At 41.1% G+C, this 252,510-nt stretch overlaps 4 protein-coding genes and 1 long non-coding RNA gene across 17 annotated transcripts; 3 read left to right on the plus strand and 2 right to left on the minus strand.

The window, feature by feature from the left end:
- Positions 1-8,843: 8,843 nt before the first annotated feature.
- Positions 8,844-31,989, minus strand: LOC137300408 (probable G-protein coupled receptor 82). Its single transcript, XM_067969482.1, has 2 exons — positions 31,883-31,989; positions 8,844-12,299 (listed from the first exon to the last, which is right to left on the minus strand). Exon 2 carries the CDS (start codon positions 12,293-12,295, stop codon positions 11,297-11,299), a length of 999 nt encoding a protein of 332 aa, XP_067825583.1. The 5' UTR covers positions 12,296-12,299; positions 31,883-31,989; the 3' UTR covers positions 8,844-11,296.
- A 54,849-nt stretch (positions 31,990-86,838) lies between these two features.
- On the plus strand, positions 86,839-195,976 carry LOC137300532 (myomegalin-like). Of its 10 annotated transcripts, none has more exons than XM_067969656.1 (52): positions 86,839-87,055; positions 92,163-92,227; positions 93,557-93,624; positions 108,431-108,541; positions 111,355-111,431; positions 114,498-114,621; positions 115,618-115,784; positions 116,208-116,364; positions 118,356-118,409; positions 125,214-125,348; positions 126,222-126,341; positions 126,526-126,618; positions 126,736-126,954; positions 129,051-129,221; positions 130,648-130,764; positions 132,161-132,298; positions 134,718-134,897; positions 135,322-135,516; positions 137,272-137,463; positions 138,132-138,258; positions 139,516-139,661; positions 139,791-139,907; positions 141,471-141,611; positions 141,715-141,824; positions 142,846-142,985; positions 148,138-148,290; positions 149,040-149,155; positions 149,323-149,466; positions 150,034-150,126; positions 150,794-151,182; positions 151,727-152,207; positions 153,047-153,284; positions 154,939-155,055; positions 155,670-156,375; positions 157,403-157,635; positions 160,871-160,922; positions 163,555-163,692; positions 164,645-164,892; positions 167,374-167,514; positions 169,832-170,167; positions 174,631-174,756; positions 178,523-178,639; positions 181,580-181,769; positions 182,127-182,239; positions 183,714-183,971; positions 185,045-185,182; positions 186,051-186,307; positions 187,508-187,648; positions 188,520-188,658; positions 190,067-190,113; positions 193,817-193,868; positions 195,130-195,976. In XM_067969656.1, the coding sequence occupies exons 1-52, from the start codon at positions 87,003-87,005 to the stop codon at positions 195,276-195,278; spliced, it is 8,529 nt and encodes a 2,842-aa protein (XP_067825757.1). In that variant the 5' UTR covers positions 86,839-87,002; the 3' UTR covers positions 195,279-195,976. The 10 variants fall into 10 exon arrangements, with proteins under 10 accessions (XP_067825757.1, XP_067825759.1, XP_067825758.1 ...); XM_067969657.1 differs by lacking the exon at positions 86,839-87,055 and adding an exon at positions 87,275-87,782; XM_067969658.1 differs by lacking the exon at positions 125,214-125,348.
- Positions 195,977-198,247: 2,271 nt separating this feature from the next.
- Positions 198,248-215,776, minus strand: LOC137300534 (uncharacterized). 4 transcript variants are annotated; one of them, XM_067969659.1, is made up of 8 exons: positions 215,683-215,776; positions 215,200-215,389; positions 214,191-214,305; positions 213,730-213,842; positions 211,975-212,074; positions 211,428-211,552; positions 202,271-202,510; positions 198,248-200,560 (listed from the first exon to the last, which is right to left on the minus strand). In XM_067969659.1, exons 2-8 carry the CDS (start codon positions 215,294-215,296, stop codon positions 200,454-200,456), a joined length of 897 nt encoding a protein of 298 aa, XP_067825760.1. In that variant the 5' UTR covers positions 215,297-215,389; positions 215,683-215,776; the 3' UTR covers positions 198,248-200,453. The 4 variants fall into 4 exon arrangements, with proteins under 4 accessions (XP_067825760.1, XP_067825761.1, XP_067825763.1 ...); XM_067969660.1 differs by having other exon boundaries at positions 215,656-215,743; XM_067969662.1 differs by lacking the exon at positions 202,271-202,510.
- A 212-nt stretch (positions 215,777-215,988) lies between these two features.
- Positions 215,989-219,534, plus strand: rpl28 (ribosomal protein L28). Its single transcript, XM_067969663.1, has 5 exons — positions 215,989-216,069; positions 216,700-216,790; positions 217,895-218,018; positions 218,531-218,649; positions 219,396-219,534. Exons 2-5 carry the CDS (start codon positions 216,710-216,712, stop codon positions 219,483-219,485), a joined length of 414 nt encoding a protein of 137 aa, XP_067825764.1. The 5' UTR covers positions 215,989-216,069; positions 216,700-216,709; the 3' UTR covers positions 219,486-219,534.
- A 9,157-nt stretch (positions 219,535-228,691) lies between these two features.
- Positions 228,692-241,024, plus strand: LOC137300409 (uncharacterized). The gene is made up of 2 exons (XR_010958081.1): positions 228,692-229,869; positions 240,671-241,024. It is a non-coding gene; the product is annotated as an uncharacterized lncRNA (long non-coding RNA).
- The last annotated feature ends 11,486 nt before the right edge of the window (positions 241,025-252,510 follow it).

The raw sequence follows: 252,510 nt of genomic DNA on the forward strand, positions 1-252,510 counted from the left end.
CAGCCTGCTTGATTGGCACCCCATCCACCACCCTAAACATTCACTCCCTTCATCTCCGGCGCACAGTGGCTGCAGTGTGTACCATCCACAGGATGCACTGCAGCAACTCGCCAAGGCTTCTTCGACAGCACCTCCCAAACCCGCGAACTCTACCACCTAGAAGAACAAGACCAGCAGGTACATTGGAACAACACCACCTGCACGTTCCCCTCCAAGTCACACACCGTCCCGACTTGGAAATGTATTGCCGTTCCTTCATCGTCGCTGGGTCAAAATCCTGGAACTCCCTTCCTAACAGCACTGTGGGAGAACCTTCACCTCACAGACTGCAGCGGTTCAAGAAGGCGGCTCACCACCACCTTCTCGAGGGCAATTAGGGATGGGGCAATAAATGCCGACCTCGCCAGCAACGCCCACATCCCATGAACGAATAAAAAAAAAACTTGTGTGAAGCCTTGGAAGGCCAGTTGTAATGTATCTGTCAGCCTGTTTAAGGCGGCAGAATGTTGCTTACCCTGAATCTGAACGGCCGTTGTCAGGGCCTGAATGGACTCATTGTTGAGCCTTGCTTGAAGCTCGATGGAGACTAGCCTTTCCTCCATCGCAGACGTTCCCGCACCTACCCGCGACACTATCTCAGAGATGCCTTCACGTCCCTGTGACAGTATTCCACTCATGCAGGAGCTGGGCTCCTCCATCCTCTGCACAATTGTGGAGAGTGCGCGTGGCAACTGTTTCAGTACCTCGGCAATGTGCTGCTGGCCCTCGATGACTTTCCTTTTCATGGCTGGCCCCCAGGATTCAGCATCTGCGTCCAACTGAGCAGAGCCTGGAGAAGAGTGCCCCCAACCACCCGGACTCTCCACGGCTGCCCCTGCTACCAGGGTCTGCTCGTGCTCATATGTGCGTGGTGACTCACCATGTGCAAGCCCAATTATGTGAGGACGGGGACCCACCAATGTGTGTGTATCTGCGCTGGTGGATGGCTGGCTCAGATGTGACAATGCACCCTCAGAGGCCGGCAGGTCCTCTTGCAGATGGCCTTGCAAGAGAACAGAAAGCAATATTAAGCATGTGGACAGATGTTGAGGTGCTGCAGATGCCAAGCCATGAAAAGGAAAGTCATCAAGGGCCAGCAGCACATTGCCAAGGTACTGAAACAGTTGCCACGCGCACTCTCCACAATTGTGCAGAGGATGGAGGAGTCCAACTCCTACATGAGTGGAATATTGTCACAGGGACGTGAAGGCCAAGTGATGTTAAGATCATTCGCTATCATGAGTGCTGAGAGTTAGATTTCTGTCACCAGCTGTTTGTGCGCTCCTAGTCTCGGCGTCCGCCATGGACAGAAACTCTAGCGTGCGGCTTAGTTCCATTGCCTGCTGCTCAGCGTCTGTTAGGATCACCTGGTGTGGCGGGCCCCCTCCGGTCTTTGCCCTCTCCCACGCATTCTGGCATCGCTTCTCCTATCAAGGCAAAATACAGAGAGGCGTGATTGAGTGATGGTTGCATAGTGACCCGCTGCATGCATTAGTGTGTGTGGGGGTGACTGTGATGATGTGAAAATTCCTATGGGTTATATGCCTTTTTGTGGTTTTGTTTGTCTTGCCTTGTTGGTTCATCTTGTTCTATCTACAGTGTGCAGTTTATCAATAAAGCTTCTATTTATTAAGAAAAAGATAAATCTTTTTTAAAAATATAGTATCTTTTTGGCCTGCACATTTTGGTGTAAGTCAAGCTGTTAATTTTGTAGAACAGGTAGACAAATATTGTGAATGTTGGACAGTTATTTGTATTCTGTTACTGGAATACTGGTTAAAGACCATTGTCACCTCGGTGAAATTTCGATTCAAATGAACTGTTCTTCTCACTCCAAATAATTATGCTCAGGTTCTGTGCTGTAGAATTTCATTCCCCTTGAGGAAACTCAATTTGTGGGCTTGCGCTCACAGCAAACACAGAAAAAATAGATTTAGACTCAGCAGTTCCACCAGTCACCACATCCTGACAGTGGCTCGTTGCTTATGGTTGAGCAAATATTGTTGATCACCACACTGCCTAAAAGAATCTGAAGGCGGCTTTTAACTCAACCAATTACAATACCATCTGATAACTCCTTCAGCCAGCAAACATGCACTATTAAATCGTTAAATTATGCTATCTTCTATTCCGTTCAACTGCGTGTACCTTGAAGTTCACCTTGATGATTGGTTCCATAGTGTCATATACCAAGGCAGTGTGCAGTTGGCAGTTTCATCCTTCCCACACACACATACTCACTGTTAATAAGTCTATTGAATGATGTAGCGCACTGTACAATGATGCCACACATCCTAGCATAGTAGCCTGCAAGGACACTATTGCTTTGTTAGTAATGAATAAGAAAATAGGGAAGCTAGGCCTCTTGTCAGCTGGCCTAAAATTTCAGTTACTATGAAGTGTTTTTTTCCCCCTGAACTACATCCTATAAAGCCTGGATGTATCAGGATCTTGTTTGTTGAGCAATTCTTTGAAACCTCATTCATCCATCCTGTTGAAGCTCTTCAGAGATTGACTTCACATCAATAAAAGATAGTCCTTGGGCAAAACTATTTGTATTAACTGCATTTCCATAATATTCTTTACCTGGCTCTAATACAATTCCTCCAGTTTTATGCAACTGATTGCCTCCCATACAATTTTTAGTTGCAGTCCAGAGGGAGTGGCCATCTGTCACTGTCCAATGGCAGAGCATGTATCTGTTGCCCATTGTTTTAGAAGGGTGATTGATGGCTGCCTTTGACTGACTCCCAGTTAAATAGGGTATACATGCATTTTTTCTGTCAGTTTTAACAAGCTGATTGTTCCTGGAGAATGGGAAGGGACAGTTCTGCCAAATTTTATCAATGCGGTGAGAAGATTTCCACTTTGGAATTGTCAATGCGTCCACAACACCCTTGTGATCTGAGGAGATTGATGTACTCATTAACAGGATCTCCCAGTTCAGCTTTATAAATTGTTTTTTTTGGATCTCTGAAGCCAAATTTGAAGCAAAATTTAAAGAAGGTTGAATAATGACTCTTAAAGTTTAGCAGATGACATCAGTTATAGATAGTGCAATGTTTCCTACAAAGTTCTGTTTTATGCATCCCCCTTACTGTATCATTCAGTGTACACAATTTTAAGAATGATGACAAAATCTGAAATATTGGAATATTCAGCAGTCAAGTTACTTGAAAGAATCATAAAATTTTATAACAACTTGGGTCTTTTGCTAATATAAATTATAGCAATCCAAATATGTTTCAAATTCTCATCAATTCTTTGCCTTTGTGTGTTCCATCTCTTCCCTTTTTCTGGCTTTCTCTCTCTCCATCTCTGGCACTAGGCTTTCCATAGATATTTATTACAAGCTTGGAACCCCACAACTATTTGGATTGTGTTTCTTTCCATCCCACTTCCGGTAAATACTTCATCCCTTTCTCTCATTTTGTCCTTCTCTTGTCATATCTGCTCTAATAAATATACTTTCCACACCAGAGTTCCTAAAGGTCCTTCTTTTTCCTCAGCTGAGTCTTCCCTCGGGAGTGGTAGACAGGTCCTTTTGATTGAATTCACCACAGTTCCCATATGCAGCAGAAAATAACTGCCAGGGACATCAGTGATGCTTTTCATCTTTTAATGCTAATGCTGGTGCCATTAGGAAGTTCAAAGTATGAACGTTACTTATATTGCACTGATCATCAAATCACTTCTCTCCTGCTCATGCTGGTATAAGTTCCTTATTCCTGGCCTGAATCTAGAGCCAGCTCCTTATGCCCTCCTCCCCTTGCAGCCTCAATGTAGACTGGCATAGATAATAGAAATCAGTGGATAATTGAATCACCACAAATTTTTATCTTGCATAGCGATACCCTAGTGAAGGGGAGGGATGCAGACAACACACAGGAAAAAAAAATTGTCGTTTTCACGTGACAAAAAAAGGGCACGGAGTACAAATAACTAATGAAATAGGAGCAGGCTGCACAATAACCTAACTTCTCACATTCATCCAAGAGAATTCTGGTTGATAATTGGGCAGGCAGATAACTGGAGAGCAGATAACGGAAGATCGTCTATAGTGTCTTTCTCAACACTGCTTATCTGAGCAAAGCAGAATTCTGAATCCAATTTTTTTGGTCAGAAATCTACATTAAATTGCATGGCACTAAATTTTCATTTTGCTTCCACGTAATTTTTTTCCAACTGAAACCTAGAGACAAGGCAGCTCTTTCTTCTCCAAATCCAGATCAAATGCACAGTTAAACAGCAGGTTTTCTGTTCGAGGTTGTGCGCAAATTAGTATCAACCAAATAAGTTACATAGTCTGCTGCCAGACACAGACTGAGAACTCACTAAAAGCAGAGTTATTCAGTAACTGTCCAGCACCTCATTTTATTACACTTCCTGCCACCGTCTCGATTTTTCTATAAGCGTATGGCAGAATGGGGGTTGTGGTCCTGGACTAGCAATTACTTTGGCCATGATTTCAAATACCAAGTTGTGAACTTGAATTCTGGAAAAAATAACTACCAGAAATGTCAAAATAAATCCCAATAAACCAACATTCACCCCGAGACACCCCCCCCTCCACCAGCTCCCCGGCTAGTTTTCCTCCCGACATGCAGCCAGGCTGCCAATTTGGCTGGCTGTCGCGGGGAAACCTGGAAGTAAAATCAATCGCCTTCAATTAAGTTGCGATTGCAGATTCCAACGTGCTCACTTGACTTCTGGGTTTCCCACGCGATATCTGGGTTTCCCGCCTGCTCAGTTCCCTGCTCCATGCTAAAATCATGCCCCTGGAATCCAAAATGAATTGTAATAATGTTACGTTTCAGAACAGGCCTAGCAAAAGTCAGAAATGTGCTGAAGATGATTTTATCTGGGTTCAATGTTCTTCACAAATAATTTCTCAGCTGAAGAACATAACAATAAAATAAACTATAAAAATTTGTAAAACACATACCTATTGCCAGGTCCAAATTAGGAAATTGTACGATGGCCTTTTTGAACATTTTGAGTTGAAGATTAAAGGGGAATCACCTTCATGTAAAAGTGCCCAGCAAACCTGTCTGTTTATGAATATATAATTCAATATATAAATTGTGACAAAGGTATACACAGGTCCTCTGCATTTACTCTCTCCTGCAAAATACCAAATATGTTTTCTGGAAATTCATGGCCTTTAAGACCGTTTCCTTCCGTTTGGACGCATGCATTTCTAATTGCCCTGAAGTTGAACCTGACTTTCGGAGTCTCTTTCCAGTGGGTGGGCTTGGGTAACACTGAAAGCATCGGGCCATAGATAAAGAGTTTACAAACGATACCCACAAGCGTTATCAATCACACCACTAATGTTCGTTAAGTGACAAGTGTTACACAAGAACAAATGCATTTGTATTTTTTGTGCTCGTAGCAAATACCGACTGGTGGTTATCACTTATAGATTAAGATCAGCAAAGTTTCCCGTTATCTTTTTCTGTCTAATGTTTGAAGTTTAAGGTAAAGATTTGTAGTCTCTATAGGATGATTCTCCAGTTCAACTATTCTCAATTAATGCTCGTGTAGATCCTTTACACTGTGAGAACCAGTAAACCAACCCAATACTAAACACAATCGCAGGTTACTTTAATAAAGTACTGAAAATTAAGCAAACAAATATCCCAAATTGAGTGTGATCTCAAAAAATCTGGAATCAATTGCAACAAAGTTGAATGCATGGTCTGAACTACAGAGAAAGGAGTGATATACTTGTAAAGAAGGTGCAATCCATATTAAGAAAAAGCAGCCCAAACATTTCGGGAACATATTCGGATCTAGCTAACCTTGGAGAGGACCAGATACTCGTAGCTCTGATTTCAGAACAGTGAAAGATCTGACTTACTTCAGCAAGAAAACCAACATCTCCATGAGCACTCTCTACTCCCAGCGTTCATAATGCTTCAACCACACTATCAGTGGTTAATTAGGATGTCAAGTATTGAAAGCATCAGCCCTCAGAGAGACCATCCCTCATGATTAGGGAGAGGAAATGGTACATCGTATAACTGTGTTTGTTTTAACAGACTGACAAAGGTTACAGTGCTGCCTCTCGAGCAAGCAGAAATAACATGCGTTACCATTTTTTGATTATACAGGGAGCATGACAGCATTACCAATTCAAGGATCTTAATAGATACCAGTGAATCGCCTGTCACCTTGCTCATGGTCAGTCTGTGGAAGTGGTACATTATTTAGCTGTGTTTGTTGAGCAGTTACTGTGCCATCTCTGGAGCAAGTAAGAAAAAGAAACATTCTTGTAATTTTAGATTTTAAAAGTTGCAGTGCCACTTCTGAAGGAAGTAAGACTAGTAGTCCATTCCTGTTACTGTTACAGCATTGCCCATTGATTTAAATGTACTGGGCAATGTTGAGTAGGGATGCAGCTAGACAGGAATAACTGATACAGAAAAAAATCAAGTTGCGATCTGTACTCATGTTCCTCAGATTAAAAGGAGGGTGCATGGTAAAGTGAAATCCAAATGACTAAATAGAGAGATTCCTCGCCAAATTAGCCTCAAAAAGGAATATTACATGAGGTATAAAGAAGTCAAGAGAGTAGGGATAGTTATATGTTACAGTTTAGATTAATTAAAACTGCAATTAAAAAGGCCAAAGGAGCAGTAGAAAACAGGATTGTTGGATAGATATGGTAGTGATGATAATGTTTTGTTCATGACAGGGAAACCATGTTAGAAGCTAGAAAGTGGTTAAGGACCACATAGGTCTTTTGGAAGATTCAGTATGACAAGTTAAGATTGAAGACCAAAATATGGCTGAAGTGCTAAATGGTTACTATGCATCTGTTTTCGCTATTAGAGATGATAGGGGTGCTCATAACATTGATTCCATAGAAGTAAATGCAGAAAGGGTCTTATCTAGGATTAAAGATCTTGAGGCTGAACAAAGCCCTGGACCTGCCGACATTTATCCCAGATTGCTGAAAGAAATGGGAGGTGTATTATGCTCGTATATTTTGCAGCTCCTCGAGGTCTCGGACCAATCCTATAGACTGGAGACTCTGGTGGTTTTAATATTTAAGAAAGGGAAGAAATTGGACCCTAGGAATTATGGGCCGGTTAGTTTGATGTCAATTGTAGGGAAGATGCTGGAAGGTATTATTCGAAATACGAAGGATGATGACCTGGAGGGATCAGCAGTTCTTGGACATTTAATAAATGTTGCACTAACCTGATTGAATTCTTTGAAGAAGTGATTAGGTTAGTGGATGATGGTAGTCCAGTTGGTGTTGTATTCTTTGATTTCCAGAAAGCCTCGATCAAATGCTGCACAGAAGGCTGTTGGGTAAGATTTCATCGTGTGGCATGGGTGGTCGGATTTTATGTTCAATGGTGATTTGGTTGATTCAGATGAGAGCATCACTGGGAATATTTATTAATTTGGCTGCGCAGGAGTTAGAAACGCAGATCAAATAGATATGGTACAGGTCAATTTAGATGCGTTCAGAGAATGGGCCTGTGTACAGCAGATGTCCTTCAATGTGGCCAAATGAAGTGTGGTGTATTTGGGACTCAGGTAATTCCAAGTATATGTATACATTGTAATTACTCAGGTAATTCCAAGCATATGTATACAATGTAATTATTCAGGTAATTCCAAGCATATGTATATACTGTTAAAAGCTGAACAGCAGGAGAAGGACCTTGTGTTCATAGTGGTTCATAGTGGTAAACTATTGAAGGTCCACAAGTAGTGTGACAAGGCCATTGGGAAAGTAAATAGAGTTTTAAGTTCCATTGCTAATACAGTACAATATAAAACCAGGATCACTGTACTTAGGTTATTCCAGGCCTTGGTCTGGCTGCATTTAGAATACAATGTCTGGTTTTGGTTCCCACACATGAGAGTGCTCTGGAGAAGGATCAGAGGAGGGTGATCTCTCATGCCTTTCTCATGAGGTTATATGACTAGGAAGCATGGTATACAAGGTTGTACCATATCTAGACTAGGCAGCCTTGATGGACCAGATGGTCTTTTCCCATCCTTTTTGGCCATATGTTTGTATGGAGTGTGGCAGAATCCTATGACATTGTTCATGGTAAGTTCGAGGAAACACTGTTATAACAATAGGGGTGTTTATGCCATGTAGGGGAGAGCACCTGGGCAAGTGAATTACAATGACTGAAGAAGTCAAATTCTATTTTTATCAAATAGTATTCTGGGAATTTTACTGGTACTTTGAGGATTGAATTCCATGACTATCAAATCTAGAAGGCAGCAATCTTCTTTCCATATAATTTAGATTTTCTACTACAAAATTAGAATTCTTTTGCAACAGATTCTACATTTGCACAAAATTCTGAATTTTTGCACCCACAATTGTTACCCTTTCACAGCAGAATAGAAGCAATATTTTTACTTAATCTCACCCATCTGTAAAAAGGATAAAATGGTTTTTCATTTTTAGATCTATGAAGTGTGCATATGTAGCTTTAACCCATTCCCCCAGCTCCATAGTATTCTCTGCATTCTGGAGAAAATTATATATTAAGGGTCTCATTCATTTTTAGAGCTTATCCAGATGTTTCTCATGCTCTGGAGCACTCCCATAAGCAACCCTTCATTCACTGTGAACAAGAGTGTACCCTTATACGCCCAATACTTGATGATGCAGTATTGCCCAGATGTCAACAGAAACCCTTGTTACTGTATATTTGCTCACTGAATTAGCAAGAACCCCCTTGTGCACTTCTAGTCAAAATAGTGGAAGAATAAACACACTACATCAGGCCATGTGATTTAGACTATAAACTACAAATCAGGTTTATTAAAAGTAAAAAGTAGGCAATAGCAGAAAATTGACACAGCAGATTTTACTTGTTTACAGAACTTTTAAATTATACCTCTTCAGCTACAATAGTAATAAAAATGCAACACTTCACTATTTGTCTTAATAATACTAAATCTGGAGCAGCATCCATAATATAACTTGTACAAGAAGTTTCATTTACAAACATGGAATTTCCAGCCTCTATCTCAATGAGCTCAGAAAGATTCATCTTTTACCCTTTAAAGTTCAACTCGAGAGACAGGAAATTAAAACGGTATTTTCTACAATTGAACTAAGCTTATCAAATTATAATGATTGTTTCCTGAATCTTAACCACATGCCAGACACATATATTTGTATATTACCAAGCCTTTTACTTTAAATGTATTGTTTTGAGGACAAAACAAACTGTCTGTGTTGCTTCTACTTGCTTTGCATCAAAATCTGTTTGCATATGAATAATGTTTTACTTCCTGACGAAGTTTGAAAGGTCAAAGATATCATCTGGTGACTAAATGTAAATTTCAGCTCAACTGTCTGTTGGAAATTTGAAGTGACCAGCCACATCTCATCAATAGATATTAAAAGTATAGAGACTCTATGATTTGAAATGTGAATCATCTCCCTATCCATCACAGATGTATTCTTAACATAATATCTTCCTAATACCAACAGCAGCCTTTTGTCATATAAACAGTATGAGCACACAATGTCAAAATACTAAAACAGCGGGCTGGGAAGGTATATACAAGGTCTGAACTTATTTTGCTTGTGGTGGCAAGACTGATAACCATTAATCTCTATTAATTTGGATGGGTTTGAACATTAGCCTATCAAAGCACTATTTTTATCATTCAATGGAAAAGACAAGCAAACATGATCTCATAAAGGTAAACATGTAATGATGGTTGATTATGGCTTTCCAGTCAATGAATATGTCGAGAACTGGATAAATTACTGGCTTAGTTGAGGAAAATCAGCTTACTATTTCATTCTAAACGAGTCACCAGCAGTCTCTGTGTTCTGCTTATCTGTTTGCTGTTGCCAAAATAAATCCTTTTGATTAGTAACCTTTAAAATAATTTTTTACTGATCTCAACCAATAAATTCTTGGATTTTTCCAGATTGGTGGATAGGTAAAAACTGATTTCTTCCTAATTCTAACCTGCACCAAGAAGAATTCTCCCTGGTCTTAGTCGATCTAGAGTAGCATCTACGTTGCACTAGTGACATCGTCACACATGCTGCATGATGTAGTATGGATCAATGTGCACAATGGCCCATGCATCCTGAAACCCAATTTTTAGTGCCAAATTCTGAAAGGGATGCAACTTCTGCTAAGTTCTTCCAGCACTTGATCACTATTGACATAAAGGATGAAATACTCCAAAGTTTAAGTCTTGGATCGCAATAGACTTTTTTATCAATCTGTTTAGAAAATTGTGATTAATTGCATGTTCAGAAGGCTTGAGTAGTATTGGAGCTGAAGAGAGAAAGTGGTAAAGATAATGGTGCATGAGTGATAGCTTTACCTTCCTACCTCCCACCTCTTGGATGCTAAATCTGGCACCAGTTTTTTGACTACACAATTTCTCTTGTCTATTGGTAGGAGTGGCCCATACAAGTACTATATCTCCCCCACCAGTGCTCCCCCAATCCCCCCATCCCCCAACATTCTAGAAGCATTTATCTCTCTACTTCAAAACATTTGGGTAAAGTTATGTCACTTCTCTGGGTTAAGCTGGATTGGATATAATTATGTGATCACCTTTTGGTTTGTGAGCAAGCATATTACAGCAAAATACATTCCGCCCAGATCACTGAAAATTGGCAAAATGTAAGACTACTCCACGTTAAAGGTCCCTAATATTTCTACTAAAATAACAAGGGAGTGCAGTGTCTCAGTAACATTCTTATAAAATAGCTTAACTCTTCCTCATTTGTCTTTTGGTGATTTTCTTAATGTTCCAAACTGATTTTCACTGATCTGTTTCCCGCTCAGTTTACCCTGTTTTTGAGGGGTTTATTTTTCCACTGACTTGAGAGGGTTTGGCAGGCGGTCTTTTGTGTGTGAGTCTGGTGACTGCAAAGTCTTTGTTCACATGGCTAACACCAGTTGAGTTTTTTTTCAGGGGGGCAATTTTACTCCTTTTTGTTATCAGGTAACTCCCTAATTGACTAGTTTGTTCGGATCCATTTCTTAGTTTTTGCCTAAATATAAATCATTTATCAGGGTAGATTTGACATTATTGTCCCATTGACCAGATCATTAGGGACATATTTGGAGCTTGGTCAAGTGCCTTGCAACAAAGATTCTTCACTACTTTTAAAAGTAGTAAATACACTGCATATTGCTACAAAGGCAGAAGCCTGTGAGCCTCTCTACCAAAGAACTGTTGTTTTTTTTCTCTGTGGGCCTGTACTTAAAGAGGTGATTCAATTGTCAATCTACCTCTTAAATCTGTGCTCCACAAAGGACTTCGAGAGTAGAAAATACAGAATAGGATTCAGGCAGCTGCTCAATGAGACAAACCACAATGATATCAGCTTCACATGATGAGTTTCCAGAAGCCACTGGCAGTCGTCATTGCTTAATCTCTGCAGCCCGGCTACAATCTGATAAATGTGATAAGGCAAATGGCAGACAATGAATCCGGTCATGGCAGCAATGATGATCATCTGTGCTCGAAAGTGGATCACTCGGTTGCGTTGACTTATGCTTCTTCTTCTCACCGTGCACAAGTGCAGTGCTATTGATGCATAAGAAAATGCAAACATGACTAAAATAATCAAGAATATTATGGCAACTGTAACAAAAGCGTTGGCAGACACTTTTTTGCCATATTGCAACTGAATGTTATAACACACGGAATCCCCAACATCATTGAGCATGTTCACTTCTTTGAAGAAGTAGTTTAAATTCAATGAAAGAATGGGAATTATTGGTATTACCCAGGTGACAATACAGGCATGCATTGCAAAACTCGTATCATAGAACTTATTCAGCTTCCTGTTGTTGGGCTTTACAATCATTGCATATCGGCTAATGCTGGTAAACGCAAGGAAAATGGTGCTGCAGCTCATGGTGTAATAGAAACTGAAGTTAATGATAATCATTACAGTGGTGCATGTAGGTGATCTCTCCTTCCAGTAGTCTCCCATGAGAAGCAATGTTGCTCTGAAGGGAAGAGCCAGACAACTGATCAGATCAGCCATTGAGAGGTTTGTCAGGTAAATGAGGATTCCGTGCTTTCTGTAAGATTGTTGCAGAAACATCCATAGAGCCATGAAGTTGGCTGGCAGTCCAACACAAATAATGATAGAGTACAAGACTGGAAGGACCACCTTCTCCAACCGGCCAGCTGTCAGTTTGCAGGTCATCCCCTGGGAAATGTTAGCTGTTAAGTTCATTGTCATAGTCATGAGGTTGTTGACTTCAGTCGCCATTAAGCTAAAAGAAAATGAATAATGTTTATACATTTTGTGACAGAAATTGTGCATACCACACAAAATTTTTAAACAAATAATTTCAATTGCATTTTTTTGCTTCTGTCTTTATAATACAGAGTAAGAGTGGTACAGTATATGCATATTGCATGCTATCTTCAAAGCCTTTATTCAACATTTATAAGTGGACACTACTGTAATATGAGATTTGGCTAAAAAGTATCCTTTTATTGTCATTCATTATAATGCAATCAGATGGGAAGCTCAAGTGTTGAACACAACATAATATTTAAAAACTATCTGCAGCTAAATGTGGTGAAACCCATCATTTTAACAAAAACTGTAATTAAGGACCCACTAACAAAATTACGTTATATTATTCACAATATTTATTAACGACTTAGATGAAGGCATAGAAAGTCTCATATCTAAGTTTGCCAATGACACAAAGATTGGTGGCATTGTAAGCAGTGGAGATGAAAACATAAAATTACAAAGCAATATTGATAGATTAGGTGAACGGGCAAAACTGTGACAAATGGAATTCAATGTAGACAAATGTGAGGTCATCCACTTTGGATCAAAAAAGGATAGAACAGGGTACTTTCTAAATGGTAAAAAGTTAAAAACAGTGGATGTCCAAAGGGACCTAGGGGTTCAGGTACATAGATCATTGAAGTGTCATGAACAGGTGCAGAAAATAATCAAGAAGGCAAATGGAATGTTGGCCTTTATATCTAGAGGACTGGAGTACAAGGGGGCAGAAGTTATGCTGCAGCTATACAAAACCCTGGTTAGACCGCACCTGGAGTACTGTGAGCAGTTCTGGGCACCGCACCTTCGGAAGGACATATTGGCCTTGGAGGGAGTGCAGCGTAGGTTTCCTAGAATGATACCCGGACTTCAAGGGTTAAGTTATGAGGAGAGATTACACAAATTGTGGTTGTATTCTCTGGAGTTTCGAAGGTTAAGGAGTGATCTGATTGAAGTTTATAAGATATTAAGGGGAACAGATAGGGTGGATAGAGAGAAACTATTTCCGCTGGTTGGGGATTTTAGGAGTGGGGGTACAGTCTAAAAATTAGAGCCAGACCTTTCAGGAGCGAGATTAGAAAACATTTCTACACACAAAGGGTGGTAGAAGTTTGGAACTCTCTTCCGCAAACGGCAATTGATAATAGCTCAATTGCTAAATTTAAATTGGAGATAGATAGCTTTTTGGCAACCAAAGGTATTAAGGGATATGGGCCAAAGGCAGGTATATGGAGTTAGATCACAGATCAGCCATGATCTTATCAAATGGCGGAGCAGGCACGAGGGGCTGAATGGCCTACTCCTGTTCCTATGTTCCTATATACATTCTCCAAAATTGCAGGTTTCAAAACTGCGCATCCCATAATTTTGTTAGGTCGTTAATTGCAGAAAAAATGGGCATTCCCCCATTTCTCATTGAGGAAATTGATTTTGTACATTGCTGAGTTGGTGATAGATATGACACTGATATGGGATAAGTGAAAACTAGACTCTATCTGACTGTTGTAGAAGTAATCGAACACCAGGCAAGCCATATTTTACATGCATACATTAAAGCAATGAAAACCCCAGTAATGAAAGTCTGATAAAAATGCCAGATTGCTGCAAACAAACTGACACAAAGCTACCTTGAAGCACAGACACAACTTGTTTTCATTATTTTAATTGGAAATAGTAACTGGTTTTGCAGACATATGGAAAGGAACCAGGATCAAACAAATCATTGATCGAAAGGGTAAATAAATGATGCTGCTATGTTTACACGGGAAAATAAAATGTCAAATTATTGTTCTAAAAGCCTTAGCACTCTTTGACGTACAGCTTTTAAAGGAAGAAGCACCAGCAGGATCCTTCACTGTGTCAGTCTCTGAGTTATAAAAGAATGACAACCATTATGCTGCAACAATCCTGCCAGTCTGGCTGTCAGAGGATTTCAAGGATTGGTGACATCCCTGCTGGGCAGAGGAAGGTGATGGATGTGGAGCAGAGGAATCAGAAGATTGCTGTTTTTTTTAGTTAAGAGTCTAATTCCACTGTGAAGATGGTGTATGTTAGTTTGCACAGCATCCAACGCATATACAGAACCTTGAGGTGTCTCCGAGGGTCTCACGGAATGGAGTGGGGAGTCTTATGGCTGATATGTTCCTTTAGGTTTTCTACATGCATCAACAGATGTTCTAATTCTATTATTAGGTGGAGAAACTCATCACATATTGGCTGGTATCCTAGCTCCAGGCACCATTTACTATGACAGTAAAATTAGCATAGCTGCTGGGAAGCAAAGGTATGAAGAAATGTTTTGTTTTTGGCCCCAGATATGCTACATTAATGGCTATTCAAATTGGAAGGCGAGTCAAAATTATAAAGAATTAATTGATAAATTAGAAACACAAAATAAATTGGCACTTGGAAAAGTATGGGCTAATAAATGAAAGTTTGTTAAAGGCAAATCGTGTTTGACTAACTTGATTGCGTTCTTTGATGAAGTAATGGAGAAGGTTGATGAGGGTGGTTCAGTTGATGTGGATATGGACTTTCAAAAGGCATTTGATAAAGTACCACATAATAGATTTGTTAGCAAAATTAAAACCCATGGGATTAAAGGGTCAGTGGCAACACGGATGCAAAATAGGCTGAGGGACAGAAAACAGAGAGTAGTGGTGAATGGTTGTTTTTCAGACTGGAGGGAAGTACACAGTGGGATTCCCCAGGGGTCAGTATTAGGACCACTGCTCTGTTTGATATATATTAATGACCTGGACTTGGGTATACAGGGTATAATTTCAAAGTTTGCAGATGACACGAAACTGGGAAATGTAGTAAACAATGTAGAGGATGGTAACAGACTTTAGGAGGGCATAGACAGACTGGTGAAATGGGCAGACACATGGCAGATGAAATTTAACCCAGAGAAGTGTGAAGTGATACATTTTGGTAGGAAGAATTAGGAGCGGCAATATAAACTAAATGGTACAATTTTATAAGGAGTGCAAGAACGGAGACACCTGGGGGTGTAGGTACATATATCTTTGAAGGTGGCAGAACAAGTTGAGAAGGCTGTTAAAATAGCATATGGGATCCTGGGCTTTATTAAAAGAGGCATAGAGTACAAAAGCAAGGAAGTTATGCTAAACCACTATAAAACACTCGTTAGGCGTCAGCTGGAGTATTGTGTTCAACTCTGGGCACCGCACATTAGGAAGGATGTCAAGGCCTTAGAGAGAGTGTAGAAGAGATTTACTAGAATGGTACCAGGGATGAGGGACTACAGTTATGTGGAGAGAATGGAGAAGCTGGGTTGTTCTCCTTAGAACAATGAAGGGGAGATTTGATAGAGGTGTTCAAAATCATGAACAGTTTTGACAGAGTAAATAAGGAGAACCTGTTTCTAGTGGCAGACAGGTCAGTAACCAGAGGACACAGATTCAAGGTGATCGGCAAAAGAGTCATGAGGCAACATTTTTCTCTAAGCAAGTTGTAATGACCTGGAATGCTCTGCCTGAAAGGGTGGTGGAAGCAGATTCAACAGTAACTTTGAAAAGGGAAGTTGATAATTACTTGAAGGGAAAAAATTACAGGGCTGTGGGGAAAGAGCTGGGGAGTGGGACTAATTGGATAGCTCTTTCAAAGGCACGATGGGCTGAATGGCCTCCTCCTGTTCTGTACCATATGATACTAGCAGATCTCCCATGGCATTGCTCACAGAGAGTCAAAGGATATGCTGAAGTGTGATGTTTGAAGTGTGATGGCTAAAGTGTGAAAGAAAGTAAGTGTGACGCTGACAGGAAGTGCACAGTATGATGTCGGACTTTTAATATATTATAGATGACATTTGCCCAGGAGTATTTGGCGAGAAGGTTAAAAACCTAACAATGGAGTATTCGCTTTTTTAAGAAAAAGCATTAAAAAATAAACCCTGCTATTAGAAAAGCTGAATAAGTATTCCAGCAATTCTTACAGGTAAAAAGATCTTAAGCTGGGCTACATTGTGACATATTCCTCTTTTAACAGTCAAGTTTAATATTTTACCATCTTCTTTGTTATTGCAGTACAATCAAATAAAGACAAAACATTAGATATATGGTGCTGCTCAATTAGCATCTGAAAGAGAAAGATAGATTAACGTTTGGGTATAACCTCCTTCAGAACACACAGAACATTAACCTATTTTTCTCTTTCTGAAGCTGACAGACCTGCACTTGCAGTTTTTTTTTTAACCAAACAATTCAAATGTTTGACTTCATCAAGACAACAAAAACATCCAGCCTGGTTTGAAAGAAAGTGCTGCGTGGGCAAATCTTTCATGAGCACTGTGGTTTGCAATGCTAGCTTTTCAAAACATAACTGAATTCCTCCCCCCCCGACCCCACCACCCACTTATATGGGTTATGTTTCCTGCCGCAGTTTTAAAAGCCCCAACCCCTTGGCCTGGTGTCAGACACATGCTATCCCAAAATTCTAAACACAGCACTAAAGGCAAGCACCTTGCATTCTTACTCTGGATGCATAGTGAAGAACTTTGATTTACTAATGGTCTCAATGCTGTGTGAATTTATTAACATTTTAGCTGAGAACAATTTAATAAGCTTTGGAAAGATTCCAGTATAAGTCTTCTCACAGGTCATTTTTTGTTAATATTAACAAGTTTTGCAAATTGTAATGTTGAATTTCCACACAATTTCAGTTTTTAAAAGAAGAACATATTGAACTTGATTTTTGGATGTGTAACGGGTGCGTTGGGGGCAGGGGGGGCTCTGAAAATCGGGGAAATCCCGAGCGGGTTCGGAACCTGGCTCCAACCCGCAGACTTCCGGGTTCCCCACTCACGCGTCTGGGTACGTCTGCGCCTCCCGAGTGCCTGCAATTAAAGCCGGCAGGATGATAGTTAAGAAACTTATTTAGACACTTGAAATACTTAATTTTGTCCACATTGATGCAGGGGTCTGATTTTTAAACGTCCTCAGCGTGTTTCCCGTGCTGTGGGAAACACTCCACGTTCTACCAGACGTACATTCTACCAGAAGTGTTTCAGCCAACAGCCAGTTGGACATTCAAATGCTTGTTTGAGAGATGGGAAGAAAAGATGAGTTCTTGCAGCAAGGCACTCAGTTCTTTCACATAAACTTCTGGCTGTGAGATCTTTGTGTTTTCACTGAAAATTCTTACTTTCCACTTACAATTCTTCTGCTCACACATATTTAACAACTTTTCGGACCCCCTCAAACTCACACTGTCAGGAGGTGGGGGGCACCATGGCTGCATTCACCACTACATCCGAGGACGAGCAACATCACCACCCTCGCCAGGCATGGCGTGCACTTCTGCCACTTGCAGCTCCACCACACAGTGCTGCACCACAGGGACCTGCACAAGAGCACAAAGGGCAACAACAGAGGGAGCGACGTCGCAGAAGGCACTACCCTCGTCAGAGGGTCTGCAGACCGAGGCTCAGCTTCCTGGACCTCTCTGAGGAGCAGTGCATACGGAGGCTCAGAGTAAGTCAACAGGTAGTTGCGGACATCTGCAGCCTCCTTCATGCCGAGCTGCTCCCGGTTGGGCCAAGCGGCATCTCATTACCCATCACTATCAAAGTCACCACTGCCCTCAACTTCTTCGCCTCCAGATCATTCCAGGATGCCACCAGGGACATCGCCGGGGTCTCTCAGTTGTCTGCACACAAGTGCATAAGGCAGGTCACCGACGGCTTATTTTGCAGGGCCTCGCAGTACGTCAACTTCCCCATGGATGACCTCAGCCAGAGAGGTCAGTGGGATTCCGCTCTGTGGCTGGCTTCCCACGGGTGCAGGGTGTAATCAATTGCACCCATGTAGCAATACGAGCACCTCCACATGAGCCAGGACTGTTCATCAACAGAAAGGGGTATCACTCCATGAACACTCAGCTCGTTTGTGACCACTGCAAAAGATTCCTTCACGTGTGCGCCAGACTCCCTGATAGCTGCCACAATTCCTTCATTCTGAGGGAATCCAATATCCCGGGGCTCTTCCACGCACCGAACACCCTTAAGGGCTGGCTCCTTGGGGATAAGGGATACCCCCTGCACACGTGGCTCATGACACCTTTGAGGAACCCCATCACTTAGCAACAGCATCCAAATAACAACAGCCACATCGCCAGTTCCACAATTAAGCACGCTACAGGGCTGCTCAAGATGCGATTTAGGTGCCTTGATCATTCTGGGGGAGTGCTTCAATATGCAACAGACAGAGTGGGACGCATTATGGTAGTGTGTTGTGCTTTGTACAACAGGGCACATCAGAGAGGGGTGCCGCTTGAGGAGGCCCCATCCAAAACTGCCATCCACATTGAGGAAGAGGAAGCTCCCCTAGCTGCTCGTGAGGCCAGGGAGTCACTGATATGTGAATGGTTCTCCTAACATCAGAAAGAGTGAAGAGTCCAGTCCTCAGACCACCTGGAAAGCGCAGCGCCCATTCCAGGCCACTCACCCTTCCCTGCACAAAACAGTCCTGCAAATACACCCACTGTAAAGTGGGATCAAGTGTCGCCGTTCATGGTGAACCTCATGAAAGGGCCCTATCACAAAAGCCAGTCAAGAATGGGCAGTAGTGGTGACAATCATAACATTTAATGTGACTTTAACAAAAAGCAAATATAAATGAAAAACACGACCATCTGTCAAACACCCTTGTGCATACCCTTCGTGCTCACAAAACCTTTGCCTTTCTCTTACAACTACTTCTACATGGTGCATCCCTTGTGGCTGCAGCAGAGGTAGTGGCATGTTGCTCATGTTCATGCCCTGACTGCTTCGATGCTTACGGCCTACACCCTCTGGGTTTTGGAGCCCGTGAGGGCCCCTCCAAAGACTTCACCACCTGCATCTGTGTAGGGGCCAACTCAGCCACCTGGAGAGGAGGCAGCATTGCGGGTACTAGTTGAAGGGGGGGGCAACGGGTGAGACGTGGGAAGCTTTGAGTGGCGTCCCCACTTCCATGTTCCCTTTCGCCATTCTCCCTCCCCTGGGCCAGGGCCACATCACTTCTACCACCCTGCTGGACAACAGTTTGGAGGACATGTGTGATGCCTTGGAAGGTCAGTGCCAATGTATCTGTCTGCCTGTCTAAGGCGGCAGAATGTTGTTCATCCTGAGTCCAAACGGCCGTTGTCAGGGCCTGAATGGACTCATTTGAGAGCTGTGCTTGAAGCTCAACGGAGGCTAGCCTTCTTTCAATTGCAGACATTCCCTACTTACCTGTGACACTATCTCAGAGAGATGCCCTCATGTCCCTGAGACAGTAGCTCAGAAATTCCCTCCCTTACCTGTGCCACCATTCCACTCATGCAGGAGTTAGACTCCTCCATCCTCTGCGCTATTGTGGAGAGAGCACATGGCACTGTTCCGGTACCTCGCAAATGTGCTGCTGTCCCTCAATCATTCTCCTTTTAAAGGATGGCCCCTTGGGTTCAGCATCTGTGTCCAGCTGAGAAGAGCCAGGAGAGGAGTGCTCCCGCTGACGCGGGCTCTCCACAGCTGCCCCTGCCACCAGTGTCTGCTCGTGCTCACTTGTGTGCGGTGACTCACCAGGTGCAACCCAACTAACTGCGGACTGGGACCCACCGAGGTGTGAGTATCTGCGTTGGTGGATGGCTCACTAAGATGTGACGGTGCATCCTCAGAGGCTGGCAGGTCCTCTGAGGAATCGCCCTCTGCCATCACTACGGTCATTGAAGGCCCTTTAAGAGAACAGAAGGCAATATTAAGCATCATCGCAAAGGTGTCATGTTGCGATGAGCATACTGTGGTGTTGAAGATGGCAAACATTATTAACCCCAATAATGTTGTGTGTGATGAATGTTAAAGCTGTGTCACCAGACGTTTATGGGTTGCCAGTCTCGCCATCCCCAACGGACAGGCACTCGAGGTTGTGGCTGAGCTCCAGCGTCTCCTGCTCTGTGTCTGTGAGGACCACTACTTGTTGTGGCCCCCTCCAGTCCTCACCCTCTCGCGTGCATTTTGCACTCTCTTCTAGAAGGGGAGAAAAAATAGACATGTGAGTGAGTGATGGTGAAGTGGCCAATTGATGAATGCATTGCTTTGGGTGAGGCTGACCATGAAAGAGGTCCATCAGAGGGTGAGAATGAGACAGAGATATCACATTGGATCAGGATTGGGGTGAGCGGTAGTGGTGGGGTCACAAATGGGGAGGTGAGGAAGTGCTGACGAACTGCAGATAAGTTGAGGATGAGCCTTAAGTGGGTATGAGGAGTGATGTAATAGAGTAGTCTTCGCAGTACAGAATGAGTTTGGGGGGGAATGGTGGGGTGATGTGCAACACGGAATGTAGGAGAATCAATCAGTGTACTCACTTTTGCTGACCTAGTTAGGTCATTGAAGCGCTTCCTGCACAGGATCCAGGTGTGGGAGATGTTGCTGCTGCTGGTGATCTCCTCTGCCACCTCGAGCTAGGCCTTCTTGGTGGCAGAGGCAGGGCACTTCCTCCTGTCAGCGGGGTAAAACACTTCCCTCCTCCTCCTTACCCCGTCCAGTAACACCTGGAGTGAGGCATCATTGAACCTTGGAGCAGCATTGCCCCTGTGCTGCTCCTTTGTGGTTTCTGGGTCTTTGCTCCAGAAAAAGCCTTTGGAGCAATGGCCCTTTGAATAGGGCTCCTCCAGCTGACAGCCTGTGATGCGGGTGCGCAGTCCGCCCGCTGCGCAGCTTACGGACAGCAAACCCGGAAGCCACGTTAAGCGGCACCAATTCATTTGCGATCACATGGGAAACGGACATTTTTTATTGGTCAGGTTACCCGCGCATCCATTCACCCCCCCCCCCCCCCCCCCGCCCACCACCCTGCTGCCAACCTGCCTCCATTCTAATATCGGGGCCAGAAGGTATAACTTACACTGTCTACGTCAATTTCAGAGTCTTATAAACAGGAAACCATCTCTGAGAACCACAATGTGCGATCAGAAACTTGGTTATGGTTTTCAAAACTATTTTCTGTAGTACTGCAAAATGTAAATATTTTAATGAAGAACTTACATAAATATGAAAAAAACTTTTAAGATCTTCAATCAAAATTTCTAAAATCCTTCCAAAGTAACTCAAGTGGGTGGGCTATCATAGCAGTACTGTAAGAGTTAATGACCTTGAATATTTTTTTCTTTTTCAGAAGCTCTGATTTTGTTGGGGAACTGTATTCATTTAGGTTAGCGATGTCAGATAGATCATTTTACAATTTTGTACACATTGGCTGCAGCAAGCACCTCAAGACTAGCTTTAGCACTGGTCCCACATGGAATCTGCTTTGTCCTGAATTCATTGATAATATTTTATCACAAAAAACAAATGACTTGATAGATTGTGCAGGCTGCCGGAATATACTCTCCTCGTCCCTTTCTAATGTCTTTTGCCTCTAATTTGCTTCTTCAGTTTCCAGTCAAGATGTTTCTTCTCATGACACTGCTGCCTCCTCGATGGCTTATTTTCTCTTATTAATCAAATTATTCATTATAATTCCTCCAGGGGCAGATTAGCTTTGAATATAAATTTCTGTCCTTCACTAGTTCATACATAGCAAGCTTATTCCCTAACGTCAGTCATTTTTATTTTGAACTGTTTTGGTTGGAGTGATTGGAATTTCATGGAGAAAGAAATATTACAAAGAGAACAGTACAAATAGATGCATACATACTCCAATTTGTTTTGTTAGATAAATCTAGAGTCATTGTATGCCTGTTATTGACGTGTATTCTTTTATACAAGCTAACTGTTAAGTGTGCAACTGTATGAAAATGAATGAACCACAGAACCACAAGTAGCGTGTGCCAGACTGATGTCTGATTTGCAAATTTGCACCGCTCTCCAAAGTTCTACCATCTATTTTTCTGAAATGTACAGTCTCTCCCCATGTTTGATGAATTCACTGAAAAATATTAAAATTTAAACAAGACCCTAAACTTAATGCTGAGTTATGACAGGTTTCATCACTGTATAGTAAAAATCTTTGAAAAGATTGACTTTAAATTAGAGTAATTTAACAGCAGCATGTTAGAATGGGACTATTCTACACACTTATTGAGGATATTTGGGTGCTAAAATGGGTGCATAATCACCTATTTACTGCCCAAGTACTAATGCATGTTTATTTTTGAAAATGAGACATTACTAGATTAAATTTACATTAATGTTATGCAAATTATACAACTTAACCAGGAAACAAGCCATTTGAGCTTCGTCAGATGATATTTCCACTGGCAGTATCATGGGGATAATTTAATCCAAGAATTTTTCAAACAAAAAATGATGGGCTCAAAAAGTCGAATCAAATGGCTATTAAAAGGTCAGGGGGAAAATTGTTGAAAAAAAATCAATGAAATATTGTGCCCTGTTAGGGAACTTGTCGATTGCAGGAAGTCTCTGAACAATGGAAAATGGGTGGCTGAGAAACTAGGTCAAAACTAAAGCGTAAGACACAATGGCAAAAGGGAGCTGTAGAACACAAAAGATTATTGTTGCTCCCAATTGAAGCTGGCCTACATTGTGGGAGGAAAGTAAATCCAATCAGCCTACTGAATCTACTAAGTAATTTGTTTTTCATAATAGTATATTATCATTTAACTCAGTTTTATACATTAGCCGTGTGTAATTTCTATAAATACATGTTTAGAAATAAGATACTACAGGTAGTATAAGAAACACATATATCTATATATTATTAAAAACCTTCTATTTGCATTTCCTGTCTAAAACCTTACTTCCTGTTGTCATTCCTTTTGTTACATTTTGTATCAACTTTTTGCATTATAGATTCCTATATCCACATTTATAATGTAAACTCAGTACTTTCTAATTATATAATCTGGTCACTGAGTGACACCATATTATCTTTTCTCCACAACACTCAAAATGCTTTCTAAAAAAATTTATTCACCAATTTTTTTTCTTCTGTAAATGATTTTTTTACTGTCCAAAATAAAGGTTTAAACACAATTTTAAAAATAACATATTTCACAATAACACATTTAAATGTATGAATCGGATTGTTTTACATATCTTTTAATGCCATCATTAAATGTTCACTTGAAGTTTGGACTTGACATTTTGGTCGAGAGTTGTGATGCTGAGAATTGAATTTCGATTGTGCAGTCTGAGCATGTGCAGCATACTGAATTTCCCAGGATGCTTCCACACTATTGACAGAATATTTTTCTTCAGCTTCGAGCAGTTTTTGCTCAATTGTTTTTCAAGATTATTTAAAGAGGTACTGGAGGACAAATTTCAAAAGCTTTATTCAGATTAAGTTTATATTGAGTTTTTTAAAAATCAGAGGCTGTGTTTGTGTGTGTGTGTGTGTGTGAGAGAGAGAGAATGAGGGGAGGGGTGGGGGGAATGATATTGTCGCAATTACAAACATAGTGTGGCTATTTTTCCTATTCTATAAACTTCAGAATGCACATGAAATTGAGAGAGTGGGGGATGAAATTGGCCTTGGCCAGTAACGCAAAAAGGGCGATAATGAATTGGAAGCCGATTTCACACCCTGCCCGATTTTCTTTTCCAGTGACTTCAGGAAAAGCAAATTGTCCAGTGGGTAAAGGTGTACTACTAAATCATACAAACCAGGAGATCTGAAACCAAAGCTTGGTAGGTGCTGAGTTAGTTGATTTCAACTTGGGCCATTACAATTAGAAGTTGCTAAGGTGTCCACGTAACTGTACCCCAGCCAGGGTCAGTACCTTCAGGAGAGGAAGGGAGGAAAAAACAAAATGAAAAATCCCCTTTATGTTATGTACCTCAGATGCTGATATCCTGTATCTGAGTCCACCACTTCCTCTTCCTCAGATAAAAGACTGATGTCAGAGCAATAAGCAGGATAGGGATGCAGATGAATTAGCTGAGTAGATATTAAAATATGATTTATGAATATGCAACTTTAGACTCTACTAATGCTCTAGATATTCCACTATATTTTGATGAAAAAACAAAGCAGTGTGTAGATAAAGGAAGACGGTGAACATTATATGTGCAGTTTTCTCTGCTATGCAATTTATTTCTGCAACCCTATCATTTTGACTTGCGTTACATGTGGAATGTACTTTTATAAGGGGAACGACATAATATAATGTAGAATGTTATAAAAAAAAACTTCCCAGAATCCAAAGTCTTGCTAGACTTGCTTTCCTTCTTACTCGTGAAGTTGAACAGTATTGCTACTTTGCTTCTGGGGCAGTCAGTGATTTGCTTTTGTGGAATACCTCCACCCTTTGTTTTGCTTGTGGACCTTTATCATGGGCCATTCTCATCCTTGCCACCCATCTGAGGTCATTGAACTTTTGGAAGTGTTTTGCATCTCCTGTTTTTGAGTCATTTGAGTTATTTCTTAGTCATTTGAGGTTTTTTTTTGAGCTCATAATTTTCTTTTCTTCTGAATCATTCAAATATGAAGCTCACATAACCCTGAAATGGGGCTTGCGTGTTTATACACCACTGCTTTTTTTTGAACCAATGGAAACAAAGTCACACCCAGGTCAAATGGGTTAGGTCTGGTGGTTAAACTATTCAGTTTGCATGGTTACACCTTATGTTCTGTTGGACACGTTAACTTACTGTGATAAATAAATAAGATCATAAACAGGCAAAAATTGGTGTTCTACCAATTTGGATAGTAACTGCTAAAGGAGGCTGAACACTCACAGAGGATGAGTCCACCATAATTTATGGTTTTGTATTAGGTTCCAATGTTCTAAATGTCAGTATGAATATCATGGAACCTAATTATAACAAACTGCTTTGACAGATTTCTTATCAGAAAAAAACACTTTCCTTGGTCCTGGGAGAAACTCCATTCTAGTCCACAGAGCAGAGTATAGCTTAATAAGACAAATCTCCTAACCAGTTCATAATAAAGAAATGTGACAGGACTGTAATCAGGTGAAAGATGATTAACAAAACAAGTTTAGCTGACTGAAGGTATAGTTACACTGCAAGTTTAGCTTCAGTTCACTTTGAACCAACTCTAAATTTGCAATGTGAATCCACAGTTGTTGGTGTCTGAGCTGACTCTGGAGAGAAGTGGAGTGTTAATCCAATGTGACGTCAAACCACAGGGGATCTTCTGGACCTCCTGGGCATTTTTTAAACATGCCTTATCTCAATTAAATGTTTAGAGAGTAGGAACTCTCCTGTTCTTGTTCTCTGAGCATTTAAATTTCTGTTGGGGGAGAGCTGTGCACGTGGTGTATCCAGGCATTTACAGAGCTCGCTCCTAAACAGATAGTCAGGAACCAAACAACGTAAATGGGGTTCTGCCAGGCTGGAACCAGAACTGTAGTTGTTGTAGTGTAGATGTGCCCTCAGATAGCCGCACCTCATTATAAATGGTGAAGTTTGAATACAAATCCCATTTTATTTCAATGTGTATCTCATTTTCTTTTCTGCTGTTGGAGCCTCTGTGCAAATTAAAACCCGACCCTGGGACAGGGGGACTTATGCCTTCAATTTCACTTTAGTATTCCTTAATTAAAAGCTTTTTGGGCTTTATCTGGGGAAAAAGGGGGGAAAATGGTAACATATGCAGGGTTATGGGGAAAGAGCAGGGGAATGGGGCTAATTGGATAGTTCTTTTGAAGAGCTGGCACAGGCACGATCTGCCGAACGGCCTCCTTCTGTGCTGTATCATTCTATAATTTTATGATTCTATTCTATGATCTGATCTCAGCTGAGGCAGCAGCAGGGATGCTACAATTAGCCCAGGCTAGGGAGGGGAAAAAAATCGGCCCGGGTTCCCAGTCCAAATTGCTATCTAGTGGCATCAGTAAAAATGTGTGTTTGAGGGTAGAATCTCCCAGGGTTCAACAGTTTGTCAACACTCGGGGGGAAAAATTGGATAGGGCCTAGTTTTGGGCAGGAGTTGCACGATCCACTATTACCCCATGCCCAATGGTCCCTGCGCAGGCAGGACGAGATTTTTGTCAGGCCTGAGGACTTACCTGCAATCTGCGTTGGAAATCAGCATTGAATGAGGATTCCATGCAATTCGCACTTTCCACCAGCAGGGGGAAGCTCCAATCTCTTAAAGGCAGACTATCTGTTAGAAATCTCTTAAAGGCAGCTGGTACCTGTTATTTGCTGGATATAACAGCCTGCTGTCTGCACGGAGTCTGAACGGAGATCAGACATCGCACATGTAAAGCACAGATGCAGGTCCCATCCCTATTTTTACATACTGATGAGTTATGTTAAAACATTGAATAAAGGTTGCGCACCACTAAATCCCACATCCTCCAATCTGCATGCCAGACCTCACCAATCTGCCGATCTGAGACTCTGTGCACCAAGGTTCTCTGCTGATGCACCAGATGCCTTGGTGCAAGAGGTGGACAGAAGGAGGGACATCCTATATCCATGGGGGGCGGGTGGGGGGGAGCAAGAGGCCTTCCAGACATACACCCAAAAGGTAGTGGGAGGCAGTAGGGGATGAAGCCAATGCCAGACACACAGCATCATGAACATGGATGCAGAACAGAAAGAAGTTCAATGCTTTGACATGAGTGGTCAAGATGAGTGAGGTCAACTGTCAACTGTCAAGTGCCGTCTCCTACCAACTACACCACTAGCCGCATCCATTGCTCCATGCAGTACACCCCCCATCATCCACATACCAACAAACTCTTTCCATCAGTACTCAACCCTCTCACTCTTACACATTACCACCGTTGCAAGCCGCCCACCCACAACTCACAGGCCACACACAGGCAGCTATTCTACCATGATAGGCACATCACACAGGCGCACGTCCCGCTTTCTTGCAGGAGAAGCTGGCATATATCAGGATGCAGCAAGTGGCGGTGACATTTTGCCCCGCGAGCCTTAGCCTCATATACCTTAATACCCTTGGTTCACAGAAATCTATCAATCTCAGATTTAGAATTCTCAATTGAGCTAGCATTAACTGCCGTTTGCGGAAGATCCTTCCAAACTTCTCCCACCATTTGCGTGTAGAAGCATTTCATAACTTTACTTCTGCACGTCCTGGCTCTAAATGTTAGGCTATGTTCCTGCGTCCTAGTATTCAAGTGTAGCAGACCTCCAAAAACAGATACAAATGCCAGAAGCAATAATCCAGCCACTAATCTGTAAATCCTGCATGGTCCCTTTAAATAGCGCCAGCGGAGGGTTCTCCAGGCACTCTAAGGCACGTTCAGATGGTCGGGGTTAAGACTGTGCGTTGAGTTCAGCGTTACGTGCCAAAATGGTGTCTATCACTTTAAATCAGCGTCGTACACTGATTGAAACCATTTTCTCCCTACTTTACATGATTCCAGCTTTTGTTATCTGCACCTGCGCTAACTCCTACACCAAGATGGCATCTGGAGCACGTCACGCTGGAAATGTGCTTGCGCGTCCAAGACGCTATCTTGGATGTTGAAGAGGCCGTGTCGCGCCGAAACAATGGGCGCTACATGCCCCAATTTAGTGCCCTCAGTGTCTAAACTCGGACAATGAAGAATGGGCACTTGGGCAAGACATAAGTAGCATCCAGTGCTCGTAGAACGTTACCCCAGCTTGGCATCACCTTCAGGAAGGGAAGTAAGAAAAGGGACAAAATTGGGGTAAAGAGGCACATTTAAGGTCTCAAATATTCACACAGGTGGCAAATAGTTTGTGCATTGGACCTCAGTCAATCACAGACTTTAGTTGGGAAGCCCAGGGTTATTCGGGAGTTTGTGTCATGTACCTATCTATGTAATGTGAAACATTCTTCTGTCTGTAAGCTGTCCTTTCTTATGTTTGATTGAAGCATTATTTAAACCAGGCTATTAGACTGTAGTCTTCAGCTGCAAACATTTCAGGAATAGTAAAATAGAGAACTGGCTAGTGATTTGGGTTAGAAAATGGCTCAAATCCAGCTCTGACTGCTGGGGGGAATTGCTTCCTCTCTCTGAAGGATGTAAGAGTTCTGTTTGAAGCAACATTTGGGCAGCATTATTCCCGTTTATGGTTGATTGAAGACGACAGCACAAAACAACCTTATTTAGCACTAAATGTGAGTCTCAATGGCAAAGATCACCAGACTCTCTGGTATGGGAAATGAAAGTGTCATACTAACACATTAGGGATTCTCCTCTGAGGTTGGGCCATTGTTGGAACAGAGTAGAGAAGGCTCCATTGTGCATCTAGCTTGTGCTATCATTGACCTTGGATTGCTTGATACTGACATTAGATTCCATTCCCACCATGGGCATTCCTTGTCTTGCTGAGCACAAAATTTCACCAGAACATTGTATCAAATATATATACAATAAGTAAAATAATTTATGTAGGACTGTCACTAAAATCTGGCAAAAGTTAAAGCAGAAAATGTAGTTATGTTCATTGCTCTTTTGAAAGGGCTTGCACCACTGGCAGGTGTTTCTAAAAACAACATGCCTGGCAGTTTCAGTTGCTTGTTTGAAGTAGCGTTTCTGTGACTAAAAATAATAGTCTCACACCCTGTCAGATTTCAGGTAAGATTGTGAAGATACATCAAACACAAAAATTGCAAAGTCAAACAAAAGCCTTCTGTGCCAATCACAGCTACTTACTAGCCTCTGGCACAAGAATATTTTAAGATTTAAAAAATTAGGCCGTATAAATTAATTTAGGAATTTTTCAAATTGTAAAGAGCGGGTGATAATTATGCAATTTATGATCTCATCATAGAATTGAGAATAAAGTTTGAATTGTTTAGCATAAGATAATTCTAGCTAACTGATCAAAAGTGCTAAATGTTTGAACGACAACTTTATCCACTTTTCTGCAAATGCTCACCAATTCAATATTGTGTTGGATTGTTCCTTTGCAATGCCATTTTGAAATAACAAATCTTTTTCTTCTGTGAAACTGTTTGTCTGCCAGTAACTTCTTAATTTGGTTCTTCAAACTGTTATCCAGGACATAATTTTGCCCGTATTTCTAATCAATGAGGGAAAGTTATGCCCCAGAGCTCACATACTTTTTGTGTACATATCAATAAATGTGAATGTTACAGGTGTATCTGCTCAGTTGATACAATTTAGTAATGCAATTCCAGCTTCCTGGCTGATAGCATTTGACAACTCCTGTCATAATACGAAATTTACAAGATTGTTGAAAAATTCAGCAACGTTATTGCTGTTATCTTTATGCAGCTTTACATACTTTGGGTGATTTTTTTTTCTCCCTCCTTTCCCTGTAGTCCGAGAACTTTATTGGATGGAGTCAGCTGGGGTCTGTTGAGTTAGTATCTACATTATATCAAGGTTGTAATGAGTAATGTCTGTCTTAGAAGACAGAAACCGCAACAAAAATCACAAATACAACCCAAAGTCCTCAACGTCAGAAACACTGCACTTTATCAGCAGTTACAGATGAAAACACTTTTGATGGTGATTTGATTAATGAGTTTTTGAGGTGTGGATAGGAAATTGGGGACTTTGATCTTATCACTGTTTTGTTACAAATGTCTGTTTGAGACCAGTATCTTCTTGGGGGGAAACAGAGCTGGCAAACTTCAGTTATACTGTTGGCTCTGTCTCACTCTCTGGTTAAAACGCTGGTCCAATTTTAATATTAGTAAAGAGCTAATGCAAGGTTGAAAGGTTATCAGGTAGGTTAACTGCAGCCTGCACCAAACCAAAGCACCATAAGCCAGCCTTCAAAAAGTGGTCTTGCACCACCCAAGCTGAATATGATGTGGAAATAAGTTATACTACAGATATTGTATAAATCACTTAAACAGGGTCTATTCAGCCTGAAAGACTTAACTGAGCAGATACACCTGTAACATTCACATTTATTGATATGTACACAAAAAGTATGTGAGCTCTGGGGCATAACTTTCCCTCATTGATTAGAAATACGGGCAAAATTATGTCCTGGATAACAGTTTGAAGAACCAAATTAAGAAGTTACTGGCAGACAAACAGTTTCACAGAAGAAAAAGATTTGTTATTTCAAAATGGCATTGCTTTCGAGTGAGATTCAGGATATTATATAACCTCAATAATTTCTGCTTCAAATTATTTCTTTTATTAATGCTAAGGAGGAAGGCAGTTGGATAACTCAGGCATCTAATACTGGAACAACCCTTTGTGCTGGTTCCATAATTAAACGGCAGGACCATTTAAGTGTGCTACAGCTGCCTGCTGCATTCACTTAACTTTCATTATTACAAGTAAAAGATTTGTAAAATCTCAGGCACTTGTAAAGTTGTAAAGTAAAGGACTCAAATGGCAAAGTCATGAAGTGGTAGAAACATATTGGCAAAAGAGTGTAACTCCATTGTTCAGAAATATCATTGCATTTTTGACAGCAACCTATGATGCCCTGTACATTTTTTGAATACTTCATTATTTAAGAATCAATATAAAAACATCTCTTTCTTACTGCACCACCTTTTGCATATGATGCACAAAGGTGGAATTACAAAAGGGGACAATGAACCATTAGAACTGTTCTTTTAAGGGAGAACATTAGATCGGAGTCTTTTTCAGCATGTATTCAGTCTATATATTGCTCCTTTACCCTTCTTCCTCACGGGTGGTAGATTCCCTCTCTTTGCTATTTGTGGCAAAATTGTAAATGCAAATACCAAGGACACGTTTATGATTTCAGTACAAATATCAAATAGAGGCAATCTCTATCTCCATCTGTCCAAAATTTGTTCTTAAACCCACAAGATATGGCTGCAGACATCCTGCCTTCCCCATATATTTAACGGTCAATTCAATGAGACGTCAAGTCAAGTTTCAGATTAAGCACTGACTGAATTTTTGGGGATATTTCCTTATCAACTTTTGCTTTGTAACTTAAATAGTAATTTCGGAGACAAATACAAATAAATTCTCAGTGTGTGCATACACATGGAAGTGTACCTATTTCCTTTTGAAAAATAAATATTGCAATGCATATAAAACTTTTATTAATGTTGTCTTTTAATTTCTATTTACCCTTTCAAGATTTTAGTATGTTTTCAAAAATTATTATAGATGAGATGATCAATTATTAGCTTAAAAAATGAAGAATAGTACACCCACCACCCTCTGTACTTTGTGACACAAGAATATTCAGAAGTGCAACAGGTTACGTTATCCTGCCCGATCGGCTGAGTTAAAATGCCAGAGCTTTAAAATCCTCATTGGATGGTTTTTGCCACTGAACATGAAAGAACTTCAGCTGCTTACAATCAGATCTACAGTTAATCAAATGGGTGCTCAAGTTGTACAGCAGGTTTTAATAAACAGCTGTGAAACAGACAGTGTGCCAGTGACTATGAAACAATGCTGCCAGAGAATACCCACTCAAAACGCAAAAACAGACTTTCTTACAAGTGCATTTTTTTTAAATCGCAGTTTGTATACGCACATAGAAGTGTACCTATTTTCTTTTACTAATAGATATCGCACTGCATATATAACTTTTATTACTGTTGTCTTTTAGCTTTAATTTACATTTTCAGGATCTCAAAGATTTTAGTACATTTTCAAAAATTATTAAATATGGAATGTTTCATTATTAGCTTAAGATACAAGGAATATTACACTCACCACCCTCTGTACTCTGTGACACAAGAATATTCAGAAGCCCAACAGATTACGTTATCCTAACCGGTCTGCTGAGTTAAAGCGCCAGAGCTCTAAGATCCTCATTAGATGATTTTTGCCACTGAGTGAGGAGTAGCTTTAAACTGCTTCCTGTTGTACCAACTTCCTATGTGTCTTAAATCAACCTTTTGCCTACCTCACCCCTTCAAATTGTTCACAAGGTTTTGCAGTGCAAAGTATTTTTTTTTCAATTGTGCTTTTATGCTTAGGGTGATTATAGACACAAATGCTGGCAATTGAACATTTTTTCCACTCTTTTACAGCCAGTATTATCATCAAATACTCCTGGGTGATGCCAGGATGTTTGCTGATGACTGCACAGTGTTCAGTTCCATTCGAAACCCCTCAGAAACTGAAGCAGTCTGTGCCCGCTGATTACTGCACAGTGTTCAGTTCCATTCGCAACCCCTCAGATAATGAAGCAGTCTGTGCCCGCATGCAGCAAGACTTGGACAACATCCAGGCTTGGGCTGATAAGCGGCAAGTAACATTTGTGCCAGACAAGTGCCGGCAATGACCATCTCCAACAAGAGAGAATCTAACCACCTCCCCTTGACATTCAATGGCATTACCATCACCAAATCCCCCACCATCAACATCCTGGGGGTCACCATTGACTAGAAACTAACCTGGACCAGCCACATAAGTACTGTGACTACAAGAGCAGGTCTGTGGTGAGTGACTCACCGCCTCACTCCCCAAAGCCTTTCCACCATCTACAAGGCACAAGCCAGGAGTGTGATGGAATATTCTCCACTGCCTGGATGAGTGCAGCTCCAACAACACTCAAGAAGTCTACACCATCCAGGACAAATCAGCCCACTTGATTGGCTCCCCATCCACCACCTTAAACATTCACTCCCTCCACCACCAGCGCACCGTGGCTGCAGTGTGTACTATCTACAAGATGCACTGCAGCAACTCCCCAAGGCTTCTTCGACAGCACCTCCCAAACCCGCGACCTCTACCACCTAGAAGGACAAGGGCAGCAGGTGCATGGGAACAACACCACCTGCACGTTCCCCTCCAAGTCTCACACCATCCTGACTTGGAAATATATCGCCGTTCCTTCATCGTTGCTGGGTCAAAATCCTGGGACTCCCCATCTAACAGCACTGTGGGAGAACCTTCACTACACAGACTGCGGTTCAAGAAGATCTGTCTTTACTAGGTGGTCATTGAGATCCTTAATACCACCAAATGGAGAATGACAATCCTCCAACCCTCTTTTTGGTGGGGGAGGGGTGGGGGAAGGGTAGTATTATAGAGTTAGCTTGCGGTTGTGCCTTTTTGTACCTCAGCGGAATTTGTGCGCCTTATGTTGAAATAAAGAGCCACTTTGAAATGTAACTTCTAAATTTAAATGTCCTAAGAGTTCAAAATATTGTCGGTACGTATTTGGTGGTGTTCATCTTGATGGTACAGCTCGGGGACACATGGCCCGAGTCTAAATGCTCTTAAAGGTGGTAAGCATTCTTCTGATTTACCCAGTGACGCATATTATCTTGCCAATAGTAAGGGGGTATAATTGAATAAAGAGTTACCTTTTGGACATACTATCTGAAGAAGACTCTGTTCTATACATCTTATCTGAAATAAAAATAAGGGATAATCACAGTTCTGGCTAAATTTTAAATGTGCTGTTTGGTTTCACCTGCACATTGAAAGTAATATTTAACACCTGGTAATTGATCCTTCTCTCTGTAATATCTTCAAAAGAGCACTACTTAGCCTTTCAATTTTTTTGCTTCCACTTCTCGCTTTAATGATCCTGAGAAGTGCAATGACGTAAGTATGAATCAAGAATTTTGGTAATCTTCTCCGAATTGAGCTCCTCTCTTGTACTCCTGATCCTTTCAACAATGAATCCTACTACTTCAGGAACATAAGGTTCCATTACCTGCTGCCTGCAATAATTACTTTTTTCTTCAGAAGAAGAATCTACATCCAGGCCCTCACTCACCAGTCAGTCCTGTGCAAAGGTTGAGTGATGTAAAATGAAGGAGCCGCAGCAGGAATTTATATGTTGGAGGAAGCCTAGAGATGCCAGCGATACAATAAAATCTGTGTTTATTCTTGGGTTCACAGAAAACTGATATCACTTCAACCTGATCTAAATATTGCTGATCCGAGTCTTAATGGAACAATTCCATAATGTGAATCAGTGAATCTTCAAATTCCCATGACAAGCAAATGATCATGGCTACGCCATAATTGCCTGCCTCTTAAACCTCAGGTGTTACTATTGAGCAGTCCAGTTTTGGCCTGGAGCTTTGCTTCTGCACAAACCATGGCTGTATATGGAAGCTGAAACCTCCAGGACAGCCTTTCTACATTGTCTTTCCTTTGTAGACCTCCGGAAGCACCTTTTTTCCTTTTAAAGTTGTCGCACTAACACTATCATTCTGGAAAGAATTCCTTGCTGGATCTGTCAGACCTCTTCCCAAACCGACACAGCAAGAAGCTCCTGGGTCACTTATTATGAGTGGGTTCAGAACTAGGCACATGAAGGGTATCACCAAGCTAAGCCAACTTTTTCACAAGGGCTATACCAGAGGCTTCAAGCAACCAGGTAGCAAATTCTGTTTTGCCCAAATGAACTGAACTGATCTGATTCTGATATCTCCAAACCAAGCAAGTCCTCCAAATTCCAGTGATGCTCCGCAAACTTCAATGCAAAGTTTTCAACTCCATCTCCTTATCTGCAAAGACACCCATAAACAGAACCCCATCTGGTATGCTGCACACGTCTCTCACACCACAGAAAACTGGGAATGGGACTCATGCCATCAGGCAACCGGAGTAAGTAAAAAAGAAATCCTCACTGCCACCATATGCAGCAAAATACAGGTGGATCAGTCAGACATTCTATTCCCCCACAAGAACTCCAAAAATACCATCCTCCTTTAATGCCCAAGTGCTGGAAAAGCAGTGCCCAAACAGGCAATGCTTCTATGCACCTCTGGATAAATAGCAGCAGGTAGAACCTCCCTTTTTGCAGATTTACACAACCAAACCCTCTTCATAAATATCTCAGCACTCCCCATCAGAGGGGGAGACAGTCAGACAATAGTGGTAAGATTTTCCTACTCCCCACACCCTGGGGTAACTCCTGCGTGTCCCTGTCCTCCCTCCCCAGGCAACAGCCAACAAAGGGGGCTGAAGTGGCTATTGCTAAAGTGACAGTCGCAGCTTTTCACAAAGATACATGTTCCAGTGTAGATGTACTGATGGCATTGTGCTGGCTTTTCAAGTACTGCATTGGTCAGATTGAACCTGTGATCCCTTGTCGCTCAACTGCCTCATTTAAAAAAAGAGAAATATGTGACATTTCAGCAGTATGAAACTGTGCATCCTGCCACATCTCGCTACCAGGTGGGGAGAGGGGACACGGTCAGCACATCTTAAATATAGCCATGAGGCATCTGATATTTCTAAACATGTTTAAATTTCTAGTGCAACCTGTGAGTATTAAAAAAAATTCCAAAATTCAGGGGACTCACAATTGAATTGCAAGTGTTGGTAATGCTCAGTTAAAAACAGTTCCGTATAATACTTCTGCATTCCACAAAATGTGATTGGAGTTCTGAAATGTGCCACTTCCTTCAAGGTGCACTTGACAATTGTATTGTTGGGGAAGACCAGAACTAGGGCTCATCAATATAAGGTAGTCACTAATAAATTCAATAGGGAATTCAGGAGAAACGTCTTTATCCAGAGAGTGGTTAGATTGTGGAACTCGCTACCATAAGTAGCAGTTGTGGCAACTAGCATAGATGCATTTAAAGGGAATCTGGATAAACACGAATAGAGGGATATGCTAATAGAGTTAAATGAAGTAGGGAGGAGGTCTGTGTGGAGCATAAACACTGTCATCGACCTGTTGGGCCGAATGGCCTGTTTCTGTGCTGTACACTCTATGTAATTCTATCTATGTAATTTCAAAGTAGAAAATGTTGTGGATTGAATATTTTTTGACCTGTGGCTGCTGCAAGTAGCTGAGATACGGTGTGAAGCAGCCGGGAGCTAAAGGTAGCAGTCACTAGCTGTGTCTCCCATTTTCAATCAGTGGCTTTTTGGCTGTCTTATTTCCTAGAAATTACTCAGGACTTCTCAATCACTCAGAAGTGCCAAATCATTTAGTATTGCAAAATGTGGCTAAATTAGTAATTCTCCAAAATATCCTGTTCCAGCTCTTTTTAGCATTCTTGTTATCTGGTGGCATTGTCAGGCAAAGACTACCAGAATTGGAAAGTAGATTCATAGAGTCACATCTTTTAAGATGGATTGGCAGATAGATCCCTTTTTTGGCAAGACTCCTTACATCATGAACTGTATGTAGTGTTAAAGGAGTAGAACAATGCCATTTTTAGACCAAACACAAAGTGAATTTTGGAGTGAAAGAAAAATGACACAGTGAGGTCAATGAATTGAAGTACAAACTCACAGTGAAGCACCATACTTATGCAAAGAGTGAAGCAGAAGACAAGGGGCACTAAATTGGGCTGTGTAGCACCCATTGTTTCGGAGCTACATGGCCTCTCGAAGTGCCAAGATGGTGTCATGGCTGCGCATGCACGATTCCAGTGTGACGTGCACTGTATGCCACCTTGGTATAGGAGTTAGCACATGTGAAAATACCGAACGTCGGCTGCATGTAACGTAGGGAGAAAATGGATACAATCAGTGTGCAATGCTGATTTATAGTGATAAGTGCCAAAATGGTTCTAATGCTCAACTCAGCGCACAGTCTTAACTCCGACCATCTGTTCGTGTCTTAAAGTGCCTGGAGGATCCCCACCAGCGCTATTTATAAGGACCACTTAGGATTTACAGGTTAGTGGCTGGATTATTGCTTCTGGCTGCCGAGACATTTGTAACTGTTTTTGGAGGTCTCCTATACTTGAATACAAGGACGAGGGGACATAGCCTAACATTTAGAGCCAGGTCATGCAGGAGTGAAGTTAGGAAATGCTTCTACACGCAAAGAGTGGGAGAAGTTTGGAACGCTCTTCTTCAAATGGCAGTTGATGCTAGCTCAATTGTGAATTCTAAATCTGAGATTGATAGATTTCTGTGAACCAAGGGTATTAAGGAATACGGGGCTAGGGTGGGTAGATGGAGTTAGGTCACAGGTCTGCCATGATCTCACTGAATGGCGGAACAGGCTTGAGGGGCTAAATGTCCACTGCCACTTGCTGCCTCCTGATATGCGCCAGCTTCTCCTGCAAGAAAGCGAGACGTGTGTCTGGGTGATGTGCCTGTCATGATTGAATAGCTGCCAGTGTTTGTGGCCTGTGAGTTGTGGGTGGGCGGCTTGAAACAGTGGTAATGTGTCAGGGTGAGAGGAAGCATCTGATTGGAAGAGTTGATTACTGATGGAGTTTGTTGGTATGTGGGTATAGTGCATGGAGCAGTGGATGTGGCTAATGGTGCAGTTGGTAGGAGACGCCACTTGACAGTTGACCTCACTCACCTTGACCTCTCGTGACAAAGCATTGAACTTCTTCCTGCACTGCATCCATGTTCGTGGTGCTATGCGCCTGGCATTGACTTTGTCCTCTACTGCCTCCCACTGCCTTTTTGGGCATATGTCTGGTGGGCCTCTTGTTTCCCCCGCCCCCCAACCCTGCGGATATAGGATGTCTCTCCTTCTGTCCACCACTTGCACCAAGGCCTCTAGTGCATCATCAGAGAACCTTAGTACACATACTCTCGTAGGCCTGGTACAAACTCAGATCGGCAGATTGGTGAGGTCTGGCATGTAGATTGGAGGATGTGGCACTTAGTAGTGCGCAACCTTTATTCAATGTTTGAACATAACTCATCAGTGTGTAATCATAGGGATGGGACCTGCATCTGTGATTTATGTGTGTGATGTCTGATCTCCATTCAGACTCCGTGAAGACAGCAGACTATTATTTTTAGGTACTGCCTATCTTCAAGTGATTTTAAGCGACATCCTCCCTTTAAGAGATTGGGGCTCCCCTGCTGGTGGAAAGTGAGAATTGCATTGAATCTACATGCAAGGTCTGGATTTGAACGCAGCTTTAAAGTGAGTACTGAGGCAGTTCTTGTCCTGCCTGTGCTGGGGCCGCTGGGCTTGGGTTAATAGCGGATCACACTACCTACGGCCAGTAATAGGCCATGTCGAATTTTTCCCCAATGTTCTGGCTAGTTTTGTTGTGGCAGACATGGTCGCAAAGATATCAATGTCCTTCTCTAGTCCTTTTGTGAAGTGCTGCATGGATGTTATGGCAGGAGAAATGCCTTTGCCGACATCAGTTTATTATGCAGCATGATCCAGCGAAAGGTTGAGGTCCAGAACTCTGATGTAGCCAGGCTATGGATAAAAGCATTGATATTGTGGACACTGCCCAGTTTGCTCACCTTCATGAGAAGAGTCAATGACATTGTTGGCCTGTGGCTGCAGAAACCTATTGAGCTTAATTCGAATTGCTAACAAAGACACTGACTTTTGAACTGAGGTGACCTGGAGTTCAGTCACTGGTCTGAACTGGCCAGAACCGGTTTGAATTTGTTCCGCTTCTTAGTGGGACAAAGGAGCTCTGATGAGACACCAGTCCTTATTTAGGAAAGGAGTAATGAGGTGATGCTACCTAGCCCCTTGGAACAGAGCCAATCAGGGGATGACATTGACCACTCCAGCAACTTTGAGCCAACCGGAGAAGACAGCATCATTCGAAAAGACAGGCTTGAAGTTAAAACTGAAGCATTGCAGGCTTGGTGCCAGAGAGAGCGAGTGTGTGTTTTTGAGGGGGACTAACTATCATGGAAGTAGGGACCCTACGTCAGGGACGTAGAGATGACGTCGAGAGTGAGAGAGCGAATTGCCTGGCCAGCATTATCTCTCCTTTCCGGGTAATATAATATCCTTTCTATTCTGTGACCACTCAGGGAGTGTTAGTCAGAGAAACCTAGTGGGTGTGCGTTTAAATCTTAATATTCAGGGAGTGTTAGTCAGGGAAACCTAGTGGGTGTGCGTTTAAATCCTAGTTTGAGTATAAAACTGTATAACCTGCTATAAACTGCATGCCTATATCTAACTAGACGTATAAGCGGTATGTACATGATCTAATAACGTTAATAAAGTGAATTGAGAATTAAGAGAGAATTGACTCTTCCTCTGTGTACTAAGCCAAAACCGTTAACCGGTGACTTCCGGTCAACAACATTGAACAGCAATGTATTGAATTTCCGGCAATGTGATGTGCTTTCTTTACAAATCTGATCTTTTATTGCAATTGGAAAAGTCAGTCACATGCCTGAACCTGATCTGGACCAAGCTTGCAGCCATGTTCAGGGAGAGGCAACGACTTTTGGCATTCATCAAGAAGAAGAATGCCAATAACGGTATGTAATGTCTCTTGCTGTTTTCTGTATTGCATTTGGGGTCACACTTGTTTAATCTAAGTTTGCTAATCATAGATATGTACTTGATTAAAGTGCAGCCCATCTCTCCTTTTATCCTGACAGTGTTCCCAGTTATTTATGAAGATTGTATTGTTGCTTTGACACCAAGTTGCTGGCCATTCATTTACATTCTTTAATTTTATTAGTGAACTCCTCTCTTGCTCCAAACACTGGAAGTATGCCAGAGAACAGTACTTTACATCCCCAATCTTTGAGTTTTGAGGCAATCGTTGTGCATGTGCCTTTTAAGACCTCTATGTCTTCTCCATGTCATTTACCCCTATTTACCACCACAAGGCCTGGTCCTGACCCCATCTAATATTTCCTCAGTGTGTATTGCTCCAGCTCCAGGTAGACAGATCACCAACCTGGGGGCCTTGTTTTTACATATATTTGGCTATCTATTTTCGTGACCAAAAAATCCCCCACAACCACAGTTTTTCCATGATCTACAGACAGTGTCTTTGTTCAAGTTGTCCCCTACTGGTATTCTAACTACCTTTTCTTCCATGACCTTTTTAGCTTCTGTAGCATTGGGGAGTGCCCGGTGTCTATTCTTTATTGTGATTTCATGAGTATCTTTGCAGGTTTTCTTTCTATTCCTGCTTCTTTTTCCAACCAAAATCCACTTTATATACCAATTTTCTTGGTTTCCCTCTACACTAGTCACCATATTATCACAACCTTGTCCCTGGTTAAATCATCTCCTGCTCTTCTCCCTGATGGGTTTGATATTTGCCTGGTCATCTCATTGACCTGTGATTGGTCATGTACTGAGTCTAATACTATCTACTCGCCCTCAAAAATCTCCTCACTTTTATACGCCCTTATAAGTTTCTGTATCTTGCTCTTTAAGGCCATAGCCCTTTCTTGAAGCTTTCTGATCAACACACAGTGATCACATTTCGTTGCCCTTTTTCTTATATCTGACTTTCTTGTTTAGAAACATTCCACAGCAAAGACACCTCAGAGCCTCTTTCAATCTTGTTTCTCCTGTTTATCTTCTTTTATGTGTACTTTCTTACCTCTGCTGTTTTCTTTTTTTATTTTACCACTTACTGGCGTCCCCTTTGATATTTGCTTCCTTCGGGTATCCATTTTAATACTGACTTGCTTCCGTGGACCCATTTAATTGTTGCTACCTACCTACAGGTGTTGTCATACAGCATGACACCTCTACCCTATTAATACCAATTTATTTTTCAGCTGCTGCCTCTTTTAAAATTTACTACTGCCTGTGCTGCCCTTTTGTTTGTTTTTTAAAAAAGATCCTTACTCCCTTTCATTTACCAGAGCAATGAACAGCATACCACTGCTGGAGAGTGGAGCTCTCTCATGGTGAGGTATTTCACCATTTTACCACCAATCCTGCTTTAATTTCTTACCAATACTAATAACTCCTGATGGCTACAATACGGATATTTCCATACTTAACAATCTTCAACAGCTATGCACCTGGATGCCTTGAGATTCTTTTGCAGTCGTGGGAATCTTCCAGAGATTTTTTTTAAAGGCTGCATTCTAATTTCCAAGCACCCCCAACACATTTCTGCCATTTTACACAGGACTCATGCAACAGAACTGCCAATGGATATTTAACTGAGCTGATCACACTAATTATGGTGGGGTCAGCACTGCAGAGGATCAGCAGGCATAGTATCTGATTTAGGGGCACAAAACTGGTATACTTCGTTCCATTTGGGCAGCATAGACAGATTTGGTAGATGGAACAGTTTACTGTACTTTTTCTGACTATAATGAATAGTATTTACCAGCTCAAAATGAGTGTTTTTTGGGTCACTTATTGGCATTGTTGTTTCTTGTGCACACTGCTAGCAGCAGAGTGGATGGAGGGCCATTTATGTGCTATATACTGGAAGAGCAAGTGATGTAGTAGTCAAAAAGGGAGTGTTGAGTACACAGGTGGATCTGCACTGTGTCAACCGGCTAACTCAGGCCTCAGGTTGAGATATTTCCAATTAAAGCAAAGCTACCTGAAGTTTACTGAGGAACAGTGTCTGATGAAGCTCAGGCCAGCAAAACAAGCAATCAATGGTGTAAGAATATGGTTTGAAACAAGCATTGACAAGAATATCAGCTAGCATAGCACCAAGCTTGTTAGCAAGAGGGCGGGTGTTAAAAGGGGATGAAGTTCAGCATCTTTGTGGGAAAGATAACTTGCAGAAACCCAAGAGGTCATTGAAAGAGTGTTGAGGTATTAGAATGGCGAAAAACAACCAAAAGTCATGTGACAGTTCATACCGGATATTTGCTAAGAAACCACATACTAAGACCTGGGGCTCAATTTTAAAACCGAGCCGGGAAGGGGGCAGGGGGAGGGGTCAAATTGAGGATCGGAAACCCATTCGTACGGGTTTCCCGGACATCCTTACGATTTTGAAGTAAGGACGTCTTTTTATTTTGTCGGTTTCCCGGCTGACTGACCGGCCTGATTGACAGGCTGGTCACAGTTGGACGGGAGACCAGCCAGGGAGAGGACGTGTTCAGGTAAGTGTGCAGGTAAGTCTTTGTTTGTATGGATGGGGGGGGGGGGGTACGGGCGGCATGGGTGGGCATAGGTTGGAACGGGGGTAGTGAGTCATGGGGGGAGGGATCGGGGGTCAGTCACGGGGAGGGGTATCGGGATCGGGGGTCATCGCCAGGGTCTGCGACCGTTGGGGGTGGGAGGATTGGAGTTGGGGGTCGGGGATCGGGGGTCCGCGATCGGGGAGTCCATGATCGGGGGTCGGGTGTCCGCGATTGTTGGGGGGTCGGTGCAGATTGGCTTGCTGGGCCTGGGGAAAGAACTCTTGCTCCTCTGGGCCCACAAGCAATGCCAGAAAAGCACCTACATGTCAGACCTGGGCCATCTCGCCTTCTTTCACGAGGCGTAAAATAGAAGGCCTGGGAATCCTGGCCCTCCTGGGGTTGAAATCAGGAAGTCCAGAAAAATGGTCGCCCACCCCTCTTCCCGCCCTGGTGAAAACCAGTAACAGGCGGGTTGGGGGAGGGTCTGAAATGGTGGCAATTTTCAATGTCTCAGTGCCCCCCTGCCCCCAACCCAGCCATTTCTCACTTTTAAAACTGAGCCCCTGATAACAGTGAAAGGCTGCGTAAAACAGTAGACATCACAGAAGCCATTCAAGGCTGACTTGGAACAAACTGTTTATGCAGCAGAGATAAGGGATAATATAGCCTCACTAACATAGTATGGCCATCCTTGGTTGTTTTTCACAGAGTCAGCACAGTGGGATGGTTTAAAACCAGGAGATAAAGACAGAGTTATGTGCAGAACGCAGCTGAATAGCATAAAGATAGGGCATGCTCCCTCCCAAAAGTTAGAGCTTTCAAGAGGGGATGGTCAGAAGTCCATTGCCACATGCAGTCTGCGGAGGTCAGGTCTGATCATCCTGAGTTCGCGGGAAAAACCAGTTTGTATTGATTGCTTGTCATTTAATGTAATCTGAAGACAGTCGTATACTATTGGGAGTCAATCTATTAAAGCTTGATATTTTATAACCACTCGGAACAGTGTATCATGCGGTAGTCATTGTTGAAGGATTAACAACCCTTTTGTAGCAACAGTAACGGGAAAATCCACCAACAAACGGGTTTAAGATTTTAATGAGTCAATTTGCAGCAACCTTAGCGAAATCCCTGTATGTGTGGTCATTACAAATCAAAATTGTATTGTGCAATGAATCGGGGAAGCTAGATAAGTACATGAGGAATAAAGGAATAGAGGGTTACGCTGATAGGGTTAGAGGAAGTAGGGTGGGAGGAGGTTCATGTGGAGCATAAGCACCGGCACAGACCAGTTGGGCCAAATGGCCTGTTTCTGTGTTGTAAATTCGATATAATGAGAGTATTGGAATACAGTATAGTTACTTTTAAACTGGTGTTTATGTAGATCAAATTCTGGGAGACTGCTGCCCGTGGGCCAGCTCCCAGGGTTTACACTGTTGAAACTGGCTCCGTCATCATGCATGAGGAACTGTAGCCTCAGTCTTTCATGGGTCTATGATTATACCAACAGGATAAGGGAGATAGATATAATAATGTAAAGATGGGGAGTTGGCCCAAAGACTCCAGTCTCCTGAAATCCAATGCAAATAAATATCAGTGTAACTGTGGCTCATGAGATAAGGAGGTCAAGTAAACTTAGAAGAAGGGCTTATTGCTCTTTAGCATTCTATCTAGCTTTTTTTAAAAACACCTGAAACGAAAGAAATGATTTAATGCAGACATTCAAAGTAACACAGGCGCAAAATTAGGAACAGGGTTATCAACCAGCAAGTGAGTATATTGATGGATTTAATAATTTCTCTTCTATTTTTAGTATTAACTTATATTTTTTGACAGACAGCTACACATAAGCCATTGTTTAGATTAATTCATAAGAATTACTGCTTTGACTGCTTTCCTCTTGATAGTTGTCCAGCTTGTATACTTAAGAAACCTGTTTTATAGTCATTTCAGTACTGCAATTAAACATTATAATTTAGGGTGCCGTGACTTATCTACAAAAAAAATCAAGTGTCAGTAAATTTATTTCACTTGTCAGTATATAGATTACATGACCATGTCTATTTGGTAAATGGCCAGTTACTGATTCAATTCAGAACTATTCAATATCACTATCTCTTCTTGGTCACAGATATCTTGAATTTAAGATGCTAACTAAAATGATGGCTGTTTTGCATTGAAGACACAAGACAGAAGTTAGATTTTAAATACTGATAAATAGAAAATTAGTCAGATTATGGGCCAAGCTTTTGGGTTGAAAGAGTGTCATAAAACTCAAAATCCCCAGTTCTGATGAAAGGTCATCAACCTGAAATGTTAACTCTGTTTCTCTCTCTACAGTTGCTGCCTGACCTACTGAGTGTTTCTAGCATTTTCAGATTGCTAACACATGCCTGACCAGTTCAGTTATTATCTTAATCTAACTGTTTATTCTCATTTTTAGTTCTTGAAAGTGATGATCCAGCCACAGAAATGAGACTATAGTAATCACCAGCACCAGAACTAAAGGAACTTAATTCACATTTGAATCAGTTGTCACTGTTTTACCAGTTTGATTAGAGATAAGAAAGGTGACTCATTTTAATAAATGATTCACTTTTATTACCGTGGGAATCGACCTTTGGGGTTATGCATTATTAATATAAGTTTTTTTTTTTTAAATTTGCTCTGCATTACTACTTCATATAAACAATGAAACACTGTTACCTTGTAATCTATATCAATCATTTTTTCTATGGAATTTATGTCACATGACTATCTGTAATCTGCATCAGTCGGTTACAGTGATTAGTGTCAGCTTGGTTCAGTTGGTAGCACCGTTGAATCTGAGTCAATATGTTATGGGTTTGAGTTCCACTGTGAACTTGAGCACATTGGCGAGGCTGAGACCTTAGCCCTTGTTCCCAGTAAGTCTTCTCTCTTCCATCCTGGTCGATTCCCCTGGTATAAACCCCATCCAAGGGGCACAGACTTGAGTATATCTTATGCACAACTGATTTAGCGATCAATCACTAGAGCTGACTGGACCACATCGAACATTATTGGGCTTCACTCTTCTCTGCCAAAACCACCCAATACTCCAAGATCACCCTGGAGAGCAAAGATAACCCTTGGCTTCTTGTCTCCATTACCAACCATCTCTTTAAATCCTTCTCTTCTGCACCCTCCACCCTTACCTTCAATGATAAGTGCAAGGAATTTTTTGTCACTAAAATTGAGACCATCCATTCAGCTACCTCTGCTGCTTCTCCTCCTTCCCCTTGCCCACCAAGTGGGACTGACCTCGCTTGGTTCCACTCTTAACTATCCAATTGTAGGCAAAGCACCTCCAGCAATTGCTTCTCTTCCCACCTCCGCACCATTTACTCTAGAGTATATCCTTTACCCCCTCCTCTTCTCGTCTACATGTTGTCACTTGGAGACATTTTCTGAAGACATGGGGTCAACTTCCAGCGTTACCTCTTCATCACCTCTCTCGATCGGTCTACTGCCTCTGTGCTGTCAGACTGCTTGTCTGACATCTGGTCTTGGTCATGCCACAATTTCCTGGAGTCAAACATTGAGAAGACTGAAACAATCATCTTTAGCCCTCGCCACAAACGGTGAGAAACCAATTAATAGCTTTTTTAAAATTTGTTTAATACTAACAATTAATGAGTGTAGTTGGGTCAATGACCTGAGATTTCACAATGCTTAACTCTTCAACCTATCTTTTTGTGTTGTAGGATTTATTTTTAAGTTAATTTTAGATCTATAAAAACAATTTGGATATCATGTCATTTTTAGTTCAACCTGCTAAATCTAATATAATGCCTATGTGAAAATTATTGTGGTAAATAAATTCAAATAATATTTTGCCAAATGTGAAACAAACCAGAAGTTATGCAAGATTCTTTCCCCAAATTATTCCTGGTTACGAAATATAATTTAAAAACAATTTATGTGCAACTAGTTGAATGGAATGTTGATTTGCCACTGATTCCATCCCCTCTCTGGCCACTGTCACAGGTTTGACCCCGAGCTGAGATTCCAAACCAAATCCTTTGCATCACAAAGACCACCTACCACCACTGCCTCATCTGCACCTGCCTCATTTGCTGCTGAAACTCTCATCCATGCATTTGTCACCTCCAGACTTGGCCGGCCACCTTCCGTTTACACTCTGTCAACTTCAGCTCATCCAGAAGTCGGCTGCCTATTTCCTATCTCGCACCAGGCCCTGTTCACCCTTCATTCCTGACCTCATTGACTTCTGGTCCCTCAACACCTCCGATTTAAAATTCTCATCCTCGTATTTAAATCCTTGCATGGTCTTGAATCTCTCTATCTCTGTAACGTCTCGGTGACACCTCTCTGTCTGAACACGGTGATTGCCTTGGCAACGGGCAGTTGCAGGGGCAGTCTGTAAACACCATGTATTGTTCTATATGTATAAATGCGTAGGCTTCAAGGAGCTCCTGAACATTTACCTGACGAAGGAGGAAGCCTCCGAAAGCTTGTGAATTTAAAATAAAATTGCTGGACTATAACTTGGTGTTGTAAAATTGTTTACAATTATCTCTGTAACCTCCTACAACCGCCTCAGAATGCTTTGTTCCTGCAACTCTGGCCTCTTATGCATCCTTCATCCATTCGCTCTGCCATTGGTGGCCATGCCTTCAGCTGTCAGGGCCCCTGCCTTTGGAATTCTCTCCCAAAACACCTCTACCTCTCCACCTCTCTTTCCTCCTTTAAGACCCTCCTTAAAACGTACCTTTTGACCAAGCTTTTTGTCACTCTGCCTAATAACTCCTACTTTTGTTCAGGTCCTTTTTTATGTGCTCCTTGGGACATTTTTCTATGATAAAGGTGCTATATAAATGCAAGTTGTTGTTTTTGTATTAGCAGTGGAGCACTTTGTGACATCCTGAGGACATGATGAGGCACAATATAAATGCAAGTTCTTTCTCTTCTTACTCCCTAACAATTAACTTTGTAATCTATATAGTCCAACGGTTATTCCGTAATGTCTACCTGCTACAGTTGGCAATCAATTGTATTTTAATTCTTGAGTACTGAAAAACCTTTACAGCTTTCAAAATATGCACATCTTTCAAATAATGTCAACAAACATAATTTTGCACAAAGTAATAAGAATTAATGTTACAAATGAAAATCAGAGAAAATTACTTCATTGCCCAATGGACACTGCCATTGGTCTTAAAAAATGGTACAGTATTATTAGACGTCAATGTGCCACAGGTATAAATACTTCTGGCATGCTCACCCTCAATTGCTATATTCCATACAGAGCATTATGGAGAAATGCCTAAATCAGTACCAACTCTCCTTTGTATAAACTCTCAGTTTCAAATAAATTGGCTCCAATAGCATTCAACACAAGAGTCCTTTCATGGGTGTCAACATTCTCTTCATACAGTACAAGGTACACTATGATTTCACAATGTCAGCTCTTGGTCGCCACCTCAGCTATCTTATCAGAATTTTACTGTTGGTGTTTTACATCAATGCAGATTTACCTTTGCTGTCCCTCTGCATTAGTGGAATGGAGGTGTCCATTAGTAGAGATGGGGGCAGGAATAGCCATTTTCACAGGATTCAAATTCATTGTTATTCCCTCACATGGTAAATTACTTTTACATAGTGTGAGCCTAGAGCTTGTAATGTCTTGATGTGTAGACCTTAGGTACAAATGGGTCATCCTATCGACCAGCCTTAGGAAATCCCGAAAAGTTCACTTTCAAGTTGCAGCCGGCTGCAAGAAACCCACATGTTAGGAGCTGGCACCACTAACATGGGCGGTAGCGCAACATTAAAGTAGCTTCAATCTACCTAGGAGTGTTGCAGGTTGATTCTGTCTACCAGAGTAAAGAAAGTATTCATGACACTTATGGTGTAACCTGCAGTCACATTGCATCATTGTCCAGAGGCAACACGAAAACAAGAAGTCAGATAAACTTCTTGTTAAAATTGTTTTGAACACCAGCTTATGAGTCAATCGCTTCCAATCAGCCATGCCCACCAAACATACATGGAAAATTTTAACACAACTTCTGTAATGGTAAAACAGACACAAGCTGCCCAAATGTTTTGCTGTGCATCCGATGGGCCATTTTCTTTTTTTAAAATATTTTGAATCAGCAAAATGTCAAATTTTACTTTTAATACCAGTTGAAAATAAATCATCAAGTCCCCTCCCCCTCCCCCTAACAACATCCTGGGAGTCAACATTGACCAGAAACTCAACTGGACCAACCACATAAATGCCATGGTTACTGGAGCAGGTCAAAGGCTGGGTATTCTGTGGCGAGTGGCTCAACTCCTGGCTCCCCAAAGGCTCTCCACTGGCTACAAGGCACAAGTCAGGAGTGCGATGGATTACTCTTCACTGTGCCAAAATTGGGAGAGCTGTCCCACAGACTAGTCAAGCAACAACCCGATACAGCCATACTCACAGAATCATACCTTTCAGCCAACGTCCCAGATTCTTCCATCACTATCCCTAAGTATGTCCTGTCCCACCGGCAAGACAGACCCACCAGAGGTGGTGGTACAGTGATATAAAGTCAGGAGGGAGTGGCCCTGGGAGTCCTCAACATTGACTCCGGACCCCATGAAATCTCATGGCAACAGGTCAAACATGGGCAAGGAAACCTCCTGCTGATTACCACCTACTGCCCTCCCTCAGCTGATGAATCAGTCCTCCTCCATGTTGAACACCACTTGGAGGAAGCACTGAGGGTAGCAAGGGCACAGAATGTACTCTGGATGGGGGACTTCAATGTCCATCACCGAGAGTGGCTCGGTAGCACCACTACTGACCGAGCTGGCCGAGTCCTGAAGGACATAGCTGCCAGACTGGGCCTGCGGCAGGTGGTGAGTGAACCAACAAGAGGGAAAAACAGTCCTTATGGAGAAGAAGTCTCATCTTCACACTGAGGACACCATCCAACGTGTTGTGTGGCACTACCACCGTGCTAAATGGGTTAGATTCAGAACAGAGCTAGCAGCTCAAAACTGAACATCCATGAGGCGCTGTGGGCCATCAGCAGCAGCAGATTTGTATTCCAGCACAATCTGTAACCTCATGGCCCGGCACATTCCTTACTCTACCATTACCAACAAGCCAGGGGATCAATCCTGGTTCAATGAGGAGTGTAGAAGAGCATGCCAGGAACAGCACCAGGTGTACCTAAAAATGAGATGCCAACCTGGTGAAGCCAGGACTACGTGAATGCTAAACAGCGGAAGCAACATGCTATAGACAGAGCTAAGCGATTCTATAACCAATGGATCAGATCAAAGCTCTACAGTCCTGCCGCATCCAGTTGTGAATGGTGGTGGACAATTAAACAACTAACGGGAGGAGGAGGCTCTGTAAACATCCCCATCCTCAATGATAGCAGAGTCCAGCACGTGAGTGCAAAAGACAACCATCTTCAGCCAGAAGTGCCAAGTAGATGATCCATCTCGGCCTCCTCCCAATATCGCCACCATCACAGAAGCCAGCCTTCAGCCAATTTGATTCACTCCACGTGATATCAAGAAACGGCTGAGTGGACTGGATACAACGATGGCTATGGGCCCCGACAACATCCCAGCTGTATACTGAAGACTTGTGCTCCAGAACTAGCCCGCCTCTAGCCAAACTGTTCCAGTACAGCTACAACAGTGGCATCTACCCGACAATGTGGAAAATTGCCCAGGTATGTCCTGTCCACAAAAAGCAGGACAAATCCAATCCGGCTAATTACCGCCCCATCAGTCTACTCTCAATCATCAACAAAGTGATGGAAGGTGTCGTTGACTGTGCTATCAAGAGGCACTTACTCACCAATAACCTGCTCACTGATGCTCAGTTTGGGTTCCGCCAGGACCACTCAGCTCCAGACCTCATTACAGCCTTGGTCCAAACATGGACAAAAGAGCTGAATTCCAGAGGTGAGGTGAGAGTGACTGCTCTTGACATCAAGGCAGCATTTGACCGAGTGTGGCGCCAATGAGCTCCAGTAAAATTGAAGTCAATGGGAATCGAGGAAAACTCTCCAGTGGCTGCAGCCATACCTAGCACAAAGGAAGACGGTAGTCGTTTTTGGAGGCCAATCATCTCAGCCCCAGGACATTGCTGCAGGAGTTCCTCAGGGCAGTGTCCTAGGCCCCACCATCTACAGCTGCTTCATCAATGATCTTCCCTCTATCATAAGGTCAGAAATTGGGATGTTCGCTGATGATCGCACGGTGTTCAGTTCCATTCGCAACCCCTCAGATAATGAAGCAGTCCGTGCCTGCATGCAGCAAGACCTGGACAACGTCCAGGCTTGGGCTGATAAGTAGCAAGTAACATTCGCGCCAGACAAGTGCCAGGCAATGACCATCTCCAACAAGAGAGAGTCTAACCACCTCCCCTTGACATTCAACGGCATTACCATCGCCGAATCCCCCACCATCAACATCCTGGGGGTCACCATTGACCAGGAACTTAACTGGGCCAGCCACATAAATACTGTGGCTACGAGAGCAGGTCAGAGGCTGGGTGTTCTGCAGCGAGTGACTCACCTCCTGACTCCCCAAAGCCTTTCCAACATCTACAAGGCACAAGTCAGGAGTGTGATGGAATACTCTCCACTTGCCTGGATCAGTGCAGCTTCAACAACACTCAAGAAGCTCGACACCATCCAGGACAAAGCAGTCCGCTTGATTGGCACCCCATTCACCACCCTAAACATTCATTCCCTTTACCACCGGCACACTGTGGCTGCAGCGTGTACCATCCACAGGATGCACTGCAGCAACTCGTCAAGGCTTCTTCGACAGCACCTCCCAAACCCGCAACCTCTACCACCTAGAAGGACAAGGGCAGCAGGCACACGGGAACAACACCACCTGCACGTTCCCCTCCAAGTCACACACCATCCCGACTTGGAAATATATTGTCATTCCTTCATCATCGCTGGGTCAAAATCCTGGAACTCCCTACCTTACAGCACTGCAGGAGAACCTTCACCACACGGACTGCAGCGGTTCAAGAAGGCAGCTCACCACCATCTTCTCAAGGGCAATTAGGAATGGGCAATAAAAGTTGGCCTTGCCAGCGACGCCCACATCCCATGAAGAAATAAAACAAAATACCATGGCCGCAGTGTGTACTATCTATAGGATGCACTGCAGCAAGTCGCCACGGCTTCTTTGACAGCAACTCCCAATCCTGTGACCTCCACCACATGGAAGAACAAGGTAAGCAGATGCATGCCATCACCATCACCTCCAAGTTCCCCTCCAAGTACCACACCATCCTGACTTGGACATATATCGCCGTTCCTCCATCGTCGCTGGGTCAAAATCCTGGAACTACTTCCCTAACAGCATTGTGGGAGCACCTTCACCACATGAAGCGGTTCAAGAAGGCGGCTCACCACCTTCTCAAGTGCAATTAAGGATGGCCAATAATTACCAGCCTTGCCAGCGACGCCCTCATCCTTTAATAAAAACCATAGACTATTAGTTATACATTTATACATTGGTTCTTAGAGGCAATAACTTGCTGTTCTTCAAAAGTAATCTGTTGTCTGAAGCACTTTGCGACATTTCAATCTGCCAATTTGCTGTATGAATTCAAGTATTGTCATTTATGATTTTCTCCATTTTTCCCTTCTCTTAATCTCCTCCCATCTCACAGCATTCCTAGGCTTTAGCAGTGTTGCTGGTCTGAAGGAGGTGTGGGAGAATGGCCAGGAATGCCTCTCCTTTTGATTTCTCTCTCCTTCCACATGGTGAAGTACCTGACCTCCGCACAGTGCCTCCAATAAATGGTATAGCAGAAGCCATGAACTCCCTATGGGAGAAAATCTGTTGCTCCATTTATACAACATACTGAAGCCCCACTTGCTGAACTCTGATGGCACAGTTACAGTAACATGAGTTTGGAAAATTCTTTGGCATTTATCCTGTACGCCATGCAAAACAGTGACTTTCTTTCCTCTTTCCTGTTGCCTGCAAACTTCTTGTTTATTTCCAACATTACAAGGGCTGAAAATGCATGGCCTTCTGCTGCAACTCCTGCGAGAATGCATCGCAAGGACCAGAAATCAGGCCAGAGCCTGGATAAGCCAGGTCCCAACATTGCATGGAAACTCCTACTCATCCTGTGGCCTTTGCCTGATGTACGAACATACGAAAATGACAGACAGGAAAAGACCCACTGGTTCATATCAAATAGGGCATAGTTCACAAGTAGAGTATAAATGCCTTATATATCATGATACAGACACTCCTTACCCACCCAGAGCCATGTATTCTCCTGGCAGAGGCGATAAAGCAGATAAAAACTCAGGCCAATTAGGGGGAAAAGAATCAGGAAAATTCCTCTAGGTGATTGAAACTGGTCCAGGAGATCACATTGTCCCTGGTTTATATTACAGTGTACCCATCTCTCGAACGAGGTGATCTCCGCCCCAGCCGGAAACAGGTCCAGCTCTCGCTTGAAGGAATTCAATGAGTCAGCATTCACCGCACGAGCTGGCAACCTCTTCCTGAGGTCCACTACTCTCTAGAAAAAGAAGAACTGCCTCACATCCAACCTAGTTCTGCCTTTACTTAACTTGTCAGCGTGATCCCCTAGTCCTCCCTAACCTATCCAATTGAAATAATGAGTCCACATAAACACAACCTAGTCCCGTCATTATTTTATAAACCTCAATCAAATTGCTCGAGTCTTCGCTTTTCTAAAGTATACAGACCCAGCTCTTTGAGCCTATTGGGGTAACTAAGATGTTTTAAACTGGGTATTAATCTGTGGTCCTCCACTGCACCCTTTATAAAGCCTCAGAATCCACCACCCCCCCACAATGTGAGACCAGAACTGGAAGCAGTATTTAAACTGACCTCCCCAAACAAAGCTACAAGCCTTACGAAGGGGGGCAAAGGGACAAGAACATCTTCTTTCTGGCACCCCCAATCTGAGAGCCAAGCCAGCACCACAGTATGCAGCCTCTTCAGGTGGGAGCCTGAGTGTCCACCACTGGAATGCAAAGTGGAGAACTTCCCCCGACTGTGGTAAGTCCATCAGGGATAGCGGCAGAGGTTCCAAGTGGATCACATTCCAATACCTTACGCTGGGATGTGCCTCCTCCCACTGTGGATTTTCAGCCCTGTTTATTTTTTTTACAGCACAGTAATTACTATTTGATTGTACACCCACCATTGCTTTTATTACTATGCTAGAAGTGAGCAGCAGCTTCATTCACTTTTTATACTTCTCCACCATTACCTTCTTTACAGAACTATTCCACCTCCCAAATTGGAATGACGAATATTAAAAAGTTGAGTTAGGGAAATGTACAGAACATTTTCTGATTCACAGTAGAGTGGAGCTGCTTAGTCTGTTAATGAAGTCTGATTCATAAGGACCATTTTGTCTCATTGACGTTTAGTTTGATTGCCTGTTTGAGTAAATTTTTTACTGATCACACTATCAGAGAATTTATACCAAATATGTTCATGTTTTTGTCTGTTCTCTAATGAATTGTAGCTCTTAAAAAGTACTTTATATTTTATGCCTATTCTTTACAATTAACCTAATGAAAATATAAAAGTAATTGTACATATTAAAATGCACAGGACAGCAGTACTATAAGAGCAAAACAATTTGGGGTTCCAGTGCAAACCTCCTGCCTCAGTTCATTATTCTTTTGGTTTGTGTGAGTTCCTGAGGCTGACACGAAGCAGTTTGAAATAACCTGAAGTTACAAACTGTGGTCCTTAAGTGGTTTAATGCAAATGTATTTCAGCTTTGGTCAAGGGACTCTTAGCCCTCCAAATTCAAACTGTTTTATCAATAGGTTACACCAGCTGCAGTTCTACAAATTGTAGATAAACAAAATAATTTTGTGAATGTTGCAGTGGGTGGCATAGTGGGTGAGCACATTATCCATTCAGCCCTGAAACCGGGGTTTGAATGCAATCCAAAACTGATACCATGAAAGGCCCTTCCCTGTTGGCTAACAGGATCCCACATCAAATGAATCTCCACTAAAGCTATGGATCTACGCCACAAAAATGCCAATACTTTAATGCAAGGTAGCACCAAACTTGCAATCCAACTTATAAAGGTTACAAGGATAGCAGTTGTGGCAAATGGAAAAATCGCAGTGCAGCAGTGGTTGCTTTTCTGAGGTTGAGACTCAGGCACGTTGGTGGACAGAGAAGAGGAAGCATTACTTTACATCTGATGAGAACAGTGGTGGATTTCAAAATCTCTTAAGGGGAATGTGAACGCTGAAGATGCAATATTTATTTTTGGAAGGGGAGGGTTGGTGGGGAGAAAGGGTGAGGTTTTGTACCACATCCCCAAAGTCTTGATTTTTGAAACTTGCATTTTCCAGCATTTTCGAGTAGTCATATTTTATGATGTGTATACTGTTTGACAGAGGCTGACTTTAATGTAAAAGAATATATCCCACTGAGTTGAGAGAAAATAACTGTAATCAAGCAGTCTCATATGCTTTATTTTTCATTCTCAGGATGTGGGTGTCGCTTGCAAGGCTGCCATTTATTGCCCATCCCTAGTTGCCCTGAGTGGCTTGCTGGGGAACTTCAAAGAGCAGTTAAGAGTCAACAAAGTTAGCGTGGGACTGGAGTCACATATAGGCGAGACCGAGTAAAGACGGCAGGTTTCCTTCCCTAAAGGACATTAGTGAACCAGTTGGGTTTTTACAACAATGCAACAGCTTGGTCATTTTTACTGATATTTTCAGATTTTTTAAAAGTGAATTCAAATTCTCAAACTGCCTTGATGGGATTTTAATTCACATTACCTGCTAATAGTCCAGGTCTCCAGATTACTAATCCAGTGACATAACCACCACACTACTGTATCCTATTAGGAAGATAATGTACTCGCTTCTTGTCTTTTGTATTATTGATCTATTCCCCAAATTCCCCATTTATTTTTCCATTTTTCTCTCTCTACAATTCGTTGGCTGTGAAGTGTGTTGGGACATGCTGAGGATTTTAAAATTACTAAATTAAATGCATAATCTTTCTAACACTTTGGGCCCGATATTAGGAGGGAGGCAGGTTGGCAACGGGGGATCGACTGGGCGCGTGGGTAACTGACTGGGCGCCCAGTGAATTCGGGGTGCTCCGCACGCGATCGCAGCCTAAATGAAGGCACTCACCATGGCTTCCGGGTTTCCTGTTCCAGACCTGCGCAGCAGGTGCACTGCACACCCCCATCACAGGCTGTCAGCAGGAGGAGCCCTATTGAAAGGGGCAGTCCTCCAATGCTCCTCCTGCAGCAAACAATCAAATTGGCAGCATGGAGCAGCCCAGAGCCAAGGCTGCTCCAAGGTTCTCAGACTCCTCACTCCAGATGCTGCTCGATGGGGTCAGGAGGAGGAGGGAATCGTTTTTCCCAGCGGACGGGAGGAAGTGGCCTACCTCTGCCACCAAGAAGGTCTGGCTCGAGGTGGCAGAGGAGATCAGCAGCAGCAGTAACGTCTCCCGAACCTGGGTCCAGTGCATGAAGCGCTTTAATGACCGAACCAGGTCAGCCAAAATGAGTATACTTACGCATTCTCCCACACTCCGTCTTCCACATCACCTCCACCACCACACAACTCCTTCTGCACTGCCACCACAACGCTCTCGCATCACTCCTCACATCCACTCAGCCACTCAGCCATCATCCTCACCTTGCCTGCACTTACTCACCGCCCCAGTTCCCATTCGAACACTACCACGCAACCCAATCCTCATACAATCTCATGGCTATGTCTCACACGCACCCTCCCATTCATCTCCCTCATGGTCACCCCCACCCACACCAATGCATGCAGCGGGTCACTATGCAACCATCACTCAATCACGCCTCTCTGTGTTTTGCCTTGATAGGAGAAGAGATGCCAGAAGGCCCAGGAGAGGGATGATGGCGAAAGGGGACATGGAAGTGGGGACACCACTCGAAGCGCTTCCACGTCTCACCCGTTGCCCCCCTCTCAACCAGTACCCACAATGCTGCCTCCACTTCAGGTGCTCGAGTCTGCCCCTGCACAGGTGCAGGTGGAGCAGTCTTTGGAGGGGTCCTCATGGGCACTGAAACCCAGAGGGCATCCGCGCAAAGCATCTCATCGGTCAGGGCATGGACAAGAGCAACCTGCCACTACCTCTGCTGAAGCCACAGGGGGAGCACCACGTAAGGGTTCCCGTAAACGTAAGGCGAAGATTTTGCGAGCACAAAGGGGATGCACAAGGGTGTTTGACAATTTGTCATGTTTTTTATTTATATTTGTTTTCTTTCACATTCACAATAAATCTTATTATTATCACCACTACTGCCACGTCTCGCCCATTCTTGACTGTCTTGTGCAATAAGTCCCTTTCATGAGGTTCACCATGAACACGCACACTTGATGCCACCCATTGGGTCATTCTACGGTGGGTGTAGGTGTAGTTGCACCAGTGTTTTGTGCAGAGGGCGGGGGAGGGGGCTGGTGTGGCCGCTCCTCTGTCCAGGTGATGAGGACTGGACTCTTCACACTGTCTGATGTTAGGAGAACCGTTCACATATCAGTGACTCCCTGGCCTCACGAGCAGCCAGGTGAGCCGCTGCTCTGCCCCTGGGTTGCTCCTCCTCTTCGTGCTCCTCGTCCTCCTCCTCCTCCTCAATATGGGTGGCAGATGTGGATGGGGCCTCCTCCAGCGGCACCCCTCTCTGTTGTGCCATGTTGTGCAGGGCAAAACAGACAACTATAATGCGTCCCACTCTGTGTGGTGCATATTGAAGCGCTCCCCCAGAATGATCAAGGTGCCTGAAGCGCATCTTGAGCAGCCCTATAGCCTGCTCAATTGTAGACATGGTAGCGATGTGGCTCGGTGGTGGGGTTCCTCAGAGGTGTCATAAGCCACATGAGCAGGGGATATCCCTTGTCCCCAAGGAGCCAGCCCTTGTGGGTGTTGGGTGAGTGGAAGAGGGGCGGGACATTGGACTCCCTGAGGATGAAGGAATCGTGGCAGCTGCCAGGGTATCTGGCGCACACGTGAAGGAATCTCTTGCGGTGCTCACAGATGAGCTGAGTGTTCATGGAGTGATAGCCCTTCCTGTTGATGAACAGTCCTGGCTAGTGTCGAGGTGCTCGTATTGCTATTTGGGTGCAATCAATTACACCCTGCACCCATGGGAAGCCAGCCACAGCGTGTAATCCCACTGCCCTCTCCATCTGACTGAGGTCATCCATGGGGAAGTTGATATAGTGTGAGGCCCTGCAGAACAAGCCATCGGTGACCTGCCTTATGCACTTGTATGCAGACAACTGAGAGACCCCGGTGATGCCCCCGGTGGCACCTGGAAGGATCCGGAGGTGAAGAAGTTGAGGGCAGTGGTGACTTTGACAGCGACAGGTAAGAAGATGCTGCTCGGTCCATCCGGGAGCAGCTCGTCATTAAGGAGGCTGCAGATGTCCGCGACTACCTGGTGACTGTCTCTGAGCCTCCGTATGCACTGCTCCTCAGAGAGGTTCAGGAAGCTGAGCCTCGGTCTGTAGATCCTGTGGCGAGGGTAGTGCATTCTGCGACGCATTTCTCTCTGCGGTTGCGCTCCCTCCTGCAGGTGGATGTGTCACAGCACTGTGTTGAGGAGCTCCATGTGTCAGAGGTGGACGGCGTGGCCAGCGAGGCTGTTTTTTTTTTATTTGTTCATGGGATGTGGGCCGGCATTTATTGCCCATCCCTAATTGCCCTCGAGAAGGTGGTGGTGAGCCGCCTTCTTGAACCGCTACAGTCCGTGTGGTGAAGGTTCTCCCACAGTGCTGTTAGGAAGGGAGTTCCAGGATTTTGACCCAGCGACGATGAAGGAACGGCGATATATTTCCAAGTCGGGATGGTGTGTGACTTGGAAGAGAACGTGCAAGTGGTGTTGTTCCCATGTGCCTGCTGCTCTTGTCCTTCTAGGTAGTAGAGGTCGCGGGTTTGGGAGGTGCTGTCGAAGAAGCCTTGGCGAGTTGCTGCAGTGCATCCTGTGGATGGTGCACACTGCAGCCACTGTGTGCCGGTGGTGAAGGGAGTGAATGTTTAGGGTGGTGGATGGGGTGCCAGTCAAGTGGGCTGCTTTGACCTGGATGGTGTCGAGCTTCTTGAGTGTTGTTGGAGCTGCAATCATCCAGGCAAGTGGAGAATATTCCATCGCACTCCTGACTTGTGCCTTGTAGATGGTGGAAAGGCTTTGTGGAGTCAGGAGGTGAGTCACTCGCCGCAGAATACCCAGCCTCTGACCTACTCTTGTCGCCACAGTATTTATATGGCTGGTCCAATTAAGTTTCTGGTCAATGGTGACTCCCCAGGATGTTGATGGTGGGGGATTTGGCGATGGTAATGCCGTTGAATGTCAAGGGGAGGTGGTTAGACTCTCTCTTGTTGGAGATGGTCATTGCCTGGCACTTGTCTGGCACGAATGTTACTTGCCACTTATCAGCCCAAGCTTGGATGTTGTCCAGGTCTTGCTGCACGCAGGCTCGGACTGCTTCATTATTTGAGGGGTTGCGAATGGAACTGAACACAGTGCAATCATCAGCAAACATCCCCATTTCTAACCTTATGATGGAGTGAAGGTCATTGATGAAGCAGCTGAAGATGGTTGGGCCTAGGACACTACCCTGAGGAACTCCTGCAGCAATGTCCTGGGGCTGAGATGATTGGCCTCCAACAACCACTACCATCTTCCTTTGTGCTAGGTATGACTCCAGCCACTGGAGAGTTTTCCCCTGATTTCTATTGACTTCAATTTTACTAGGGCTCCTTGGTGCCACACTCGGTCGAATGCTGCCTTGATGTCAAGGGCAGTCACTTTCACCTCACCTCTGGAATTCAGCTCTTTTGTCCATGTTTGGACACATGGCTGCAATGAGGTCTGGAGCTGAGTGCTCCTGGCGGAACCCAAACTGAGCATTGGTGAGCAGGGTATTGGTAAGTGCCGCTTGAAAGCGCTGTCAACGATACCTTCCATCACTTTGCTGATGATTGAGAGTAGACTGATGGGGCGGTAATTGGCCAGATTGGATTTGTCCTGCTTTTTGTGGATAGGGCATACCTGGGCAATTTTCCACATTGTCGGGTAGATGCCACTGTTGTAGCTGTGCTGGAACAGTTTGGCTAGAGGCGCAGCTATTTCTGCAGCACAAGACTTCAGCACTACAGCCGGGATGTTGTCGGGGCCCATAGCTTTTGCTGTATCCAGTGCACTCAGCTGTTTCTTGATATCACGTGGAGTGAATCGAATTGGCTGAAGACTGGCTTCTGTGATGGTGGGGATATCGGGAGGAGACCGAGATAGATCATCCACTCGGCACTTCTGGCTGAAGATGGTTGCAAACGCTTCAGCCTTGTCTTTTGCACTCACGTTCTGGACTCCGCCATCGTTGAGGATGGGGATGTTTACAGAGCCTCCTCCTCCCGTTAGTTGTTTAATTGTCCACCACCATTCACGACTGGATGTGGCAGGACTGCAGAACTTTGATCTGATCCGTTGGTTGTGGACTCGCTTAGCTCTGTCTATAGCATGTTGTTTCCGCTGTTTAGCATGCATGTAGTCCTGAGTTGTAGCTTCACCAGGTTGGCACCTCATTTTTAGGTACGCCTGGTACTGCTCCTGTCATGCTCTTCTACACTCCTCATTGAACCAGGGTTGATCCCCTGGCTTGTTGGTAATGGTAGATTGAGGAATATGCCGGGCCATGAGGTCACAGATTGTGCTGGAATACAATTCTGTTGCTGCTGATGGCCCACAGCGCCTCATGGGTGCCCAGTTTTGAGCTGCTAGATCTGTTCTGAATCTATCCCATTTAGCACGGTGGTCGTGCCACACACATTGGATGGTGTCCTCAGTGCGAAGACGGGACTTCGTCTCCACGAGGACTGTGCGGTGGTCACTCCGACTAATACTGTCATGGACAGATGCATTTGCGACAGGTAGATTGGTAAGGACAAGGTCAAGTAAGTTTCTTCCTCGTGTTGGTTCACTCACCACCTGCCGCAGGCCCAGTCTGGCAGCCAAGTCCTTCAGGACTCGGCCAGTAGTGGTGCAACCGAGCCACTCTTGGTGATGGACATTGAAGTCCCCCACCCAGAGTACATTCTGTGCCCTTGCTACCTTCAGTGCTTCCTCCAAGTGGTGTTCAACATGGAGGAGGACTGATTCATCAGCTAGGGAGGGCGGTAGGTGGTAATCAGCAGGAGGTTTCCTTGCCCATGTTGACCTGATGCCATGAGGTCCAGAGTCAATGTTGAGGACCCCCAGGGCCACTCCCTCCTGACTGTATATCACTGTACCGCCACCTCTGGTCGGCCTGTCCTGCTGTTGGGACAGGACATACCTAGGGATGGTGATGGAAGAGTCTGGGACATTGGCTGAAAGGTATGATTCTGTGAGTATGGCTATGTCAGGTTGTTGCTTGACTAATCTGTGGGGCAGCTCTCCCAATTTTGGCACGAGTCCCCAGGTGTTAGTGAGGAGGACTTTGCAGGGTTGACTGGGCTTGGTTTGCCTTTGTCGTGTTCGGTGCCTAGTGGTCCGTCTAGTTTTATTCTTAGTATGATTTTTTTTAGCGAGATTTTACAACAGAGTGGCTTGCTAGGCCATTTCAGAGGGCAATTCAGAATCAACCACATTGCTGTGGGTCTGGAGTCACATGATAGGCCAGACCAGGTAAGGACGGCAGGTTTCCTTCCCTAAAGGGCATTAGTAAACCAAATGGGTTTTTACGACAATCCGGTAGTTTCATGGCCACCATTACTGATACTAGTTTTTTAATTCCAGATTTTATTTAATTAATTGAATTTAAATTCCCCAGCTGCCATGGCAGGATTTGAACTCATGACTCTGGATTATTGGTCTAGGCCTCTGGGTTACTAGTCCAGTAACATAAGCACTCTGCGACTGTACCCAGTTATGGTGATGCTGTTCGTCCTCCGAGGAGGTCATGACTGCAGCTACGACGGCCCCCATCCGGAAGATGTACATTTAAGGGGGTCTGCAATGTAGATAAATGTGTCTGCACACCGGAGTTGAGGTTGCAAGTTTGTGAATTTTATTGTTAGGAGGAGGGTGGTGGAGGCCAAACTTTGTCCAAAGTGACAGAGTGGCCTCCTGCAATGAGTGAGGGTCCCCCCCCCCCGTCAAATGGACCTTTGCAGCTGCCACAGGCTGGTGGCTGCAACACGTCCGTTTCAACTGGGAGTGTTTCACCCAGTACAGGAAACACTCTTAGTTGACCTGAAAATCCCACCCCTCCTAAAATATCCTACAAACCAGGTCTCCTAACGACCTGAAGTATCCAATTAATTGATTTAAGTGGGATCCCGCCGGCTTTAATTGCCCCAGGAATTAGCTCATCTGTGACCACCGCAAGAGATTCCTTCACGTGTGCGCCAGATACCCTGGCAGCTGCCACGATTCCTTCATCCTCAGGGAGTCCAACGTCCCGCCCCTCTTCCACTCACCGAACAAGGGCTGGCTCCTCGGGGACTAGGGATACCCCCTGCACACGTGGCTTATGACACCTCTGAGGAACCCCACCACCGAGCCACAGCGTCCATATAACGACACCCGCCCCGGGAATCCCCAATTTTCAGACACCCCCCGCCACAAACACACCCGCTGGGACATCGGAAAATGGAGCCCTTTATTTCTGTCTGTTCCTAAGTTTTCTCTTCTTCATAGTGCTAAACGATTCCTGTTCTCCTTATTACGTGCTCACGGTTTGTCAGTATTGCTTTTTATCTCAGAGGATTCTGTTATTTTAACTCTCTTGTGCTTTTGCCTCTTCAGAGTCCTTCCTCTGATACCCCAGGCAACAATCTTTACTTCCTCTTTGCAGACCTCTCCTTCCCTTCACACCCCTCCAGGACCATCATTTCTTTGAGGTGCGATGGCTCAACCTGTTTCGGGAGAATCTATGCTAAATACGGGGCTTTTCACAATTTAGTTCACTTAAGCAACCAGCTGCTTTTAGTGTTTTTCTCCCTCACTCTCCTTACACCAGATTCAATCCCCTCTTGTGCTCCATTGCTGCCTGTTCCTCACCTTGTTCTGCTGGTATCCCACAACCTACACAAACACCAAGGACATTTAGCCTGCATGTGCCAAATTCCATCACAAGTTTAATTTACTTTTTCTTGGGACCAAATAATAATATCAAACCTCTACTGACATAATGATATAATTCTCCCCATCAGAAAATGTCCACAATAGACCTGCATCAATTCTATCACCTTTTTGGCCATCATGGCATGCCAACTTGCTGTCATCAATTCATGCATCTTATACATTACATGGGTAATTTTCTGACTTTGTGCTACCAGCTGGGCGGCTCACCTGCCAGTAGCTTAAATTAGAAATTCAGGCATGTGTTGCATATGAGTTTGGCTGTTAGTTTCCCTCCATTACTGACAACACTTCAAAAGTACTTCATTGGTTATGAAGCAATTTGAGGTTATGAAAAGTGTTATGTCAATGCAAATTCTTTCTTTCTATATTTAGATAGTTTGAAAATTATGCATAATTCAGCCCAAATTTCCAGTCTGCACTTCCAGCAGGCAAGGGTCCCTGCCAAGAGCACAATTAAAAAAGTACCCCTGTACATCTAGATTAAAACTTAAAATGTGACCACACATCCTGTAAGTATTCACTAAAAATGACGTGTCTGATGTAAAACATTTCTCAAATTGGAAAAGTGCCCCATTCCCAAGGCTAACATCTCCTCACCTTCACCAGCAGATAAATTCACCAGAAAAAAAAAGAGAAAAAAAGTTACTTGGTAATTAATCTGTTCCTGAGTCACAGTATATACTGCACCCTGAGCTTTTTTCACAACATTGTGGAATATCCATGTTAAACAGAGGCATATTTACAATCAGAGACATTATGAAGCTTTCATATTTTGTGACCTACCTCCAGTATATTTGAGGAGTCGGTACCCATGGCTCACAGAGAAGAGACAGCACATTCTATTGTTTATTGAATTCAATCTTAGAATTTGGGTCTGATACATGAAGAGGACACTATTCCATCCTTTGGTCATCTGATCATGACATTTTATAAGTTTGTCTCACTGTGGACTTCAAAGGTATGGTTTCAGTCAGTTCCTTCCTTGCTGATCAACTTCTACTGTTTCAGGATTTCTATATACTTCCTAAACTATTGTACTTTATTCAGTTTACATTTTACAGTTTAAGTGCGGTATTTAAATTAAAATGTGGGCTCCAACTGCTGTTGCGTTATTTGTCATACTAACCAGTATGTAAGCAGTTATGATGCTATGGATAAGCCAACAGTTGCACAGAATTATTATGATATCATGGTGAAATGCCTGCAAGTAACATGAAAAAAAAATCAGCTTTCAACTGAATGACGTTTGTTATGCTAGTTTGCTGCAGAGTCACCATCAATGAAAAAACTGACTCTGGAGTAGAACTCGAAGTTTTGAGTTAGGAAGGGTTCAGAACTGTGTGCTTTCTTAGTGCACAAGTATTTGAAATTTAAAGATTGTTAATTAGAGGACTGAAATTTCATAGACCCGTTATATACCACTGTTTGCACCAATATGTAGTGGTTTTGGCTTTGCACCACTGAATATTATATAGTGTAGTTCAGATGTGAATCACCCGAATCACATTTAAGCGAAATGTGTGAAACAATTTCCACAAGCTAAACTCACACTGTTTTTATTTTGCTTTCGCTGCTGTTCAATTGCAACCAGTGGAGAGAGAACTTTAAAAAGTTCTCAGGCAGCGCAAAAGCAACTTTTTATATTTAATTTCTAATGGCTCTCTGCAAATATTTTTTTTTCAAGATTTGAAGCCGACTAGTGAGTTTTCACTTTCCCTGACCAGAGAAGGACATCGAGTCAGTAGTTCAGCCCAAGCGTCACAGCCCTGAGCCCTTCTAACCAAGTACCCATACTATAACAATTCCCTTAGCATGTTAATATGCCCTAGTAGTGCACTTTGAAAGTAATTAATTATGTGAAGCACTTTGAGATGTTTCAGTGTGATAATGACCGACATAACAACCTTGTCTTGTTGACATAAAAACTACTTATATTTATGTAGTGCCTTTAACATAGAAAAAGTCCCAAGCCACATCACAGAAGCGTAATCACAAATACACCAATGAAGGAGATAATGGGAGGTGGGGGGGCGGGGGGGGGTGACCAAAAGCTTGATCAAAGAGGTGACTTTTAAAAAGTGGAGAGAGAGGTGGAGAGGCCAAGGGGCTTAGGCAGGGAATTCCAGAGCATGAGGCCTAGGTGGCTAAAAGCATGGCTGCCAATTGGATGAGGGGGGAGGGGGGAAATGCACAAGAGGCCAAAGTCATAGGAATGGAGAGTTTGTGGGGGGGGGGGTAGGGCTAGAAGGGGTTACAGAGATAGGGAGGGGCAAGACCATGGAGGCATTTAAACAGGAGGATAAGACCTTTAAATTGGAGACATAGGGAGACCAGGAGCCAATAAGGTCAGCAGGGCTGGTGATGGGACTGAATAAATGCTTTTAATTTTTCATTATTTTTTATGAGGTATGACATCTTTTTAGTAGGAGTAAATACCAAGAACTGCAAGTCTAATATTACTCTTTTGTGTTATCTTTTTGTAAAACAGCAGGTTCTTCTGTAGAAAAGCTGCAGTTTGAGTAGATCCACCCCAGTGGCTAAACTGAATTTGTTTATCAGGGTAATCAACTCTGGTCTTGAATAACACTTTGACACTGCTTCTGTAACCTTTTGCACTGCCAATTGAAAACTTACACAGGGAGAAACAGAACCCATAAACAGGCAGGTGGAAATCCTGTTTAGTTTTCTAAACAGAGTTTCAGCACTATAGTAATAACTTTTGTTGCAATAAATTATGCAATTGATGTTCTGCACAAAACAAAACGTTCATTAGTACAGAAACCATGGAAACCAGGGGCCCTGAGACATAGATCAAACCACACATCCTGACATCTCAATGTGCATTGAATTTTAAAAAGATGAAAAGAAATGTTCTACCACATGTTGGTAAGATTGCTAAATGTGTAAAATGTGCATCCCAAGAAACTACAAATTAAATTTAAATGAATAAAACATGAAATTTAACTTCTAACAAACAAGTCAAGGGACTAGAGGAATAGACTGTAGAGGCAGCAAATCAGGCCAAGGCTCAGGCAGGAGCATGTTGCTGAATTTCATGCTTTTAAAAAAATAACTAGTTCACCTCCCGTGGCATTACACACGGGGAATCAAGACCAAGTACAGAATTCAAGTGAAGCAAAGTTAGAGGGCAGGGGGATAATTGGGCCTGGGAGGGGAGAAGGGATTGGGAGCAAGATGAGGTGGGGGGAGTGGGGAAGAGCAGGAAAAGATGAGGTGGAGGAGGTAAAGTACCTCCGTGGGGATGGGAGAATTAAGGATGAGAATTGCCTCAGTGGGGTGAGGGGCTGCAGGGTTAAAAAGGGCCCCATGCAGAGGGGTATGGAAGGTTTCTCAGTTGGGGGAACGAGGGCAAACCAAGTGGCTTACAGAGCACTGCAACATTGGGACAACAAAAGGTTTTACCTTTTATTATTCATTCTCGGGATACGGGCATTGCTGGTAAGGCTGACATTTATTGCCCATCCCTAGTTTCCCTTGATAAGGTGGGGGTGGGCCACCTTCTTAAACTGCTGCAGTCTACGAGGTGAAGGTGCTCCCACAATGCCGTTAGGTAGGGAGCTTCAGGATTTTGATGAACAGCGATATATGTCCAAGTCAGGATGGTGTGTGAGTTGGAGGGAAACTTGGTGGTGATGATGCTCCCATGCAACTGCTACACTTGTCTTTCTGGGAGGTGGAGGTCACTGGTTTGGAAGATGCTGCTGAAGAAAACTTGCCAACTTGCTGCAGTGCATCCTGTAGATAGTACACACTGCAGCCACGGTGTGCCAGTATTGGTGGGAGTGGATGTTTAAGCTAGTGGATGAGGTGCTACTCATGCAGACTACTTTATCGTGGATGTTTTTTTTTATTCGTTCATGGGATGTGGGCGTCGCTGGCGAGGCCAGCATTTATTGCCCATCCCTAATTGCCCTTGAGAAGGTGGTGGTGAGCCGCCTTCTTGAACCGCTGCAGTCCGTGTGGTGAAGGTTCTCCCACAGTGCTGTTAGGAAGGGAGTTCCAGGATTTTGACCCAGCGACGACGAAGGAACGGCGATATATTTCCAAGTCGGGATGGTGTGTGACTTGGAAGAGAACGTGCAAGTGGTGTAGTTCCAATGTGCCTGCTGCTCTTGTCCTTCTAGGTGGCAGAGGTCACGGGTTTGGGAGGTGCTGTCGGAGAAGCCTTGGCGAGTTGCTGCAATGCATCCTGTGGATGGTACACACTGCAGCCACAGTGCGCCGGTGGTGAAGGGAATGAATGTTTGGGTGGTGGGTGGGGTGCCAATCAAGCAGGCTGCTTTGTCCTGGATGGTGTCGAGCTTCTTGAGTGTTGTTGGAGCTGCACTCATCCAGGCAAGCGGAGAGTACTCCATCACACTCCTGACTTGTGCCTTGTAGATGGTGGAAAGGCTCCGGGGAGTCAGGAGGTGAGTCACTCGCCGCAGCATACCCAGCCTCTAACCTGCTCTTGTAGCCACAGTATTTATATGGCTGGTCCAGTTAAGTTTCTGGTCAATGGTGACCCCCAGGATGTTGATGGTGGGGGATTCGACGATGGTAATGCCATTGAATGTCAAGGGGAGGTGGTTAGACTCTCTTGTTGGAGATGGTCATTACCTGGCCCTTATCTGATGCGAATGTTACATACCACTTATCAGCCCAAGCCTGGATGTTGTCCAGGTCTTGCTGCATGCGGGCTCGGACTGCTTCATCATCTGAGGAGTTGCGAATGGAACTGAACACTGTGCAATCATCAGCGAACATCCCCATTTCTGACCTTATGATGGAGTGAAGGTCATTGATGAAGCAGCTGAAGATGGTTGGGCCTAGGACACTGCCCTGAGGAACTCCTGCAGCAATGTCCTGGGGCTGAGATGATTGGCCTCCAACAAACACGACCATTATGCTTTGTGCTAGGAATGACTCCAGCCACTGGAGAGTTTTCCCCGATTCCCATTGACTTCAATTTTACTAGGGCTCCTTGGTGCCACACTCGGTCAAATGCTGCCTTGATGTCAAGGGCAGTCACTCTCAACACTCTCAGCTTCTTGAGTGTTGTTGCTGGTGCACCCATCCAAGCAAATGGAGAATATTCCATCACACACCTGACTTGTGCCCAGTCAGCAGCAGAGGGCCTTTGAGGAGTCAGGAGGTGAGCCACTTGCTGCAGAATACCCAACCTCTGACCTGCTGTCGTAGCTACGGCATTTATGGTCATTGGTGACCCCAAGACATTGATGGTGGGGGACTTGGCAATGGTGATGCCATTGAATGTGAAGAGGAGGTGGTTAGGCTCTTTTTTTATTCAAGATGGTCATTGCTTGGCACTTGTGTGGTGCAATTGTTACTTGCCATGTACCAGCCCAACCCTGGGTGCTGTCCAGGTCGTGTTGCATGCAGGCACAGACTGCTTCATTATCTGAGGAATTGGGACTGGAGCTGGAGTGAGACTGAGGTTGGAAACTTGCCGTGTGAAGAATTACAGGTGCCAACTATGGTTCAGCGGTTTGGTACAGTATTATCCTACACTACTAGGCAGCCATTAACACAAGGTTTTACTCAATATCACATAATTACAAATGAGGAAGGACATTTGGCCCATCTTAATTCATCCATCCAGAAAGACATTCAGTTGACTTTGTTGATTGCTGCAGTCCGTTTTGTGGACATGTTGAGCATCGAGTCTACTAAGACTTTAGAGTTCTTTCATCTTCATCCTTAGCTATTTCAATACTGTTCATGGAGTATGTGTCTTGTCCATTTTTCCAGTAGTTCAGTCCTTTACACTTGTCTGCTTTAAATTTCTTCTGCCAATGTTCTGTCCCATGACATATTTTATCCATTTTTGTTATTTCTGAGCTGCCTTCTTTGATTCCATTGTCCTTCTGAGTTTGGCATCCTTTGTAAATTTGACTAATTTGCATTGAATATATGAATTCAAATCATTGATGTTAATATACAGATTTAGTGATGTAAAATTTATTTATTAACAAAAAATCATTTGCTTTCCTCAAGAAAACTGACAACATTTTTTGACAATAGTCAACATGTAACATTTAAAGCAAGGGTCACAAGTGGGGAAGTAATGACGCAATCTACTTTTTAAAAATAACAGGTTTTAAGGAATAACGAAACTGGCTACTATCGGATTTGGCCATCGACTGAGAACTTTTGAACTTGGTTGATTTATCCATCTAAGAAAGTTCTGATTGTACAAAATACACAGTGTAAAAGGTATGTGCATCATACAGGCACCACATGCATATTTTTCAGGACCTGTATGTTCTTTATATGGATGCTGTACTTATCTGAGATGAATAAAAATGGACACTAGTTTCTTCATCACTAATAAGGTGTCAAACTCAGTATTAGCTCCTCTGCTCTGGTGGTTGTACAACTTAACCAGTGTAATGCTGACTGAGGTTTTGTCCTACATTAGTAAGGCTGATGTAATGCCAATGTTCTCTCCTCCTCACCATTAACTATCTGCAAAACCCCAGACAATAATATATGAGAGCTAAAATATTAATTATAGAACATAGATTTCAATCAAATTTAAACCTTTTGCAATTTTCAGTGCCAAACAACAAACTAAGGTTCCACAACCAATGAGACATCATGACATGCCTACATATTGGATTTTGTTATTTTAATTTAAGACTTTTTTCCCCCAAACTTGTCCCCTTCTCTCCTCAAGACACTAACCTGGGTTGTGATACACATCTTTCAATGCAGACATTTTTGTTTCTAAGTGTGTTTCGGTCTGAAATGGCAGCCCAATATCATATTTCTGCAGGGGTGGGTCTCGACCACTAGATGCTTCCAATGAGCTGCATAAATGTTACAGCTCCTTCCAGTGGCAAACAATGGGAACAGCAACTATGTCGTTCATTGCTCATTTGCCCCAAAACCTTGGATCAATGGAGTTTTCAAATAGGTGAATGTTTCAAATGTTGTTTGCAGAAAAACTGATTGTAGATCAATAAAAATGAATAGTAATGATAGAGTATGATGGGCCAAATGACCTCCTTCTGTGCTGTAAGATTCTACGAGTAAAACTAATTTTTAGTTAAAAATCAAAACTGTTTTTAATTGTCCATGTGAGCACGAAACTCCAATTACACTGTCTCAGTACAAGCTAGTATATCAATAATGAATGCAAAGATAATATGTGGTAAATTGTAATTAGCTCCATTTTAATGTGAGATAGAATAAATCATAGAATCATAGAATGATACAGCACAGAAGGAGGCCATTCAGCCCCTCATGCCTGTGTAGATGTAAAATCTGTTTGGCTGCAATTTATTCTTCTGTCCATTAATTTTCTCACTTAACTCCTTCCAAACTGTGCTGGCACCATGAACTTTGATATAGTAATACTGTACAGGGCATCAACGATATCTTAACGAAAGTAAGTGCAGATAAAACTGGAATATCTTTATATCAAAGTCTATGTTAGGTTTGCATGGCCACAGAATCAAATTTTCTCATTTGTATTTAATAAAAACTGGCTGCTGAGCTTTGGGATACTCCAAAGGGCTGTTCTGATTGGAGGATTGGGGAGAAGTGCCTCAATCACAGAAGTGCGGTTGGCCCCATCAATGTGAAGGAGAGTTACAGGTTTTGCACTAACGTGATCTGCCAGCATAGTTTTCCATTTTTTTTCCCCTGTCAGGTTAGGGTTAGAGTTAATGGACAAGACACGTACTCCATATTGATGAAGTGTTGCTGAAAGAAAGACAGATTGCCAACATGAGCTGGAATCACAGAAATTCAGGCTTCTTCCAGCAATCTATAAGTCTCATCTCTGTATGTATTTCCTCCCCTCAAATAGTTCTTTTATAGAATTGAAGAATACTTGATCCAGGTGATGAAACAATAATTTTTAACAAATTCAGCACTTTTTGTGGTAATGAATATGAGAGCATGCAAATTTGATCAACTCTATCCATATGTGCACTTTGATTCAGTTTGGACTTTGTGCGAACTCACCGGAAAGTCTTTGTTCCCCTGTCATCGCCACTTGATTGCACGTATGATTGACAAGTGTGCATCACCTTCTTGTCCTGCAATTGATGTTAAAAAGCTGCTTGTTTCTTCTGAAAACATGTTGTTCTCACTCCAGGTTTACGGATGTCAAATCTAGTGGTGATGAGGCAATTGTAGGAGTTGATACCAAATGTGTGAAGTAAATATTGATGGTTTATTTGCGGTGGACATGCAGCCTTTTGAACTGTTCTTCCATGTACTTGTATTTTCTATCAATTACAAAAGATAAATGTTATGCTGGTAAGTGCTGATCATTCATGCGGTCTGACCAAACCCAACGGCCTTGGTCTGTAGGTCCTGCCAGAGTTAATTGGACATATCAAAGGACTGATGTGCGTGGGAAAAAAAGTCATTTCACTTTTGGTTTGAGATGTACCGTTAAATTGAATCATCCAACAACATTTCATGAGAAGTCTTTGTCCAAAGGGAATATACAAGCTGAAAGCATTGCTAAAGCACACCCAATAGACTGGAAGGAGGCAAGGTCATGCAAGAGTGCCCAGAAGCTAAAAGGCAAAAGCCCTATTAAGAAAGGGAAAAAACAGTCTTCCAGTGTTTATCGCTTTCCACAGCCACTTGCATGAGTGTACAAAATAAAAAGATGTAAAAAGGTAGCTTGTGTACTCAGCTGAATTACTGTCTTCCAGGCTATAGATGTAGGAATTGTTTTTTCAAGGCCAGAATCAGAAAGAAATAGTTTGACATGAGCATAACAATTGTACTCAAGCTGGCTATCTGGGAATGTTCAAAGCTTAGCACCAAATGAAAATGAGCAAAACAAATAAAGAATCATGGTATAAAAATCAATCTAGATGTAGTTTGAAATCTTTTTTAAAAATCTGCACATGCAGAGTACATTTTGTGTGAACCTGAAGTAGAGCCTGTGTCTGAAATCGCTAGAGGCACAACATAGCCTCTACCTTACAGTGTATGATGACTGCCTTGATTGAGTAGATAACAATTTGCTTCTGACAGTGACAATAAAACTGAGCTTTTGATACTTGAAAAGCTGTCTTTCAAAATCCTGCACTCAGAGTGACTCACCTCCTGACTCCCCAAAGCCTTTCCACCATCGACAAGGCACAAGTCAGGAGTGTGATGGAAAACTCTCCATTTGCCTGGATGAGTGCTGCTCCAACAACACTCAAGAAGCTTGACACCATCCAGGACAAAGCAGCGCGCTTGATTGGCTCCCCATCCACCACCTTAAACATTCACTCCCTCCACCACCGACGCACTGTGGCTGCAGTGTGTACTATCTACATGATGCATTGCAGCAGCTCGCTAAGGCTTCTTCGACAGCACCTCTCAAACCCGTGACCTCTACCACCTTGAAGGACAAGGGCAGCAGGCACATGGGAACAACACCACCTGCATGTTCCCCTCCAAGTCACACATCATCCTGACTTGGAAATATATCGCCGTTCCTTTGTCGTCGCTGGGTCAAAATCCTGGAACTCCCTACCTAACAGCACTGTGGGAGAACCTTTACCACACGGACTGCAGCGGTTCAAGAAGGCGGCTCACCACCACCTTCTCAAGGGCAATTAGGAATGGGCAACAAATGCTGGCCTTGCCAGCGACGCCCACATCCCATGAACGAATAAAAAAATGGCAGCTAAATTTAGTGTAGTTTTAATAAAGTTTATAAATTCACCAAGAATGTTTTTAGTATTCATTTTTGCATCTGTATGGAACATTCTGCTTTAATATAGCAATTTGAATAATAATACCGTTGATGAGGAACTGGGAACTGTTGACGGAAATAAGATTTAATACTGATCACAGGGAGAACTCACCTCATATTTTGCATGATATTCTATGAACCATTTAATGCAACCATATGTTATCTTCTCTATGTCAAGAATCTATTCTTTGAGTATATTGATACAAATATTTCAGAAAATTAGTGGTTAAATAAAAAAAAAATTGCCACTTCTTGTATAAACACCCAAAATGTATATCGGAAGTTTTTCTTATTGGATCTGATGGCAACATGTTAGCATTATTCATAAATCTTTAAAAGAAAATCTTTGTGTGTAAATGCACTATTATTTTACAGAGTAAAGGATTTAAGGACGCCTCTTCCCTTTTGCCAATTATCAGGAGTGTGTGACCCCATGCTGTGCCCTGTAGAAGGAGCCTGCAGTGATCTACTTGGTGAGTTCTTGATTTTAATTGGTTCTACAAAGCAAGGAGGGTGGATGTAGTTGTTCTCATAAGTTCACCATAGCAACTATACAGATCTGGAAACATGCCTCCCATCTGCCCTCTTAAAAGTTCATTACTGGGCTTTCACTTTTTGTTTTATGGTTATCTAAGTTTATTTTTTCCTTTGCTGATTCTATTCTCTTCATTCTACTAAAATGCTTATTCTGAATCATAGGTGGTATTGTGACAATATAAGATGGCAAATAAGTATGTATAAACTATTGTTCAAAAAATTAAAATATAGAGATGACTTGCAATGAATTATATTTAATCATTTTTATGGCCAGATTTACATACAAAAAATTTTAAATTGCAAAACTCATAGCAGACTTGCATAATAAAGTGTGAAGGGTGTCAATTGAACACTTAAATAAAATATTTCTTGAAATGTAAACAGGTTGACATTGCAACACTCTGAAAGATATATGTGATGTGGAGATGCCGGTGATGGACTGGGGTGGACAAATGTAAGGAATCTTACAACACCAGGTTATAGTCCAACAAATTTATTTTAAAATCACAAGCTTTCGGAGATTATCCCCTTCGTCAGATAAATGAGTGAAAAGGTTCTCAAATCGCATATCTTATACTAGGCTGGGACAGCATCACACCAATCAAAAGGTGTCGTTGTTATTCAAACAGGCCAGTCACGGAGAACAGCACGTCCCAGTACACTCGATATACATTGTGTCAATTACACAGACAGGCAGAAAGAAACCCAAAATGGCAGAGAGAGAGAGAGAGAGAGAGAATATTAAAAAACATAATTTTTTTCCCGTTTTGCTGGTGGGGTTACGTGTAGTGTGACATGAACCCAAGATCCCGGTTGAGGCCGTCCTCATGGGTGCGGAACTTGGCTATCAACTTCTGCTCGACGATTTTGCGTTGTCGTGTGTCTCGAAGGCCGCCTTGGAGAACGCTTACTTCGGGTAAGCGTTCTCCAAGGCAGCCTTCGAGACACACGACAACGCAAAATCGTCGAGCAGAAGTTGATAGTCAAGTTCCGCACCCATGAGGACGGCCTCAACCGGGATCTTGGGTTCATGTCACGCTACACGTAACCCCACCAGCAAAAAAGGGAAAAAAATTATGTTTTTTAATATTCTCTCTCTCTGCCATTTTGGGTTTCTTTCTGCCTGTCTGTGTAATTGACACAATGTATATCCAGTGTACTGGGACGTGCTGTTCTCTGTGACTGGCCTGTTTGAATAACAACGACACCTTTTGATTGGTGTGATGCTGTCCCAGCCTAGTATAAGATATGTGATTTGAGAACCTTTTCACTCATTCATCTGACGAAGGGGATAATCTCCGAAAGCTTGTGATTTTAAAATAAATTTGTTGGACTATAACCTGGTGTTGTAAGATTCCTTACATTTAAAGATATATGTGGTTATGATAGAATATAAGAAATGGAGATGTGAGGGGAGGCCCATGCATGCCATTTCTCTTCCACTTTTAGAATTGTGAAAGGAGTTTCTATTTTTGTACTTTCTTTTTCAATTGCCAAAAGTAAATATGAGTGGTGATCTAGCAGGACAGTCATTTACTTGTCTAAATACATGCACTTCTAATACAGTTCTCCTAAGTGTGCAACAAATTAATCCCTCACTTATTTGGCCGTTCATGATTTTAGGAGACAAACTCCCTAATAACAAGGATAACCTTGACAATATGACAATTAGATTAAGTGTCAATTGTTGGGATTTTGAGAGGCATGGATCCATCCTAGCCAAATGACACAGATTTTAGTCAGAGGGATCCAAGTTGAGCCTGATTCTGTCCTCTCAAAATCCATTTGCCATGAACCTCCAGCAGCGGTCTTCCGAGGGCAGTGAATTACTTGAGCAATTTTTCCCTTTTTAAACCAGGGGCACTGAAGCCAACTGTACCTTCACTACCATCACCTTAGCATAGATCATAATTTGAGCCTCGAACATCCCTGGTCTGTATAGTTCAGCAACTCACTGTCTTAATTAGTTCTACATATAATAGTATGAGAACTTAACACCTCATTTCTTGGCAACAGAGAATTTTTAGAAATGTTAATGACCCAGCTGATATCTTAAATATTGTGCATGTATTATTCAAGGTCATGGGGTCAGCTTCCATATGTATGCTGTTAACACCCAGGTCTATCTCACCACCATTTCTCTTGGCCCCATGACCATCTCTGTGCTGTCAGATTGCCAGTCTGTCTTCAAATCATAGATGAGTTACAACTTCCTCCAATTGGACATCAGGAATACCAAAATCATCATTTTTGGTCCCTGCCACAGACTCCACTCCCTTACCACTGAGTTCATTCCCCCTCTCCAGCCATTCATTCATGCTGGACCAGACTGTGCAAAATCTTGGTTTCCAGTCAGACTTTGAATTAAGCTTCAAACTCCATATCCTATCCATACCAAGACTGCTTGTATCCAACTCTGCCACATTGCCAAACTCTGCAATGCTGTAATATTCTTACAATAGGAAAACAATAAAGTACACTTAACATCACTTGTTATATACTGTGTTTCTGTGGAACAGAAATAAGTGTAGTTTAGCTGGGTTGTTAATATCACTGAAAATTGTGTGCTGCTAAAGAATGAAGCTTTAAATTCTTATGTACTATTCTCATGTGTGGAAATAATAATGCTCAGCTTTGCCATTCTCCCAGTGGATCAACTAGTTAAAGGCTGAGCAGGAGCGTCATACAGAAGATAGGATAGTGCCTTTGAATGATCACACTGAACTGATCCTAATTAATCAAAACTCGAGTGAAACTCAACATGCGCTGAATACCCAAGTAGAATGACTCTTCGTCCTATAAAATAAAACAAATATTGAGGAACATTTCCTCTGGTCACTCATTACAGTGAAATTGTAAACATATTCGTTATGCTCCTACTTATTTCTCTACAAATCGAAAATCCTTTTCCATTAGCTTTGGAACAAACTAGGAAAAATATTGATGCTGTAGCAAACACAACAGCGACACCAGGCAATCCGCCAGCAAAATGGTTCAGCTTGCGTGAATTATTGAGCATGGTGATCTCTTGTGAAATAACATTTCTAGTAACACATCTCTAAAATGGCCTTTTCAAAAGTAGGTTTACATTTTGCTGCAATGCCTACTTGTAATATGGGGTAGGATCTTACCACTTCTGTAAATGCAGTACTTTGAAGACAACAAAGTAGCATATGTATTTTTTCAGTCTTATAGGTAAGGCTACATATAAACATCACATGTATTAGAATTTCTAAAAATGAATTTGAAATGACAACACATTTCTGAAGGCTTCGTATTTCTTTAATTCTACCTCCTGTTTCCCAAAAATAGAACTCATGGTTTTAGTTTTCATTATACACATGCATCTACACTTGAGCCCCAATTTTAACCTAATCCACCCGGCGAGAACAGAAAAGATTTGGGTTGGATGCCCGATTTACACTCCGCCCAATTTGAAGTTAACAGAGCATAAAACCAGGTGGGGTGTAAATTGGGCATCTGAGCCGAACCTGCCCCGTTCTTGTTGGGTGGGTTAGGTTAAAATCAGAGCTTTGATTTCTAAATCAGTAAATTCTCTTCGCTTTGGAGAAAAAATAAATTTAATCTCTTTTGTAACTTCTCACTGATTCCCCATCCAACAACATATTGCTACTGTAAGCTGAAACTCGACCACTCTCAATGTCCTTTCAACTAATGCACAATAGACCAGGAGACAATAGAGCAAGTTTAATGCCATTTCTGACACCAATGCAACTCCTGCCGTTGAAACTATGCTGCATTATTTTTCTAAAATTCATTACAAAACACAAAAGCAACACAAACACAAACTTCCACACGGTGAGTTGTTACACCAGAATTTTTTGATTTCTATTGATGACCTGGACTTGGATATACAGGGTATAATTTCAAAGTTTGCAGATGACACTAAACTCGGAAATGTAGTCAACATTGTGGAGAATAGTAACAGACTTCAGGAGGAAATAAACAGACTGGTGAAATGGGCAGACACATAGCAGATGAAATTTAACGCAGAGAAGTGGTGAAGTGATGCATTTTGGTGGGAAGAATGAGGAGAGGCAATATAAACTAAATGGTACAATTTTAAAGTGGGTGCATAGACAGAGAGACCTGGGGATGCACATACACAAATCTTTGAAGGTAGCAGGGCAAATTGAGAAGGCTGTTAAAAAAGCATATGGGATCCTGGGCTTTATTAATAGACATGATGTGGAGATGCCGGTGATGGACTGGGGTGGACAAATGTAAGGAATCTTACAACACCAGGTTATAGTCCAACAAATTTATTTTAAAATCACAAGCTTTCGGAGATTATCTCCTTCGTCAGATGATTGAATGAAAAGGTTCTCAAATCGCATATCTTATACGATGTTGGGACAGCATCACACCAATCAAAAGGTGTCGTTGTTATTCAAACAGGCCAGTCACGGAGAACAGCACGTCCCAGTACACTCGATATACATTGTTTCTTTTACACAGGCAGGCAGAAAGAAACTTAAAATGGCAGAGAGAGAGAGAGAGAGAATTTTAAAAAACATATAAATTTTTTCCCCCTTTTTGCTGGTGGGGTTACGTGTATCAACTTCTGCTCGACGATCTTCGGGTAAGCGTTCTCCAAGGCGGCCTTCGAGACACACGACAACGCAAAATCGTCGAGCAGAAGTTGATAGCCAAGTTCCGCACCCATGAGGACGGCCTCAACCGGGATCTTGGGTTCATGTCACGCTACACGTAACCCCACCAGCAAAAAGGGGGAAAAAATTTATATGTTTTTTAAAATTCTCTCTCTCTCTCTCTCTGCCATTTTAAGTTTCTTTCTGCCTGCCTGTGTAAAAGACACAATGTATATCGAGTGTACTGGGACGTGCTGTTCTCCGTGACTGGCCTGTTTGAATAACAACGACACCTTTTGATTGGTGTGATGCTGTCCCAACATCGTATAAGATATGCGATTTGAGAACCTTTTCATTCAATCATCTGACGAAGGAGATAATCTCCGAAAGCTTGTGATTTTAAAATAAATTTGTTGGACTATAACCTGGTGTTGTAAGATTCCTTACATTTATTAATAGAGGCATGGAGTACAAAAGCAAGGAAGTTATGCTAATTCTTTATATAACACTGATTATGCCTCAGCTGGAGTATTGTGTTCAATTCTGGGCACCACACTTTAAGAAGGATGTCAAGGCCTTAGAGAGAGTGCAGAAGAGATTTACTAGAATGGTGCCAGGGATGAGGGACTTCAATTATGTGGAGAGACTGAAGAAGCTGGGGTTGTTCTCCTTATACCAGAGAAGGTTAAGGAGAGATTTGATAGAGGTGTTCAAAATCATGAACGGTTTTGACAGAGTAAACAAGGAGAAATGGTTCCAGGGCAGATGGGTCAGTAACAGAGGACACAGATTTAAGGTGATCAGCAAAAGAGCCAGAGACGACATGAGGAAACATTTTTTTACGCAGCAAGTTGTAATGGTCTGGAATGCAGTGCCTGAAAGGGTGGCGGAAGCAGATTCAATCGTAACTTTCAAAAGGGAATTGGATAAATACTTGAAAGGAAACAAATTATAGGACTATGGGGAAAGAGCAGGGAAATGGGACTAATTGGCTCTTTCAAAGAGCCGGTACAGTCACAATGGGCCAAATGGCCTCCTCCTGTGTTGCACCTATTCTGATAATATGATATGAATTCCGTACGTCAGCTCATTTGCCTATCCACTGGAGTCGTGATTGACGTAAAACCCTTGTAAAATGGGAGTGATGTGCTTGGGTGAATGGAAATTATAATGCAGCCCTTAAAAAGCCAGTTCTGGCTGAAGATTACAGCATCAGGTAAGTAAGGAATAGTAAATAAAAACAGAAAATGCTGGAAACACTCAGCAGGTCAGGCAGCATCTGTTGAGAGAGAAACAGAGTTAACATTTCAAGCCGATGACCTTAGAATGTAAGTTCATAAGAAATAGGAGCAGGAGTAGGCCACCCGGCCCCTCGAGCCTGCTCCGCCATTCAATCAGATCATAGCTGATCTTCAACCTCAACTTCACTTTCCTGCCTGCTCCCCATATCCCTTGATTCCCCTAAAGTCCAAAAATCTATCTATCTCAACTTTGAATATATTCAACAACTCAGCACCCACAACCCTCTGAATGAAGAAATTCCTCCTCATCTCAGTCTTAAATGGCTGATCCCTTATCCTGCGACTATGCCCCCTAGTTCTAGACTCTCCAGCCATGAGAAACAACCTCTCAGCATCTACCCTGTCAAGCCCCCTCATAATCTTATATGTTTCAATGAGATCACCTCTCATTCTTCTAAATTCCAGATAATATAGGCCCATTATACTCAACCTCTCTTCATAGGACAACCCGGTCATCCCAGGAATTAATCTCGTGAATTTGTTGCATTGCCTCTAAGGCAAGTATATCCTTCCTTAGATAAGGAGACCAAAACAGTACGCAATTCTCCAAGTGAGGTCTTACCAGAGCCCTGTACAATTGTAGTAAGACTCCCTTACCTTTGTACTCCAACTCCATTGCAATAAAGGCCACATGCCATTTGCTTTCCTAATTGCTTGCTGTTACTTGCATGCTAACTTTTTGTGTTTCTTGTACGAGGACATCCAAGTCCCCCTGAACACCAACATTTAATAGTTTCTCACCATTTAAAAAATATTCTGTTTTGCTATTCTTACTACCAAAGTGAATAACTTCACATCTCCCTACATTATACTCCATCTGCCACCTTCTTCCCCACTCACTTAACCTGTCAATATCCCTTTTCAGACTCTTTGTGTCCTCCTCACAGCTTACTTTCCCACCTATCTTTGTATCGTCAGCAAACTTGGATACATTACACTCGGTCCCTTCATCTAGGTTATTAATATAAATTGTAAATAGCTGAGGCCCAAACACCGATCCTTGTGGCACCCCACTAGTTACAGCCTGCCAAACTGAAAATGACCCATTTATCCCTACTCTGTTTTCTGTCCGTTAACCAATCCTCTATTCATGCTAATATGTTACCCCCAACCCCATGAGCCCTTACCTTGTGTAACAACCTTTTATGTGGCACCTCATCAAATGCCTTTTGAAAATCCAAATATACGACATCCACTGGTTCCCCTTTATCTACCCTGCTAGTTACATCCTCAAAAAACTCTAATAAATTTGTCAAACACGATTTCCCTTTCATAAAACCAAGTTGACTCTGCCTAATCATATTATGATTTTCTAAGTCCCCTATTACCACTTCATTAATAATGGATTCCAGCATTTTCTCAACGGGCTAACTGGCCTGTAGTTCCCTGTTTTCTCTCTCCTTCCTTACTAGAATAGCAGGGTTATATTTGCTACCTTCCAATCCGCTGGAACCGTTCTAGAATCTAGGGAATTTTGGAAGATCATAACCAATGCTTTTTGTGGTATGCTTTTTGTGTCTTCTACTGTGAAGACAGATACAAAATATTTGTTTAATGTATGAATGAAGAGTGCTTGGCTCAGTGAGTTGCCTGTCAGCTGGCTTGACTGGATGTTTCATTCCTGTTCTTTTGCCGCTTTACCAGAATGTCTAACACAGGAGAATCTGGTAGAGGCAGCCAAAGACAAGGGCATGACACAGAAAAAGAGATGTTACGATTTCATGGAGTTAAAGCTGCAAATCCTCCTGGATCAAACAGAATAAGCGAGACATTGGTGTCTGTGGCAGGAAACCTGCCAAAAGCATCACTCATGCCATGTAAAAGGATGTAGCACTGGCACTGAGTGCCAGCTCTTTCACTCCCAGGACTGCAGACCAGTGCTACAAAAAAGTTCATTGATCTGACCAGGGCAGACAAAGTTAACACACTGGTCATTCCCCTTTTCCCTCCACCACACTCTTTACTTTCTAAAAGTAGCAGCTGTCCAAATGTCCCTTCACAATGCACTTTGGTTAAGAGGGGGCACTAACTCAGGATCTTACAGTTTGGCTACCCATTTCACTAAGAGCAATTAATTGCATGCCCAATCCTAATTTTTAAAAATTCGTTCATGGGATGTGGGCGTCGGTATTTATTGCCCATCCCTAATTGCCCTTGAGAAGGTGGTGGTGAGCCGCCTTCTTGAACCGCTGCAGTCCGTGTGGTGACGGTTCTCCCACAGTGCTGTTAGGAAGGGAGTTCCAGGATTTTGACCCAGCGACGATGAAGGAACGGCGATATATTTCCAAGTCGGGATGGTATGTGACTTGGAGGGGAACGTGCAGGTGGTGGTGTTCCCATGTGCTTGCTGCCCTTGTCCTTCTAGGTGGTAGAGGTCACGGGTTTGGGAGGTGTTGTCGAAGAAGCCTTGGCGAGTTGCTGCAGTGCATCCTGTGGATGGTACACACTGCAGCCACGGTGCACCGGTGGTGAAGGGAGTGAATGTTTAGGGTGGTGGATGGAGTGCCAATCAAGCGGGTTGCTTTGCCCTGGATGATTTCGAGCTTCTTGAGTGTTGTTGGAGCTGCACTCATCCAAGCAAGTGGAGAGTATTCCATCACACTCCTGACTTGTGCCTTGTAGATGTTGGAAAAGCTTTGGGGAGTCAGAAGGTGAGTCACTCGCCACAGAATACACAGCCTCTGACCTGCTCTCGTAGCCACAGTATTTATATGGCTGGTCCAGTTAAGTTTCTGGTCAATGGTGACCCCCAGGATGTTGATGGTGAGGGATTCGGCAATGGTACTGCCGTTGAATGTCAAGAAAAACCCCTTTCTCCACTTTATCAGGGTGATACCACCACATTTCTTACTTAAGCTCTCCCATGTCACATCGCACAGACTCCTCAACTGCTAGGCTTCATCTAATTTACTTAACCTTGTTTCAGGAGAAAATGGCATGCAAAACAAACCAGCGGAGGGGACACCCCCAACCTGAAAAACCTCATGGCCCCAGAGGAGAAGGCCATAGAGCTCATGGGGAATCAATCTGCTTTTGCTGTGGGATATGGGGAGGTCAGGGGTATAGTACCAGGGCTAGGTTAATGACTGAATACCCACATAATCACCCTGGATCTCCTGTGAAGCACCACACAGACATAAACTTCCACCCCCTTCTCTGTCTCCTGAATCCAAGGGGACAATACTTGCCCATTCTTAGCTTCTACACTCCTTTCTTGCAGATCCATTACAGCAGAGAAGGGGTCACAAGAGCAGGAATATTATGATGATCATGATGAGGAAGAGGAACAGAGAAATAGCTATTTCCTTGTTTTTTTTAATTCGTTCATGGGATGTGGGCGTCGCTAGCGAGGCCGGCATTTATTGCCCATCCCTAATTGTCCTTGAGAAGGTAGTGGTGAGCTGCCTTCTTGAACCACTGCAGTCCGTGTGGTGAAGGTTCTCCCACAGTGCTGTTAGGAAGGGAGTTCCAGGATTTTGACCCAGCGACGATGAAGGAACGGCGATATATTTCCAAGTCGGGATGGTGTGAGACTTGGAGGGGAACGTGCAGATGGTGTTGTTCCCATGTACCTGCTGCTCTTGTCCTTCTAAGTGGTAGAGGTCATGGGTTTGGGAGGTGCTGTCGAAGAAGCCTTGGCGAGTTGCTGCAGTGCATCCTGTGGATGGTACACACTGCAGCCAAGGTGCGCCGGTGGTGAAGGGAGTGAATGTTTAGGGTGGTGGATGGGGTGCAAATCGAGCGGGCTGCTTTGTCCTGGATGGTGTCGAGCTTCTTGAGTGTTGTTGGAGCTGCACTCATTCAGGCAAGTGGAGAGTATTCCATCACACTCCTGACTTGTGCCTTGTAGATGGTGGAAAGGCTTTGGGGAGTCAGGAGGTGAGTCACTCGCTGCAGAATACCCAGCCTCTGACCTGCTCTTGTAGCCACAGTATTGATATGGCTGGTCCAGTTAAGTTTCTTGTGAACTATGATGATGATGAGGAGGAGGAAGACAAGGAAGATGGTGATTAAGAAAGAGATGAAGGCGATGAACTTGGACTCAAGCCTTCCCATGACAAAAACCACAGGGTCATTTTTTTTGCTGCTTAAGATAAGGGACTTGCAAATCATCTTAATATGTGACTAGTCTGCTGTTATAATTTGAGGCCTCTCCCAACTCTCTTTATTTGTGTTCATAGCAGAGTGTTCCTTCCCTAAACAGATTTATGTTTCCTATGATCCAAAACATACACACTTATGCATGCTGTAAATCAGAGCAGTGCTACAGGACTAACCTTTTACAGTGATATTTTGCATAGGTGGTTGCATGGGATGCCAACCAAGCACTCTCGTCCACATTAAAAGGCAAAAAAACCCATACTGCCAGACCATATTGTACAGGCTAAAACTACTAATTGAATTCATTTAAAATATTTATATTTACACAGAAGCATAAGAAATATAGAAGATAATCAACTATACAACATGAATGACACAATACTTTTAAACTATCTCAGAGTAACAATGTGCAAAATCTTAGTCTGTTTCAGAGCTTTTTGACTGAGACTTTGATATAACAGCACCAAAATGGCCCTAAGTAAAGTGACAAATGACATTCCCTTTGACTGTGACCATGGTGTATTATCCCTCTACAACCCCTCTGCAGCCTTTTAATAGGCAGCCATACCATCTTTCTCCAACCCCTCACCCCCATTGTCCAGTTCAGAAGGAATTCTTTGGTTGGTTCCACTCTTAACTATTCGATCATAGTCAGAACATCTCCAGAAATATCCTCTCTTCCCAATCCCGCGTTGTTACCTCCAGAGTCCCCCGAGGATCCATCCTTGGCCCCCTCCGTTTCCTCGATGCGCTGCCCCTTGGTGACATCATCCACAAACATGAAGTTAGCTTCCACATGTACGCTGACGACACCCAGCTCTACCTCTCCACCACCTCTCTCCACCCCTCCACTGCCTCTGTGTTGTCAGACTGCCTGTCCAGCATCCAGTCTTGGATGAGCCACATTTTCCCCCATTGGGAAGTCATTGTCATCGGCCCCTACCACAAATTCCATAGTCTTGCCTCTTATTCCATTCCCCTCCCCAACCATGGCTTTAGGTTGAACCAGACTGTTCGCAACCTCGGTGTCCCATTCAACCTCAAGCTGAGCGTCCAACCCTATTATCTTCTTTATCACAAGGACTGCCTACTTCCACCTCATAAATGTCACCCATCTCTGCCCCTGCCTAAGCCCATTTGCTGGTGAAACTCTCATCCATGATTTTCTCACCTCCAGAATTGACTATTCCAATGCTCTCCAGATGGACTCCCATCATCCGCCCACCATAAGCTTCACCTCATCTAAACCTCTGCTGCCCATATGCAATCCTGCACTGTCCTGCTTACCATCACCCCTATCCTCAGTCTCCTACATAGGATCCAGACCCTCAACGCCTCAAATTTATAATTATCATCCTTGTGTTTAAATCCCTTACGGCTTTGCCGCTCCCTAATTTTGTAATATCCTCCACCCCTACAGCAACTCCTCTCCCGAACTCTTCATTCCATACATCCATCCCCCCCTCCCCCCACCGCCGACTTCACCTCGCCATTGATGGCCGTGCCTTCAGCCACCTCGACACCATGCTCTGGAAATCTCAATCTAAATCCCTCCACCTCTCCTCCTTAAAATCCCACCTCTTCGACTAAGTTTTTGCTCATCTGTCCCAATGTCTCCTTTGGCTCAGCCTGCATTTTTTCATTATGCCTCTGTGAACCTTCCTGGGATGTTTTTCTACGCTAAAGGAGATGTGGTTGTTGTTGAGATGGAGGCCCTTCCCCCCTCACCATGGCTTTAGGTTGAACCAGATTGTTCGCAACCTCGGTGTCCTGAGGTGGTCTTTATTATCATCCCCTTCAGCTTGCGGAAGCAATCCTTTCTTCATTGCCATATTATGCAGTACGCTCCAAGCTGCAATGATTCTGAAGACTCTTGCTGGGCTGTACTGCAGGGCTCCAACAAATTTATCCAGGGACCTAAAATGAGACTTCAGGATAGACTGCTTTATCGCACTTTTTGTACTGAAATGGACTTCATTCTATCTATGTCCTCTGGCTATGCCTTAAGACTACAGAGGATGGTCCTGATCGTCGATCAAACATCCTGAGCCAGGTCTTTGAGTCATTGGAGCTGGTATGATAGATTATCACATGATGAAAGCGTCATGGCAGCTTTCTGGGTACCAGGCATTCACATGTAGGATAAGGTGATTGGCATCACGCACTGGCTGCACATTAATAAAATGAAATTGAGAGGGTTGTCATGTGGAGCATTAGCACAACCTGGCTATAGATTTCACAAGAGCTGCCAAATATAAAGCCTGCCGCTATCCCCAACAGCCTGGAGTTTAGAAATAGATAATCCTGCAGCCATAGCAATAGGGACAGAATGTTACAGACCAACCCAGGCTAATCACTTAAAAATATCACTAAAGACGATTTGATTTTTAAATGGGTTGTCCAGAAAATAAACCGGATGACAAAAGTTCAATTGTTAAAATATAAGCCACTTTCAGCACCTACCTATTTCTAATTAATATGGAGATATTGATTATTAAAGTCTTCAATAAATTTTCATTATCAGCCAAGAAAACATCAGATCTCAACCCATCCACTGGCCCTCGCCTGCCTTGCTGGGTTTTGGAAACTGAAAAGGTTGAACTCTCCACTTGTTCGTCCCTTGTGTCTTCCCCACTTACATACAAACATAAGAAATTGACGGGCAGGTAAAGGCTAGCTGGACCATCATGACTAAACACTTCTTCATATCCCTCCAACCCATCACCACTTGTGCCCGTTTACCCTAAGGACTCTCCAATCTTTCCCAGAGTATGCCCCCTTTCTTAACCCACCTTGCCATACATGATCTAATGCATCATTTGCCCTGTTCCCATGTTTTCTCCCCCAGTCCCAATGGCCTTCTTTCGCCTCCTGTTCCCATGTTTTCTCCACCAGTCCAAAGCCCAATGGCCCGCTCTCTCTTCCTGTTCCCATGTTTTCTCCCCCAGTCCCAATAGCCCTCTTTCTCCTGCTGTCCCCGTGTTTTCTCTCCCAGCCCCAATGGCCCTTTCTCCTTCTGTTCCCATATTTTCTCTTCCAGTCCCAATACAAATGGCCCTCTTTCACCTCATGTTCTGATGTTTTCTCCCCCAGTCCCAATGGCCCTCTTTCTTCTCCTGTTCCCGTGTTTTCTCCCCCAGTCCCATCGCCCTCTTCACCTCGTGTTCTGATATTTCCCCCCCCCAATCCCAATGGCTCTCTTTCACCTCATGTTCTGATATTTTCTCCCCCCCCCCCCGTCCCAATGGCCCTCTTTCTCCTCCTGTTGCCATGTTTTCTCCCCTAGTCCCAATGGCCCTCTTTCTCCTCCTGTTGCCATGTTTTCTCCCCTAGTCCCAATGGCCCTGTTTCTCCTTCTGTTGCCATGTTTTCTCCCCCAGTCCCAATACAAATGGCCCTCTTTCACCTCATGTTCTGATGTTTTCTCCCCCAGTCCCAATGGCCCTCTTTCTCCTCCTGTTGCCATGTTCTTCCCCCAGTCCCAATGGCCCTCTTTCTCCTCCTGTTGCCATGTTCTTCCCCCAGTCCCAATGGCCCTCTTTCTCCTCCTGTTGCCATGTTTCCCCCCCAGTCCCAATGGCCCTCTTTCTCCTCCTGTTACCATGTTCTTCCCCCTCCTGTTGCCATGATCTTCCCCCCAGTCCCAATGGCCCTCTTTCTCCTCCTGTTGCCATGTTCTTCCCCCCAGTCCCAATGGCCCTCTTTCTCCTCCTGTTGCCATGTTCTTCCCCCCAGTCCCAATGGCCCTCTTTCTCCTCCTGTTGCCATGTTCTTCCCCCCAGTCCCAATGGCCCTCTTTCTCCTCCTGTTGCCATGTTCTTCCCCCCAGTCCCAATGGCCCTCTTTCTCCTCCTGTTGCCATGATCTTCCCCCCAGTCCCAATGGTCCTCTTTCTCCTCCTGTTGCCATGTTCTTCCCCCCAGTCCCAATGGCCCTCTTTCTCCTCCTGTTGCCATGATCTTCCCCCCAGTCCCAATGGCCCTCTTTCTCCTCCTGTTGCCATGTTCTTCCCCCCAGTCCCAATGGCCCTCTTTCTCCTCCTGTTGCCATGATCTTCCCCCCAGTCCCAATGGTCCTCTTTCTCCTCCTGTTGCCATGTTCTTCCCCCCAGTCCCAATGGCCCTCTTTCTCCTCCTGTTGCCATGTTCTTCCCCCCCAGTCCCAATGGTCCTCTTTCTCCTCCTGTTGCCATGTTCTTCCCCCCAGTCCCAATGGCCCTCTTTCTCCTCCTGTTGCCATGATCTTCCCCCCAGTCCCAATGGTCCTCTTTCTCCTCCTGTTGCCATGTTCTTCCCCCCAGTCCCAATGGCCCTCTTTCTCCTCCTGTTGCCATGTTCTTCCCCCCAGTCCCAATGGAACCCCCGCTGCTCCTGTCGCGCGCTCGCTGCCAGCTCAGCAGCAGTTCGTTGGCAGGGCGAGTCCACGCATGCGCCGCCTTGTCAGTTAGCCCGGTCCCATGATACCGCGCGGTTCGGTACAATTAAAATGGCGGCGGTAAGGATTGGTTTGAATGTGGTGATGGCAGAGGTCTGCGGCTCTTATTAATCCCGTCTCCAAAGAGAGGAATAGCGGAAGCAACAAAGCAATCGGGAAATGTATTTGATGTAAAAAAAAAGTGTTTGTGGGGGCAAATAGAAAAAAATCATCAGCTGTAGTAATGGACTCCGTAATTGGGGAAGACCCGACGTTACCTTTAGATTTCAATGGCAGGTAGGTGCCCGAGTGCTTTATGTTGATCTGAGAGCAGCGGGTTCTGTTACAGTGGCGCGGAGTTTTATTTCAGCTATCACTCTTTTAAGTTTGTGTCGTGTCTGGGACCCGAGATGATGACACTGCTGTTCGGGTGTCAGTTGACGCTGGAGGGAACTGGAGCTGATCTGCAGCTCTCTGAATCATGTTTATACTAAAATATCCCCACTTTCAAAATTGGTCCTGAATTTCAATCGGTCTACACTTGTGCTTTTACGTATTGGTCTTGTGTTGACTTGCATAAAGTGTTTCTTTGCCTGATCAGTCGCAAGAAAGTGATCTTGGAACAATGTATGTGTGCAGCACTCGTCTGTTAAGGAAATCCCCCGCGGGCTGTTATAACTGAACAGTTTTGATATTTTACACGTCCAGATGGAGTATCGACTCCTGTAGGCATCCTGGGCACAATTAGATCGGTGCGACAAGCTGAATTGGACTCGTAAACGGCAATACGTAATCACTTCTATTGTGTTCTGCATGTGTCAAGTTGATAAACAGGACATCGGATTGTTTGTAATGAGGGTTGATCTTATCTTAAGATTGTATTCTCGCTCTTTATCCGATAACTTTTATAAACTGGCAATAATTGTTTTGTGACATCCGTTCCTTTGGTCCTAAAAGAAAATCCAAACTGTGCTATCTGACCTGTATGCCTTTTAATAAATGGGCTCACCACGTAGATGGAACTGTAAGTAAAATTAGAACAACTTAACTTTCTTATCTGGGCTACTGAGTGCATCTTATGTATACTTGTGTATGTTTCTTTTGTCAAACAATTTTTATTGCTTTGGAAAAATTGCTACATTTTCTTGCACCATACAAGCTTTCAGAGTAAACTCTTAATATTAAATATTACATCTCGTGCTGTATTTTAGCATCAAATAGCACTTGCATCTTGTGTGCAAAAATACAAGTTTTGAGGAAAGTTAAACCTAGATAACTATCACAGCAAAATGTGCATCATAACAACACAGAGAAAACATTAGTGTAACTGATAGCGAAAGGTGTACATTACCTGCCTTTTATGGTGAAAGATAATACATTGTCAGAATGACTGAGTATCATGCTTTTTACAATTAGTGAACCAGTCCTCATAAATTATTGAAGAGATAATTTCAAGGAATCAGTTTCACAAATTGCTTCAGATAGACCATTTATTACATCTTGAGAACTTTTCACTGGGTTGGAGCAAGGTGTATAACTTAGTGTGGTTTGTGATGTCACAAGCCATACCTAAATTAGTATAACTTGTGTTTTTTTTAATATATGTTTACGAGATGTGGGTGATGCCTTAGATGTGGATAGTCCTTAGTTGCCCTGAGACAGCGGTGGTCGGTCATCTTTTTGAACCTCTGCAGTCCTGGTGGTGATGGTGCTCCAACAATAGTTTTAGGGAATTCCAGGATGTTGACCCAGTAATGATGAAGGAATGCTGGTGTATGCCCAAGTCAGAATGGTGTGTGACTTGAAGGAGAATTTGGAGCTGATGGTAATCCCATAATATTGCTGTTCTTGTCTTTCTCAGTGATGGAAGTAGTAGAAGCAGAAAAAATATTTTTGTACATGCTTTGTTTCAATATTACTTTGGCCAAACAAAATGCTAGATTGTTTTAGATGTTGGGAATTATATGAAGCTTTCATCTATGGTTTTTATTTGTTCTTGAGATGTGAGTGACACCAGCAGGGCAGCATTTATTGCCTATCTCTGTTTGAACTGAAGGAATTAAGAATCAGATACGAAAGTGGGACTGGAATTATGTATGGGCCAGATCAGGCAGGTTCCCTTTCCTGTAGAGCATTAGTGAAATATGGGAATTGCCAGCTAAAAAAAGATTAAGGTCTATCCAGTTTGCCTTCTACCATCTTGGTAGTCATATGATACAACAATAATGAAATTGTTGACTAATAATGGAAATCGATCTCTATCAATTAGTCTATAACAGACCTTGACATGGGGTGAAGAAACTTCCCAGTGGTGGAAAGCTTTGGGAACCATGTTCCTCCTAAGCATTCTGCACACCATATGTCATATCTCATTGCTAATCAATTGGATTTTAACAACAACCCAACAGCTTTCGTGGTGATTTTTCTGGTGCAAGCTCACAAATAATCAGATTTTTGGAATTTCGATTCACGACTTGCCCATGGTGAGATTTAAACTCGAGACCTTTGGCTTGCTAGTTTGCTACTATAATCACTAGGCTACTGTACCCTTATATGGCATCAGGCTTTCACTCACCAATTTTGCCTGGTGTTTACGACAGAAAAGCAGCTTCTATAAGCAGACTGAATCTGCAGGGAATCAAAACCTATGCATGGTGTGAGTGTGATAGTGGGACTACGAATTGTCCCTTAGTGGGACTACGAATTGTCCCTTAAAAGAAAAAGAAAGAACGTATGTTTATATAATGCCTTTCATGATCCTCGAATGTCCCAAAATGCTTTACACATCAAAAGTACTTCATTGGCTGTCGTCACTGTTGTGATGTAGGGAAAGGTGGCAGCCAATTTGTGCACAGCCAGGACCCACAAACAGCAGTGAGATTAATGACCAAATTATCAGTTTTAATAATATAGGTTGAGGAATAAACATTAGCCAAGACTCCATCGCTAGTCTTCAACTAGTGCCATAGGCCCTTTAACATCCACCTGATAGGACAGCGAGGCCTCAGTATAACGTCTTATCCGACATTGTAGCACCCTCTCTGTACTGAAGTGTCAGCCTAGGTTATGTGCGCAAGTCTCTGGAGTGGGGCTTGAACCCGTGACCTTCTGACTCCGTTGAGTGTGCTACCACTGAACCAAGGCAGACACCTTATCTATGGTTTAATGTACAAGAGATCACATGGGATTCCCACCAATTCTCCTGTCTAGTAGGACAGGCGGTAAATGCCACACTGTCAGTCCATTATGTTCAGGCTAAAATTACTGGTCAGATTTATAGAAAATGAGATTAGACACGGCCAGATGCTACCATAAGTACTTGAAACAATAAAGGTAAAATTACTCCACAGGAATTTAATTATCTATTTGAGAACATCTTTATTACACAGTCAGATAATCTGCAAAACTTTTAAATTAATACAAAACAGCCTTTTGTATGATATTGCATCAGAAAATCCTCTTGAGTGATGTGATTCTTGTATCAAATTGTAGAGTTTGACCTCATAAGGGTACTGAACTAATGACATGAGAGAAATCTCCTGTACTTATCCCAGTTCAAATTATTCATCAGTCAAGATCAGGGACAAAATGCAGCATACTGTGCATAGAATAAATTGAGCAGGTGTTTCCACTTAATCCAGGTCTCGCATATCTATTTATGCTCTGACCACATACAATTTGATTAGCAACTAGAACAAAGCCCTCATATCTTCACAAATTCATAGTTCAAGCAACTTGGACTGTGTGTCACAAACAATTGGACTATGTACTCCGTTTGAAATTTGGTAGGGAAAAATAATTTCCAATGTAATTCTAATTATGAAACTATGGGCTGAAATATAGAAATTATCCCTATTTGATGCCAGATGAAAATTCTAATGTCATCCAAGACATATCATTCCAAATTGACTTTTTGTTTTTGTACACCATATAAAATATGTTGCTGCTCCTAAGGCTTTATTGATGGATACAATAGTTGTTATGCTAGAATGTAGAGATTTTTAAAATATTCTAATTTTGCTTTTAAACACTAAAGCTGCTGGATGGTTCCAGATGAGCCAGTCTTTTAATATCTCACATAGTCCAGTTCTGTCATGCACATCTACAAGAAAGGGAATGAATATCCTAACAACTTCGAATTATCAGAAGGAATTGCTGACTTGGTACTTGGAAATTATAGTTACTGCATGAGGACATGGCTGGATGCAAAAGCATTATATTGGAACATAAAATAGCGTGTTACAATAGGACTAGGTCTTTTGTAAAACTGATTCACTTTTGTGTGGGGTATGATAGTGTAGCGGTTATGTTATTGGACTAGTAAACAGGTCTGGACTAGTAAACAGGTCTGGACTAATAATCCCACCGTGGCAGTTTGAGAGGTTGAATTCAGTTTTTAAAAAATCTGGAAATAAAAAAAACTCGCATCAATAGAAGTGACCATAGATCTGTCGGATTGTTGTAAAAACCCAACTTTCACTAAAATGCTTTAGGGAAGGAAACTTGTAGTCCTGTCTGACCTATATGCGACTCCAGTCCCACATGAATGTGGTTGACTCTTAACTGCCCTCCTGAAGAGCCTTGCAACCCACTCAGTTGCTCGGAACACCCACCATCACCACCATCTCAGGGTAACTGGGGATGGGCAATAAATGTTAACCTTGCTAGAGATGCCCACATTCTGAGAATGAATTTTTTTTTTAAATGAATGCTATAACAGGTAGTTTGTCTGAATGGGGGACTGAGTTGATTTAAGGAACAGCTAATGGCGTTTTGGACTTTAAGGATCTCAATCCCATCATAAAATCTGTGCAGTCATTTGTAAACAATAGGGGGTAAATCGGACACCTTCGGGTTTGTTTACAGTACAACCTTAATGTCACTGCAAGTGGTTTCTGCTTCACATTAGTGTTAAATCCATAATCAGAGCCTTTTAATGTTGTTGTCTTGTGCCTTTTTGAAACAAAGCTTTGGATTCCAAAATATGGACATTTTGAATGTGCTTTAATGTATTATATGCACCTATACAATTGAAGAGGAATTCTTGTACATTTCTGATGGTGCTGCAAGTGCATGAGCAGAGATTTTGCTGTGGAATGAAGTTACTTTATGCCCCATGTATAAAATCAGTTGGGAAGATCTGATTAACTGATCACAAAGTCACCAAAGTATGTACAGTTTGTGGAATTCTTGTATAGAGAAAATGATTGCAATGTTCAAGATGCTACAAATGATTATGAAGGCTCAGTTTTGTTTCTCACAGTCAGTTTTATTACATGTAAGCTTAGTTTTTTGTCTGCACAGTGGTACTAAATGTAGCTGGATTCTGTTTTTAGTAATGCTTGTTATAGTTGTCTTGCTGCTATCATTTTTTTTAAATGAAATATTTGCTTATGCATTCCAGCTCCAATGTTTCCAAATTGCCAGATATTACAGTTACTGGAGACAGCAGTCCTGTCAAAGTCCTTGGTAGGTACATTGTTTCAATTTAATTTCACCTTCATAGATAATTACCTATAGTGTAGCTTTAAGTACTGCTAGATTTTAACTCTCCTATTTCAATGTTTATTAAGGTAGTCCACGACTTTCACAGAATATTTTGAAGTAATATGAGGTAGTGGACCTGCTCCCTCGCTCCACAATGTGGATCTGTAACTGCATGTACCCTGCCTGCTCTAGCGGGCTGGCATCCTGTTTCCATAATAACCACTTGGTAAACAACTTCAGTGTAGGCTCGCCATTGTATTTCCCAGTTTACAGCAATGAGCAAGACTCTTTTCTTGTCCACCAGCTCCACAACAGCCTGCAGTCCCCAATGCAGCTGCCTCCTGATGGCTGTGGGGACGTATGCAACTCTATCCATTTATTCCAGAAAACCTTCTTCACTGGGAAATGAAGTAGTTCCGGGATTCTTTAAGCCAAATTGCATTTGGACTATACAGTATTTCAAATTTAACAAAATGTTAATCAATTCCTGTCGAAGGGAAATCCAGTTGTGAATCCATTATTCGACTTGAGTTGGTTGCAATTTATGGCTTCATCCTTCCACACACCTAAAAAAATTAATGGGAACCTTTTTCGGACTGTAGAATATTATGGACCCATGTGTGATGTCACACTAACTTTTTATATGCATTTTTAAGTTTTTTAAATAAAAATACAGTGACACTGCTTAACTTTTAATGGGTTTAGCAATAGGAAAGCTAGAGCAGTATTTCTGTAACTTCACTAACAAAAATAAAATGTTATGAATGAAGTATTTGATGTGTTGTATAGTTTTGCATCCTACATTGGATTTGATAATTCAAAGATACCAAATATCCTGCAACCTGTCTGAGTAGCAAAGAATGTTCATCAATTAAACGGTTGAGCTGACTACTTATTTATGAACTTTTGCATGAAACTCTTGAAAGGTGTTGCATTTTAAATAGTTTCTTATTTTTCTCAGTAGGCCTTTAATAAGGTGTGTGTTTTGAATAAAGATACAATAATATTCATCATTTGGATCGCTCTGTTACAGGCAGGTCAACTGGTTTGTTAAACTTATTTCCATTCAAGAGTTGGTCTTGAGCAGTCAGCTTTTACTAACATACAAGCGCACCAGCTAAACTGCTGTTTGGATGTTTGTTGGACTTTTCTCCCAAATGGTGGAAGGGTGTGACAGACTATATTTGGCTTGTCCCAGTTTCAATGCTGAAGGACTGTTGGCGCTGGGTCTGGCTCCGATCTTTTGTTTTCTCCTTCACTATGACAACCTTACTCGGACACTTTCACTTAACCCTTTGTCTGAATTTCCAGTGTTCCCAAATATCACTGGTGGGAAAATGTCTCCGATCCGAGCTCGTACTATGAAAGAGTTTGAAACGGTAAGTTACAAACATTTCATATGTATATATTACTTTAATCTCACAGAAAACATTAACTCTAATCACCAGTAATCCTCCCCAAAATGATTTTATACTGCATACATATGCCTGTTCTTTTGAGAATTTTGGGTTCCATCTTTTTGATTATTGCTACTTAATCATTAGGAGAATTATTATGTGGCATGTTTTTGGATTTAATAACAAAACTTTACTGTAATTGATTATATAAGCATGCCAGAACATTTGACCACTCATCAACTTAATTGAAATGTGTATTAAACAGTAAAAGGTGCAATATTGAGATTAATTTGCACTGCCCATCCTGAAGAGCTCTTTTGTTTAAGTTTACTTTTCCTGAAGTACTGCATGAGTTACGTACACATAGGTGCACACATATAGCAACAGGAGTAGGCCATTTAGCCCCTGGTGCCTGCTCTGCCATTTGATAAGATCATGGCTGATCTGTGATCTAACTCCATATACCTGCCTTTGGCCCATATCCCTTAATACCTTTGGTTGCCAAAAAGCTATCTATCTCAGATTTAAATTTAGCAATTGAGCTAGTATCAATTGCTGTTTGCGGAAGAGAGTCCCAAACTTCTACCACCCTTTGTGTGTAGAAATGTTTTCTAATCTCGCTCCTGAAAGGTCTGGCTCTAATTTTTAGACTGTGCCCCCTACTCCTAAAATCCCCAACCAGCGGAAATAGTTTCTCTCTATCCACCCTATCTGTTCCCCTTAATATCTTATAAACTTCGATCAGATCACCCCTCAACCTTCGAAACTCCAGAGAATAGGACTCAATGTTCGTTTTCTTGGGATTTCCGGCATGCTATCCTCTTTTTTGACTGTAAATACTGACGCAAAGTAATTGTTCAACATGTCCGCCATTTCCCCATTGTCAATGACAATATCCCCACTTTCAGTTTTTAAGGGGTCAACACTGCTCCTGACCACCCTCTTTTTCCTAATATAACTATAGTCTGAACACAACAGGTAGCAGGGGAGGATAGATGACTAAAACATTGAAGAGGTTTACATGATCACATCAACAACAACAGTTTGCATTTATATATTGCCTTTAACGTAGTAAAATGCCCCAGGAGGTTTAAGGAGGGAATTCCAGGGCTGAGGGCCTAGGCAGCTGAAAGCACGGCTGAAATGGTGGAATGATTAAAATCAGGGGTGTGCAAGAGGACAGAATTGGAGGAGTGCAGAGATCTCGGAGGGTTGTAGGGCTGGAGGAGGTTACAGAGATGGGGAGGGATTTGAAAACCAGGATGAGACTTTTAAAATTGAAGTATTGCCGGACTGGGAGCTAATGTAAGTCAGCGAGCACTGGGGTGATGAGTGAATGGGGTTTGGTGTGAGTTAGGATACAGGCAGCAGAGTTTTGGATGAGCTCAAGTTTACGGAGGATGCAAGGTGGGAGGCCCGCGAGGAGAGCATTGGAATAGTTGAGTCTAGAGATAACAAAGGCATGGATGAGGGTTTCAGTAGCAGATGAGCTGAGGCAGGGGCGGAGACAGGCGATGTTACTGAGGTGGAAGTGGGCGGTCTTGGTGTCTGAATCTCATCTCCGGGTCAAATAGGATGCCAAGTTTACGAACTGTCCGGTTCAGCCTCAGACAGTGGCCAAGAAGAGGGATGGAGTCGGTGGCCAGGGAACAGAGTTTGTGGTGGGGATCGAAGATAATGGCTTTGGTCTTCACTATAATTAGTTGGAAGAAATTTCTGCTCACCCAGCACTGGATGTCGGACAAACAGCATGACAAATCAGATGCAGTGGAGCAAGAGAGGTGGTGGTGAGGTAGAGCTGGGTGTTGTCAGTGTACATGTGGAACCTGAAGTTGTGTTTTCAGATGATGTTGCTGAGAGGCAACATATAGATGAGAAATAGGAGGGGGCCAAGGATAGATCCTTAGGGGACTCCAGAAATAAGGGTGTGGGAGCGGGAAGAGAAACCATTGCAGGTGATTCTCTGGCTATGACTGGATAGATAGGAATGGAACCAGGTGAGAGCAGTCCCACCCAGCTTGACGACGGAGGAGAGGTGTTGGAGGAGAAAGATGTGGTCAACCATGTCAAAGGCTGCAGAAGGCTGCTCCAGCATTGTTCTGGTCAGATACCGTTATAATGCAACAAGTCTCAAACTTGTGTTCGGAGAATCTTATGTATAGTCGACATATTGGAGTTGTATCACAGACTGCAGGTGATGTGCAGGCACCTTATTTTTAATGAAAAGTGTGAGTGGTAATTTGGTATTCTCATAACATTGAATAATAAGTTTATAAAATGCCCAAGAGGTCCCAGGGTTGTCGAGGTATTTTTAATATGCAGCTTTTCACAGGACTAGAGTTATGCTGCACCTAGTATTAAAAATGCTGGAAAGTGGTTTGAAGCTGCCTTATGGAGAGCATCTCTGAGTTTAGCTTTATAGTACTGCAGAGTCAGATTGGACCTGACTCGGTTATACTGCTACTTTTATCTTGACGCAAACCTGAAGCTACTTTACATCAATCTATTAGTGGTAATAGAACGGCACCAATTCTAGAAGTCTTCTTTCCTTAAATAAAATCCCAAGATGCCTATTTTTCTTCCTTATTTTTAACATTTGTAAATCAAAGGCATTTATAGGTGTGAATGGAGTATAGGGCAGAAGTCCAGTGGAGTTCAAACAATCCATTTGACTCATGAGATTATTGTTACCGTGTCATAATTTTAGGATATGTTATTCATTATATTTCTGTGTATATGTTCTCAAACTTTGTCTATACTCTTAATCTAAATTCTTATGAAAATAAGCACAATTTCTGGAAAAAGGGAACATTTTACCCAATGACACACAAATTTCTTTGCTCTGAAAAAATTACTATATTCCCAAAATTCCTAGGAAAAACATCTGGTGCTATAATGTCTGAGTTGCACAGTGGACTGATGGGTTGTTGTGGTCAAAGGAGGCTGCACTACCCTTTAAAGATCTTAAAATCACATTCGCACTGTATGATTTCTTTGTCTTTGATTTCCCCCTCATTCACCAGCATTTGGACTTTTCTTCACACCTATAATTGGGTTGAAATAATCATCCCCTCCCCCATATTGGGAAAAGGGAATAAAAGAACCACTCCTGGATAAATCCAGTTTAAAACAGAAGCAAAACTCACTACTGCTGTTGTAGCACTGTTCTAAATCTTGTAAATAAATTGAGTTTATGAAGTAACTGTGATTTTTTTTTTTACGATTGTTTTATTACATAGTAGCTACTGTAGTGCTTAGAAAGTTGAGAGTTAACGGGCAACTTAGGTTGTGCACCTTTTAATGCCCTCTAACTAATCAGAAAATAAAAAAATAATGGTGCTCACTGAAGACTATGAGAGCATAATATTAACTGCCCAGAAACAGTTCTTTTAACCCCTACTCAAAGACCCTAATTTCTGTTCCTTTCTCAAATTGCACATTTTTAAAAAAAATCTTAATTTCTGTAAAACACATACTGTTGTGCAACTTCAGCACCTATCGTCTAGCTGAAGAGTCCTCGGAAGCAAGCTTATTATGCCTGTCAGAAATCTCCTACATTTAAGGCCTGATTAAATAACTGTTGTTTACGAGCAGGATCGGTATGGTATGGTATAACTGGGTCAGAAAATGCTGATCAGGAGATGGACTTTCAAAAAGCTAACTAGATTAGGGACTTCTGTGTTCGCCCTCGCAGGGGAAAGGGGAGGAAGTTAATTGTAGCTGAGCAGTTCCATCTGTTTTGCTGTTTTGCTTTAGAAATTAAGGAAGGTTCTTTCATGTTTTTGCTTTGCTGAAACAACTTAAAAACCCAAAGAAAAATATATTTTCAAGATTAGTTCAGTAGTGTTTAAGACTCTCTTGTTTCATTTTATATATAGTGCCTTTCAGTAGCTAAGCACCTTACTCTGGGCAATGAATAGTTGATATGGCATTGACTGGCTCAATCCACAAAAAAGCATATCTTGTTTGCAGCTTATTTAGCAGCATTGACATTCAAGCCTAGAGACTTCTGTTTATCTTGGACCATGTAGCTAAAGGAAAAGAAAACACTGAATTGGGAGAATAGCCTGGTTTAGTGTTAGTCAACAGCGATGCTCCATGATTGCTAAGCAGGATGATAATTAGAGGTCATTCTTAATTGTTGTAAAAATTGTTAAGGCTGTTTGTTTTAAAAATAAAACAGCTTTTAACATGTTTAGTGGCTTCTTAATGGATGCAGATAATATCATAAACCTATGACTTTTGAAAGCTGTCCGTTGAATGATTTTTTTTAATGTATGAGCAAATCTTGATCTTGTGAGCACCACGGATAATAGAACCATATATGTTTACAGCACAGAAAGAGCCCATTCAGCCCATCGTGTCTGCCAGCTTTTTCCAAGAGTAATCCAAAACTAATCCCACTGCTGGCTTCTTCCTGCACTCCAAATAGTAATTCAATTTTCCCTAGAATTCGTAGTGTCAGAGCTTTTAACTTTACATCATCTGAAAATGAATAAGCCTGGTATCGTCATGAGGCTTTCTACTCTACAACTGTCAATTGAGAATTCCTTTCACTCTTGTAGAACAGAATTTGATTATACAGAAGCTTAGGTACATTCACAATTTATTCAATTATTTAATTTGATGCTTCTAGATCTTCATCAAAAGTTCCTTTTCATCTAGCTTTAATTGTACTTTCGTGGTACAATTCTCTTGGTTCTTTTGGCTCTGTGTACAGGCATTCAAAGCTTTGGTGTAAGGGATATATAGCCACGGAAGGAAAAATCTTTCGTTATGCATTGTGATTCACATTTGACTCTGTTTTCCACCACCAGTTACCCAGCTAAGTGTACATTTCAGGACTTGTTTTGTTGCTACAGCAGTGTCAACTGTCTCTTGTAAAACAGAATCAGACTGATGAGATCAGATGGGTATGGAGCACAATACTGTACTGTTTCCATGTTATTTATCTTGAATGCTGTTTAATTATATTTGTATCTGATTTTTTTTGCTTAATTTTGTCAACTTATATTTGATTAAGATTAGTGCACCCCAAAGCAATTTTGGGTAGCGTTTAACTTGATATTTTCTGACTTACACTTGCAGTAGCTTAATTAAACTGCAGATTAGGGGGAGGGGAAGACATTGATTTGCTTTCTGAAAGCAAAAATATTATATCATACTTTCTAAAAATTTAGGTAAAATGAAATGTTCTTTGGGTCTCTGTACATAAATCTCAATTCAGCACACAACTGGGTTAGTTTTGTTTTATTAAACAACTTAAGGATTTTATTGTAGAAAGGGGAGAAGATAAGAGGACATATCTGGAATCTACAAAGTAGCAGTGTATAGTACGGGACTTTGAAAATTAAAACTCATTTACAGATACAGCAAAATGGTTACTATTAGTATGATATGATAAATACAGAATTAAACACATATACGCTGGTGATGTCCAGCTCTACCTTTCCATTGACTCTGTGTTGTCAGACTGATTGTCCAACATCCAGACCTGGATGAGTCGCAACTTTTTCCCAGTTAAATGTTGGGACAACCACAGCCATCGCCTTTAGCCCCCACCACAAACTCCATACCCCTGCCATTGATTCCATCTCCCTCTGCAGCCGTCATCTTAGGCTGAACCTGACTGTTTGTTTGCAATTGTGGCATCCTATTCAAGCATGAGCTGAACTTCCAACCCCATATCCTCTCCATCACAAATACTGTCTGCCTCCACCCCCCCCCCCCCCACCCCCATCTCAACCCAACTGTTGCTGAAACCCTCATCCATGCCTTTGTTATCACCAGACTCAACTATTCCGATACTCTCCTGTCCGGCCTCCCATCCTCCGCCCTGCGCAAGTTTCACCTCATCAAAGCTCTACTGCCCTTATCCTATCCCACACCAAGTCCTGCTCATTCATTGCCCCAGTCCTCACTGACTTACGTTGGGTCCTGGTCCCCTAACGCATCAAATTTAAAATTCTCAACATTGATTTTTAAATCCCTTCATGGCCTCGCCTCTCTCTACCTTTTTATATCCGCCACTCGAGCTCTCCATTACTCCAACTCCTTTTTAATCTCAACATTGGCAGCTGTGCCTTCATCCACCTAGGCCCCACGCTCTGGAATTTCTTCCCTTAACCCCTCTGTGTCGCCATCTCTTTTTCCTCCTTAAAATCCGCATCTGACCACCACCCCCCCTAATATCTCCTCCTTAAAGGCACTATATAAATGCAAGTTGTTGTTGAACTATAACATTGACTAGACTAATTGTTCACATTTATATAGCACCTACAACATGGCAAAACCTCCCAAGGCATTTTGTAAGGTAAAATGAAACACCTGGATGCTTATTCCTTTTTACAGTAGGGATGTCTGGTGGACCTAGCATTGCTGCAGCTGTGCCCGATATAGGATGCGGGCAAGCAAACTCAATTATCTGTGGCTTATCTAAGAAGGGGAATTGGGAAGCCTTTGGGAAGCAGAGAAGAGGAGAATTTTTTTTAAAAAACAAATGCATCTCTCCTAGGATCCTTGTCTTAAATGGAACAAAGTTGTTATTTTGTTTGGAGAAGAGATCAGTAAATAGACTTCAGCTTAAGGACTCGTAATTTGAGCTGCATGATAACATCACAAGAACAGCTAGGCGGAGGGGTTGGAATAACCTAAATATCGCAATTGTTTTCGTTAGGGTACCAGCCAGAATGAATCATTGTAACAATGGAACCTCTGAAATTCAATTGAACCTATTTTAAATGTGAAATTGGACAATATTGCAATTTCCATATACTCTTGTTTCCTTTTGATATATGATGAGCTGGAAATGATATCCACATACTTCAAACACCCCTAAAATAGATTTCAAACTTGGATACAGTCCCCAGCATTTGAAGCATCCACGTTTAAAATGGGCAGTCACTTATGCCGGCCAAAAAGCGAAAACCATTTGCATTGATGTCAATTTCAAAGTTGGGGGTTATAGCGTCTTCGGTGCTCTATTGACATTGTCCAGTAACAGCTGTGCTTATTCATGTTCATACTTTTGTTTAGGTGCTTTGAAGCAAGTATAATCATAAGTAAATGATTTAAATAAAGCTACTGTAGTTGCAATGCATGCAGTCTTGTTTGGTTTCTTTAATAGTGATCTGCAGTATGTTAAACAGGTTATAAGGACGTGAGACAACTTCAATAGAAACCTCTGTTAGTTAACAGATTCCTTTGTGTTTCTTCTCCACCCGTTCCTCAACTTGAGAATTTAAAGCAAGGATTGTTGTACATCACCTAATTGAATAGGCAAAGTAATAAGACAGATGCTGGTTCACTCGGTTGATTCTGGGTTTGGAAGGGTTGTCTTATGAGGAAAGATTGAACAGGTTGGGTCTATACTCATTGGAGTTTAGAAGAATGAGAGGAGATCTTATTGAAACATACAAGATTCTGAGGGTCGATAGGGTAGATGCTGAGAGGATGTTACCCCTCATGGGGGAATCTAAAACTAGGGGGCACAGTCTCAGAATAAGGGGTCGCCCGTTTAAGACGGAAATGAGGAGGAATTTCTTCTCCCAGAGGGTCGTGAATCTTTGAAATTCTTTACCTCAAAAAGCTGTGGAGGCTGAGTCATTGAATACATTCAAGGCTGAGTTAGACAAATTTTTGATCAACAAGGGAGTCAAAGGATATGGGGAAAAAGCGGGAAAGAGGAGTTGAGGTAAAAATCAGATTAGCCATGATCTCATTGAATGGCGGAGCAGACTCGAGGGGCCGAATGGCCTACTCCTGCTCCTTTCTCTTATGGTCTATACTTCAGAATCACAGGAGCACTTTATTTCAAGGTTAAATCGAGGTGCTGATTCCAGGTTGCTAAAGGAATGGACGCACATCAGCAGTTTACAGAAAAAAAGATTGGAGGCATAGCATCAAGCCTATCAACTCTCCCACATTCATGGGGAGTCTCAAATAGGAATCACTATCTCGCTCCCCTCCTGCAATCTCCTGTATTATGGACTGTGTTGGTAATCCCTATGAAGATGTGTCTGATCCAACATTCTTAGTAATAGTGAAAATCCCCTATTAAAACTATGGGGTTTTCACCATAGCTCGTTATACCGTCCATCGTGTATAGCGGGCAAATTGCGTTCACATGAACGCGCCAGCTATAACAGCGAGGACTGTTTTTCCTCCTGCCCTCGCCCTTCTCGCTTGAGGAGTCACCTGGTCTTCGCTTGCATGGCCATGACTGACATCGTAACAGTGTGGGGGTTAGTGGATGTGGCCCTACATCCCATAGCCTTGATGTACTCTACTGGAGCTCCAACATGCTGTCAATATGGGCTGAAGTAGGGCCACAGATGGTCAGGTTGCAGAGGTGGAAATCTGTGGATGATATTTCCACAGAGCAGCATGTAAAAGAGGAGGTGAAGGTTGGTAACCTTGGAGGACTCCAGAGGTAGAAGTGCAGGAGTGGGAAGAGAAGCCATTGGTACAGATGCTGTGGCTACGATTGGATAGGCAACTGTAGAACCAAGTGAGGGCAGTCTCATGGAACTGGATAGCGGAGCGAGGCATTGGAGGAGGGTGGTCACGTCGACTGTCCAAGGTTGCAGAGAAGGTGAAGGATAAGGCATCAGTCACAGAGAATGTTCTTGTGGTTACGGCTGCTATGATGCTACGGGAGGGTTTCCCGTTGCTACTGACTCTCCCTCCTAGCACAGAGTCAATGTGATGGTGACCCCTTTGCAGCATACGATCTCCCTTATACCCTGCACTGCACATCATTACCCATCTGTCATTCCCTTTTTAGGCATCTAGCCCAAGTATGACAATCCTATCTTTCTCTGTCTACAGGATGCTTTTTAATGCTTTACCCTCCCTATTCCCCTCCTCTTGCAGATACACATCTCTTCCTGTTTCCTTGTACCATTAACCCCCCCTCTCCTATTTGGCTGACCTAGTGTATCCCCTCTCTGACTGAAGCTATGGAGCCAACATAAAAAATGTTATTCCCACATAAAAGATATAATGAGTCAATATGTTAAGACATTACTCCCACACAAAGATATGAAGACCAAATGCCTATCCTGCTGCATCTCTTCCCTTCAGTCTTTCCTCACTTTCCCACTGATGAGGATGATTTCTGAGATTTGAACCGATGTGGAGCCTGTTGGTGAGAGACTGACTCACCCCACAAACCTGTGCGACGTTCCCACTTTAACTCTCTGCTCACTGGATCACGTTGCCATCCTCTGCCCATGGAACTTGACCAGGTACTTGTGATTGGTTGTGATACTTGGGGATACAAACATTCCTGCCTCAGATATCACGCTAAACGTAAGACTGAAACCATTGGATGTGCAGCCCCAACGGAGCTGATGTCAATCTTTGTCTCATCAATCTGAATGGCCCAGGTATCTCTACACTCGGCTGATTTTTGCTTCTTTCGATCAATGCCACAGTCTCTTGCTTCAGCACCCTGTTTGGGAGCCTTGACCTCCAACAAATTAAAATTTAAATATAATATATTCATTCACTTATTTTAAGGTCCACAACTGAGAGTCCATAAATATTTATTTTATGTGGTTTGCAATCCAATCTTTTTACTTTCTCTCCTTCCGGCTTTGTGTGTAGGCGCCCTGAAATTTTTTTTGTTTAGTCCTGTGCTTACTGATTTGGGTTGTGGACCGTCTAAAATTAATATATAAATTAAAATTGAAACGCTAAATACAGAGTTTAATACTTTGCCATCTTGAAGCTAATTATAAAAAGATGACCAAAGACCGAGAAATAGTGCCTGTTGTTCGTTAGCTACTCAGTAGCGGAGAAGCTGTCATGTAATGTTAACTCAAAGCAGAACGCTTAATAACATTGCAAATCCTTATCACAGTGCCACCTACAGGTGTAACTTGTTGACATTTCTACAATGGGTTTTCCCATTGACCAAACCTGATATTGGAGATTTCAGCATGTTTTGTTGAATGTTTGAGCAAAGGTTCCAGGAAACAAATTTCATTTAGTTGGCATCCTAGTGAAATGTGATTATAGGTGGACTGTGATGCTGAACTTCAGCATTTGTAAACAATTTTACAACACTAAGTTATAGTCCAGCAATTTTATTTTAAATTCACAAGCTTTCGGAGGCTTCCTCCTTCCTCAGGTGAACGTTGTTGGAAATGAAATCCTCGAAATCCATTTCCAACAACGTTCACCTGAGGAAGGAGGAAGCCTCCGAAAGCTTGCGAATTTAAAATAAAATTGCTGGACTATAACTTGGTGTTGTAAAATTGTTTACAATTGTGAACCCCAGTCCATCACCGGCATCTCCACATCAGAACTTCAGCATGGCCTCTATTGCACAGAAACCTGTCTGAATTTTAATCCGGTACTGCGAGCTGTGCTCTTTAATCATTCTGCTTCAACTATGCAGTGTTTATATGGTGTAGTTTCATGTTTTCATTCCTACTTTGAACTCATAATTTTATATTGATTTTTAATTTTTATTCTTTTTTGCTCCAATAAAGAGAGTCGTTTACTAACATGCATATCAGTATTGTTTAAAAATTTTCCAAGTGTGATTTTAGCTGACTTTCACTCTTAGAATTTGCTGGGTAGGAAGAGAAGAGAGACTTGAGAGTAATTTTTAAAATTGGATAAAAGAGTGGAATTATACATACAAGCTACAAAGGATTACAAGCGCTCCGGTGAAACAGTCAATGTGGTCAGACAAGAAATCTTGGTCAATTCCAGAATTTTTATGTACTGACTATTTTTATACTTTTGCCTTTTCTCGGGACTGCAAATGTAATTCAACCCGAAGCTCCCTTTTCATGAGCCTGAAATGTTTAATTTTGAAGTTGTGTGCAGTCTGGCAAATATTTTATTTTTTAATGAAGACTTGCTCTGATTAAGCACAGGATGATGGTGACTTTTTATATAATTAACATGACACATGAGGCATTGTGTGGATAGAGAGACCATAGAGAACTGAAAAGAAGTGTTGTGTAACAGATTGGTGTTTTCCATTCATAAAGTCACAAGTTGTTTTTACTGATAAAGAAAAGTGAGGGGCAAAGAAACATTAGTACATGACATGACCAAGGAAAAAAGACAAGGTAAGTCAAGGAATAGTGATTAGGTGGAACCAAACGGATTGTGAAAGTTTGAAAATTGTAGGAAGAAGGAAAGCTTAATTGAAAGGTAAGGCCATCCATAGTTTCACGGATTTAGGACTGAATTAGAGAGACTGTATGATGAGTTTTGATTTCAGCTCAGTGGGGTGTAGTGCAGCGTGAGTGTGTAGGATAGCATACTTTAGAGGTTTGAGGGAATAAGAAAGGAAATTGAAAAAGGGGCACTTCTGACAATAGTAGAATCAGTAAAGTAGAAACAAATAAAGTTTGTGATAAGATTGGTGGGGGATGGTAGAGAAGCTGGATGCCAGAGTTGTGTCCATCAGGCAACAAACTTTCTCTTGCACTGTGTCCAGGAGTGCTTCCTCAGATATCGGAACAGTGTGCAAATCTTAGACAAATATAGGTTTAGCAAAGAGTTGTTGAAAATGAGAATGTCAGTGCATCTGGAAATGGGGAGCCACTGAAGGTCAGCAAGGACTGGAGTGATGGGTGTGTGGGACTGCATGCATGGGGCAGGCTATGAATTGCAGCATTCTAGATGAATTGGAGTTTACACTTCATGTTTATGTCATTGCTGTTTGTCGGACCGTGCTGTGTGCAAATTGGCTGCCCTACATTACAACAGTGACTTTGCTTCAAAAGTACTTAGTTGGCTATAAAGCGCTTTGGGATGTCCTGAGGCTGTGAAAGGTGCTACATTAACACAAGTTCTTTTCTTCCCTTCCTTTCTTTGTTCTTCCTTCGTTCCATTTTTTTCTTTCTATGTAGGAGGTTTAGAGACTGTCAGGAGCATTAGAGAAAGGTGACAATGGGATGGATGAGGGTTTTAGTGGTGGCAGAGCTGAGGTAAGGACATGGGTGGAAGTAGGTTTATGTGAAAATGTGATCTTGAACTTAATCAGGGCACTGAGTTGCAAGCCATCAAGTTCAGCTTGATCAAACAACTGAGAATGATGCAGAAATTGGCATTTGAGGCATGTTTCTGGCAGGAGTTGAACAATATGACCTCCACCATACCAATTTTGAGCTTGAAAGAAAGCTGTGAATGAGATTGCATACTGTGGTCATAGACAAGAACTTTTTCTGGGGAGGGGGGCGCAATTAGAAATCTGTTCTGGGGATAGGGGAAGGGATTGGAACAAGAAGTGGTTGGCTTGGGGTTGAATGGCAATGTTGCATTAGAGGATTTTGGAGAGGAATGGAGGGGTTAGATATGGCCTGGATAGAGCAAGGGAAAGGAGAAGACTGTTGGGCTTTTTGGAAGAGTGAGTATTGAGAGGGAGGGGAAGAAGAGTAATGCATTAAACTTTTTGTGTTAGCCAGAGATACAAGTTAAAGTGAAAGAACAGTTGAACTAGACAAGAGTTCTCCAAGGTCACCTTGGCAGGACCAGACATGAGAGCTGGTTCACAGATTGTTTTGTTGCAGAGCATTCCATGAGTGGCAGTTCTGAGACAGTGATCAGAAAAGCTCCTCCCTCTCCCTTTCCTAGTCATAACTCACAGAAAAGACTTCCATCTAGTTGTGAACTGGCAGTGCAATTGTGCTGGGATTTTCTTTTGCTAATTGGCAACACTTTGGGAAGCTACCCTATGCGTTGAGATTCCTGGATGATCAGGAGGAACCTGTGAGCACATTGTGTATTGATGGAGCAGAGGGGCGAAGAGCAAGGGGAAAAAATTGGACAGAGCTAAGGAACAAAAAGAGGGGCAGGAAAGAAAAGGTGAGACAGGGAGAGGAAAGAATGTATATGGGGGTGGGGGTAGGGGAAAAGAAAGGATCTGGCAACTTCAGGACAGTGAAATATCCAGGTGTGTCCAGAAATAAATAAGATCATGCACAGATGGTTAAACTGTGATTATGCATGACTGAGAACATCTAATTGACCCCTGCAGATTTGAACTATACTGAACATGATTGAACTAATCTGTGAGGCAGGAGTTCCAAGTACTTGGCTTATCTGAAAATGTAGCCGCGTAGTCTTGGAAAGCAAGCAACTGTTAATATCATTTTAGTTCATTGATAGCTTTGATGTTAGAGATCATTACAGTTTGTATACTGATCTATGTACAGACCGTGCATCATTTGTTAAGTAGCTATTGTATGATAAGATTAAAATGTGCTATTTTTATGGACTAATGCAGTTATAGGGGATGGGAAATCACTGGTCGGATTGTGTGGAGAAAAAGCTATGCTCATAATAAACAATTTGGCTTCTTCCCTAGCTGAAGACTTGTATCATTGACCATCTGCTCTATAGGAATAGTTTTAATACATTTGTGGATTGACTAATGTAACTGATAAGTCACTTTGTTCTTGGAATGTACAACCTGTAAAGAATGAACTTGCATTCATGTAATGCTTTTCACATCCCTAGCTGCTTTACAGCCAATTAATTAGTTTTGATGTGTAGTTACTGTTGATATGTAGGATGTGCACAGCAAAGGACCCATAACCAGAAATGAGAAATAACCAGTGAATATGTTTTTGTGATGCTGGCTGAGGAATAAATGTTGGCCAGAGCACTGGGAGAACTTCCTGCCTCTTTTCCAATTGTGCCATGGGATCTTTTACGTCCACCTGAACAGGAAGATGGGATTTTAGTTTGATGAAAGATGACACATCTGAAAGTACTCCCTCAGTACTGCACTGAAGTGTCGGCCTAAATTATGTGCTCAAGTACTGGAGTGGGACTTGAACATGCAATCTTCCAACTTAGAAGTGAGAGTGCTACCTCTGAGCCAGAGCTGATGGTTAACAAGATTGTAGGATGGTCCATGGTTAAAACTGGCCTTTCCTTCTTGCTTTGTCGGGGACATCCTTGGCTCGGCTTGAAAGTATTTGGGCAACAATGAGACTTTAAATTAGTTTAACTTGGTTTTTATTTGACTTTCAACTTGCGGTGCAGATAGCTTATGTACATTACTTTTTTGCCATTAACTACTTGTAAAGAAATGTTTTTTTTTGTCAAATCATTCCCTAAGTACTTCCTGGTAAAGGAGGAGCAGGGGTGGGGGGGTTGTGGTTCTATTTCAGTGAAATGATAATCCAGCTGGCACTTTGTAAATTTAGAAGCTGCGGATACCATTGACCTATGCTACATAGGTTTGTAACGATTCCAGTTGAGCTTCGTGGATGAACTTGCGTATTTGCTGACTATTTTTAGTATTGCAGGAAATTAATCAGCTACCCGTACGATGTGATCAGTGCTTAATGATTGGCTATCGCAGCAAGACTTGGGTGATCTGAAAAATTATCTTGTTAAATAAGTTCAGTCCTAATAGAACTTTATCAGCTGAAATCTGAATTTGCAAACACCAACTTGATGACTTTATTTTCTGTACTTGGGGGTTTTTAAGTTTCAAAGCTGGTCACAAGGTGATTCAGTATATACTCCGCCGTAATCAGCGGATTGTGTTACATCATGTGTACCCTTGCAGTGCTGACACTGTTCCCGTAAGGGATGCTTCCCATTCCATAATGAGATTTTAAAAAGAGATCTCTGAATTCTTTAGCCACCTAATGGTCCAGCATCATATCACCATGCACTGTTAGAAAGTGTATGGTGCAGTCTGTAAGGTTAAAGCTAGCATTTGAGTGTCAAGATAAATTTTAGGCGGATTGGAAGATGTACTCTACCTGCTGCCATGTCTCATGGTCACTGTTTTATCTTGCAGCAAATCACTGATCTAAAGAAAGAAAACTTCAACCTCAAACTTCGCATCTACTTCCTGGAGGAGCGGATGCAACAAAAGTTTGATGATGGCAGCGAGGATATCTTTAAGATGGTAAGGGACTAAAATCTTGATGAAACATTTTAATGGAAATTATGTGCACGCTTACCAATACAGGAGGCAGATTTAGTGGTCTCTTGGCCAGCCTTTAGCTAACTTATGTCTGTAAAGCAGATTTTATTTTTATAATTTTATAAAAAAGCTAAATATAGCAGATGCTGGAAATCTGAAATAAAAACAAAAAACACTGGGAACACTCAGCAGGTCAGGCAGCATCTGTGGGGAGAGAAACAGAGTTAATGTTTTGGGTCGATCATCTTTCATCAGATTCTGGGGTCGCCATTGACCTGAAACTTCAATGGAGTCACAAATGCTGTGGCTACAAAAGCAGATCAGAGGCTGGATATTCTGCATTGAGCGGTTCACCTCCTGACTCCTCCAAGCCTCTGCACCACTTACAAGTCAGGAGTGTGATGGAATACTCTCTACTTGCCTGGATGGGTGCAGCTGCAACAACACTCAAAAAGCTCGACACCATCCAGGACAAAGTGGTCCGCTCGATCGGCAGCTCATCCATTCCCTCCACCACCAGCACACTGTGGCTGTAATGTGTGCCATCTACAGGATGCACTGCAGCAAGCCACCCAACCATAAAGCACCTTGGGATGTTTTGCTACATTAAAAGCACTATATAAATGCAGGTTATTGAAGCTAAATAATACCAGAGTAATGCATTCTCCGTAAATGACAATCTTTGTTGTGAACTGTGACAGTGGAAAAACATTTGAAGCAAATTTCTGAGGCTGTGTGTAAGATTCTCAAAATTCACAGATCCCCCAAAAACTCAGAGAAAAGCCCTAAAGAAATTCACCTTTTCCCTGAGTATGGAAAAACTTTGGACCCTGACTAAAATCCTTAGATGGAAGGATAGGTGAGAGGTCACCAGACGAAATCAAAACACACACACCGTGGAGCTTCATACACGTTTCTGTTTTAATGCAAAACCGACCGCAGGGGTCAACAATCACTCCCATTGAAAGAGGCAACTTTTTCCAGACATGGTGGGGCCATGCCTTTGTTTAAAGCAAAACCATCAACACCTAGGACGTTGGATACAAAAGGAAGCCTTATGTGACAAGCTCTAAATCAGAATTAAAACAATGACCCATTGGGAGAAGCAATTTGCAATATGATTGGGACCATCAAAAGACCATCAAAGAACTTTGTAAGAACTGTTTTAAACAGACCATTTGTAAGAGAGACAGCCTCAAGGCGAAAGCTTTCTCTCTCTCTGGCTTGCTGGCTCTGGTGGGCTGCTTGTCTTGGTTCTGCCTGTGTCTGGAAAGAAGAGCAGTTTCCAACAGACAACAAGGAAAGCAGTTCGACAGGGAAGGACAGCAGCTCTCGAAGCAGGCCGACACACAAGAAGAAACCAGAGCAACAGTCCCAGTGACCTTCAGACACCTCGCGGCAACAAGGGCCTTATGAAACAACCAACCGAATATTACCACCAACCAACCGGGTAATATTGAGCCACCGCGACCAAAGAAAACCAACTCGGGAGAAAACCGAAGATCCGCAAAGCTTCCACTCTACAATCTATTTCTGACTTGCCTCTGGGTGAATTACTGTCGAGGTTTCGTTTGGTGAGCATTATCCCTGGTCCTTTAGAGTCCAACCTAACTAGTACAGTGGGATTTGGGAGGGGTGAGGTATCTTTCTACTGTAATTTCCCTCGCGTGTACTGAAGTGTTCCCCATTTTATTAGAGTGTTAAGATTGTTGTGTTGTATTTCCTCTCTTGAATAAAGGTCAAAGTTTCTTGCACCAAAATCAGTTGTCTGCTGCACTTTGTCACAACCCCCAAATAAGTCCAAGGTCTGGAACCCAGGGAGTGGGAGCGATTCGGACCGCTCAGAAGTCAGAGGTGAAGCTGACACACACCACCACCCCCTACATGTGTATTAAACTGATGGCCATTATATGTCAATATTTAGAATATTTATACATTCTGGGTGAGTTTGATTTAATTGAAACAAAATACTTGCAATCAGATCCACTTTTTCTTAAATTGTAAATTCTTGTACATGTATTAAAACGTATATTAATTTGATTCTTTTAAAAAATCCTCAACATCATCAAAATGTACAACCCTAGCCAAACTAGCACATTGGGCCAGCTTGGGTGCAAATACTGAACAGCTTCTGGTGTGGTGCCGTGTAATATGTGTTGTATCCATTGTTTAAATCTGGTATCACACGAAGACCTATGTGATATTCTATTTATATTCATTATGGAGGAACAAAGTTTATTGTGTTTGTTCCATTTAATGCCAGTTGGGATTGGTTTTTGTAATGCGTACACTTCTACGCTCCTTCACCCAGTTTAGGTGTTGCTTAACCAGGAAGAAAATTGCAATAAATTGAAGATATTTTTAAGATGAAATAAAATGTGCTGTTGAAAATTTGCTGAATTAATTATTTTCTTTTACTGAGAGCTAATTTTTAATAAAAGCTTTGGAACCCTATTTTTAGACACTTGATCTTTTTGTATTTGTTTTTTAAATGTTTGAGTAAAAGCTGCAGCATTGTGACCAGGTCACATTGTTCAGCTTGTCATAATTGAAATAATCCCATCGAAGAGATCTTGTACTACTCTGCACTTTGTAGAGCACTGAAGACTTGTGGCTCAAATATTCTGATTGGTTAACTGCAGTCAGACTATTCCAGCTTTCTTATTTATTAGCAGGAAGGTTTTTTTGTGTTTTTTTAAAATATGAATCCAAATATTTATACTGGGAATGTTTATGTTCTGATTTTGTCTGTGTGCCTTTACTAACTTTTTGGTGGGCTTTTTCTGTTTTTGCAGAACATTGAACTCAAAGTGGAATTGGAGAGTGTGAAGCACGAACTAAAGGAGAAACAAGAACTTCTTGTCAAAGCTTCGTAAGTACTGGTGATTCTTTGTCAAATACTGGAACGCATTTTTAGAAGACATACTAATCACTTGGTGAACTTCAAAATCTTCACAGGCAATGTGTATGTTTCAGTTATTGCAATTTGAAATATAAAACGCTGGTAAAGTGGTCTTTCTTACCGTATGAGCCTGCATAGTAAGTGTTATCAAGCTATTCAGTCATACAGGACATCACAGCAGAGTCTGATATTGTCCTGACCCAAAGTCCACAGACGTACTCTTCAACAGGATTCAGTCCCTAGCTCGGGTGCTGAGACCATTTGTAGTTTCCCAGCTAAGTCAGCACAGATCGGGAATTGAATCTGGCACCTCCTGGTCTGTATTTTATGGTACTACAATTTGTGCTACAATTTTGCTTTTGTCCTATTTGGGAGCTCATAGAATGAGCAATCAACATGTTTTTAAACCAAAAATCAAAGAGAAGAACCAACCAAGAAGGAATGGATATCATAATGCAACAAAAGGATAAAAATCAGTAACTTTAACTTTTTTTAAAAATTGTATGTTAAATCTATGGCTCAAAGTTTATAATCTGATCCATTTTACCTCCCAACTTGTAATTTTGATTTTCTTGTTAAGCAGTGTACTAACCATAGCTGAGTTTGGTTTGCATTCCTGCTGTTCGGCACTGCACTGAATGACCCTTCTCTTTGATTTGTTGTACAATCTGATCTGGTAGCCTAGTATTAATGTCTTTCCTGCATGGCACAGATGAGGAAATTTTGTTGTTTTGCTGTTTAAATAATATACATCAGCAATGGAATTGTCTTTTCACAGGGATCTGACTGCCTTGTGACTTCTTCGTAGATCAAATGAGACTTGTTAATAGTTTTTCAGAAATACAAGGCCTTTTAGTTTCATATATGTTGCTTTCTGTTTTTAATATAGTTGTCACTCTGGTAGCTGTACTGGACATGTGACTGTCTGTCTTTTTTTACAAGGCCTAAATTTATTACCTTGGGTACGGTATCAACAGTCTGCAGAGTAATTTTGTGCTGCTGTCGTCAGTTGATTTTTATGTAAGGGTTTTAAACAAAAAAAAGTACTTGCGCATCTTAGAAACAAAATGTTTCTGTGAAGGGCCAAGCATTTTTTTAAAAAAAGTTAGTAATTCACAAGTTGGAACAACCGAGTGCTAAGTTACATGTGAATTTAGCAAAAATATTCCCTACTGTATATTTGTAGATATAACATTTGCAATAATATTAGAGCAGGAATGCCTTTAATCTTTGGTTCTGGCTGTTCTTAGGTCAGTCATCGTTTATTGAGGGTACTTCTTCTATTAGTGTTGTGGGAAACCCTTTTTAAGTATCTAATCTATAATTACGTATGCATGCCGATGATCTCAATGGGGTAATGGGCTGGGAAATGCTCGTGATTCTCAACAGCATATAGGAATTGAACTGTAAAGCACCCCTTTTTCAATGACTGTAGATTGATTGACTATTTTTGTTTCAGCTCCTTCCCAATATCAGGATTTTAAAAGCTATAAGAAACTTTCAATTTTAAAAAGAAATGCAAATCACATGAGAAGAGCAGGATCAAAAAGCAAAATCAAAAGTTAAAGCAGCCTGAAAAGCAAAACTAACAAATAAGGAATTAAATATTTTCAAAAAGCCAATTCAACTCCAATCATGGACCAATTGCAGTTATTCCTGTTATAGCTAGGTGAACAAATGCTGTTCAAAGACATTTGTTCAATATAATATCTTTTTAACATAACTGAGGTTTCGTGTATTCAAATCTTAAGTATAGTGTTTGTTCCAAAGCACATTTAGAATTTTTCTTCGCAAAGATGATGAAACTGCAAGTTACAAAATTGGACAGACAAACAGTGATACAACATAGGCACTTTTCCTTGAGAAGTGCTATGTCAGATGAGCTTTACAAGGCAGAACGGCAGATGATGGTGGAAAGGAGGAATTTAGGAGGGGGAGAACGAGAGCAGATCAAAGGCATAGTTGAAGAAATGGATATTAGGAAGTTTTTGAAAACAGGCAGTAAGGTGAAGTAGTTTTGGGAGGGAATTCCAGAAGGTGGCCTCTGATGTGAAGTGGATGGTGTGGGGTATGAGCAGTAACCCAAAGTCAGAGGTACAGAGAATTTGTGCAGGGGAGTGCAGCTGGGGATGATTGCTCAGATAGAAGGGAGTGACGCAAAGGAGGAATTCGGAAGTTAATTTGCTGGGGTACAGTAAGCTATTGGATCTGGGTGAATAAAGATCGGGGTATGTGGAAGAGGGATTGAACTGATACTTGGCTCAATATATCATGGTCCACATACAGAATAATGCTCCCACTATCTTTTATAGTATTTCAACTCGACTTACATGAGTAGGATTCTTGGAGATAACTGGTTTGAATGGTTAACTCTTTCCCAGCCTCAAAGCTGACACTTGACTCAGTTGTTTCCTCTGAGTCCAAAGGTTATGGGTTCAAATACCACTCTTATGACACTATTCGAAGTACATCTTGTTGCCCTATTTGTAAGAGGATCTGATATCTGCTTTAGTTGACGTTTTTGCCATTACATTAATGATATAGTGGTCACTAAAGTCATACATGACATGTAGTTGTGGGTATTTCAATATAGTTGCCTCCTTGTTTTGATAGAAAAGAAATAATTAAGGTGTGGATGTGTACACAATGTCTCCCTCCATTTTTAAATCTTTGTGTCTGCACACTAAGGAAATATGAGTATATCGGCATATCCTGAGTATATTGTTAGATACCAAATTTGAACCATCTTTAGCTCTACAACACTGTCAAATTTCCAAAACAAGACCTACTCTAGTGATGGCTTACTTTAACAATGAATACAGCACTTCAATGTGTACCAACATATTTTTGGTTTAATTTTTTAATGTATTTTTATCCTATTCAATTTTATTCCACTAACCATGAATGATGAAAAGAAAACCTTTCAGGAGCATAAGTATTCTGTCCAAAATGTATGCAGATAGTAATTGCTCATAAAATTTGTAAAAATGGAGGAGGCTTCTAACAAACCTTTTGCTGTTAATGTTAATATAACAGAAAAGCTGTGGAGAGTTTGGCTGGCAACAGTGATGCAGAAATTCAGTGTGTGAAAGATGGAGCTCAGAAGGAGGTACAACAGGTTAAACAGCTCCTCAGTAATCAAATCCATCTCTTGGAGGAGGTGAGTGTATTTTATATTGTATTAATTTGTTGAAGCCAGCTTAACAAACTTCTTTTTACCTATTCGATTGTTGAAGTAAGTGGTTTAACTTTTTTTTGGAAAAGTACTGAAACAGGTTAATTTATCAAAAGCAAAGCAATTTTGTACAGTTCATACCTTTTTGTTTTAACATATTGCATTGTTAATTTTACTGCTGGCCCATGTTAATTTTCTTTGATTTTTTTTTGTGCCCATTAAGGTGTCAGCACTAGGGAATGAAAACTTTCCCATTTCAAGGATGTAGTGTCAGCATGAAGCACTGCCAGCTTAGGTATAATGTAAATAACTGTAGAGTAAAACTTTTTGTTTTACTCTGCACCAACAATGTGTCATAACCACAGCCTCTGAATAGACACCCTCATTGTTTGAGTGGGATGTTTCTGTTTCCCAAATCAGCCGTTCTTGTGTCCTTTGTCACTTCATACAAATTAAGCAGTGAAGTGTACCTGTATTCAGGAACTGGGTTGACAGTACTCGCACGTTTCCCTTTATAAGAGTAAGAGAACCTTAATCACATTGTTCTGTGCCTTATTTTAACCCAACAGCCAGAAGTGAAAAGATAGTTTTCTAATCCTTTGTACCATCAAATCCATGGCCTTGAATTTCTGTGGGGCTTGTCCCGATGTCCTGCCGTAACTTCAGCAGCAGGTTGGTGAAACGTCTGTAAACAGCTGTTTACCCATTTGTCTGGGAGTTCTGCTGTTCTTCTGCTAAAGTTACAATGGGAGATCGGGACAACCCCCATGAAAATTCAGGGCCCACCTGTCTTTTTTTAATTGAAACTTGTTTTGAAAATCCTTTTGCTGGCCATTCATCTCCACTAAACAGGCAACAGGATCTCCATTATTATGCAAAAATACATTATTTTGGTGGGGGAAGGGGAAATGTTTTTATATGTATTGAAAATAAAATTTACTGGAATAAAACCAATTTTTGTTTTCCCCTTTCCGTAACTAGGATGTTAAAACTACCCAGGCAGAATTGGAAAAGATGGCCACAATTGCAGAGCAGGAGAAGATTCGGAGTATTAACCTGGAGAAGCAGATTCTGACAATTAACAAGCAGAACCGCATGGGATTGCCTTTATCCCCAGAACAAAGCAAGAACCTCACAGAGACTGAACAGTCAGTTGTTTTGTATTTTGGTTTTCCAATGTCAAAACTTAACTCATTTTCCATTATGTCCTGATATTTAGTTTAATTTGTTACACCATTTGAATTCTGACACATGCATTGCAAATTTTGCTAAGAAAATGCACACTTGCATCTGAATTTACAAAAAAATTGTAGCCTCTGTAATTTACTCCTGCTGTAGAGGAGCCTAAATTTCAGCATTTTAAAGAAATAGTTAATATGTGACATTTGTGCCATAATGGTGATATTCTGTTCAAAACAAAATTCCCAATATATGAGGAAGCTAATCAGTAGAACAACGTTCAATAAATTCATGGGTTAGAGTATCTGGCAATTTTCACTTAACACTTTTTATGTAATGTGTGCGTTTAGCTTTGTGGAATACAGTGTAAAGTTGTATTTAATAACTTTTAGGCTAATTGAACAGCTGAATGAGACCATAAGGAGCAAAGATGTTCTTATTGATCAGCTTCAAAATGAAAAGGCAAAGATGCAGGACAACCATGTGGATCGTTCAGAAAAGATCCAGGAACTTACTGAGGCTCTTCTGAAGAAAGCTGGTGAAACTGAAGTAGGTAACCCCTTAATCCTTTGTTCATACTGGTTCTAATAGTAGTACACAAGTGCTCTTATATTTCATAAGTCATCATTACAATATAAAGAATAAACTCCAATGTGCCATTTACTTAAATTTTTTTAAAAAACCTAACTTTATGTTTTGACTTAAGCAACATACATCAGTCAGGATCTTGTTTCTGCACTCACCAGCCCACTATTCTCCATGGATTTGCTTTAATGGACTCAAAATAGAGGACTGGCTAGTGCAGATGCGGAAAACCTTGATAAGCGTTTTTTTGTAACTTTTGTAGCTTTCTTTGAGCCGTAACTACAGTCCTAATATGTAATTCTATATAATAGAGTGGAAACTGATGCTGTTTTTGGATTGAAGGAAGAATTGGTTTAAGGCTGATTTCTGAAAGATGGTCTTCTTGACGTCCTGAAAGAGTACTCTTCTTAAGACCCGTTATTTTAGCTGAGGAGACAGGTTACAATGTTTATATAAAATGAATATAGTCCACCTAACTTTTGGTATGCTAGGTAAAATGAGCAGGCTTGGTTTTACTTCCTCTTAGAAATTGGGAATATTGCCAGGGACTTAAATTTGTACCTGTGCCTTTCCCCACTAACCAAGTCCGTGATACCGGCCCATACCATCTGAAGGATGCAGTGAGCTGTTTGTTTCTTCAGACATTTCTTCAGTGAGAGGGAGGAAAACTGGAAGATGAAACACCCTCGGATTTGCTGGTACATCACTTGGAAGTCAACTCTTGCATGATGCTCGAGGGACTTGATGCTGCCAGAGGCATGTTCCTGTTGGAGGCTTCCTGTCTGGATCGGGGAATAGTGTATGGCATAGTGAGAGGGGGTGCCTAAAGAAGGAAGGCCACTTTAAAATAGTCACAAAAAATGCAATACTGGAATTTTACTGCCATTTTTTATGATGGCACACTCAAGGTCAGGATTTAAAATACACAAAAATCAGTATTTTTAGGAATATATTCTTGTAACATGTTATGTAGTGTTACAGTATATAGTAGGACATCACTGTACTGAACTCCTACTTACCAAAAACTGGATTTAATGAAATTGAGGTAACTCATTGTCCTGTGGACGGCACCCTATTACACCAATAATGTCACTGGATTCAGGTTTTAAAATTTCACAGGCCTAGCCAATTTTATTCTCAACACTGGATAGTGCTGAGAACAGACCCGTCAGGCCTGTGGAATTCATTCAAACCCAGCCATAATACTGGTGTAACATACATCACAGTAAATACAAACCAAATATTGCCTACTGGTGCTGAGTCAATGGTGCTGGGAGGCCTTTGTTTAATCTGAAGTTTTGGTATATTGAGGCCCTACTTTGCAACTCCAGAGCAGCAGAATTTTCACCATACCAAACTAAAATTAGTCCAGATTACTTTGGAAGGATGAAGTCCTACGACAGTTAAGTACACGTTTTTTGTTTTGTATAAGTCAAGGTTATGATTGTGATAAAATGTATAATTATTCATGCTGCTGGTCATTCTGTAATAATATGGTATTTTTAAAGATTTTGAAAAATCTTAATTTGTTAATATAAAATGAACAAAGTGCTTTATTTGATTTTGGAAAGATTGAGCGATGGATTTTGTATGTTATTGAACAACAAACCAATACACAAAGACTTGTATGCAATGTTCAAAAAAGAGAAAAATTAACAATTCTATCAAACAAAGAGGGAGCTACAATAAGATTTATATACAAACCAGAAGCAATATCCACACTTATTGATAACATAAATCTATCTATCTGTAAGTCGGCAGGGCCCAAGTCACCTTTAGGATTTGTATGTTGTCAATTGAGTCATCATACTGGAGATTAACTAACTTTGATTTGTAGGAGCAGTTAAATGAATGATAGTAGATGAATTTTCATAAACTTATGTTATTAGAAGAGGTTTCATTTTAATCAGCATTATAAATAACTTTTATCCCCTTCATTTTCCCTCGTTAAACAGGCCCTTCGAGGTGAACTTGGAAATGAGAGAAATCGTTTTGAAAAGGAAATACAGGTAATTTTCCTTTTGTGTATTGTGTGAAATGCAAAGAAAACTGTATTTTTAGTATGCAGATGAAAATGCCATCACCCAGGTTATCCATACTTTCACATGAGTTTGGTAGGTCTTGTGACTCAGAATTATGGCTGGAACTGGAAGTGCTTGATTTCTGCATCTCAGGTGATGTCTCATCTGGAATTCACTCAAACCCAGCCATAACACTGGTGTAACATACGTCACAGTAAATACAAACCAAATATTGCCTGCTGGAGCTGAGTCACTGGTGCTGGGAGGCCTTTGTTCAATCTGAAGTTTTGGTACACTAAGGCCCTACTTGGCCCTTCTGAGCTCCAGAGCAGCAGAATTTTCACCCTACCAAACTAAAATTAGTCCAGATTACTTTGGAACGATGAGGTCCTCCTACAGTTAAGTACACGTTTTTTGTTTTGTATAAGTCAAGGTTATGATTGTGATAAAATGTACAATTATTCATGCTGCTGGTCATTCTGTAATAATATGGTATTTTTAAAGATGTTGAAAAACCTTATTTGGGAAGTGGCATTTGACATTGAAATAGTGTTTGTTCAGAATGGGAGATTTTCAGGAAGTGGGTCAAATAAGTAAAACTGAGTGAAATCTCTCTTTGTACATTCCATCTAGCAACACTATTGCTGGGTACTGGAGGTTCGGGGGCCCTTATATTTCAGCGATGCTTGTTCAGTGCCTGACGCTAACTGAGAGAAGCTGTGTTATTTGAATAGAAATTACCACAGCAAAGAAGTGATGGGATACATTTTCCTTACTTAAAAGTTTTATTTCTTGGAATGATTTGAAAATTTCTGTTGTCTTTACACTGTAAACCTGCTGTATAGGAGATCATGAGAAACGATGTATAGCAAGCGGTCCTACACATTTATAGCAGGAGTTAAATTGGTGAAAAGTTGCATTCCCATTTGTTATTACAGACTCTGTAAACTTGGAAATTAAAAATATTGTCTCTGTGTCAGCAAGAACTACAGAAAGAAATTGCCTAAACCCCAAGATAATTTAAAGACCAACATTAATCAAGAGGGGGCTCTCCATTGCTGAATGTCCCCTCTACTGCCAGTTGCTTACCAATGGTCTTTTGCTAACTTGCTTTTGATTATCTTCTGTTGTGCTAAGTAGAGATATGATTGAAACAGGCCTCTTGTACATTCTTGAAACTGGAGAGACACAGCAAGGTTTTTAATTTTCTCCATTGCTGCCATCTAGTTTATGATACACATGCTTGGTAGCTTTCCTGGCACCAAATTATGCGCTGCCGTTGATGCTACTGGATTACAGTTGCATTCAGTTTCTCCATAAACCAGGCACTAAACTGTGTTTTCAGGTCTTGGCATTAGAAGTGATATTTTGTCGAGACAGAATATCTTCTGTGTTTGTTATCTGCTGTTTAACATTCTTGTCTTGAAAGCATGATGCCTTGCAGCTGTGTTGTGTGTGAGAGTTCTGTGGACTACACTCAACAGAGTTTTTTTCACCTCACATATGTTAAGTGCTTACATGTGTGGTGAGGTGATTGTATTTGTTTCTCCTGCACCCCTTTTACTTTTCTGCTTCGTTTAATATCTGACCATTAGGGTATTTTTTATTTTAAAACTAGTTGATTGTTTTCCCCCAGTAATTAGTAATATCACATTTGATAGAAGTGTTCAAAATCATGAAGGGTTCAGATGAAGTAAATAAAGAGAAACTGTTCCCATTGGCGGAAGGATTGAGAACCAGAGGACACAGATTTAAATGATTTATTGGCAAAAGAGCCAAGGGCGACATGGGGAAAACCTTTTTTACTTGGTGAGTAGTCATGATCTGCAGTGCACTGCCTGAAAAGGTGGTGGAAGCAGATTCATTTGTGGCTTTCAAAAAGGAATTGGATAAATACTTGAAGGGAAAAAATTTGCAGGGCTATGGGGAAAGAGCGGGGCAATGGAACAAACTGGATTGCCCTTACAAAGAGCCGGCATTGTCAAATAAATCACCAACACTTCACACATGGAGAAACAGCCGCTTCAGTGAGGCAGCAGAGAGCTGTCGATGCACGTGGACCCATTTCCCAGAATAAGTTATCATCTTTAGCTTCCCCCCCATCCCCACCCCCCCCCCCCCCCTCCACCTCCAACCTTTTCTATTCTGCTTTGTGGTCTGAGGTTGATTTTTGAAATTGAAAATTATTTCCCCCTACGTAGTTAAGGGAACATGATATTTGTGATTTTGTATATAGAGGAACAATCAAAGCTGGAACAAAGCATTAATTAAAAACCACCAAATTAACACTTAATTCTTTTCACCCAGTGTTTACTATTTAAATCTCATGAACTTTATGGTTCATGATAAATAAGTTCCATATATTCAATTTTATTTTTGGCACCAGGGCCCTTAAGTCTTGAGTACATCTTGTGCTCAGGCATGATGTAGCACTGATGCAATCTATGTTTGTAACTCCTTTTATTAGTAACCAGCAGTAGAAAACCTGTACGGTATATTTTGTTTGGTTTCCAACTCTGTTCTTGACAATGTTAACCTTGCATTTCGACTTGGTTTCCTTTTTGTTTGTAGGGTGAATGTAATTGTAAATTAGTTTTGATTTTTAAAAAAAACTTATTTTGTTTCAGATTATGCAGAAACTAATTAGTTATTAAATTTAATCCACGTAGCCAGACAGTCCTGCTGAGAGCACAGTGAGATCAAAACCTACAACTGCTTTGCTACACTGTCATTTCACATTGTCTGTGTACTCATCCTGTTTGTTGTAAGACTGTACCAGTCAACCTTGGTTTATAGGGGAGTCCTGAAAAGCTGGCTTTTTAAAAGTGAAGGCTTTTCAGCATTGAATCATATGTGAGTAAAGGAGCACATCCAAAAAGTAAATGCTTAGTGGAGCACAAAATTAAGTTTATAGTTTGGAACAATTTATTCAGTTTTTGTGAGATGTTTTGCATTTGGCACACCGGATGGAAGCTGCTTGTGAAATTGGTTTATGGTTAAGCAGACGGAGAGTGTGGTTGGAGGAGGGCACTTGTAACTGCACATGATTGTCAGACTAACGGCTTGTGTGTGAAAGACACAGTTGGAGATCTGGAGCGGACATTTGTATTCGTAATGAAATTTCCAACCTGGCAGGCTGTGGGTTTTCTTTAGAGGAAGTTACTGAATCAGGATTGAAGTCACCATGATGTTTCTAATGTAGAAAAGTGACTGTTTTTTGAAAACTGCAGAATAGAAAGCAGAAAAAACTGAAATAGATTGGAAGTCAGCAGAAAAGTTAAGATTTTAGAATAATACGTGGCAACTACCTGCATGCAGAGGCCCAGTTTTGAGCATATGAGGAAATGTTAATGAAGATCCTGAATCTGGGGTGAAAATTACTGTGCATTTTGTGTGTTAATGGCTTCTTGGAATGCTTGATTTTATTTAAAGTGAATTTGAAATATTGGCCATATATGAACTTGAAGAAAATGTATTCAACATAGTCTTGACTGCCGCATGTGGGATGCAAGCTGTTCACTGAAGATTCTACAAACAACAGGAAGTTGGTGGTTTTTCTAAGGTAGCGTGTAGGCACTTGAAGGTTAAAATAGGAAGACTGCTTAGTTCTACAGAAGTCGTCATTGTGAAAGTCCCTGTGAAAACTTCTGTTTTTTAAAAAAAAATTCTGTGCAAGCACAGGACCACAAACCAACAGTTATCAAACTGCTTAGCCTGCACTTCCTAAAACATTCTGTCGACGTGCACTGAACGAAAAGAGAACCAGGAGATAACTGGAAGACTGGAATTAGAATTTGATCTGTAATCTATGATGGATCACACAAGCATAAGAGCATTTGGGTGAATGTACTGTCCTGGTGACCACGTTTGTCACTTCCATTTAACACTTGAAGTAGTGAGCTGATAGAAGTTTTGCGGGACAGCAGTAATTGAACAATTCAGCTTTAAGTTGAGAGGATCTGCATTGGACAAAAGAAATCTGATCTCATCAAGAATAAACGAGGACAAGGCAAACGACAACAGCCTGCAGTACTGCCTGATTAAAGGTCGTGCTTCCTGTGTCTTGCCCTTTCGTGTTGGGATTGTTATTTAAATGAGGATGTGTTTCTTCACAGAATGGTAACAAAACATCAGTTCAAACTTGATATGTTCAAACCAATAAAGAGGCAACTTTTGTAAGAATTGGTAGTCAGAGGTATGTGTTTGAAAAGCTTATGGAAAGACTGATGATGGTACTTTCTCGTCACTGAAAAGATGCAGTTGATCACCATAGCAACTTCTGATACAGCTGCAGCTGGGCCCTCTTTGTTTTTTGAAATGGATCTGAGAAATCAGAATCAGAAAACGTGAACGTGAGTTAGTTGAAGTCTGTAGCTTAACCTGCAATTTATATTTCAAGGACGGCATGGTGAGTGGTTTTGCTTTCAACAAGCTTGGAGCTTAATTTTCTGAAAATGAAGGGTCTTTGTCGAGTGTGCGCTAGCAAGCTCCAAGGAAATCGGCGTCGCTGGATTTTCAACATCTCTGGCAAAAGAAGATTGCAGATTGTTCTTTCTTATGTATTGGGTTATACTGTTAGCCGTGATGGCCAAGGAGAGTTCTTGTGCAGTAAATGCGCCTTTATGTTGGAGAAGGTATTCAAGTATGACATAGTTATTGCTCGTGTTAAAACTCTTGCCAATGAGAGGCTGCAGATGTTGACGGCAGAAAAAGAACAACAAATTCAATGTATTGTGCACTTATACTATCGGTATAATGCAAAGTCAAAAATTTTCCAGCATAAAGAACAGGGCATCTCTACTGAGGGTGCAAATCAACCTTCTTTACAATACAGCATGCTTCTACAAGATGAATCTGTTTTATCTGAATTCTGGACACCAAAAAGGAGCAGTAAGGAAAGCTTGGGCTGCTCAAGCTGCAGGCGTAGTTTTAATAGTGGGCACAGGATGAGAAAGTGCCCCAGTTCCGATTCACTACGAGTAGCAGATTTATTCTGTGACTTAGTATGTTCCACCCCTAGACGGACCATGCGGAGTGGCTTTACGGGAAATGCATGTCCACCTCTGTTAAGTAGCCAATCGCAGAGCCTGTGCTTTGACTTAGTACAGAAAAATCCTACCACTGCAGAGAAGCTGGACAGTCGTGCATGTTCAAGGCAGTCTGTTTGTGCAGACAATCTGGAAACTGAATCAATGACCACATTAAATTCAACCAGGATTGATGATGATTCTGAAAAAGTTCAGCTGAAATCCATGTTTGATCGTAGAGCGCTCGCTGAAAGTTGTTTCTTAATGAGACAATCTGTTGCAAGTGCAATTCAAGAAATTAAGACTATTGAATACAAACCAGTGTCTTCCTTGTCAAACAGCAAGATACCAAAACGTGTGAAATTTTCTGCAAGGAGACCAGCATCAGGATGCAGCATTGCAATGGCCCTGCAAGAAACCTATAACTTTGACAGCCCTAAATCTGTACAAGAGCTGTGGGAGGAGCTAGAAGATGAATATGTTCCTTTAAAAACTGAGGTAGTTGATGCCAGTAGTGTTAAACGTGTGTGTGTGTGTGTGTGTGTGTGTGTGTCCAAATGAAATTGTATTATATTAGCATATCTAAAATTAACAAAATAGCTAGTAATCTGCAGTATAGCTCAAAAATTATTACTCCTTTTATATTGTCCATATTACATATGTGAACATTTCCTGTCCAACTCCTGATTTAGCCCTTTGTTAACATTTAGAATTGAAAACGCTTATGTAAACACTTTTATAATATTTTCCCAATGTAAGCACTTACCTGTTGGGTTTAGTGCCACTCCTCTGACCACTGGTGGCCCTGTTGTGCCTCCCCATTCTTTGTCTCCCATCCTTTTGGCCTCCTCAGCCTCAAGCTCCTCTCACAATCTCATTTACCATTTTTCAGCCTCCTTCTATGCTCTGTACACGGCTTTCTCCTCTCTCCCACAGTCTCTTTACTCAGCACCGCCCCAGTTTCTCCACTGCCTCTTCTGCCGTTCTCCTTCTCAGCCTCCTGTGCCCTAATCGGCTGTTCCTGTTTCTTTTCCGCACTCTCTTCAAATTTCCCCTGTTCACCTTTCTCCTCTCTCCTCCAACTTTTTTTCCCCGTGCCTGTTGCCTACATCTCTCTCTCCTCCCTCTATAACTTTTTTTTCCTGTTTGTCTTCCTCTTCTACTTGCACCTCTCCCTGTCCCCCAGTTTTTTTTTCAGTCATTTAAAAGGATAAAAGCACAGTGTAGGATGCAAATATATTCCACCAGGAAAACAAACATTACTTCAGAAAAAGAAATTAATGTTTGGTATGACATACTAGTGACAAAATATTCGACAAGCATACACTGACACAAAAAAAATCAACTTGAAAAGCCCCTCAAAAAATACACTCAAATCAGTAGCATAGATGACTTCATCCCCATGAACATCACAAGCGCACACACTACCCCAGAAAGATACACAGAAACCCATCATCGTAAGATATTATCACAAAAAGAAAAATTACAGCAGCCAAAAGGAAAAACCGATATCCATCATGACACGAGGCAAAAACGCACAGAGAAATCACGAGCACAGCATGAGAGATGACAAAAATAATCACAAGGTAAGATGACCCCACCATGAGCACCACCACAGAAGATCTTCTAGTATACAGGGTTAACTTTCACGTCTTAATTACAATGTTGTCTGAAGAAAGTTGGACCTTCTCTACTTCTTTGAGTTTCATAATTTTGAATATTTTGCTACCTTACAAGAACACTTTTTTTTCATATCCCCTCACAGAACCTGGTTGAGAAACAGAGGCAACTGGGACAGCTGGAGGTGGGAGCCAAGCAGCTAAAGGCTGATCTTGAGAAGGCTGAAACTGCTATCTGTGCTCTGCAAGAAAAGCTAACAGAAGCAGATGAGGCAAAAAAAGTACAAATTCAAATCTTTTTTTAAAAAAGCACTTAATTATGTAAATAATTTGCTTAATATTTTGCTTTAAATTACTGAGCATCTAATTTTTGCCTAAAGAACCCTGAATATTTTTCTACTCAATAATTTCAGACTGTAAGGGTGTCGTGTACAGATTATTTAGAAAGGCATTGGCCTAAATTTTAACTCGGAAAAACGGGTGGGTCGGGGCAGTCAAAGTTTTAAAAATCTAAAACCTGCCTCCAATCCACCCATTTCCGGTTCTATCGGGGGCGGGCGACTAACCCGCTCTTCGGAGGCGAGTCAGTCACTAAAAGCTTTCAAGGAGGCTGCGGGCCTCCATTTTGACAGGTTTTTTGTTCAACTCCTGGGGGCCAGGATTTCCGGGCCTTCCACCTCACACCATGTGAGAGGAGGTGAGAAGGCCCGAAACAGCAGGAAAGTGCCTTCTTAGCACTGCTTGTGGTCCCGGAGGAGCAGGAGTGCTTCCCCCAGGCCCATCGAGCTAAACTGCAGTATTCCACACCACCCGCAACCCCATGGTCTCCTCCCCTACCCCCTCCCCTCAATCTCCGACCTCTTCTCCCTCGCGCCCCCCCCCCCCCGCCATCTCTGACCTCCTCTCTTTCTCCCCCCCCACCCCCCACCCCGCCTATCTCTGACCTCTTCTGCTCCCCCGCCATCTGGGTTTCCTGTCAGGAATTCTTCCTCCCACTGTCGTTTTCCAGGCTTGGAGTAAAAATTTAGGCTGTTAAGTCAAAAAGAAGGTTAACCAAACAGGCATGAATTATTGAGAGAAAAGCTGTTGGATTGTAATATAATTCCAGTTTCCAGCAAATTTATCTTAATTTTCCCATCCCAATGATTTTTTAGACTCTGCAAGGACATGCTAATGAAAAGGAGAATGAGCTGGCTACTGAGAAGCAGAACAGTCTGAAACGAGATAAAACAATTCAAGGACTGACTCTGGCCCTGAAGGCCAAGGATAAAGAGGTATGTAGCTCAAAACAGTACATACGAATGTTTTCTGCATCACAGTCAGGTTTTTTTAAAACTACGGAAGAGGTATTTGGCTTTAGAGGTGGGACTTGAAGCTAATCTTTTAATACATTAGCATTTATTTAGCATTTCATTATATGCACTTCCGCAGTACTTACTCTTTTTAAATCTTCAACAGATAGAGGAGCTTTGTCATGAAATTGAAGATCGAGACAATGCACTGGTAAAAGCAAGAGATTCAATACATAAAGTACAACTTCAGAAATTTCAGGTAAAAGGCAAAACTGGTTAATTTGTTTCTGCAGTAGTTTCCCTATTTGGAGTTTCAGTGAATTAATTTCTTCATATAAAATTATAATTTTATGATTTTTTAAAAAAAAATCCTTAGGGAGCAGAGGAGTATCAAAGTCTAATGACTGAGAAAGAAACCGAGCTTGCAGAGCTGCGTACAGATCGTAATGGAAGAGTAATGGAGATCCAGAAGCTGCAAAGAGCATTGAGCCGACGAGAGCAGGAGCTGAATGACTTAACTGAAGCGAAGGGTCAGCTAGAAGAAGAGGTGGAAAAGCTGCAGCTTCAGAAAACAAAGGGTGACAAGACTGTTAATGTTAGTGCCCATTCTGTAAATTTTATTTATCATTTTATATGAAGTTATCTTTTAAGTAAATTGTTTGTATTATGTTCTTGTGGTACAAAAAAAGAATATGAACTCATATTGCCCCTTATTCAGTTTCTCAAATGTCCCAAAGTGCTTCATGTACAATTAATTACTGTGGTAAATGAATGTGGTGAACTGTTTTGAGGTAACAATATTTAAGTTTTATCAGGTTTTTTTTATAATTAAGATTTTTTAAAAATGGTTCCAACTGGATAAACACATCATACAAAAGGAAATTAAGCATTTAATAAGACTGTTGAAAGGATTTTTCTAGCTATCCCTTAAATTGTCTGTGCTGTAATTTCAATGATTCTATCAATACAACATTACAGAAGGCCACTCAGCTCAACAAGCCTGTGCTGGTGCTAGCTCTTCAACTGGAGCTATCTACTCTAAAGCAATTACTTTACTTTCCCCATATCGTTTTATATTATTCCTTTTCTAATACTCTTTTTAAATGAAGTTATAACATCTGCCTCAACAGACACTTATGATGTAGCATTCCATGTTCTCATAAACATGTGTGAAAAATTTTGTTCAAAGAAAGGAAGAAATTGCATTTGACATCCCAAAGAGTTTCATAGGCAATTAAATACTTTTCTGAAATGTAGTTACGTTGTAATGTGGGGAAATGTGGCAGCCAATTTGCATACAGCAAGGTCATGCATCTATCAGTGAGATAGATGCCCAGATAATGTGTTTTAATAGTGTTAGTTGAGGGGAAAATGTTGGCCAGGGCACTGGGGGAACACCCTGCTTCATTCTTTCAGTGATAATCCTTGGTCTGTGATCCATTATTACTAATTTGCCAACCTGTTTACCTTATACAAATACCTTCCACAATCTTGAAAACCTCTTTAGATACCATAACTACCCCTATTCCAAAGGGGAAAAAAAAGCCATATTTTTGAGCCTTTCAAAACTGTAATTTCTGATACCTGGTATCATTACAGTGAAGTTTTGCTGTATTTTTTTCATGCCTCATATCCTTTTTATAATGGGGTGCAAAGTCTCCTTATTCTTATGTGGCACCTTGTCAAACATCTTCTGAAAATCCAGACATTTTCAGCATTCCCTTTATCTATACGTTGATTTTCCTCAAAAAAAAATCAATAAATTAGTAAAGCAGGACCTGCCTTTTACAAATCCATGCTGATTATCCCATGCTTTTCTAAGTGTTCATTAATTTCATCCTGTATTATGGATTATAGAAATTTACCCGCAATCAAGGTCAGACTATAGTTTCCTTGTTTATCTCTTTCTTGAACTGGGGTATAATATTTGTTACCTTTTTAATCTTTGGCACAATTCCTATTTCCAAAAATTTTAAGACAATTCTGCTATCTCCTCCCCAACGTCCTGCAGTTAAGTGAACAACTTTTTAAAAAAATTAATTTTTGGAGATTGGTTGTCTAATAACATCATTTGAAATTCTTGTGTGGATCCTGGTTAATTTACTCTGTTCTTTAAAAGTTCAAATTAATAAAAAATAAAACAAATATTTTTCCACCTGTGTGTACAATTTCTTAACTTTTTGAATAATTTCCGAAACCAACTTTTAATGAGTGGATTTCTGTTGCCCTTGCTTACTACTCATCTAAGTGAGCGAGCTGACGACTTGAGAAGCAGAACAATTTGTGACTTTACTGTATCCTCTATCCTTCTTTCTTCTTCCCAAAAATATTTCATAATTTTGGTAAAGAATCTTGCCACATCGCCATTATACTAAAGGATATTGTATTCTTTTGTTTCTGAAAGGGAAAAGTAAGAAAACTTGTTCAATAATCCATTAAGGAAAAATGTCTAGTTTCATAATTTTAAAATGTAACTGTTATAAACACATGTAGCAGTATGTAATGTTTTCCCCCCTTTGATATTTTGGTGCTCTTGTAAAATGCAGAAGAATGGCAACAAATCCTTTTACTAACAGTTAGTGTGTGGATTAATTTTTAATGTCATGAATGTTGCTGATGAGAAATAATTTCTTTGTGTACAAAACATTTCAACAAATATGCTAAAATTCCTGTCTTTCTTGCTTCCTGCAGGATATTCAAAATCAAATTCAGAAACTGGGTGCTGAGTTGACAGAGAAGGAGCGTTCAATGGAGCACCAGTACCAAACTTTGCTGATTGAGAACAAGCAGAAATTGCAAAGCCAAGAACTAGTCATTGAGCGCCTAACAGACAGTTTAAACAACAAAGATCGGCTGCTCCAGGTGTGGACCAGAAAAGAAGCTTTTGTAGAAAAATTATAATCTCATTGAAAAAAACTGATAGTGTATACAGTGATGATTATGCTTTGATGTAACTGAAGTGATGCAAGTTTAAAGTAAAAAATCACTTTTTATAGAAGCCTAATCTGCAGTATTACTAGTGAGTAATGTGGTAGAAAATAGTTGGGATATCATTTTTAGAGTACTGTTGCATATAAACTCAATTAAATATATTAATGCGTTGGAAATAAAAGGAAATCTACATGTTTGGGTATTTATTTAATTTGCAATTTTGGGGCTGATTCTTATCTGGCTATATGTTAGCCAAATATTATCTATAGATAATATATCTTTTGTGCCATTATGAACAATGACATCTAGCTAATTGAATGGTGTCATTAACACTTTGAACAAAATATGGAAAAGGAATAAATTGTGGTTAGAGTTACAGTTGCAGTGTCATCCTTAATTTACCTTTTATTTTCTCAATCTTTTGTCGTCTTTTCCCTTCTCTTCTTCCAGTCTCTGCAGCTAGCTGAGAGTACAGGGCAGTGGTCACCTAATCCTGCTCTTTGGTTGACTTCGGTAAGGTAGAGAAAAACAGCCTGAGGGGATTGACTTTTTCTGATTTCTCTCACCCTCCCTGTAGGAAAGCACTGGGCCTCTACCTCGTGCTTCCCACTGTTGCTGTAATAGAGAATCTTTGAAAGACCCATGTCTCAGTGCTCTGTGATACACTGAGTTGTAGATCCAATGTTCTGGGCCACTTTTTAAAAATTCTTTCTTACTTTATTCAAAACCCTATGGCTTGTAACTTACTCCAGGCCTTAAGTTGTAGTAAGCACCATATGCAGATTACACAGTGACCTTGCTTGTGATAAAATCACAATTAGCAAAAAGTTTTTTTTTGCTGTGAGTTACAGAGCATACATCATGGAAAGTAATATCAATTGGTGAATCTATAAATGAGGCTGACTGGTAACTCATTCATGAGTGGGCTACGGGCAGCTTATTTGAGGAGATCTTTATCATGTCTCACTGCACATTACATTTTATTTATAAAACTTGTATGTTTTCAACGTTGTGGGGGGGGGGGGAAATAAGAAATGTTTTTATAACCCATGAAAATTAATCACTACTGCTTTATATTTGGATATGAATCAGAAATACTATTAGTGGGATTTGACCCCACAAACTTCAAGCCCATCTTGTTTTCTACTTGAGCATCACTATCCCATTGAGCTAATACAGAACTTCCTTTGGATCTAGTCCTCGAAAACCATATGACCCGGATAATGATGTCATTAGTTAGTGGCAGGTGTCATTAATTAAGAGAAATCCCAGCCTATTTATTTGCCTGTAATTATAAAGACTGAATGTTGATCACTTTTTTCTCTTGCATTTCTCTCTTTCTCCATCCACCCAAAAGGATTATATGGAGTTGGCAAAAGGAGCTCAGCAAGGAGGGGATCAGAACCCAAATGGAAAGGATGCTTTGCTAGCTAAACTGCGTGATCGTCTAAAAGAGAAAGACCGGGCTCTTGAGGTATTCTCTTAAGCAAATTAAGCACAGATTTAGCAATGAACAATGCACTGTGGTTAGTGTTTATGGAAATAGAATGCCAAAAATATATTTTAAATACTTGCAATAACGTACCAGCACAAATTTGAAGTCCTATTATAATATGGTTTAACCACAAAAATGCTAAATTTGTAACTATAACTAGCTTTTCCCCCATGGTCCAGTGGATAACTGTTGAATTGCTGAGTCATGCAGGCCGGGACGGTCCCAGATTCAATCCCTAATCTGTGGTCAGTCCGATGATTGCAGTAATGGGAGTGCTGCAGTTGGCCTTAGTATTGTCAGTCTAAGGAGGGGAAAATTTTAGATAGGGATCCTGCGCCTGATTGTCATCCCTGCTGGAAAGTACTTGTATGTAGATGTCAAATAAAAATATAATTTGGCTCAGCTGCAACATCCCCATAGTAAAATAATCTGTGAATACTTATTATCTAGGCTCACAGATCCAGAAAGACCAATAAGTTGAGATACCGGTGGGTAGCAGCAATGATGGAGCCATACCTCAGCATGTTAATGCCTTTTAGAAAGGATGGGGGAATAGACCTTGTTTGTTGTGTCCAACCATAAAATAGAATTATTAAAATCTGTATTAATTTCTTTTGAAATGCACATGTAACAAAGATGTAAATAAATGCAATTGGAGACCCAGACAGTATTTTATCAAGTACTAACATAAGTAAATCTTCTAGTTTGTTAAAACTGGGCAATTAACCTGGTCTGAACATTTGGCTCTAGAACTAGCTGCAATTGGCAGAAGCCTATCAGCAGCTTGCTTGCTGCCCTCTTGACGGGGGGGTGGGGGGTAGTGTATGGTGAGTGCTGTAGGAAAAGCACTTTGTTCAAAAAAAATAAGCTACAGTGCCTTATCAGGGCGTAGCTGCTTTTTCAAAAAAAAATCAAAGATTTACGATTAACAGTAACTTTTTATTTCTTCCCTGTTGCTGTTTTTATATTTGTTTAAGCAAGGGAATCAATGTCTTAAGGAGGGAAGGAGCAAAATCTATCATTGTTGACAACCTCGTGGTAAAAGCTGAGGAGCTGCTGATCCATTCTTTCTTTGAGGGAGTTGATTTAACATCAGTAGAAATGCAGTCTTTAACCCAGAATGCTTCAGTAATTGTGCCATTTCTATTCACATGCATATGTGTTAATTCAGATCCACTGCACCTCATTGACTTTTCTCAGCCAGTGTCTGATTTAGGTTATCAGTACTTGTTATTTTCACAAAAATTCTCAAGAAAAAGTTAATCAATTCTAATTCTTTGCCCCTTTTTTACAGACGGTACAAAATGTTGCTTTTATTTCTCCATATTCAGTGTAATATGCACGCTTTATAATTTCTGTTTTGTAAACCCTAAAGCAAGCCATTGATGAAAGATATGCAGCTGTTGATGAAAAGGAGAACGAAATTCAACAGCTGAATCTAGCTTTGAGAGAAAAGGAACATGATTTCGATCGACTGAAGAGTCTTCTCACCAACAATGAAGAAACCATTAATGTAAGTTTACTTTTAACGTGGGGTTGAAAATTATATATGCTCTACAAATACTTTCGTATATAAATTTTAAAATATCCTACAGTTATTTTCTCTGAAAATATTATGTATGCACAACTTTTGTTTTGAGTAGACAAGAAATAATTTGTTAGCAAGCTGCTTCTATCCATCTGTCCGAGCCTATCATTGTCTTAATAGTTTCAGAGAATTTGAAGAAGGAGGGAGAGAAAAAACAGGGAATTACAGACCAGTTAGCCTAATATCAGTAGTGGGGAAAATGCTAGAGTCTATTATAAAAGATGTGATAACAGAACAGTTGGAGGGCATTAACGGGATTGGACAAAGTCAGCATGGGTTTATGAAAGGGAAATCACACTTAACAAACCTGCTGGAGTTTTTTGAGGCTGTAACTAGTAGAATAGATAGGGGAGAACCAGTGGATGTGGTGTATTTGGATTTTCCGAAGGCTTTTGAGAAGGTCCCACACAAGAGGTTAGTGTGCAAAATTAAAGCACATGGGATTGGGCGGAATATACTGGCATGGATTGAGAATTGGTTGACAGATAGGAAACAGAAAGTAGGAATAAACGGGTCTTTTTCCAGGTGGCAGGCAGTGACTAGTGGGGTGCCGCAGGGATCAGTGCTTGGGCCCCAGCTATTCACAATATATATCAATGATTTGGATGAGGGAACTAAATGTAACATTTCCAAGTTTGCAGACGACACAAAGCTGGGGTGGAATGTGAGCTGTGAGGGGGATGCAAAGAGGCACCAATGTAATTAAGACCAGTTTGGTGAGTGGGCAAGAACATGGCAGATTCAGTATAATGTGGATAAATGTGAGGTTATCCACTTTGGTTGTAAAAACAGAAAGGCAGATTGTTATCTGAATGGTGATAGATTGGGAAAAGGGGATTGGGTATCCTTGTACTCCAGTAGCTGAAAGCAAGCATTCAGGTGGAGCAAGCAGTTAGGAAGGCGAATGATATGTTGGCCTTCATTGCAAGAGGATTTGAGTACAGGAGCAGGGATGTCTTACTGCAGTTATACAGGGCCTTGGTGAGACCACGTCTGGAGTATTGTGTGCAGTTTTGTTCTCCTTATCTGAGGAAGGATGTCCTTGCCATGGAGGGAGTGCAATGAAGGTTTACCAGACCGATTCCTGAGATGGTAGGACTGACGTATGAGGAAAGATTGGGTGGACTAGGCCTATATTCACTAGAGTTTAGAAGAATGAGAGGTGATCTCATCCAAACATATAAAATTCTAACTGGACTAGACAGACTAGATGCAGGGAGGATGTTCCCGATGGCTGGGGAGTCTAAAACCAGGGGTCACAGTCTCAGGATATGGGGCATGCCAATTAGAACTGAGATGAGGAGAAATTTCTTCACTCAGAGGGTGGTGAACCTGTGGAATTCTCTACCACAGAAGGTAGTGGAGGCCAAGTCATTAGATGTATTCAAGAAGGAGATAGATATATTTCTTAATGCTAAAGGGATCAAGGGATATGAGGAAAAAGCGGGAACAGGGTACTGAGTTAGACGATCAGCCATGATCATTTTGAATAGCGGAGTAGGCCCGAAGGGCCGAATGGCCTACTCTTGCTCCTATTTTCTATGTTTCTATGAACATTGAGTGAAACAATGATGTGAAAATTTGCCTCTGTTTAAGTGCTATAATTTTTTTTCCAGTTAAATTTAAGAGTGAAATGTAAAGCAGTCCTGTGCTGGTCAGTGGGGCATAACAACTGCTGTAGAAAGGTCTTAATTGGAGCAGCAACTTGTACATGCCTATGTTGGGAAGCTGATTGCAGGAATACATCCTGTGAAGTGACAGCCCAAAGCTGAAGGGCAATGCACAGGAGAAATTAGAAAATAAAGGGTGGACACTTAATTATAAAAAAGGGGTTCAGCTGAGACCTCCTAAGACAGGCCTCTAGATACGGACCAGAACTCATCCAGCTTATATTTTCAGTGTGATGTAGAGAAGTTTTTTAAAAATACGTTGTTTGGACTCTTTGTATTCAATTATGGATAAAATATTCTGAAGTAAGCATGTGGCACCATTGTAGAGGTGCCAAACGTATTTAAAAGTAAACAATCTTTTTTTAAAATCAGAACATTATACTTTAGATTGTTTTTTTTTAGTTTCTGACCTAGTTAACTTGTGATGACCTGAGTGTACTTTTAAGTTTATTAGTTATCTATAGAGCTTTGAAAAGCTGCGTTAATATGGTTTACTTTATTTATAATTACTTTGGCTTATATTCACATTCCCAAACTGTAGAATTTGAAGAGACCTTTAGAATGCGGTATTGTTTTCCAAATCCTTTCATATGACTGTTCTTGTCGTGGTACGTAAAATTACTGGAGTCGAGTTGCACTTTTGCAGCAGTCAATTTAATCTTTTTTTTTTGAAGAGCTTGGATGGTATGATTAAAGAAAAAGACACTGAGCTGCAAGATCTGGCAAATACGTGCAAGAATTTGCAAAGAGTGAAACAGGAGCTGGAGGAGAGTCAAGCACGGTCACTCCGTGAGAAGGATGCCATTATTTCACAGCTGCAGCAGTCTCTTAAAAAGAAGACTGAAAATTTGGAGGTAATTAATCTTTGGGCAAAATTGAAGATTCTAGAAATGGGAATCTGAACAAATAATTGTGCTATACAGGTCTTGTGTAATATTGTGAAAATAGGCAATATATCTAATTATAACAAGTCAGACCACACTGTAGTATTTTTCTTTTGAAAAGTTCTATCCCAAGTTTGATATCAATAAACATTTTTTTAAAAAAAGAATCTGTTTTCAGATGTTAGTCTGATGACGCTATGTCTGGGTGTATGTGCAAATATACAACACAGTTTTTCATACCACTTCATTAGGTTCTTAGGAATTAGACGTTTCACAATAGGCACATTAATTATTTCAGTTGTTTTTCTGGGTGAAGGGGGTGGGCAATTACTTCTCAGTAGATGTAATAAGATTTAACATGTTTCTTTCAATAAATCTTTTTTCTCTAATCCAGGAGATGACATACACACTGCTGAGTCAGGTTCATTGTGACACCAAAGACCTGGTAGAGCAGTTGAGTCAGCACTTAAAGGTAAAGGAGAAGATGTTGGAGGATGCTTGGGCAGAGAAAAAGCAGCTGAGCTCAGATCATGAAAAGGAGATTGAGGAACTATTAAACACCATTAACAGCAAGGAACAGCTCCACAAAGTATGTGGTTGGGAAGTAGATATAACATACTTTTATAAGCTTAATTTCTAAATGGTTTTATAATGCTTGCATTTATATAGTGCCTTTTATTGTCAATATTGCTTTACCCAATTGAATACTTTTCAGGTGCAGTGATTCTGAAATAAATTGAGGAAACTCAAGCTGCCATAAAACTTATTCTGTTTCATCTCCGGGCTGGACAGTAAACAGGGCAATTATCTGTACCTGGTAATTGTAGCAAGCCATTGACACTGACTGTCACAGAGGGCCTGAAAATCCATGAGGGTCCCATCAATGCCTCACATAATTCCGGCAGAAACCCAGTTGTGCTGGGTCTCCGCTTTTCCTCAAGAGTTTCTGATATGCCTTGTAAGGAGTGGATCCTCTTCCTGACTCTTGCAAAGCAAATGTTGTTTGGTGCCGGAGGCAGGGACAGGGGCTCCCTACACTGAGAGTCTTGACAGTTTGGCTCAGTCAGCAACTGCCATAGCTCTTGGAGGCTGGTGTGCCGTGTTGAGTGGGCCCCAAGGGTGGTGCCCATGCAGAGAAGCAGGCTGGACCCCTGAAAAAAGGGTTAATTTTAAAAAAATACTCAAGATCGGCCCCCTTGTACAGGAAGCCAAGAGGGGCATGACTGGGGTTGAGGGTCCTTGGCAAGTCCCACCCCCACCCCCCCACCCCCAAACCCCAAACAAGGCAGAGGGATGTTGGATTTTCCAGCTGTAAGAGGCAGATGGGCAATCGAGATGCATCCATTATGGAACTTCTGCCAACCTGCCCCATACAAATTAGGTGCCCTCCCACCAGCTTTGCAAACTCTGGTGTGGTCAATGCTGGAAGGCACTGGTGGGCGTAATCAAGGTGTAACTGCCAGTATTGTCTCTACATCTAGGATTTTTTGATTCAACAAAAAAGCTAGCTTTTACCAATGATTGCTTTTTGATAAGCAAAGGAGATTGACGCTTCATCACAAAGGACTCTGCCTTTTTTTTTTAGGAACATGAAGGCTGAATGTTTTAAGAAGGAAACTCATTCACTTGTGTCTTTCCTACAAAACGGGCTGTTGCTTTGTCACTTTGATACTGGAACACCACTGCAGCTAATCATTTCAGCCATCCAGCATTACCTGGCTTTAGTCATGTGTTCTAGTGGAATATATATTTGTGTGCATTGTGGAGTTGGCCCACAATGAAGAGTATCACAAATTGCCTAGTTCTGTTTGGTAGCTTCTATTCAACCCTTGGTGTTTATATCATTGCTTTCAGAATCCTGATTCATGGGGTGACCTACAGTTTTGCTTGAAAGCTATAATAGCTGGATCCTTGTCAAAGTTAAATTTTTAATAGAAAAAAAATCACGTTTTCATTGGAACAGTCACCGAGCCCTTGACTAGAAAAGTCAACATGTATTATTACTGATCTTTTTGCCTAAAATATTTACTCCAGTTCTGCTGTTCATGTTCCCTTTTTTTTACAAAATCCTGATCCTTTTAATAAGGGTCCTGTGTATTTATTCAACCAATTTTCTGTAATAGTGCAGTTGAAACAAATCTTCTGGCTGGTTACTACTTAACCTGTTGAGGCGTTTCAATTATTTGATCAGAAAATTCAGGCTATTGTACATTTTCTGGTTGTTGAAAATCAGATACTATCAGCCATGCAAGGATCCTAGAAAATTTGTGTTTTTTTTTAAATTGGGACCTTGGGAAATCTAGAAATAGATCACTGAACATTTTTATTTTGTATTTCCTTTTAGGAGGCATCGGAGCGTTATAACCGTCGTCTGTCCGAACACAATCGTGAGATTCAGGGGCTGAATCGTCAACTTGTTGAGAAAGAGCAACACGTCTCGGGCCTGGTGAAACATGACTCTCTGTTAAGCAAGGAGCAGATGCTAGAAATGGCTCAACTTAAAGCTGCTTTGGATGAAAAAGATAAGATTATTAATGTGAGTATTGCTGCAGATCTAGGGGAGTTCATACCAATTGTATTGTATCGTATTTCTGCCTCATTAAGATTGCAAGAAGTAAGGAATCTTACAACACCAGGTTATAGTCCAACAATTTTATTTTAAAATCACAAGCTTTCGGAGATTATCTCCTTCGTCAGGTGAGTGAGTCCAATCCATCACTGGCATCTCCACATCATTGCAAGAAGTAGCAGTCTTGCTGATCAGCTGGTAATAGTGTGACTTATCTTTTTTGGGTGGAAGGTGTAGTTTAGTTCATAATTTTAGGTGTAAAAGAATTGAAACAGTTAATTAAAACCAGAGAGGAAACAGTCATTCAATTTAATTATCTTGTAATGTCTTCCAAAATTTAGACAAAGTGTTTTTTTAACTTGGCTTCCTTGCACTTCTTTAAGAAGGCTGGTTTTAGTGAAAATAGGTTTTTGGTTACTGAAGGTTGTTGGTAAGAATAACAGTTCTGGTCTTTTTTTTGGAACTGGACAAAGGGCGTATGAGAAGATGGCCCAGGTTTTGGGGGTGGTACACCGATTGGAAACTTGGCATATCATTAAGACAAGTTCTCTAATTATCTAATTTTTATTTGTGTGACTTTTAATAAAAACTCATATTTCTGGCACTAACTACAACCTTTTTTTCTTCTCCAATAGAAACTGGTAGAACATGGACAAAAGAAAGACCAGTATTTTACTCAACAGGAAACACCAAACCCTTTGCACGTTCTTGAGCTAAAACAAACTATACAAATACTGCAGGAACAACTGCACGAGAGAGAAGGTAGGTAATGATAGGAGTATTGTTGGCAGAAGAAAAAACAGATTGTTTGAATACATTACCTTCTAGTGCATTGTAATAATCCTGAGTGGTTGGGCTGTGTGAATGTGGAGTTTTGATTCCCCTCCACCCCGGGAGAAGTTGAATACTCGAGGCAATACCTGGAAGATTTTGTGAAGAGAGGGAGAAGCAAAGGTGATCTGATGTTGTATTCTGACTTGTATCACAGCTACTGTTTATTATTAGCGCAGTGTTCCATATGTAATTATGTCTGCAGATCCTTTTGGTGGGGGGGAAGAAACAAGACCCTGTCATCCAGTGTTGCACATGGATCTTCACAACATGTGTCATTCAGTGTATTCAACTTGTTCAAAATGATGCAGCCTAGGTCCTCATCCACCCAAAATCTACACCCCCATTACCCCCTCTTGCCCATCTTCTCCAGGTTCCACTGGTTTCTAGTGCCCCATCAAGTGGACTTTGAAATTCTCATTCTGATTTCAAGTCTGTTCAAATCCCTCCTCCTGCTTTACATCCCCACACTGATTCACAACTCTAACATTGAGCATCTCCTTGTACCCTGCTCCGCCAGTGATGGACGATTGTTCAGCCGCTATTCTTCTGCATTCTGGGATTGCATGTCTAGTACTTTCCTCCTTGCCACCTCATTCCTGCTTTTTTTTTAAAAAGAACTTCTTTAAACCCTTCTCTTCAACCTTGCCTTTGGTTCCCCCCACCCCGGCAACATCCAAACCCTCTCCATTTTTTCTTATTCCCCTCTTGTTTGTCATCCTCTGTTGAGTCCTCTTAAGTTTAAGTGCTTTGAGACATCTTTCTGCTCGTGAAGAGTAATACAGAAAGGCAGCTTGTATATTTAATCTGGTGCCTCTTGCAGGTTGTATTAAAGCACATGCAAGATGTTCTCAATAGAAAACATGAATGCCGTTACAGCATCTGATTTATATTTTTGTCAGTTGCTGATGACATACCCACTTCTATTACAAATGGATTTCATTTTAATCCCAAGTAGAAAATTAAAACCTGCAGAAACTAAATTTCAACGTGGAAATTTCACTAACAGTAAGTAATGTTAATTGTGCATGATACAACCACGGCAAGAATTTACGCTCAGCAATTTTAGTTAATAGATCAGAACTGGATATGGGAGAAGCAGGATTTGAAATCTATTTATGCACACCTCACTCTGTGACCCCACCTGGTTGGTCTCAATAATTAATACATTTCCCTTTTTTATCTAAGCTGAATTAACTCAACATGAGTCTGCAGAAGATGAGATTCTTGTTAAAATGCCCCAAAACAAGAAGAGCTCAGCCAGCCAGAAAAAAGAGCTTGCTCAAAAAACTGAAGAACTAAACAAGGCCTTGAAGAAAGAAAATGAAGATAAAGTATGTGTCCCCTATAGCTAAAATAATCCAGGCATAATTGATAGCTGAATGCTTTTCAATTTAATTCATATCATTCACTTCTGGGTGAAAGCGTAACTCAGAAGTTTTTTTTTAAACTTAATTTTGCAGATGGAAGTGGCTCGACTCCGGTCTGTTCTTGACGATTTGAAAAAAGATACTTGGACACAGGCTGCAAATATTGAATCGTTGTCCAAAGCCATGCAGGTCAAGGACGAAATCATTAAAGTAAGACTTTCAAGGCCTCCTTTCTGTACATGTTATCGTTTCCAAATATAGTGATGCTTAATTATAGAGTAAATTGAAACATAAAGCCTGCTATTCAGTCGTCTGTTGCAGCAAATTATGGAAGTTTTTGAGGTCAGGTTCTTTTTTTCTTCTCCCCCCTCCATTATCGGTGGGTTGTACCAAATATGCAGGCATTATTTGGGGTGAATTTACAACCATTAGTTTAAGGCTGCATTTACACTGCTACTTCAGCATTGCTGCAATGTGGTTTAGATCTCACTGCGCTGCTAAAGTTGCAGTTAAAAATCTGAAATGCGGGCCTGATCTGCTTGAGTTTGACACTCCAGTCTAATGGGTTTAAAAAGTGCTACGGGGTCCCTTAGTCCCAGTGAAAAATCTTAAACCTATCGAGTTAGTTTAAATTTTGTGGACACTGCTACCCAAGCTTTCTAATGGGATGAATTTCCTCGGAGCTTCTTCTGGCATGCCGACACCTTCGCTTATGCGCGTAAACAGGGTTACCACAGAACCTCCGCCAAAGTTATGGTGGTGGAGCGAGAGAAACCCCAAGGAGATTCTGCGCCCCAAGTGTTTAAATTGTAACTGCTTGATCTCTGTATCTACATGGTTACACACATGGACAGAAGAATAGCCGTTCCAGCCAGGCAGTGTAAACCCTATTTACAGCGACCTCTCTGAGTCCAGTAGTTGCAGCATAAGAATGTTAAGTATGACCTGCAGTTGTGAAAAGATCTGCCTCTGTCACTGCAGATAAATAGATTTAAAATGCTTGTAATGCTAGGATTCAATAACATTTTTGTGGTTCTTCTGTTATTGTTCTGATCTCCTCATACTGTCTCGTGAAACTCATCAAAATATTCCTGACTTTTATTTGAGATGGACAAATATTCCCATCAGTTGACCGAGCTGTAGAAAGGTAGGACTCATGAAGGTGGAGTTAGGACTTGCTGATCTCCACCTGTTCAGCCTGGGTGGAAGTGAGATTTTTCCTGTTGATAGAAGAGGGATCTCTGAAATTATAGTCTCTTATCGGCTGTGGTTCAGTGGAAGCACTCTCCCCTCTGAGTCAGAAAGTTGTAGGTTCTCATCCCACTCCAGGGACTTAAGCACGTAATCTAGGTGGACACTATATTTGAAGTACTGATGGAGTGCTGCACTGTCAGAGGTGCCCTCTTTCGGATGAGACGTTAAACTGAGGCATCGTCTGCCCTCTCAGTTGGATGTAAAAGATCGCATGGCTTTATTTCGAAGAAGAGCAGGGGAGTTCTTCCCGATGTTCTGGCCAAAATTGATCCCACAACCAACATCACTAAAACAGGTTATCTGGTCGTTATCATATTGCTGTTTGTAGGACCTTGCTATGTGCAAATTGCCTGCCACGTTTCCTACGTTGCAACAGTGTAGTGACACTACACTTCATAAGTACTTCATTGGCTGTAAAGCATTTTGGGATGTCCTTGAGGTTGTGAAATGTGCTATATAAATGCAAGTTCTCTTTCTTTTTTGTAAACTTATAGTTAATAATTACTTTTGTTATCACAGGACCTTCAGTCTAGAGTTACCTCCTCAGAGGTAAAGGGAGCAGAGCATTTTACAAGGGAAGTAATTGTGCTGAAGGATGGTATCCAGAGACCTGACCACCCTCCAAGAGAAAGAACTATCATCGGAGGAGACAGCCAGCAGGTTTGTGAAAATTTACACTACTATTTGATTTTTTAAAATATGGATTTTACTTAAATGCAATTAACAAGAGCACAGAGATAATCACTAGTTATATTTTTTGCAGTCTGTCCTGACTCTAGAAGATCAGATGTCAGAGGAACACTTGTACCATGCACTAAAAACTGAGCAGCAGCTCTACTCTAGACTCGTCAAAGCGGTGAAGGAATCAGACAGGTAGAAAATGACAACTGTTTCTATGTTTATCGAATATGTGGAGGTTCTTCTTAAAAAAAGAGCCAAACAGTAAGGATTTTGATCCTTCATGTATCTCCGTTTGTAGATGGCTTATTTTTAAACAACATGCAAGATCTGGGCTGCTGGAATACACTTGCCACCAAGTGTATATTAGATGTGAAATGCATCTGCTGTATTTAAAATCACGGCTTGAACTCCTTTCTCATACCCTCAGCTCTAATGAACAAAAAAGCTGAGTTAACTGCAAAAAAAATTGCTGCAAACGATTTCAAACATGCACTTCAATCAAGAGATTCATGATTTTATTTTTAAATAATTGCAGTTGTTTTAGATTATACATAGCTATTTTAATGGGACTCAAAAGTGGGTCATGTTTTTTTAACTCTCTCTCAATCTGAGGAGATAGGCTAAGGCAGTGGGTTAAATACTGGCCTTTTACCTTTGGGACCTGGGCTCAAATCCGGCCCAGACGGATGAGTTTAAAGTCTGTTTGCCAGCTGGAAGGATTCTATATGAAATTAGTTTGAGCAGTCTCGAATTCCTAGTGGGCATGGCCCTACATCACAAACTGTCAATAATTTGACACTAATTGCCAATCCCACTCAGATGCTGCAGGAAGGCTGGTATGGAAAATGGGGGACAGGAGTAGGAGAAAGTCACACTGGAGAGGGAGTTTTATACTGCATCTGGCTATGCTTTGGCTTACCTGGATGTGCTTGAAAGCTCGATATAAAAGACTGCTCTGTGCCCTCAAAACAGTTGATCAATGCTCTTTTGCTGCTTCCAACAGCTGACTATCCCATTCCCATTATATGCTTCCCTCCATTAAACATCTACAGAAACCTGTTTATTTAAATTGTGTCCGTACAGTAGAATTGTAAACCTCCCCATGTACATTTTATCGTGTGCATTTTTATAAATCAGCTGAGTGAGGAGCTCTGTTTAGCTCTTGTTTTTTTTGTTCCCTATGGTACTGCGTCTTAACCATAATTCTGTACAGCCGCAGCCGCATCCAAGCCTTGCAGATGGAGCTGACGGCCGTTCAGTTGCTACGGCAACAGCTTGAGGAAAGCATTCAAACCAATCGAGAACTGCAGAAGAACTTGGAACAACAAATCCAGGAGGCAAAAAGAAAAGCAGGTGGGATACAAATGGGAAAATTATAGCGCATTTTGGAGATGGTCTACAAAATAGTTGCTCAAAGAGGGAATGTATAACAAGTTTATTAAAAGGCAAATTTAAATAATTATCATTGCATTTTGAATGAAAAGGATACTTGCAGTTTGGTTTTTGATAGATTTTTAATTACACTTGTAAAGGCCACTGTAAAAGCGTGACTTTTTCATGTGCTGGCCCAGACAGTTAGCAAGCTATTTTATGGTGGACAACATCACAGTAGTGTTTGAACTTGTTCACACACGCCTGTCCACCCATGTGCACATTCCAGCAGGAGTCACTGGATAGTTACCGTGAACAGGAATCCTGAGTGAGGTTTATTTCCCCTTCCTTCCCCAGCCCACAGGCACTAAGGTGAATTAATGCTCCCAATCTGCTGCACAGGGTAAAATCAGCAAAGTCAGTATGGACTAGCAATCAAACCTGGGGGATTCTGTTCTGACTGGCTTAGTGCTGTGCTAAGTGGTGTCTTTACCATTGAAGGAGGCCTCCCCCTGAGAATTATAATAAGATTTCACTCATACTTTATGTGTAAAATTTACCATGTGTGGATTTTTAAAAAAGCTAAATGCAAACTTGTAGCATTCAAAGAAGTTGTATTGTTCATTGTGAAAGGTACTCATTTAAAATGTTTTTATTATTATTTAGGAGGTTTGTTTTCTTTTAGTTTCTGAAATGAGTTGTGGATGCTTGGTAATGCAGCTTTACAATTTCATTGTGTCAATAAATCAGTGGAAGAATAATTAAATCAGAACTGTCCTGTCCAGATGTTGAATAATTGGCCAAGTGTAATTTTATTTAGCTCATCATTTGTAAAGGCCAACTAATGACATTTCCATGACCACTGACTGGGTGATGCTTGAATTTATTCTGCTGAATAGCTTACAAGATAACTTGCAGTTCCAACCTACATGGGTTTGCAGAAGCCAGTATAGTTTATTGATGACTAGCAGTATACTGCAGGTTATGTAATTTTAGTGGCTGCATACACTTAACAACAGGTTCTGTTTTTATCCATTAATATCCTTTGCAAAAGTAACTTATTTTACTACCTTTTGGAGTAAAGTACCTCTTCAAATATATTCGTTTCAGCATATCATTTAATACGTGCATTACATCCAGGCTTTAAAATTGCTGAACTGGCAATCAAACAGTCCAGCATTGTCTTTATGGAGTGAATGCTGCATTGATACTGCTGGAATTATGTTCCTGAAAATGTAGTGTAGCAGCCCTGATAACATCTAGAACTTAGTTATTTAATTGCCTCTCCTACTTTTTAATAACAAGCTCCTGGTTGGACTATTACATATACTAAAATTTGGGAAACCTAAAAGCTGCAAAAAACCAAAGTCTAGCCTTTATCATTTTTTTAAAAACATGGAATGTGCAATGCACTTTTGGAAACTACAATTTTTACAGCTTCAGAAATCCATTTTGCATATATTTGGAGCTTAGAGCCAACATTATGGTATAACCCTTTAGTGACTCTAGTATATTAAATGTTTTGCCCTCTACCACAGCTGAGATTTTTATTGCTTTTAAGCAATTTTTCCTTAAAACTTTTAGAAACGATAATCGAGGTCAGAATTAGCGATCACTTGGACAAGTGTGGATTGATTAGGGAAAGCCAGCACGGATTTGTTAAAGGCAAATCGTGTTTAACTAACTTGATTGAGTTTTTTGATGAGGTAACAGAGAGGGTAGTTGAGGACTCTGTGGTGTATCTGTACTTTCAAAAGGCGTTTGATAAAGTGCCGCATAATAGGCTTGACATCGATTGACGCCCATGGAATAAAGGGGGCAGTAGCAGCATGGATACAAAATTGGCTAAGTAACAGGAAGCGGAGAGTAGTGGTGAACGGTTGTTTTTTGGACTGGAGGGTGGTGTCCAGTGGTGCTCCCCAGGGGTCGGTTCTAGGACCACTGCATTTCTTGATATATATTAATGACTTGGATTTGGGTGTACATGGCACAATTTCCAAATTTGCAGATGACACAAAACTTGGAAGTGTAGTAAACAGTGAGGAGGATAGTGATAGACTTCAAGAGGATATGGACAGGCTGGTGGCATGGGCGTACACGTGGCAGATGAAATTTAACGCAGAAAAATCTGAAGTGTTACATTTCGGTAGGAAGAATGATGAGAGGCAATATAAACTAGAGGGCACAATTCTAAAAGGGTTACAGGAACAGAGAGATCTGGGGGTATATGTGCACAAATCGTTGAAAGTGGCAGGGCAGGTTGAGAAAGCGGTTTAAAAAAAGCATACGGAATCCTGGGCTTTATAAATAGAGGCATAGAGTACAAAAGCAAGAAAGTCATGGTGAACCTTTATAAAACACTGGTTAGACGACAACTGGAGTATTGTGTCCAGTTCTGGGCACCGCACTTTAGGTAAGATGTGAAGGCCTTAAGAGAAGGTGCAGAAAAGATTTACTAAAATGATTCCAGAGATGAGTGGCTTTAGTTAAGTGGATAGACTGGAGAAGCTGGGGTTGTTCTCCTTGGAACAGAGAAGGTTGAAAGGAGATTTGATAGAGGTATTTAAAATCCTGGAAGGTCTAGACAGAATGGATAGAGAGAAACTGTTCCCATTGGCGGAAGGGTCAAAAACCAGAGGACATAGATTTACGGTGATTGGCAAAAGAACCAGAGGTGACATGAGGAAAAACTTTTTTATGCAGTGAGTGATTAGGATCTGGAATGCACTGCCAGAGGGGGTGGTGGAGGCAGATTCAATCATGGCCTTCAAAAGGGAACTGGATAAGTACTTGAAAGGAAAAAAATGACAGGGCTACGGGGATAGGGTGGGGGAATGGGACTAGCTGTATTGCTCTTGTATAGAGCCAGCACGGATTCGATGGGCTGAATGGCCTCCTGTGCTGTAACCTTTCTATGATTCTATAAATCTTCTAAGTTTCTGGTGTATCCCTGGGCTCACTTTCTCAATGCTTACCATTGATTGCTCTTCTACAGTTTCTGACCAAACACTGATTATCTTAGTGCCACGGATTGTTAAACTCACTGATGAATCATCAGTTAATGAGAAGCCAAGGAACAAAAGCAGTTGATTAGTGAGTCACTGTTAAAACACTGGGAAATGGAAAATTAGCATGAGATTAATTAGGTGAAATTATATGATCAAGTTTAGTCTCTGAACCAGTGTTTTTAAAAAGCAGTGCACATGTCTAAACATTGTGTACTTGGTAAAGGCACCACAAAAAGACATTGTGTCACTGCGATTGTTTCAAATTGGTGCTACTTCTGCTTTCAGTAACAAAAGTGCTGTTCAGAAACAGGAACTGAGTACGTATGCATTAACTTTTTTTTTACTAATAATAGATTTTGATTCATTTAGAAAAACTAATGTTTGAAGGGTTACTTTTTTATAATGTGATGTTGAAACAGTAGATTAAAAAATTAAATATATAATTTAGGTTAGATGGCACAGTTTGATGTGCAGCCGGGTGGAGGAAGTTTCAAAGGGACATAGACAGACTAAGTGAGTTGGGAAAATTATGGCCGAGGAAGTTCAATGTGGGAAAGTGAGAGGTCATTGACGTTGGATCCGAGAAAGGCAAATCAGCATATTTTCTTAATTATGAGAGATGAGGAGCAAAGGGATTTGGGTGTCCAGATACACAAATCACTAAAAGCTAGTGCACAGGTTCAAAATGTAATCAAAAAGGCTAATAGGATGTTGGCCTTTGTCTCATAGGGGTTAGAAAACAAAAGTGAGGAAGTGATGTTTCAGTTGTATAGGGCCTTGGTCAGACCCCCATCTGGAGTACTGTGTTCAGTTTTAAGCACCGAACCTCAGGAAAGATATATTGGCCTTGGAGGGAGTACAGCACTAATTCATCAGAATGATATTAGGACTTGAAGGGCTAGATAATGAGGATAAGTTGCATAAATTTTGTATTCCCTTGAGTTTAGAAGGTTGGGGGTTAATCTAATCAAGGCATTCAAAATGATATTCAATAGGGTAGATACGGAGAAACTATTTCTTCTGCTTGGGGAAATCCAGAACAAGAGGCATAATCATAAAATTAGAGCTAGATCATTTAGGAATGAATCAGGAAGCCCCTTTTCCATACAAAGCGCAGTGGAAGTCTGGAACACTCTTTTGCACCCTCCTCCCCCCCCCCCCCCCCCCCACAAAAGGCTGTGGATGTTGGGTCAATTGAAATTTTCAAGAACCAGATTAATAGACTTGTTGGACAGGGGTATCAGGGATATGGAGCAACGGTAGGTAAATAAAGTTGAAGTATAGATCAGCCGTGATCTAATTGAATGGCAGAACAGGGTCGAGGGACTGATTAGCCTATTCCTGTACCTATGTTAGCCAGACTGATGTGCTATTCTGTCAGTTGCCAATATTTTTTTTTTTAAATTGCACTTTCCAATTTTGTTAAACATTTTTCTTCTTGATTCATTTGATGAAAAAAGAAGCTCAAACATATTATACAGATCATAAGATATTTATGGATGAGAAAGGCTGTATAGCCCAACTTAGTTCATCCATACAGAAAAGGCCCTGCTGTCTCGCCTTCTCCCTCTCAATGCAACATCTCTATTCCAAAGTTATTACATCCACTATTCTTTCCATAGTCCATTCTATGTATTTATCACTCTTGTGTGAAGAAGAACTTCCTGGTATTTGTCCTAAGTTTGATTTATACTAGTTTGAACCTCTCAATTTAGTTGAAAGTAATATTTTGGTTCTGCCTTTTCCATATTGCTTACTGTCTTGTATACCTCAGTAAGATCATCTCTCACATGCCTCCTTGCAAGGCTTAGAAGCTCAAATTTCTCCAGTCTTTTCTCTTAACTCAAACCTCTAACACTTGGGATCAATTTAATGGCTCTTATGCATTGCCTCCTGCACTTGAATGTATTCCCTGTATCTTAATATCCAGAACTGAAACACAGTACTCGGTGTGGTCTCATGAGGGCACTGTACTATTTGGAAAAATAGAATTTTTCTGCTTTGTTTCTTTTTATAAATGACAGCTAGAAGTAGTCATGTTGCATATATTTTGTGCTGTATTGATTTTTAAATCAATGGCCCTCTTTCTGTGCTGTATGATTCTATGAAAACTTTATCATCCCCAGACACTACATCCAAAGTGGACATGGCTGATTTTAAAGAGATTGAGGCCCTACGGCACCAGTTGGAAGACACCCAGCGCTGGAATGTGTCCCTGCAGTCCCGACTTGGACAGAAGCAGGCTAGAGCTGGTGGAGTGGGTGCAGCCAATGATTCAGGTATACTGTTACTTCTCTCTCAACATATATCCTAAGATATTTTTAAACTGGTTATTCTGTGGTAAACTACTAGTATGTTGTGCTTGATTCCTTTTTTAGTATACAGGTCAAGGTTAAATTATAGCTTGAAATTGTTACAATAAAGATGGCAATTGCAAAGTTTATTTTCTCATTTACATTTAATGATGTGATATTGCATGATTTCAGTACAGTATGTACAGGAGAAGAGTAAGTACAATTGATTGGAAGGAGGAAGTAATAGAATCTTCATTTTATTATCTCACGAACCCTTTGAATACTTGCCTTTATCTTGTGGAAAAGTGTTCTATAAATTTCTAGTGGTAAAGTGCATTTTAAAATGCAGAAAAATTATGTTGCTTAATGCATAACTTGTCTGGAATTAACTTTTTTTTTTGGTGCTGAATTAGCACTGTAGCCTTCAAACAAGTAAACAAATGTGGGTAAACAGAAAAACTACAAATGCTAGAAATACATGGCAGATTAGTCAGCTCATTTTGGAGGTGAGGTGGGGGGAGAAACAGATTAATGTGGGTGGGATTTTTTAGCAGAATGCATAATTTAACCATCCTACCTGAAATGTTAAACTCTTTCTCCTTCAAATGCTTACATACCCACCATGTAACTCCCATTTTTATTTTTTGCTTCATTAAAGGAAATGTGTTGAGCTTCTAGAACTGAAACAATATAATGCACTGCAATCTGTCTTCATTGACTGTAATGTTTTCTAGGTGACACTTTTACAAGCTATGGAGACCAGACCTCATATCTCAGCATCTGCCTTGGACAGTTTGATGATTTGGAGCAGGAAATAGTAAAACTTTCCCTGCCAGAGCTCAGACAAAAGGTGAAGCTCTCTTCTAAATCATATTTGCCCCTCCCCCACTCCACTCTTCAGATCTTGTGTGTTTTAATTAGAAGAGACTATTTTATGTAGCATTATAGTTTAATATTGCAGACAACTCAGCTTTAAAAAAAGGACTGTTCCTTGTTTTGCCTTTTACAACTGTCCAGGTTATTGAACTTCAGAAGTCTCTCAAAGCATTGCAAGTCAACAATCAAGATCTGCAAGATAGAATTACTATGTCAGAGTGTTCCATTCTGGGCTCCGACAGTCAAGAAAAGCAAGATGTACCAATGATGGCTACTCAGATAAAGGTGAAGAAGGAGTTCTGAAATAGTGGTGACACATTTAACACAACATAATGTTCTGTAACTAAAAGTATTTTCCTACCAGTGCTGTGCACAGATAGTGAAGTAGTACAACATCGGTTCAGAATGCAGCTTACTTGGATATAAAATTGTGCACAGAAATGTAATTTATGGTGCAGATAAGTGGCAATGTGATTTCTAAGAGCATATAAATCTCATTGCATAGAAATTTGACTATCCAATTATCTTATTTCAAAGTATATCTGGTTGTTCTGTGTTTCCCATAAACTTTGCACTTGAATTCCCATTATATCATGGTAAATATAATGCAACAAATTTTTGTTCTTTAATCAATTAAAAACTATTTTAGATGTTTAAATGATTTTTTTTTCAGTGTTCGATCTGACTATTTGAGACTTGAAAAATCTGTTTGTTACTTTTTGTTCTAGGTCTTCTGTAATCCATTTTGCATTCATTTATATTTCAGTTATATATGCTATAGTTTTCATACGTTCAGTTTTTTTTTTCAAACTTCATTCTTTTGTCTCATCCCGCTCCATGTCTCATATATAGCTACTTAATCAAAGGCTGGAAGAATCAATGAAAATGAACAGAGTCCTTCAGGAACAACTGCAAAGCCATAACCAGCTTGAGGACCATCATTTGGTATGACTTTTTTTTCCATAATGATTTTTGGCTTTACCTATTTTGCTGTAGCTTTGGTCCACGGCTACTACTCTATACGTGGATGCATACAGATTTTGAAAATGCATCTGAATTTAGTACTTGGATTTTTAAAAATTTAAATGTTACTGCCTAAGCCTTTCAACATTCTGTCTAGCTGCTTATCTTTGTTACTCAATTTTACTTAGTTTCAGACTTAATGAAAGAACCCAAGGTGCATTTAAGGTTTTACATTCCTACAGAAATATTTTTGCATAAATGAATTATCTGCAGAAACATGTGTATGTAAGTAAACTGTCCCCTGTTGCTCTGTTTCCCCCCATCTGTAGCATGTCCTCTGGGAGGATAATGTGACCTGGTATGCAACTAGTGCCATTTCATTGTAAAACCAAAAATGGTGTGCGTTTTGAGTAATGCGGGAATCTTTTTTTCTGCCCCCCCCCCTCCCTGCTTTTCATTGGACTGTTTTTCTTCCTCTTGGTAACCAAGCTAAAACTTGCAAAATTATTCCCTTGACATAGTTGAGTGTAAATATCAGTTCAACCTGAGATTTGTTGACCTTAATGAAAGTGTAATACTGTTAGCATTTCTTTAGTTCTTGGGTTGCTTCCTCACTGTCTGTGTATTTATTTAATTTGGTAAAACACAGGCCTTGTCCAAAGATGACAAATGTATACAGACAACCCCTGAAGTTAAACAAGCATCAGAAACTATACCAGTGCAGCAACCCACTGCCCGTGGCCCAAGAACCGCTACTGAGAAAAATTGGGAGCTGCATGCTTCAGTGGTGCCTAATGACTCTGCTGCTGCTGATAGAAATAATTTAGAGTCTGCAAACTTGAGATTTAAGGACCTGAACAAGATTAATTGTGAATTGGAGGAAAAACATAGAGAGCTGCAAGAAGTGGAGACGCAGCTGGAGATAACCGAATGTCAGTTGCATGAAATGGAGGCGCGGCAGCACCAATTGGAGGAAGAATTGAGCACGATGAGGTCATTGATGGAGGAGAATGGTGTGTCATCAGTAACTGAGCTTGGGTAGGTGCCATGAATATCTCCAGATAAGCTCATATATTAGTATTTGTGAGAGATTAGAATCTTCAGTGCCCAGATCACTATCATTTCATGGACTCCAAAGCTGAAAATTCAATTGAAGTTTCATTCAATTCTGGGTGGCTGATGATAGAAATTTGATATTTTTGTGTCCATGTTAAAGCATCGCGAGCGAAAGGAAGCACTTAAAGATTTGATCTCGATAAAGTTATTCACATTCATTATACCTAGCATTGCAGTGAATGGGATGGTTTTGTACACTCTGTTTCAAAAAATCTAAAGTAAAACTGATGTCAGTTGACCCTAGGTTTGTCATACAGGTATCTGAAATAATTTAAAACTGTTAATTTGGAGTTTTTTTACATAACCTGTATCCAGTGCCTTAAAGCACTTCACATATATTTGTGATTTCTATCGATGCATAATTTAGTCATTCGTATGACATTGTCTTTTCTGTTTATGAATAGATCATCTATTTATAATACAGTTCATCTATTAACAGATTAATTTTATAAACTATCTTATGTAGGAATGAAATTGTGAAATTGAGAACAGAGATAACTGAACTGCAAGATCAACTTGGAGAGGACCTGTCAGTAAGTGAAAATGAAGACACTGAGGAAGAAATCGATGGTGAGAGAGAAGGTAGCCTAAGAAAGACAGTTTTGAGGTTAAAAATTAAACTGAAGAATCACAAAAAGATAAATGACCTTCTTAAGCAGCAAGTGGAACTTAACTCCTCTGTAGATGGTGAAAATAGTTTTAACCCTGACCTGATTGTAAACATGGCAAAAGAAATTGAACACCTGAAAGCTGAACTGGAAACTGCCAATCAAAAGATAGTGAGCATGGACGGAAGACTGAAAGAAATGAAGACAAAAGAGTGGAAAGGGCTCCATGGTTCAAAGTTGCCAGTGCCAAAATCTTTGGAGATTAGAAACCACAAGGCAAAGAACACAGAGAAGATGTCTGATCAGTCTGTTCTATCTGCGAGCCAAGTGGCAATTACAGTAAGTTCTTCTGTCTTTCTGTTAATTTTTTAGAGGCAGTTTTTAACAAAATAATATCCACGTTTGCTGGCCGTCCTTTAAAGAACCTGGTACCACGTGAAAGCCTGCAGAGTTTTTTCTGGAAGCCTATCTCTGCCCTTTTTCTACTGTCATTGGTACTGGTTCCATTGCTAAACACCCCACAAAAAAAATAACTTAGTATTATTTTCAAATATTTTAATGTCCTTGATTATATTTTGTTCCTTTTGTCAAATGTTAAAATACAAGATTTTTGGGGGAGTTTTTCCTTGACTGACTGGTTGTGTTCACCCAAAGGACTGTGGCACAATTCATTGAGTCAGGCATCTGATACTATTATGGATCATATTATCCTGTCCTGTATCTGATGCCCTTCATGTGGCGTCAGAGTTTGCAACCAATTGAGAGTGTAACTAAGAGGCAGCCAGTCACTTTCGCAGTAATGATATTGTGGCAAGTGTTAATGAGTGGTTGGTCACTACACTCTGCAGTTTCTCATTTGATGACTAATACTCCTTTCACAGTATGGGGTGCTTATCTCCTGGGAGTGTGGAATCCAGGGATACAGACTCAGCCACGTGCTCCTTGGAACATAAATAAGCTTGAGTGGGCACCAGTGTGGCTGTCGTTAACTATTCTAATGAGTCCATAAATAATCAGACCGAATGAAGAAGAAACTCAATATGGATCTCTATAATGAAGTGTATTCTTAAAATCGATACAAAAAATACTATAGGTTCTAAAATATTTGATGAAACTTTGTTCTCCCTTTGTTTGCTATTAATAAAAGCCCTAATGAGTTTATTTTATTCAAATACTAGGTCAATACTAGGTCTCGTCTCCCTGTCCCACTAAAACGGCCAAGGTCAGTCAGCAATGTGAACACTGCCACCTTTAGCCAAGATATCCCATCTGACCATCAACAAGTTGATCAGTTGAGGGCAGTATTGAAAGACTACAAACTGCTGAACAAACAGTTGCAGAGTAAGTTGTATGCAGCTGAGGCAACACTTGCCAGCCAGGGAGAGAAATTAAAGCTTCATTGTACTCCTGTCCATGGTAAGTAGCTAAACATTATTTGTAAAGAGCAGTTGTTCAATAGCATTATTCAGCATTTCACAATGATTGGAAGTTTGCAGAGTGAACCTCTCCCTCTCCCGGTTGTACTATAGATCGGCTCTTTGTGTCAAATAATTGGTTTAACTAAGATATGTGCATCAAAGTTCGATATTTTCAAGCAGTGAAACGTTCTAGTTATTAAATGGCAATTTGACCTCCCTTGATTGATATAGTGAGGCTTTTTAGTTGTAAGCAGACTAATTCCCAGGCAGCAGCTGTGAAAGGCACAGTACCAAGATTATTTGACGGAGTAAGAAGAGTGCAATAATGGCGTGTGGGAGACCGACACAACTTTCCAGCTCTGACCCTTGACACCTCAGTGCCACAAACAGCAGCAGCATACAGATACAACCAGGCCTATGCAGGCACCAGTGTCGTTGCTGAAATCTCTATAGACAGCTTGATTTATATGGTGAGGTTTTTATTTGTAATCTGACTAATGAGAATATGCTTCAAATGTGAGATTAAATTTGGCAAATTTTTGTAGTCCTTAGATTTGAAGCATTTATTCGACAATAGAGGAAATTTTCCAGTCACCATTGCTGGTGGTGCAGGAGTGGAACAGGGGAGGGGTTTGGAAAATCAGCTGGAGATCCATTCCGTTGGATTTCAAACCTCTGGTCAGAGCTTAAGGCAATTTTTAGGATCTCTTGACAAAAGCTGGCAAGAACTTAATTTTAATATTATAATATATTGTAACAACTGCTTGCTATCACACAAATTTTCCTTGATTCTCACTGGAATTAAATTTGGTGGTATAAAACAGGTAGTCATGCTCTGGGCTGACAGGAAGTCAGAATTTAAATAGGACCTGCTGTTGCTGAAGAATATCTGAAAGTATAATTAATCTTTAGATTTGTGCTAAGTGTTACCTTCATTGTTATTTTTGTCAAGTTATATGTGGTGAATTTTTGCTACTAGTTACTACGGTTATAATTTTGAAAACGGGGATTTGTTTTTTGGTGTTGTGAGGATGAAAAAGAGATGCAAGACAGGTCAGATTGTGTTGGATGGACTGCATTTACTTGGCCTAATCCACAAAGCCGTATCTACAGGCAGAGTTGCTAACCTTAGAATGAATAAAACCATCATTGCAGGCTGCACTTCACTTGGGATGCAGTGACAAGGTATTGTTGTCTCCTGGAATCTGATCTCCTAAACAACTTTCATCACGGGGGCAGCACTGCCAATGGCTGTCAAGGTCGTCGCAGTCCTGAAATTTTATGCGTCTGGCTTATTCTAAGCTGCTGCAGGAAATATCAGTCAACTTGCAGTTAACCGATGTATCAAGCAGGTGATTGATGAGATTGTTTGCTCTGGCATACAACACATCTCTTCCCCCAAGGACAGCAGAATGACCGAGCAGTGAAATTGTTTGAATGGCAAGACTCCATTGTATGCTCTGGAAATGGCTAATTGAAATGTATTGTAATGAAAGACTACTGTATTTATATTTGTCCCTTCAAGTTTCTTTTTGTTTTTAAGGCTTGCTTCTGGAACTTTGAGCCTACAGCTGGTTCTTGCAAGATCCTCTCGCTGTTTTGCTTCAGCCTTCTGTGTTACGAACTTTGCTTTTGTCCTTATTTTTCTGTAGCTGAATCATCTTTGAAACAAGATGATAAAGAGGTCCAAGTGGATTTTCAGGACCTTGGTTATGAAACCTGTGGAAAAAGTGAAAATGATGCGGACAGGGATGAGAGCAGTAGCCCAGGTAGATGGCATGAGCATGAAAACCCTGACTGATGCTCAGGAAGCATGAGGGAAAGGACGGCTTTATGTTCTATAGAACGCATGCTATTAACTTTGTCTTCTCACTTCACAGCTAAAATGTGGTGCTTACTTAATTATTTTCAGTTTAGTGGCCTGTAAAGTGCCAAATTTGAGAAATTATGGCACAGTAATGACTACGTGATCATTCAAATAGTTGAGCTCCTGATTATTAAACTAGGTTATAAGTGCTGGAGCTGATTCAGTTGCTAGTCGTGGCCGAATGAAATTAATACATTCTCAGCCACACTTCCTAGGTACAGCAACACACAATCAATTATGTGACAAATGCTAAATTGGAAAATAATAAATTGGCACAGCATACTGTCTGTCTGTCTTAAATTTCTGCATGTTTTATTCTGCTGAGTTCAGCTATGTGCTTTTTGTAGACTTGTCTCCCTTATTTCAATTTATTGGGATTTGTGGTAGCTTTTGCATGGAGCAGAGAAGGGAAGTACTTCTCTTAATTCATACCTTTCAAAATCCAGGAATAAGACTAAACCGATTGGAATTATCAAGTAATAAAGTCTTTCTTTAACTTTGGAATTTTTCCCCCAGACACAGTCAGCCATTTACCAGGCCATCACTACAGCGACTCAACCATTCCCTCCCTCCTTAAGTTAAATCGCCGTTTCTTTTCTATGGAAAATCTTGATACAAACTCATCAACTTCATACCCAAGCTCACCGAGTTTGATTTCGCCCAAAATCAGCTTGAAGAACCTTGACGTATTTGATGACTATGGACAGACTGATGATGTGAGTGAGTTGAAACTTCAAATTGGCGATCTAAAGGCGCAAATTGAGAAGTACCAGAAAGTTATTCACCATCTCCAGACTCGTATACGCAAGAATTCTCTATCCAGCGACCAGTTGACTATCTCAGACCATAGCCACCAAGCTACAATGAGGGGTTCATATGAAGGGCACTCTTTGGATGCTATTAGAAAGGATGATGACGGTAACTATAGTCAGAGAAGACATTCCATACAGTCTTCAGACCTATCTGCTCAAACCAGCCAGAAGAATGGAGATGTTTCTAATCGTGTGTCAAGATCACAGAGTATGGATTTTGGAAGCCAGAATGAAAAAGGGGACTGGTTGGTATCTAGCTATTCCCAGGATGGACAACAGGTACAAAAGTTAAAGGAACAAATGGAACAACTGGAAGATCAGTTACATAAAGAGAAGGCAGTGAATGAGGAGCTTCAGGATCGACTACACCATCTTCAAACGAAATTGGCAGCAGCATCACCAGCTCAAAAGTAAATCACTTTAATACGTTGCAAACAGTAGTGGTTGTATTAAGATTTTTTTTTAAGTGGTCCATTCAGATTACTTCAGGTTTGGTAGTATAGTGGTTATGGTTCATGACAAGCAGCTGTAAATTTAAATCCCACTCTGGAAAGTTGTGAATTGAATTCATTAAATGTGATAATTTGTGGACCGGCATTAGGTTCAAATGACCGTGAAAGCTGCAGGATTGTGAGATTTTAAAAAAACAACTAGTTCACTAGTGTCCATCAGCGAAGGGGACCTGCCACCCTTGCCAGGTCTGGCCTTACACGTGACTGCAATCCCACACTACATGGTTGACTCTTAATGCCCTCTGAAGTAGCCTAGCAAACCATTCAGTTCTTGGAGCAACTAGGGCTAGGTAATAAATGAGGCCTTGCCAGTGTTGCTCACTTCTATGTGCATGTTTTAATATATATATTTGCTCTTTCATACATCTTGTTAACATTGGTAAAGCCAGAGATTTTCTTGGGGAAATGTTGACATGAACATTTGAGATTAAATCCTAAATGTGTGTTTACTACAACCTGCATTTTATCTATTCTCAAACTTGGGATGCAATGTGTCTAAAATACAGACCCTACATTCAGAAATTAAAGGGATGAGCGGACACCTTAAAAACAGAACACTGGGCGCAGCAAAAACAGAAACGCAAGAGGCATTCAGCAGGTCAGGCAACATCCAACCACCTGCTGAGTGTCTCTAGTGTTTTCAGTTTTTATTTCAGATTTCCAGCATCTGCAGTATTTTCCTTTTGGTGCAACCATATCTGCATTTTGAACACATACCTGCAATAATATTGATATCCAACATATGAGGAAATAGTCCTTATGAGAAATGCTTATGTTGAAAATCTATTTCATAAAATTAGATACGATTGTACCTGTAGCAGCTCCATGGTGTACTTTGCTTTTAATTTGATTGGAACATAATACTAATGAGTTTGCAATTAGAATATAGAAAACTAAATGACAGATTTTGTTCTGTTTTACTTAGATATGATTCACTGGTACAGTCGCAAGCAAGGGAGCTCTCACACCTCCGACAACAAATTAAAGAAAGCCGTAATATCTGCACTTTGCACTGCCAGACCCTGGTGGATCTTACCAAAGCCTTTGAGGAGCTACTGCAAGCCAGTGATGTTGATTATTATGTCGGGGAAGCCTTTCGTGAACAGCTAAACCAGAGTTTACAGCTGGTGGAAAAGCTAGAGAACAAGTTTGATGGTGGTAAGCTAACAGGAAAAATTGCTGGGAAACTTCAGAATTTTGAAAGGAAAATTATTTGGCTGTATATCCATCTATCTATATATTAAAATCTTGCATAGGGCACACATTTCCTACTGTCAAGATTTATGGTTATGCTTTTCTGTCAACTGTTGCGATGTAGTAGCGGACTCTGACCACTAGATAACTCTGCGGAGCAAGTTTCTGAAGTCTCTCTCCCAACTCTTGTATATGGGGGGAGAAAACATTAATCAACTGACCATGGCAACGTTATTAGTTCTCTAGTAAATTAGATATGCCTACATTTCCAATTTTAGTTCACTACATATTTGGGTGCAAAGTTCAGTGCTTCGTGTAGATAACAGCCTACATTTTCTGGTTGACATCTTAACACCAATGTTAAATGGGTTACCATCGATTGGAAAATCTAGACTCACTCAATAGTCTTAAAGTTAATCTATCCATAGATTTTAGTGAATTTGTTATCTATTAAGCCCTTTATTTTTCTTCCAATTTTGTGAGGGTAGTTTTGTTTCTGCTGAGATCTCATTACATATCCATTGAAATGAATAGCCACAAAATCACAAGCTGCCAAATATAGAAACAGAAAATCCCAGTTCAGAACACAGCTGTCAGAGAAAGGAGACTTTCATCCAGGATGTTCTAGGAGACCAAGGACAACCCAAGGCTCCTTTTCTCCATGAGGAATCGTTTACTGAAACTCCATTCTTCTGCACCTCCACCTTCACCATCAGTACCAAGTGCAAAGAGTTCACTTATTCCCTTTTCTCTAAGATTGATACTATCTGTACAGCTGCCTCTGCTGTTAACTTTCCCCATTCCTGACCTTCATTCCCCCTTCACTATACAGTTGTTCAGCCATTCTCCCTCACCTTCTGTAAGCTCACCTCCTCTGAGACTGGCTTCTTGCTCCCTCAATCAACTGACCACTTGACTACCCATCCTTGCCTCCAGCCTTGCAGACAGTGGCCCTTTCCTCTTCATCTGCACACTACCTGACATGACATCATCTGCAGGAATGGATCAGCTTCTGTTTTTCTGCTGATGACCCTCAGCTTCACCTCTCCACCACTTGCCTTCATCTCACAATTACCCCTGTGCTGTCAAACTACAGGAGAAAATCTCCGAAAGCTTGTGAATTTAAAATAAAATTGCTGGACTATAACTTGGTGTTGTAAAATTGTTTACAATTGTCAACCCCAGTCCATCACCGGCATCTCCACGTCAAACTACTTGTTTGACATTAAGTTGTAGATCAATCAAGATTTAATCCAACTGAATATTGAGAAGACTGAAGCCATAATTTTTGGCCCCCGCCATACTTCGCTGCCTTGCCACTGCCTCCAATCCACTCCCTGGCCACCTGCTCAGGTTGCACCAGAATATGCAAAACCTTGGTGTTCTGTTCAACCCAGAGCTGAGCTTCAAACTCCACATCCTTTCCATCACCAAAATTATTTGAGTACACTCTACGACATCGCTTGTTTCTGTCCCTGCCTTGCACCTAATGCAGTTGAAACCATTATCTCAATTTCCCAATGTTGTCTTTACCAGCCTCCACCCTCCTTCTCGGCCTCCCATCCTCCATGTCCAAAAACTCAAACTTGTTCAACATTCAGCTACCTTTACCATGCCCTCGACCACATTAAATTTAAAATCCTCATCCTCGACGCCACCCTATGCTGTGGCATTCTATCTTCCCTTTCTTCTTCTGGTCTTACAACTCTGGCCTTTTATTGTGCATCTCCTTTCCCTAAGCCCCATCATCAGTGGCAGAGCCTTCAGCTACCTTGACCCTAATCTTTAGAATTCACTGCCTAAAACCGCCTGCTTATCTCCACCTCCTTAAAAACCTTCTCTAAACCCATCTTTTCAACTAAGCTTTTAGTCACTTCCTCTAAACCTTTCACCATTGCTTTGCATTTTCTACTTCGTGTTTAAAGGCACTATATAAATGGAAGTTATCTGTTCCACTTGTCTTTTGGCCTTTCACTTAAAATTAACAGTGTACTGAAAACCCATCACAAATCCTTATTAAGAGCAGGAACAAAAGACTTTGGAAGCAGCTGATCATTACATGAGGTACATTCACATTATTATGAGGTATAAACTTCAACAAACATAAAAAATTGGCTCTAGAAAAAAGAGGGAGTGTAAAATGGGGCCATTAAAAGATTAAAAATAGAAAAACATTAGGAATTGCAATGCAATTCATTTTGAAAGCCATTTTCTTGAATTTGAGGTTGTTCCCCTGTTTGCCCACCATACTTTGTTTTTTGAAGAGGCACTTGAATTGGGAGCTACTTGTACATTAATTTTTCTCAGCAATTTTAATACTGTGGACTAAACACAATATCACCTAGATAATATCCAAAATGCTGACTCTGCCTTTTGTCCTGAAGTATGTTACCAATAAGTGTAAAACAAGTCTCTGTTTCTTTTCTTCCTTCTCTCTGTCTCTATTTCCTACTAAGATTGCTATTCTTAAAAATTAACTGTTTTTTTTCTAAACTAAGACGAAGGGCCAAGGTCAATTTGTGGATTAGATGTGCAAATTTATAGTTTTGGGTTATCCAATTTCTCTCCAGAATGTGACATAGATGTTTTTAGTTGTTAAGTGAATTAAGACTTTACTGTGGAGTGGTTCAGTAGCTAAATGCAAGGGTGTTAAGCTCATAAGAGAATGGAATTAGACTCTGTTTGAATTGACATTTGTACTTAAGGTTACTTCATACTTAGCCAGAATGCATGTAGGAGGGAAGAGAAATAGCCTGTATTATTCAAATATGCTTAGAAGAAATTAACAGTGGGCTGATCAATCCTCACTAAGGATGAAATTGCAAATACTAGGATGGGAATCATTTTACAATAAAAGCACTTTTTTATGTAAATCAAATGATGTAACAGCACAATCTGAAATTTCCTGATGCAAGTATTATTAAAACAGATGAAAAGCATCAAATATTTGATATCAGTCAGAGTTTATACATCAGTTTATACATTTTTTGAACCTATTTTGTTCTACCCTGTTTCTCTAACTATCATTATATAATGAACATTTATTTAATAGATTTCTATTTTTTTATGGCTGTTGGTATTTTAAATTTTATGGGTTTCATAATGGACTAAAAATATTTAAAATTAAATATGCCTATTTAAATTTGTACTGAAGTAACCTACATTTTCTGCTTCCTTCCCTATTCTTTATGTATTGCAGGTGAAGTATCTTCTGTTGGTGGAGACAACACACTACTTGATTTCTCTCAAAGGTAAAATATAAACAAAATATAGATACATGGCTTTCAAAAACCATGATTTGGCACTCTTCATTCATTTTAACTCAGCCCAATTTGACGTGTTATCCAGCTACTAAATCGAGGTTAATCTGTACTATTCACTTATAAGCTACCTCTGTTTAAAAAGGACATTGGTGTGCTGATAGGTGTACAGTGATGATTTATTTTGAGACTTTGAAGAGACACAGTATCTTTCCTAATAATCTGAAATATCAAATATATTAATTATATTGAAGTTGTTTCATTTGTCCTGGATGTTTGATTTAATATGCAGCAGGCTGATTTAAAGGCGTAATGAAACTTGACAATAGTCATTTGCATTGTTTTATTTGCAATCTTACTAAAGTATTAATGGTTTAGCAAGTGTATCTGATTTCACTACATAAGCAAATCCTATTTCTAAAGGAATCCTCATGTAATAGGTGCCCAAATAGGAGTCTCTTTTTTGACATTGAAACATTGCATCCATGCCAGCTCTTTTCAGTGCAATAGTGAGCCTATTATATTTACACTGCTTTACTGGGAAAATGGGGCAACACAGCAGGGGCAGACAGCCATCTCTGCTGTCAGGGCTCCAAAAACGCAGGCATAATGATACTGTTGGAAGTGGAAAAAGAACATTACTCGACACAAACTCAGTAATGTAAGCTTTTTTACCAACTTGATTAAATCTAGCCACAAGAAAAATCCGTATCATAGCCAGCAGTTTGTTAACCAATATATCAGTCATTTTTACCTGCAAATTTATAAATTAACTATCAAATAAATTTTCCGACTGATTCCCAGCTTTGTTGACAAAATAGCGACTAAATCACCCTATGCTATTGCATTGATGATGCAGTGAATTAGTTTTGGAAAAATCCAGGACTTTGTATACAATGTCATTGTTGGCAGCAGATTCACCATATTCAACAGCTAACAGATGTATCTTAGCAGTAACCTTCCCTGCTTGAGATGGGAAGGACAGTAGATAAGACCTTCACACAGTTTGGACAGCTCTTGCATGTGTCACAAAAGGAGTCCAGCATGTATCCCCTTCAATTTCCTCGTAAAATCCAGTGGTGGTAGTTAAACTAGACTTGGCTGCATTGTAATTTTAAAAACTTGCATTTGTGTTTTTGCATCTTTCATTTCAAGAAACGTGGTAATGTGACAGTGTTAATTTTAACATGTTAAATGCATCAGCAGTTTCTTAAACCAATTATCTCGAATTTTAATGATGAATTCATTTTTGAACTCTAGCAGATAACTTCTCACCAATCACTTTTTAATCATTGCCATAGAAATAGAGCAATATGAGTAATGCAACCACATCACTTTCCAAACCTCAATGTAGTTAGTGTTGTGTGTAGATTGTCACTTTCTTCAAAAAAATTAATCAAGTTTTTTGTAAAAGAAAAAGCCATGCCAGAAGAATTCCATGCTTGAACTATAAATCTAACCTTCCCCTCAAATGTAAAAATTCATTGGCTGTCCAACTGAATATGGATGAGAGAGAAAATCTAAAGTACGAAAATGGGTCAGGACTAGAGAGGATAGGAGAGAGATCCAAATGGCAGGTTCTAATGAAGCTGACATTATATTTCTCACTCTAGTTTTCAAGAGTTTAAATTGTACAGATACAAATAATCACAATTAGTAGAGTAAGCCGAGGAGTGAATGATGGCAACAACTACTTTTAAAATCTTTACACTGCTTACCTGTAATACTTCCCTGTTTTCAGTTATTTGGGTTATTTATCTCATTGCTGTCAAACTGCAAAAAACACATTGCTGGAGAGAAATAAGTAATGCAAATCTAAATTATGTTCTTTTAGTAGAACAGCTCGAGGTCTTATTAACAGATTTACATTATAGCACAAAATTTTTTATCGAGAGGTGTAATTTGTATTTTTTCCCCTCTGTTGCAGTGCTTCAGAGGAAGGGAAAAATTGTATTTCGTGGCAGAGTAAAATGTAGGAGTATTTTTAAAAAGGATCCATTGTATATTACTGCTAATATGAGTAGTTTGAGGTAGATGCTGTTACAGCTAGTATGATTAAATGGAACAATCTGCTGAGGCTAAGAGCTGCACACTAATCCTAATGCATTTATTAATCTCGTACCACTGTTCTTAAGATAACAGATCCTCTGAATGCTGAACAGTGGTGTTCTTAAAGCAATAGAAATGATTCTGTATTCTCCATTCATTGGTGCACTGAAGAATGTATGAAAAAAAGCAGCACTAAAATTGTGTATGTGAAATGTTGATAAAAGTGGCTCAGTAACCTGACTACGGGAAAATGGAGGTCGGTTGATGTGTAGATGAGCTGCCTGATATCTTCTACTAATGTTTTGAAAGTTACTGCCATCGCTAAAGCTTTTCAATTAGAACTTCAGTTCTTTTACTTTACTTTGTGTACGGTAAAGACAAAAATGGACTAGTTTTTTGGGGGTGAAGTTTTTCTGTATAAGAACACTGCATTGTCACTTTCCATGCCTGCACAAGTGCCTTGGACTTATCTAGGACAAGCTTTTGGCTTCTGGCATGCATTTAATGCAACAAGCATGCTATCCAAATTTAGTCCCATCTACCGAGAGTCTCTTTTCTCCTTCTCTTTGGCTAGTCCTCACAGCCTACAGTATGAAATTCTCTACCTTCGAAAGCAGCTAGAAAGTGAGCGCAAACAGTTGCACAAGCAGCTGAATGATCTTCTGCGTGAGAATCAGGCCTTGTCACGGGCAACTAAAGAACAACTTGAGCAGTAAGTTTATTTAATTAATGTGGGTTACATTAATGCGGGTTAAGATCTTTTAGTGTTTTACTATTGAAGCAATTCATTAAGACACGAATATCTTTGTTATAAATTTACAGCTGAATATTCTGCTTGGAGGAATGCCTTGGAAGTATAGACTTCGTAGTTTATGAACTTCGCATTAAATTCTGATGCAGGCACTGCCAATGCGTTTGTATAGATTAGGGTCCAACTTATCTGTGTGGTTCAGCTACTCGCTGGCTAAACTATTAGGGGAGTTGAGAGTTTTATAATCCAAACACAGAATTAAGACTTGTAATCTAAATTTCAACTGCTATTCGAACTCAAGTGTTTAAACTGAAGATATAAATGTAACAAGTTAGACATTGGCACGAGGAGTCTGGAGAAAGATCAGTGTTGGTGTGGGAAGTTACTGGATTATGTCACTTTTGCCTGGTCTCTGAGGGAGGTTTTGTAGTGGAATTAGCATAGAATCTTCTGCCTTCATATTCATTCAGGGGTTTTGTGGGGAGATTCTGTTCTAGATGATGACTTCATGGGGTGAGCTTAGTCCATGTGGTGACTCAATGGCATATTAATACCTGTACATACCATCTGAAGTTTGGGAGGCTAAGACCTCTGTCTTTGAGGTCTGAACATGCCCATGGGAATTTTGCTCGTCAGTATCCCAAAACCTGTACAATTTTTTTTCTTAAAAGTAAATGAGATCCTGCCAATGAATGTCCCAAGTAACATTTGGTAATGATCAGCTGGGTGGTTTCAAAATTGTCATCAGGAGAAAATTGAAGTGCTGCAGTCCTTTAATTTGTTGCTCACTCAACATACTTCCTTTTTTTTCCCTTATGCTTCATGTACAGAAGTGTAAATTTAAATCTAAGTTACAGGGAAGTAAAGGATTTTATGTACAAAGCATTTAATCTGACCAATTTTTCTTCTGCAGACTTGCAAAAGAGGTGCAGGAAAAGAACAGAATCATTTACTGCCTGCAGCAACAGTTAAGGGGTCAATCACATGCGCCGTCCACCAGCCAAGTCTCTTCAGATTCTGAGATATATGATAGGAATTCTGTCAGTTCACATGAAAGTCAATCAACCACATCTGAGCCGCCACTCATTGGTGAAAACTCAAGTAAGGGCCGTGGTAGTAAACAGCAGAGTTTTCAGAGGAGACTTTCACATAAGTCATCAGGTGAGTTGCATTCTAGCTTAGAAGTGCGAAATTTTCAAATTTGAGCAAATAATTCATCAGCGATTTAATATCATTGGGGGTAATCTTATTCTGTTGAAAAATTTCTTGAAAGGTTTTCTTAAATAAGGTCTCGAAGAACTTGTATTTTTATAAAGCGCTTTTCACATCCTCAGGACATCCCAAAGCACTTCACAGCTAATTAAGTACTTTTGAAGCGTAGTCACAGTTGTAATGTAGGCAAACACGGCAGCCAATTTACAAACAGAAAGGTCTCGCAAACAGCAATGACATAAGTGACCACTCAAGTTTTTTTATAGTGATGTTGGTTGAGAGATATTTGGAGAACTGTCTTGCTGTTTCGATGATGAATAAGAATGTTTAGTGGCTCCATTTTTTTTCTCTAGACCTAGCATTTCACAGATATGTCATCAGCTTCTTTATAAATGAGCATTTTCTTATTTAAAAATAATTGCTTTTCCAAACATTATAAGCTGTTTTCACCTCTATACAAAACGCTTCCAGAATTAAAAATGTCCTACTTTCCAAAATGTTCTGTTAAATTTTTCCTGTGCCCGACATTTGTTCTGATACCCATGTGAATTTTGAGGTGTGTATAATTCCTCCACTTTTAATTTTATGAATATGAAATAGCTTGGTGTTGTAGTTTGTGACTGCTTTGATGCATTATGCCACTAACTTATGGGATAAACCCTGCAGTTCCACACATGGTGATGCTCTGATTGTGAGTTGCTGTTGGAGAGGTGGGATGTAAATCAGAGCTTGCAGAGATCACCTTTTTGCAGTTGCTTAGGATTTAAAAGGAAAGAAAATAAAACTTAAAGATGACAATTAAAACCTAATTCATGTTCTGAAACTTTAAAGTACCATATTGACTGACACAAATGATGCAGGTTAAAAGATAGAAAATTAAATGATGTACAATATTCCTTTAACTTCCCTTCCTCCGAATGACCTGTTATTAAGTGGGCTTAAGTGTATACTACAGTTTCTTATCTATGGGAATACCTACTGAATATCAAGGAGAAATATGTGAATATTGGAAATACAGGAGTCTTAAATATTCCTATATTGGTGTTCAATAGGGGAAGAACAAATCAGTGTGTATAAGCCGAGATATCTCTCCCATGTAATACCCAAAATTGCCTCCTTTTTATCTTGTAAGGAAGGTGAAGTAGCCCAATGCAAGGGGGCAGATTTTGTTAATCATGGCACTGGTGATGGATATGATAAAAATGAGACTAATAACTGAGGCATTCCTTTCAATAGAAAATATTGTTATTCTCTGACATTGATAAAGTAACAATCTATAATGTATTGTCCCGAAAGCCTTCAATAGACTTTTACAAAGCAAGTCCTGAAAGTTCAGCTGGGGTAGTTTTTCCATCATGATTGAGAAGCTACATAATTTATTGTTATTTAATCTGTGTGATGCTGTTCAAGTGGAAACAAAATACAATATGATTGAAATTCTTTAGTAATGGCATGTGAGAGAGTTCAGAAGGACTCCACTATTTGCAGTTGCACCACTTGATTTGTGTCACTTAGAAGTAAAATACTTACTAATGTCAACTTTAGAAGGTAGCTTCTTTTTTTACTATAGTTTAAATAGGCCGAGGTCCCTTAAATTAAAGCAATTGCTTCTACTTTCAAAGTGCAAACTCAAACTCATATTTGTTATGGAATGAGAATCTATGACCAGAAAATGAACTGTGAAGAGGTAAAACCAGTTACAGTTATGCATGGTGCTGTAATGTGTGGAAAATGGAGGAAAATTGTTAAAGCTGCTAAGCAGGAATGTAAAGGTACAGTGATGTGTACTAATAAAGAAAGTACTGTAATTGAGTTCAGCGGGTTTCTAAATATTTAACTGCTAGTAAAGTAATGTTTTTGTATGAACATCATACTTTTTCAATGTAGTTTGTAAACATCAGTTGCCATTTGGAGAAGTTATGTAAAGTTACCTAAAGAAGTTACCGAAATGTAAGTTTCTAGGAAATTTTCTGATCTTTCAAAACTGTAGTTTGACCCATTTTAATGTGGACACAATGACTTTAACTATTCTTCCAGAGGCATTCCTTTTGTTCCGATAGATTTTCTAATTCCACTGTAATAAATTTGTACGTGATAACAATTTTGTCGTTAAATTATGTAACGCACATTTCAAAATGTCTCTGGAATATAAATTGTGATGTTTAGTCCACCATACTGTCATTTCAGAATGCTGTACTGTAGGACAATACTGTTAGTGAAAGCTAAAGCTGAACCCTGCTTTATTTATTTAGTATGAAGTGTGTGGTTACAGTATTACCAATTCTTACTTTGCTTCCACTGGATCGAGAGAATAGAACCAAAAAGAATCCGGAAGTGCATATTTGGACCTGTAGATGTGAATATTTAAAAATGTAGTGTAGCATATGCCAAGGTTGTGTTGTAAACCTTTTTAATGTCGTGCTTCACTAGACGTTGTCAAATACCAACCTTCTCCAAGTGGTCTCTCAACAACTAATGCGAACACGAGCCTGCAGAGTGATCCACAGAATGAAGGAGTGAGGATGAGATCTGGGCTTTCCACGTCTCCAGATGGAAAGGCACAACTTCTAGGTTTGTACTTATTTATGTTCATGCAGATGTTCTGGATACCATGGTTTTAATGTTTAGAATACTATCTAGAGATATTGAAGAGGCTGATCATTTTTTTTGAAAGAAGGGATTGTAAAATTTCAATATATATTTGAACACCTTTTCTGCTCTTCCACCCCCTCCCTCTCCCCACTAAGCCATTAGGGAAGCCATAAGTGTTTTATTTCCTCCTTTGATGACAATACTCATGGCATCCACTCAAGCACATTTGCTGCCAATCTGCTCTAAGTTGAATAACAGTCTTTCAATAATGCTGCATTTACATTGGGCTTGGGATCAGACTATCCAGCACCATTTTCAGTTACTTCCTGAACCAGTTAGTGTAAATGATTGTGAACAGCCAACTCATTAGTTTGGCACTCCCAGTGTGTGACCATTGTATGTGTGAGTTGTCAGCAGAATCATGTGTAATTATGTCATAATATTGGGATTCTGAGCATGGATGCATGTTTTAAACCACAAAAAAGTATGCAGTCCTGAAGTAATGCATTACAACCTTAAGATAGCGACATGCATGAGTTAAGTGTACAGTTTTAGCACATTGCCAGACCCAGCCACTATTTCAGGATTTTTTTTTGGAAATTAGAAATTGTTGTGGACATTTTTCAGATAAAGCATGCTAAAATGTTCAAGTAACATGATATAAAGTCAATGAGGGTAATTTTAACTTTTGGTGGTAGTGTAAAACAGGCAATATCTGATCGGCTGCCTGTTAGACACCTCTCCTAGACAATTACACTAGGTCACCTGGGCAACACTCTTCTCAATACCTTTTTCTCAAGGCATGAACAGACATTGCTATTCTACCCCACACCATTTTAAGTAGCAAAAGTTAGATTTCTATCACAATAGATCCTCATCCTTTGAGTTGGCCAGTGCACAGAGAGTGTTGTCCAAGCTACAAGGACCGGGTAAAAGTGAGAGTTAGCCTAGTTCCAATTTTCATCCTGCAAAATCCACATATCTTGGCACATCTTTCAGCACTAATGCTTTTAATACCAGTCCATTCCATATACAGCTCATTTGCAATTGACTGGATTCTGTTGATTGCTTTATGCCTCATAATTACTTATACTGTAGTTACTTATTTATTTGTCATAATGCTCATGCCAAGGGCTTTTACAGAGTTCTTGGCAATTCTCATTTCATTTCTGAAATCTACAACATCATAGAAGGTTTTACTACACTTGAAGGTGAAATTGTGAAGTCATTGCTGCACCTTTTTAATGAATTTTTACATTTTGTTTATGCCGAGTTTCTTAACTTTTTATTTGGGAAATTTGTGTTTTTTAAAACTTTGTTTATACCAGTACCAATTTCAGAGCATTGACTAACAATTGTGGCTGAGGTGAGGGGGATACAGAAAATACCAACACTTTCACCACCTGTACCACTTTCAAATTCAGCTCGTATTGCCCTCATTTCAGGTCCTTGTCCTTCTAATGGGTTAGAGTGTCTATCTGTGCTCTAAGTAGGGATTTGAAAAATGAAGCTTATTTCTATATGTATTGATTAGCAGTTCACTGACTCAGAATTATTTTGTGTGTGATGTCACCTGAGCAGCAATTGCAGTATTCACCTTTTGGACTATGTGCAGTGAAAACATAAACATGTTTATAAAGAATGTGTTCATGATTTGCTATACATTGCACATGCAAGAATTCTTCCCACTGGTGAGCAATGCACAGTGGGAAGAATTCTGCACAGTGGTGTGGCTTTGAGCATAACTTTTTTTTCATATGTTTTTGAACTTATTAGGGAAAAGTGCTTCCTCCTGAAGTAATCTTATAAAGTGTAAATATCGCCATCAGGATTCCTTTTAAAATTAAATTGCTACAAAGAATTATAATCGGTGAAGCTTTTTTTAAAATTGACAATCTTTGGTGCATTTAAAGTGTTGAACAACCTTTGGGGGGGTGGGGGGAGCGGGAGGAAAGGGAGTTACTGAACCTGACAGCGTGAGGGAGCTAAATTAACTTCTATCAGAGATCATCATTAGAGTGAACTTTGGCTTCAGCTTCCTTGCATACTTCTGAGTTTTTTCTGTTGATGGTACATTTGCTGTGTAATTAAATTATATTTATTTAAACAAATCCAATCCTAATGGCATTAAATTGAGATTTCTTTGGAATTGTTTAATTTTTTCCACAATGGGGTAGTGAAATGGTTGTCTTTAAACATTGATTTTCAGATTAATCATCATGTAATTCTCAATCCCTTCAGTTGTGTCTCAAGAAAAGATGGGTCATTTTTTATTTTTTGTCTTCCTACAATACAGCGAATGTGGATGGAATCCCAGTGCCACAAGAAGTTTTGCCTACTAGTGACGGGCCAATTGAGTATGCCAGTGCTCAAACATCCTTGCTTAATCAAACATTGTTTGAGCTCCAGAGAGAGAACTCTACACTTCGAGAGCAGCTGATGAACAAGGAAGATCTGAATGAGACACTACGGACAGAACTTGACTTGCATCGCTCCATTTTGACAGAGAAACAACAAAATGTTGATGACCTAACTGCCCATTCACCTAATTACAGTGACCGTTCTTTAACAGCAAACAAGCTAACTGCAACTTCCACAGAGCCAAAACAAGATCCAGGCCTAAGTGCTGCAGGTAATAATGTTTTTATTTATTAACAACTTGAATTTATTAGTAACAAACTTGCATTTATTATTTTGCATCTTTATTATTTAAAAAAATGTTTGAAGCACTTCACAGGTAGGCATAAGGATAACTGGCACTGAGCCAGGAAGGGAGATTCTTGAAGAGAGTGAGAAGGCAAAAGTTTTCTGGAGTGAATTTAAAAATCTGAGCAAGGCAGTTGAATGCTTTGCCACCAGTGGAGGAGTGAAGCAAGAGGGTGATGCATAAAAGGCTAGAATCAAAGGCATGTTGTGTTCAGACGGGATATAGGGCTGGAGGAAATTGCATAGATAGGGTGGGGCTAGGCCATGGAGTGATTTAAAGATGACGGAGGATTTTAAATTTAATAGACTGGGGGATGGTGTGCCAATGTAGGTCAGCGAGGACAGTGGTGATGGTCGAGAAGGAATTAGTACAGGGCAAAAATCGTGCATCAGAGCTTTGGACAAGTTAGAGTTTATGGAAGGTGAAGGAGGGGAGGCCAGCAAGAAGATCTTTGCTTCATCAATACTTACCTGCTCCAATGTGAGAGAATTTCAACAGTGATGGGGCAGAGGCGGGTGGAAGTAAACGGTCTTACATAGAATTACACAAAATGTACAACACAGAAACAGGCCATTCGGCCCAACAGGTCCATGCCAGTGTTTATGCTCCACACGAGCAGTCTCCCGCCCTTCATCTAACCCCATCAACGTATCCTTCTATTCCTTTCTCCCTCGTGTGTTTACCTAGCTTCCCCTTAAATGCATCTATATTAGTCACCTCAACGGCTCCTTGTAGTAGAGTTCCACATTCTAACCACTCTCTGGGCAAAGAAGTTTCTCCTAAATTCCCTATTGGATTTATTAATGGCTGTCTTATAGTTATGGCCCCTAGTTCTGGTCTCTCCCACAAATGGAAACATCTTCTCTAAGTCTACCCTATCAAACCCTTTCATAATCTTAAAGACCTCTATCAAGTTACCTGTTAATCTTTTCTAAAGAGCCCCAGCCAGTTCAGTCTTTCTGATGGAAAGGATATGGGCCTCCATTTTAGCACCTGCTATCGGGTGCGTTCCTGGCTGGGGGGGCTCCGAAAATCAGGGAATCCCGGAGCGGGTCGGGAGCCCGGCTCCAACCCGCCCACTTCCGGGTTCTCCACAGACGCGCCGATGTGCGCGCGCAGCCCCCGCATGTGGGACTCCCGCAGGCAATTAAAGCCGGCGGGGTGCCACTTGAGACTATTTACCTAGGTATTTCAGGTCATTAACAGACCTGATTAAGGGAATATGTCAGGAGGGATTTTAGAAACAACTGGGACTGTTTCCCATACTGGGGGAAACACTCCCAGTTGAAATGGACGTGTCAGCCTGTGGCAGCTGCAAAGGTCCATTTGACAGGTGGGGTGGGGGGAGACCCTCACTCATTGCAGGAGGCCACTCTGTCACTTGGGACAAAGTTTGGCCTTCACCACCCTCCTCCTGACAATCAAATGCACCAACTTGCACACTTACCCCGGGGTCCAGAGACATGTACCTACCTTGCGGACCTCCTCAGATGTACATCTTCCGGATGGGGGCCGCCGAAGCTGCAGTCATGACCTCCTCGGAGGACGAACAGCCTCGCCGGCCAAGCCGTCCACCTCTGACACGTGGAGCTCCACAACACAGTGCTGTGACACGTCCACCTGCACAGCGGGAGGGAGGGCAACCGCAGAGAGAGATGCATCGCAGGGGGCACTACCCTCGCCACAGGGTCCACAGACCGAGGCTCAGCTTCCTGGGCCTCTCTGAGCAGCAGTGCACACGGCGGCTCAGAGTCACTCGACATGTAATCGTGGACATCTGCAGCCTCCTTGATGCCGAGCTGCTCCCGGCTGGCCCGAGCACCATCTTCTTACCTGTCGCTGTCAACGTTACCACTGCCCTCAACAACTTCTCCTCCACATCCTTCCAGGGTGCCACCGGGGACATCGCCGATGTCTCTCAGTCGTCTGCACAAAAGAGCCCTGCAAATACACCTACACCCACTTTGCAGTGACACAATGGGTGGCATCAGTTGTGGGTCTTCATTGTGATCCTCAGGGAAGGGCATTATTGCACAAACCAGACAAGATTCGCAAAGACGTGGCAGTAGTGGTGCCAATATAATATGTGATGTGAGTTGATCAGAAATTAAATATAAGTAAAAACCATGACAAACCCTCAAACACCCTTGTGCATCCCTTTCATGCTCACGACACGTTTGCCTTACGCTTCCTACTGCACATATGTGATGCATGCGCTGTGGCTGCAGCACAGGTAGTGACAGGTTGAGTGAGGCTGACCGTGAAAGAGATGTATGAGATAGAGCCATGCAATTGTATGAGGATTGGGATGAGTACTGGCGAGGTGAGTAAGTGCAGGTAAGATGAGGATGAGCTTTGAGTGGGTGTGAGAAGTGATGTGATAGAGTAGTGTTGGCAGTGCAGAAGGAGATGTGGGGTGGGGGCAGTGATGTGGCAGACGGAGTGTAGGGGAATGAGTAAGTGTACTCACTTTGGCTGACCTACTTAGGGCATTGCAGCGCCTCCTGCACTGTATGCAGGTGGGCAATATGTTGGTGGTGCAGGTGACCTCCTCTGCCACCTCGAGCCAGGCCTTCTTGGTGGCAGAGGCAGGCCGCTTCCTCCCGCCCGCCGGGGGGGGAAGATCTCTGTCCTCCCCCTCCTCCTCACCCCATCTAATGATACCTGGAGTGAGGCATCATTAAACTGGGAGCAGCCTTCCCCCTGGGCTGCTTCATGCTGTAATTTTTCCTATTTGCTGCAGCATCTGTCAGTGGAGGACTGCCCCTTTAAATAGAGCTCCTCCAGCTGTCAGAGCTTACTGCGCATGCGCAGTCCGCCTGACGCGCAGATCAGCAGCGGGGAACCCGGAAGACCAGGTAAGTGGATCCAGTTAGGCTGCTATCGCGCGTGGGGCAGACTGATTTCACTGGGCGCGTTACCCACGCGCCCAATAGCCCCCCCGCCGCAAACCCGCAGCCCTGGTAACATCGAGCCCATGAAGTCTTAAGCTCAGTTTCGGATCAAACAGGATACAAAGATTGCAAATGATCTGGTTTGGCCTGAGAGACTGGTCAAGTTGGAGGGCGAAATCTGTACCAAGGGAACAAGGTTTGTGGTAAGGGCCAAAGACACTAACATCAATCTGCCCAGTGTTGAACTGGAGAAAGTTATGATTCTTTCAAGTGTGGATGTCCGATAAGCAGCATGTACATGAGGAAGGGCCAAGGTGGATTCTTTGGAGACTCTGGAGGTTACAGTGTTGTTCTATTCCTACCTATCCGAATGTAGTCTGTGCATCTCCATGCTCCATCTTCCACCACCACCCTCCTCCTGACAAAGGAAGAGAGATCATGCACTGCAGTGACAATCACACAGGATGTAGTTTGTGACTTTGATTGGGGCTGTTTTGTTTCGGGAAGCTGGACTAGAGGGATATGAACACGGAGTTTTGGGAGAGATTGGGCATGAAGCTGGTAGGTAACACTTTTTTGAGGACTTTTTAAAAAAAAGAAAGGGAGGTGATAGTTGGTGAGGACAAATATCCCAAGTGTGGATGTTTTTGAGGAGGAAGATGATCACAGTGGATTTGAAGGGAGAGGACAGTCAATGAAGAGGGGGAACCATTAAATATGTCAGCTAACATGGGGACTAAGTTGGCTGGTCAGGAGTTGAGTGGAAGGGGATCAAGGAAGTAGGAGGTAGGTCTCGTGGATAATATGGGCTTGGACAGGGCAGAGGAAGATGGGGTCCTCACTGCCAAAAGACTGAGGTTCAGGGCTAGAGTAAATGGTGGCAGACTGGAGAGAATGCTGGGGGGGGGGAGGTGAAGGGAAATGCAGCAGAGGCATCTATACAGCTGATTTCAATCTTGATGAGGAAATGTGTGAGCGCCTCGCACTTAGTGCTTTCATTAATACAATTTTTTAAATATGTGTGTGTATATACGCAATATAAAAATGTTTGATTTTGAAAAAAAAACGTCATTTTGTGAACACATCCCCCAACTATTTTAAGAAGGTAACTGAATAATTTGACAGACTACCATTAATGGTATTTAGTTACTGATGCTTCATCCGGTGTTTTGACGAATAACTGGAATGGAGAGGTGGAGCGAGGTGGCCTGCACTCATTTGCTCGACAGATTGATGCTGACTGACATGAGTTGTTATGAAATGGGTACAATTGAGGGGATTGCCTCTGCTGATGCCATCTAGTGTTTGCAGCAAATGAATGGCATATAGGGTTCTGTGTAAGAATAAAAGGATTTTAAAAAGCAAATTAAAAGCATGGAGATGATGTAAGGGAGTAACTTTGGTACTTCCCTGTATCGTTATCTTTTCATTTACTCACTTATTCATTTATTTTAGTGCGAATGATGTGCTAATTCCGACTATTTTTAATCTTAGACTTATTAGCAGAACACCTTCAAGAAATACGAAGTTTGCGGCAACGTTTGGAAGAATCTATCAGAAACAATGACCGGTTAAGACAACAGCTGGAACGTCAACTAGCTGAAGCTGAACATGATCCAGGTGAGCTGTACGTTTTGAACTTCCACCTAATATGGGATCAAAAACTTTAGTCTGGACTTGATTGCGTTTTCAGTGTCTAAAAGAAACCCAATTCTAAACATGGACGCCAGTTCAACAATGTATGTTACCATCTAAAATTCAATGTGGTGTTGAGGTCTAGTCTTTCCATCCCCAGCTAACATGGATCGTAAATGATACGAGAGGGCTTTAAACTAAAAAGGGTGGGAGTTCAGGTAAGGGTAAATTTATAAATCTAAAGAGTAAAGTCAAGGCCATAGAGCAGTGTAGCGATTTGGGTAAAGATAAGCAGTGTGTGTCAGGAAGGGACAGAGAGTTTAACGATAGTAGTGCATAGTAATAAAGGATGACAAAGTCATTAGTGAGAGAGGATTTTGGCTCGGAAGATAAGGAAGTAGAATCAGCATGGGTGGAGATAAGAAATAACAAGGGGCATAAAATACTGGCGAGGGTAGTTTATAGGCCCCCAACAGTATTTATATTGATGAACAGGATATTAATCAAGAAATAAGAGAAGCTTGTAACAAAGGTAATGCAATAATCGTGGGGGATTTCCATCTTCATATGGACTAGGCAAATCAAATTGGCAAAAGTACTTTGGAGGACGAGTTCATGGAATGCATTCAAGACAGTTTCGTAGAACAATACGTCCTGAAACCAACCAGGGAACAGGCTATTTTAGATCTTGTCTTGTGTAATTAGACAGGGTTAATTAGTAATCTCATAGTAAGGAATCCTTTGGGGAAGAGTGATCATAATATAATAGAATTTCACATTGAGTTTGAGAGTGACGTACTGAAGACCAAAACTAGAACCTTAAAACTTAAAGCCAATTACATAGGAATGAGGGACGAGTTGGTTAAGGCTGATTGGGAAATTAGATTAAAAGATATGAGGGTAGATAAACAATGGTGAACATTTCAAGAAATATTTCATAATTCTCAACGAATATACATTCCATTGAGGAATAAAAACTCTATGGGAAAAGTGATCCATCTGTGGCTAACTAGAGAAGTTAAGGATAGTATTAGATTAAAAAAAGAGGCTTATAATGTTGCCAAGGAGAGTAGTAAGCCCAAGGACTGGGAGAGGTTTAGAAACCAGCAAAGGATGGCCAAAAAATTAATCGAGAGAGAAAATAGAATATGAGAGAAAACTAGCAAGAAATATAAAAACAGATTATAAGAAGTGCTACAAGTATGTAAAAAGGAAGAGAATAGCAAAAGTAAACGTGGGGCCCTTTAGAGACAGAGACAGGTGAAATTATTGTAGGGAATAAGGAAATGGCAGAGACGTTAAAAAAATAATTTGCATCTGTCTTCACAGTAGAAGGCACAAAAAATATACAGGAAATAGTGGAGAACCAAGGGTCGAATGAAAGTGAGGAACTTAAAGTAATTAAGATTAGTAAAGGAAAAGTACTAGAGAAATCAATGGGACTAAAAGCTGACAAATCCCCTGGACCTGATGGCCTACATCCTAGGGTTTTAAAAGAGGTGGCTACAGAAATAATGGATGCAATGGTTTTGATCTTCCAGAATTCCCTAGATTCCAGAATGGTCCCCATTACAGAATGTAACCCCGCTATTCAAGAAAGGAGGGAGAGAGGAAAAACCGGAAACTGCAGGCCAGTTAGCCTGACATCAGTAGTCTGGAAAATGCTGGAATCTATTATTAAGATTCCAGCATTAATATTATGCTGGAATCTTAATAATAATGGGGCACTTAGAAAATCATAATATGATTAAGCAGAGTCAACATGGTCTTATGAAAGGGAAATTGTGTTTGACAATTCCACTGGAGTTTTTTGAGGATGTAACTAGCAGTGGATCTTGTATATTTGGATTTTGAAAAGGCATTCAATAAGGTGCCACCCAAAAGGTGGTTACACAAGATAAGGGCTCAAGGGGTTGGGGATAATATATTGGTTAATGGACAGAAAACAGGGAGTAGGAATAAAGAGGTCATTTTCAGGTTGGCAAGCTGTAACTGGTGGGGTGCCGCAAGGATCAATGCTTGGGCCTCAGCTATTTACAATCTATGTTAATGATTTGGATGAAGGGACCGAGTGTAATGTCTCCAAGTTTGCTGATGATACAAAGCTAGGTGGGAAGGTATGCTGTGAGGAGGACACAATGGGCACAATTTTAACATTGAAGAACAGGTGGGTTGGGGGCAGGAGGGCATTGAAAATCGCAACCATTTCAAACCCGCCTCCAAGCTGCCCATTTCCGGCTACAGGCCTCCATTTTTACAGATTTTGCAATTTCAACCTCTGGGGTGCCATCAGTGCCCCATGGCCCCTCCCAGTCCATACAGTCGAAGACTTAACTGAAGACTTACCTTTTCACCTTCTCTCCGTGGCTGCTCTCCTGTCTGACTGAGGCCAGCCTGTCAATCAGGCCAACCAGTTGGACAGCAAACCGACAAAGAAAAATAAAAGACACCCTTATGTCGGGAAAACCCCTACTTCCGGGTTTCCCATCCGCAATTTGACACCCCCGCCCCCTTCCCAGCTTGGGGTCAAAACATGCCCAAAGAATAGATAGGTTAACTGAGTGGGCAAGAAGGTAGCAGATGGAGTATAATGTGGGGAAAGGTGAGGTTATTCACTTTGGTAGGAATAATTGAAAAACGGAATATTTTTTAAATGATGAGAAATTATTAAATGTTGGTGTTCAGAGGAAATTTGGGTGTCCTTGTACACGAAACACAGAAAGTTAACGTGCAGGTACAGCAAGCAATTAGGAAGGCAAATAATATGTTGGCCTTTATTGCAAGGTGGTTGGAGTACAAGAGTACGGAAGTCTTGCTGCAATTGTACAGTGCTTTGTTGAAACCACACCTGGAGTACTATGTACAGTTTTGGTCTCCTTACCTAAGGAAGGATATACTTCCCTTAGAGGCAGTGCAACAAAGGTTCACTAGATTGATTCCTGGGATGAGAGGGTTGTCCTATGAGGAAAGATTGAGTAGAATGAGCCTATATTCTCTGGAGTTTAGAAGAATGAGAAGTGATCTCATTGAAACATACAAGATTCTGAGAGGGCTTGACAGGGTAGATGCTGAGAGGCTGTTTCCTCTGGCTGGAGAGTCTAGAACTTGGGGACATAGTCTCAGGATAAGGAGTCAGTCATATAGGATTGAGATGAGGAGGAATTTCTTCACTCGGTTGTGAATATTTGGAATTCTCTACCCCAGAGATCAATGGATGCTCAGTCATTCAGGATATTCAAGACTGAAATCCATAAATTTTTGGACTCTAGGGGAATTATGGGATATGGGGATCCAGCAGGAAAGTGAAGTTGAGGTTGAAGATCAGAGAAAATCTTATTGAATGGCGGAGCAGGCTCGAGGAGCCGCATGGCCTACTTCTGCTCCCATTTCTTATGTTCTCATGAGTTTGGACGGTCTCAACTAATTTTGTAATGTGTGTGACTCTTTAACATAAAACTCCCTGCAATTTGGCATTTATTTGTATTAAACTAACAACTGAGAGTGTTATAAGTGTGGGTTTGCAAAATAAATTTGACAGTGTTGAACTGTACACCTGAATTAAGAATTTGTCATTGGAGCCCATTTATGGAGAAATATTACAATTTTTTGAAATCCCAATTTAAGACTAAAGTAGCACAATACCAACTAATGATGAAGAAAAAATATATTTAGAACTATTTGTAAATACAAAACTATTTAGATTTAATGTCAAGAATCAGCAGTGCTAATAAAATTGTGCTTGTACCTTCAGCTTCCACAAATATTTTCATCCATGGTTCAGAAGAACATAGTCACCTGGCAGATGAGATTCATTACCTGAAGGAACAAAACAAAGCTTTAAAGGAGCAGCTGGTGAGAAGCACCAGAGGTAGGTGTTGGTGCAGATACTAAATGACCAAGAATGACTGCTTCCAGAATGGATAAAAAATAATGTACTTTTTCAAAACTGGCTTCATAAAGTCATGTAGCCAGAATATCTGTCAGAGCTTTGATATTTGAAAAACTGCTGCACTAGGTTTTGAAAAACAATGGCAAATGGTAATTTTGTTGCCAGTACAGGGGGAAATTTGTCAATAAATGTTAGATTTGCTGACAGAAAATGGCGGCTGTGTGAAGTTTTCTGGAAAACTCCAGAACTAGTTGGTATTCCTACATTTGTTGACCAAACTACTGTGATACAAAACTAGATGAAAAAGCATCAGATTTGTTCAAATAGACAAAAATAACAACAATTTATGCAGCTGCGAAAGCTAGCCAATAAATTAATGATCTTCATTCATTCAACCTGCATATACAAACAGAACATCATCCATATACAGGAAATTGCAGTGCAATGCCCCTTTAAGTATTCCACATTGTTGCACCAGTCATGCATGTCACAAAATCTACCACAACCCATACTGCGATGAAGGCCTTCTTCAAGATTTGTACTTCAGTTCTATTTTCTGCAGCTGTCAGCAACAGTTCTAATGGACAGTAGAAAATATGAAAGTTTCTTCAAACTCACTGGTGATATGGTCTTTATGCTGCTTAAATAGTTAGTCATATTAGTTTTAATTAACCATTGAAAGTATTTTTCACAGCTCTTGTCAGTCTTTTGCTGTTCTGGGTGTTTCTTCAGTTTAGTGATCAGCATTAAAATCATTGAATAGAATCATTAGAATCTCACAGTGCAGAAGGTTGTATAATTTGGCTTGTTGTGCCAGTGCCGGCCCTCAGAAAGAGTTAGCCACTTAGTCCCATTGCTCCGCCCTTTCATCAGACCCTTTTAATTTTTTCTTTTTACTATCTTTTTAAAAGTTATTATGGATTCTGCTTCCGCTGTTGTTTCTGCTCGAAGATTCCATGTCGTAACAACCTTCTGTGTATTTTTTTTTCAAATTCCCATCCTCTCCTTTTGTCCTTTTCATGATCATTTTAAATTTATGTCCTCTAGTTATCAACTAACTGATGGCGTAAATTTTGAAAACTATTTCCAATCAAAACCCTGTACATTTTGAACAGAATTTCAGAGATCTCCTCTTGATCTTCTTTGTTCTAAAGAAAAAAGCCCAGTTTCTCTCGTCTGTCTCTTCATAGCTAAAATTTCTCATTCCTGGTATTATCTTAGTGAATCTCTTCTGCACCTTCTCCAATTCCTTGACCTTTTTTTCCTAAAGCAGGGCACCCCAAAACTGGAACTTAACCACTGATTTGTGTAAGTTTAGCATTGCCTGTTATACTTTTGTACTCTGTACCCCTTTATTATAAAGCCTAGGATCCCATATGCTTGTTTGTTAGCTTTATCAAGTTTTCAAGATTTGTGTACTCAACTGCTAATCCCTTTGTTACTTGCCGGTCTTTCTTTATACCTTCTTATTACCCAAAGTCTCTCTGGTCCTCTACACCATTTAACGTTTTTGCCATTTAGTGTATATGTTCTCTTATTCATTCTTCCAAAATGTACCACCTCGCATCTCTGCACGTTAAACGTAATCCGATATCTATTTGCACAATCTACTAACCTGTCCATGAACTCCTGAAATAGCTTGCAATACCCTTCACAGTTAACCATGCTCCCTATTTTGGTGCTGTATGCAAATTTTGATATCCCCCCCCCCCCCCCAATATACCCAAATCTAGATTATTTTGCTATATACGGATGATCGATGGTCTCAACACTGACCCCTGAAGAATACCACTTGTTTGTATATCTCTCAAATCAAAAAAACATTCATTAACCACTTCTGTCTCTTTTCTGCCCTTTAATTTGAATGGTATCGTAAGAAATTAGTCTTTGACAGTGACTCATTGTTGCTGCTTATTACCATTATTGAGTCATAGTTACTCATTTTCATTATTGCACTTTATTTGTGTAGGATGATTAAACTAGATTTATTGTTGTAGCCTTTTTCAAAGTTTGCATGTAGTTGCGTCCAAGCACAAAGTTCCCTTCCCACCTACTCAACTTTTTTTTTCTCTCTCTCTCTGTCACCTTGGCATGTGTGTGTGTGCTTCCCTCATAACTTAGTCCTTTCTACTTCTGCTTCCTTCAAAAGAATTGATGTGTAAGATTAGAATGAAATATTGTATTCAGTATGGACTGGGGAGATGATATGAGTCACATAATTACTGTGCTTTAATTTTCTTCCTCCCCACTTTGTTTAATGGCCTGTTAACTTCCATGTTGAATTATATTGATGAATGGAGAAAAATCACTGAATGGTAGATAATCATGTTCATACAGTGATAGTAAAACAGAGTACTGTCTATTCTCTGAGAGGTAGAGGGTATTATTCCTCTTGTGCTTTAGGAAGAAGGGAGGACCAACAAAGACAGTTGTTATTTCTCATTCCCCACCAGAAAGATAGCTGACCTGCTTCCAAGCTTCTGCCAATGCTGCTTTTGTATTCTCCTCTGAGAGGTGTAGCTGAAGGTGATTCCCTCTCCAATTTTCCTCCTTTCAGGAGGTTTCTGATCCCTACTCATCTTAAATAGGCTGACCAAAATTAGGAATTCACTTTGTAGGGATTTGTGGAAACATATCGCTCCATTGTGCAGCACATTAGCCACTCCAAGCCAATGGACCACATCTTGGGTTTTATTGAAAACAATACATAATTGATGAGGCTGAAATAGTTAAATATGATTACATTGAAAATAAAAATGCATAATAAAATTACTACAAATGAAATATGAAGAAAAATGCCATATGTTTTCAACTTGTACGAATTAGATTGAAGATTCAAAACCCACACTTTTCACTGAATACAAAAAACAGTTTACTTGTTGGTACAGAGAGCAATATTTTTGAAAATTTATTTTGCAGACAAACAGAGAGAAAATGAGAAACTAAAGGAATCACTTTCAAAGAAGACTGCCTCCAATGAACGCCTGCGAAGTGAGTGTGAGCGAGTAAAGAGGGAAAGTAGTCGACTGCAAACTAAAGTTAATAATGGTCATGAAGAAAGCAGGAGGCTAAAAGATGAGTTACACTGCAGTCGTGACGAAATAAACAGGTAATGGTTACACTCTGTATTAAGATATATGTATATATATATGTATATTTTTAAAGAAACCATCATTTAAATTTTCTTGAGGGGTGGATGGGAAGAATTAAAACCAATAAATCCCGCTAAATCAATCCTGTTGCACAATTGAAAATTCCCCAGATTTGTGGGGTGGATGATTAATTTTTGTCTTGGGATTACACTTATTATTTGAGTTACCCTGTCATCTCTTTGGATATGTATTTTGGAATCTTGAAAAAGTTTCCTAAATCAAGAACCAAATTTAAGAGGATCTGTAAAGGAGGATGTGGTGTGAAGATTTTCTTTTAATAATTTTGATACAAACTAATTTGACTTTTATTACAGGCTGCAGCGAGAGCTTAGCTTACAGCATCAGCTATCCACAGAGAACCAGCAGCTACTGCAAACATTACGAGTGGAACTTCGAGTGTATGAACAGCTCAAGGAAAGAAAAACAGGTATTTATACAGTTAATTCTGCAAATTAAATATCCTCTTTCCACCCCCCCTCCCCACTCCCTTAATTGAAGAACGAGTTTTTTTTATTGAAATACCATGAAAAGCACTGTGGTCAATGTTCAAGCCTGGTTAATGGTGACAACCCAGCCTGTACACCATACCTATACTAGAAAGTTTGAAGAACTGAGGTGCCCTTGTGTTTATATATAGAGATATATAATCAACGTCATTTTTTTTCACTGTGACATAAGGATTCAGATCAATGTTCTAAGTGTTTTAAATAAGATGAAAATTTCAGATCAGGATCATTCAAGTTCAGTTTCTTTGGCCTCTTTAGGTTTGAAGAAATACTGTAGGACAAAGATATTTCATGCCAATGCCATTGTAGTACTATGTGAAAAACACCTTCCATTAAATTGAAAAGAAATAGGGTTTCAATTAAATTCTTTGACTCTCTACCTCATGATCAGGACTACCACCGTCACTTTTTCTGAGGCTGAGGTATTGGAAAAATAATGTTCTCCACTAAGCAAAGACCTAGCTCCCATCCTTGCAAATGGCTCTAAAATGGTACCCTGAACTAGGGGTCAACCACTCCATAACACTGGAATAAAAAGGTATTATAATGCATTAGTCTGCAGCTCAATTTAAATCAAATTACTATGTAAGAAGTGGTTTAAATTGAATCTTTCACACTTCTATCAGTTAATTTGATTTTTATTTTACTGGCATTGTATTTGCTTTAGAACTGTTTGGCTTGATGTCTGATCATTATCATCCTGCATAAGGTGATTTGATGGAATTGTAACTGCTAGGAACTGCAAAAGAAAATAGTTCTGACCAATTTTTTCTCTTTATTGCAAAAATCCTGAGAGCTGTTGAAATGTTAACTACTGATTATGAAAAGTTAATCTGGTGTGTATATATTTATCAATGTTAATTCAACCTCAAAATCTAATATTAGCTTGGAATACACTCCAGTGCTCTTTAGAGTCGAGGTATCTACCTGTTTTTTTCCTGTGTTCAGTTTACTGTTGGTTGGTTGGGCTGTGCAGTATTTTTTTGTTTGTCCGTCTGTAGGGCTGGAACGGTAAAAAGTGACAGACTGTAACTCCCTCTTGTGTATAATTAGAATGAAATTGATATTGGAATTTATTTTACTGGATGAAGTGAGGGATTACCATAGCTAGTATATATAAAAGTTACAGAACAAAATAGAGTTGAATTTTACTACTTGATCTTGTCCAATGTGACCAAATAGGATAAAATCTAACTACATCTGTGGAGGAGGAAGATTGTTTGAGTTGAAGGATGTCCTCCATATTGAGGGGAGAAACTGAAACAACATGGGCATACACTAAGCACCTCTTACTTATATATTCGATTTAAAGTATTCAGACAGCAAAGGATAGCTTTTGATTTTTATGTAAAATTGCAATAGCCAGTGTGACGACCTTGTTTCCCAATCCTGCAGAGCCAGCACAACAGGTGAGCCATGGGTCAGTGAAATGTTTTATGGGATCTCTTGATTTGAATGAACTCTTGTCAGAGATCCGCAGCCTACGGATTCAGCTAGAGAGAAGCATTCAGACCAACAATGCTTTACGTCAGAAGTTGGAAGAACAGCTTCAAAAAGGACAATTAAAAAATGAAGGCAGTCCATCCACTATTAATATAAACTATCTCTTGGCAAGAGAACAGAGGCGTTCTGGGAACAGATGTTTGTATCAAGGTAAACATTTGACTAATGTGTTTTTCCATGTTTAAGAAGACAAGTATGTAGAGATATCTTTGATTTTTGCAGGCATTGTGTCTCATGAGCAACGAGGTTGTGACTTGGGTCAGCATATAAATAAGTAGTCATAATGCTCCATTTATGGTATAAAAAATTGGGTAAAGTAATTTAAAACATTAATGATTTTGTTAATTTTCTCTTGAGCTGGACTGACACTTACAAGACAGCATTTATTGTCTGTCCTTACTTGGCCTCTGCATTGAGAGTCAACCACTCTGGGACTAGATTTACATATAGGTCAGACTGGATGTGCGTGGGAGGTTCCCTTTCTTGAAGGACATTAGTGACACACTTGGGGTTCTATGACAAAATGACCACTTTTATGGTCATTTTCTGGTGCCAGCCCACAAATTACAAGATTTATTGAATTCAGTTTTACAATCTGCCATGGTGGGAATTGAACTCACGACCTCTGGGATGCTTGTCCAGTACCAAAACCACTAATTTACCATACCCATAACCTTGCAAATTGGTCTTAGTTTAGCTTGCGACAGTGTAAGTGCTAATTAACCAGTTGCTGCGTGATGTCGGTTTAGACTGAAGAAGCAAAACAATTTTTCTAATTACTGAACTACTTTCCTTTGAAAATTCATTTGAAGAGGATACTCAAAAACTACAATGAAACTTGACAAATATTTCCTTTTAGAAATTACATATATAATTTAAACAAAACATAATTTATTTTCTTCATGGTTTCTCTTTTTGCAAGTCTGTTTGTTTTTCTGAATTTTAAATATGTTCAGGTTCTGAGTTTGGATACTTGGATGATCAAATTTATCTAAAATGTCAACTTCAGCTGAAAACAAATTGTATTTCAAATTTATTAAACACATGGGTAGAAATAGAGCTTGCCATTTAATTGCTTACATAGAATTATGCAATAGAATCTTTATAAACTGTATTATACATTGTGCATAAATAAATCTGAAGTGGGTAATCGTTTACACTGCTACAGTGATACTGCTGTAGAATAGTCCTTCATGCTATAATTGTACTTTCCTGTTTGACAGACTTTGAAGCAGATGCATCTGTTTCTGCTGAGGATGGAAAAGAGAATTTCCAGTCTCATGGATTTCCAACACCACCAAAATCTGCTAACGTTCCTACCGACGTCAGTGTTGCCAATGGATCGATGTTCAGAATCCCAGGTCTGTAACATGTAGAAGGAGTGAGAACTTTGATTTTCACAGAGTGAGAGGTGCCAAGGAAGAAATTGTAAGAAGAACTTTCTTCAACACAGCCAGCGAACAAAGTTCAGGGTAGTAGTGCAACTTGTGGCCATTGCTTAATTTATTTGAAATGAAACCAATATGTAATGGGTCACTTCAAACTGCTCAGTGAGCCCAGCATACTGTGTAATTCGCAAGAGCAATTTTAGTTCTGTGTGGCTTTGTAAATTAATTTTGTCAGTCATCTTTCTCTTTTGGATTCAGACTGAACTTCAGTTAATCTTCTGTCATTTATTTGCTCGGGACAAATGCAAAGAACTGGACACAGGTCATTGACATTAAAATTCACAGCTATATTCTATACAGGAATTAAATTGTTTAGTGTTTTCTTCAGTTTAAATTTATATAATTAAACTGTTGCCTCTCACTGAAGCCAAGGCAGTGCAACATTTATATGCTTGATGGCCTTTAAAAGAGACTTTTCTTGACATTATGCCAAGTGCTAGTTGGTAAAATTGTCAGAAACAGTTTGTTTGGGGTAGAATGTTGTTCTCTCTTCCCTCCCCTTACTTTCCACTAAAACTCTATCTGCATATGGATAGAGGGTATCAAATCAGGTGGCAGGGAGAACATTGGAATTCTGTATGAAACTGAAGTTAATCATAGAAAAGATGGGTGAGGCCCAATAGTGCATGGGGTCTTACTTTTTCCACTGAGTAGAGTTTTGTTTCCCGATATGCATACTTTTCTCTGAAATTAAGATTCTAAAAAATATATAGAAATGGCTGAATTATTGAACTAGTGATGGTTCTTTTAATCTGTAACCTTTAACCTTCATCCATTTTAGGAATCAAAGCACTGCCAAAAGATGAGTTTGACAGCTCCTCACATTACAGTGACAGCTCAGTGGAGAATCTATCACACAAACCTTCCAGTCTCATACCAGGGCATCGGATATGGGCAGACAAAAATGGACAATATGTGCTTGGGCTACGAGAAGATTACACTGTGCTGCGCAAGCAAATCTCCAAGGGCCAGTTGCTGCTCCATGAAATGGATACACATCTTGGAAATGTTGCTGCTCATCAGAGAACAGAAGCAAAGGTAAAGCCTGTTCTCTACGGTTTAGTAATTTAGTATGCATTCGCACATTTCATAGATTCGCGTTTTCTGGATAACTGGTTGAACTTGAGTTACAGCCAGATTACTCCATCAGAATTTGTGTGTAAAACCCTGTACCCTTTAACTCCACAGCACTAATCATGTTCAGGAGGTTAAAGACCAGGATATGTTTTGGAAAATATTATGGAGTGACGCAATACAAATTTTTCTTGTCCCTCAGTGTATTATTTTCACTTGTTTAATTCAACATCCTACAAACATCAGAGTATGCTAGTTCGAATTTAATGAAGAAAATAACATACTGAGTCGGCTAGTAAATATCTTAATGGCTATTGCGCAACTTAAAAGGAAACCTTTTTGACCATTTGTATTAAAGTGAACAGTTTTAACTCAAAATTGCCAGACTCAAATTCAAGGATTTATATTAATTTCAGTGTTCCTTGTGATTTTGGTCGAGAAGTAAAATGCAAAATAGAAACTGTCACCTCAGTCTTGCCACTGCATACTGATGTCACTAATATTATGGTTTCATTTTAATGTCACCACTGCCCAAACTTACTCTGGGAAAATCAACATGAAATTTTGAAGGCAGTAAGAGCTGATTTTTCCCATGGGACTGCTGTAATTTAGAAATACATGCTTATTTTTATCACTTTCAATTTGTTGTGAAATCTAAAATACTTAAGAATAATCAGAAGCTATTTTAGTAATGCTCACAGTGGTAAAAATATCCAGATCATAAATTTCTCAGTCAAATGTTCTCTTTTTCCCCTGTTCACATCTCCCTGAAATCTCCCTACAGTATGCAGTTTTCCTGGCCAAGAGAATCTGCTTCCATATCTTCAATAATGCCATTTTGTATCTGGCTGCCAGGAGCTGTATGCAGTTGTGCTAGACGACTGGCGACTGTCTCCTATCTCCAGTCTCTTGCCTGACTTATAAGGAAGTGTTGACTTTTGCCTGGTACTTTACCACAGTCATATGTTTGAAATAGCATAAATCACTTTGTGGAATTGGTGCTCACAACGTTGTATCTTGCCATTCTCTTTTACAATGTGCTGAAATACGCTGCTCTATCAGGAGAGATACACGATTGCCTTTTTCATGACAGTGCTGCTTGGGATTCGTTTATTATTTTAATTAAGTTGCGTCTAATTCAATTGTGTTTTTTTTGTGCTTCAGGAAGCAGGTGACTTAAAGGACTTATCCTCAAATGTAAACACCATGCAACAAATGCTTGAGGAAGCAGGATGTTTGCTAAAACTCTTCTGGAGGGTATCTTTGCCCATCCCTGCTTCCAGCTCTAGTAGTCAGCATGTACAGGTACAAAGAGCACAGTTAATAGATTGCAACAATGTCTTTTTTTAAATCCTGGCCATGAAACAAATAATATTCACAATATAGGGTTGTTTTGTTTTGGTGCCATAATATATTGAATTTCAGACTGAAAGTGCTCAGATCATGGTTCAACAGAGATGTAAAGAAAGCCCTATACTGAGAATTATGTGTGTGGTTTTTTTTTAAAAAGTGCCTGATGATTTGGTAGATAAATGGTTTGGTACTGAGCCATGTGGACCAAGAAGATATCAAGTTTTGATCCCAAATTGATGCTGAATAAGCTGAACTCTGCCAGGCAATAATGGGAGTAGTACAATTTATCTGTTTCCTAGAATAATGCAGCTCAGAAGGAGGCCACTCGGCCCATCGTTTCTGTGCCGGTTCTATCGAGAGTTATCCAATTAGTCCCACTCCCCTGCTCTTTTCCCATAGCCAAGTATATATCCAATTCCCTTTTGAATTCCTGAATGTTTCCTTATCCTATTGTGGGGGAATCATCAATATCGTTGATCATTTTCTAATTTCTCCCATCCTAAACTGAAGGGTAATTGTGTGGATTGTGATAGGAGGTAAGATTGAGCTCAGCTATAATGTTGCCTCCGGTTGACTGGCCTGCTGATGCACCATGTCTAGGTTCACACATGAAAAATAACCAATTGTGATATCTATAGGGAGTGCCAGTGGAGCCCTATCTCAACACATGAGTTTGCCTTCATGAGGAGGTGTGGGTGCGGCAAATATGTGTGGCTAACTTCTCTCAAAGTTCCATTCCACTTTCGTCTACTCCTTGATAACTAATGGGGATAACAAGAATTACATGTGGGCACTAACCTATTTTAATTTTTTTCCCCTTTAGGAAAAAACTGTGAAGGATGAAATCCATCGATTGCGCAAGAAATTGACTGAGCAGGAGAAACTCCTACATGGCACAGTTAAACGTCTTCATACGACGAACCAGCTTAAGGAGGGCATGGAGAAAGTCATCATTGACCAATGTCAGTAATTGACCAAGACTGAATCACTCATCGAGATGAGCTGCTTTTGTAGTTATCTGTTTTACCCATCAACCCAAATTTTACGTAGCTGTATTTTTCAAAAAGTCAGTTTAAACATGCAGTGGTATTAATCATGTGATGAGTAATCATAGTGCAGGCACATAAGTAACCACATCTGTTCTGATTTTATTTCTGTCTGCTGATCAAACAGTTTCCAGAGCATCACTAACTTTTTATTCTTTCCACCTACCACCTTCACCTTTTTCAATTACCAATATTTCTCCCACATAAATATTTCAACTCCCTCTATATATTCCTTATTTTTACTAAAAGAAATAATTTCCTCACACAGAGGAGCAGGTTTCTTGCCTTCTCAGCAGTAGATATGGGAAACATCTGACATTTATCTGTAGGAGATGGCTATCCAGTTTATCCCATCATTCGGTAGCCATAATAACCTTGTTTTTTTGATTTCCATCCAGACCCTTTCTCCATATCTCTGAAAGCCTTTACTTCCCAAGTATCCGCCTCTCTTTTAAACCCCTCAATTAATCTGCACCTAAGCACTTCTGGGCGCAGCATTCTATTTTCTCTCAACCCCTTGTGTGATGAATTTTTTTTTAACTGGTTCAATTCTCATTTTCAGGTTATGTCCCCTTGTTCTGGATTCCACTACTAGGGAAATTATTAGAATTGCCATTTTAACATGCAACACAGATTCATATGTAAATTTGGACAGGTAAATAATTAGCCATTAGTAAGAATATATGAGTGGCTCAGGTGGATTTGGCTGCCAGTTGTACCTTGTCCTGTGGGTAAATGAATAGTTCTGCAGCTCACTATCGGCCCTTTTATTATCACATGGATGTCCAGTTAATCCATATGACTTGTTAATCTGCTCCATTTCATACCAGGGAGTTTCCATGTGCTGACAGGTAGAAAAATCGGGAGCAAAACTAAGCTTTTTAATACAAAGCAGCTAGTAGCAGCAGCAGCAATGTTTTCAAGTATGTGCAGAATTCAGGTGTAGAACCCAAGCGTCCAGTTATGGCCTAGGATTAATTACTGGGCTGAGTCTTGGACAATGTTTTGAGGTGGATCTGGGCCAGTTCAGGGCTTGGTTTAATTTACAAATCTAATTTCAGATTTGTCCAAATTGACATATGAATCAGTACTGTGTTTTAGACTGTTCATGACTGTCTGACTGCAACTAGGAATTCTCCAAATGAAAAAACGGCACACATGAATCTGCTTTGTCCCACTCTGACATCGCATATTGATGTATCTTCCTACTATGCTGCTAACTTGTCTGAATTGTCTTTTAAAGCCATAGTTTTCATCAGTATATTACATCATTTAAATATATTTGTAGCTAATTTTTAATGAACATTTTCTATTCCTTTTAAAGTGTCATTAACCCATGATGTTTTGAAGAAAGCTAGAGGAAATCTGGAGGTGAGTGGAGCATTCAAAGAAGAAAATTAAAATTGTGATAAGTTGGACTGAGTTTGGCAGTGCAATAATTTCTGGGTTTTTTTTCTAAATTCTGATAAATCTCTTCTTTGCTCCCTCCTCGAATTTAAGATAGCTATATCCATTAATTTGCAGTATTGTGTACAAATGTGGGCGCTCCACTGTACAAAGGATATGTGAGCATTGGAAAAGGCATAGAAAAATGTTACTAGGGATGCAGATTTACAGTTATGAAGAGATACTTCAGAAAAGTTGTGGCTTTTGACTTTAAAGCAAAGAAAGTTAAGGAGCGACCCGTCAGAGGCCATCAAGAATAAGTAATGAAGAGTAATCGATTGTTTCCGGTAGTTGGCAAGACTGTATGTACCAGGAGAGCACAAATTTAGGATAATCACAAAAGAAAATAAAGGAGTGGTTAGAAAAAAATCCTTTACACAGAGGATGGTTGGAATATGGAATCTACTGACACAGACCATTGTTGAAGCATGAGTTCTTTTAAAAGAGGATTTGTTGCTTGAAAAATAGAAATATTGATGAGTAGGGGGAGCAAACAGGAGAGTGGGATTAGACTAGGTAGCTCATATGGAGAAAAATATCAACACAGACTTGAATGGCTTGTTTTTGTGCTGCAACATTATATGATTCTAATTTCCAGTTAAATCTGTTGTAATCACCTGTTCTTTCTTGCACATATTCACCTATTCATATGTTGAATAATACTAATGTTGGGTGTGAGTGTTCTCATTAGTGAAATCAGTTGAGTCAGAGACTAGGTTTTGGCATTAAATGAAAACATGGATTAATTAAAACCCGGGCATGATTTCTTGTACATATATAGGTATAACTTTCACAATGTAGATTTGAAATGTATGTTAATAGTGGCTATTTAATTTTGTGTAATGTATGTATATTTAGTTGTTTCATTTTGTACAAAACAAATATCTTCCTAAGTGAGACTGGATAATACCCAAATGATGAAGTTGCCTATAGATTATGGTCTACCACATAGGGAGATATTAGAGGTGATATTGGTCCTTGTCAGTTGCACGTAACAAGCTCATAGCGAATTGGCAGCCTATTTTACACCATGCTCGATTTTTCTTTACCATTGAAGTCATGCATGAAATAATAAGAGCAGGTAATAGGCAATGAAGTCCAATGGAAAAGAATATCCGGTACGGTGTAAAACGGGCTGCCGATGCGCTATGAGCTCTTTTCGCACTTCTGACTAAGACCAATTCAATCCTATTCATTTTATTGCATCTTTGCCTATTACCTGTTCTTTTTATAACATTCATGGTATGTTTTTAAACTAGAAATGGTGAACAATTGGTATGTATTTCTGGAATTTTGTAGCCTAAGAAACTTGATAAATCTCAGAGTGCTCCAGACGGATGTTATACCACTCAGTTATAACATAATGAATACAGGCTTGTCATATGAACTGAGCTGAGGTCCTTTCACACCAAGCAATCCTGCACCTTAGACTTTCTGCAGGTGCAGGACAGTTTCAGGATTTGCAGGCCAATGTTTTTATTTTTAAAAATATATAATTTACATGCTATTGCTGAAATAACCCCTGGTATTGTAATAGTAATAAATATGCTTAAAAGTCAGGACTAGTTTTATTTCTGTTATGAACATACAAAATAGGAGGACAGGTAGAAACTAGTTAGTCCATCAAGCCTGACATATACTGTAATGATGTGACTCTGCATACCATCGCCCCCAGTCCTCCATCAGCTATGCAATCTCCTGGGAGAGCGTATTAACCCTACACACTTAAACACAAACTATATTCCTATTTTAGTTCTGTCTCTCCTTTCCATTCACTCTTCTATTTGTGTTATTTGCACTTGCATTTAATTTTTTATGTACTTAACCTAATCTATAGTTTTCTTCCTTTTTTTCCAAGAAGAACTAGAACTTTTTTTGTTAAACTGTGCCTCTGTCTTTGGAATTCCACCATCCATTTTGGAGGTGGCACCAACATTGGAACGGTTGGCTCCAAGGGCTGTTTTTTTTTAATCCAGTCGTGTGCCAGAAGCCTGGTGTGGTTTTTCCCATGGTTTGGGCCCGAAGAGTTGCATCAGCAAGATACCTGATTTGCAGTGCCAGCAGCCCGTTCGCAGCCGAAGGAGATAATTCATCCTTTCCTATCTTGAGCGATTATTCTGTTTACAACTTTGAGATCACACTGGGCACTCAGACTGGGAAGAATGTGTAGTCTATGATCAGAAAAATAAGAGTGTTGTGAAAATGCACTCTTACACTCCTTTTGTGTGAAGCATACCAATTTCTACAATTGATTGTAAGTGCATGCTGAAAAGTCATGACCTGGATAAGGAACCAGAGGTTTTGTAATGTAAAATAATTTTCTTACCTTAAGCTGAAAGCTCTATCCTGTCAGGCACCAATGTACTCTGGTGCGCAGAACTGGTAAGGTGACCTCAGCTCAGCCCAATGAATCATGCTGGCATCTGTTCACAAATGGTGAGCCTGCCTACATATGTAGCTAGCCAAGTGCCAGTTTGGCTCCGTGGGTAACGTCAGTTCTGAGTGAGGTTGTAGGTTTCAGCCCCACGTGATCTATATTGATATTCCAGTACAGTATTAAGGGTGTGCTGCATTGTCCGAGGTGGCAACCATCAGATAAGACACGGTCATGTTTCCCTGTTTACGTGGAACCTAAGCCAGCTATAATAGGAAGACAGTAAGGTTGGTAATGTGGAAGGATGAGACCAAATGGGCTGACTCTCTATCTACATCCAAACCTATCTTGCAATCATATGGGGAGAACTGAATTTTAAATTTGAATTATTGTATCTAGATTGAACTGTACAGCTCTAACTTCGGGTCCAAATGTAAACCGAGTTTATGGTTGAATAGTTTATTTTTAATGTGCCCTCCTGAGGATGTTTAAATCCCTTTCTTTTGCCATTGCTTTCACTTTAAAAATTGTGCTCTTCCTACTTGCTAATTCTGGTTTAAATAGAAATGAATTGAAGGGATACATTCAAGGTTTTGATCCTTCCTGAAGACTTTAATCTCAATCAGATGCTCATCATTTTGTTTGGATAGAGGAAAAAGTTAGGTCCTATTAGGGATTTTTTTAAAATTTGAATAAGTTAACGGTAACTTCATTCATTTCTACACCACTTCACATGCAAATATACTTTCCCATGTGAGAAGAATTATTGATTGAAAACTTTGATTTTTAAAAGCACATTTATGAACTCGAACCATAGAGTTTTTATGTATCTTGCAGGCTGGTAAGTATATCAGATTAAAGTGTAGAATTATTTTAATGCATTTTAATGAGAATTATCCAGTTCAGTTCAATATAAGTTTTTGAAAGTGTAATAACATTGTAATAATTAGTCTTAGTTGCTGCACTTATGCTTATTGCAGAATATTTGAATTTATATTTAATTTTTTGTTGTGATATATATGTAATAACCACTTGTAAAAATGGTCTACAAATTTGCATTTTAACATTTTGTAGTTTGTCTTATGTTATTTGTTTGCATGAGCTCTCCTCCTCCAGTTGCACTTTTCCCGGTATTAATTAATACACTTTTGTGGCTGAAATTCTCTTCATGCTTTTTCAAACTTATTTACTTCAATGTTTTATTCCACTTTCCTTTTCCCTCTCTGCTCTTGTCCTTCGTCTGAGCCCTTCCAGATGAATCATTACATGGTATTTGATCTTAAAGGCTTTCCAAAGCAAAGTGAAGGTTGGTGAAGTGTGTGACCACTTCTGTAACTGCTGCATGCTAATGCCTGACTCTCACTGATTTCAAGGTCTTCTGGGTTGGAATTGTTTCACTTGCAATTGGCTGATAGTTTCCTCTGAAAGTTTTCCTAGCTTGGTGTATTAATAGCTTTTATATCCAGTAATGCCATAGTTGACCATTGAATATATTAAGTTCACTGTGGACCACTAAGCAGTGAAAGCTAGCCCAGTACAGTAACACAGTTCACAAAGACTCTTTAAAGTTGCAGACATCTCTAAACAGAATAGAGAGTCGTTCCAACCCAGAATCTATAAGATGATTTTTGGTCAATTTGACAGATTTCAGCCATTTTCCTGTTGCGTTTTCTTGCACATAGAATGACTGAAGCCAATTTGAAGTGTGTTATGTGTACTTATATTTGCAGTGAAGTCTGAAAGGGCTGCATACTAAGCTATGTTCTGAAAATCTTTCCTAGAATAAAAAGGAGGAAAATTTAAGCATTTAATTAAGTGGGCTGAAGTCCAGTTGTATCCCACCCAGATATTTATTTCTGTTTTGACGGTGAAACAAAATCGTAGGAGGTATTTATGTTTTTAAGAAATAATTTGAGTTGTTCCACATGACTCAATGGGAATAAGTAATGTAAGCTGTTTCAAGTGTGTCTCTTTTTGTCAGTTTTCTTTTTAATGGCAGTAGTTCTTCATTTTTCCTTAACATAGAAAAAACCTCTCTGTCTTACATAAACCTTGGAGTGGTTATACCTCATAGAGTGGCAGTGGTGAATATTTGTGTATTTTGACTGCAGTACCACATATGTAGATGAAACTTCTGTATCCGCCTATATATTTTTATTACCTATTGTTTCGGTTTCTCCTACTGTCAAATTTGAGAAATTGCCAAATTTCAAATTTCTATTTAGGATTGTAATATTCCTGATGTTGCTGTTTGCAGATTACTGTAACATGACTCCTGGTTTTCTGTTATTTGATGGAACCAGTTTTATATTCATATTAAGAGTTTGTTCTACCTTTTCTTAAGACACTCTTAGTTGTGCATGATAGCAAATTAGTCAAAGTAACTGCATTGTGGTGTTGATTACATAATTTGTAAAAGAAAGTTTGTTCTGAATGTGAAATGACGGTTAGCAGTATTTAATGTAACTTGCTAACATTTGCTTGACATCATCTGACTGCCTCATGTTGTTGTGATTTCAAGATGACTATCAAAAACATCTCAACAGCAAATTATTTCTTTCTTCAAGCAGACCCAACCTTCCGAAGCTCTGCCAGTAAATGGGAGCTAATTAATAGAGTTGATACAGTTCCCTTCAATTGTTGCTCCAGCAAAGAGGCTTGCTCTACTTCTGAAGAAAAGTTTGACTCCTTGACCTCATCATATTGCAGCTATTGAAAATAATCTTCTTAAAGTAGCCTGCAGGTTTGAAGGCTGAATTGCTGATGATTTTTTTTTGTATTTTTATTTTTGCCTGGAAATTAGCTTTTTTGCACAGAGGTGCGGAACTGTTTCTGCACGTCAACCAGTAAAAATGTTAGATGTAACCTTAAGTACTTTTCAGAAACCGTAATAATTGAAACAGTACAGATGAAATATTGGAGACTTAAAAAAGAGTGAAATGTTAAAGGGATTTTTTTGAAATGAGATTGTAGAAATCGACACTGTTTTAAAATTGTTGTATTTAACGTGTTTTTAAAATTATGTTGACCCTCAGATGTTGAAACGTTTCAGACCTCAAATATTTTAGAAGAAACCTTTGTACATTCCCTTAGGGTTCAGCAATAATTGTAGTGTATAAAAAGCAATTTTGTAAATAATCCAGAGGTTGTGTGAGTGTGTTCTGCTGCAAGCTGTGTGATTATCGTATTGTGCTGTTGTATAATGTTTCTTTCCAGGCTGCTGAGATGTTTATACGGTACTGCCTTAGCCTTAATGATTCTTTTTAATATCCTTGTTTGTGTTTTTATTGTAAAGAATTTATGTAGAGGATTCCAAATTGTGAAAAGGATCCTGCCTTTCTGTACATTTTACTGGAATGTATGGACCTCAATCTGTTCTCTATTTTTCAAAATACATTTTATATCTTTACTGAATTTGTTATCTGTTTATTGTTTCTTGATATTTATAAAATTGCATTCAAAAGAGGCTTGAAATATTTTTACGTGTTACTTTCCAAATCTGGAGTATACAGTGATAAAAGTACCACTGTATACTCCCTAATACTTAAGCATACAAGTTAGCAAAACTCTTTACATTCCAAGTCTACAAAATAAAACAGATTCTGAACACTCAACTTCTTCCTATGCTGGTAGCATCTTCATTGGATTCTGCAGCAGATCCCCAACTAAGAAGCAACCAGGGACCAGTCTTTGCCTCCACCTCCACGCAAGCAGACAACACCTCTAGAGGCATTAAGGAACAAAATTGAGCGCAACATGTATCGCAGCTTCCAGGCCATGGCGAACACTCCCTCGACTTTCAGGATCTAATAATTGCCGTTAGACCAGCTATCCCCGCTGATCATTTGGGCCATGGATCCAGGACCCAGTGGAATGGTGATGGCTGGAGTCCACCTCACGCATCTCAGGGCAGCAGCCCGTTCCACACCTCTGACTTTCCCTCTCAGAGCACCACACCAGTGGAACATGGGAGGCGAGACCTGACTGTTCGGAAATACCTTCCAGAGATGCAGTCAGCAGTGGCTCCCAGCCAGAAGCAGGTTTCCAAGAGACCAGGGCCATGACCCTTCTGTACAGTATGAGGTGCCAACCACCTCCCACAATCCCGCAGGTACCACTTAGAAGGTGCACTAGATTAGATGATAGAAAGGCATATGTAAGCACCCTGAGGAAGTATGGTATTAAGAGTAGGGTAATCGTGTGCCCTATGCAATTATTGTATTAAAATAATGTGCACTGACATAGTGCTTTGTTATTCATGGAGGTAGAGGCATGATGGAAACGGTTCACTTAAATTGGTGCTGACCTATTCACTCAAATGTTGATGACTGGCGTGGTCATATAGGGGCAAAGCGGGCTGTTGTCATGTTGGAAATATGGGTAGTTAATTGAGTAAATATCCCTTTATTTGCAAGTGAGACAAGGAAGTTAAGCTGTGGTACAAAGAGAAGACTTCAGTGATGACCCGTGCTCTGATTCCCCTTGCAGCAATCACTGAAGAGTCCGCTGATTTCATTTCCTTCCCTGAAGGTACTACGGCCGAATTGCGAAGGATGAATGCATCGTGACAACTTCCAGCATATTGGTGTTGACATGGAGGATGCTCTTGCATGTTATCTGTACATTTGAGGGAGTGGAAGCCTTTCCTGTTGAGGTGGTCTGTGGCAGCCCTCAAAACTACATGGATATTATTAAATGCACCTTGAATTTGGGGAAGCCAGCAAACCTAAAAAAGTGTGTGGCCCTATCTTGCTGCTGCCTTGCTGTGATGCCAAAGGTGATGGATTCACCTACTCTCCTGTAACGGGCATCAACAACTGGATGAATACATGCCTGTACTGCAGCTTGGCTGATATTGCAGAGGTCAACAAGCTGCCTGAAGTGAGCCTGTGCCATAAAACCTGACTGCAGTTCTCACCTTCATAGCCACAGTGAGACAGCAGAGCAACCAGATGAGAGTAGCTGAGATCATCCTGCATCAGGTGACGAAATGCCCGATGGCCTCTCACGCATAAGTCCTCAGTAATACTCTCATTTTACCTGTGTTGCCTGTAGTTTCAGGGGAGGTAATATCTGGTGAGCTGCATCCTCCTAAAAGCTGCTCCTTTGCTCCGTCCTATGCTACCTCTCCTCCTCTGTGATAATAGCATACAAGAGAATACCCATAGGGAATTGAAAACCTGTTCTTGAGAAGCCTAACTGGGTGGGTGGGAAGTCCTAAAATCTGTTGGTGGTCTGACAGTCAGAAGCAAGTGCAGGTGCTGGTCAGAATTGCAAAAAAAACCTCTTAAATCATTTGGCTTGGCACAAAAACAGCACGAGAAAACTAGGGAGAAACCTTTAATGGGGAAAAACGTGTGGAATCGCCTTGCACCCAATTCTCCTGCCTAAAAACAATGTCCTACATTGTTTAAACAATTCTAATGCACTGAACCAGCAAGGAAATTCATCTCCTTGTCTTAGGAGCCAAGATACCACTTAAAATTTTAACATTCATTGAAATGTTTGAACCAACATATACATCTGCAAATTGTAAGATATAACTAGTAAGCACATTCAATTTCAGTTTGTCTTGCAATTAATAGTTTGCAGTGGCTTATTTACAATGATCTGAAAAGTAGTGTGAGCATCCAATACAAGCTTTAATGCAAAGCAACAACTAACACGAACAAGAACAAGAAAAAATTATTTCAGCATTAGCAATGATTCTTTATTCAAACCTTTTTGATATCATACCCCAAGTTTTAATGTAAACTTAACTGTTGGTTTATTGCACTTTTGCCCATAATGTGTCATTATTCAACAATTCACAAAGTTAACAAAGCAGTTCCTGAACTACGATTAATGCCCAGTTTCTGAACTAACCTTTAAGAGTTGTTGCTTTATTTAATATACTGTATATTTGTCATAAAGGCCAAAATGAATCAGTGTGTATTTGAATAGTGGACTTAACTTATATGCTTTGAGACACTAAATTAACTGCTCCTGGAGCTAGTTTCTGCCTCTCATTTTCACAGCTGGAGATCTAAATTCAAATGCAGATCTTAAAAAAGATTATTGGAACCTTTCATAGACTGAATTTTGTAGCTTATTGCTTGTGATTGGATTTTTCCACAGCCTAGCCCTCAATGCTCAACATAACTTTAAATGCTGCCTGATAAAATATATACACCAAAGGATTTCTACAGCTGGTTGATCTGGTTGCTTCAGTGCAAGGTGGGGGAAGTTGTGCCCTCAATAACACAAAGTGCCCAAATTTTGAAAACAGTGAATATAAATGGTTTTAAAAAAACAGCTTTTCTGTGTTTGGCAGTCAAACTATATTAAAGTACTGATAACTCAGCCTGTCCACTATAGAAAAGGTGAACATAGACACTGGAGTTGTATAAAATATTTTCATTCCGTTGTCGATTAATCTGCAAATTAATATCAAAGCTTTCTATTCAATTAACAATTTCATTAGTTATTCTCCACATACCAGATTATGACCTGCACTGCAAATTGACAGATTCCCCATTTAAAAAATCCAGAGGCCACATCTCAACAGCTAATTTTACAGATGCTGTTCTTAATTTGTATAAAATCAACCACCAGGAGTCATCTGTGTATTTATCCAAACATTACTATTAGGATTTGGCATTCTGCCTTGGATATTAAGCCTCCTTCCTCCCCATCCCACTGTTGACAAAGGAGGCTGAATGATGAGAGACATCTCAATCATGATGTGGAGGTTATCCACCACTTGAAATTCCCAAACTCAGCTGCACCACAGCACGAAGCTGTTGAGGAGCAAAAGATTTTTTTTCCCCACAAGTAAGCTGCTCAAATGCAAACAGCAACATTAGTAATGGAGACCTGGCAGCAAATTGGCAGCCTGTCCTCTCCGCTGCAAATGGTGCAGGTGGAATGTTCAACTAGGATGAAAACAAAGTTATCCTTTTCAAAGCATATATTTCAGCTTCCCTTCCTTTGGACTTTTATATGGAACAATGCTTGGACTACGCAATCTGTCTTTTATACATAGTCATGTTATGCACCCTGCTGTGCTAGAATGACAACATAAATTTGTTTGTCTAAACATTCCTACTGTATTGCATTTAAAAAACTAGACATGTTCCATTTGTAGGAACCCCAGGGTCATCAATCAAATCTCATGCTTCTGGCATCTTTTGGCTGAAAGGACTGTCTGATAACGCCCCTATAATGAATAAGAAAGTAAAGTCGTGTATAGTTTGGATGAAAAGCTTCACAGGACAAGAATTCCTCTGATTTCCTTTTTGCACATTTTATCTTACCATAGTATGTAGACAGTAACCTTCTTGAGAATATGGATTATGGTACTAAGCCAAAGCTGCAGGCCATAAGGTAAGTGGAGAGATTCCATTTTACTCTGTTTCTATAGAACATTTTTTAATCTAATTGTTATTGGAATCATAAAAGTTAATGTAATTTGGTAGATTTTTTTTATATATAATTTTAAAATTCTTTGAAATGGATTATATCAAATTCCTCTCGGAAGCAGTATAGTCACTCTGTCTCCAAACATTTAAAAAGTAAAACTTTTGAATTGTTTGGAATGTTCTTTACAGCCACTTTTTCTATTGATAACTTGTTACTGGGGTTGTGTAATATGCTATTCCAAGCCACCCAAAGTAGATAAATAAATGCCCTGCAGTTCAAAGAGAGAACTACTGGCACAAGAAAGCACGCAATTTAAAGCTCTTCACTGTGTACAATCAGCTTATGTACCATAAATTGCTCTGTGACTTGCTAGTTTCTTAAATTGATAATCATCCAGAATAAAACATGGACATTGATTTTGTAGCTGAGATTGCTTTGTCATTCTACATCATTGTGGGATTTATTAAGTTTCTAACAATTAATCACGTTTTCAGCCATCTTTAAGTGCTAAAGCAGCAATTTGGATCTTCTCGTTCAGTTGCTCTGGTGATTTCAGCAGTTCTGCTAAGCTGTTGCAAGGCATCTCGAGCAACATACCTAAAGAGATTGCAGAGGTGTTAGTGCTATCAAAAGGAGCCACGTGTCCTAATCAAAATCACTAAAACTTTCATTATTTGATTTCCAGACTCTGAGTTTACTATAAGTCATTTTTACAAAAATTATAATCGACCTGATATCTCCTTTAATATTGCAGAACCACAATTTGAAATGAGGACCGCAAACAGTGGTCCATCATAGCACCATAGAAACCTGTATTGCTTTCTTTACAAAATCACTGATTGTGCTACTGAAAACACTAAATGTAAGCATTACAGTGATCCTGTCAGTTAAAACAGTTTAAGGCCACACTTACGCTATTCAGTTCTTTGGACCTATGTTCCAACTGAAGCTAATGACCACCAGTTGTGTACTATTTATCAAGTGATGCAGTATCTGTTCTGTTTTCACAGTGGTGTAAGCAGGTAGATACATTTTCACCATCACCTGCATTACTGTAAAGTAGGGGAATAAGAGTTGTATACAGGCAAGGGACACTGATCACCAGCTTGAGACTGTAAATGAGGTTTTTTTTTATATATATATAATTTGAAAAGAGCTTTGTCATGTTTTGAGATTTTTGACTATTTTGTCCAGGTAGGATTTTCTTAGCGATTCATATTAAGATGATGCTATTAAGGTAAATACAGCTCACAACTCAAACTTCTGGAAATGTGATTCAGATAAAATGTCTATCTAGAATGGTTCTGCCCATACAAATCAGCCCGAGACAATGGAAGGTTGTTAAGAAATGCCAGTGAACTATATGTTTCAATGGCTTCATTCACATGTGCTCAGCAGAGGTTAGTTAGTTGCCTGGAGCCCACTCCTAGAACAGCAATTGCAGGTTTAATGGGCAACTCAAAACTGTCTAACCCCCAGACACATGGAACTGGGGGGGGGGGGTCAGAGGTCAAAGCTTTGGCTTCCTGTCCAGCCAAGGAAGGACAGTCTGCAGGAATCTAGTAAGGAACTCCTACACAGAGAGTGAGACAATCCTGCTTGTGTTTAGTAGTACCAACTAGTTTCAGAGAAATTTCTCCCACGAATGGGGATAGTGTAGTATGCTTTGCTATTTTGTAGGTTACAAGGGGTGTTACAAAATCAATTAAAATTCACTGTAGTCACATATGTAAAATAAATTAGCTTGTTGGTTTACAAATGGTCTTATCTCATTTGTGTTAATCAATCCGCCCTCCAGCATATAGGAGAAATGCACTTGAGATTACAGAATGCAGTTCAGACAATCAGGGGTTTCAATTTTATGACTCCTGGATAACACTATCATATGACTAGACGTTGGGCAGTAAAGATAAACTCCTGAATATAGTGAATGTGGGTTCTACTTATTCTGCAGCAGCCAATTTGCACCCAGCAAGGTCCCACAGACAGCAATGTGATAATGACCAGGCTCCTTTTAATGATGTTGGTTGAGGGATTAACATTAGCCCGGACACCGGGGAGAACTCCCTTGCTCTTCTTTGAAATAGTGCCATAGGATTTTTACTTTCTGAGAGGGCAGATGGGGCCTCGATTTAACTTCCCATCTGAGAGAGGGCACCTCCGACAGTGCAGTACTCCCTCAGTGGAGTGTCAAAGATAGCTAAGAATAAAGGATAGGATAGCATAATGGAGAATTGTGATAGGTCCACTAACCTGTATAGGAGCAAGTTGGATGCATTTTATTATGTCTTTAATAACTACATGTACCTGTTATCTTGCTTGAGTGTTCACTGTATTTTGTGTTGTTGATGTAACTGTATAATTCCTCTCCTAGCCTTTCAGTCTCACTGTCCAGATCACTTCCATCTTCAATAATCAACAAGCCAGAAGAATTCTGAGCAGCTGACTGTGAGAGAGCTGCTTGCGCTCTTTCAACAGCAGCGTGTAGTGCTAATCTGTCAGTTAGCAACACCTGAATGGCTGAAGGATCTATTTCCAGTAGCATTCCTAAAACAGAAATGGTCAGTCACTGAGATTTAGGTTCTTTGTCAAATTAGAACCTGATTAACATAGAGAATTTGGTGAATGTAAATTCTAAAATAGCAAATAGCCTCACCGACATTGATGACAAATGTAGCTACTGCAACAATGCATTTTAAAAGTATTTGCAATGTAAAAGACAGGTAATATGTACTGAAAATGAAGATCAGAGTCAGAATTGATCCATGCAAATGTCAGCCTCCAGTAATGTTTTCCCTGCAGTTCTGTTCGTCTTCTAATGCCAAGAGAAATGTTATGCAGTTGAGTGCAATGATACTGCATAGATGTTTAGTTAATTTTCATTTAAACCTGTTTGTTTATGAAGACATTTTTTTCAAGAAGTATTTTGCCTTCAAGTGCACAACAACAATTTAATTCATAAAGTGGAATCTTTCCTGTTTTCAACTCTCATCTCATATGCTCTCCCATTTCCCATCTACATGCTGCCCCTCGGCGACATGATCCAAAAACACGACGTCAGATTCCACATGTATGCTGACAACACCCAGCTCTACCTCACCACCACCTCGCTCGACCCTTCCACTGTCCCTCATTTATCACACTGCTTGTCCAACTGGATGAGCAAAAATTTCCTTCAACTAAATATTGGGAAGACCGAAGCCATTGCCTTTGGTCCCTGCCACAAACTCCGTTCCCTAGCCACTGACTCCATCCCTCTCCCTGGCTAATGTCGTAAGGCTGAACCAGAGCGTTCACAACCTTGGCGTCCCATATGACCCTGAGATGAGCTTCCGACCACATACCTGCTCCATCACCAAGACCGTCTACTTCCACCTCCGTAACATCGCCCATCTCCGCCCCTGCCTCAGCTCATCTGCTGCTGAAACCCTCATCTATGCCTTTGTTACCTCTAGACTGGACTATTCCAATGCCTTCCTGGCTGCCCTCCCAACTTCCACTCTCCATAAACTTGAGTCATCCAAAACTCTGCTGCCCACACACCAAGTCCAGTTCTCCCATCATCCCGTGCTCGCTGACCTACATTGGCTCCCAGTCGAGGAACGACGATTTTAAAAATTCACATCCTTATTTTCAAATCCCTCCATGGCCTCACCCTCCCAACCTCTGTAACCTCCTCCAGCCCTACAACCCGCCGAAATCTCTGCACTCCTCCAATTCTTGTCTCTTGCGAATCCCCGATTTTAGTCACTCCACCACTGACGGCTGTGCCTTCAGCTACCTAGGCCCTAAGCTCTGGCATTCCCTCCTGAAAAATCTCCATCTCTCTAACTCCCTCTCCTCTAAAATGCTCCTTAAAACCTACCTCTTTGACCAAGCTTTTGGTCACCTGTCCTAATACTTCCTTATGTGGAACGGTGTCAAATTTTGTTTGCTAACGCTCCTATGAAACACCTTGGACGTTTTACGATGTTAAAGGCGCTATATAAATGAAAGTTGTTGTTACCTGGCACTAAGGAAAACTTGTCTTTTGAGTTTTCATAACACAACTTAGATTAGTTTCAAAATCTGTTTAAAAGTCAAAGGCATTTGTGCAAAACCAATGGTGGTTGGTCTCAGCTAGTGAAATGTTAATGTTCCTTAGCTCTAGCTGTGTCAAATAAACAACTGACATTCCAACTGGACCTAACCAATAGGATCAATGGTGTCCAAATCATACAGCCCGAGAATGTAAATATCAAGGTTGTTGCACTGCTTATATCCTGCCACCAGGTGTCACACTCCTATTTGGTAGATTTATATGGCACGTTAAAGATATCTGAGGCAGAATATCATCTTACCAATTTTGTTTCCACTATAAATTCCTTAAATCCAAAACTATACTCCCAAAATTAGACAGAGAAATCTGAGGGGGCCCTTCCTTTCAGAATCCTAGATCTAAGTGTTTTAAACACTGACTGCACTACTCAGTGCTGAATAAATGTGTTGGGAGATATTCACAACGCAATAAATAGCCAATCAATTTGTCCTAAGACACAGAGCACGTTACTTTAGAACACCTCAACTGAGGTCTTGATTATTTATTTTGCTGCTCGTATTCTGGAAAGCAGATGGGCCTACTTCAAAATCAGTTTTCAGCAAGATCCCAACTTTTAGCTTTAAGCCTGGGATCTTTAACTATTTTTGTGATCCCATGAGCACACAAATAGTTGAGTAGTTCCAATGTTTTGCATTACGGATTAGTAAGAGGTGGCTCCAACATCTCCATACAATGAGTTACCAATCTCTCCCATAGAGGGTGTGAGAGGTGCCATGTGGTTCCCTACAGGGAGACATAACAATTGTTGTGCGTCTAGCGCACATTCTGCTATCTGGTTGGAGCAACAGACGCCTGGAAGCTGATGGTCAAGCATTCTCTACCCGCTCACCATCGATGTTTTGCAGTCCAGCTTGACCAGAGAAAGGTGAAGGATAGAGAAGAAAAGCTTGAAATATAAATGTGTGTCAAATAAGCATTGAGATCTTCTGTTTGCCCACCTGTAATCTTAAAACAAGTACAGTAGTGTAGTAGTTGTGGCACTGGATTAGCAACCTACAATGAGTTCAAATCCCACCAAGTTGTGAAACTGAATCGTCTAAATCTGTCGGCTAGCACCAGGAAAAATTGAGAGATGCCAGATTGTCGTCATAACCCAACTGGTTCGCTAATGACCTTCAGGAAACAAAACCTGCCACCCCTACCTAGTCAGGGCTACGTGTGGATCGCGTCCATACTGTGGTTGACTCATGATGCCCACTGAAGTAGTCTGGCAAGCCACTCTCAGTTGTACAAACAATTGCTTTCAAGAAGGCCCATCACCATTTTCTCAGGGTAACTAGGGATGGGCAATAAATGCAACCTTGCCAGTGTCATCCACATGCTGAGGAAAAATAATAAAAATCTTTTCTTATATTTGTTTTCTAAAAATGTCTATATTCTGGCCAGTTCTACAGCATTTATTCCCAGTTCCACTCCATCCCACTAGTAATACAGATTGCAGGGGTGGTGATTAATAATGAACTTGATTTATTTTGAAAATGTTGCTGTGCCTAGAATTTTTAGTTACCAAAATACTTCATTGTTCTTAGTGTAAAAGGCTAGAGAACTTCTTCTACTGACGTCAATGTTGAAGATTTTGCACTTTCACTGAAGGTGGACGGGGGTTGAAACTGGAACCAGCGCTCTGTGCAATCGGTTGATGCAACGTGTTCCTCTAAATCTAGCAACTTCGTAATTGATCACGTCAATGGCTTTCAATACAGGTAACTACTGCCTCAGGAATTGCCTGTAGTTTGACACCTTCACTAGTAGCTCTTGACAGATAATTATTTCCAGCCACACAAAGATTACCATCTTTATATCTCGCAACTCTTTGTTACTGCCACACTGATCCTAGAATAGTACATATTTTTAATTGTACAGCTTTTTAACAATGTTGTGAGAGGAATAAAAGATCATTCAAAAGCAAGCTTATTTGAAAGGATCAAAAGCAAAATACTGCGGATGATAGGGTGGAGGGCAGGAGTGATGAAATGACAAAAGGGATGGTGGTGCCTCCTTGCCTTGCAACACCATCCCTTTTGTCATTTAATCACTCCTGCCCTCCATCTAATCAGAGACCTTCCCTGTAGTTCTTTCCCCTCCACCCCCGGCCTCCTTTCCCTGGCTCTGTACTTGCTTAAAAACTGTTTAATCTTCAACTTCTTCCATCTCTGACGAAGGGTCATCGAACTGAAACGTTAACTCTGTTTCTTTCTCCACAGATACTGCCTGACTTGCTGAGTATTTCCAGCATTTTCTGGTTTTATTTGAAAAGATATTTTTGGATATTTTAAAATGGGAAATGTAGGACGGTTTCGACGTATGCCGCTCACACTGGCTGATGGAAAGAATAACTAATTAAGGTTATTTTTGCAGAAAGGTTAACAGGTTATAAATCAAAATAGGAGAGAGAAAGACTTGCAATTACATAGTGCCTTTCACGACCTCGGGACGAACCAAAACGCTTTACAGCAAATGAAGTACTTTTTAAAAGTTTAGTCTCTGTTGTAATGTAGGAATTGCAGCACCAGCCAACTCTATCATGTCTTTGACTTTTTCACATCGTTCACCTGACGAAGGAGGAAGCCTCCGAAAGCTTGTGAATTTAAAATAAAATTGCTGGACTATAACTTGGTGTTGTAAAATTGTTTACAAATGTCTTTGACTGGCATGAATACATGTCTTGTATTTAAACTATGTGAACCAGAAGAGCTCCATGGTTCAAATCTGAAGTTGAGCTTTGTTAACTGAAAATAACGACCACTATTTTGTAATACCGCAGTGGGTTAATGTCCCATTATCTGAGATTTCAGAGTCTAAAGTGATTAGATAAATTTCCTTCTCTGCAGGCATTAGGATCCTAAGTCAAACATGTTTAGGCAGTTTCAATCCAGTTTGCATGAACTTATTTCAATGCCAATTTGCATTTTCACTGAGGCCGCAAGTATGGCTGAGATGGAAAAATTTGCACTGATGCACAAGGTGTACTTGGATGCCACTGAGACCAAGCTTTGCTCCGGGTTATTAACTCAACGGGTGCCTGATTGGGTTAATCCAGGAAAGTCTAACATTTCTTTGAGACACTTGCTAAAAACATTTTTATATTGATGTTGTGCGATCCTCCTCTGGTGCACAGTACACAATACTCAGCTGCCAAGAGCTGCCAGTTGGATGCTGCACAAAAGAATTAAGCTCCTTCCTATTGGCCCTCAATAAAGAAACACCATTCTGGGAAAGGCAATGTGGGAGACTGGCACTGAGAAAACATCTCTCCCTGCTTTAGTGCTGCTCTCCAGGTGGCCCATCACTCTCCCTGCTTTAGTGCTGCTCTCCAGGTGTCCCATCACTCTCCCTGCTGTAGTGCTGCTCTCCAGGTTGCCCATCAATCTCCCTGCTTTAGTGCTGCTCTCCAGGTGTCCCATCTCTCCCTGCTTTAGTGCTGCTCTCCAGGTGGCCAATCACTCCCTCTGCTTTGGTGCTGCTCTCCAGGTGTCCCATCATTCTATCTGCTTTGGTGCTGCTCTCCAGGTGTCCCATCACTCTCTCTGCTCTAGTGCTGCTCTCCAGGTGTCCCATCACTCTCTGCTTTGGTGCTGCTCTCCAGGTGTCCCATCATTCTATCTGCTTTGGTGCTGCTCTCCAGGTGTCCCATCACTCTCTCTGCTTTAGTGCTGCTCTCCAGGTGTCGCATCACTCTCTCTGCTTTGGTGCTGCTCTCCAGGTGTCCCATCTCTCTCTCTGCTTTAGTGCTGCTCTCCAGGTGGCCCATCACTCTCTCTGCTTTAGTGCTGCTCTCCAGGTGGCCCATCACTCTCTCTGCTTTAGTGCTGCTCTCCAGGTGGCCCATCACTCTCCCTGCTTTAGTGCTGCTCTCCAGGTGGCCCATCACTCTCCCTGCTTTAGGGCCACCTGGAGAACAGCACTAAAGCAGGGAGAGTGATGGGACACCTGGAGAGCAGCACTAAAGCAGAGGGAGTGATGGGCCACCTGGAGAGCAGCACATCACTCCCTCTGCTTTAGTGCTGCTCTCCAGGTGTCCCATCATTCTCTCTGCTTTGGTGCTGCTCTCCAGGTGTCCCATCACTCTCTCTGCTTTGGTGCTGCTCTCCAGGTGTCCCATCTCTCTCTCTGCTTTGGTGCTGCTCTCCAGGTGTCCCATCTCTCTCTCTGCTTTAGTGCTGCTCTCCAGGTGTCCCATCTCTCTCTCTGCATTGGTGCTGCTCTCCAGGTGTCCCATCTCTCTCTCTGCTTTGGTGCTGCTCTCCAGGTGTCCCATCTCTCTCTCTGCTTTGGTGCTGCTCTCCAGGTGTCCCATCTCTCTCTCTGCTTTGGTGCTGCTCTCCAGGTGGCCCATCACTCGCTCTGCTTTGGTGCTGCTCTCCAGGTGGCCCATCACTCTCTCTGCTGTAGTGCTGCTCTCCAGGTGGCCCATCACTCTCCCTGCTTTAGTGCTGCTCTCCAGGTGACCCATCACTCTCCCTGCTTTAGTGCTGCTCTCCAGGTGGCCCATCACTCTCCCTGCTTTAGTGCTGCTCTCCAGGTGGCCCATCACTCTCCCTGCTTTAGTGCTGCTCTCCAGGTGGCCCATCACTCTCCCTGCTTTAGTGCTGCTCTCCAGGTGGCCCATCACTCCCTCTGCTTTAGTGCTGCTCTCCAGGTGTCCCATCACTCTCTCTCTGCTTTGGTGCTGCTCTCCAGGTGTCCCATCTCTCTCTCTGCTTTGGTGCTGCTCTCCAGGTGTCCCATCACTCTCTCTGCTTTGGTGCTGCTCTCCAGGTGTCCCATCACTCTCTCTCTGCTTTGGTGCTGCTCTCCAGGTGTCCCATCTCTCTCTCTGCTTTGGTGCTGCTCTCCAGGTGTCCCATCTCTCTCTCTGCTTTGGTGCTGCTCTCCAGGTGTCCCATCTCTCTCTCTGCTTTAGTGCTGCTCTCCAGGTGTCCCATCACTCTCTCTGCTTTGGTGCTGCTCTCCAGGTGTCCCATCTCTCTCTCTGCTTTGGTGCTGCTCTCCAGGTGGCCCATCACTCGCTCTGCTTTGGTGCTGCTCTCCAGGTGGCCCATCACTCTCTCTGCTGTAGTGCTGCTCTCCAGGTGGCCCATCACTCTCCCTGCTTTAGTGCTGCTCTCCAGGTGGCCCATCACTCTCCCTGCTTTAGTGCTGCTCTCCAGGTGGCCCATCACTCTCCCTGCTTTAGTGCTGCTCTCCAGGTGGCCCATCACTCTCCCTGCTTTAGTGCTGCTCTCCAGGTGGCCCATCACTCTCCCTGCTTTAGTGCTGCTCTCCAGGTGGCCCATCACTCCCTCTGCTTTAGTGCTGCTCTCCAGGTGTCCCATCACTCTCTCTGCTTTGGTGCTGCTCTCCAGGTGTCCCATCACTCTCTCTCTGCTTTGGTGCTGCTCTCCAGGTGTCCCATCTCTCTCTCTGCTTTGGTGCTGCTCTCCAGGTGTCCCATCACTCTCTCTGCTTTGGTGCTGCTCTCCAGGTGTCCCACCACTCTCTCTCTGCTTTGGTGCTGCTCTCCAGGTGTCCCATCTCTCTCTCTGCTTTGGTGCTGCTCTCCAGGTGTCCCATCTCTCTCTCTGCTTTGGTGCTGCTCTCCAGGTGTCCCATCACTCTCTCTGCTTTGGTGCTGCTCTCCAGGTGTCCCATCTCTCTCTGCTTTGGTGCTGCTCTCCAGGTGTCCCATCTCTCTGCTTTAGTAATGCTCTCCAGGTGTCCCATTGTCAACATAAAAGTGAATTTATTTTTGTTGAACCGCATTTAGTACCTTGAAACCAACAGAAAACTGATCTATAAATTCTCTGATAAACACCAAGTTGAGGTGGCAAATTTAACTATTCCAAGTTAACTCATACACATGGTGTTCCTTCTTCTGAGCCGATTATCTGATTATCTTACACAATTTGTACTATAAAAATACTGACTTCAGGGTAAACGGCTACCAATGTGACTAATATGGGTTAACTTCTAATGACAATGCCCAAGATCCCTTTTGTGGATAAAAGATAATTCTATCCACAGATTTATTGATAATATTGGCAAAGAAAGCCACTGCAAAGCACTGGTACACATTAGTGTTGGTGTACTCAGAAGAGCTGTATTTAATGCTACTCTCCACTGTATGCTCGGTCTACAAATGGTGGACCTAAAAAGTTTTTTTTAAATCTCAGCTGGGGGACTTGACTGACTCAGTTTTTTCACTATTCTACTTCCCGATAAAGTCACAAAAAACCATGCCAAGCAATCATGTTTAATCATTTGGCCCGAGAGGTAAGAGAACAACAGGTTTTTGTCAGCCCTATAAACTGGGGCCTGCCGGCCTTTGGTCAGCCCTAATAAGGGGCTTGCCCGCCTTCCCTTTTTTTAGTTTTGACAAAAGTCTCTACTCAAAACATTTAACCTGTCTTCTCTCTTCCAATGCTGAAGGACCTGCTGTGTATTTCCATTGTTTCCCGTCTTCATTTAGTGATGGTAAAGAAATTAGGTAACTCACTCAAACAATCCTAACTGCTAACCATTCAACAGCTTTTTGTTGTAGATTTTTTTATTCGTTCATGGGATGTGGGCGTCGCTGGCGAGGCCAGCATTTACTGACCATCCCTAATTGCCCTTGAGAAGGTGGTGGTGAGCCGCCTTCTTGAACCGCTGCAGTCCGTGTGGTGAAGGTTCTCCCACAGTGCTGTTAGGAAGGGAGTTCCAGGATTTTGACCCAGCGACGATGAAGGAACGGCGATATATTTCCAAGTCGCGATGGTGTGTGACTTGGAGGGGAACGTGCAGGTGGTGTTGTTCCCATGTGCCTGCTGCCCTTGTCCTTCTAGGTGGTAGAGGTCACGGGTTTGGGAGGTGCTGTCGAAGAAGCCATGGTGCAAGTAACTCCGTTTTGCTCTCTTCGTGTATCCATTGGAAGCAGTTTAGCCCATGGATGATTTTTGCAATGAATTCGTAATGGTGGGAAATTTATGTGAATTCTTCAGAGTATTTCTTGAAAAATTCATTTAACAAGAACCAAATGTACTTCACTTTCTAAGTCAAAACGAATGACAGGATTCATGTATGAATTTTCTATTATCAGTATATCATTGCAATATCTCCAAAGGTCAAAATACCAAATTAAATTGACCAAGAATAACGACAAGTAGAAAGTAAAAGCTATTTACAAAAGGTGGGGTTTTTTTTGTTAGAAGTGAAGTTAGGAAGATAATTCCTAACCTGGGTGAAAGTCCATGACTGAAGATAAAATATTTTCCCAAATCTTTATAACGGTGTAAATGTGAGTCTGTTTCATTTTAGTAGTCTGTCAATGCTGCTGTTCAATAGATTTGTCACCCCACATAAAATCATTCATATAGTCAACAGATATAAGATAAGAGATCCCCTCACCAGTGATGTAAGCACAGTTCTGTGGATCAATCTTTTCTACCTGTTCAAATATCTTCTCTCCCAGCTTCTCTTTCACATCATCAAAATCTGAACTGTTGGATACCTTCCTCTCATCAGGCATTTTTCTAAAAATATGAAAAGCATTGAATTTTTGAAGTACTGTACACGGGATATTGCATATGGTGCTTGTTTATGTTTCTAACTTCATATTAACATTTAATGTAAAATACATCTACAATGCTGTCCCTGTTTTCTAAAAGCAGAGTGGTTTGTTTTAAATTTCAATGTGTTGATTTCCAACAAGTCCAAGCATTTCAAAAGCAACCCTCCATTTTCAGCCCCTTATAAACCATCGACTCAAGCAATCTTCTCTTCTGTGCCATGAGGCAACCTGTTTCTTCCACTTTTTTTTATCCAGCAGGTCAAGGGACAAACAATAGCTCGTATTTACACCATCGCCGTATGGGTATTTTGACAATACCTATTGAGTAAATTAGAATGCAAAATACTCTCAACATTTGGCAAAGACAAACAAATACAAACTTACTGCTCAAGTGCTTCCTGTGCAATGTGAATCTTTTGTTCCAACAGTTGTGAGTCACTGACCAGTTTCTTCACTTCATTCCGTCCCAATTCCAGCAGCATACCTATTAAAAATAGGCACGAAAACATAAATACATGCAGTACAATTGGAAGTATTTGAATTTGTACTTAAACGTTAGCTTGTTTTATAACCTTCTCTCCTGTGGAAAGCTGTAAATATGAATCCTGTATCCAACCATATGTCTACTCCACTGAATTCATAGTTGCTTATTGTCTGATAATTCAATTTTTTTCATGATGGTGAGGGTGAGGTAACACTCAAGAAATCTACGCTGCTAACTATTCACGAAAGTGTTTCATTTCAGTAGCCTGTCAATGCTGCTGTCCAGTAGATTTGTCTCCCTATATAATGTAATCTTATTATTCTTTGAACATATGGTTGAGTTCCTTTCACCAGAAATGTAAGTACAGTTATTTAAACATGGACTTTTATTCAGATTAATAATTATTTTTCTTAACATCTGTTCTTTTTTTAAAAAAAAACTTGTCTTAGTAATCTTTACTTGCTAACTTATTTTCATTCTTGGACAATTAGGTTTTAGAGACATTTGCATATATTGTACTTTTTTCCTCATTTGGAATTATTGGATAATTAAAAACGTTTAACACAAAAAGTTATTTTGAATTATGAGGAGTAGACAGCACTGCAATGGAAACAGTACCGATCCAGCAGCCAGAGGTATGAGATTACTAAATAATCCATTACACCAGGCCAACCTTTTTTTATTGATAAATAGTAAATAGTTTAGCACTGGCTGCCAAGGTGTCTGTCTCGGCTCACTCTCGCCTTGGAGTCAGAAGGTGGTGGGTTCAAGCCCCACTCCAGGGACTTGACCACTGCACTCTCGGAGGTGCTGTCTTTCAGATGAAAGATTAAACTGAGGCCCTGTCTGCCCTCTCAGGTGCACATAAAATATCCCATGGCACTTTTGAGCGATGAAGAGTAGGGGAGTTCTCCCAGTGCCCTGGCCAATATTTATCCCTCAACCAACAGATTATCTGATCATTTATCTCATTGCTGTTTGTGTGAAAATTGGCTACTGTGTTTCCTTATATTAAACAGTGACTACACTTCGAAAGTATTTAATTGGCTGTAAAGCACTTTGGGACGTCCTCGGGTTGTGAAAGTCGCTATATAAATGCAAGTTCGTTCTTTCTTAAAGTTCTTAATAATTGAATGTACATTCAAAATAATGCAAAAGTCCAAAAAAAGGCTTGCAACTAACCTGATGACCATATCACATTTTGCTGACAATTGGAGAGTACTAATTGTTCATGAACTGTTAACTTAAGCATGACTAACTCATGGAATCAAGGTAATTTGTTTCTGTTGCATGTTCCAGTTTGGTCATCGATGGTGCTTTGGAGGCTAGAATAACTCAATTCCCCAATAGCATACAAACATATGAAAAATGACTGACAGGAAAAGACCTACTGGTCCATAAATCCTGTCCCATATAATTGTAATATATTGTGTATGCATTTTTTACAATACCTATACATTTTTTTCTACTGTAAGAAGGAAAAGAAAGAGTGCTGAATTTCAGAACAAGCTGATGAGTAGAAATGTTGATACCCACTGAAGTTAAGCTCTAATATTGTAACAAAAAAAAAATCTCAACCTCAAATGATATCTTTGACTTCAGAAACTCTTTTCTTGTAATTGAAGGCAGCAATCTTTTAGATTTTGCAAACTAACCTGTTATTTTCTCACTGTGCCCAGTATTATGGATGTCCACCAGGTCATACAGCTGATCCCCTAATGAATCAGTAGAATCAGAATCCGTATCGTCTTGCACAATTTTAAACATACTGGAAGTCAAACAAAATATTTTTTCTCTGACATCAATATTAACACTACTACTAGTAGAAAACATTAATCCTTTTGGGATTAAATCAGTCACATTAAATTTAAGATGGTGTCAGTTCCCTTAAAATAAAAAATCACTCATTCCAGCACTGAAGCAATGGCAATCCAGCAGCCACATGATGGACATTACTAAACAGTAATCTATCCCACACTCCAAAACTGAAATGCTACTCAAAATTAATTGTATCATCTAATTAGTTTATAGTGAAAAAAATAAGAAATAACGTTAGATTCCAAAAACTCCTCATTATACCCATAGCACCCCTAATTGCCATTTATTTATGTCTTGCCATTTCTCTGTGGATGACTGAAGTGTGCTAAGTGCTTTCTGAAGTCCAGCAGACAGCAGTTTCTCATCATGTATCATCTGATCCAGCACAGGAACTGGGAGCTCCAGCAGCATCCCTGTAAGAAGCTCAAAATAAAAGGACAATTTAGTTATTTATATAAATGCAAGTATTATTTATGGTATTAGTTAACGCATTTAAAATAGATATTTACAACTTTCTGGATATGTTAATTTGATTATTAATCACTACACTTTCCTGTTTTACCACTAAGCACTGGGAAGATTAACACAGTTTATAATGTATAGCAAAATCATGAATGTGTTTTTCATAATGTATTTACTATTTTATTATATATAACGAATAACACAAATTTTTCCCCATGAGGATATCCAAATAGGCTAACACCATTGTTAAAATAGTGGAAGGAATTTGTATTTGTTAATATTTATTTCATCGATCTATCTACATAACCTCTAGACTGCTTTCCTAATGAGCACCCTGTATGACAGTTCAATTTAACACATATGCCCTATTTTGATTACGGGCCCCCTATGCTAATTATTGTGCTTATCTATAATTGAACTATATATCTCACCTACTAGCACAGTTATCTAAAAATATCAAATCCTTCTGAATTTGATTTCTGCATTTCTCATTATTTGCACTGACTTCTCTTCTGATATCACCCAAATCATATCTCTAAATGATATCCAGGATCCGAAGACCGACCCCCCCGAGGTATGAAAATAACATTTGTAAACAATTTTACAACACCAAGTTATAGTCCAGCAATTTTATTTTAAATTCACAAGCTTTCGGAGGCTTCCTCCTTCGTCAGGTGAACGATGTCATTTTCACATCGTTCACCTGACGAAGGAGGAAGCCTCCGAAAGCTTGTGAATTTAAAATAAAATTGCTGGACTATAACTTGGTGTTGTAAAATTGTTTACAATTGTCAACCCCAGTCCATCACCGGCATCTCCACATCATGAAAATAACATGACTGTACCTGTGAGCTTTATGGCCATTTCTGGATGTCGTGGGAAGATGGCATTATAAAGTTTTTCACCAAGCATATTCTGGTGCTCCAAACAATGGTTATCCATTTAAATCATTTATAAACCTGGAGAACTAAGGGATTGCCCTCATCTCTTCAAGACAGGAGGGCATTTGCTCAGGATGTCTTCAACTTCATAGTACTGTTACAAAAGAATCAAAGATTATTAATTCCTCCCTCATCCAACAAACAGATTAATTGCTTATTCATCTCATTGCTATTGGTGGGTTAGTGCTGTGGACAAATGAGCTGCCATGTTTGTTTATATAACTAGCAGGTTCTGGGTGTTTATGACCGAGAAGGTGCAATGACACATAATAAATACAAGTCTTTTTAAATTCTGAACATTACAAGACTTGTTATTCATTTTTGTTTTACAAATTCACGATAAATGATGGCTACCAGTACCCCCCCCGATGTGATTAATCGGCTCACTCCGATTATTATTGTGAAATCTGCGCTCCCTTCCCCCGACTCTCGCTCCAGCGTCGCTCGCTCACTGCGTCATCCGGACTGCGTCACTCGCGGATTGCGTCATCCGCATCGTTGACGTCGGCGGGACTCCACGTGACCCTCCGCGGTGGGAACAAAATAGTTCCACACCAATACCCGAGTATTCAGCCCGCGTTCAGCGCCTGTCGTGTCTCAACACCGATTTAATCGGGAAAACTGGACGCTGCTTTTAATATATGTTGGCGCTGCGTTGTCCATAACCGTCAGATTCCCAGGAACGCGGAGGGAGGAAGTGAGCGAGCGAGGGAGGTGTGATAAGGCGGCGCGCGGGCCGCTCTCGCCCTTTCTCTCCGCTCGCTGGTGAAGCAGGTACCGCGCGCGCCGCTCCGGCCCCCCGGGCCTCGACCCCCCCCCCCCCCCCCCCCGACCGGCCGACCGCTTCCCCCGGGCTCCGGGCTCCGGGCTCCGGGCTCCCGCATCGAATCGCCCGCCCCCGGCCCCTTGGGAGGTGGTCGATTTTGTGCGAGTGGTTTAGCGCGCCTGGTGCCGGTCCGGCTGCGGTGCAGGCCTCGGCCTCGATTATTAAACCGGCGAGTGAGAGTGGGGCTTGCGTGGTTCCCGAGGGCAGTGTCGGGCGGCTCTTTACTGGGGCAAGAGTCTGTTTAGAGGGGGGGGACGGGTGTGGAAATCTGTCCGCTGTAACGGGACGCACCAAGCGGGCCCTGGCTTGCTGTTGTGTGCCGGGGCCTGGCTGCATGTGGCCGACTCTTTCTGGGCTGGGGAGGAGGAGGGGGAATGAAGCCTGAACCGATTCAAAGGCCGAAACCCGCACCTTCTACATATTGTAGCCGCGGTCTGGATTCGCTGCTGGCCCGGGTGGTGTTTCGTCGCTTCCCGCCAGGCCCGGCCTCGGTCGCCCATCATTTTGTTAAAGGGAAGCCCTCGGCCCGATTGTGTCGCGGGAACGTCTGACTCAAACTTCTTTATCTTTCTGGCCAGGTGTTTGAAAATGTCATCTCACCTACAATGGATGATCGTCCGTAACTGCTCAAGTTTCCTCATTAAAAGAAACAAGCAGGTCTACAGCACTGTGAGTATTGGGCTTGTTCTTTCTTTAAAAAAAAAAGATTGTATGTATTTAAAGTGAAATCATCATTTGATGACAACTGGATTTTGTGGTTTCTTCCATGCACAAGATTTTTTGATGAGTTTCTCAGCCTTTGTGATGATGGAGAATTAATTTTATTGCTTTAGGATTTGGAGTTGAAAGATGCAGCGGATCAAGGCTGGAGATAGATTCTTTTGGGGTATTTTTGCCCAGAGAGAATTTGCATGACAGTATGGACAGCTCTGACTGGTGTGATGTTTGTTCCTGTCCCATTCTGGTGACCTTGAAATTGAATTTTCTCTGGACCCTCAACAATAGGGTGATCAGATACCCTGCTTGCAAACCTCTACTAGTTACCACTGTTGACATGGCTGCTGTTTCGTGGTCCAGGGTGACTTCCCTGATGGGATTATTGAGTTTGGTGTTGCTGGGTGAGGCACTACCACAATCGTGTGTGTGTCATTTTTTCTTCTTGGGGTTGCTGATTCATGTTGGGGTACAGTTCTGTAGGCATCAGTCACTCTCCAGTATTTTGCCATGTTGCCACTTTCACATCTGAGAGTGGACGCTGTCTCGGTCAGACTATTTGACTTGGAGGCACAAACAGGCAAGCTCCAGCTCTGTCCTTATCTGATGTCCACGTGTGTGTGGCTGTTTTCCATACTGAGTACTACCCACTTTGCTGTTGGAAGCTCTAACAGATACAGTATTAATAACACTCTTCCTTTTTCAGCCGACTGCTTTATCTTGGCTGATTTAGTTCCAGATGTTTCCATTAACAACTGAAATGTCTTTTGACAATGCTTTGTACTCTATTCATCTATTTTTGAGTTAATCAAAACTAGTTGTGCATCTTTGCTATTAATCTCTAGAGTTTACTAGATATTGCTGCTCTGCATCTTCCTTCGACTTAATTCATATGTGGTCTTTCATTTTCAGAATTGATCCAGTGTGCTTGTTGATGTGCAGAAATGAATGTTGTACTCATTTCATAGTGCTCAACTTCAACGCAGTGTCTGTTAATGGAATGACTTAAGCTTTTTATTGTTTTTATCTTTGACTCACTGACTTGTTCTGCAAATATAGGAGCCCAACAATCTTAAGTCCAGAAACTCTTTCCGCTACAATGGACTTATTCACCGCAAAACCGTAGGTGTGGAGCCAGCAGCTGACGGAAAAGGAGTGGTTGTCGTCCTCAAAAAGCGAGCAGGTAAGTGCATTGATTTTCCTTGCCTGTGAATTATAGAACTACATCTTCATAAATGCACTTGTGTTCTGTAGATTTCAAAGTCAGATATGTACAACAGGCCTGATTTCTTACTGTAAAAGTGCAGGAATAGCAAAGTGCTTTTATTTTTTGTTTTTCTCTACTCTCCCCTTTCTCTTTCTCCCCTCCATCTAATTGCTCTAGTGTGTCTCTCTTTGGCCTTACTGTTCACTGGCTGAGTGAGATTACTCGACAGTGTCTTTGTCAACTGCTCTTTAGTTAGGCATCAGTGAAGTATGAGACTGGGCTTCTGAATTGCCCTTCCCTTTTTATGGCCCCTTGCTCTGAATGTGAACCTGTTTTGGGGCATTCCTTATTTTGATCCCTTGAGTCTTGTATGTCTGAATAAAATCTGGAGATGACAGTCTAGCCATTCGTAGACTGCTTGTGATATTTGGTTTTAAATTGCCTTTTGTTCAATAAATTCAATTTTATATGTTTGTGTGTGATTTTAGGTCAACGCAAACCAGCGACATCCTATGAAAAGATCACCATCAACAAGAATGCCCGTGCTACCCTGAACAGTTTGCGACATATCATTCGTAAGAATAACTACCGAAAGGATCTTCGCATGGTATGAAAAATTTGGTACTATTTGTACAACTGTCAATTACTTGTGTATAATAACGCTAGTCAAGTAATTTTGATTCTGTTTAATGCAGTAGCTAGTTAAAATCTTTTTTTCTTCTGGTTTCTTTCCTTATCTGAAGGCGCCATCTTTGTGCTGGCATACAGTTCCACGAGCCACCTCTGTTGTTGTGCCCAATTACATGTGGATGCTGCACTGTCTGCATCTTTCCCTTCTTTCTCACCTAACTTCTGATTTGGTTGAGATCAGGTGACCTAGCACAAACTACGATTGGAAACTCAGGCTTTTACTGTTCTGTCTTAACATGTTGCATTTGACCACTGAGCTATCGGGGGACTTTGAATTTCTTCAACAAAAAAAATCCTGAGGCAAGATCAGCCAATGCCTTTCAGTTTTTAAACTTGTAAAAACGTCAAAGTTATAGCACAGAAATGGGCCATTTGGCCCCACAAGTCTACACTGGTGTTTCTCCATTTTAGTCACCTAGTCAAACCACACTTCCAGTTTACTTGTGCTATCACCTTTTAATGGCTTGTGTATCTGCATCTCAGTTTAAATCTTTTGGTTTTAGGCCCGTCATCTCTATCCATGTGGCCATTCTCCCCTTAATTCCATGTTTACTGTGAATCTCTTGTGTGAAAAGCTTGTAGTGGAAGTTACAACACTAGAATTTTATTGAAAACAAGATGACTTTGTAATGACGTCAATGGTATATGTGACTTTTTTTTCAGGCTGCACTTCGTCGTGCTAGTGCTATCCTGAAGAGCCAGAAACCAGTTGTGGTCAAGAAGAAGCGCACCAGGGCTACCAAGAGTGCATAAACTTGTTAAGATTGTACATGGTTTATGATAATAAAGGAAGTGTTAAGTAGCTTTTTTGTGTAGTTGTGTTAAATTAGTTGCTTGTGCTTGGGACTAGTACTATCTTAACATGAACCGTTGTGTAGAGTAAAGGGGATGTAAAGTTCTTCCCAGAGAAAGCTTACATTGAGAGATTCCCTTGCTTGCTTAAGACCTCCCATTTCTGATTTTCCAGCTAGAAACGCCTGCTGTATCAGACAGGGCCCCCTCCCACCAGTGGCTGTTACAATGGTCAGTCACACAGACGCTGACCATGTTCTGGGATCAGCATCATTTTTGGACCCAACTTGAATGTTAAATTCTGTTACAAAACTTGAATGCAATTATTTATTTTAATTAGCTTTTAACTTTCTTGGAATGCTTGCAAAATTAAGTCCCCCTCCATTATCACTTCCTTAAAAGTGTTGTATTCAAATATATGCTGACTGCTTCACCACTGGGAAGGGAGGGGTGTATGTTTTCCATTGGGAAAGTTCAGCCTTCCCAGTTGCCATCCAATTCACTGCCTTTTGGGCTGTCAACAAACACCAGGATTGATTTTTAAGAATTGTTATAGATGTTTAACTGTAGTGTTTTACTATCAAATACACTTGCAATTGGGCAGAAATGTCACAAGATGAAGACGAGGGATGCCTATCCAGTTCATTTTCAAATCACAGTATCAACTGCCTGTGAAATGATAAATTTTTCTTTCCGCTGCCCTGCCTCGATGACCATTGTAGGTATTGAATACTTTTTGCAATGTCTTACTGCCGTGGTTTAGTTGGAAATTGTGCTCTGAATTGACCTTTCCTTTTCCACTTAATATCACTTTTAAGGTCTGTTGTTACTGAGCTCTTTTCATAGCTCGAGACTTACTTTTGTAACTTCCAAATAATTCAGCCTCTTGACAGTGGGGACCCATCCCGCAGCCTTTCTCTGCACTGCTTTCAGGGATTGAATCTTGTACTTTGCCAGAGCTGAATGCAACATTCCAGGTGCCATCTGATCACAAAAAGTTTCAGTATGACTGCCTCAGATTTTATCCTACTGATTTGGCATTGTAGCTTGGCATCCTGTTTGCTTTGTTGATAGCTGTTCCACAATGATTGGACATGGTTTCATAGATCTTTACAGCCTCTGTCCTAGCTGGTTGAAATCCCTTTGGTAAATGTCTCCCATTGTGTAACATTTTGCACATAATATTGAATTTCATCTGAATGGTTCTACCATCGTGCACATTTTGTCTAAATCCAGTGTAGTTCCTTGGCTGCTTTATCGGGTTTGTAAATTCATCTGTCTTCCTCTTCTCCCCCCCCCCCCCCCTCCTACCCCCTTCCCCCACTTAACAGGTTAAAAACCTCTGCATGGCTCAGCAATTAATATTTGCTGTTACCTCTTTCAGCCCACTTCCCACTTACAAATTTTATGTAAGTGTTTGAGATAGAACATACTGCCTTTCATGTTGACTTTATTGAAGTTTTTCTGGAAGTCTGGGTACATGACATTACAAGGCTTTTTTAATGCCTGCTTGAGATCTCACTGAACAAAAAACCCCAGCAGTTGCCTAGGTTGGATTTTCCCTGTTCTGAAATTTATTTCCAGGTTGGTCAGCCTCATGTTTGCTCTTAATACCATTATTTTGGTGATTATTCATGCCGAATAGGCCTGCGTTTATCTGTTTTGTCTTTTTTTGAAAATGGGTACAACGTTGACTTATTTCTAATCTAATTAGGAATTCTTGTGATTAGCTTACAAACTGTATACTGTGCTATTTATCCCAGAAGGTGTTTGCATGGTAAAGTTCATAAATGCTATATTTAATGCCCTCAATTATATTGCACATTCCTGATGTAAATCAGTCCTGTACCTCACTACTAAATTCCTTATTGAACATATGGTCAGTGGAATTTCCATTGTCAATACATATAAGAACATAAGAAATAGAAGCAGGAGTAGGTCAATCAGCCCCTCGAGCCTGCTCCGCCATTTAATAAGATCATGGCTGATCTGATCCTAACCTCAAATCTAAATTCATGTCCACTTTCCTGCCCGCTCCCCGTAACCCCTAATTCCCTTCACTTCTAGGAAACTGTCTATTTCTGCTTTGAATTTATTCAATGATGTAGCTTCCACAGCTTCCTGGGGCAGCAAATTCCACAGACCTACCACCCTCTGAGTGAAGAAGTTTCCCCTCATCTCAGTTTTGAAGAAGCAGCCCCTTATTCTAAGATTATGCCCCCTCGTTCTAGTTTCACCCAACCTTGGGAACATCCTCACCGCATCCACCCGATCAAGCCACTTCACAATCTTATATGTTTCAATAAGATCGCCTCTCATTCTTCTGAACTCCAATGAGTAGAGTCCCAATCTACTCAACCTCTCCTCATATGTCCACCCCCTCATCCCCGGGATTAACCGAGTGAACCTTCTTTGTACTGCCTCGAGAGCAAGTATGTCTTTTCTTAAGTATGGACACCAAAACTGTATGCAGTATTCCAGGTGCGGTCTCACCAATACCTTATATAACTGCAGCAATACCTCCCTGTTTTTATATTCTATCCCCCGAGCAATAAAAGCCAACATTCCGTTGGCCTTCTTGATCACCTGCTGCACCTGCATACTAACTTTTTGATTTTCTTGCACTAGGACCCCCAGATCCCTTTGTACTGCAGTCTCTTGCCATCAAGAAAATAACTTGCTCTCTGGTTTTTCCTGCCAAAGTGCATAACCTCACATTTTCCAATATTGTATTTCATCTGCCAAATCTCTGCCCACTCACCCAGCCTGTCTATATCCCCCTGCAGGTTTTTTCTGTCCTCCTCACTCTCTACTTTCCCTCCCATCTTTGTATCATCTGCAAACTTCGATATGTTGCACTCGGTCCCCTCCTCCAAATCGTTAATATAGATCGTAAAGAGTTGAGGACCCAGCACCGACCCCTGCGGAACACCACTGGCCACTGGTTGCCAGTCCGAGAATGAACCACTTTTCCCAACACTCTGCTTCCTGTTCGATAACCAATCCTCCACCCATGCCAGAATATTACCCCCAATCCAGTGATTATTTTGAGCAATAATCTTTTATGTGGCACCTTGTCGAATGCCTTCTGGAAGTCTAAATACACTACATCCACTGGTTCCCCTTTATCCACCCTGTATGTTATGTCCTCAAAGAACTCAAGCAAATTTGTCAGACATGACTTCCCCTTCGTAAAGCCATGCTGACTTTGTCCTATTAAATTATGTTTGTCCAAATGTTCCGCTACTGTCTCCTTAATAATAGATTCCAAAATTTTACCCACCACAGATGTTAGGCTAACTGGTCTATAATTTCCAGCCTTCTGTCTACTACCCTTTTTAAATAAGGGTGTTACATTAGCAGTTTTCCAATCTGCCAGGACCTTTGCCAAGTCCAGAGAATTTTGGAAAATTATTACCAAAGCATCCACAATCCCCACTGCCACTTCCCTCAAGACCCTAGGATGTAAGCCTATGTATGGCATTATGATTGCTGTGGTAACAAATAACATGTTTCTACGATGTGGAGATGCCGGTGATGGACTGGGGTTGACAAATGTAAGGAACCTTACAACACCAGGTTATAGTCCAACTGTTTTATTTGAAAATCATAAGCTTTCGGAGGCTTTCTCCTTCGTCAGGTGAGCGTGGGATTCCATGGAAGGTTACCGCATTTATAGTCAGAACATATAATATAACGGGTCATTCTCTGTCTTTCTCTTCCTTTCGGATGTTTCTCTCTCTCTCTTCTGGCCGTTTGTATATTCAGTGGTCCTGTAGGTAACATCTCTCTGAACACTTTGATTGCCTTGACAATGGGCAGTTGGAAAGATTATCTGTAATCACCAGGTATTGTTCTCTGACTATAAATGCGGTAACCTTCCATGGAATCCCACACTCAACTGACAAAGGAGAAAGCCTCCGAAAGCTTGTGATTTTCAAATAAAACAGTTGGACTATAACCTGGTGTTGTAAGATTCCTTACATGTTTCTACGAGTGAGATAATGCACAATGGACCACTGAATCAGCAAGCCTTGACAATAGGCAAAAGTCCTATATAGACTTTTATTTAAATTCAGTTGTTGGAATACAGCCACTCACAAGGTAATGAGCACCATTTGTATTCTCGTTTGAGTTGCCCGAAATTTCTTCCTCAAAGAAGGATCTTTTTTAAATTGATATAGTAAATATACTTTCCATACAAATCAGGATTACTGCAAATTGGGTATGTGATGGAAGTAGTCATGGTGGCATTAAAGTAGCATGTTTTGATGGGTTGTTCTGCCAGTTCTGAAATGACTGCTTTATGGTACCAACTAGATTACATCACTAATTGATGGAGAGGGGATGCACTTGTATTTAGTAAAAAGAAAATTTTGTGTAATTCTTGTACTTGTGTTGCTGTATGTTAATTTACAGGAAAATCATTGGATTTAAGTAAATAACATAGGAGAAAAATGTAAGCAATCTGACAGCCTGGGTATTCCATTAGTGTGTCACAAGCAAGGAAGTCTGAAAACATAGACTTTCCATACTGAATGATGACCCCTGTGGATAATTCGATCTTTGGCAAGTGTGGATTTGAGCCCTTGTTAGATAAACAGGAACTTTCCTGCATTGCATAGTAAGCTGCACAACTCCTGCAGGCATGTCTCCCTCTTGACCATTGCATCCATATGCATTGTACCTCTATTGAGCAGTAATTGCACATGTTGAAATATGAGCTTATCAAAGGATGACCTAAGATGTCATCCTTCAATTGGAGACTGGTCATCTTGGATATTTGAAAAAGAACGGAATCTATCTCCATTCTAATTCTAGTTATATAGAACCTTGGTTAGACTGCACTTGGAGTACTGTGCACAGTTCAGGTCTCCATACTATAAAGGAGAGACATTGGAAAAGGTGCAAAAAAGATTCACGAGGATGTACTTATTGGGAAAGGCTGAACAGGATGGGGCTCTTTTCTCCAGGAAAGAGACTGAGGGCTGACCTGATGGAGGTCTTTTAAGATTAGGAGGGTTTGATCGGGTAGATGTAGAGAAAATGTTTCCACTTGCAGGGAAGTCCAAAACTAGAGTTCATAAATGTAAGATAGTCACTAATCAATCAAATAGGGAATTCAGGTGAAATTTCTGTACCCAGAGTGGTTAGAATGTGGAACATAGTACCACAAGGAGTAGTTGAGGCAAATAGCATAGATGCTTTTAAGGGGAAGCTAGATAAACACGAGGGAGGAAAGGAAGAGAAGGCTATGCTGAAAGGGTTCGATGAAGAGGGGGTTGGAGGAAGCTTGTGTGGAGCATAAACACGGACATAGACTACTTGGGCCGAAGGGCCTGTTTCTGTGCTGTAGACTGGGGTAGAATTTCTGCTTTGGGCGCAAATTGTGCTGGTTAGATGTCAGCTTGAGTTTCTGCTAAAATGCATTTGCATAATCACAAATGTGAAATTTTCCACGAATCAGCGCAATCTGGCAACTTAACAGCGTTATTGTTTTTTTCTTTGCAATAAAAAAAATTCATGTATTTACGAGTGGTAATCTGGTGCAGTTTTATTAATACAGCTGAAAATGGGTTTATCACAAAAAAAAGCATTTTTAATAAGTGTCCAGATCTCCACCTGGGAGTAACTTGATTTTAAATCACTGAAAATGACTTTTTAAAAAAACTATACTGAACTGTTTACTTTTATTGGTGCACACTAGTCAGTTTCTTAGTAAATTAAATATTTTTTACTATGTAAAAACATGCCTACTAGTGTCCGAATGCCTAAGAAAACAAGCTTAATTTGAAGACCCTCCTCGAACAGGCGCAATCGGCAGAAACTTACCATCCTCATTGATTCAATCTGGGGGCGTGACCAATTCTGTGAGCGGGGCTTCGGGTGCGATGATTTTTGAACCAGCGCAAAAGATAGTGGAAACTCAGTTTACGTCCGCGTAAATAGTTTCTGTGAGCTTTTGCCCTGGTTCGGCTGGATTGCGCTGATTAAACTCGTGGAATTTTGCTAATACACTACCCAATAACATAACAAATTCAGATCTACTGTAGATACCTTCTCGAGTTTAGTGGTGTCAGTTACTCCCATAAGTAAACTGAATTACTTCTATGTGTGTTGCCTTCCTATCCTATACCTACTTGTGTGATAATGGGCCCAGGGTGTAAAAATGGAAACCATTTATTGCATGATCTGCATATCTCTCTTTTGCAGACAGTTAACTGGATGAGAGGAGGCATTGTTTGAATTGTTATATTGCTTTATTCCAAACTAAGCTATATATGTATAGAACAATAGTTATCAGATTCACTTAGTTCAATTGATGAAATCTGTGTGATAACAAAAATGAACAGGCTACACTACACAGTAGGTCATCTTGCTTGGTGTAAATAGACTAAACCGTTACAAACCACTGGTTAGGCCTCAGCAGGGATATTGTGTACAATTCTGGGCACCACATTTTCGGAAGGATGTCCAGGCTTTTAAGAGGATATAGAGGAAGTTTACCACGATGATACCAGGGACGAGGGACTTCAGTTATGTGGAGAAGCTGGGATTGTTCTTAGCGAGGAGCAGATTAAGGGGTGACCTAATAGAGGTATTTAAAATTATGAGGGGTTTTGAAAGAGCTAGTAGGGAGAAACTGTCCTCTGGCAAGTGGGCCGGTAACCAGAGGTCACCGATTTAAAATAATTGGCAAAAGAACCAGAGAGGAATTGAGAATTTTTCACACAGAGGGTTGTTAAGATCTGGAATGTACCACCTGAAAGGCTGGTGGAATCAGACTCCATAGGAACTTTCAAAAGGCAATTGGACATGTACTTGGAGGACTAACTTGCAGGGTTATGGGGAAAAAGCTGGGATGTGGGACTAAATTGGACAGCTCTTTCAAAGAGCTGGTTCAGGCACGACAGGCCTGAACCAGCCTCCTTCTGTGCTGTAAGATTCAATTCCTTTCTATGACTAACTCCTGTGTATGCTGATCTACAGCCCAGTACAGGACCTCTTCTCTCTTGAGACATTTAGATATAAGTGCTATATGAATTGTTATTGATCAAACTAACGGTTGTGGGGAGAAAAACACAAGTTTGTTTAGCATATTAGCTTGGGTGTCCTATTTTAATCTCACGAGAACACGTATTCCTTTTAAAATCCGAATCCTTACTGTAGAAACATGGTCAAAAATTCCTGCAAGATGATGCATAGTTACAATGGAGCGCATTCGGGATTTCACCAGATGGGTCATTTTAGCCAATTAAAGCTTCAGGTTTAATTAAATAATTATAGCAGTTTGCATTTATGTAGTGTTTTTAACGTAGCGAAATGTCCCAAGACCGCCAGCGGGACAGTTTTATTTACTCATCAGAGTGCATTCTTGGGCTCCCTTTGCACCCTAGCTGAGGAATAGAAAGTGTCCAAGGCCGAGGAAAAGAATGCACTGGTTCCACTGTCCCATCCCAGTTTGATTCAATTGGCAGAATGGGGTAGAATCCCATCGTAACAAACTGCTGTCTCCGCCCGCCTTGAGCTGCGCAAGTATTGCAGCTTCTGGTCACTCTTAAAAATAATTTTAACACTCATCAACTTGAATAACATAAATAGAACAAAAGACGTCTTAATGCGTGGGGCGCAATAAAAAGGCAAGTTGAATTGATTTGTGAAATTTCCATACATCAAACAGGCCATGCATTGTGGATTTTAAGTAACTTGTCAAAACTTGACAGTTATATATAAAATGTATCAAGTTTGTACAGAATTACTTAATATATATTCGCTACACTGAAGAAATCTCCCGATATTCGCAAGTGTTTCAATTGCTATTTAAAGTCTACAAAGGGACATTTTTTCCATGGAGCATCCTGCTTCATTTTTGTTAATTTTTTAAAATCTGATCGCTTGGATGGATTCTACACTAGTTTTTCCCATTTCTTTACCTCTGCTCATTCCGCTCTGAAACTGAGCTGAATTGTTAACCCTGGCTGTTCGTCGGCAAGTTAGCACAATATTTGACCTCGGGGTCTGACAGATTGAAATTCTGCCGATCTGATTACATCAGGAAAAGTTGAAATTAATAACCAGGCCTAAGATCTATTCAATTATGAATTTGAACACAAAATGGTAATTAACCCAACTCTGTAGTAGTATTCTTCAGGGGGGAGAACAGTATAAACTCCGACGTGTTATTCTCAATCAAAGCGTATATAATTTAATATCGGATGTTTATTTTAAAAATGACCACATTACATCTCCAACAAGAGAAAGTCTAACTACCTCCCGTTGACATTCAATGGTATTACCGTTGCGAAATCCCCCACCATCAACATCCTCGGGGTCACCGTTGAACAGAAACTTAACTGGACCAGCCACATAAATACTGTGGCTACAAGAGCAGGTCAGAGGCTGGGTATTCTGTGGTGAGTGACTCACCACCTAACTCCCCAAAGCCTTTCCACCATTGACAAGGCACAAGTCAGGAGTGTGATGGAATACTCTCCACTTGCCTGGATGAGTGCAGCTCCAACAACACTCAAGAAGCTCGACACCATCCACGACAAAGCAGCCCGCTTGCTTGGCACCCCATCCAGCACCCTAAACATTCACTCCCTTCACCACAGGCGCACCTTGGCTGCAGTGTGTCCCATCCACAGGATGCACTGCAGCAGCTCCCAAACCTGCGACCTCTACCACCTCGAAGGACAAGAGCAGCAGGCACATGGGAACATCACCACCTGCACGTTCCCCTCCAAGTCTCACCATCCCGACTTGGAAATATATCGCCGTTCCTTCATCGTCACTGGGTCAAAATCCTGGAACTCCCTTCCTAACAGCACTGTGGGAGAACCTTCACCATACGGACTGCAGCGGTTCAAGAAGGCAGCTCACCACCACCTTCTCAAGTGCAATTAGGGATGGGCAATAAATGCCAGCCTTGCCGGTGACACCCACATCCTATGAACGAATAAAAAAAAACTAAATCGCCCCTATACTGGGTTTCAATATTGTAATTAGTCTGTTATGTACAGTAACTCCTAATCATCAAACATTTCCAAAGGGAAAAGCTTCCTGTGATTGTCGTTTGCATATGGATTGTCTATCAGTGGTTCGCGTGTGCTTGGGTCCTCGGTGATAGCTGCTCTTTACAGTGAAACTGGGATATTTACATTACATTGGTAAAATTGTAATTCCGTTTAATCCCTGCGTGCCCTCTATCACTCTACATGCATTTACCATTATTAGTTCTCCATCTCCATTTCATTATGTAACAAATACACAATTCTAGAAGCCTTTCACTAATTTACTACAAGATGCCATGTATATTACGATCGGAATGATGGTGCGATATCCCTGTTGTAAGATATGGCACAATTACACTGTATATAATTCAGTATTGATGCAGAATAAGTGATCGTCGTCTAATTGCTCGGACTATCCAGAACTCCAGCTTCTGCACACGATCTGATTTTTTGCACAGGATCTTGCTGGTCTATTATCACTTGTAACATTAACTGACTTTGGATTGTGTAAAATCGGTAAAGAGCAAAAGTAATGTAAGTAAGTGGAATGGCGAAACGTCCCCACACACGGGCGCAGCAAGGACACATCCTTAATCACGCAGTAGGTATTGATTGGGAAAGGAGGACAACGGCTTCGTGCATTCATGGGGCTAAAAAAAAATCTCTCTGACTATTCCTGCTGCACACGTAAGCAGAGAAGACGACAGCATGTGCTGGTAGCTTACGTTTTATTAAAGCTCTGTCGTACTTCCACGCTGGATATAAAACCAGATCTTACATGTGTTGTGTTCCTATGCCAGTGACTGCGTTCAGTCCGGGTTAGTTGGGATTTGTGCCAAGGTGCGGAAAACATCTGGAGTGTGGGCACTGAATTGTGGATCGAGCATCGGGTCAGAAGAGTAAGGGGTTCTGAAGTGTGGACACAAACCCCAAAGAGAGCGATTACCCGTTAAGGAGACCGCTGGAGCACCGGGTCAGAGGAGTGCGGGTCTGGAGACCGAGCCCTGGAACAGGAGTGTGTTCCATGACCCTGAATTCTTACCTGCCAAGATCGCTCAAAATCTTACGAGAACTTAGACGGCGGAGTGTGGAGGTGAAGTGAAAAGCAACTAAACTAGAAAAGCAAAGCCCAATCGGAGGCTCCAACATGCAGATGTTCGCTGCCCTGGCACTTGTGTGCGCTCTCGGTTTCTTTTCTTGCAGCGCAGCCTTCGAACTGCAGGACACCATCGACGGGCTGAGAGAGGAGAACATTTATCTGCACGTTCAGGTGGAAAATCTGACTGAAGCTCTTCGAGAACTCAAACAGTTGCTGTGGGATTATTCCAGAGGTGAGTGTGGGTTGCCTGAGAAACTTCACTTCATTATGTTAATGAGACCTATCACACATCTTTGAATGTGACACGTGCAATTGTGAAAGCTTTTGAGAGGACAAATAGCGAACGATTGTTTCGACTGGTTCACAAACTCAGTTAAACTCAGATTATCAGTAGAAGGACAAAAGGGAAAATTGAAGATTTTTTTCAGAATTATGAGAAGATAGTCAACGGGAAATTGAGGAGCAAATATGTAAGGAGATTACAGACAGCTGCAAGAAAAATAGGGTGGTAATAGTAAGGGAGAGTGTACAAAACATGACCGGACGGATGGTCTGAGAAAGCAGGGCAAAGACCAAGGGAAGTCTAGATTAAACTGCATTTATTTCAATGCAAGAAGTCTGATGGGCAAGGCAGATGAACTCAGGGCATGGATGGGTACATGGGACTGGGATGTTATAGCTATTACTGAAACATGGCTAAGGGAGGGGCAGGACTGGCAGCCCAATGTTCCAGGGTTCAGATGCTATAGGAAAGATAGAGCAGGAGGTAAGAGAGGAGGGGGAGGGGGAGTTGCGTTCTTGATTAGGGAGAACATCACGGCAGTAGTGAGAGGGGAGATATCCGAGGGTTCGCCCACTGAGTCTGTATGTGTAGAACTGAAAAATAAGAAGGGAGAGATCACTTTGATAGGATTGTACTACAGACTCCCAAATAGTCAACGGGAAATTGAGGAGCAAATATGTAAGGACATTACAGACAGCTGCAAGAAAAATAGAGTGGTAATAGTAGGGGACTTTAACTTTCCCAACATTGACTGGGACAGCCATAGCATTAGGGGCTTGGATGGAGAGAAATTTGTTGAGTGTATTCAGGAGGAATTTCTCATTCAGTATGTGGATGGCCCGAATAGAGAGGGGGCAAAACTTGACCTCCTCTTGGGAAATAAGGAAGGGCAGGTGACAGAAGTGTTAGTGAGGGATCACTTTGGGACCAGTGATCATAATTCCATTAGTTTTAAGATAGCTATGGAGGATGATAGGTCTGGCCCAAAAGTTAAAATTCTAAATTGGGGAAAGGCCAATTTTGATGGTATTAGACAGGAACTTTCAGAAGTTGATTGGGAGAGTCTGTTGGCAGGCAAAGGGACGTCTGGTAAGTGGGAGGCTTTCAAAAGTGTGTTAACCAGGGTTCAGGGTAAGCACATTCCTTATAAAGTGAAGGGCAAGGCTGGTAGAAGTAGGGAACCTTGGATGACTCGGGAGATTCAGGCCCTAGTCAAAAAGAAGAAGGAGGCATATGACATGCATAGACAGCTGGAATCAAGTGGATCCCTTGAAGAGTATAGAGATTGCCGGAGTAGAGTTAAGAGAGAAATCAGGAGGGCAAAAAGGGGACATGAGATTGCTTTGGCAGATAAGGCAAAGGAGAATCCAAAGAGCTTCTACAAATACATAAAAGGCAAAAGAGTAACTAGGGAGAGAGTAGGGCCTCTTAAGGATCAACGAGGTCATCTATGTGCGGAACCACAAGAGATGGGTGAGATCCTAAATGAATATTTCACATCGGTATTTACGGTTGAGAAAGGCATGGATGTTAGGGAACTTGGGGAAATAAATAGTGATGTCTTGAGGAGTGTACATATTACAGAGAGGGAGGTGCTGGAAGTCTTAACGCACATCAAGGTAGATAAATCTCCGGGACCTGATGAAATGTATCCCAGGACATTATGGGAGGTTAGGGAGGAAATTGTGGGTCCCCTAGCAGAGATATTTGAATCATCGACAGCTACAGGTGAGGTGCCTGAAGATTGGAGGGTAGCAAATGTTGTGCCTTTGTTTAAGAAGGGCGGCAGGGAAAAGCCTGGGAACTACAGACCGGTGAGCCTGACATCTGTAGTGGGTAAGTTGTTAGAGGGTATTCTGAGAGACAGGATCTACGGGCATTTGGAGAGGCAGGGACTGATTAGGAACAGTCAGCATGGTTTTGTGAGAGGAAAATCATGTCTCACAAATTTGATTGAGTTTTTTGAAGGGGTAACCAAGAAGATAGATGAGGGCTGTGCAGTAGACGTGGTCTACATGGACTTTAGCAAAGCCTTTAACAAGGTACCGCATGGTATGTTGTTACATAAGGTTAGATCTCACGGGATCCAAGGTGAGGTAGCCAATTGGATACAAAATTGGATTGACGACAGAAGACAGAGGGTGGTGTAGAGGGTTGTTTTTCAAACTGGAGGCCTGTGACCAGCGGTGTGCCTCAGGGATCGGTGCTGGGTCCGCTGTTATTTGTTATTTATATTAATGATTTGGATGAGAATTTAGGAGGCATGGTTAGTAAGTTTGCAGATGACACCAAGATTGGTGGCATTGTGCACAGTGAAGAAGGTTATCTAGGATTGCAACGGGATCTTGATAAATTGGGCCAGTGGGCCGATGAATGGCAGATGGAGTTTAATTTAGATAAATGTGAGGTGATGCATTTTGGTAGATCGAATCGGGCCAGGACCTACTCCGTTAATGGTAGGGCGTTGGGGAGAGTTATAGAACAAAGAGATCTAGGAGTACAGGTTCATAGCTCCTTGAAAGTGGAGTCACAGGTGGATAGGGTGGTGAAGAAGGCATTCGGCATGCTTGGTTTCATTGGTCAGAACATTGAATACAGGAGTTGGGATGTCTTGTTGAAGTTGTACAAGACATTAGTAAGGCCACACTTGGAATACTGTGTACAGTTCTGGTCACCCTATTATAGAAAGGATATTATTAAACTAGAAAGAGTGCAGAAAAGATTTACTAGGATGCTACCGGGACTTGATGGTTTGACTTATAGGGAGAGGTTGGATAGACTGAGACTTTTTTCCCTGGAGAGTAGGAGGTTAAGGGGTGATCTTATAGAAGTCTATAAAATAATGAGGGGCATAGATAAGGTAGATAGTCAAAATCTTTTCCCAAAGGTAGGGGAGTCTATAACGAGGGGGCATAGATTTAAGGTGAGAGGGGAAGGATACAAAAGGGTCCAGAGGGGCAATTTTTTCACTCAAAGGGTGGTGAGTGTCTGGAACGAGCTGCCAGAGGCAGTAGTAGAGGTGGGTACAATTTTGTCTTTTAAAAAGCATTTGGACAGTTACATGGGTAAGATAGGTATAGAGGGATATGGGCCAAGTGCAGGCAATTGGGACTAGCTTAGTGGTATAAACTGGGCGACATGGACATGTTGGGCCGAAGGGCCTGTTTCCATGTTGTAAACTTCTATGATTCTATGATTCTATGGAGTATTTTACCACAAATGGCTGTTGAAACTGAGGCTATAACATCACTTGAAAGGGAATTGTGTAAGTATTTGATAAGAAAGAATATAAAAGAATATGGTGAAAGGGCAAGGACGTGGGATTAGAGTAGACAGCTTCAGTTAATTCAACCAGCACTGGAGTGATGTGCTGCAATTTCTACAATTTGATGACACTTGCACCAGCAGCAGCAGACAAGGTTGCCTCCCCTCCCTCAGCTTTTCTGCTTTTGCCTCCCTTCAGGTTAATGTAGGAATCAATTGCAATTGCAGTCACTGTGCTAAACTACACATCTATTTTGCAGGCAGTTGATACATTGGTCAGTATGGCTAGCACTTTCATATCCTTTCACACTGACTAATACCAACAGCATGACATGGCTGCTCAATGTCACCACACTACTACATTTTTCAGAGTAGAGGGATCACTTCTGGCAGCCGTGAAGAATTAGTACCAGCACAGGCACGAGAGCCTAAGTGGCCTCCTTCTGTTCTGTAGTATTTATGATTTTATTGATATAGTTTAAAAAAAAACTTGCATTTATATAGTCCCTTAACACCTGCTAGCGCTTGACATACAATGAGTTATTTTGAAGTGCAATGACTGGTTGTTATGTAGGCAAATGGAGCAGCCATTTTTCCACAGCAAAGACCCACAAACTGCAATGAGATAAATGAAAAAAATAATGTATTTTTAGTAGTATTGGTTGAGGGAGGAATGTTGGCAAGAACACTGAAAGAATTCCCTGCTGTAGTTTGTATAGTATCAGGACACTGGGAAAATTCTCCAGCTCACCTATGACATATTGCCATGGGATCTTTTAAGTCCACCTGAAAGGGTAGGCGGGTCTCAGTTTAACATCTCATCCAAAAGACAGCACCTCTGACAGTGCAGCACTGCCAGTACTGTGTCAGCCTGGATTATGTTCTAAATCTCTCAAGTGGGACTTGAACCTACAACCTGCTGACTCAGAGGCGAGAATGCTGCCAACTGAGCCAAGGCTGACAACTTAAGTTGGTTGAAATTCTCAACCCAGTTCCCAGTGAGTGTGAATCAATAGCACAAAACCAACCACATTTAGCACTAAATTAGCAGGTTCACTCAAGAGAAGCTACAAGGATGCTGCGTGAAAAATAGAAATATCACATCAGCTCTGTCGATGGTACATTTCTTAGGTTGCAGGTTAAGCAACATTGATGTGGCAGCATTGTTGGAGCTTTAATACATTCTTAAAAAGATAGTGGTAGCACTGTATTGCATGCAATTTTCACTGTTCATCTTCCTTTTCAACATAAACAGTGACATTTATAGGTACAAAACCGTAACACTTTACATTGTTTTTCCATTGTTGAGATATGGGCATTGCTGGCAAAACCAGCATTTATTGCCCATCCCTAGTTGCGCTTGAGAAGGTGGTGGTGAGCCACTTTCTTGAACCGCTGCAGAATGTGTGGAGAAGGTACTCCCACAGTGCTGTCAGGTAGGGAGTTCCAGGATTCCGACCCAATGATGATGAAGGAACGCGATGTATGTCCAAGTCGGGTTAGTGTGTGACTTGGAGGGGAACTTGGTGGTAATGGCGCTACCATGAACCCGCTGCCCTTGTCCTTCTTCATTGTGGAGGTTGCGGATTTTGTACTTGATGCCAAAGAAAGCACCTCCCTTAAACCTATTCTGACAACGGTATGACATTGACATTATTAAGCTCCCAAAACAATGCCACTTAAAGAAACCTATTTAAACCCATTATTAAAAAGACCTTGCCAATGGCTCAGTGGATAAATTTGGGGTGTTTTGCGGTACTGAATCATACAGACCATAAAGATCCCAGTTTTGACCCCTGGCCTGCATGAAGTCAGCTGAAATTAGGGAGCCATAATTGCTTCCTGCATCCCTGGATTAGGAACAAAAATATCAGCCAGAGTTTCTGCTCCTGTGTGCCACTCCCAAGTGCTAGCCAGTTAAGTGTTTACATGTGGATGTCAAGTAAGGTTGGTATCAGGCTTGGTTTTGATGCCAGCCCCTCCTCTGCCTGCACAAGACAAATCGGTCCTGGCGGTCACTGTCTTTTCTCACCTGAACAATGGCCACTTCGGAAAGGTGCTGGAAGACTGATGGGCTTTGTGGAATCAGATTCCAGTATGAGTCACTGCCTTCAGAAGAGGAGGAGAGGAAAGATGAGATAATTATATTAAAAAAACTGGATGAGATAGTCTCCAAGGAATCTACATTTAATATACTTAAACATCTGCGTATTTATTTTAAACAAGTGAACTACATCTAATTGCATCTTAATTAACATTTACAGACCGTGAAGTTGGATCACATGATAAAGTACAGTTCGTAGCCAGTAATCTGCTGCTCACTTTATTACGTGGAATCACTGTATTGTTGAGTTAGCAGGCAATGGAAACAATTGTAATGCAGTTTATTCAGTACTACTATGTTCTTTCTCCAAGTATTGTAAAATCATTGCTGTTTGTCAGAAGTTAAAGCACAATAATTTGAAAAGAACATTTTGGTGATAACCCCTTTTTTAGCTGTTTTAATAAAACTGCACCAGGTTACCATTCTTAAATACATCAATGAATATTTTTTAATGGAAAGGAGAAAAAAAATGACTACGTTCAAGTTGCCCAATTGCACTGGTTCATGAAAGATTTTACGTTTGTAATTATGCAACTGATTTTTATCGGAAACTTGAACTGTAACCTAACCAGCACAATGTCGAGCGCATTTAGGGCGCAATTCCCTGATTGCGCCCAAAGCTGAAACTCTACCCCCTTCTGTTCAGCAAAATTGCATTAAACTGATTTTTTAGTAGCTTTCTGCTATTTTTATATAATCACAAGTTTACATTTGAGAATGGTGAATAACTTATCTATTTTTCACTATCACATGTCAAGTAATCATTTCTGGATAAGACATTGCACATTGCAAACTCAGACGCAGCAGTCAAATACAATGGGCTGGATCCTACTGGAAAAATATCAGTGTGTTAACAACACACGCCGTTATTAATGTGCAAATCGGCTAGCAAGTTCAGGGTATTAAGAGGTACGCCATGAGTTGCGAATCACCAGAACTTGCTAGTCAATTTACGGCGCTCCCCTGTTTGCTGTGCACAAACAGTATCTTGCCCTTAGCCTCCCCATTATTTTTAAGAACTTGCACATCAATTGCTCAGTAAACTTGCCATAGAGAGTAAAGTCTGGTAATTAAGAGTGTATGTACCTTTTTAATGACGTGATAATTGTTAATTCAATAACAATCAACCTCTCTTGCCCAGAATGGCAAGAATTTAAAGTGATCAAGCTCATTCCTGCATGTAGTCAATTGTTGTTAGAGATTTTAAAAATGTCAAATTTAAATTTTTAAAAAATATCTTCCTTTTCTGTCTCTTTTTTTCTCCCTCTTAATCCAATCTTTCTTTCCCTCTCTTTATTTCTCTTTTTGTACCTGATTTGACTCTGATTCAGTCATTCTGATTCATCCTCCTTGTCCGTCGTTCCTCTGTTTCTTTCTCAATCCTTAAATCTCAATGGTTAAGGAGATACACTGTTGGTCCCATCATTAATTACCCCATTGATACCCCATTGCCCTCGCCACACCATTATCAGCTCGCACTTCCAGCAAGCTACGGCGCAAAAATTTATTGAGCTGAAGGGTGCAGAAAGAAGTTTAATTACCGCGCGCAGCCTGCACGACGAAATACCCCACTCCAGCAAGATCCAGCCTATTAGGTGGGTAAAGTGGATAAGGCATAACAAGATAGATCTATTCCCACTTTTGACTAACATTTGCTATATCATCAAGTTGTCTATTTTCTATCAATGTGTACTATTGTTGGCGCTGGCCACAAAAGCAATAAGGTACAGTATATCATTCCTGCAAAAAGTTGTCCTTTCTAATTATTTGGTGCCAATTTTAAAAAAGTGACAATTTTTACTTTATATGCTCCCAGCCAATATTTACAAATGGTGTTAAAATAAAATAAATATCTGTTTAGAACAGCTTCAATGGTTAATGATTTGTGCACTCATTTCCCAGTGCTAAAATTGGGAGCTACTGTCTTGAATAAACATTTGAAAATAACCAGCACAAACAAAAAAAAATGAACAAATTTTGAAAATCATTTTCTCTACTTTGTTAACCTGACTGTAGTTTAACATGTAACCTACAAGCCAATCATTGTTAAGACTCTTTCTGGCCATTTTAAAATGTTTTCTGTACACCACAATAATAGCATATAGATGGTTGGTTTTGCACTGAGTTCATCTTTTGAGGACATATGTTAAATTACACCGACTACAGCGCAATGGAATTGTTAGGTTTTCTCTCAAATAAATTAATCCCGGTAATTTATCCCTTCCAATGCAATGTTTTATTTGTTATACATCTGTTATACCATTTACTCCTGTTAATTCAAGGTTGTTTTTTGCACAAATTATCCATTAAGTTGATTTAAGCAATGTAAACAAAATGGGAATCTAAACAAAAAAAGTAAAAAAATTGAATTAACAGATATTTTGAATTAACTAAATTAAGAGGAGTTTACTGTCATTTAAAAGTAGAAAATAGATGTAAATTCTTTTAAATGTTTGATTATGTGAATCCCTCTCCATTTGCAGCATATCGTTAATATGAGTGGTTCTTATGGTGACAAGGCTTCAGGATTTTTTCTGCTCTTGCTGTTTCTTTGTTGTTTCTGACCTTGATGTGCAGTGTATAGTTGGAGCTTTTGTGTCGTTAAAATATATCTTTATTTTTGCTTCACAAAGGGGACTGGGTGGTAAAGTGGCTAGAATAGTTTACATTCACCTCTGTAATCCAGACTGATGGGATAGAAGCATCTTCCAAGTGAAATGTGATGTAACAGTCTAAATCAGTTTTAGATTCTGGGAAAAAGGAATAGAGTCAAGTCAACCACCACTAATAATTAATTTCTACTTATTAAAGGAGAGGGTTAAGCTTAATAACTAATGTGAAATCTACAGTGTGTTATTGCTACTGTTCACTTATTTGTTCACTGTTTGATACATTTGCTTGGCGGTTAAAACCAGAGGCACAGTCTAGAGTCATCCTATATTCTGCCACTTTCCGAAGTCAAGTAAAATCATGTGATAAAACCAGTAAGCCAAAACAAATAAATTCAATTGCTGGGCAAGTTATTTTTTTTTACTTAGATATCTGGGTAAGTGGGACATAGAGAGTAAGGGTTCACTCGCCTACAGGAATGGTCTGAGGTGCTGAACCCCCAAAAAATATGGAGTGAAAAAGAGTAAAAAAACACAAACCCTGAGGCCACTCCCCACTATTACTAAATTCCATCACCGCTGTGCCAGCACGAGGTCCACATCGGAGTTATCCACTGTACTCCAATATTTCACTGCTTTTTCCCTGTAGTCGCTAATATTTTTCTTGTGTGTCGAAACTGAGTTGAGGTACCATTTTTAATATATTACTCGTGGATCTCCTGTGATGTTGTGCACGGTAAGTCAGAGGACACACTGTTTTATATTGACAAACGTGTTACGCCATGACATTTTAATTCTTATTCGCAGTACGTTTGAAGGTGATATGTTCTGTTTCCCTCAACTTGCCTAAGAATGAAGGAAGTTTCCAAAAGATTACTGTAACACCTGCTTGTACAATCGGCATGTGCTCCAACAACCAGCTGTTTAATCTAAACAGTGTCAGTGAGCTCAGCACTTCCTGACTACATGGCCAGCTGTTATGGTTAGCTGGAAGCTTACTTTAGTGTTTGACATAATGAAAGAGGCAGAACACAAGCATTCTCAAACAAGCTGCTGGTTAAAATTGGGTTTGTCCCTCTTTCTCTCTTTGTAAGTCCTTGGATTCCAGCTCCTCTCTTTCATATGACTCTTGTTCTGAAGAGAGACAGAGATGCCCACTACTAGGCCCTCTCTCCAAAAGCTTGCTGCTGATTCTCCAGGGTCCATCCCTCTTCTGATGGTAGCCGAGGTTGGCGGTACTTGAGGCAAGAGGCAGGAAATCATTTAAAATGCAGTGTTGCAGCCAAGAGTTGGGGGGCCAAGATCCCTGCTTGGGGAGGGGGGAAAGGAAATTTCCTGGTGGTACATTGAGGGGTTAATTCAGTGCTAGGTGTCACCACCCCATTTCCCTTCTTTTTCTGTTGCACAGTGGAGGAAAATCCAGCTCATTGTTTTTTATGTCTTTATTATGTTACAAACCTTATTTTGCCCATTAGAAATTTCAATTACTGAGAAGAACAATGACAAGTGAAAGGATTTTGAGATAAGAATATTTTGAGTGATTTGATTGGTTTGCTTGGACCACCTTCTCCATTCTAAGACATTTCTGTATGACTGATTTATCATTAATAAGGTTGAATCACAATTAGTAAATTTGTATATTAGCTGGCAGCACTTTGCATTAGCTGGAATAAATTTGCTTATCGGCCAATCAACCGAAAGAAATTTGGATATAAGAAATTTGCATATAATTTGGATATGTTAATTGTGATGTTAGAGGTTACAGTGTTGAAAGAGGGTGTTAGGATACAGAAAGGTGGGAGGGGTGAGCATCTCAAGTTAAACAATTTTGGGAAAAAAATGTTTGAGAGACAGTGAAGAAAATGCTCTTTGATTAGTTTCTGGTCTTCAGAAAAAATGAACTCATAATTACTGATATTGCCTGAGAAGCTTCCAGAATTGCAAGATTGCTTGCAGAAACTAATACTGATGCTGGGAGTCTCTCCCATGGTGTACATGCTCAGACTGCAGCATGCTGGGAATAATAGGCAGTGATGTTCATTGGACGTTCAGGTTGTTCAGTCTCTTCAGCTGTGAGAGGCGGAGACCTGATGGAAAACATTGTTATACACATTTTAAACACAGAAAACTGTATAGGTGAGTTCATTATTCTCTTGTTTGTTTATGTTTTTATTATGTAAAAACCTTATTTCTCAGCTAGTGAGAGTTCAAAATGGCAACTGAAAAAAATGTTCAAGAAATATTTGGAACAATTTGATTGGTTTTCTTTCACCTTTCTTGTATTTTTGCTGAGACCAATTTTGATTTGTAGCATTTTGAACTTCAAGGTTGTTAGTTTTCTTTCATGTTTGTCACTTGCTGATTGGTTGTGATTTGTCACTGGCTCAAATTTTATATCCATAAAACAATCAGGTGCAAGTGTGAGAGAGAAAAAATTGCCTAGGATTCTAATTAAGCAGGATGCTGAAGTGTGACACAGGGCATATGACATGACAAACAGGAAATGGGTGCAGTCGTACTACTATATTTTAGATCAATGGTGTAAATGTGGCTGCTTTATCTACCTGTCCTGATTTTGTGTTTGTGGATACACCATTGAAGATTCCCAGTGTTCACTAAGGGAATCAAGCGATATGGAGATAAGGCAGGAAAGTGGAGTTGAGGTAGAAGATCAGCCATGATCTTATTGAATGGTGGAGCAGGCTTAAGGGGCCATTTGGCCTAGTCCTGCACCTATTTCTTATGTTCTTATGATTTTATTATGCCATTTTAGGTTTGAGCTCTACTCATCACATCCAAGAACACACTATGTGCTCCTATGACCCACACCGAGATGCTGCACAGATTGTCTGGCCATTGCAAGACCTGATTTTTGGATGTTTAATATCGACCCTCTTCTGGATGCAAAAACTATTCAATTAAACTTACTAATAGCTTTTGTAACACTGATGAACTTTCTGCATGCAGCAACAATCAAATCTCCACAGTCTTGTTACTGCTGTTTTACTACAAGAGCATATTTTTCTTCAGTGGAAACACAGTGAAAAGTGCAGGGTTTTTTTATTAGTTGCAGTCGGTTAACAACTGTTAAAGTACCAAACTAAATAAATTCCCCATTGTATTTTCATGTGTGCAGTACAGTCTTGCTTGTGATGTGGTTTTATGAAATAAGAGGTTTGTTGAGACAGAGGGAGTAAAATTCAACTTTGGTGGTGGCGCAAGACAGGCAGTCGCGGATCGGCCGCACGTTATACTCTCTGCCTGATTTTGCTTTCCGTTAAGCAGCAAGTTCCAGATTTCCACTACTTTTTGTGTGAAAAAGTGCTTCCTGATTTCATTCCAAAATAGCCTAGCCCTAATTTTAAGATTATGCCCCCTTGTTCTGGAGGAAATTGTTTCTTTGTATCTACTCTTTCAAACCCCTTTATAATTTTAAAGACCTCAATTAGATTTTAACCTTATAACTTCAAGGGAATGCAAACCATGTTGATGCAACTTGTCCTCACAATTTAATCCTTTAAGCCCTGGCCTGCTTCCCCATAAGGACCTATGATTCGTATATCTTGCATCAATCTTAAATTATCAAGTTCTTCCAGGGATGGCTGCTGGGAGATATGGTTGAAGCTATGGTTTATGATGCTTTGTATAATCCACACAGCAGGACTCAGGTGCAGTACATTGAGGCCCATGGCCAGATCCAGGTGTTGATCAAGCAAACCTCTAGTATGTTGAAATCTAGTTTCGGGTAGGAGTCTGCACCGTTGCTACACTGCAAATGCCAGGATGGCGAAACATCCCTCAATCATCTTCCCTAGGATATTCACGTTTCTCAAGAGCTGGGACCTAGATTCTTTCAGAGCATTGAGACCATATTACGTTGTGCTCTCCACAAAGCCAAATGAAGCAGGTGCACCAGCATGTGGGTCAGCATCACCTGCTTTAAGGAATGCACAGAGAAACTATTTCCCAAGGTATATCAAGGAGGTTTCAGTGTGTTTGTGCCAGTGCTCATCATCTCTGAGCTTCTCTGAAGACTTCCCTTGTTGCATACCCCGACCAAGAGTGAAATCTACTGTGCACCTCTAACCTGTGAAGTGGATGATATGTGTTCTGTGTTGCTGATATGTATGGAGGGGGATAACTTCTCCTGATGTTGTTATTCTTGACCTGAAAGGTGCCAGGAATCAGACTTCCGAATCCTTCACTTGGGACAACATAAGTAAGCAGGTGATGGAGTTGGATGAGGGGCTGCAGAAACTCGCTTCACAACACCACCGACTCGCCAAAACCTGCAATTACCTCATTACAGAATTGTCTACAGCAAGGATTTCCATTCTAAATTTTACACAGACAGATTCAATATTAAATGTTGACATAAAGCATGACCAACATTTGTGACAAGAATTAGGACAGGAAGTACGTACATACACACGATTATTAATAGGTATGGATCTGGGAGCACTTCAGAAAATGTAGTAAAACATCAGCTTAATTCAAAAACAAACAAAAAGAGGAAGCTTTATTTATTTTTTTCTAAACTCCTGTAACTCAAAGCTATATTTGATAGGTTTTTGAAGAGCTGGCATTCCAAGTTTGTGATATGTATTGCATGTAGATACTGATCACAACTATTGTGATGCAGCAGAATTGACTGCATTCTTCATTGTACAAAACTTGACTGAGCAAATACTGCCCTGCATTCATTTCAATAGTTCTTCATCTCACCTAATATTCGTCTTCTGGGGTTGTAGGTATAACTGCGGCCACTCTCCGAGTGTTTCATTCCAGCTGATTGTTGAGTGTGATTGCTGAATCCAATCCTGTCCTCACTCAATATCCACTTTTGCACTTTCCAGCCAGGATAGTTGGACAGCAAATGTGAACGGGAACTCTGGATGATTTTGTGCTTTCCCAGCTCACGAGCTCCGAGACCAGTTGCAGTATCACTGCCTCTGCCCTGATTGAGATTAGCTAACTCAGCACAGACCAGAGACCTTCCAGCTTAAGGTGCAGAGGTAAAACTTGAAAGTGAATAACAATTGTCTGAAAAAAGGAAGCAATGGGTTCCAGTTCGAAGAAATGTCCTGAGCAGACGGTTCCAGGATCGGTGCTCGAGCCTTTCTAATCTACATAAACTACTTGGACTTGAAACAGATTTACAAATCATCTTAAATTAGGGTGGGCAGCTGAATCTGATGAAGCAGCCAAAGTTTACAGAAGGACTTAGACACAATTTAGAATCACAGAATCATAGAAGTTTACAACATGGAAACAGGCCCTTCGGCCCAACATGTCCATGTCGCCCAGTTTATACCACTAAGCTAGTCCCAATTGCCTGCACTTGGCCCATATCCCTCTATACCCATCTTACCCATGCAGCTGTCCAAATGCTTTTTAAAAGACAAAATTGTACCCACCTCCACTACTGCCTCTGGCAGCTCGTTCCAGACACTCACCACCCTTTGAGTGAAAAAATTGCCCCTCTGGACCCTTTTGTATCTCTCCCCTCTCACCTTAAATCTATGCCCCCTCGTTATAGACTCCCCTACCTTTGGGAAAAGATTTTGACTATCTACCTTATCTATGCCCCTCATTATTTTATAGACTTCGAAAAGATCACCCCTTAACCTCCTACTCTCCAGGGAAAAAAGTCTCAGCCTATCCAACCTCTCCCTATAAGTCAAACCATCAAGTCCCGGTAGCATCCTAGTAAATCTTTTCTGCACTCTTTCTAGTTGAATAATATCCTTTCTATAATAGGGTGACCAGAACTGTACACAGTATTCCAAGTGTGGCCTTACTAATGTCTTGTACAACTTCAACAAGACATCCCAACGCCTGTATTCAATGTTCTGACCAATGAAACCAAGCATGCTGAATGCCTTCTTCACCACCCTATCCACCTGTGACTCCACTTTCAAGGAGCTATGAACCTGTACTCCTAGATCTCTTTGTTCTACAACTCTCCCCAACGCCCTACCATTAATGGAGTAGGTCCTGGCCCGATTCGATCTACCAAAATGCATCACCTCACATTTATCTAAATTAAACTCCATCTGCCATTCATCGGCCCACTGGCCCAATTTATCAAGATCCCGTTGCAATCCTAGATAACCTTCTTCACTGTCCACAATGCCACCAATCTTGGTGTCATCTGCAAACTTACTAACCATGCCTCCTAAATTCTCATCCAAATCATTAATATAAATAACAAATAACAGTGGACCCAGCACCGATCCCTGAGGCACACCGCTGGTCACAGGCCTCCAGTTTGAAAAACAACCCTCTACAACCACCCTCTGTCTTCTGTCGTCAATCCAATTTTGTATCCAATTGGCTACCTCACCTTGAATCCCGTGAGATTTAACCTTATGTAACAACATACCATGCGGTACCTTGTCAAAGGCTTTGCTGAAGTCCATGTAGACCACGTCTACTGCACAGCCCTCATCTATCTTCTTGGTTACCCCTTCAAAAAACTCAATCAAATTTGTGAGACATGATTTTCCTCTCACAAAACCATGCTGACTGTTCCTAATCAGTCCCTGCCTCTCCAAATGCCCGTAGATCCTGTCTCTCAGAATACCCTCTAACAACTTACCCACTACAGATGTCAGGCTGTAGTTCCCAGGCTTTTCCCTGCCGCCCTTCTTAAACAAAGGCACAACATTTGCTACCCTCCAATCTTCAGGCACCTCACCTGTAGCTGTCGATGATTCAAATATCTCTGCTAGGGGACCCACAATTTCCTCCCTAACCTCCCATAACGTCCTGGGATACATTTCATCAGGTCCCGGAGATTTATCTACCTTGATGTGCGTTAAGACTTCCAGCACCTCCCTCTCTGTAATATATACACTCCTCAAGACATCACTATTTATTTCCCCAAGTTCCCTAACATCCATGCCTTTCTCAACCGTAAATACCGATGTGAAATATTCATTTAGGATCTCACCCATCTCTTGTGGTTCCGCACATAGATGACCTTGTTGATCCTTAAGTGGCCCTACTCTCTCCCGAGTTACTCTTTTGCCCTTTATGTATTTGTAGAAGCTCTTTGGATTCACCTTTGCATTATGTGCCAAAGCAATATCATATCCCCTTTTTGCCCTCCTGATTTCTCTCTTAACTCAACTCCGGCAATCTCTATACTCTTCAAGGGATCCACTTGATCCCAGCTGTCTATGCATGTCTTATGCCTCCTTCTTCTTTCTGACTCGGGCCTCAATCACCCGAGTCATCCAAGGTTCCCTACTTCTACCAGCCTTGCCCTTCACTTTATAAGGAATGTGCTTACCCTGAACCCTGGTTAACACACTTTTGAAAGCCTCCCACTTACCAGACGTCCCTTTGCCTGCCAACAGACTCTCCCAATTAACTTCTGAAAGTTCCTGTCTAATACCATCAAAATTGGCCTTTCCCCAATTTAGAATTTTAACTTCTGGGCCAGACCTATCATTCTCCATAGCTATCCTAAAACTAATGGAATTATGATCACTGGTCCCAAAGTGATCCCTCACTAACACTTCTGTCACCTGCCCTTCCTTATTTCCCAAGAGGAGGTCAAGTTTTGCCCCCTCTCTAGTCGGGCCATCCACATACTGAAAGAGAAATTCCTCCTGAATACACAACAAATTTCTCTCCATCCAAGCCCCTAATGCTATGGCTGTCCCAGTCAATGTTGGGAAAGTTAAAGTCCCCTCCTATTATCACCCTATTTTTCTTGCAGCTGTCTGTAATGTCCTTACATATTTGCTCCTCAATTTCCCATTGACTATTTGGGAGTCTGTAGTACAATCCTATCAAAGTGATCTCTCCCTTCTTATTTTTCAGTTCTACCCATATAGACTCCGTGGCGAACCCTCGGATATATCCTCTCTCACTACTGCCGTGATGTTCTCCCTAATCAAGAACGCAACTCCCCCTCCTCTCTTACCTCCTGCTCTATCTTTCCTATAGCATCTGTACCCTGGAACATTGAGCTGCCAGTCCTGCCCCTCCCTTAGCCATGTTTCAGTAATAGCTATAACATCCCAGTCCCATGTGCCCATCCATGCCCTGAGTTCATCTGCCTTGCCCATCAGACTTCTTGCATTGAAATAAATGCAGTTTAATCTAGACTTCCCTTGGTCTTTGCCCTGCTTTCTCAGACCATCTGTCCGGTCATGTTTTGTACACTCTCCCTTACTGCCTTTTGTTTCTGTCACCACTTTACTTCCCACTGACTTCCTGCATCGGTTCCCATCCCCCTGCCACTTTAGTTTAAACCCTCCCCAACAGCACCAGCAAACACTCCCCCTAGGACATTGGTTCCAGTCCTGCCCAGATGCAGACCGTCCAATTTGTACTGGTCCCACCTCCCCCAGAACCGGTTCCAATGTCCCAGGAATTTGAATCCCTCCCTCTTGCACCATCTCTCAAGCCACGTATTCATCCTAGCTATCCTGTCATTCCTACTCTGACTAGCCCGTGGCACTGGTAGCAATCCTGAGATTACTACCTTTGAGGTCCTACTTTTTAGTTTAACTCCTAACTCCCTAAATTCAGCTTGTAGGACCTCATCCCGTTTTTTACCTATATCGTTGGTACCTATATGCACCACGACAACTGGCTGTTCACCATCCCCCTCAAGAATGTTCTGCAGCCGCTCCGAGACATCCCTGACCCTTGCACCAGGGAGGCAACATACCATCCTGGAGTCTCGGTTGCATCCGCAGAAAGGCCTGTCTATTCCCCTTACAATCGAGTCCCCTATCACTATAGCTCTGCCACTCTTTCTCCTGCCCTCCTGTGCAGCAGAGCCAGCCACGGTGCCATGAACCTGGCCGCAGCCACCTTCCCCCGGTGAGCCATCACCGCCAACAGTATCCAAAACGGTATACCTGTTTGAGAGGGGGATGGCCACAGGGGACCCCTGCACTACCTGCCTGCACCTCTTACTCTGCCTGGTGGTCACCCATTCACTTCCTGCCTGTACTCCCTTTACCTGCGGTGTGACCAACTCGCTAAACGTGCTATCCACGAGTTTCTCTGCATCGCGGATGCTCCACAGTGAGTCCACCCGCAGCTCCAGCTCCGAGATACGATCGGTCAGTAGCTGCAGGTGGACACACTTCCTGCACACATGGTCGGCAGTGACACTGGTATTGTCCATGACTTTCCACATCTTGCAGGAGGGGCATATCACGGGTGCGAGGTCTGCTGCCATGACTTGCCTTAGCTTAGTTACCCCTTTTAAATTACATTGAAATTAGAAAATGTTAACTATACTAAGGACCTAGGTACACTAAAAAACAAAACACTACCTGCAAGTGAATAAAACTATTGCAGATGAAATTCAAAATGGATAAATGCAAGGTGTTATAAATTGGAAGAAAAATGGGGCATATACTTAATAAATGATAAGGGAGAGGCTGAAAGACATCTCGGACTGATTGCAGACTCAACGCTTACCATGTCCAGTCATTATGAAGCAGCAAATAAAAAAGCAAACAGAAAGTTGAACTATGTTGCCAAATCAGTAGAGTCAATATGAGACTGTCATATAAAATTGTATGGCGCTCTGGTCAAGCTGCACCTTTAGTCCTGCATTCAGTTCTGGTTATATAGGTTTCAGGGGAAAACCCAACCCTGGAAGCAGGGAAAAGAATGATCACGAGACTAATCCCTAGTGTCCGAGGACTGGGTTGTGAGGAGAGGTTGGACAAACTTGTATTCTTCAGCTTTAAAAGGAGGCAACTGAGAGGGAACATTTTCGATGGATATAAGTTACAAAATGGAACAGAAAAGCTTAATCTGGAGCACTATTTTAAATTAAACCACAAGCAAGGGAAAAAGTACAAACTGATGAAAGACAGGTTCAGGACGGATGCCAAGAAGCATTTCTTCATAAAAAGGGGTATAAATTAATTTAGGGCAGTAGCGCAAAACGGGCAACAGCGAATCAGCCGCCCCTTTTGCACTCTGTCCGATTGAAGTCAATGAAGAAAGAAAGTCTGACGAAGCCAAATTTATAACCAAAGAGTGATCAATATCTGGAATGGTCTTTTGGGTTGGGCAGCGGAGGCAAAACTTTCATGAGTAAGTTGGATGTGGTGATGGGGGATCTGCAAGTTTCTATGGAAGGATGAGCTAACTAGACCAAATGGTATCCCTTTTCTGTCCTTAACTTGTAATCTGTACAGCTCAGCTATTTCCAGCCCTAAGCAGTTGAGCCATTGGGACCTGGTCTGTCAAAGCAAGGAATGGTCGCCTGATCTGTGCAGCTCAGTCTACACTAGGCAGTCCACTGAGCTATCAGAGGAGCTATAACTTCATTTAACTGTTTTTATGATACATTGGTGAATCAAAATTTGAAAAACATGTCAAGATCATTTAGCCTTGCAAATACATCAGATCACATTCAGTTTTCGCTCCACCATACTAAATGGTAACTTGTCTGAAACACGGCACCGAATCTTCTTTTCTTTCCCTCTCTTTTCTTCTCTTTCAATTTCTTTCTTTTATTTTTTTTATAGATTCTCACTCTATACTGTTACTCATCAATTTATAATCCCTTCCCTCTTTCTAAACTCTCGGTCCTTATTTGCTTTCTTTTCTCTTTTTATTTTTTCCGTCATTCTCTCTCATGGGACCTGAGCTGATGTTTATATCGGGGAGATGGTTCATTATTTGTCTTTCTTTGATGTAGAAAATGCTAAAAATAGCAACTTACACAATGATCCAAGGCCACAGAATCTGCAAAACTCTCCACTGAATGATCTCATACTATTGACTTGGGCATAAATGTCCACATGGATGAGGGCCAAACAAAACAGCAACCGAAAAATTATGTATTCTTACTGCTTACATAAAAAAAAGTTAATGATAATTCTTTATAACTATTCCCTTTTTTATGTATTGTTAATACCCCCTCCTCCTTTTCCCTTTCCTCCTGTGCTTGCTGCATTACTGTTCCAGTATCCCTAAGTATCTCACCCAAGTGGCCATTATTCATGTATGATCCAGTGCCAGGGCTATTCAACTGCAAGGGGGCATCACCACACATGCAGACTACCAGCAGCGGTTGCTGAATAGTGATCAACACAGGAACCCTGCCTCAATTTCCTCTCCCAGAGCTCGGAAGCAAATGGTAGCTCCCTTAGTGTCCCCACAGCTGAAAGTAGCTAACTCAACACAAACCAGGGTTTGAAGATGGGATGAGGATTTTGTCCTGGTCTGTATGGCTTAGTTAATTTGCTAAGCGATTGGAAGGAGTGCACCGATCCATTCTTCAAGTGGTCCGACTGCGTTAGACTCCCTCACTGTAAGAATATGGTTTAAACCCAAGCATGGTCAATATCCCATCTCGCATAGCTCGCATAAAGCTCCCAAACATCTTAGCAAGAGGGCGATGTTAAAAGGAGGGGGGGGGGGGTGAAGTCATGTCTCAATGTGTGTGAAAGACAGTTTGTAAGAGACAGAGCATGCTGACACTTAAGAACTATAAACACCCAAAGGTCAAGAGATGGCCCATTTCTAGTTGCTATAACGCCAAAACAAAAGATGTGGTTGCTAAGAAACCACATCCCAAGACCTGATAACAGTGAAAGGCTGTGTAAAACAGTAGACATTGCAGAAGCCGTGTTCAAGGCTGATGTGGAACAAACTGTTTATGCAGCAGAGACAAGGGATAAGATAGCCACGCTAACATAATATAAACCATCCTTGGTGGTTTCTGAAAGTCAGCAAAGTGGGATGGTTTATGACCATGAAATAAGACCAGCTATGCTTACGTACAGAACAACACAGCCGAATATTATAAAGAAAGGGCATGTTCCCACCCAAAAGTTAGAGCTCTCAAGAGGGGACGGTCAGAAATCCATTGCCACAGGCAGTCCGCGAAGGTCATGTTTGATCACCCTGAATTCACCGACAGATCAGCTGTATTGATTGCTTGTCATTTAATGTCATCTATATTATAACTTTAATACTGTTGAATGTAATTTTGAAGACAGCTGTGTAAGTCAATCTATTAAACTTGATATTTTATAATTACTCAGGCTAAAATCAAACGAAAGTTATTGTTGTAGGATTAACAACCATAGTTGCAACAGTAACGGGAAAATCTGTTACCATCTGGTGAACCTGGGTGAGCTCAGATTTTAAAGGTTTGGAGTAGCTAGTGTTAAGAAATTGACTGTATTCCCATAAGACAGGGAGGAGGAATGAATGGTTGTGACCGAGTGAGGTAGCCACACCTCAAGCCCATGAGAGAATAAACCATGGCAAGTGGTTTATGCTCGACATCCAGACGTACGCGGAGAAGTCAAAATTAGGGTCATGCATGCCCTTGTGGGAAGAGGAAATAAATTGCGCAGGAGGACAAGGAGGTAAAATAGGAACTTGTCAGACTTTGTGTGAGGTAGAGACTAAGATGAAGAAACTGGTAAAGGAGAAGGAAATTAAAGGGGAGGATTGGAAAGCGGGAGTCTTGTTGTTTCAGCCACAGGAGTTAGGGAGGTTGAGAGAGGAAGTTGAAGTTTGGAAGGGTAGGTTGAAAGATGAGGAAGAAAGAAGAACAAAAAGAAAGATGGAGGGACCTTCACCATACCAAGCTTGGGTGAGGACACAGACTGTGAGCTTGAGACTTTAAGTCGGTACAGAATGGGGTTCTATGATGGAGTCAAGAAGGAGAAAGGGAGAGATCACAAGCTACAGAATGCGTTCCTTTGTTTTCAGTGTACTGCTTCTTTAAAAGGCCTGTCCTCATTGTGAGGGCCTTTCTTTTCGCTGTTGCGGGCTATGGCCCCTTTTTAATGGTTTTTATTTGTTTTCCTCTTTTGTGCAATGTAACAAAGATTTTGTTTAGCTGTGGAAAGCAGTTATTTCCAATATTTTCACAGTTTTTGGAAAGGCGCGCCTGAGGAAGAACAAAATGAAAGACGGTATAATTTCTGGAAATCCTGGAACTCCCTTCCTAACAGCACTGTGGGAGAACTTTCACCACATGGACTGCAACGGTTCAAGAAGGCAGCTCACCACCACCTTCTCAAGGGCAATTAGGGATAGGCAATAAATGCTGGCCTCGCCAGCAACGCCCACATCCCATGAACGAATTTTTAAAAAATTTATTGGGTTTTAGTAAGCACATGCTATATTGATAATTTTATCTGTTTTGTCTTGAGTTTAATTTTGATATTGATGAATTAAAATTGGAGTTATTGAGGTTAACTAATCTATCTATCACCTGGGCATGATTTACCAAAAGATATCAATCTGGTATAAATGTACCACCAGTGAAAATCAGGAAAGTGTAGTTGAGAATAGTAAATTGATAGCTTTCCCTTGGAGATATTTGTGTCCTGACCTGTACTGAACAATGCGAAAACTACATTTGATTGCCTGGCCACTACTCGAGTCATCGGGACCAGGCAGGGGGAGATAAGCAAAGACCTCCAGACACTCCCCCAATCTTTTGATAAAATAACCTGAAAAACCAAAAATGGCTACAGTGGACATGAAAGATACAAATGTATGTTGCCATCAATTGGAAACAGAGACCAGGATGAAGAACCTGATTACAAAGGCCCACGGCCTGGTGAGCTATTGGAACCACTCTTTAAACACAGCAGTTGCTCTTACAGGATTAAATCTTACTGGACATATGATGTGTGCCATGGAAAACACATTCGGAAATAACATGAGGTAAAAGAAACTGGCCAGCAGAAAGTACCCATGATATGTTGCATGTGAGACAACTAGTATGCGGAAATGCATGGTAAAGATGCACTGAAGAACAGGTCTCAGGCATACTCTGTTACTGAACAACAGCACGACATGAAATGGTTAATGTGGCTCAGGAGAGTGGGAAAACCTTTTCAACAAGGCACTGACACATGCTCCATAGAGAAACTGACTAATTAATGAAACAATCAGGAAACACTGGTATCAATCAAAGGGATTGAAATTAAAGTAAAGAAGGACATAGTAATTTTGGATTTCCAAAATTCAGGGTTAGGTTCCTTTCAGTTAACAATGAAATTGGGCTCGGGAGAAATAATACTTTGCAAAAATATCCACAAGATGGATATTCGTAAAAGGAGAGCTGGAGAATCTTTTACGTTCATGATTTCTTGATATTATGATACACTGTAGGTTTCTGTATTAACCACATGAAACTTAGAAGCAATATGTATATGTTTATGTGTGCTCACGTACACCTAATGTTAATAAAATGTAAACTCAAGATATTCTTAGGCAGAATCCCCTCCAGATATTAAATTAAAAGCTATGAGGTCTTCGGTGATTATAAATGCAGTTACTTTTAAGGGGGGGGGGTTTGCTTTCTCAGTTTTACTGTTAATATTTCAGAATGTACATACAAAAATAGATCTTATAAAAATTGCAGACTGTATGGTCCATTTTTGCAAACAACTGCAGTGTACGATAATGATCTGAATTCCAATCACAAAATTCGAATATTGCTTGTTTTTGTAGACTGCCTTAAATTTGCTTGTGTTGTCACCTCCCACCTAACCTCTGCTCTTTTTTTCTATTACTGACCCCACGCCCCTCATTCCCCCCACCTAAAGTCCATCCATTGTTGCAGGAATCGAGCAAAATGGCTACTTA

This window comes from Heptranchias perlo, chromosome 31 (assembly GCF_035084215.1).
Source record: "Heptranchias perlo isolate sHepPer1 chromosome 31, sHepPer1.hap1, whole genome shotgun sequence".
Classification (NCBI taxonomy): Eukaryota; Metazoa; Chordata; class Chondrichthyes; order Hexanchiformes; family Hexanchidae; genus Heptranchias; species Heptranchias perlo.

Coding starts and splice junctions, on each gene's coding strand:
- rpl28 (XM_067969663.1), top strand. CDS start 216,710: ATGTCATCTCACCTACAATGGATGATCGTCCGTAACTGCTCAAGTTTC. Junction 218,019..218,530: donor CGTCCTCAAAAAGCGAGCAG/GTAAGTGCATTG, acceptor GTGTGATTTTAG/GTCAACGCAAACCAGCGACA. Junction 218,650..219,395: donor ACCGAAAGGATCTTCGCATG/GTATGAAAAATT, acceptor CTTTTTTTTCAG/GCTGCACTTCGTCGTGCTAG.
- LOC137300408 (XM_067969482.1), bottom strand. CDS start 12,295: ATGGCGACTGAAGTCAACAACCTCATGACTATGACAATGAACTTAACA.
- LOC137300534 (XM_067969659.1), bottom strand. CDS start 215,296: ATGGATAACCATTGTTTGGAGCACCAGAATATGCTTGGTGAAAAACTT. Junction 214,306..215,199: donor AATGGCCATAAAGCTCACAG/GTACAGTCATGT, acceptor AGCTTCTTACAG/GGATGCTGCTGGAGCTCCCA. Junction 213,843..214,190: donor CAGTCATCCACAGAGAAATG/GCAAGACATAAA, acceptor TTTGACTTCCAG/TATGTTTAAAATTGTGCAAG.
- LOC137300532 (XM_067969649.1), top strand. CDS start 122,876: ATGAAGGGTCTTTGTCGAGTGTGCGCTAGCAAGCTCCAAGGAAATCGG. Junction 151,183..151,726: donor TCATCAGTAACTGAGCTTGG/GTAGGTGCCATG, acceptor TATCTTATGTAG/GAATGAAATTGTGAAATTGA. Junction 160,923..163,554: donor CTACTTGATTTCTCTCAAAG/GTAAAATATAAA, acceptor CTCTTTGGCTAG/TCCTCACAGCCTACAGTATG.